Here is a 288,358-nt window from a genome sequence, read left to right as displayed (position 1 = left end):
TCTTTTACAACACAAAATGTGAATTGATTAACAAACATATGGGCTATCAAGGTTGAATACCATATGCAATGGGCGGTGCTCCCAGAGAAATAGTTCAGCAAACTATATGGGTAAAGGTCTTTACATACTGTAGGCATAAAGAAGAAATGACTATAAGTCTTTTCTGGGTCACACTTTATATGTAAATTATTTAAAATATAACTTTTATTATTTCAGATTAAAAGTACATCTAGGCAAGAGTGCAACATATCAACAGGTTAGATCCAACACAATGTGAAAAAAAATATTTAAAATATAGCAACAATATTGGTTGCTGGTACCTCTATTGTGAAAATATAAATTAAATGGTAAAGGATCTCTATGGGTTAAGTAGCCTCATAAGTCAATGTTGAGAGATATGGCTTCTCTACATACCATCCCGTGGGGTGTACATACAGTCAAATATAGTATATAAACTTCAATTCTAATGCATGTATATGATTAACAGTACAGTCCGTATTATAATTTGAATTATCAAAAGGCTGTTGCACTATATATATATACCTTTCAATGAGAAGAACCAGTGCCCCAGAGAACAATCTTACCAACCTCATGTTTTATAGCCAACTCTCATATACTCTTGTATATGAATTGTGTGCTTTAATTGCGACTTGCATTTCCAGTGTATACATACAAACTCCACACAGATGTTGACCTTTTTTTATGTTTGTGCAGTCATTTTCATTGGACAACTGTGTCTAGGAATTGATCATTTGCATGCTTAGATGGGATCTCTCTAGTAGCTTTATATGTGAATTAAACCTAGAAAGTCTCTGCTTATTAGAGAGACCAGTTGTCCAGAGAAGCTCCTCCCCCATCCTTATATCTTACCTGCATATTTGAATTGCTCCACATGTCTTTACAGATTGTATGCTTGAATTTAAATTAACTGATGTGTGTTTCAAAAACATAATAACGTTTTGCTATGAAAGTGAGTAAATACAAACTCCACACCGAAATAGGTCACCATATGCCTTTCCTTTTAAAAAATGTGCCTGAAAGCAAGTTGACAATGTGTTTATTATGAGTTGGGCCAATGTATTAGAGGTACTATCTCATTGAACCTGTATTTCATTGGTTTAAAGATATATGGTCTACTGTGGCTATACCATTACAGTTTTCTGGGTGGTCTTCAGTATGCTGGCTGTCGGGATCCCGGCGCACAGTATACCGGCGCCGGAATCTTGACAGCCGGCATACCGACACTTATTCTCCCTTGTGGGGTCCACGACCCCCCAGGAGGAAGAATAAAATAGCGTGGCGCTTGGCGCGCCACCGTGCCCGCAGCGTGGCGAGCACACCGTGCCCGCAGCATGGCGAGCGCAGCGAGCCCGCAAGGGGCTCATTTGCACTCGCCACACTGTCGGTAAGCCGGCGGTCGGGCTCCCGGCGCCGGTATGCTGGTCGCCGGGAGCCCGACCGCCGGCGTACCATACCACACCCCAGTTTTCTGTGTGAGCAAATACTATCATTTTTCATACCTAGCTGAGGTGTATCAGTTCATGTCAATGTTAAATAAAGACTAAGAACAGGAATAGTTCAGAATGTACCATTAGGGGTTCTTAGAACACAATATCCTGATTCATGAGCAGGGACATATAAACTGTACACATTAGAGGGGTTAATTTATACTTGATTACTAAAACGGTATCCAAATACCAATTTACCTAGGAGCTGCTTTACTGCAGTCCAGGAAACTAACTTGAATATATCTTTTTCATATTTCCTGGTTGTCAAAATTTTGATAAAAGTACATGCAAATTGCATTAGAATTGAAGTTTATATACTAGCTTTGACTGTATGTAAACCCAACGGGATGGTAAGTAGAGAAGCCATATCTCTCAACATTGATTTATGAGGTTATTTAATCCAGAGAGATTCTTTACCATTCAATCTATATTTTCTCAATAGAGGTACAAGCAACCAATATTGTTGCTATATTTTAAATATTGTTTTTCACACAAAGAGAAGGAAACCTGGAGCAGAGAGAGAGAGAGAGAGAGGAATACATAGGACAGAGAGGGAGACATTGGGCAGAGAAAGAGGGAGACATGGAGAGAGAGAGAGAGAGAGAGAGAGAGAGAGAGAGAGAGAGAGAGACCATGGGCAGAAAGAGAAGGAGATATGGGGAAGAGAGAGAGAGAGGCATGTGGGAGGGAGAGAAAGAGAGAGAGAGACCTAGGAAAGAAATAGAGAGACTTGGGGTAGATAAAGAGCAGAGACTTTTTTTGAGACAACCACGACTGGTTTGCCATGAATAATGGATCCGCTTCCATAGGAATGAATGGCGTGCATGCACCCACGAATGGGTCGCAGCTGCTGTGGATAACCAAGTTTTGTCAAACGTAAGACCCATTCATGGGTAGGATGAAAAGGGAAACATCTCAGCTCTTCTACCGGAATCTAAACTGCGAACACATCGCTTTCAGGGAAGGACCCAAGCATGTCAGCAAGTACTGTAGACAGGTCAATCTCCTGTGGAGGACTAGAGCAATTAAAAATTTTTTCCTGTTGACGCCAATGTGTTTTTTCCAATGTATATATTTTTTTCATGTACTGTAGAGGGCCAATGTGTTTTATTTTTTCCTGCAGAGGCCAATGTGTTTTATTTTTTTCCTGTGGTAGCCAATGTGTTTTTTGTTTTTTCCTGAAGGGGTCCAGTGCGTTTGTTTGTTTTTCCTGTGGGTGCCAGTGTTTTTGTTTTTTGTCTGTGGGGGCCAATTTTTCCTGTGGGGGCCAATGTGTTTTCTTTTTTGTGGGACAATGTGTCTGATTTTCCTGTGGAGGCCAATGTGGGGTTTTTCCTTTGGGTTTTTTTTATGTCTGGGGTCAATATGTTGTATTCATTTTCCTGCAGGGTCTAATGTGTCATATTTTTTGTGTCAATGTGTTTTTCTGTGGGTGCCAATGTGTTTTATTTTTGTTCTTGTGGGGGGCAATTTGTTTGTTTTTCTTCCATAGGGGCCAATGTGTTTTATTTTTTCCTGTGTAGGACAATGTGTTTTATTTTTTTTCCTGTGGGGGCTAATGTGTTATATTTTTTCTGTGGGGGCCAATGTGTTTTATTTTTTGCTGTGGGGGCTAATGTGAATTATTTTTTCATGTGGGGGCTAATGTGTGTGCCACGGTGGAGGGCAGAGGTTGGGAAGCCCCCTGTCATATGCTATTATGCTTACCAGAGCAAATTGTAAATAGATTCTGTGCACATAGCCATAACATCTATTCACTGGAGAGAGGGACTTTTCTGGATGTCAACATTGCCCTGAGTGAGGGTAAAATTTACACATCACTTTATGTTAAGGACACTGATCATAACTGTCTGTTAAAACATTGCTTTCACCGTTACCCTTAAAGGTAACTCATGGAGCGATCGCTGCTTAAAATCTAAGCAATCTGACTAGATTGCTTAGATTTTAAGCAGTGATCTCTTCGTGTGTACCCCCACAGCGATAGCGATGCGCAGCCCCGCGCATTGCTATCGCTGGTGCTAGACAGGCTCAATCTAGCAGTTCGCTCATTTCACCCGCTGGGTGAAATGAGCGCCTCCCCCCCCCCCCCGTTTCCCCCTTCCCACGCTCAGCACACATTGCGCTGTGCTAAGCGGGGGGAGAGATGTGTGCTGAGCGGTTCGCTCAGCACATATCTCTCCCCAAATCGGACCGTGAATATGGCCCTTAAGATGTGGTCTCCCATATCCCCAATTATACTGGGTAAAATGGATCACTTTTGATCCCAATGCTATTGAGGTAGCATTAAATAATATGCTTGAGAACTTTTGCCGAAATGGGGTATGATAGGAGTCAATTAGAGAAAATCAAGGAACTATCCCAAGCAGCAGTACATTGTTACCTAGTAAACTTAAAGCAGAATCTGAGGGGTATTATACAATGCAAATCCCATGGGTTAATAAATATACTGTAAGAAAGTGAAAAGATGGTGGGCAATTGTAAGTACAGAGTCAGACAGGGATCTACCAGCCTTACATAATACTAAACTATTGCCACGTTATACACGTGGTAAAGTCTTGCGAGATCGAGTAGTTAAACTTGACATCACAGAACTTACGAAGGACAGACCTACTCACCTTTGAAGATAAAAGACAGGGTGTTTGGGGTATACCACCACACATGTAATCTATATGTTGATACCTGTATATCCTTGTGGACTGTCAAATGTTAAATGAGGCACGGGGGTTACAGTGTTTACTCTGATAAAGATTTGTGGTAATCTAATGCGATATCCATACCCTGTTAATAGCACACTTTAACCTAATGCAATTACTATGTATCATGGGCGTAGCTACCATAGGTGCAGGAAGTGCAGCTGCTATGGGGCCAGGAGCTGAGAGGGGCCCACCTTCCCTGTGAAAGTTGCATGTGTTCAGGGGCGTATCTACCCATTGGCCAGGATGGCACTCGCCAGGGGCGCCAGCAAAGGAGGGACGCTGCCTGGTGGTGCCACCCATGGCCAGGAGGTATATTTTAGAGGCAGTACCTGTGTGTACGCCTCTCCCCCGCAGTGATGCCTTGCAACATGCAAAGCTGGCAGCAGCAGCCGCAGTTTTCTGGTGGCGGTGTCCGGTGTCCACACTGAAATCAAGAAATGCTACATAAACTACAGCTCCCAGCAGCCCTTGAGAGCTCTGGAGCTCCTGGCAGCAAGGGCTGCTGGGAGCTGTAGTTTATGTAGCTTTTCTAGATTTTAGTGCGGTGCCTTGCCGAACACCTGTGGCTGCAACCAGCTCTACATATGGCTGGGTGAACCTGCACGTGAGGCACTGCCTGGGGGAGCCATCTGATTTGTCCCCCGCTGTCCTCACTGCACCACACACCTCAAACCTCCCGGTCCCCGCGTGGTACTGTCCACCTCCTGCACAGCGCTATCCTGCTAGTGACTTTGTCCTGGTGAATAACAGACAAACAGACAGACACACACACACACTCACTCACTCTCTCTTAAGAGGCTCTACCTGGCGCAGTGTGTATAAGGGGCTACCTGGCACAGTGTGTATAAGGGGCTACCTGGCACAGTGTGTATAAGGGGCTACCTGGCACAGTGTGTATAAGGGGCTACCTGGCGCAGTGTGTATAAGGGGCTACCTGGCGCAGTGTGTATAAGGGGATACCTGGCGCAGTGTGTATAAGGGGCTACCTGGCGCAGTGTGTATAAGGGGCTACCTGGCGCAGTGTGTATAAGGGGCTACCTGGTGCAGTGTGTATAAGGGGCTACCTGGCACAGTGTGTATAAGGGGCTACCTGGTGCAGTATGGATAAGGGACTCTACCTGACACAATGTGGATAAGGGACTCTACCTGGCGCAGTGTGTATAAGGGGCTCTACCTGGTGCAGTGTGTATAAGTGGCTCTACCTGGTGCAGTGTGTATAAGTGGCTCTACCTGGCACAATGTGTATAGGGGTCTCTACCTGGTGCAATGTGTATAAGAAGCTACCTGGCACAGTGTGTATAAGGGGCTCTATCTATCACAGTGTGTATAAGGGTCACTACCTGGTGCAATGTGTATAAGGGTCCCTACCTGGTGCAGTGTGTATAAGGGTCTCTACCTGGTGCAGTGTGTATAAGGGTCTCTACCTGGCGCAGTGTGTATAAGGGTCTCTACCTGGCGCAGTGTGTATATGGGTCTCTACCTGGCGCAGTGTGTATAAGGGTCTCTACCTGGCGCAGTGTGTATAAGGGGTCTGCTGTACTGTGGTGTAATGGATGTAATGGGCTCTAACATAGCATAATGTTTATAAGGGTTACTACTGTGTAGCGTAATGTTAATAAGGGGCTCTAGCATGTGGCATAATGTATATAAGGATTACTACTGTGTAGCATAATGTGAATGATGGACATTACTGTGTGGTGTAATGTGAGTAAGGTACTATTATGCCCCTTTTTAGTACACGTGCCTTCCCTATTTCAAGTGTGTGTGGGGGGGGAGGGGGGGCACGTCAGTCCTTTACTTTGCCAGGGGTACTCGGACACCTAGATACACCCCTGCATGTGTTATATACATTTGTCACCATTAGTAGATACATAAGGGCCCTTACAACTTTTGCATTGGGGCCTACAATATATCTAGTTATGCCCCTGGTCCTGATCATTGTAATGTGGTATAAAATGAACTGGAAGTTATTATAATGTTACTAGTGATGTGCACCGGAAATTTTTCGGGTTTTGTGTTTTGGTTTTGGATTCGGTTCCGCGGCCGTGTTTTGGATTCGGACGCGTTTTGGCAAAACCTCCCTGAAAATTTTTTGTCGGATTTGGGTGTGTTTTGGATTCGGGTGTTTTTTTACAAAAACCCCTCAAAAACAGCTTAAAACATAGAATGTGGGGGTCATTTTGATCCCATAGTATTATTAACCTCAATAACCATAATTTACACTCATTTTCAGTCTATTCTGAACACCTCACAATATTATTTTTAGTCCTAAAATTTGCACCGAGGTCGCTGGATGGCTAAGCTAAGCGACACAAGTGGCCGACACAAACACCTGGCCCATCTAGGAGTGGCACTGCAGTGTCAGGCAGGATGGCACTTCAAAAAAATAGTCCCTAAACAGCACATGATGCAAAGAAAAAAAGAGGCGCACCAAGGTCGCTGTGTGACTAAGCTAAGCGACACAAGTGGCCGACACAAACACCTGGCCCATCTAGGAGTGGCACTGCAGTGTCAGGCAGGATGGCACTTCAAAAAAATAGTCCCCAAACAGCACATGATGCAAAGAAAAAAAGAGGCGCACCAAGGTCGCTGTGTGACTAAGCTAAGCGACACAAGTGGCCGACACAAACACCTGGCCCATCTAGGAGTGGCACTGCAGTGTCAGGCAGGATGGCACTTCAAAAAAATAGTCCCCAAACAGCACATGATGCAAAGAAAAAAAGAGGCGCACCAAGGTCGCTGTGTGACTAAGCTAAGCGACACAAGTGGCCGACACAAACACCTGGCCCATCTAGGAGTGGCACTGCAGTGTCAGGCAGGATGGCACTTCAAAAAAATTGTCCCCAAACAGCACATGATGCAAAGAAAAAAAGAGGCGCACCAAGGTCGCTGTGTGACTAAGCTAAGCGACACAAGTGGCCGACACAAACACCTGGCCCATCTAGGAGTGGCACTGCAGTTTTCTAGCGAGAGGATGAGTGCTTCCATCCTCATGTGAATCTGAACCACTAGCCATGAACATAGGCCAGGGCCTCAGCCGTTCCTTGCCACTCTGTGCCGTAAATGGCATATTGGCAAGTTTACGCTTCTCATTAGACGCTTTCAATTTGGATTTTTGGGTCATTTTACTGAACTTTTGTTTTTTGGATTTTACATGCTCTCTACTATGACATTGGGCATCGGCCTTGGCAGACGACGTTGATGGCATTTCATCGTCTCGGCCATGACTAGTGGCAGCAGCTTCAGCATGAGGTGGAAGTGGATCTTGATCTTTCCCTATTTTAACCTCCACATTTTTGTTCTCCATTTTTTAATGTGTGGAATTATATGCCAGTATCAATAGCAATGGCCTACTACTATATATACTGCGCACAACTGAAATGCACCACAGGTATGGATGGATAGTATACTTGACGACACAGAGGTAGGTAGAGCAGTGGCCTTCCGTACCGTACTGCTATATATACTGGTGGTCACTGTCACCAAACTGCAAAACTGAAATGCACCACAGGTAGAGAATCTAGATGGATAGTATACTTGACGACACAGAGGTAGGTAAAGCAGTGGCCTTCCGTACCGTACTGCTATACATACTGGTGGTCACTGTCAGCAAACTGCAAAACTAAAATGCACCACAGGTAGAGAATCTAGATGGATAGTATACTTGACGACACAGAGGTAGGTAAAGCAGTGGCCTTCCGTACCGTACTGCTATATATACTGGTGGTCACTGTCAGCAAACTGCAAAACTAAAATGCACCACAGGTATAGAATCTAGATGGATGGTATACTTGACGACACAGAGGTAGGTAGAGCAGTGGCCTTCCGTACCGTACTGCTATATATACTGGTGGTCACTGTCAGCAAAACTCTGCACTGTACTCCTCCTATATAATACTGCTGGTCCCCAGTCCCCACAATAAAGCAGTGTGAGCACAGATATATGCAGCACACTGAGCACAGATATGGAGTGTTTTTCAGGCAGACAACGTATACTGGTGGCAGGGACGTGCAGTCAGGGGAGGCAGGGGAGGCAGTGCCTCCCCTGTCATTCCCCTGTCATTAATGATTAAAATAATACAAAGAAGATACTTATGACACATATTCTGTGTCATAACTATCTTCTTTATATTATAGTAATAATTTCCAGTGTAACTAGGTGTTTGAATTGATTTCGGAGGCACCAAGAGCGGTGCCTCCCGCTGCCAATAGTAAATGTCCGGAAGCAGGGGGCGGGTAGGGGGTGGGACCAAGCAGAGGGCTGTAAAAGCCCATTGAAAAAAACCGTGTAAGCGGCACCAGTGTGAGTGCCTCAGTGCAGGGACGTGCTTTCAGCCCATATGAAAGCACGCCCCTGTCACTGAAGGCGATGTGATTGGGCACCAGATTCAGCACAGACAGTGACTGTATCCAGTCACTGTCAGTGCTGTACAGGGAGGGAGAGAGCCACAGTGTCAGCTCTCACATGCGGATTCGGTGGGAGGAAGGACGCGGGTCAGGTGCCCCCCCCCCCCCCTCCCCTCTCTGGAATATCAGTCTTTTTCTTTAAAAAAAAAAACCAAGTAGTCCGGTCCCCGTCCTCTAGTAACTGGCTGTGCGCCCGACACCCCTCCCCCCCCCCTCGCCGCGCCGCGCGGCCCTCAGCCTCCGCTGCCTGCTGCCTGACTTCAGAATGACCCGTCCCCTGTGGCTGCTGCAGAGTGAATGGGAGCAGGAGGAGGGGGACACCGGAGCTTTCTTACCCGGCCGGCGTCTTCCTGTGATGTGTATGGCTGCAGTCAGTGTCCAGCACGGAGGAAGGCAGAGCATTCGGGACCCGGCAGCAGCAGACAGGAGGTGACCCCCAGCAGCATAAGCATGACAGCATCTGACTGAAGGGATGACAGACTGCACGTTCAGGGTAAGTCTCTTCCACTCCATCCTGACCCCTGCTGATCACCACTACCCCTATCCTGCCCCCTACTGTCCACCACTACTCCCATCCTGACCCCTGCTGATCACCACTACCCCCATCCTGACCCCTACTGTCCACCACTACCCCCATCCTGCCCCCTACTGTCCACCACTACTCCCATCCTGACCCCTGCTGATCACCACTACCCCCATCCTGACCCCTACTGTCCACCACTACCCCCATCCTGACCCCTACTGTCCACCACTACTCTCATCCTGACCCCGGCAGTCCACCACTACTCCCATCCTGACCTCTGCTGATCACCACTACCCCTATCCTGCCCCCTACTGTCCACCACTACTCTCATCCTGACCCCTGCTGATCACCACTACCCCCATCCTGACCCCTACTGTCCACCACTACTCCCATCCTGACCCCTGCTGATCACCACTACCCCCATCTTGACCCCTACTGTCCACCACTACCCCCATCCTGACCCCTACTGTCCACCACTACTCCCATCCTGACCCCTACTGTCCACCACTACCCCCATCCTGACCCCTGCTGATCACCACTACCCCCATCCTGACCCCTACTGTCCACCACTACTCCCATCCTGACCCCTGCTGATCACCAATACCCCCATCCTGACCCCTACTGTCCACCACTACCCCCATCCTGACCCCTACTGTCCACCACTACTCCCATCCTGACCCCTACTGTCCACCACTACTCTCATCCTGACCCCGGCAGTCCACCACTACTCCCATCCTGACCTCTGCTGATCACCACTACCCCTATCCTGCCCCCTACTGTCCACCACTACTCCCATCCTGACCCCTACTGTCCACCACTACTCCCATCCTGACCCCTGCTGTCCACCACTAATCTCATCCTGACCCCGGCAGTCCACCACTGCTCCCATCCTGACCTCTGCTGATCACCACTACTCCCATCCTGACCCCTACTGTCCATCACTACTCCCATCCTGACGCCTGCTGTCCACCACTACTCTCATCCTGACTCCGGCAGTCCACCACTACTCCCATCCTGCCCCTGCTGTCCACCATTATGCCCATCCAGCCCCCTGCTGTCCACTACCACACCCATCCTGCACCTTGCTCCTTAATACTTAACTCATCCTGCCTTCTGCCACATTACTTCCATCCTGCCCCTGCTCTCCATCACCACTACCCCTATCATGTTTTACAGCCACCTTCTACCCACTACTCAAATCATCATCCTGTCCCCCCCCCCCACACACACACACACACCCACACACCATATATCGTAACTAGGCAAGCTTAGAGGTGCCCCAGTCCTCCCTACAGCGCTGCGACTGGGCACTAGGACCCATCGGATGGCCAGTGGGTACTGGGTGCCTCAGTCCTCCCTCTTTGCACTGCCTCCATATGGAAGGGAAGCCATCGCCGCAGCAGTCAGCAGGCACTAGGACCTAGCAGCAGTCAAATGCATCTCCTTTAGTCCCAGCATGAACAGGCTGTGGCTTGCACTGTGTCCCCTGCCCTCCTTCCCCCCGACACCTTGCAGCAGTGGTTTACACTGTGCCCCCTTGCTGCTTCCATCCATTTACCGGGCTGGTTTTCAATCCCAATCCGCCCATGCTTACACACACAACACCATGGTTATTTTGTTGTCTAGCTCTTCCATTCACTTAGCGCCACACCCACGGCGACCCCTACATATTTTGTACACACACCGGTCAGTGCCTCACCAGCCACTGACCTCACCGCACGTCACTGACTGGTGGTCACTGTCAGCAAAACTCTGCACTGTACTCCTCCTATATAATACTGCTGGTCCCCAGTCCCCACAATAAAGCAGTGTTAGCACAGATATATGCAGCACACTGAGCACAGATATGGAGTGTTTTTCAGGCAGACAACGTATACTGGTGGTCACTGTCAGCAAAACTCTGCACTGTACTCCTCCTATATAATATACTGGTGGTCCCCAGTCCCCACAATAAAGCAGTGTGAGCACAGATATATGCAGCACACTGAGCACAGATATGAAGTGTTTTTCAGGCAGACAACGTATACTGGTGGTCACTGTCAGCAAAACTCTGCACTGTACTCCTCCTATATAATACAGCTGCTCCCTAGTCCCCACAATTAAGCAGTGTGAGCACAGATATATGCAGCACACTGAGCACAGATATGGAGTGTTTTTCAGGCAGACAACGTATACTGGTGGTCACTGTCAGCAAAACTCTGCACTGTACTCCTCCTATATAATACAGCTGCTCCCCAGTCTCCACAATTAAGCAATAAGCACAAATATTTGCATCAACATTAATAAACGGATAGGACGCCAGCCACGTCCTCTCCCTAACATTTCCAATGCCCGAGTGAAAATGGCGGCGACGCGCGGCTGCTTATATAGAATCCGAATCTCGCGAGAATCCGACAGCGAGACGATGACGTGCGGGCGCGCTCGGGTTAACCGAGCCATACGGGAGAATCCGAGTATGCCTCGGACCCGTGTAAAATGGGTGAAGTTCGGGGGGGTTCGGTTTCCGAGGAACCGAACCCGCTCATCACTAAATGTTACATACTGTAATATGAACTGGGGACACTGTAATGTGGCACATTATAAAGTGGACTGCATACACTATAGGGGGTCATTCCGAGTTGTTCGCTCTGTAAATTTTTTCGCATCGCAGCGATTTTCCGCTTAGTGCGCATGCGCAATGTCCGCAGTGCGACTGCGCCAAGTAAATTTGCTATGCAGTTAGGAATTTTACTCACGGCTTTTTCATCGTTCTGTTGATCGTAGTGTGATTGACAGGAAGTGGGTGTTTCTGGGCGGAAACTCGCCATTTTATGGGTGTGTGTAAAAAAACGCTACCGTTTCTGGGAAAAACGCGGGAGTGGCTGGAGAAACGGGGGAGTGTCTGGGCGAACGCTGGGTGTGTTTGTGACGTCAAACCAGGAACGACAAGCACTGAACTGATCGCAGATGCCGAGTAAGTCTGGAGCTACTCAGAAACTGCTAAGAGAGGTGTAATCGCAATTTTGAGAATCTTTCGTTCGCAATTTTGCTAAGCTAAGATTCACTCCCAGTAGGCGGCGGCTTAGCGTGTGCAATGCTGCTAAAAGCAGCTTGCGAGCGAACAACTCGGAATGAGGGCCATAGTGTGGTATACTATGAACTTGGGGCACTGTATGTCATAATGTGAATTGTGGGTACTGTGTAATAGCAATGTGTACTGGCATAATGGGTACTGGTAGCCCTACAATGTGACATAACGTAAACTAGGGCACTACTATGGGGTATAACATTAACTAAGACACAACTATGGCTCAGAATATCAACTAGGGCACTATTATGGGGCATACAATTAACAGCTGCTACGGAGAGGTGTAGCTCTAGAAGCACTGGGACAGGGGCCCCTTCAAAATGTTGCTATGGGGCCCCAAAGTTCTGGCTACGCCCCTGCTATGTATGTTGTATAAACATATGGGTTGCAAAATGCCAGGCTCAGTGTTTTTAATTTATAATTATGATGGTAAGCAGGCGCCGCCTTTACAGCCCAGCTTGTCTGTAGCAGACTGATGATCAACTTCCGTGACGTTCGGTCCCGACGCACGGTATGGGTCTCAGGAGAAAGTGCCAGATAGGTGAGTGTGATCTAATTTAATTGTTTGTAATGGGGTAAGTATATATGTCTGTTTTTGCTGTTTCTCATATGTACGCTTGTCCCTGACGACGGGTGTATAACCCTGAAATGCCGTAGGAATAACGCTTATTACTTTATATGCAAACTTGTGGAGTGCCGCCTGATTTCTGTGGCAAACATTTAATTTGCATTATTTTATACCCCCACGCCTGAACCCAGAGTTTATATAATTTATAACTTTTTTTTTTTTTTTTTGGGGTGATTTAATGAGAAAACAAACAAAAATGGTCTAAGCTTCTTTTGTTCAAACAAAATTTAATAATACAATGCAACACATGCACATTCACACACACGCACACACACATACACACACACACACACACACTCATAGGCATGCGCACGTGTGGTGCCCCCTAAAGTCCTGCACCTCCCACATGCCAGGTCCACCGCTGCAGCACTCAATGAAAGAGGCAAGAGCTGCCCGCTGCCACATCTCCAACATCATGTGGCAAGTGGGCAGAGCTAGACAGCCTCCCCTAGCACCACCTCCATCAGTACCCCTCTAAGCATCGGCCGTGATGACGCAGGCATTGACCATTCTAGAGGATCTAGCCACTATCGTTCTGCCATGAGAAAAGATGCTAACACAGAGAGTGGAGCGCAACATCATGAGGGATCCACCTGGATGCTGAAAAGGGACAAGTGGTGAAGGAGAAGTGAGGAGGAATGCACAAAGTGCGCAAATGAGAGGTAAGAAAGAGCTGCATTAGGGGAGCTGTGAAGAGGAGCAACAAGATGGGTGATAAGCTACATGAGGGGGGAGGGGCACAAGAGGAGCAATAAGTTATATGAGGGGGAGCCACAAGAGGAGAACTAAGCTGCAGGAGGCAGTCACATGAGGTAAGCTATAGAAGGGGGGAGAGCTGTATAAGAGGGGAGAAATCTGTGTGTGGGATAAGACAAGACATGTCAGGGGGAAGAGCTGCGTAAGAGATAAGACGTGTTGGGGGAAGAGCTTCATGAGGGGTAAGATGTATGCCGATTGTAGTTACAGGATGGATAGTGAATATGTTGATCCCAGAATGTACAGTAGGTGCCGGCATGTTGTCATCATGTTACTTACAGCATGTTAGCTAGATCAAGAGCACAACTTTAAACATCCTGCCTACCCAACATGTTTACAGTTATAACGCCAGTCCAGTTAAAATGCTCTATGTAACATTAACCTTGTTCACATGCTGACGCCTGCATTCTGGAATTGACATTGTCAGGGTGGATCCCACGTACCCATCCCATTCAGTGATTCCCCCCTTATTTTTGCATTCTTATGCTCTCCCACTTGCACTAATTGTAAAAAAAAAAAAGTGCTAGCCACACCCAATAGGCAGTTCTAGCCATGCCCAATAGGTGGTTATAGACACACCCCTACTAAAATGTGCACACCCTAATAAAATATGCAGATAATTGGAGAATGAGGTTCAATATAGAAAAATTTAAAGTTATGCACTTTGGGACTAAAAACAATCATGCAAACCTATAATCTAAATGGGCAAAAAATTAGGGGAAACGGTAGTTGAAAAAGATTTGGGGGTGCTCATCGATAATAGACTTAGTAGCAGTACCCAATGTCATAGTGCAGCATCAAAAGCAAATATGGTGTTAGCATAAATAAAGTGGGGAATTAAGTCAAGGGATGAGAGTGTAATCCTGCCATTGTACAAATCATTGGTATGGCCACACCTGGAATATTGTGTTCCAAGACATCTTGAAACTTGAAAGGGTGCAGAGGCGAGCCACCAAATTGATTAATGGCTTAGAGGCACTGGATTATGAGGAAAGGCTTACTAGGTTAAATATGTTCACTTCACACTATAAAAAAGGTGGCTAACAGGAGACATTATTAATATTTACAAATATATAAAGGGACATTACAAGGATCTATCAGGAGATTTGTTTATTGAAAGGGTTCTTCACAGTAAGGGCAGAAAGGATTTGGAATTAATTGCCTGAGAATGAAGGTAGTAATGGTGGACTCAATCAATATGTTTAAAAATGGATTAGCTATATTGGTAACTGAAAATAAATATCCAAGGATATAGCATTTAAGGTGAGTGCATTTTAGAAAAAGCATGATTTATTTTAGAAAAAGCATGATTTATAGCAGGGGTGGGCAATTATTTCAGCTGAGGGGCCACTTGACACTTTCCTGTCAGAATTCGAGGGCCGCACACAAAATAGCAGCTCCCGCCCACTCCATGCGCCAAAAATATAGGGGTGTGGAAGGGGCGTGGCCAAAAAATAATACAGGTTCATATTAGGCTGCACAATAGACTCCATTATTCAAATTACGCCACACAGTAGCGCCACTTACACACATTACACCAGGTAGAGCCCCCGTCACACATTATGCCAGGTAGAGACCCATTTTACACATTACTCCAGGTAGAGCCCCTATCACACATTATGGCAGGTAGAGCCCCCTATTACATTTCACATTACAACAGGTAGAGCTCCCTTTTACACATTACGGCAGGTAGAGCTCCCTTTTACACACTGCGGGGGGAATTGGGTTTGACTGTGCCCAGGTGGATTAGGGTTAGGCTGCAGGGAGTGGAGGTTAGGTTTGGGCACTACCCTCGGAGGGTTAGGGTTAGGCTACGTGGGGGAGGGCTAGGTTTAGGCAGTGGGGACAGGGGGTTAGATTTAGGCAACCATGGGGAGTGGTTAGGGTTAGGTACCAAGGGAGGAGGTTAGGGTTAGGATGCGGGAAGGGAGGGTTAGGGGGTTGGGGAGAGAGGAAATCATCCCTTACTCACCCCTGTCAGTTTCGAGATACTGGGATCCCGGCATCTGTATTTTGACCACCGGGATCTCAAGCGGCAGTGAATCATACTGATCCAACACATACACAGAGCTATAGATACATAGTTACACAGACACATACTGTATACAGAGTTACAGACACACATACAAAGCTACAGACACACATAGAGTTACACAGAGACATATACAGACACATACGCAGAGTTACAGGCACATTATCATATACAGTTACACAGACATAATATAATTTATGGTCCCTCATACCTTAAAGACTGTCACTGCATGGAAACTTTGGCTGCTTTGGCAGGTCCATCATCCTATCTGCCATGCATGTTAAAGTGCAGGAGCATCAGGGCTGAGCTCCGTGCTGGGTAGCCCCGCCCCCTGCTGGGACACTGCTTCCTCCTTCCTTCTCATAATCAGGGATGGGCCATTGAAGGAGGGAGGGGGCCCAAGGACACATGCCCCGAGAGACTCCCGCTACTGAGAGCCCACCATTATCCACACTGCAAAGCAAGCAGTCCTTTTCCCTGTCTCAGAGGCGGAGCTTTGCCTGGGCTGGCTGGGAGGGTAAGTGAGAGAGTAGCAGGGGGAGAAGGAGCTGTGCAGGCTAACAGGGAGCAGGGGGGAAAGATCACATTGTGTCGGCTGCTGCTAACAGAGCCGCATTGCTGCAGGCATCAGCTCACAGCCGCTGCCAGTGACCTGGGCTGGAAGCTGGCCGGGACAATGGAGTCAAAGTGCCCCCTTCAGAGCTGGAGCCCTGCGGCAAAAGTCTCCATTGTCTCCGACAGTTCCGCCCCTGGAATGGCGACGGCATCTTGGAGGTACTGCAGAGCAATGACAAGCAGCTCAGCCAGTCGGAACGCTTGTCATTGCACGCAGGTGGAAGGCAGTGGGCCGGCCAGGATTGGTTCGCGGGCCGGATGCGGCCCGCGGAATGGATTTTCCCCACCCCTAATTTATAGTGTTACAGTAGTTAGACTTATTAAGTTAACCTCATCTGGGTCAGTATAGTTAAAACAGTGTTAAATGTAGATTAGTTTAAAATTATAAAAATAAGGTTGAACTAGATGGACATTTTGAGGTGTATTCAACTGATGTCGGATCCTTTCCGAAAGAAAGGATCCGACATTTCAGTATTCAATTAAGTCAGATTGACATTGTCGGAAACGGGGCTAAAACCTATCGGATTTGGCCGTGAATCCCACAAAACACGCGGATCCGCGGCTGATCCATGTGCTTTCCGATCATTCTGACACGATTGCTCGCTGCAGTTTCTCGCAGCGCAGCAATCAGGTCAGAACAGCCGTCGCTGCCTAGCGATCGCCTCTGAGGCAGAGGCGGTCGCTGGGTGGGAGGGGGCTGGATGGCGGCATTAAACCGCCATTTAGGGGGCACGGTCCAGCCAACGCAGGCGTTTATTAGTCTTCATGGCTTTTAAAACACATACAAATCTTTGTGTTTTGTTTAACTATAAAATAAAGAAATGATACAGGTGTCCACTTGAGTGATTATAACATGCATCTGTAACATAAAAAATTGCCCTATTATCGTAGAACAGTATTTTAACCGTTCAATTAAAAATCAAATGTCTGGTATAGTTGATCCCACAAATGAAGATGAAGTATCATCACTCTTCTCATCCTGCTTCTCTACTACCTCTCCTCTTGATCCTTTACCCTCACAAATAAGTAAAGCTCTGTCTCTGGTGCTCATCCCTACCTTAACTAACATCTGTAATCTCTCTCTCTACTGGTATTTTTCCTTCACTCTTCAAGCATGCAGTGATTACTCCCATTTAAAAAAAACAAAATTCTGACCCTAATGCTCTCTCAAACTACCGCCCTATCTCTCAGCTCCCTTGTCTCTCTAAGCTACTTGAGAGACTTGCCTACACTCGACTCACACACTTTCTTAACTCATACACTTTGTTGGACCCACTTCAGTCAGGCTTCCGTTCCCAACATTCCACAGAGACAGCACTGACTAAAGTGGTTAATGATTTGGTCACTACGAAGTCTAAAGGCCATTACTCACTACTTATTCTTCTAGATCTATCTGCTGCATTTGACATTGTGGACCACTCTCTTCTCATACAGACACTACAATCCCTAGGTCTTAAAGACACAGCCCTTTCTTGGTTCCTATCGTACCTATCTAATCGCTCCTTCAGTGTTCGCTTCTCTGAATCTACCTCCTCTTCGCTACCTCTTTCAGTTGGAGTACCGCAAGGCTCAGTCTTGGGTCCTCTGCTTTTCTCTATCTATACCTCATCTCTTGGTAAACTAATCCGCTCTTTGGGTTTTCAGTATCATCTGTACGCAGATGATACTCAAATCTACCTATCCTCCCCTGACTTGTCCCTATCTGTACTGTGCCGGGTCACTGAATGCCTTTCTGCCATCTCATCCTGGATGACATCTCGCCACCTCAAACTTAATATTTCAAAGACAGAGTTAATTATATTTTCACCGGCCAATAGTAGGTACCAACCTGATTTCTCTATCACTGTTGAAAACTCGACTATCTACCCTACCCCACAAGCTCGCTGCCTAGGTGTCATCCTTGACTTTGATCTGTCCTTTGTTCCCCACATTCAATCTGTCTCAAGATCATGTTACATGCATCTAAAAAACATATCCAAAATACGACCATACCTTACACAAGACACTGCTAAAACTCTAATCCACGCTCTCATTATCTCCCGCATTGATTATTGCAATAGTCTCCTAACTGGTCTTCCCAAAACGAGACTCTCCCCACTACAATCCATTCTGAATGCTGCGGCGAGGCTTATCTTCCTCGCTAGATGTTCATCGTCTGCAGATCCGCTCTGTCAGTCCCTCCATTGGTTACCTGTACTCTACCGCATTCAATATAAAATACTTTTACTCACACACAAGGCTATTAACCATACTACACCAACGTACATCACTTCGCTTATCACAAAATATCTCCCAACCCGACCTCTTCGCTCTTCACAAGACCTGCGTCTCTCATCCACACTCATTACTCGCTCCCACTCACGACTGCAGGACTTTCATCGGGCTGCACCCACTCTGTGGAATACCCTACCACGCACAATAAGACTCTCCTCTAGTCTCCAAACCTTCAAGCGTTCCCTCAAAACTCACCTCTTTAGGCAAGCGTATCAAATTCCTGAACCGCTCACATAACTTTCATAAACCTTCCTATCAAATTACATCCACTCTGTACAGTCCACACATATCCTCACATGTCTTCTCATTCTATGCAATAGATAGCACCTTTCCTTGTGTACATATGTCTATTTCCCTATAGATTGTAAGCTTGCGAGCAGGGCCTTCCTACCTCTATGACTGTTATCACCCAGTTTGTAATTGTTATTTCAAATTGTAAAGCGCAACGGAATTTGCTGCGCTATATAAGAAACTGTTAATAAATAAACAATAAATATAGTTCCAAATTGTTCTAATCATGATGATTAGTTTTCTCAAAAGAATGTCCTCTTAAGTGAAAACAATACTTTTTTGTTATGCCTATTTATGGATATATTCGTCCACAAAAATGTCATCAGTGTTGCTAACACAATTTTTTTATTTTACTTCTGAGTTTGCTTCATACCTAGAAGGTTCACAGGTTTGTGTACTGAATGTGACTGAATTTGTCTGATTTTAATGCTTGGGGTGAAAATTGGCGAAGCACCCAGGACACAAAGTCAATCTTTTGTCAAAAATGGCATACATTACAGTATATAGCTATTATAGGAGCAAAATATTTAGGTTAGGCGTGTATGCCAGGATAAGCCTGGCATGCAGTATGGATCTTTGTATTGCATTATGTCCCCTGAAGTGGACATATGTTTTTACGTCAACTGTGGAAAAATACAATAAGTATTTGAGCAAAACATCTATTATATTATGCCCTAAACATTACTTTCTTTGAATTTATTTCTTTTTCCTGCACTGCTCTCTTTGAGTAAATAGATTTTACATACAGTAAATCCCTGAAGTACTCACTGCTGGTGAATTAAACTCTAACCTTCCCTAGTTCCTTAAGCTGGGTACAGTGCTATTTTTTTACCAGGAACCAGCAGGAACTCAGTTCCTGAACCTCTCATTAAATATGACATAAACAGGAACTGGGTTCCAGAACCTGTCCTGGGCAAAAATGTATTTTCCATAAGATACATTACATTTTAAAGTCCATTTTGAGTGCCTCGTTTTCTAAAAACTATCTATCTATCTATCTATCTATCATCTACTGCAGGCCTGGCCAACCTGTGGCTCTCCAGCTGTTGTAAAACTACAAGTCCCAGCATAGCCTGCCACAGTTTTGTTATTAGGGAATTCTAAAACTCTGGCAGGGCATACTGGGACTAGTAGTTGCACAACAGCTGGAGAGCGACAGGTTGGCCAAGCCTGATCTACTTTATCTATCTACATATAACTTTAGTTCCTGAACATATTTCTCCAGAAAAATTGTACTGTATAAGCCTATAATATTCCTTTAATAAAGATGCACAATTAATCAGTAAATGGTATCTGTGGTACTGTAACAGTATTACACATTGTGTTCTCAGTCATTGCACAGTTAGAGACAAGAGATGACACAACCTAGCAGCAGGGAATACACTTGTTATGCATTGGAGTGTAGCTAGCAAGCAATACTTTCATGATAAATGGCATTTTATTACAATGACACATTTTCTCCTCTAATTTAGCAATTGGATGGGTACCACACAGACAATATCAAAATAATTATTTAAGAAAGAAAACATAAATGAATATTCTTAAGCATTGTCCTGCTCTGTAGAGTGTAAAAGATTAGACAATTTATCATTACGAAACTCGTTTAACATCATGTGTTTGCCAGAGACAGATCAGCAAGGAAAGATTACCTGCAGACAGCGACTAAGGAGCTGTGCAATATACTGCACACATCTCTCCCCTCTCCCTAACAAACGTGTGCTGCATGTCAAGAGGCAGCTCTGAGTTTTACAAAATTTTATTACATTTAGCTGAACTAACTGAAGGGCCTCTCCATTGGAGTTAATCGGAGTGATGTATTGCTGATGCAATGAACCATAATGGCACTTACTGAGCAAGAACTTGTTTTATGACTCATGTAGTCAACAATCTGCAATAGGCGGTGATAAAAATATTCCTTTCCCTGACAGGGACAAAGGTTGACTAGGGGCAAAGGAAAGGTATGAATACATGACAAATAGCACACTATATATAATAATAATGGGCCTGATTCAGAATCGGTCGGTTAGCATAGTTGATGCTTACTTGGAAACAGCAGAGATGATTTCATATGCTAATGCCGCAGGAGGAGTCTGGTATAAATAGACTCCTCCTACATGCATGTGTGATCCACTGCTGCATCCGAGAACCCCCAGTTTACGCTGATTGCCGTCACAGTTCCATTGCCGAGGCCAAGAACTCTCCATCAGAAGATGGAGACCCTGGCCTTGGCACTCCCACAAAATGGAGGTGGTGCGATTCCATTTTGCGAAACACAGTACATCGTCGCCCAATCCCCGCCCTCAGTTGGCTACAGACTGTCTGACATCTGCAGTCTCGCTACGTGCAGGGACGCAGGACCCATTTTGCACAAGCGTTGTATGGGACCTGTGCATGGATAGTGTGCAAGTCAAATTATTTTCTAACAAATATTTAAAATGCCAGCTCTATTATATACTGTGGACGCCTGCGCATCTTATTACCATGTGCTATGAATGTGCGCTATACATCGCAAAACACTGCATCCCATAAGAGAAAAACAATATACCCACACATTATCTGAGTTCCAAAGCTCATTGATGTATATATTTGTTATTAAAAGGATAGGTATTCAATATATCACAATGTACAGTATATATATATAGTTACATGGTTACAGTTTACACCAGGCATTCCCAACAGCGGTCCTCAAGGCACACCAACAGTGCAGATTTTAATGCTATCCAGGCTTCAGCACTGATGGTTAAATCAAAATAACTGAGCTACTAATTAAGTCACCTGTGCTGCAGCCTGGATATCACTAAAACCAGGACTGTTAGTGTGCCTTGAGGACTGAGGTTGGGAAACACTGGTTTACACAGTAAGCAGTTATTACAAACTAATTCAAATACAGACACGGCCAGCAATACATCACCATATTTTGCTCAAATGCTCACTACGCTCCATATCACACTCTCTCTCTCTCTCAGTAAAATCATGCAGCCACTGGATAGACAGCATCTCCACCATCCTCTGGGACAAAAAAAGGCAGCCGGCTCTGTGTGTGATCACCTATACACTGAGTCTTTTGGGGGTGTGCACAGGTCTCTTGTTATTAGTCTAGGGGATGGAACTTTCTCATTCATGATGAGTCACTGGTCAGTGTTTAGGCTTTTGTTCAAGGTTGCTGGTCGATTGGTTTCCTGTCCATCACATGCTTTAAATGGAATGTCCATTGTTCTCTTCAGAATTGTGGCTTTATATTCCTACATTCAATCATAACTACTCATTGCAATGTGCTACAATCTAACCACAGGCACCAAATTAATACACTCATTAATCTGATTACTTTGACACCAAGCACGACATGTCCATCTTGCTCCGCTCCAATAATACACATACATGACGTTACTCGATTATATAATTTAAAACCTTATGATGTCTGGCGCTTGATATGTTCAATTTATGTACTGTATGAAATATGTGTCAAATCTATCTTTGTGGCATGTCTGTGTAAATGCGTATGTTACCATATATTGCGGTGCGCGGTGCGCGTATTTGCAAGCATAGTGACTCATAATATGTGGAGTCTGTATGTTCTCTCTATGTAATATTTTTTACTTCGACAGTCCACCCTTTGGCAGTAAAAAATAACTGCCATAAATTATTAACATAAGAAAAATATTTCAGACAATAATCGGTGACCTAGACACAAGTATGTATTCATTTCGCAAACCAGACATTTGACTATATTTGGGGAAGACAGGGAGGAGGACGAGACATCCTCTATATGCACTCGGCGGTCACGGGACCACTGGTTGGGTGTGGGACAACATTCAACCTATAGAGTATGCTGGGACAGTGCTATGGCCTATGATGTCTGATTTGAACGAAAATTTCACACATACATGTACCTATGTCTTTGTACACTAGACAAAAAAATATTTTCCCGCACCAGTATTAGAGCACTTTGATAATAGGCGTTCTCATTCCCTTATATTCAGATTATGTAATTTCCACGTATTACTATCTTACATTCGGGAGTGCTACCCTTGGCCTTGGGATACAATACAAAAACACACAGAAAAAGACAAGCCGTTTTCTGGGTGCACTGAGAACTTCACATTCAGAAAATATTGTTTAAAATTAAACATATCCTTTATTAAATTCCTTTAAGATTAACAGCAATATGAAATAATTAAAATATAGAAGATAAGGTAAGTGAAGAAGTATAGAAATTGTGATATTAAAATAAATGTAACTCATCAGAGCCTGCCGTTGCTATGTTAAATATATGCCTAATAGCCCCCACTGCCAATGCAAAACTCCTAAAGGTGGGTGTCCGCTTTCTCTCAGATATTATAATGTGGTGTTAATCTGTGAACCCACCCTAATATTGCAAGAGGTATATATAATCACTTCCACTTTATCCTAATTCCCCTTTAATCTGGAATAGTCTGGATGTGATCTTTCCTCCTTAGAAACTGTTTTGTTTACAAATATATGTGTCTATTTTGTAACATATCTTTAATCATGCAATAGACACAATGTATATGTCAAGGAGTTATGCTCTTGTATTCTTTATACTGATACTGTTACCAGAACCACCACCGTTGTACGAAGTATACTGTGTGTACTATTTTTCAAGGAATATATTTCATCTGGGATATTCTATGTCTATTTTGCTGAATAAACACCTTTTTATAAATCCTTGTGTCTGTTACTGTATTTGGCTTATTTTTTAGCATATAATCAATGACTCATATATACGTTTCAATATATGTGATTGAGCCTTTGCTGAACATGGATCACCTCCTCTGCTTTTGGGCATTCGCCCTTATGATATTGATCTATGATATAGAGTGCACTATATATCTATTCAAATTATTTATAGGCCTATATTGATAGCCTTATATCCAATCTTAATGAATAGTTGCACTTTCATACATCAGGTATTGACGGTTCAAAGAGTTAACATTCTCCTTCAATATTTAATGCCAGCTGTAATATACTACTTCATGTGTTATTCCCATGTCCTGTAGCTATTACCAACTCTGCATTAATAATATCATACACTCCTCATTGAAATTTAAGGCAGTGTGTGGTTATTCAGCATTTGTATCTCATCAGGCCTTTTAATCAGATTCACAGGAATTATATTAGGCACATGTATGTGTTTCCCCAGTGTTTACAACACTTGAATGTATCCACATATATTATATTCACATTCAATACACAGTAACACTATATGTGGTCTGGTCCTGTGCTGCGGTTTTAAATACCCGCTGCACACTGCCTGCTTTAATTACTTCAAGCGTGCTGCCCGGAGCCGCCTCCGGCACTGCCGCTGTGTGAGACCGACTGCTGGCGCTCTTACCACCCGCGTCTCCATACAGCCGTGCTCCGGGTAGACGCCGCATGAGGCTCAGATCTAACTGACGCTCTCACCGCCCACGTCCTTACACAGCGTCTCCCGGTTTGGGCCCGCACCTAAACAGTAGCGCATATGTTAAGGACATGAATTGCTCCTATCACACCAGGCTAATTCCGTATTGTAACAGTTCAGTATATTTATGGCATTAATACATTGCAGTGGTATATTTAGCAATCGGCAGACTCTGTAAAAACGCCAATGCACGTTTCACAGAGGCTGCTTCGTCAGGGCATCAACCTGATTGTCCTGATTGACAGGTTTATATACCCCTCCCTCTCTTCCTATAGGTCACTAGGTATTCCCATCTCTCTTATGTACTGGGATTGACACAATTAATGTTTGATATTTTTCCTATAGTTCACACCTGGTCCTCATTAATCATAAGTATGAATTCACCTTCTTGTAGTATTTCTGTGCATTCTATCATATTTGCAAATTAATAAACTTATATACATTCCCTCTGATCATTATTTATATGCTGGGGTGGTTTCTATTTTTACACCAAATGATCCTAGCCTAGATATTTTTCTTTTCCTAGTGTATATCTCATTATGCGATAGTGGGCGTGTTTGTTCTTACTCATTAAACATATTTTCTTTCATATGGATACCATTGGGAGATTCCATTACAATAGTTTCAATATTTCTTATATATATGTATATATGTAAAGGTGGACGAAGAGGATAATTGTTCTTACTATTGGGACATTCTGATGGTTTTTATCTATTATTATATATTAATTATTGGTAGGGTAACCCCTAACTTACCATATGTGTGATCTTATCTACTAAACACCTTGTTCCATAAATAAAAATAAATACAAATATGACAATATGTATATTATAACCCTCGTGTCATTAATATGAGTTTTTTAATTGTGCTTCCCTTATTCCTGAAGAATAAAGTTGTAGTTTATTATCCATGTGAAATATTTTGTACTCAATCTACCGTGATTCCAAGTATACCTATTTGTTGAGTGCATGATTTGTGAATATGTCTTTCTATTACCTTTAGACCTATAATGTGTGTACTATACTTTCAACCGCTTGAAGTAATTAAAGCAGGCAGTGTGCAGCGGGTATTTAAAACCGCAGCACAGGACCAGACCACATATAGTGTTACTTTGTATAGAATGTGAATATAATATATGTGGATACATTCAAGTGTTGTTAACACTGGGGAAACACATACATGTGCCTAATATTGGCCCTCATTCCGAGTTGTTCGCTCGTTCTTTTTCATCGCATCGCAGTGAAAATCCGCTTAGTACGCATGCGCAAAGTTCGCACTGCGACTGCGCCAAGTAACTTTACTATGAAGAAAGTATTTTTACTCACGGCTTTTTCTTCGCTCCGGCAATCGTAATGTGATTGACAGGAAATGGGTGTTACTGGGCGGAAACACGGCGTTTCAGGGGCGTGTGGCTGAAAACGCTACCGTTTCCGGAAAAAACGCAGGAGTGGCCGGAGAAACGGTGGGAGTGCCTGGGCGAACGCTGGGTGTGTTTGTGACGTCAACCAGGAACGACAAGCACTGAACTGATCGCACAGGCAGAGTAAGTCTGGAGCTACTCTGAAACTGCTAAGTAGTTAGTAATCGCAATATTGCGAATACATCGGTCGCAATTTTAAGAAGCTAAGATTCACTCCCAGTAGGCGGCGGCTTAGCGTGTGTAACTCTGCTAAATTCGCCTTGCGACCGATCAACTCGGAATGAGGGCCATAATTCCTGTGAATCTGATTAAAAGGCCTGATGAGATACAAATGCTGAATAACCACACACTGCCTTAAATTTCAATGAGGAGTGTATGATATTATTAATGCAGAGTTGGTTATAGCTACAGGACATGGGAATAACACATGAAGTAGTATATTACAGCTGGCATTAAATATTGAAGGAGAATGTTAACTCTTTGAACCGTCAATACCTGATGTACGAAAGTGCAACTATTCATTAAGATTGGATATAAGGCTATCAATATAGGCCTATAAATAATTTGAATAGATGTATAGTGCACTCTATATCATAGATCAATATCATAAGGGCGAATGCCCAAAAGCAGAGGAGGTGATCCATGTTCAGCAAAGGCTCAATCACATATATTGAAACGTATATGAGTCATTGATTATATGCTAAAAAATAAGCCAAATAACAGACACAAGGATTTATAAAAAGGTGTTTATTTCAGCAAAATAGACATAGAATATCCCAGATGAAATATATTCCTTGAAAAATAGTACACACAGTATACTTCGTACAACGGTGGTGGTTCTGGTAACAGTATCAGTATAAAGAATACAAGAGCATAACTCCTGGACATATACATTGTGTCTATTGCATGATTAAAGATATGTTATAAAATAGACACATATATTTGTAAACAAAACAGTTTCTAAGGAGGAAAGATCACATCCAGACTATTCCAGATTAAAGGGGAATTAGGATAAAGTGGAAGTGATTATATATACCTCTTGCAATATTAGGGTGGGTTCACAGATTAACACCACATTATAATATCTGAGAGAAAGCGGACACCCACCTTTAGGAGTTTTGCATTGGCAGTGGGGGCTATTAGGCCCGTATTTAACATAGCAAACGGCAGGCTCTGATGAGTTAAATTTATTTTAAAATCACAATTTCTATACTTCTCCACTTACCTTATCTTCTATATTTTAATTATTTCATATTGCTGTTAATCTTAAAGGAATTTAATAAAGGATATGTTTTATTTTTAAACAATATTTTCTGAATGTGAAGTTCTCAGTGCACCCAGAAAATGGCTTGTCTTTTTCTGTGTGTTTTTGTCTTTGTACACTGATGTTCAGATTCGATTGAGGTTCTGCTGGGTAGAGGGAGAAAACACAAACAAATTGTGAAAGTGACATATAAAATTTTCACGATATGTATATATATATTCCTATCGTTTCCTGAACATTGTTTCCATTTCTGGAACGTATGCTAGGTCTGTTTCATCATTGAACAAGGGTTATAAGTAGTGACCTTCCTAGATAACATAAACCTTTGGAGTTCGGGGTGAGCCACTCATAAACCTTTCTTCCACATATATTAATGAGCTCTTTATCTGCTATGTGTGAATAGCCATTGTCTGATTGTTCCTGATTACCTCCCAATTTCCTGATTTCCTGAAATTGGTGAGATTTAAACATACCAAGGATTTATCTATAGTACTGGTGGATCTTAAGACTAGGGGGTCTAGTTATATTATATTCCTTGTCCACCTGTCCCCTCCACCTTCCGTGTAATTCAAGTACCTCAGCTAACTCTAAAAAAAATAAAAATATGGCACTAATCCTGCATCTTTTCGTCTTAGAGGTACTTGTGAGCACATCCAACATTCCGTTTGGTTTAAGACCTTACCCACTAGTGAGTGGTAATCCCCCAATGGATGTCTGTCACCTTATTGCTAGACTGACATCTCTGGATGCACTCATCTTCAAATATGGGGTCACAATAACTACAAAATACAGTATGCCTCAGACAATAGCCTATCACGTTACCTCCGAACTCCGTAACTACTAGACCTTTGATTTTTCTCTGGCTTTAACAAACTGATAGGCTAATCCTGGGATCCTATAACTAAATCACTCCTTCCTCCAGAACCAGTTCCAGTCCCACACTCGACTCCTCATGAAAAACCTCGCAAAAATAGAATGTCCTGAAAAAAATGTTTGTCAGCGGGAAAGAGGAAAGAAAAAAAATAGAACAAAACAAATCTTGTCCATAGCAAATCAATTACGACTGGTCTTTCTGTAATCCTTTAGCACACTCAGGTAGTGTTCAGTAAGCTCTTACCGATTTGCACATACCTTCCTTACCCTAGGTGAGTCAGACCAAATGCCGCCTCAGCTAGGCTGGGGAGATACGTCCTGGGGGCCACTGGCTTACCTTGTCCATCTCTCCAGAGTCCTGGGGACTCCTAACCCTACCCCTTCGACTTCCAGACCTCCTTTTCCTGTAGGGAACACAAGTTTGTATCTTAATTTAACTGTTGTGTGTTTGCAATGTAGAGTACCATGAGCATAACTCAAAAAAAAAGAAAAAACATCTCTAGAGGAGAGAAAGAAGAAGAAAATATCAGGTCTGCATTCACCAACGAGCATATCAGTGTCTATACAAAATTTCCCTTCACCAGTATTCTCATCCTTCTTCCACCCTTTGTGCATGACAAGGCACACTGCAGTAATACTGGTGTCATCGTGCTGGTGAGATATACTGGGTTCGGGCAGAACTCTGAAGGACCAATTAGGCATGTAGTGTTTGAACTGGTTTCGGGTCCATGTATTGTACCCTCCTGTGTGAACGCACAAGATGAAGAGGAAACTGTGGAGAAACAGAATAGAGGTTGGTGACAGATAAGTTTGTAGAGGTGGAGAGGATTTTATTAAAATGACAACTGGATTGGGCAATACGGGGAATTGATTAACTACTTGGTCTACCCCCCCTTAAAGCTTGTGCATGCTGTGTCACTACTGGGACTACTTCAGCCATCAATCCAGTGTCTTGTCCATCTGTGGTCCAAGGGATCCCGGTATTTGTGAGATAATTTCCTCTACCTGTGATGGACATGAATTTAGAACAGTGTAATGCAACATTAGTCTTTGAGGGTATCTAACATACCTTGTACTTCCTGAGCAGGAGTACAATATATGTATTTCATATTTAACAAAGTTTCTGTTATGTTAGTCAGGGGCCATTTCAGTTAGGAAAAAGAAGGAAAGGAAAAGGTTTAGCATTGTAGGGGCCCAATCGTAACTTCAGCAGGTTTTTTTGTCAAAGGGTAATGTTGCACTTCTTTCATTCCTCCCAATTGCCGAATTGGTGTTTACCAGTGATTTTATCCAGACTGAGAATTTTCTATTACTGCAAAAGACAAAAAAAAAATGAACAAGCTTCTAGGTCATGCGAAGTATTCATTCAATCCTTCTCATCCCGTATTAAGGGTCAGTACATGGTCCAACAAACATTTCCGAGCTCATCTTGACTAGGGGCATTACTAGGAATGAATACTTCTTATATGGTAACTAAAAGAAATACCCGGGGGTTACCCTATCTCTGTCCACTTTCCTATTGGCAAATACTAATGTGCGGACAGGATTTTCTCCATTTCTGATGTAACTTTCTTGATTTTTTTATTTTATTTTTGGGTTTTACTATATATATATACTCGAATGACTCCATACTTATCAGTTCCACTGGTCTCAGCCACTTCCCCCGCAGGCTACTGCTCTTCTTTTACCGGTTGGATATTCCTCTGAGTGCATGAGAAATGGCTGAAACCAGTCAGGTCGCCTTCTCCTCCTAAATAAAACTTCGACATTCATTAGTACATATATAGTTACATTCATATTTTTAATATTTTTATTATTTTCTATAGTTTGCATGCTGGCCGTAACTTCTTCCACATCTACATATAGCGGTGTACTTGCTTTCTCTTTTTTTTCTACTTGTTTATTGTTGCTACAAGTTCAAACAGTTCTTATACTTCCGTTCTTGTCTTATATGACTTTGGTTAGACATACCACCTGCAATACCTCAGAATCAAACTCACCAACCCCAGGAAATGATGCCCTATCATCAGCAGTCATACGTACCCATTCATTGCAATAAGCCTCCGCATGTTGACCATATTTCCCACACATTATAAACCTTGCTTACCCCCTGGGCCACGGCTCTCCAGCCTGAACCCTGGCTACTGAACATCTCTCACTCGAGCAACTGGCTCCCATTGTGGGTCCTTTCTCACAAACACCACCAAAATACACAATGCAAGCAGACGGTGAAAGTTCTCCGAGCGCTCTTCATCTGCTCTCGCCCACGTTGGCCAGTACTACGATACACTGTCGATAGTGGAAGGTAATGTACCCAACCTAGGGCTCCTATAAGACCTTACAGCACCGCAATTTATTTTCGGTGGAGGCTCTGTTGGAATATTTTCCTGAGAGAGACAGCGAAAATTCCTTTTCGGTATTTTTCCACTGGAATTTTTTGTAGGGAGAGAAACAACCTATCGATCCCTCTCTCCAGTGGAAGCCCACCAGGGATATTTCCTGTAAAGCGAAAAACCCCTTGTTTACACAATCACGTTTACGTGTGCTCCCCACAGCGCATATGACACAATAATATCACGTTGTGCTGTGTAGAACACACGGATGTGCGGTTCAATTGCACAGCCTATAGATACTATTTATCTATATGCCCTACGATCGCGGGAGTCGAATTCACAAGCTGCGCTCCTCAGCCGGAGCGTAACAAAAAACCTTTTACTTCAATTCACAATTCTATATTCACAATTCACAATTCCCTATCACGCTCCTGTGCAAGTCTCCTCACGACTTGCGTATTTCTCTCTTTATGTTCACGTAAGGTAGCGAACCTTACGCCGCCGGGCCTCTGCTAACCCAGTGTTCCCTACGCGATCCCGAATTCCGGGGTTCGACAACCATTCACTCCTACTTTAACTCACTCAAATACACAGTGTTTTTCTTTTCTGTACAGAAAATATCACTCCCTTCGATTGATGGTTTTAACCCAGAGGCAGTACCGTTTAAACAAAGTCTTACACTAATCTGCTTTTGAAATCGGATAGTTAGGTGCTATTGTACTAAATGTATACTATCCCGCCTTTAATTTAACAACTATCGTGTGATTTATACCTTGCGCCCGCAATCCTATGCAACCTTGCGTAACGACGCGACCGTGTGTGCCTTTACGTCACGTGTGCGACCCTGCGCCACGTGCAAGCTCCTGTACTTTGTCCGTACCACATGTACAAATGTGCGTCCGCAACTCAACAAACCACACAGGGGGTAATTCTGAGTTGATCGTAGAAGGAATTTTGTTAGCAATTGGCCAAAACCATGTGCACTGCAGGGGAGCAGATATAACATGTGCAGAGAGAGTTAGATTTGGGTGGGTTATTTTGTTTCTGTGCAGGTTAAATAATACTGGCTGCTTTATTTTTACGATGCAATTTAGATTGCAGATTGAACACACCCCACCCAAATCTAACTCTCTCTGCACGTTATATCTGCCTCCCCTGCAGTCACATGGTTTTGCCCAACTGCTAACAAAATTCCTGCTGCGATCAACACAGAATTACCCCCACAGTCTCTATAAATGTGAGCAATAAAAGCTACCATCGCTCACAAACACAACACAAAATTTATCCGTATAGACCTAAGTGACCAGGCAGGAACTGCGTTTTGTGTTTTACGATTACACCCTTAATACACTATTTCAAATATATTCTATATAGCAAACAAATGTATCCGATTTCACACAGATCTATAATGACTGCAATAATCTATAATTTAAATGATATGATTTAGATTGGATAGCTATCTTGCAGAACATACACTGATATAAATATACACATAATTATAATAATATTTCTCTTACGTCCTAGAGGATGCTGGGGACTCCGTAAGGACCATGGGGTATAGATGGGCTCCGCAGGAGACATGGGCACTATAGAGAACTTTTAGTATGGGTGAGCACTGGCTCCTCCCTCTATGCCCCATCTCCAGACCTCAGTTAGATTTTGTGCCCAGAGGAGATAAGATGCATTACAGAGGAGCTCTCCTGAGTTTCTCTAGAAAATAATTTTGTTGGGTTTTTTATTTTCAGGGAGCACTGCTGGCAACAGGCTCTCTGCATCGTGGGACTGAGGAGAGAGAAGCAGACCTACTTAAATGATAGGCTCTGCTTCTTAGGCTACTGGACACCATTAGCTCCAGAGGGAGTCGGAACGCAGGTCTCACCCCGCCGTTCGTCCCAGAGCCGCGCCGCCGTCCTCCTCGCATAGCCGGAAGATAGAAGCCGGGTGAGTATGAGAAGAAAAGAAGACTTCAAAGTGGCAGAAGACTTCATGATCTTCACTGAGGTAAGCGCGCAGCCATTGCTCCCACACACTACACACACACACTGAAGGCACTGATGGGTGCAGGGCGCAGGGGGCGGGGGGCGCCCTGGGCAGCAATATAAACCTCTGGACATTAGGCTGCAGAAGCAGTAAATTAAAAAATCCTCCGCCATTTTTGTATATTGGAGCGGGACCGAAGCCCGCCGCTGGAGGGGGCGGAGCTTGATCCCTCAGCACTAACAGCGCCATTTTCTCCACAGAACGCTGCAGAGAAGCTAGCTCCCCGGACTCTCCCCTGCTGAACACGGTGACAGAGGGCTGAAAAGAGGGGGGGGCATTTGTAAGGCGCAGTGAGTGTATACACATTTATTATACATATAAAAAGCGCTATATCTGGGTTTTTATTCCAGTGTCAGTTGGCGCTGGGTGTGTGCTGGCATACTCTCTCTCTGTCTCTCCAAAGGGCCTTGTTGGGGAATTGTCCCCTTATAGATATATCCCTGTGTGTGTGGGGGTGTCGGTACGTGCGTGTCGGCATGTCTGAAGCGGAAGGCTCGTCCAAGGAGGAGGTGGAGCAGATGAGTGGTGTGTCTCCGTCGGCAACGCCAACTCATGATTGGATGGACATGTGGCATATGTTAAATGCAAGTGCGACCTCATTACATAAGAGAATGGACAAAGCAGAGTCCAGGGAAAAAGCAGGGAGTCAATCCATGGATTGGACTGGGTCACAGGGCCTTCTGGGTCTCAGAAACGTCCCCTATCCCAAATAGCAGATACTGGTACCGACACGGATTCTGACTCCAGTGTCAACTACGATGATGCAAAATTACACCCAAGGGTGGCAAAAAGTATTCAGTATATGATTATTGCAATAAAAGATATTTTGCTTATCACTGATGACCCCTCTGTCCCTGACATGAGGGTGCGCATGTATAAGGAAAAGAAACCTGAGGTAACCTTTCCCCCATCCCATGAGCTTAACGAGTTATTTGAAAAGGCTTGGGTAACTCCAGATAAAAAACTGCAGATTCCCAAAAGGGTTCTTATGGCGTATCCTTTCCCTGCACAGGACAGGGTACGTTGGGAATCCTCTCCCAGGGTGGACAAGGCTTTAACACGCCTGTCCAAGAAGGTGGCGCTACCGTCTCCGGACACGGCAGCCCTCAAGGATCCTGCTGATCGCAGACAGGAAACTACTTTAAAGTCTATTTATGATACAGGTGCTTTGCTCAGACCGGCAATAGCATCGGCATGGGTGTGTAGTGCAGTTGCAGCGTGGACAGATACCTTGTCAGCTGACCTTGATACCCTGGACAGGGATACCATTTTATTGACCTTAGCCCACATTAAAGACGCAGTCTTATATATGAGGGACGCTCAAAGAGACGTTGGGCTGCTGGGTTCCAGAGCCAATGCCATGGCTATTTCTGCGAGATGAGCTCTATTGACCCGCCAATGGACGGGTGATGCAGACTCAAAGAAGCATATGGAGGTTATACCTTACAAGGGTGAAGTGTTGTTTGGGGATGGGCTCGCGGACCTGGTTTCCACAGCTACCACAGGTAAATCTACATTTTTACCTTTTGTTCCCCAACAGCATAAGAAAACTCCACAGTATCATATGCAATCCTTTCGGTCGCATAAGTCCAGAAGAGGTCGGGGCTCCTCCTTCCTTGCCAGAGGTAAGGGTAGAGGAAAGAGAACGCCTGCTTCGGCTAGATCCCAGGAGCAGAAGTCCTCCCCGGCTTCTACAAAATCCACCGCATGACGCTGGGGCTCCACTGAGGGAGTCCGCACCAGTGGAGGCACGTCTTCGACTTTTCAGCCAGATCTGGGTTCTTTCAGACGTGGATCCTTGGGCAATAGAAATTGTTTCCCAAGGCTACAAGCTGGAATTCGAAGAGGTGCCCCATTGCCAATTTTTCAAGTCGGCCTTGCCAGCTTCACCCCCGGAGAGGGAAGTAGTGTTAGCTGCAATTCAAAAGCTGTGTCAACAGCAAGTGATTGTCAAGGTTCCCCTGGTCCACAGGGAAAAGGGTACTATTCAACCCTGTTCGTGGTCCCGAAGCCGGATGGTTCGGTCAGACCCATTTTAAATCTAAAATCCCTGAACCTGTACTTGAAAAAGTTCAAATTCAAGATGAAATCGCTCCGAGCTGTAATATCCAGCCTGGAAGGGAGGGATTTTATGGTGTCACTGGACATAAAGGATGCATACCTTCATGTCCCCATATATCCCCCTCATCAGGAGTACCTGAGATTCGCTATACAGGACTGTCATTACCAGTTTCAGACGTTGCCGTTTGGGCTTTCCACGGCCCCGAGGATTTTCACCAAGATGATGGCTGAGATGATGGTGCTCCTGCGCAGGCAGGGAGTCACAATTATCTCATACTTTGACGATCTCCTGATAAAGGCGAGATCGAGAGATCAATTGCTGAAGAGCGTGTCGCTCTCCCTGAGAGTGCTGCAACAGCACGGTTGGATTCTCAATCTGCCAAAGTCACAATTGGTTCCAACGACTCTGCTATCATTCCTAGGCATGATTCTGGACACCAAACAAAAGAAGGTTTTTCTCCCATTGGAAAAGGCCCAGGACCTCCAGAACATGGTCAGAGACCTGCTAAAACCAAAAAGAGTGTCTGTTCATCAATGCACTCGAGTTCTGGGGAAAATGGTGGCAGCCTACGAGGCCATCCCCTTCGGCAGGTTCCATGCGAGGACATTTCAGTGGGACCTTCTGGACAAGTGGTCCAGGTCCCATCTACAAACACATCAGAAAATAACCCTGTCCCCCAAGGCCAGGGTGTCTCTCCTGTGGTGGCTGCAGAGTGCTCCCCTTCTAGAGGGTCGCAGGTTCGGCATTCAAGACTGGGTTCTGGTGACCACGGACGCGAGCCTCCGAGGATGGGGAGCAGTCACACAAGGAAGAAATTTTCAGGGACTATGGTCAAGCCTGGAGGCTTGTCTACACATCAACATACTGGAATTGAGGGCCATATACAATGGCCTACGACAAGCGGAGAATCTTCTTCGCGACCTACCGATCCTGATTCAATCAGACAACGTCACAGCCGTGGCTCATGTAAACCGCGAAGGCGGGACAAGGAGCAGAGTGGCGATGGCGGAAGCCACCAGGATTCTTCGCTGGGCGGAAAATCACATAAGCGCTCTGTCAGCTGCCTTCATTCCGGGAGTGGACAACTGGGAAGCAGACTTCCTCAGCAGACACGATCTCCATCCAGGAGAGTGGGGACTTCATCAAGAAGTTTTTGCAGAGATAACAAGTCTTTGGGGAATTCCTCAAATAGACATGATGGCGTCACGCCTCAACAAGAAGCTTCGGAGGTATTGTGCCAGGTCACAGGACCCTCAGGCAGTAGCGGTGGACTCCCTGGTGACACCATGGGTGTTTCAGTCGGTCTATGTGTTCCCTCCTCTTCCTCTCATCTCAAAAATATTGAGAATCATAAGACGAAAAAGAGTGCAGACAATACTCATTGTTCCAGATTGGCCTCGAAGGGCCTGGTACTCAGATCTTCAGGAAATGCTTACAGAAGACCCGTGGCCTCTTCCTCTCAGGGAGGACCTGTTAGAGCAGGGGCCCTGCGTGTTCCAAGACTTACCGCGGTTACGTTTGACGGCATGGCGGTTGAACACCGAATCCTAGCTGGGAAAGGTATTCCGGAGGAAGTCATCCCTACTCTGATAAAGGCTAGGAAGGAGGTGACGGCAAAACATTATCACCGTATCTGGAGGAAGTATGTATCTTGGTGTGATGCCAAGAATGCTCCTACGGAAGAGTTCCATCTGGGCCATTTTCTCCACTTTCTACAGACAGGAGTGGATATGGGCCTGAAGTTAGGCTCCATTAAGGTACAGATTTCGGCCCTATCTATATTCTTCCAGAAGGAATTGGCTTCTCTTCCAGAAATCCAGACGTTTGTGAAAGGAGTGCTGCACATCCAGCCCCTCTTTGTGCCCCCAGTGGCACCGTTGGACCTTAACGTGGTGTTAAGTTTCCTAAAATCTCACTGGTTTGAACCTCTTCAAACGGTTGAATTAAAATTTCTCACGTGGAAGGTGGACATGTTATTGGCCTTGGCATCTGCAAGGCGGGTGTCCGAATTGGCGGCCTTGTCCCACAAGAGCCCCTCTTTGATTTTCCATGTGGATAGAGCGGAGTTGAGGACTCGTCCTAAATTTTTCCCTAAGGTGGTTTCTTCATTTCATATGAACCAACCTATTGTGGTGCCTGTGGCTACGGGGAACTTGGAGGACTCCAAGTCCCTGGATGTAGTTAGGGTCTTAAATATTTATGTAGCCAGGATGGCTAGGGTTAGGAAAACAGAGGCTTTGTTTGTCCTGTATGCAGCCAACAAAGTTGGTACTCCTGCTTCTAAGCAGACTATTGCTCGCTGGATCTGTAACACGATTCAGCAGGCTCATTCTACGGCTGGATTGCCGTTACCAAATTCGGTAAAGGCCCATTCCACTTGGAAGGTGGGCTCTTCTTGGGAGGCTGCCTGAGGCGTCTCGGCATTACAGCTTTGCCGAGCAGCTACTTGGTCGGGTTCAAACACATTTGCAAAATTCTACAAGTTTGATACCCTGGCTGATGAGGACCTTGCGTTTGCTCAGTCGGTGCTGCAGAGTCATCCGCACTCTCCCGCCCGGTTTGGAGCTTTGGTATAAACCCCATGGTCCTTACGGAGTCCCCAGCATCCTCTAGGACGTAAGAGAAAATAAGATTTTGAACCTACCGGTAAATCTTTTTCTCCTAGTCCGTAGAGGATGCTGGGCGCCCGTCCCAGTGCGGACTAAATCTGCAAGACTTGTATATAGTTGTTGCTTACATAAGAGTTATGTTACAGTTGGAATCGGTCTTTGACTGATACTGTTTTTTGTTCATACTGTTAACTGGTTGCGTATTTTCCAGGTTATATGGTATGATTGGTGTGGGCTGGTATGAATCTTGCCCTTAGATTAACAAAATCCTTTCCTCATGTTGTCCATCTCTCTGGGCACAGTTTCTCTAACTGAGGTCTGTAGGAGGGGCATAGAGGGAGGAGCCAGTGCACACCCATACTAAAAGTTCTTTATAGTGCCCATGTCTCCTGCGGAGCCCGTCTATACCCCATGGTCCTTACGGAGTCCCCAGCATCCTCTATGGACTAGGAGAAAAAGATTTACCGTTAGGTTTAAAATCATATTATTTCCTCATGTGTCTTTACTTTTCTTACTTACACTATCTTATACTCCTTACTCCCCTTGATTGCACCTAACCCCGGGTTTTCTATACCTGTCCTATATTGTCTTGAACTGTAAGTGCTGTTTTCTTGTTTGCTCATTTGATTATGTACTGTGTAATGGGCGCTACGGATCCCTTTGTGGCGCCATATAAATAAAGTATTATAATAATAATAATAATAATAATAACATAAAATATCCACCATGCCATTTACCACATGTAATGGCAAGGAAAGACTCAGGCCTTGGCCTTTGGTTGCAATTGGTGGTTCTGTAACTGTCAGTGAGGCATCTTCTTCTGCTTCTCATGATGATGCAAGGCCTTCTCAGAGTCTAGAAGAGGTGTCAAAAATATGAAAACTGGAAAGTCAGTACTGAATAAGACCACTAAGACACTAGAACAAACGGTTGTTCAGAAACATCACAAATCCATGAGTGAGTGAGCATGACCTTTCTGATACTTTACTCATATAGAAGTCTCCTTCTAGTATTTCTGCACTCTCTGCAAATGTGGAGAACAAGTAAAAATGCTGATAGAAATTGAGGATTTTGGTGACAACAATATTATGAGCTATGAGGTGGTTAAAATGGACTGGAAATTAATGTTATTGGTGTTAATAATACAGTACGAACAAAAAATGCCCAAATTATTTGATTTTAAAGGTTTTTATAAATTATTGGAAAAAATACAGATCCATAACAAAACCAAAACCAGAAGACGAATTAGAACCAAAGCACGGGGGTCAGCGCACATCTCTAATTACTATCTTAAATGGTACCAGCCAATCAGCTCCTACAGATGTGTCCTCATGCATCTTGCCTCAATACGCCATGGAGCGGGAGATACCACTGGAGGTGGGCCTATTTTTATGTGTAGGCCTGAAGCTATAATCCTATCTGCCCCATTGTTAATCTAACACTGCTTCTCTTGGAAAACTAATAAACTCCATAAGATTTTAGTATTGCCTCTGTAGACATACTACCCACATTTATCTATCTTCTCTGAACCTGCACTGCTCATTGGTAAAGATTTAAAGATTGCACCCCATTCCCCACGCAACATCTTTCTGCAATTTCATCTTTGATGTCACCTCAAACTAATTTTTAAAACATATCTATACATAAGCAGGGGCATAGAGAGCCCCTTCGAGCCACAGAAAGGGGAGGGGACATGGTTAAAAAGTGTGTGTGACGTTAATATACAATTTTATAAAAAATATAAACTGATTGCGGGCCGCACGCTCCATAGGGGGGGGGACGACATTTTAAAACAGGGGAGGGGCACAAGGGAGGGCACCCGATTCCTACCTTACTTGATCAGAAAGCAAGTCATTCCTCACTAGCCAGCACCATCTTTCCAGTGATATCCGAGCACTAGATAGCAAAGACTCTGGCACAGTGCCAGAGTGTTTGCTTACAATGAGCGGCGCCATATTCCCGAACATATTACCGGAAGATGGCGCTGCCCACAGGTATACTCTGAGGGGGGGGCAGACTGGGGCCCCTGCCGGGCCCCTATAGCAGCCCGTGTAATTAGTATCCCCCCCTTAGTGTCATTGTACATAAACCCTCTGACATCCACATTGCTATGAGACTTAATATATAGTAGCACAATGCACTTTTTAAATATACAAATTGTGGGGTTAACTTAATTTCTTAAATGTTTTATTAATTAATATTATTATTCATATTATTAATGGTATTATTATTATTTATCATCATGATTATTCATACTTCATAAAACATGAACATATTATTCAATGCTGTGTATTGTATATAACATTATACACAGTAGCGGATCTTGCCACGGGCAAGCAGGACTTTTGCCCGGGGCGCCGCATCCCGGAGGGCGCAGGGCGCCATCCGGAGGGCGCCGCACCAGGGCAAGATCCGCTGCTGCTGTGCCCCCTGCTGCCCGCTGCCCGCTGCCCCCCGCTGCCGCTGGCCGCTGTGAAGGGAAACTAGACGCGTACGCATCTAGTTTTCCTTCGTGGACACGTCCTTTACTGTGCGGTGCGCGATGACGTCATCGCGCACCGCACAGCAAAGGTCCTCTCCACGAAGGGAACTAGACGCTACGCGTCTAGTTTCCCTTCGTGGAGAGGACCTTTGCTGTGTGCGGTGCGCGATGACGTCATCGCGCACCGCACATAATTTCAGTCTGTACAGGGGGCATAAATGACCACGCCCCCTTTACAAAGCCACGCCCCTATTGCCGCCCGGGGTGCACAGAGCCCCAGAACCGGCCCTGATTATACATATACTGTATAAATAAATGTTAACAATAACAACTATATTACTAAATATAGCATGGTTAATGGTAACTTATTTCACAAATCAGTATTATGTGTCTTAAAAATTCAGAGAGAAGCATTTGTCTCTGTTTCAGCCAAGGATACCTTAGCTTTTTACATACAGTAGTCTTATAAGGTTTCCTAACCATCTGGGGTAATAATGTCACCGTGAAGGAACATTTGTCAAGGTAATAGCCATTGCTTTGAAAATAAACACCATGACTTAGCTGCAATTTATATTTCCGACAAAAGTCTTGTTATTGCATTGCGGCCATGGGGCCTCAGATGAATAACTTTATGCTTCTATGTTAATGTTCTATAGGTTTTATGCCTTGTATTCTCAGCTGGACCATGGTGGCTCAAGGTTGTTTCACAGTATTTATTTCTGCATTCAATAGTACTTGTGCTGCTCTTCAACAAATCATTCATAAAAGTGTTAGGATTTCCAAGGAAACATACAGTTGGAGTAGGCTTTGGAATAGGCACCTAGCTCACAGATTAGCACCAAGTGGAGAGGTCTTTAGCACATCTTTTCCTGTATAATGGAATGGAGGGTGCTTTAGCAACATAATGACCCATGCTGAATTGGAGGTAATTTGCTTCCAAATAAGGTCGCAAGTGCAAAATGTAAACCGGAAAAAGGCATACTGTATTCTGATTATGTTGCAGGGATGTATCCGGCTCAGCAAGAGAAGAATATGCACCTTTACTCCTGTACACAATAGAGTACTTCATGGGGTGTAGCTGCACAGTGGTAATACTGTAGTAATTGTTAAAAGCATCATGCCATTCATAAAATACATGGACAAAAAGATGCGCAGCCCTGTCTACCACCACATAACTGTCCCTAGGAATGACATTAAGTACAATTCATTTAATCATTTTTGCTGAATTTATCAGTATGAAACTTTTGACCCAGGGGTGCATGAAAAAAATTCTGATACTGTACAGGCCACTGTGATTCAAGAAAGTTTGGGAAGCACTGCAGCCACAGTACACAATGTATAGTGCAATAGGATACATTGCCTGACAGTGTTATTAATAATAACTAATAAAGTTGCATTCGTCACAAAAAATGGAATTTGACTACAGATACTATAGCAGGCCACTAAGGCATCCTGGGTCAGTGCCCTCTTACACTGCACATATGACACCATGAAGAGGAGGCCTTGACTGGGAAGAAGAGTGTTGGGTGTATCTTAAGGTCGTGCTTAGGCTGGTCTCGGGTGGATCTCCAAACCAAACACAGTTGCCACCAAAGCAGTGAAGTAGCTGCCCCCTTATCTTGCACCGTAAGCTGTGGCACTGCTCACAAACCTTTAGTTATGGGCCAGTTAGACCAAGACACAAAGACTAAATTAAATTTTTTGTTATGCACATATCAATACACACATCTATAGCCTTTCTCTTTATAAAAAAATAAATGGAAATATGCTTCATTGCTGAGGACCAGTTCTACATATCACTGTAATAATACAAATATATTACAGTACTGTAGCAACATTACTCAGGGGCGGATTTAGGGGTCAGACCGCCCCTAGGCACATTATTGGCCGCCCCCTATCATGTCACTGATCCCTTCACTGGAAAGAAAGCCTGGTGGCAAAGTTGAAAGACAGGGGGACAATAGATATCAGATACATGGAGGTGGGCTGTAAAGAAGAGACGTGTATGGACTTCAAGGGAAAAAGAGATGAAGTGTTGAGGTGAATGACAGGAAAGCAGCAACCAATGGCAGTAGAATGAAACTTCAACATACTGTTGGTCACAGAGTGAAGGAGAGACTTCCATAGAAGAGAGCTGCAGGAAAAGAAGTGTTAGTGGGATGTAACCAAGTTTCCATAATTGTTGACTAAAGGAGTATGAGATGGACAGGTTGTGAATGGATGCAACCTTGTTGCATAGAGATTAAGCACTCTAGAGCAAATGGGAGAAGTGCAGGTGGGAAAATGAGATGAGGTTGGAACGTTGGTGGGAAATTCTGCAGGGAGTGGAAGACAGACAAATGATAGGGACCAGTGTTGGGGGTAATGTCACCAGTTGGCAGAAGGACAAGGAGTGAGAAAGAGGACCATGCAGGGAGATATATGCGTGGGGGATAGAGTGAGCTAGGCAGGGATAAGGATGATGGACACAGAGATGTGATACATTATATAGGTAAATTGTAAAGCTTCAGACATGCTGATGCATCAACAATCTTATGCAACCAGACAAAATTCTGTCTTATCACATAGAATAATTTATTTCCAAATGTACCAAAATAATAATTTAAAGTTTGTTCACATTATAAAATATTTAGTCCAATTAATTAAATGTCAGGTAAAGTTTTAGTGAATAGTGCATAATTTAAAGGCTTATTCCAGTGATGTCTGCCACACTTTTTTCTCTCCTGCCGCCTTGGTCTTTTTCCAATGCAGCAGCATGCAGGAGCATATGGAGTTTAAGTTTTAATTATTTAAATGTGAGACACCTGCACTGAGTTATGTTACATTCATCCCTCATGTTAAGCAGAACACCTATTATAGAACATATGAAAGAATAGAATACTATTACTTTGCTAAGACAGTGATGTTATTTACTGGACGGAGTATGTGGCTGCATTCAGAATACAGATATTGGTCCTGATTCAGCATGGATCGCAAAAGCAAAATCTTTCTCTAATAGGCAAAACCATGTGCAGTGCAGGTGGGGCAGATATAACATGTGCAGAGAGAGTTAGATTTGGGTGGGGTGTGTTCAAACTGAAATCTACATTGCAGTGTAAAAGTAAAGCAGACAGTATTTACCCTGCACAGAGACAAAATAACCCACCCAAATCTAACTCTCTCTGCACATGTTATATCTGCCTCCCCTGCAGTGCACATGGTTTTGCCTATTAGAGAAAGATTTTGCCTTTGCGATCCATGCTGAATTAGGCCCATTGTGCTAACAGAATGCTAATGCAACAATATGCACATCTTTATGTGTATGCATTGCCCAAACCACTGTTTTCCTCAGCCACTAGTATTGGCACTTACACCTGCCCTATGCTGGGAACAAGAGATCCTTCAGATATATGCATCCCCTCATCATACTAATGAGTCCGAATAGGACACAACTCTGGCTACATGCCCAAGACACTCCATGATGCTCCCATGAGATGGTTCTCATCTGTGCATCCTCCAAGTTGCCACCCAGAAACACACATTTCATGGTCAATAGGTCAACATGGTCATTAGGTCGACATGTACTAGGTCGACGGGTCAAAAGGTCGACATGAGTTTTTAACATTTTTTTCCATTTTAAAAATTTTTTTCATACTTAACGATCCACGTGGACTACGATTGGCATGGTAACCTGTGCCGAGTGAAACGGTAGCAGAGCGAGGCACCTTGTCGGAAGCATGGCGTGCGAAGCGAGCAATGCGAGGGGACAGGATGCACTAATTGGAGTTCCCCGTCACTTTACGAAGAAAACAATGCCAAAAAAGTCAAAAAACCAATGTCGATCTTTTGACCTGTCGACCTAGTACATGTCGACCTAATGACCATGTCAACTTATTGTCCCTGCTGACCTAATGCATGTCGACCTTCCATGGTCGACCTAATGACTGTCAACCTAAGTTGTGTCTATCCAACGACCCATATCAATTTCATGTATGCATAGAAACAGCCAAGTCGCGCCTAATTCAGAATCGCCCAGAGATGAGAACACAACAGTATATGCAAAGTTTTCTCAATTTCGCTACATTACATGTGATAACCGGATAATATTACCAAGCACTACAGAAAACGTTATTTTCATATATGTGAAGAAGAGCACTGCGATTCATATCACACATAATTGCACCTATATACAGTACATGGGCATGTGCACATTTGAAAGAGGGAAGCCCCTTCTTCCAAATGATGTGGCCACTTGGCAGCTGTTATCTGGTGATCACTTGTATCTTCTGAAAATAAAAAAAGATAGCTCTTCTTTGAGTTCTACATAACCAAAATGAGCAAGAATTGATGTTGGAATGTGACAAGCGCAAACTGGACTTAGGAACCCCTCAGCTGTGAAGATTTATGTGAAACCTGTATTTAAAACCACTGGGAATTATGCCCTCAAAACAATTGGATGTACTATCCAGTGGTTTGAAGGATTAAAAGCTCAAAACAAAAACATCTTACCTCTCTGTCTGTTATTATCTAGTCTTATTTCATTATTGTTTGTTCCTAATTGGAAAGTGAAAGGAATATGCTGGCACTATATGAATAAATGTTAATAAAAATATAAATAAATGGCTCTAAAGACCCATACACACTAAACGAGCACCCACCGATGCCGATATTGGCGGCAGCGGGGATCCGGCAGGGTGCTGGCTTTGGCAAGTGTATACACACTTGCCAGCGGGGAAGGGAGCGACGGCGGAGGGAATGATGTTGGCTGACGTTAACGAGGACCTCCCTCATCTGTACATGTTCAGACGTGGGGAGGGGGTCATTAACGATGCATGGGAGCGCGTATAGTTAATGACACTGAGTGTACACACTAGACGATATTGTAAGATCTTGCTCAGGAGGGCCGATATCTTTGATTTTCTCGTCTAGTGTGTATTGGCCTTAACAGATGAGACAGGTCAAAGCAAGCAATTTGAGCTATATGTCCTACCAGAACATAATAGGGAGCACATTAAATATTTGTATGATATTTCACTATATAATAATTTTGGGGCCTGAACAGTGAATAAATATATTTAGGGAACACAAATAATAAATAATATAAACAACTAACAAGTTAATTGTGCAGACAATATGGTTGTTTAAAGTATCTGAGCCTGACGGTATGTAAGTGCATAGGTTTTTGTTCTAGTGAGGGTCGTTTTAAAGGAGTTAATAGGAGTAGAATGGAATTAATGGACAGCTTAGTTTGGCGAATCTGCTCCAAAGTTAGTAGGAAGAGAGAGTTTATACAGCCTATATATGGCATGTTACATGTTGATGCTTTCTCTTTTCTCTCCCACACACCAATATACTATTTACAATTAATAAAGCTGTGCCCTCTTAGCACCAATCCCCGTGTGGTTATTGCTAGTGGCTGCAAGGAAGTTTGGGGGATTAAATGGTATGCTGGCTATATGGAACTATAAACCTGCAAGGAAACTAATACATTTTAAGGAGCTAATATTACTCAGAAATGAAATAATGGCTATAAAATTTTTAGGTCCATAATAATTAAAAATCATCAAAATCATCTTTGTTTTTTTTCTCCCTTCTAGAGCCTCTACAATCTGGATTCTGCTCCCCTTGTTAAAGAAAGTCTAAGGGTCACTTCTGCACATTCATACTCATGAACTTCTCTATCACTTTTGACATTTTGGTTATGTTTGCATCCAACAAATCATCACGCCATTGATATTTCACTTTCACTTCTCACCTATCCAGCCAACCATGCAGCGTCTCTATCTCTGACATATCGTCTTCTTCCACTATCTCCTGGGGTCTATGACCCCAACCTGTTCCTTTTACTCAGTCTATTCTATCTCTTCACCTTGTACATATTGCTCAAATATCCCCTTTTGCCCCTTCCCCCAATAAAACTGTTATCTATTCCTCTATCGTCATATCTTGCTTTCACTTCTGAGACTTTCCTATTTGACAAAACCATACCTACAATATCTATCCCTGTCAATTCATCCTAAATGTCCTGTTAATATATATGTGTTTAGCACTCTGCAAATTCCAATATTGGCTCCCCAAACCTCCAGAATACAATTCAATCTTACACTACCCTACAAAGCCCTTAACAACACAGTCCCTTAAAAAAGTCATACACCTCTCACTCGTCTGCAAGACTGCTTTACTGCCACTAACTACTGTACCTATGGAATTTCTTATCATGATCAGATGCTCTGCAAACCATCAAATCTTTAAATGCTCTCTGAAAACTTCTTTACTAGAGCCCAATAAGATTACTTACATTCCTGCACACTACTTGCTACTGTCCAAATCTCCATCTCTAAGCCATACTCCTATCTCAGCACTATGCTATTGCTACTAAATTCTAGCCGGTCTCATGCACAGAGCCATTGGTGGATTGGTCATAGGATTTACACGGAAGAGCCTCGGTGGGCCGATGTGCATGTGGGACCTGTTTTGTTTGTTGACAAGTAAGAGGTGGTGATGCCGCCATGACTTTCAGTTTCCAATCCGCCCCTGCATAGGGCCCTCTCTAACCTTTTTTTTTTTTTTTTATATATATTTGCATATATGTTGTCTTTCTTTACTGGCTTTGCTTTTGTACAGTATGTATTGTTTTCCAAATGGTCCAGTACTGCAAAGCACTGTGGCACAAATCAAGACAATACTATAATATAAACAGAGAATAGTTTATAGATTAGATTAGAATTTTATGGCAGATAAGAACCACTTGGGCCATCTAGTCTGCCCTAAACACATGTACATGCACACTAACACACTAGGGTTCATTTTTGTCAGGAGCCAATTAACCTACCGGTATATTTTTGGATTGTGGGTGGAAACCGGAGTACCCAAAGGAAACCCATGCAAGCACTGAGAGAATATATAAACTCTACACAGTTAGGCCATGGTGGGAATTAAACACATGAGTGCTGTGAGGCAGTGATGCTAACCATTACATCATCCATACTGTCCAGTTTCATGGAACCCAGGAGGATCCAGTAGCATTAGGCTGTATCTGTTCTCAAGTTATCTGATTCGGAATGGGGATTGCAACAGTATGCAGGATTCCAATTAATCTTTTAGAAAACAGGGGTTCAGATTCAACCCACTTATTTCTGTATCCCAGCCGTCTGTTGCATAGCATAGTGCTAGTGGGTTATCATAGTAATCCTATTCCCTCACCACCCTAATATGTTAGACTAGTCTCCACAGAAGGAGCAACATTGTGTACCTTTGTGTCCTTGACTTGTTAAGCCCTTGTCGTACCTGTACAAACATGAAATTCTGTAAATATGGAGTCAGGGCATCACAAAACATTTTTGTATTAAGGGTTTTTGCATTATTGCAGCTTTTTAAAAGAAACTCTAAAACAAAAACTCTTTTAACTTGCCACAAGTGTGAAGCATATGAAAGAACAAATGTAACAGCAAAAGAAAAGAAAAAACAGAAACTAATGATAGCGTTTAAAACAAAACAAAACACTAAGATGCAATTTGATGCCTTGAATAGAGAAATCATATCAATCTTAATGAAAATTTCCAATCAAATATTAATATATAGATTTCCCCCCAAATTACGTTGTTTTTAGTTACATAGTGATACTAAAATGTCTTTAATAAATTCTATTTGTGTTGATACAGACAAAGGGAAACAAATCCACGTTTCATAGTTGCCAAAAATAATATGTAAATTTACAGACTTGTCCAACACAAGGGCACATGAGTGTTTGGTGCACTTATGCACTGCTTTGCCTGCACATAACAAGCAGTGATAAAAATCCATTGATAGATACATACAGTATCTAGTAGGGGTGTAGTATGGTATGCCGGCGGTCGGGCTCCCGGCAACCAGCATACCGGCGCCGGAAGCCCGACCGCCGGCATACCGACACCGTGGCGAGCGCAAAGGAGCCCCTTGCGGGCTCGCTGTGCTCGCCACGCTGCGAGCACGGTAGTAGATGCTTTAATATGGTTCCTGCAATGTAGGAAGTTGTTAAAAAAAACTCAGTAATTTTGTCTGTCTGGTAAGTTCTGAGAGAACTCAGAATACTGTCATTATGAAATTGATTGATACGTGTCTCTTAAACATTGTAAATTACAAGTTTATTCAGTTAGAAACAAATATCATAAATGTTATAGAAGTTAATAAAATATACTTTTTGGATCTATTGTTGTATGGCGTTCTTTTAAATAAAAGAGTCATATCTTCTGGAACCCATGGTCATAAAAACAGAATTTATAGTACAGTACGTTTGAAATAAACCTATGAACATTTGTTACAAATGAACAAAAAAGGTAATCCCAATTCCCAATATGGTTAACTCTTGCCAATATTCATAAAAATTGGACCAGGTGATTTGACTGTAAATTGTGATAGTCATGAGATGTACTGTACCTCATTCCTATGACAGAATAGATCTAATCATAATTATTGTTGTTATGCACACCAGTGCCTGCAGGAATGTACTGGTGTCAGAACTGTTATGCACTCCAGCGCCTGCAGGAATGTACTGGTGTTTGAACTGTTATGCACACCAGTGCCTGCAGGAATGTACTGGTGTCTGAACGGATAGGGATGCAAAACAAATTAACTCACAGACAGACTGGGGAATATGACATTACGTACACAGAAGGTGATAGGGTAACAAAATACACACAAAGTGAACAGAGAAGCCCAGAGGCTAAGGAACTGGGTGTCTCCCTAGTATTAGTAATGCTCAGATGGGAAAAGCAAGATGTTGTGTTTAATACGTAGAGAACCCGAAATGCTGTTGCTAAGGGCAACAGCAAAACCCTAAAGGGTTACCAACGGGTGTGGCAGTAAACTCCTTGGTCAGAGATGGAATGATAGACACAAGGAGAGTCTCCACAATCCTAATTCTCACTTGCAGTGCACAGGTTCAGCTTACTGCCACTAAACTGACACCTGACACCTTGCACAGTGAGACAGGATTTAGGCAGGCAAGTCTTAGAATACAGCCGCAAACTTGCTAAGTTCACAGAGTAGTAAAAGAACCCCAGCAAGTTAAACGACTGACTCCAGTCTTACTGCTAGGTCTGGATTGGCAGAGTGTAGTACCAAATCCCCAGGCCTATTTGCAGTAAGCAACAACAAATACAAAGCTACACAGTACTGGCTAACTTTCAGGAACTGACTAACCAACAAAGATTCAGCAGCATCTGCTTAACCTGAGAAGAGGCCTTATAAAGCAGGTGCTGTCCACGCCCCACTCAGACCTCACAGACTGTGAGCACAAAAACCAGCACCGGATCCCCTGCCGTGCACAGAGCCTGTAACCACTGCACAGCAAAAGACCCGAACCGGAGTATCAGCTGCGCTCAGGTTACTCCGCTAGCACTTGTCTCCCGGTTGCCATGACGACGTGGCAGCACAGGGCAGGAGACCCTAACAGTACCCCCCCTCTGACGAGGGGTCAAAGAACCCCTACCACCGGGTTTATCGGGGAACTGCGAGAAGAAAGAGCGTATCAGTCTGGGGGCATGAAGATCACAACTGCGCACCCACGACCGCTCCTCCGGGCCATACCCCTTCCAGTGCACCAAAAATGACAGCTGACCCCGAACCATCTTGGAGTCAAGAATCCTTTCAACAACAAACTCCCTCTGGCCACGTATCAGAAGAGGGGAAGGTCTTCTGATACGTGGATTACTAAGAAGAAGGATTACTAATCGCCCGTTTTAAAAGGGAACAATGAAATGTTTTATTGATACCCAAAGAACGGGGCAGATCTAACTGAAATGCCACCGGATTGATAACCCTGGTGATCTTATAAGGGCCGATGAACCGGGGGCCTAACTTATGAGATGGCTGTCTCAACTTCAAATTCTTGGTAGACAACCAGACGAAGTCTCCTAATTTGAAGCTGCAGGGTCTTTTCCGCTTATCAAAAACCCTTTTGGTCACTAATGACACAGACACAAGGGCTTTCTTCACTTTCCGCCAAATACCTCTAAGGACCGAAACCACAGAGGAACCACCAGGCGTGGAGTCCAGGGGGTCAAAAGAATTGGCCTTAGGATGATGCCCATACACACAAAGGAAGGGAGAGATCCCTGTATCAGAGTGAGCCGCGTTGTTATAGGCAAACTCCGCCATGGACAGATGAGCAACCCAGTCAGTCTGACACTTGGAGACATAACACCTGAGGAACTGCTCCAAGGACTGGTTCACCCTTTCAGTCTGCCCATTAGACTGCGGATGGTAGCCTGACGACAAGCTGACAGAAATCTGGAGATCGGAACAAAATGCCCTCCAGAATTTGGCCACAAACTGGGATCCGCGGTCAGAGACCACATCAAGTGGCAACCCGTGGAGACGCACAACATGCAGCATAAATAATTCAGACAGGCGTCTGGCCGATGGCAGCCCAACCAGTGGAACGAAGTGCGCCATCTTCGAAAACCTGTCAACGACAACCCAGATGGCTGTCATCCCCGAGGATTTGGGCAAGTCCACCACAAAATCCATTGAAATGTGGGTCCATGGCTTAGATGGGATAGAGAGTGGATGTAATGGGCCAACAGGAACCCCTCTAGGAGTCTTATTTCGGGCACATATGTCACATGCCCGAACCCACTGATCCACATCCTTAGCCACCGAGGGCCACCACACCGCCCTAGATAGCAACTCCCGAGTTCTGGCAATACCCGGGTGACCTGCCGACTTCTTGGCATGGAATTCCAGGAACACTCGCTGTCTTAACCTAGGAGGCACAAACAAAAGACCTACCGGAAGGTCTGGAGGAGCCTGCTCCTGTGCTCTAAGGACTAATGATAAGAGGTCCTGGGTAATGCCCACTTAAATACATGATGGGGACACAATGGGCAACGGCTCCTCGGTGGTCTCCTGGATTGGAGCAAAACTCCGCGAGAGCGCATCAGCCTTGATGTTTTTTGACCCAGGGCGATATGTTATCAAAAAATGAAAGCGAGCAAAAAACAAAGCCCATCGTGCCTGCCTGGCATTGAGACGCTTCGCTGACTCTAAATATGCCAGATTCTTATGGTCGGTGAGAATTGAGACCACAAACTTAGCCCCCTCAAGCCAGTGTCTCCACTCCTCGAGTGCATCCTTAATAGCCAACAATTCCCGGTTACCCACGTCATAATTCATCTCGGCAGGCGAAAATTTACGGGAAAAGTAAGCACATGGATGAAGGCGATTATCAGACACTCCCATCTGAGAAAGCACTGCCCCAATACCCATCTCAGAGGCATCCACCTCCACCACAAAAGGACGCTCTGGATCTGGGTGTCGCAGCACCTTGGCCGATACAAATGCCCTTTTGAGATGGGCAAAAGCCGCATTAGCCTCACAAGACCAGTGAGCAACATCCGCCCCTTTCTTAGTGAGTGCCACCAAGGGCGCCACTATAGACGAAAATCCAGCGATAAATCGTCTATAAAAATTTGCAAAGCCCAGGAAACGCTGAAGCGCCTTCAAACTAGTGGGCTGCACCCAATCCAGGACTGCCTGTACCTTGGAACCCTCCATTTGGAAACCTTCTGGGGAGATAATATATCCTAGAAATGCGATTTGCTGAACTTCAAATTCGCACTTCTCCAGCTTCGCCCCAAGCCGGTGGTCTCTGAGTTTCTGGAGGACTAAGCGTACATGCTTCCGATGTTACTCCAGGGAATGGGAGAAGATTAGGATGTCATCTAAGTATACAACTAAGAATCTATCCAAATATTCCCTGAGCACATCATTCATGAAATCCTGGAAGACTGCCGGGGCATTACAGAGCCCAAAAGGCATCACCAAATATTCATAATGCCCTGAGTGGGTATTAAAGGCAGTCTTCCATTCATCCCCCTCTCTTATTCGGATTAGATTGTACGCACCGCGTAGGTCAATCTTAGAAAAAATGGTGGCAGTACGAAGCTGGTCAAACAAGACCGAAATGAGGGGCAGTGGGTATGAGTTTTTAATTGTGATACGGTTCAATTCCCTGAAGTCGATGCAGGGTCGCAACGAACCATCCTTTTTACCCACGAAGAAGAACCCCGACCCAACTGGAGACTGTGAAGGTCTGATAAATCCCTTAGCCAAGTTCTCCTTTATGTACTCTGCCATAGCCTGAGTCTCAGGACGTGACAGGGAGTACAACCTGCTCTTGGGAAGCTTAGCATTTGGCAACAAATCAATGGCACAGTCATAGGGGCGATGGGGAGGTAGTACCTCTGCAACTTTTTTGGAGAACACGTCCGCAAAATCTGCATAACACCCTGGCAATCCTGGCAAACTTAGCTGCGAGAGCCTGACTGGAAGGCTCAAGCAACTCCTGAAACAATCAGTACCCCAACTAAGAATCTCCCCAGAGACCCAGTCAAATTGAGGATTGTGGGCCCTTAACCAGGGTAACCCCAACACCAATGGGGCAAAAGTACAGACAGTCACATAAAAGGACAATTTTTCAGAGTGTGTGGCTCCAATAAACAAAGAAATCTGGCTAGTGCAAGAGGTAATTTTACCTTTGGATAATGGTTCCCCGTTTAACCCACAAATCTCAATTTCCGATGCCAAGGGTACTAAGGGAACAGAGTGTTTCAGGGCGAATTGGCGGTCCATAAAAACCCCGTCGGCCCCATTGTCCACAAAGGCCTCAGTCTTGACTGTTTGACCGAGGATCTTCAAGGTCACCGGAATGATAAAAGTCTTCTTGGGAAATTCTGACTTCTGGCCTGACAGGATATTTCCCATCACCCTCAGGCCCTGAAGTTTTCAGGCTTTTCTGGGCATGATACTACCACATGACCTTTATTCCCACAGTACAAACACAACCCCTGCTGTCTCCTCCGCGTCTTCTCACGCGAGGAGAGGCGGGTAGCCCCAATCTGCATAGGCTCCTCGGAAAATTCCTCAGAGTCTGAGGTTCCCTTGGGAAAGAAGGAAACCTCAGTCTCCCTTTCAAGCCTACGCTCTCTCAGCCGTCTATCCACCCGGATGGATAACTGCATGAGCTGATCCAAGCTATCAGGCAAGGGATATTGTACCAGTTGGTCCTTTATCTGGTTAGAAAGACCTCTTCGGTACTGGTGTCTCAGGGCTGGGTCATTCCACTGGGTATCATGGGCCAACCTCCGAAACTCCGTACAGTAAACCTCAACTGGCCTTCGCCCTTGCTTAAGGATCGAAATCTGAGCCTCGGCTGAGGCCGTCTTGTCAGGGTCATCATACAACATGCCCAGTGCCGTAAAAAAAGCATCAACACTTTTAAGCGACGGACAGTCAGGCTGCAACCCATATGCCCAGACCTGTGGGTCTCCTTGTAGCAAGGAAATCACTATGCCCACCCGCTGAATCTCCGACCCAGAAGACTGGGGCCTAAGCCGGAAGTATAGCTTGCAGCTCTCCTTGAAACAAAAGAACTGCGAGCGATCTCCAGAAAAACGATCCGGGAGATTTACTTTCGACTCCTTAACCCCTGAAGGTGTTGCTGCTGTGGGAGCTCCGCCAGCGGCCTGGGAGGTGTGCATTTTAATGGACAAATCATTAAATTGTCGAGTCAGGACCTGCACCTGATCGACCACCTGTTGCAACGTATTTTGAGGGGTATGCTCCATATTCCCACAAAATTTCAACAGGAGTATTAGGCTGCTGAATATGTTATGCACACCAGTGCCTGCAGGAATGTACTGGTGTCAGAACTGTTATGCACTCCAGCGCCTGCAGGAATGTACTGGTGTTTGAACTGTTATGCACACCAGTGCCTGCAGGAATGTACTGGTGTCTGAACGGATAGGTATGCAAAACAAATGAACTCACAGACAGACTGGGGAATATGACATTACGTACACAGAAGGTGATAGGGTAACAAAATACACACAAAGTGAACAGAGAAGCCCAGAGGCTAAGGAACTGGGTGTCTCCCTGGTATTAGTAATGCTCAGATGGGAAAAGCAAGATGTTGTGTTTAATACGTAGAGAACCCGAAATGCTGTTGCTAAGGGCAACAGCAAAACCCTAAAGGGTTACCAACGGGTGTGGCAGTAAACTCCTTGGTCAGAGATGGAATGATAGACACAAGGAGAGTCTCCACAATCCTAATTCTCACTTGCAGTGCACAGGTTCAGCTTACTGCCACTAAACTGACACCTGACACCTTGCACAGTGAGACAGGATTTAGGCAGGCAAGTCTTAGAATACAGCCGCAAACTTGCTAAGTTCACAGAGTAGTAAAAGAACCCCAGCAAGTTAAACGACTGACTCCAATCTTACTGCTAGGTCTGGATTGGCAGAGTGTAGTACCAAATCCCCAGGCCTATTTGCAGTAAGCAACAACAAATACAAAGCTACACAGTACTGGCTAACTTTCAGGAACTGACTAACCAACAAAGATTCAGCAGCATCTGCTTAACCTGAGAAGAGGCCTTATAAAGCAGGTGCTGTCCACGCCCCACTCAGACCTCACAGACTGTGAGCACAAAAACCAGCACCGGATCCCCTGCCGTGCACAGAGCCTGTAACCACTGCACAGCAAAAGACCCGAACCGGAGTATCAGCTGCGCTCAGGTTACTCCGCTAGCACTTGTCTCCCGGTTGCCATGACGACGTGGCAGCACAGGGCAGGAGACCCTAACAGTACCCCCCCTCTGACGAGGGGTCAAAGAACCCCTACCACCGGGTTTATCGGGGAACTGCGAGAAGAAAGAGCGTATCAGTCTGGGGGCATGAAGATCACAACTGCGCACCCACGACCGCTCCTCCGGGCCATACCCCTTCCAGTGCACCAAAAATGACAGCTGACCCCGAACCATCTTGGAGTCAAGAATCCTTTCAACAACAAACTCCCTCTGGCCACGTATCAGAAGAGGGGAAGGTCTTCCACTGGAAGAAGGATTACTAATCGCCCGTTTTAAAAGGGAACAATGAAATGTTGTATTGATACCCAAAGAACGGGGCAGATCTAACTGAAATGCCACCGGATTGATAACCCTGGTGATCTTATAAGGGCCGATGAACCAGGGGCCTAACTTATGAGATGGCTGTCTCAACTTCAAATTCTTGGTAGACAACCAGACGAAGTCTCCTAATTTGAAGCTGCAGGGTCTTTTCCGCTTATCAAAAACCCTTTTGGTCACTAATGACACAGACACAAGGGCTTTCTTCACTTTCCGCCAAATACCTCTAAGGACCGAAACCACAGAGGAACCACCAGGCGTGGAGTCCAGGGGGTCAAAAGAATTGGCCTTAGGATGATGCCCATACACACAAAGGAAGGGAGAGATCCCTGTATCAGAGTGAGCCGCGTTGTTATAGGCAAACTCCGCCATGGACAGATGAGCAACCCAGTCAGTCTGACACTTGGAGACATAACACCTGAGGAACTGCTCCAAGGACTGGTTCACCCTTTCAGTCTGCCCATTAGACTGCGGATGGTAGCCTGACGACAAGCTGACAGAAATCTGGAGATCGGAACAAAATGCCCTCCAGAATTTGGCCACAAACTGGGATCCGCGGTCAGAGACCACATCAAGTGGCAACCCGTGGAGACGCACAACATGCAGCATAAATAATTCAGACAGGCGTCTGGCCGATGGCAGCCCAACCAGTGGAACGAAGTGCGCCATCTTCGAAAACCTGTCAACGACAACCCAGATGGCTGTCATCCCCGAGGATTTGGGCAAGTCCACCACAAAATCCATTGAAATGTGGGTCCATGGCTTAGATGGGATAGAGAGTGGATGTAATGGGCCAACAGGAACCCCTCTAGGAGTCTTATTTCGGGCACATATGTCACATGCCCGAACCCACTGATCCACATCCTTAGCCACCGAGGGCCACCACACCGCCCTAGATAGCAACTCCCGAGTTCTGGCAATACCCGGGTGACCTGCCGACTTCTTGGCATGGAATTCCAGGAACACTCGCTGTCTTAACCTAGGAGGCACAAACAAAAGACCTACCGGAAGGTCTGGAGGAGCCTGCTCCTGTGCTCTAAGGACTAATGATAAGAGGTCCTGGGTAATGCCCACTTAAATACATGATGGGGACACAATGGGCAACGGCTCCTCGGTGGTCTCCTGGATTGGAGCAAAACTCCGCGAGAGCGCATCAGCCTTGATGTTTTTTGACCCAGGGCGATATGTTATCAAAAAATGAAAGCGAGCAAAAAACAAAGCCCATCGTGCCTGCCTGGCATTGAGACGCTTCGCTGACTCTAAATATGCCAGATTCTTATGGTCGGTGAGAATTGAGACCACAAACTTAGCCCCCTCAAGCCAGTGTCTCCACTCCTCGAGTGCATCCTTAATAGCCAACAATTCCCGGTTACCCACGTCATAATTCATCTCGGCAGGCGAAAATTTACGGGAAAAGTAAGCACAGGGATGAAGGCGATTATCAGACACTCCCATCTGAGAAAGCACTGCCCCAATACCCATCTCAGAGGCATCCACCTCCACCACAAAAGGACGCTCTGGATCTGGGTGTCGCAGCACCTTGGCCGATACAAATGCCCTTTTGAGATGGGCAAAAGCCGCATTAGCCTCACAAGACCAGTGAGCAACATCCGCCCCTTTCTTAGTGAGTGCCACCAAGGGCGCCACTATAGACGAAAATCCAGCGATAAATCGTCTATAAAAATTTGCAAAGCCCAGGAAACGCTGAAGCGCCTTCAAACTAGTGGGCTGCACCCAATCCAGGACTGCCTGTACCTTGGAACCCTCCATTTGGAAACCTTCTGGGGAGATAATATATCCTAGAAATGCGATTTGCTGAACTTCAAATTCGCACTTCTCCAGCTTCGCCCCAAGCCGGTGGTCTCTGAGTTTCTGGAGGACTAAGCGTACATGCTTCCGATGTTACTCCAGGGAATGGGAGAAGATTAGGATGTCATCTAAGTATACAACTAAGAATCTATCCAAATATTCCCTGAGCACATCATTCATGAAATCCTGGAAGACTGCCGGGGCATTACAGAGCCCAAAAGGCATCACCAAATATTCATAATGCCCTGAGTGGGTATTAAAGGCAGTCTTCCATTCATCCCCCTCTCTTATTCGGATTAGATTGTACGCACCGCGTAGGTCAATCTTAGAAAAAATGGTGGCAGTACGAAGCTGGTCAAACAAGACCGAAATGAGGGGCAGTGGGTATGAGTTTTTAATTGTGATACGGTTCAATTCCCTGAAGTCGATGCAGGGTCGCAACGAACCATCCTTTTTACCCACGAAGAAGAACCCCGACCCAACTGGAGACTGTGAAGGTCTGATAAATCCCTTAGCCAAGTTCTCCTTTATGTACTCTGCCATAGCCTGAGTCTCAGGACGTGACAGGGAGTACAACCTGCTCTTGGGAAGCTTAGCATTTGGCAACAAATCAATGGCACAGTCATAGGGGCGATGGGGAGGTAGTACCTCTGCAACTTTTTTGGAGAACACGTCCGCAAAATCTGCATAACACCCTGGCAATCCTGGCAAACTTAGCTGCGAGAGCCTGACTGGAAGGCTCAAGCAACTCCTGAAACAATCAGTACCCCAACTAAGAATCTCCCCAGAGACCCAGTCAAATTGAGGATTGTGGGCCCTTAACCAGGGTAACCCCAACACCAATGGGGCAAAAGTACAGACAGTCACATAAAAGGACAATTTTTCAGAGTGTGTGGCTCCAATAAACAAAGAAATCTGGCTAGTGCAAGAGGTAATTTTACCTTTGGATAATGGTTCCCCGTTTAACCCACAAATCTCAATTTCCGATGCCAAGGGTACTAAGGGAACAGAGTGTTTCAGGGCGAATTGGCGGTCCATAAAAACCCCGTCGGCCCCATTGTCCACAAAGGCCTCAGTCTTGACTGTTTGACCGAGGATCTTCAAGGTCACCGGAATGATAAAAGTCTTCTTGGGAAATTCTGACTTCTGGCCTGACAGGATATTTCCCATCACCCTCAGGCCCTGAAGTTTTCAGGCTTTTCTGGGCATGATACTACCACATGACCTTTATTCCCACAGTACAAACACAACCCCTGCTGTCTCCTCCGCGTCTTCTCACGCGAGGAGAGGCGGGTAGCCCCAATCTGCATAGGCTCCTCGGAAAATTCCTCAGAGTCTGAGGTTCCCTTGGGAAAGAAGGAAACCTCAGTCTCCCTTTCAAGCCTACGCTCTCTCAGCCGTCTATCCACCCGGATGGATAACTGCATGAGCTGATCCAAGCTATCAGGCAAGGGATATTGTACCAGTTGGTCCTTTATCTGGTTAGAAAGACCTCTTCGGTACTGGTGTCTCAGGGCTGGGTCATTCCACTGGGTATCATGGGCCAACCTCCGAAACTCCGTACAGTAAACCTCAACTGGCCTTCGCCCTTGCTTAAGGATCGAAATCTGAGCCGTCTTGTCAGGGTCATCATACAACATGCCCAGTGCCGTAAAAAAAGCATCGACACTTTTAAGCGACGGACAGTCAGGCTGCAACCCATATGCCCAGACCTGTGGGTCTCCTTGTAGCAAGGAAATCACTATGCCCACCCGCTGAATCTCCGACCCAGAAGACTGGGGCCTAAGCCGGAAGTATAGCTTGCAGCTCTCCTTGAAACAAAAGAACTGCGAGCGATCTCCAGAAAAACGATCCGGGAGATTTACTTTCGGCTCCTTAACCCCTGAAGGTGTTGCTGCTGTGGGAGCTCCGCCAGCGGCCTGGGAGGTGTGCATTTTAATGGACAAATCATTAAATTGTCGAGTCAGGACCTGCACCTGATCGACCACCTGTTGCAACGTATTTTGAGGGGTATGCTCCATATTCCCACAAAATTTCAACAGGAGTATTAGGCTGCTGAATATGTTATGCACACCAGTGCCTGCAGGAATGTACTGGTGTCAGAACTGTTATGCACTCCAGCGCCTGCAGGAATGTACTGGTGTTTGAACTGTTATGCACACCAGTGCCTGCAGGAATGTACTGGTGTCTGAACGGATAGGTATGCAAAACAAATGAACTCACAGACAGACTGGGGAATATGACATTACGTACACAGAAGGTGATAGGGTAACAAAATACACACAAAGTGAACAGAGAAGCCCAGAGGCTAAGGAACTGGGTGTCTCCCTAGTATTAGTAATGCTCAGATGGGAAAAGCAAGATGTTGTGTTTAATACGTAGAGAACCCGAAATGCTGTTGCTAAGGGCAACAGCAAAACCCTAAAGGGTTACCAACGGGTGTGGCAGTAAACTCCTTGGTCAGAGATGGAATGATAGACACAAGGAGAGTCTCCACAATCCTAATTCTCACTTGCAGTGCACAGGTTCAGCTTACTGCCACTAAACTGACACCTGACACCTTGCACAGTGAGACAGGATTTAGGCAGGCAAGTCTTAGAATACAGCCGCAAACTTGCTAAGTTCACAGAGTAGTAAAAGAACCCCAGCAAGTTAAACGACTGACTCCAGTCTTACTGCTAGGTCTGGATTGGCAGAGTGTAGTACCAAATCCCCAGGCCTATTTGCAGTAAGCAACAACAAATACAAAGCTACACAGTACTGGCTAACTTTCAGGAACTGACTAACCAACAAAGATTCAGCAGCATCTGCTTAACCTGAGAAGAGGCCTTATAAAGCAGGTGCTGTCCACGCCCCACTCAGACCTCACAGACTGTGAGCACAAAAACCAGCACCGGATCCCCTGCCGTGCACAGAGCCTGTAACCACTGCACAGCAAAAGACCCGAACCGGAGTATCAGCTGCGCTCAGGTTACTCCGCTAGCACTTGTCTCCCGGTTGCCATGACGACGTGGCAGCACAGGGCAGGAGACCCTAACAATTGTTTGACACATTTTATGCTATTTTGGTTGTGATTAAAATATGTAAAAGAAGACAATAATTGCTCCTTTAGCACAAGATCCTGTCTGTCACTATACATATTATAGCATAGCATATATGGGTCTTTTTTTCTCCTATCAGTGCCTATGTGTGTCTTCTTTCTCTTGAAATTGCTGGGTATTAAGGATATTCCCCCTTTTGAGGGACCACGCCCCCTATTGTAAACACTAAATCCCTTTTAATTTTCCATACCCCAAAATTCTCACTTGGACCACTGGTATAGTTCTAGATATATAACACTGAATGGGAATGCTTATTTGAAATAATAACTCTCTGGTACCACGTTCCAGTGCAATGTGTCTTGCAGTGAGCTACAAATAGCACAAGGCACACAGAAATGAGCTTTCGCGCTGCCAACAATTACCATTGTACATCAACAGCTCAATCTAAAAGATATACCTTATGTAGTATTTTTCAATCATTTATTTCTTTTCAAATATATCACAAAGGCTATACAAGAACATGAATCAGACAAAAGATGAAAATAGGTAACAGAACACATTAGCAAGGGAATACAGAGGAAGGGAAGCGGGTTTCCATAGTAATATAACAAGTAGTAAAATAGTCAGGAATCAAACCCCCATCCAGCCTTTGAGATGGGATAAATACAAAATGCCGGCAGACGGGATGGTGGCTCGCCACAGGTTCTATTCCCACTCGGTTGGTGACATGGCCCAACCGAGTGGGAAATACGGATGGGTGCCGGGATGCCGGCTGTCAGTTAATATGGGTTCTGTCCAAAATATTGACACCAGAAAGTCGACATTTACATGTCATTATACACACTGTCAACATGATCATAATATCGACATTGTTCATGTCAACAATTTCAATGTTGACATAATGATTTTCTACAGAGAGCAGTAACCTTCCTCCAACCCTAAATCTAACTGCAAAATGTCAACATAATGATCATGTCAACTGTATGTCTGTGTCAACATTGTAAATGGCAACAAGTTCACTAGCGATATAACAGTCATGTCGACATTCTGGTATAGACATTCTGAACGCTGACACTCTGATTGTCAACATAATGATACGTACCAGCAAACACTGCCTGTAACAGTCATGGCAGTTAGGAGCTGGTTGGCTGGTACTTTATCACCGTGCAACTTATCACTCTCCAAGGCTTGACAAATCTGGGCCACAGTTCTTTCTCTCACCATTATTCGCACTGTTGGCCTGTGTGTTGAACCCTTGTATACAGAATACATGATAGATAGATAGATAGATAGATAGATAGATAGATAGATAGATAGATAGATAGATAGATAGATAGATAGATAGATAGAGATAGAGAGATAGATAGATAGATAGATAGATAGATAGATAGATAGATAGATAGATAGATAGATAGATAGATAGATAGATAGATAGATAGATACAGATAGAGATATTTGGATTTGCAATAAGCTGAGTGCACTCATCAGGGACTTTGCTGATATAAAAATTTATTTCTCACATCATGTGGTCATTATTCACAGGTTGACGTTTCGGCCACAGAGAGTAAGTAGCCTTCCTCAAGACACCACTAACATCAAGCACAGGACAAGTATAAACACCCATATGCCTTGAGCCTCTTTAAATACCAATGGTCATTTATATCTCAGTTAGCCACACCTCCCCTTGACCACAATGACTGTAACTTAGCAGGGGTGGACTGGGAAGCCGGAAAAGTTTTCCGCTAGGCAGGTCCCGTGCCCCACTCTGACACTGATAGCCAGCTCTGACTGACAATGCCAGTGCCAGCTGCCGCGCTTCCGGTATTTCTGTTCACTGTGTAACACAAACCGGAAGAGCCTGGCTCCAATTGCTATGCTGTCTATGAGCCAGAACAGCGGAATGCGGGAGCTTTCCTGTCCTATTCACTGCAGCTGTTCCTGTCACTACTGTGCAAGGCTGCTGTCAGCGCTAACAACAAAGGGAGCAACGATGGCCGGGAGCTGCAGACAGGAGATGACATTCTTGCTCAGCCTAATCCCTACCACTACTACTATCAGCCTGCACACGTTTGCTACTACTCCCAACCTGCCCCCCTACTCTGCTCTACTACTACTCCCAGCCTGCCCCCCTAATCTGCTCTACTACTACTCCCAGCCAGGCCCGCTACTCTGCACTACTGCTACTACTCCCAACCTGCCTCCCTACTCTGTGCTACTACTACTCCCAGCCAGACCCCCTACTATGCATTGTTTCTACTCCCAGCCTACCCCCCTGCTCTACACTACTACTACCCCCAGCCTGCAATCCCCCTTTGCTCAGCACTTCTACTACACCCAACCTGCCCCCCAGAGTGTGTTTGTTTTTTGTCCTGTGGTGGAAAATGTTTGTATTCTTTTCCTGAGGGGGCCAACGTGTTTTATTTCTTCCTGTGGGTGCCAATGTGTTTATGTTATTTCTTGTGCTATGTTCTTCATGTTCAGATGCATCTGAGTTGCACCACCCATGTGTCCTGATGGTGTTTGTATAGCATTTCAGTCCAGATTCCGATGCATGCACCAAGAAGTGTGTCAGAAATATGTTGATCTTTCCAAGGCGGTTACATGGTTGGCTAATCAGAAGCAGAGGTAACGTAATACAGGCGGATTGCTGAAAGTGGTTACATACAGAGACGCTAAATTGCTCACATTGGAGGCCATAATCAGACGGATGATCTGCACCTACAGTAGCATGGGACTAGTGAAAGTTTTGATGGTGCAACCAATGATGTCATCTAAAGATGCAGAAAGCATGATTGCAGTGTCAGCAGACACTGAAAGTGGGCATCTCACTTGCAGCGCTATTAACATGAAGTCGCAGACACAACTACAGCAAAACTCAGAATCAGGCCATACGAGAAGGTATCCTGCCCCCTTGATAGACCCCGCCCCATCAGGACTGCTTCCATAAATTTGACAAGCTGTTTTTCCATCCCAATCTGCCCCTGACTGGAAGTGACGTCATTGGGGTATAAAAATAATGGTGTCAAAACATCATAAACACTAAAACTAATGGCTCTATAATGCCTTTAAACACAAGCTGCATCGGGCATTAGTGCCACCGCACATCCGGTCTGCGTTTCACCGCAACTGGAAGTGTGACTTGATATGGGATCCCTCAGAAGTGTAAACAAAACCGAACTAAAAGCATTCAGAAAAAACATTATGGTACAGCGGAAAATAGAGCTACAGGTAACAAAAGTTTAATTTACAGTGGGTAAAAATATTCGTGAAGGAAATCCTTTAAAACAAAATAGCAATGATTTGTAACAAACCAGCAAAATCATAATACATGTAAAATAAATAAATGGTCTCATTCTAAATCTTTGCAAACCATCATAAATGTATAATAACAATTGTATACCACAGATAGTTTGTTTATGAAAATAAAAGAAATTCAAAGGCCACTTAGTAAATCTCACAGTTATATTGAGCTACTGTATAATATTGATCCAAACGTTTTTTTTTTAATAATTTGTATATCATTCCAAGTCATAAAAAATATTTATTCTTAAAAGAAAGTACTCACAACTGTTCACAGAAAGATATAATACATAATTATAATATAGGGGGTCATTCCGAGTTAATCCCTCATTAGCTATTTTTTGCAGCTGTGCAAACGCATAGTCGCCGCCCACTGGGGAGTGTATTTTTTTGCTTTGCAAGGGTGCGATCGCATGTGCAGCCGAGCGGTACAAAAATAGTTGGAGCAGTTTCTGTATAGGTCTGAACTTACTCAGCTGCTGCGATCACTTCAGCCTGTCCGGTCCCAGAATTGAGGTCAGACAGCCGCCCTGCAAACGCTTGGACACGCCTGCATTTTTCCAACCACTCCCTGAAAACGGTCAGTTGACACCCATAAATGCCCTCTTCCTGTCAAGCTTCTTGCGATCGGCTGTGCGAATGAATTCTTCGTTAAATTCATCGCTCAGCAACGATTCGCTTTGTACCCGTACGATGCACCTGCACATTGTGGTGCATACACATGTGCGTTAGTGACCTGATCGCTGCACTGCTAAAAAAGGCAGCGTGCGATCAGGTCGGAATGACCCCCATAGACTGTTGCCAAAATGAACACATATAAATGGCAAAGCAGGCTGAGCAGGGGCCAAACATTTATGTGACACAAAACCACATTAGAAAAGTCTATTTCTCTTACGTCCTAGAGGATGATGGAGACTCCGTAAGGACCATGGGGCATAGACGGGCTCCGCAGGAGACATGGGCACTCAAAAGACTTTAGGATAGAATGGGTGTGCACTGGCTCCTCCCTCTATGCCCCTCCTCCAGACCTCAGTTAGATCCTGTACCCAGAGGCGACTGGATGCACTGCAGGGGAGCTCTCCTGAGTTTCTCTGAAAAAGACTTTTGTTAGGTTTTTTATTTTCAGGGAGCACTGCTGGCAACAGGCTCCCTGCGTCTTGGGACTGAGGGGAGAGAAGCAGACCTACTTAAATGATAGGCTCTGCTTCTTAGGCTACTGGACACCATTAGCTCCAGAGGGAGTCGGAACGCAGGTCTCACCCTCGCCGTTCGTCCCGGAGCAGCGCCGCCGTCCTCCTCACAGAGCCGGAAGATAGAAGCCGGGTGAGTATGAGAAGAAAAAAGACTTCAAAGGCGGCAGAAGACTTCATGATCTTCACTGAGGTAAGCACGCAGCAGTAACGCTGCGCGCCATTGCTCCCACACAGATCACACACAACAGGCACTGTACAGGTGCAGGGCGCAGGGGGGGGGGGGGGGGCGCCCTGGGCAGCATTATTAACGTCAAGGGACACTGGCATATACAATAGATACTGCAGAGGCAGTATATTAATAAACCCCCGCCAGTATAAATAATTTGAGCGGCACCGAAGCCCGCCGGTGAGGGGGTGGGGCTTGATCCTTCCAGCACTAACCAGCGCCATTTTCTCCACAGCACACTGCAGAAGCTGGCTCCCCGGACTCACCCCTGCTGAACACAGTTATAGAGGGCATAAAAGAGGGGGGAGGGGGACATGTAATTGGCGCAGTGAAGTGTATTTATATATATATTACTATAAAAGCGCTGTACTACTGGGAGTACCGGGAGCGCTGGGTGTGTGCTGGCATACTCTCTCTCTGTCTCTCCAAAGGGCCTTATTAGGAGAACTGTCTCCATATAGATATATCCTTGAGTGTGTGGGGGTGTCGGTACGTGTGTGTCGGCATGACTGAAGCGGAAGGCTCATCTAAGGAGGAGGTGGAGCAGATGATTGTGGTGTCTCCGTCGGCAACGCCGACACCTGATTGGTTGGACATGTGGAATGTTTTTAATGCAAATGTGACTTTATTACATAAAGAATGGACAAAGCAGAGTCCAGGGAAAAAGCAGGGAGTCATTCCATGGCTTTAACTGTGTCACAGGGCTCTTCAGGCTCTCAAAAATGTCCCCTATCCCAAATAGCAGACACTGATACCGACACGGATTCTGACTCCAGTGTCGACTACGAAGAGGCAAGGTTACACCCAAGGGTGGCCAAAAGTATTCATTATATGATTATTGCAATAAAAGATGTTTTGCATATCACAGATGACACCTCTGTCCCTGACACGAGGGTGCACATGTTTAAGGAAAAGAAAACTGAGGTAACATTTCCCCCAGCTCATGAGCTGAACGCATTATTTGAAAAAGCTTGGGAAACTCCAGACAAAAAACTGCAGATTCCCAAAAGCAAGAAACAAATAATTCCAGCGCGTCAAAACCACCTAATTTATACAATATGGATCATATGGATTGAACTTATGCTGCTCTCAACCGGACAGTACTGACCTATCCACATAAAAACGTATTACGGAAGATAACAATTAATTATCAGAGAGCGCATATAGCTATTTAGCTCAAATTTATTATATATATAAAATAACACACATATATACTAATTAATACAAATAAATATAAATATAAACTCATATACACATATAAATAAAAAATCAATAAATAAAAATCAATAAAAATGCCCCCTGCTGCAGCGGATACCTGGACGTTATTCTTATGTCCAGATTTGTAGTTGGTACAATTTTATTAATAGTTAAAGAGTCCTGAACGGTGTACCGTCTAATATAGGAACACTTTGTTGCCTGTTGTTTTTAACAGCTGTAGACGTTTTGTACTTGTTAATAGGTCTCCTTATATATCTAATAGCACCAGCTTCCCACTCCGTTAATTAATGTAGCTGAACGGCCAAGAATTTCAAGTGCTTATACTCCGGTATCTGTGTCAAATAGACCTTTTCATTCATTCCCACTGTGCTGATGTCCTTTGTATGATTAGATTAGGATAATTTATGGGTCATTATGAGATTGAATTTTGATTTTGCACATGTGAGAGTAATTCAGGTGTGACAATCAAAGAATTGGATCATGATTGGTCCCCTGATACTTAAATAGTAGGTTGGACAGCCCCATGTTATCCTCTGACGAAACCGCACTTTTACATTGGCGGAGAAACGCGTAAGGACCGGGGCTTACTTCAGATCAGTGTCCCTCCTGTTATCAGTGGCTTACGAGCAAGCAATATCCCTTGGTGCCGTTTCCGTCTGCATGCTGGTCGACTGTGGTGACTCTCCGGTACACCTCGCCAAAGGTGTTTCCCTGCAACTGTGACTGAGATCTGCAACGGGGGCCGTCCACGGATACCTAAAGGATATACTCCTGGCTGTGAGTATAAAGTGGACATTTGCAATCATGGCCCATCAGCACAGTGGGAATGAATGAAAAGGTCTATTTGACACAGATACCGGAGTATAAGCACTTGAAATTCTTGGCCGTTCAGCTACATTAATTAACGGAGTGGGAAGCTGGTGCTATTAGATATATAAGGAGACCTATTAACAAGTACAAAACGTCTACAGCTGTTAAAAACAACAGGCAACAAAGTGTTCCTATATTAGACGGTACACCGTTCAGGACTCTTTAACTATTAATAAAATTGTACCAACTACAAATCTGGACATAAGAATAACGTCCAGGTATCCGCTGCAGCAGGGGGCATTTTTATTGATTTTTATTTATTGATTTTTTATTTATATGTGTATATGAGTTTATATTTATATTTATTTGTATTAATTAGTATATATGTGTGTTATTTTATATATATAATAAATTTGAGCTAAATAGCTATATGCGCTCTCTGATAATTAATTGTTATCTTCCGTAATAGATTCCCAAAAGAACTCTTATGGCGTATCCTTTCCCTGCACAGGACAGGGTACGGTGGGAATCCTCGCCAAGGGTGGGCAAGGCTTTAACGCGCTTATCCAAGAAGGTGGTGCTACAGTCGCCAATACACATATGGGTGCTTTGCTCAGACCGGCAATAGCATCGGCTTGGGTTTGTAGCGCGGTAGCAGATTGGTCAGATACCTTGTCAGCTGATATTGATACCTTAGACAGGGATACCATTTTATTGACCTTAGGTCACATCAAAGACGCAGTCTTATATGTGAAAGACGCTCAGAGAGACGTCGGGCTACTGGGTTCCAGGGCCAACGCCATGGCGATCTCGGCTAGGCGAGCACTGTGGACCCGCCAATGGTCGGGTGATGCCGACTCAAAGAGGCATATGGAAGTTTTACCTTACAAGGGTAAGGTTTTATTTGGGGAAGGTATCGCGGACCTGGTTTCCACAGCTACCGCGGGTAAATCTACTTTTTTTGCCTTATGTTCCCCCACAGCAGTAGAAAACACCACAGTATCAGATGCGGTCTTTTCGGTCGCATAAGTCCAGAAGAGGTCGGGGCTCTTCCTTCCTCGCCAGAGGTAAGGATAGAGGGAAAAGAATGCCTGCTACGGCCAGTTCCCAGGAACAGAAGTCCTCCCCGGCTTCTACTAAATCCACCGCATGACGCTGGGGCTCCACTGAGGGAGTCCGCACCAGTGGGGGCACGTCTTCGACTCTTCAGCCACGTCTAGGGTCAGTCGGACGTGGATTCTTGGGCGATGGAAATAGTATCCCAAGGCTACAAGCTGGAATTCGAAGACGTGCCTCCTCGACGATTCTTCAACTAGGCTTTACCAGCTTCTCCCCCCAGAGAGGGAGATAGTTTTAGCTGCGATTCAAAAGCTGTGTCAACAGCTAGTGATTATCAAGGTCCCCCTAATACATCAGGGAAAGGGGTACTATTTAACCTTATTTGTGGTCCCGAAACCGGATAGCTCGGTCAGACCCATTCTAAATTTAAAATCCCTGAACTTGTACTTAAGAAGGTTCAAGTTCAAGATGGAATCGCTCAGGGCAGTTATCTCCAGCCTGGAAGGGGGAGATTTTATGGTGTCACGTACCCTTATATCCTCCTCATCAGGCATACCTGAGATTCGCTGTACAGAACTGTCATTACCAGTTTCAGATGTTCACCAAAGTAATGGCGAAAATTATGGTGCTCCTGCGCAGGCAAGGAGTCACAATTATCCCGTACTTGGACGATCTCCTGATAAAAGCGAGATCAAAGGAACAGTTGCAGAAAAGCGTGTCGCTCTCCCTGAGAGTACTACAGCAACATGGCTGTATTCTAAATCCACCAAAGTCACAGTTGGTTCCAACGACTCAGCTGTCTTTCTTAGACATGATTCTGGACACAGAACAAAAGAGGGTTTTTCTCCCAATGGAAAAAGCCCAGGAACTCCAGAACATGGTCAGAGACCTGTTAAAACCGAAAAGAGTGTCAGTCCATCAATGCACTCGAGTACTGGGGAAAATGGTGGAGACCTACAAGGCCATCCCCTTCGGCAGGTTTCGTCCGGGTACCACCTTCAAATTCATCAGAAAATAACCCGGTTCCCCAGGGCCAGGGTGTCTTTCCTATGGTGGCTGCAGAGTGCTCACCTTCTAGAGGGTCGCAGGTTCGGCATTCAGGACTGGGTTCTGGTGATCACGGACGCGAGCCTCCGAGGATGGGGAACAGTCACACAAGGATGAAATTTTCAGGGAACATGGTCAAGCCAGGAGGCTTGTCTACACATCAACATACTGGAATTAAGGGCCATATACAACGGCCTACGACAAGCGGAGAATATTCTTTGCAACCTACCTACTCTCATTTTCCATGTGGATAGAGCAGAGTTGAGGACTCGTCCTCAATTTTTGCCTAAGGTGGTGTCATTGTTTCATATGAACCAACCTATTGTGGTGCCTGTGGCTACGGGAGTCTTGGAGGATTCCAAATCCCTTGATGTAGTCAGGGCCTTAAAAATTTACGTAGCCAGGACGGCTCGGGTTAGGAAAACAGAAGCTCTGTTTGTCCTGTATGCGGCCAACAAGGTTGGCACTCCTGCTTCTAAGCAGAATATGGCTCGCTGGATCTGTGACACGATTCAGCAGGCTCATTCTATGGCTGGATTGCCAGTACCAAATTCGGTAAAGGCCCATTCCACTAGGAAGGTGGGCTCTTCTTGGGCGGCTGCCCGGGGCATCTCGGCTTTACAGCTTTGCCGAGCGGCTACTTGGTCGGGTTCAAACACTTTTGCAAAATTCTACAAGTTTGATACCCTGGCTGATGAGGACCTCATGTTTGCTCAATCGGTGCTGCAGAATCATCCGCACTCTCCCGCCCGGTTTGGAGCTTTGGTATAATCCCCATGGTCCTTACGGAGTCCCCAGCATCCTCTAGGACGTAAGAGAAAATAAGATTTTAAACCTACCTGTAAATCTTTTTCTCCTAGTCCGTAGAGGATGCTGGGCGCCCGTCCCAGTGCGGACAAAATTCTGCAAGACTTGTATATAGCTGTTGCTTCCATAAGGGTTATGTTACAGTTAAGATCAGTCGTTGGCTGATACTGTTTTGTTCATACTGTTAACTGGTTACGTGTATTCCAGGTTATACGGTGTGGATGGTGTGGGCTGGTATGAATCTTGCCCTTAGATTAACAAAAATCCTTTCCTCGTACTGTCCGTCTCCTCTGGGCACAGTTTCTCTAACTGAGGTCTGGAGGAGGGGCATAGAGGGAGGAGCCAGTGCACACCCATTCTATCCTAAAGTCTTTAGAGTGCCCATGTCTCCTGCGGAGCCCGTCTATACCCCATGGTCCTTACGGAGTCCCCAGCATCCTCTACGGACTAGGAGAAAAAGATTTACCGGTAGGTTTAAAATCTTATTATTTTTTTTCACCTGAAGCCCTGTGGTCACATCAACCACAAGGTGTACATTTATTAACTATTAGCCCCAATAATTCTAATTTATTATCACTGCTATACTCAGCAGTAAGAAATACATTCACCCGAAAGTATTAAAATACACAAACAGAGACAGGGGCTCCGGAAGTATGGGGGTCATTCCGAGTTGTTCGCTCGCTTTTAGCAGCTTTGCAAACACACCCAGCGTTCGCCCAACCACTCCTCCGTTTCTCCAGCCACTCCCGCGTTTTTCCCAGAAACGGTAGCGTTTTTTCACACACACCCATAAAATGGCCAGTTTCCGCCCAGAAACACCCACTTCCTGTCAATCACATTACGATCACCAGAACGAAGAAAAAACCGTGAGTAAAATTCCTAACTGCATAGCAAATTTACTTGGCGCAGTCGCAGTGCGGACATTGCGCATGCGCACTAAGAGGAAAATCGCTGCGATGCGAAGAAATTTACTGAGCGAACAACTCGGAATGACCCCCTATGTACGAAGTACAGGCATCACATTACCAATCCTTTCAACACTTGTTTGGCGCTGTCTGCACTATTGCACACCTGCAGTCGGCTGCCCACACATGCGTGAGTGGCCAGTGCAAGGGAGGATCAAACCAAGAGGGGGATGCTAACTTCAGAAACTGTAATGTTAGCTACTGGGTCGCATCCATTATTGGTGGATATCCAGGAAACAATAATTGATAAATAGGCTCCAAAAGACCATCTTCTGGGATGTCTTCCAATATACTCTCATCATGGGTAGCCATTTTCTAAATATCAGGATTTAGACTTGATAATTAAAATTTCTTATCAGTACTGCACACACACTGTAATTAGACAGCACATGCGTGAGTGGCTATAACGGGTAAATTATTTAAGGCCGCCGGTCACTATACCGACTGACACAGTGGTCTTCACTGTTCTCTAAATGTACTGTTTTTGCTTTACATCTGTTACATTGATGGTTCCTGATGGCATTGTTCCCTACTTGATTTCTCTGATTGCATTTTTGTATCTTGTGTATTTAGGACCCAGTTCATTACGGATAGCAAATTCTGCTAAAAAGCTGCATTTGTAATTCGTTCTTTTGCATGCGAGGGGCCGCCCATCGCAGGGCAAGGCCATCCAGCATACTACCCGCTGGATCCGGTCTCTAGGTCAACAGTAACTAGGTCGACAATGTTCAGGTCGACCACTATTGGTAACAGTAAGTAGGTCGACAGGGTTTCAAGATCGACAGGGTCTCTAGATCGACATGTTCTAGGTCGACAGGTCAAAAGGTTGACATGAGTTTTTCACATTTTTTTCTTTTTTGAACTTTTTCATACTTAACGATCCACGCGCACTATGATTGGGAATAGGAACCTGTGCCCGAAGCATGGCGAGCGAAGTGTGCCATGTGAGGGGACACAGTGCACTAATTGGGGTTCCCGGTCACTGTACGGAGGAAACAACAAAAAACATTAAAAACTCATGTCGACGTTTCAACCCGTCGACTGAGACCATGTCTACCTAGAGACCCTGTCGACCAATAGTGGTTGACCCAAACATGGTCGACCTAGACACTGTCGCCCCTATGAACCACACCCACTACCCACCAACTGTGGCCATGCTCTAATTGCGATCGCACCTAAACTAGAGAAGCCAACGGCAGGAGTCCCGCAGCCATTTTTTCGATCAGAGCAGCTGCATGTGATGACACGTAGCTGCCCCTGAAAACACCAACACGCCCCCATTTTCCCTGCGCCACCCCGCCCGCTCCATGAATGCCTCTGCTTGTCAGTCAGGCAGAGGTATTCGCAGTTAATCCAAGCCGACCGCATTAACTACACGCACAGGATGGGACCTGTCTTAGAAATTGCGGTCGCATCGTGTTTGCGATGCGGCCTGAATAAGGCCCCTAGTGTGTTTATTGTACCTAGTGTATTATGTTTACTTCTACTAATTTGCACTCCAAGGTGGAACTCTTGGTTCTATGTTTATTGATAACTGGATATACAGCTGGACTTCCATATATACTGTATGCACCTAATTATTGGCTATTTACACATACAATATATATGCTGAATCTTTTTTTTTTCTAAGATGGAATGCATGAAAAAATATTTATTGCTGTTAACTAGGATTACAAAACCAAATATGCAATGTCTGCACTCAAGACTTGGATGCATGATGTTCCCCTTGTATAAACCAATTGTCATTATCCAGGTGACAGAACACACGTACTTGCCTCTCAGGTGTCTCTCCATTCTGTCCCTGTGTTCCAGGTACGGCTATCGTCTGCACCGTTAGCATGTGGTGCGCAGCACAGCGCTCCCACAGTCACAACTGAGGTCAACAGGTCCTGCTGATGCTGCGACCGTGCAGCATGTCCCTGTTACTGGTGTTTCCACACAGACTTTCCCTCCAATATCCAAACATGGGTGTAGCCATGTTTGGTCAGATCACACGAGTCTCTACAGCCATTCCCCTACAGTCTGCTTGCTAGCTGATTGCTCAGCCAATCACCACTTCCCAGTGGGTATAAGTATCCTGTGAAAGCACTTCCTGGTTGTCAGTGCTACGGTTGTCTAACCCAGTGTTGGATGTCTCTGCTGTCTGTGGTTGTTCTCTCTGCTCTGCAGTTCCAGGTTACAAGCTCCTGTGATTCCATCCACTTTAAGAGACCTGCACCAATTTCCACCCAGTGGTGCTGCCTGACCCCATCGATGTTCCAGCATCGTTCCCGATACCATCGGTGACCCATCATCGATTCTGGTTACTTTCGGCATGCTCCAAGGGTATCTTACATGTCTAGAAACCCTATCCAGCCATCCAGGTTCAACTACATGTCTGCCCCTACACCTGAGGCCTCCCCAGGTCAGCCTCTGACCTCAGACGTGACACCAATTTAAAGTTTAATTATCAACAGAATTTATATCTCAAGGGCAGTCCTATAAGTGCCTGTTTTCATGTCTCACTGTATCTTTACATGTATGTCCATTAACATAATTAATTTGACTTCTCTATTTAAACTGGTCAAGTCTAAAGATAGACATCCATGGAGAGATAAATGTGCCTCTTTAACAAACTCTTTTGCTCTCATTACCCTTCATGCATCATTAATCCATTCAGCTACTAGGGGAACGGAAAGCAATTTCCGATATTTGTGAAAACAAAAGTGGATGGAGTACTAAGGTGCCCTATTAAATCCTTATTAGAAAACTGCCAACCATAAACTATAGATAGTACAGCTATTGTAGGGCTGTTTAGTAAATTGGGTCCTGATCAGCGTTTTGTTTTGTTTTTAAGCCAAAAAGAATATAATATATGGTAGCCAAGCAGGAATCCAGGAATCTGTGCTATATTTGTTTCACTTTCTGTAGAATCTCTGTATAACTAATGCCCAATCCTACATTGCCATAACTACTGTGATCTGCTGCCTCGGGTTTGACAAACAGTGGGCGGGATGTCATGAAGCCTGAGTTCGGCAGCCATGCAGGATGCCGGCCGAACTCGGATGTTTTTTTTAAAGGGGCAATCATGTACAAGCCTTATAGATGATTGCCCTTTAAAAAAAGTCCAAGTTCGGCTGGCATCGTACACGGCTGCCGAACTCAGACTTCATTACATCCCGGCCAAATTGTGGTTTTTCTATTTCTGTTCAACTAATCTAATGTCATATTTATTTCCTTTTCAGCAAACTTGGATTTCATTTATTCTGAGTCTCTTGAATAGGTTTTTTTTTTTTTCATATAAAATATGTAATACCCCAAATATAAATAATCAATACTCTTGTCATCAGTATACTTGTCACTTCAGTATGGGTGCCTAGACAAGCAAGGTTCAAGGTGTGATCACAGCTGGATGCATGATGCTGGTTTCCCCATCCTTTTTACACCATGACAGAGAAGCAAGCTAAATTATATTTTCCCTCAGACACAATGACTGATCAAATAGTTTCAAAAGAAAATTACACTTTTATTATGGGTGAATGATTTTGTACCAAAATCAAATATACAGTAAAACAACTTATACTGTGTACCCCAGTAGAGCAATCGTGATAAACAGCCAGAGGAAAAATATCTACAATAGGTTCATGACTATGTAATTGTTGCAATAAGTCTTTGCTAAAACAGCCTGGCAATATTAACATAGAAACATAGAAACATAGAATTTGACGGCAGATAAGAACCACTTGGCCCATCTAGTCTGCCCTTTTTTTTATCCTTTAGGTAATCTCAACCCTTTTTGAACCTTAATTCTTTGTAAGGATATTCATATGCCTATCCCAAGCATGTTTAAATTGCTCTACAGTCTTAGCCTCTACCACCTTTGATGGGAGGCTATTCCACTTATCCACTACCCTTTCTGTGAAGTAATTGTTCTTTAAATTTCCCCTGAACCTGCCTCCCTCCAGTTTCAGTGTATGTCCTCGAGTTCTAATACTTCTCTTCCTTTGAAGAATGTTTCCTTCCTGAACTTTGTTAAAACCTTTGGTATATTTGAAAGTTTCTATCATGTCTCCCCTTTCCCTTCTCTCCTCCATACTATACATGTTAAGATCTTTTAGCCTTTCCGGGTAAGTTTTGTGATGTAGTCCATGCACCATTTTAGTTGCCCTTCTTTGTACTCTCTCTGATGTATTTATATCCTTCTGGAGATATGGTCTCTAGAACTGGACACAGTATTCCAGATGAGGCCGCACCAATGACTTATACAGTGGCATTATTACTTCTCTTTTCCTGCTACTGATTCCTCTTCCTATGCAACCAAGCATCTGACTTGCCTTTCTCATTGCTTTGTTGCATTGCTTTCCTGCCTTTAAGTCACTTGAAATAGTGACTCCTAAATCCCTTTCCTCCTCAGTAGTTTCCATTATAGTACCCTTGATACTATATTTAGCCTTTGGGTTTTTGAGACCCAAGTGCTTGATTTTGCATTTTTTAGCATTAAACTGTAGTTGCCATGTTCTTGACCATTTTTCAAGTCTAGCTAGGTCATCAATCATTTGTTTTACCCCTCCTGGTGTATCTACCCTGTTGCATATCTTTGTATCATCTGCAAAAAGGCATACTTTCCCTTCAATACCATTTGCAATGTCACCAACAAAGATATTAAAGAGAACTGGTCCGAGTACAGACCCCTGGGGTACTCCACTGGTAACATTTCCCTCCATAGATTGCACTCCATTTACTACAACTGTCTGTTTCCTATCCTGCAACCAGTTTCTTATCCATTTAACTATTTTATAATCCACCCACACACTTTCAAGTTTATTTATCAGTCTGTGATGTGGGACAGTGTCAAATGCCTTACTAAAGTCTAGATATGCTACATCTACAGCTCCCCCTTGATCTATTTTTTTCATCACAGAGTCAAAAAAGTCAATAAGATTTGTTTGGCATGATCTCCCACCAGTAAATCCATGCTGTTTTGGATCCTGTAAGTTGTTTGATTTAAAATATTCCACAACTCTTTCTTTTAGTAGTTTTTCCATTACTTTCCCTACTACTGATGTAAGGCTTACTGGTCTGTAGTTACTTGCTTCTTCCTTGCTTCCACTTTTGTACAGTGGAACTACATTTGCTCTTTTCCAGTCATCTGGAATGGCACCTGTATTTAGTGACTGGTTAAATAATTCTGTTAATGGTGCCACCAGCACATCATTTAGCTCTTTTAGTATCCTTGGGTGTATTCCATCTGGCCCCATTGATTTATCCACTTTTAGTTTTGAAAGTTCAGTTAGGACCTTCTCCTCTGTAAATGTACTTTCATCTACCTTATTTTTATGAATGTCCTTGCAGCATAACTCTGGCCCCTTCCCTTCTCCTTCTGTAGTAAATACAGAGCAAAAATAATGATTTAGGTGATCTGCTTTTGCCTTGTCTCCCTCCACCAAATTCTCACTCTCTGTCTTAAGTCTTATTATTCCTCCATTTGATTTTCTCCTTTCATTTATATACTTAAAAAAAGTTTTGCCCCCTTTATCTACTGACTGGGCCATTTTCTCCTCGGCTTCTGCCTTTGCACATCTGATCACTTTCTTAGCATCCTTCCGTCTGTCAAGATACACCTCTTTGTCATTATTATTTTGAGTCTGTTTGTATTTCCTAAAAGCCATCTTTTTTGCTTTCACACTAGTTGATACTTCTTTTGTGAACCACACTGGCTTCCTTTTCCTGGTGCTTTTCCTAACCCTTTTGATACAATGGTCTGTTGCCCTTAGTATTGCACTTTTCAGTTTTTCCCACCTCTCCTGCACCCCTTCCAAGTTCCTCCATTCCGCCAATGAATCACTTAAACATCTCCCCATTTTTGCAAAGTCAGCATTTCTAAAATCCAACACCTTTGTTTTTGTGTGACAGGAGTTGGATCCTGTCTTTATACTAAACCATACTGCTTGATGATCACTGGATCCCAGGTGCTGACCCACATATATGTCTGATATCCTGTCACCATTTGTAAGAATTAAATCTAATATTGAGTATTTGCAAGTGGGCTCCCTCACCAATTGCTTGAGAGATGCTCCCTGTAAGGAATTTAGAAATTTGCCACTTGTAGCTGAACTTGCAAAGGACCCCTCCCATTTTACATCAGGTAAATTAAAGTCTCCCATGATTATGACTTCTCCCTTTAAAGCCATTTTAGAGATGTCCAACAATAGGTTCCTGTCCAAATCCTGCCCCTGGCCTGGTGGTCTATAGATCACCCCAATGCGAATAATGTCCTTCTCCCCGGTTTCTGTGGTGACCCAAAGGGCCTCAGTTTTGTCCTCAACATTTTGTATTAAAGTAGCATTTATGCTTTTTTTCACATACATTGCTACCCCTCCTCCTATTCTTCCCATTCTATCCTTCCTAAATAAATTGTATCCTGGTATAGCTATGTCCCAGTCATGATTCTCATTGTACCATGACTCAGTAATTGCGACAATATCCAGGTTATCCCTTGTCATTATCACAATTAGCTCTGGAATTTTGTCTCCTAAGCTCCTCGCATTTGCGCACATAGCTTTAAGAATTTTGTCTGTGCATCTGTTATTAGTAGCCATGTCCAGACAGTACAAAATAAATGTCAAATTTAAAGTTGAAATTACCTGTTTGGTGATGTTGTTCAGTGTTTGTTTGTTTGTTTTTGTTTTTCACTAATCAGGATTAGAATTTTATTATCTTACTGGGTGCTTCTGAGGCCTAAACCCTTCTTGCGCTCTACTGTATATGCCAGGACTCCTCTATGCTGGTAAGCATATACATTGATTCATTATACATCCTTTCAGACATAACACAAGTCAATGAAGACATTAACAGAAATGCAACTCTTTCCACAAAGCTGCTGGCGCAACAAAATAAAACAGGTTTTCCAGGACAGCATACCAATCTTTTCCAAAGGGCAATTTAGTATAACTTTAGAAACATGGTGGCATAGTCAGCCAAATAAATGCATATGATTATGTACCAACAAGCAGTAATAGCAATAGTGCAAAATAGTATTTAAAAAAAACAGCATTAGTGATGAAGCAAAATAATATTTCTTTAAATGCATGCGTTTTGTTACCAATAAGCAGTTCAGCACAACATTAGTGAAACATCAAAACAGTCTATATATGCATTTGTTTCTTTACCAATAAGCAGTCAGTCGTTAACTGTGCTTAAAGAGTTTACCTGTCAAGAGACTTTTCTGGAATCCAGGGAAGGCTTATCAGTCAATAACCCTGCATATATCAATGGGGGGTCAACCATGAACATATCAGAGGGGTAAGATGAAGTGTGCATCTTGGATAATTGGAGGGGTTGTTAGCTCTAGTTCACATGACCTTTCAGTTTAATGAATTAAAGCGGGTAGCTCTTCTCTCTGCTACTGGCACTTTCCCCACTACATCTGCCTTGAGAGAGAATCCAGCACATTTATCAGTACCTTTGCCATCTAACACATTCAGACTCCAACCGGCATACAACCCCTGCTGTCTTCCCCAGACTGACTTGCAGGGTGAGTTTTTGGGTGGGCACTGTCTCCCAGTTTCACAATTCTTCTCCTTTATACTTGAGGTGCTGCAGTGCTAAACAAAACACTCATGGCCAGGGGGCACCTAGGAGTCCTGGCCTCTCCCGGACACCACTGCCTTATTGTTGACTCCAGGTTTCTAATGGACCCACCTCAGTCGCCAAGCACCTTGCTTCCTCACTAGCTCCAGTGCTCTTCCGACCTGCAACAGACCTCCCTTGGACTGTGGGAGGAAGAAGTCACAAGCCCACTGTTGCTATGTGGTAGGGTGAGAGTCTTCACACTTTCTTGTACTCTCTGACGCGTGCTAGCCAGTAGAGTCAATAGGAGGTGACAGCAGCTGAATTTGATTAACAGAAGCTGCATTCTCTTTAAATATGCTACTTCAGTTTAAACACAGTGGCACTTATGTTGTACCACAAATAATTCAGTAATTCATGTATTACATATATCAGGGCTGGCCAAACCGGTCCTCGAGATCTACCAACAGGTCATATTTTCCAGGCCTCCTGGAGATCTGTAGAATTGTCAGTTAGGAATGAATGCAGCACATCTTAATTAGTAATGACTACACCTGTGCACCAGCTAGGAGGTCTGGAAAATGTGAACTGTTGGTAGATCTCGAGGACTGGTTTGGCCAGCCCTGACATATATGATTATTATCCTGTATTTATATTGTCTTCCCCATGTCCTGTGTTCTACAGAACCTATTTCATATTACTCACCTTTATCTACAAATTCCTCAACAACACCACAAATTTCATACTGTACATCATAAACCTCATGTCCAAATACAATCTCTTGCCCAGGGCCGTTGAGGGCTTAACAGGGCCTAGGTGCTGGTAGTGTGTTGCCAAATCTAGGAGGAGTGGCAATGAAAAATAGAAATACTATTTGTTCCCCGCAGCAGCTGGCCGGTGCCCCCGCTAGGTCCTTTCAACAGATCCGGACCCAGGTAATCGGTACCCACTTCACCCCTTCTTGTTTCCTTGCTATTGTGTAACGTAACTAGTGGTGTTATTGTGTATCATTGTGGACTCACCTATTTTCTTTAGGACTCCCCACATCACGGGACAGAGACAAGGGACATCCCTAGTTTCCCAATACAGTGACGACACACCTTGTTAAATGACGACTAGTTTATTTGTCTGGATCACTCCGTCACTCTCTGTATGTTTTAAATAAAGGCAGGGTAGCATAACAATGTACAGCACCAAGGGGCGGGTATAATGACGCCCCGATATCGTCGAAGGTGAGAGATGACGGCTAATCTCTGACTTTTTTAAAAGGGGCAATCACTTACAAGGCAAAGTTTTGCCTTTCAAGTGTTTGTCCCTTTAATAAAACATCCGAGATCGGCCAGCATCATGCACCTCCAGTGATCTTGGGCATCATTACATCCGGCCCTATATTAGTTAGTTCGATACAATATACGTGGCAGTATAACAGTGTATCCTAACTGGATATTTGAACCTCAGCTATGCCTGCTAACAACTCAGTCGTGCGACCTCAATACAATAGTGCAAATTAAACCTCACTGAGATAACCTCGTTCACGGGTAGGCTTTACAGTGGTACACCTATAGTATCTATAGAAATGGCACATGTAGAAGAGGACAGAACCAGCTAAGACAGCGTTTACCATAATAGCAATAATAGTTGTCAATTGATACTAAACCATTACTCCAGCAGGTGCATTATAATATGCACAGCTTAACACAGAATACAGGTTGAACCCAATGGTCATTTTGCCTCACTATGGGCCTCACTATCGCCCCTCGCAGCCCATCGCAGCGATGTTTATCGCATATGTACTAACATATGCGATCAACATCGCAATGCGGTGGCGGAGGCCCCCCGCGATCCCTGTAAGGTGGTGTGCGGGGGGTCTCCGTCACCTTTCTGGGCTATCCTTCTCCTCAGCTGTCGGGAACAAGGCAGCAGGCTGTCCCCGGCGCCTCCTCCTCCCCCTTGCACCCGGAAGGACCTCCGGCTGCGTTGCTAGGGGGAGGAGGAGTTTACCTTCTGGGACCAGGCTGCCTGGAGGAAGGTATGCCAGGGAGGAGGTGGGTCGGCATCTGTGGCGGGGGCGGCGGAGGCGGCGGCCGGCGATAAGAAGCCCGTAGGCTTCTATAGGGTATCGCCATCCAGAGATGGCAATACCCTGGGCGGCGAAAAACTGGCGGCCGGGTCTTAGTACATTTGAAAATACCGTAAAACCCCCGAAAACTGAGGTTTTACCGCATTTTTCCCTTAGTACATCCCGCCCAACTATGTAACTATGTAATATTACAATTGGAAAGATTGGTAAATCTTTAGACCAATTTACTTAAGAAAACAGCGCTTGCATATTTATACTCTTAACATAGGGAATGCATTATAATTACCAAGCACAACATAAAGGTCATGTTTCGTAGTTTATAGTAAGATTACAGTCTTTTCTCAGTTCAGGAAACCCAATGTTTATTGTATCTTTTCCCTTGTTTTTGCTAAAGTAGTTATTAATATGTATGTTGATGCAAATCGCCATCCACAGGTGTATGGAACAAATTAGACTTTGCAAAGCTTTACATAATGTGTAATGCTTCAGTGGCCTGAGAGAAAACCTTAGAGCTTCACAGATTATTCTGCAATTTATTATTAGAAGAAAATTGGATTTCAATTATTTGACATAATTTTCAGACTTTTACTTTCTCCCAATCTATCTGGTAATGTATATGCCCATGACATACAAGAGTACTGCACACAGACAATTTGCCGCACAATGGGGGTAATTCCAAGTTGATCGCAGCAGGATTTTTGTTAGCAATTGGGCAAAACCATGGCCCTCATTCCGAGTCGTTCGCTCGGTAATTTTCTTCGCATCGCAGTGAAATTCCGCTTAGTACGCATGCGCAATATTCGCACTGCGACTGCGCCAAGTAATTTTACAATGAAGATAGTATTTTTACTCACGGCTTTTTCTTCGCTCTGGCGAACGTAGTGTGATTGACAGGAAATGGGTGTTACTGGGCGGAAACACGGCGTTTTCGGGGCGTGTGGATAAAAACGCTACCGTTTCCAGAAAAAACGCAGGAGTGGCCGGAGAAACGGGGGAGTGTCTGGGCGAACGCAGGGTGTGTTTATGACGTCAAACCAGGGACGACAAGCACTGAACTGAACGCAGATGCCGAGTAAGTCTGAAGCTACTCTGAAACTGCTAAGTGGTTTGTAATCGCAATATTGCGAATACATCGGTCGCAATTTTAAGAAGCTAAGATACACTCCCAGTAGGCGTAGGCTTAGCGTGAGCAACTCTGCTAAATTCGCCTTGCGAGCGATCAACTCGGAATGAGGGCCCATGTACACTGCAGGGGAGGCAGATATAACATGTGCAGAGAGAGTTAGATTTGGGTGGGGTGTGTTCAATCTGCAATCTAATTTGCAGTGTAAAAATAAAGCAGCCAGTATTTACCCTGCACAGAAATAAAATAACCCACCCAAATCTAACTCTTTCTGCACATGTTATATCTGCCTCCCCTGCAGTGCACACGGTTTTGCCTAATTGCTATCAAAAATCCTGCTGCGATCAACTTGGAATTACCCCCAATGTCAAGTCCTGACCACCCACATGGAGCACAAATTCAGAAACATTATTGAGGAAATTAATGACAGAAATATTGAGACAGATCCCATTGTTTGGGATTCAGAACAGGCAGGAAGATGATCACACTGATGCTAATGCTCTTGGCAGCCAACCACTTTTAAAATACTGAACAATTAAAATATGATCATACAATTATAGTTCTAAATATTCTTTAGTGGTCACTGGAGATATTAAGCTAAGTTTTCACACAAACTGGAGCAGCAAATCACATCTTCAGTATCCTAAATGTTATATCTGCTTCATAATAGTTTGCTCTAAATCCATTATATAATGTCAGACAATGCATGTGTCTAGCAAAGCCTCAGTATAGAGTCCATGACCCCTCCTTCTCCTCACAGCTCTCATTGGCAGGCTGGCCTCTCTCCACGAGCTAATCAGCACACACTTTAATCACCATGCGGCCGTGTACACCCCAAATATCAACAGTTCTGGCTTTCTCATGAATGCAGGTAATGTTACTATTACTCACTGGCGTATTTATAATGGGTACGATGTGTGCGGAGCACATGGGCCCCCGAGGGTCTAGGGGGGACCACACCGCATACCCAGCACCCATTAATTGAAATACTTACCCTCCGGAGTCCCGCGGCGCAGTAGCAGCGCTGCCAAAATCACTGTGTAAATGGCTCGGCGCCATTTTCCCGGTGATTTCCGCATGCGCAGTAGGAAAATCACTGGGAGATCTGCGCATGCTCTATAGACTCTGGGACAGTGCTAGTGCCCAGAGTCTACACAGCACTGCCGGCTAGGGAGGAGGGCGCCCAGCTGGAGCCTGCACACGGGCCTCCTCCTCTCTAGAAACACCCCTACTACTACTACTTGCTACAAGAGGGCATTATTAACCAGAAGGGTTTTACAAAAAAATTGGCAACCTTTTTTAAATATTGATATTCTAATAACTTTAATAGTTACAGAGACAAGGGACAGGGGAACATGGGACAATTTTATAAGCAGAAATGGCCTATATGTGATTTTAACAGGTGTAAATATACACTCAGTAGCCACTGTACTCCTTTTCTCTTTGTCCCGAGAACAGCATGAATTCTTTGTAGCATGTATTAAACAATATGCTGGTAATTTTCCTTACAGATTCTGGTCCATGCTAACACGATAGCATCACACAGTTGCTCCAGATTTGTCGGCTGTACATTCATGCTGTAAAATATCCTGTTCTATAACAATACAAAAGTGCTCTATTCAGGGGCATAGCCAGAACTTTGTGGGCCCCATAGCAACATTTTGAAGGGGCCCCGTCCCAATGCTTCTAGAGAGACACTTCTCTGCAGCAGTTGTTAATCTTATGCCCTATAATAGTGCCCTTTAGTTTATTTTCTGATCCGTAGTAGAGCCTTATTTAATGTTATGCCCCATAGTATTGCCCTAGTTTCTTTTATAAATCGTAGTAGTGCTTAAGTTCACCCTATGTCACATTTCAGAGCTGCCAGTACACATTATGCCACACAGTACCCCCATTTCACATTATGATATATAGTGCTCCCCGTTCATATTGTGCCTCATTACAGTGCACTGGTTTATATTATATAAAATTAAAAAATGCTCTCCAGTTCTTTTTATACCACACTACAATGCGCAAATCCAGGGGCATACCTAGATATATTGCAGGCCCCAAGGAAAAAGTTTGAAAGGACCCCTACGTAGCACCCAATGGCGACAAATGTATATAACGCATATAACTTTGACAGGAAAGGTGGACCCCTTATAGCTCCGGGACCCATAGCAGCTGCACTGCCTGCACCTATGGTAGCTACGCCCTTGGATCTATTGGATTGAAATCACATGACTTGAGATGATGTGGGCTGTTTGATATGGCATGTTATCTTGCTGGAAGTAGACATTAGAAGATAGGTAGATTGTGCCCATGACAAGCAATAAACTTCTTAATTTATTGTTTTTGTTTGAGGCAACATTATCTGTAAACTCTAGAGACTGTTGTGCATAAAAAATCCTAAGAGATCAGATGTTTCTGAGATTCTTGAACCACAAAGTCCAGCATCTACGGATTATGAGCTTGCAATTGTGTAAGTATTATTACATGACTGATACCCCTTTCACACTAGAAACAAAATCCTGAGTTATTGCACGTGACTGTGCAGCAACCACGGATTTTGCTTAGTGTGTAAGCAAACTTCTTCGGAAAAAGTCCTGGATTCCTGATCCTGCACTTTACCAGGGTTGGGCTGAGACCCGGGAATTTGCCAGCTTGCAAGACTCAGCAAATAACCCAGCATGTAGTGTGAAAAGGTATAAGGGGCAGGTTTACTAAGCCCTGGAGAAAAATAAAGTGGGGAGAAATAAAGTACCAACCAACCAGCTACTGCCATCAGGGCCACCATCAGAGAAGTGCTGGGGGTACAACTGTACCAGGCCCGAGGAAAGAGGAGGGCCTGGGCCACCCACTGCAAAAGGCCCCTGGCTGGATGAATTAAAAATGTCCATCCAAAATGGCCACCTCCTCAGTGGAGACAGTTATTTTAAATGGTAGAGGAGGAGGCACCCATTTTGAGAGGGACATTTTCAAAAGGTTGAAGGGGTCAGGCGCGAACAGCGGTGGCAGCGGCCGGGGATGGGCTCCCCTGACAATGAGCAAAACCCCTGAAAATGAGCAGAACCCCTGAGAGCAGGTACTGTGCACTGGGGCATTTTTACTTTGTGGGCATAATATGTTGGTGACAGGTGCATAACTTTGGGGGAATAGTATGGTAACAAGGGCATTACTGTGGGGGCATAATATGGTGGCATGGGTATTACTGTGTGGGGCATAATATGGTGACAGGAGCATAAAAGTGGGGGTGTAATATGGTGTTGGGAATTACTGTGGTGACTTAAAATGGTGTCAAGGGAATTACTGTGGGGGCATAATATAGTGTTGATAATAGTATGTGCACAGTAATATATATATATACATATATATATATATATATATATATATATAGACATATATATATATATAGACAACGGATACAGAGTGCGCTAATATTACAACTGGGTAAAAATTTATTAATTCCAGATTCAAGGGCGGGACTTCTCTTGAATTCTTTTCCCCTTAGGAAATTCCTGATTGGGGCCTATAGAGAAACCCTCTCACCAAAGAAATCACCCGACAAAAAAAGAAGTTTAGTTACAGGAATTCTTTATATAAAATAATTTTTAATCCATAGTCATAAAATTGACATAATATAAAACATAAGATAACAATTATATGGACACACGCCAAATTGCTTTAGATGTTACAGAATAATCCTCCTCACCTTAACGGTGTGAGCTCTCGGAGGAATAATCGAAGCAAAGGGATAGTGTACAATAATTGATAAACCCTACGCGTTTCGTCCACTCGGACTTCTTCAGGGGTAAAATATGTCTAGAATTATAATGTAATAAACTCCACAAAGAATACTTTATAGTGCAGACTTGATCTACTGAAATTCAGTGTGTCGCATATGGAGTTGGATCCAGAGGTATAGGATGTAAATAAATTCCACTGGGAATATCTGTGATATAAACACAATCTGCTGGAGTTCACAGAAATATTTGAATCCGAAAAATGGACGTAGTTCGTATTTAGGACAATAAGGATATTGGCTAACTAGAGCCCCTTTTAAAGGATTAGGAGATCCATAGTGGCTGGCAGCGACCAGGATCAAAAGATTAAAACCACAAAATAGAATCCAAAATCTCTTCCGGACACGGCTTGATAAACTGAATTGCATACAGGACCAGTGGTATGTAATAACAGTCCAGTGTTTAGCACTTGAATATGGGCCCTCATTCCGAGTTGATCGCTCGCAAGGCGAATTTAGCAGAGTTGCTCACGCTAAGCCTACGCCTACTGGGAGTGTATCTTAGCTTCTTAAAATTGCGACCGATGTATTCGCAATATTGCGATTACAAACTACTTAGCAGTTTCAGAGTAGCTTCAGACTTACTCGGTATCTGCGATCAGTTCAGTGCTTGTCGTTCCTGGTTTGACGTCATAAACACACCCAGCGTTCGCCCAGACACTCCCCCGTTTCTCCGGCCACTCCTGCGTTTTTTCCGGAAACGGTAGCGTTTTTATCCACACGCCCCTAAAACGCCGTGTTTCCGCCCAGTAACACCCATTTCCTGTCAATCACACTACGATCGCCGGAGCGAAGAAAAAGCCGTGAGTAAAAATACTATCTTCATTGTAAAATTACTTGGCGCAGTCGCAGTGCGATTATTGCGCATGCGTACTAAGCGGAATTTCACTGCGATGCGATGAAAATTACCGAGCGAACGACTCGGAATGAGGGCCATAGTTCAGAACACCAACTGGATGTGTGTTTGCAGCATCCAGGAAATACATACATACATTCATATATACATACAGCAGGTAAAATAAGTATTGGACACATCAACATTTTCCTCAGAAAATATATTTATAATGGGGCTATTGTAATGAAATTCTCACCAAATATCAGCAACAGCCCATGCAATCCACACATGCAAAGACATCAAATAATAGATGTCCATAAATAAAGTTATGTGTAATAATGTGAAATGACACAGGGAGAAAGTATTGAACACATGAAGAAAGGAGGTGCAAAAAGGCATGGAAAGCCAAGACGGAATCTTAAATCTATCAGTAATTAGAAAGCAATCCTTCCCCTTGTCAGTGCAAATTAATATAAACTGGTTCGGTCCCAACTGATGGCCTATAAAAAGGTCCTCTCATTACCAAGGTGTCACACAAGAAACATCTCATAATGGGTAAAAGCAAAGAGCTCTCTCAAGACCTTCGTGACCTTATTGTTGCAAAACATACTGATGGCATTGGTTACAGAAGGATTTCTAAACTTCTGAATGTTCCAATGAGCACTGTTGGGGCCATAATCCAGAAGTGGAAAGAACATAATTTCACCATAAACCATCCACGAACGGGTGCTCCTCACAAGATTTCTGATAGAGGAGTAAAAAGAATTATCAGAACAGTTGTCCTTGGCTCTTGGAGAGCAACTGTGGAGAGTTTCAGAAAGACCTGGAATTAGCAGGTACAGGTTGAGTATCCCATATCCAAATATCCGAAATACGGAATATTCAGAAATACGGACTTTTTTGAGCGAGATTGAGATAGTGAAACTTTTGTTTTCTGATGGCTCAATGTACACAAACTTTGTTTAACACACACAGTTATTAAAAATATTGTATTAAATGACCTTCAGGCTGTGTATATAAGGTGTATATGAAACATAAATGAATTGTGTGAATGTAGACACACTTTGTTTAATGCACAAAGTTATAAAAAATATTGGCTAAAATTACCTTCAGGCTGTGTGTATAAGGTGCATATAAAACATAAATGCATTATGTGCTTAGATTTAGGTTCCATTGCCATGATATCTCATTATGGTATGCAATTATTCCAAAATACGGAAAAATCCCATATCCAAAATACCTCTGGTCCCAAGCATTTTGGATAAGGGATACTCAACCTGTACAATTGTTTCAAAGAAAATAAGTAATGCACTCAACCGTCAAGGCCTGAAAGCACACTCACCATGCAAGACTCCATTCCTGAAGAAAAAGCATGTTGAAGCTCGTTTAAAGTTTGCTGTACAACATTTGTACAAGCCTGTGAAATACTGGGAGAAAATAGTCTGGTCAGATGAGACCAAAATTGAACTCTTTGAATACCATAATACACACCATGTTTGCAGGAGAAATGGCACTGCACATCACCTTAAAAACACCATACCAACAGTGAAATTTGGAGGTTAGAACATAATGGTGGACTGTTTTTCAGCATATGGTACTAGCATACTTCATATGATTGAAGGAAGGACAAATGGAAAAATGTACATTCTTGATAAAAAATCGGCTGCCATCCACCAGGATGCTGAAGATGAAATGAGGGTGGACAGTTTAGCAAGATAATGATCCCAAACACATAGCCAATGACACTATCAATTGGTTTCAGAGAAATAAAATAAAGCTACTAGAATGGCCCAGCAAATCACCTGACTTGAATCCAATTGAGTTCATAGAAGAGCCCACGGACCTTCAAGATTTGAATACTGTGTGGAAGAATGGGCCAAAATCACACCTGAGCATATTTTCTCCATACAGTTGGTGTCTTGAAGCTGTCATTATCAACAGTCTTTTGTACAAAGTATTATATTTCAGTAAGCGTGTTCAATACTTTTTCCCTGTGTCATGTCACATGTCTGTGGTTTGATTTCTTTGCATGTGTGGATTGCATGGGTTGTTGCTGACATTTGGTGAATATTTCATTACAATAGCCCCACTACAATTATATTTAATAAGAAAAATGTTGATGTGTTCAATACATATTTTACCATCTGTATATATAAAATGGGGGGGGGGGCTATTTTGTCAGTCTCGAACCCCACAATTCCTGATGGCAGCCCCGCCTGCCATTAATCAAACACGGCTTGTAACATGACAACTAGGAGCTGATTGGCTGGTACTTTATCTCTCTCCATTTTATCACCCACGAAGGCTTCGTAAATCTCCCCTTAAATCACTAGAACGAGATTTCATTTTGTAGTCAAAAAATGTAAAAATTAGCTATATACATATAATGCAAACTTTGCATGAATTTGAATTATGTAAAAACCTAACTTATGTTTACCCATGTAAAATACATAGATGGTTCCCATTGCTTAGGTACATAATTTAAAACAAATGCAACATTCTGTGCAGGCAAATGTGAAGTTTATTAGATTTGAAGTTAGTGAATATGACAAATGATATAATAGCAGTATCAGTGTTACCACTCCTGACATATAACATCTAAGTGAGATGAGCTATAGGTTTATTGGGGGGGGAAGCTTAGTACAGTAGCTTAATTCACTACCCATGTGTTCTTGATTTATGGCAAAATGAATAACTATCCGACTTGTTGTCTAAAGGGCCCCATACACTACTGCGACATGTCCATCTGACATGTCGCAGGCAATTGCTGGCGATCACCTCGGCAGCCACCCGGGCGGCAGGATCGTCCAAGATACATCGTATGCTGCCCTTTTGCATACAATATATCTTGGGCGATCCCAGCCATGCCTGCGGTTTCCGACATATCACGAGTGCAGCACGTTCAATCTGGAGGATCCGATCCGATGCTCACGGGGCCGTCCATCGGATCGGATACACAGCCAAAATGCCCGATTTCACCCAATATATCGGGCCGAATGCCCGAATTGGGCTGAAATTGGGCATAACCGTTCTAGTGTATGGGGCCTTTTAGGAACAACAAAGAATTGCCCTGCCATCCTCACAACAATTATATTGAAGTCATCCATGATCACTACAGGTAGTCACTAGTTAATAAGGCATGTCATCATTTATTACAAAAACATTTTTCATATAGTTTTATCATTTTAAGTAAAAATACGGAGTGCCCATGTTACAGAATTCTTAATATAATTAGTTTTCAAAACATTAATAACTTTATTTATTGTAATTAAGGGAAATATTATGTAATTGACAATATCACAACCGGAAATATATTTGTAGTCATTACTGTGATATAGGTACATGTAAAATTGGCCACACTGTAATACTTACATAAATCCTACTGGCAAGACAGTGACCAGACTGAATGGACCACTCGAAATTCATCCATCAATATTTTACATTTAAATGGATCTTCACTGTTGACTGATCAGGCTCTAACTTAATTTCCACACAATTTTGGACACAACAATGTTAATACTATAGAATGATAATTCTCAACAATATCATGCAGAACAGTATATTTGGAAAAAGAAAGAACTTAGCGCTTGGGTGAGAAACACTGCACTGAGATTGTCAGCAGCCTCCTGTTATAGGGAATTGCCAATCCCTAACATAAACCACTAACCAAACAAATTAACAGGTGGCGCTTGTCAATCAGTTGAAATAAAAAAACATTTATTTAAGCACAATGAATAAGATTACAACACACTCCCGGGAGAATAAAAGAATGTAACAGAGTTCACAATAATAAAAATGTGCCCTATAATAAGGCTGCTTATTTCATTCCTCAGGAAACCAGTTATAATTTGATGAACTTAAATGCACATGTTAAATAGATAACTGCGCCCAGAGGATTTGCACTATCAGTAATATATTTTTGATGCAAACAAATTAAAATATAAAATATATATGTGTAAATAATTAATTGATTGATATACTATCATAACAAAAGTCACTCACGTCTTGGTATACCAAAAGGTACTGAATGAGTCACAAATCCACTGCAATTGGTATTTAATTGTAAAGACACTTTGTTGAATTACCTCCGCTGGGCAGGAGCCTATTCTATCCTTGCTCCCTGGTGTCGTCCCGCTGTGCTGTCAGGGAAACGCACCAGAGCCTCAGCGGGTAAAGTGTGCTGCGCCGTGCAGTGTGCCTCACCGAGCTGTGCAGGTAGATTACACTGCCTCCGGTACCTCCGCACTTGCAGACAGGAGGCTGTTTGAGCTGATATTCCGGAGTGCGCCGGTCTGCGCCGGGTTGCAGGGAAACAGCACCGATGGTGACCACTTCCCCAGATGGCGTGGTTGGCCGTAGCAACGGGGATGGGAATTGCAGTGCAAATGCAGGTGCTCCCGGTGGTGATGCTGTAAGAGTGGGCTACTCTGCACGGACAATGCTTTGGTGCAGCGGCTGATGGGAGTGTGAATCCTTCCAAGTAGAACCTGTGTCCTTAACGCGTTTCAACGCCAGCAGGGCGTCTTTTTCCAAAGGCAGGTATCTTACCTGCCTTTGGAAAAAGACGCCCTGCTGGCGTTGAAACGCGTTAAGGACACAGGTTCTACTTGGAAGGATTCACACTCCCATCAGCCGCTGCACCAAAGCATTGTCCGTGCAGAGTAGCCCACTCTTACAGCATCACCACCGGGAGCACCTGCATTTGCACTGCAATTCCCATCCCCGTTGCTACGGCCAACCACGCCATCTGGGGAAGTGGTCACCATCGGTGCTGTTTCCCTGCAACCCGGCGCAGACCGGCGCACTCCGGAATATCAGCTCAAACAGCCTCCTGTCTGCAAGTGCGGAGGTACCGGAGGCAGTGTAATCTACCTGCACAGCTCGGTGAGGCACACTGCACGGCGCAGCACACTTTACCCGCTGAGGCTCTGGTGCGTTTCCCTGACAGCACAGCGGGACGACACCAGGGAGCAAGGATAGAATAGGCTCCTGCCCAGCGGAGGTAATTCAACAAAGTGTCTTTACAATTAAATACCAATTGCAGTGGATTTGTGACTCATTCAGTACCTTTTGGTATACCAAGACGTGAGTGACTTTTGTTATGATAGTATATCAATCAATTAATTATTTACACATATATATTTTATATTTTAATTTGTTTGCATCAAAAATATATTACTGATAGTGCAAATCCTCTGGGCGCAGTTATCTATTTAACATGTGCATTTAAGTTCATCAAATTATAACTGGTTTCCTGAGGAATGAAATAAGCAGCCTTATTATAGGGCACATTTTTATTATTGTGAACTCTGTTACATTCTTTTATTCTCCCGGGAGTGTGTTGTAATCTTATTCATTGTGCTTAAATAAATGTTTTTTTATTTCAACTGATTGACAAGCGCCACCTGTTAATTTGTTTGGAGAACAGTATATTTGTCTCAGAGGCATGCACAACAGCCTTCCTTTACTCTCACTATAGTACATCAGTATTTAATATAGTTGGAGCCTTTATTTTATGAACAATAAAATGTGATTGTCAGGTTGGTGAATTAATTCCAAACTCTAGTAAGTCATCTGTGTGTACTCAGCCTGTATCTTCATTGAGATGCAGCAGGGAAAAAGTATCCAGTAACATAGCACAACAGAGTGTGTTTTATGTGGGAAAATCATTCAGAGATGGCAGAAATACTCAGGATATGGCAGACAGATGAAAATCCCGGCACATCCGCAATAAAAGAAAAGGAAACTTATTTACAGAGCCATCAACCTTTCTGTTCACATACAAACTGTAGTTCGGATTACACTTGTAAACACACATTGCATATTATAAAGACTTCAGAGGATATAGTTGCTAAGTGAATTAAAGGATAATACCAATTTCAATGAATGGTTTAAGTGAAATATAATATACCCAAATGTACACATTTGTCAGGGTTGTAACATGGGATTATGTCAGTACACCCAAGGCCCAGAGCTGAGTGGGATACTGGCTGAGAGGCGACGATTGACTCAGAGCCACTATGGGGGGTATGCAATTAGCTCCGTTTTTTTGCCTAGCCGGAAAAAAACAGAACTAATTCGACCCACCGTATTCATTTGTGGGTAATTTCGCTGGTTTTTAATACATTTTCGCCCATCCCGTTTCACCTTTGTTTTGTATGTAACATGAATATTGTTTATTATTGCTTATTTATCTTTAATTAAATATATATATATATATATATATATTTATTATTAGTATTAGCAAGAATGTGTAATTCAGGTAAATATGCTAAGGAAAAATATATGAAATTTAATTTATGTATAGATATGTATACATTGTGATAGTGGTCTGCTCACATAGCTTCTTTAGCAAAAACATTGGTTGTGTGTATTTTGAGGTGGGCTCGAGACATGGTGAGATGGGCAATAGCCTGCAGGGCAGGAAAGGCGGGAAACAAAGGTCCTTCACATCTCCCTCGCGCTGCGGAGCAACCATCTGTAGGGCGGGAGTAGCTGGCCACGAGCGGGGGTTCAGGGCTGACCGCGAGCGGCTTAGATTGGGAGGCACTGGTTGGCAGTGGCTAGGGACGGCGGACCAATTGCGAAAAGCTGTGCGGCGCGAGTCTTTTGATCCATGAGTATAAACAGAGCTCATTTTTACTGCTGGGGAGTCTGCTGTTCCCCCGGGTAGTGTGTGCACATGGTCTCCAGCGCTTCGCTAAAGGAGCTGTAGCGGCGCTGAGGGGATCATATAGCATACCGGCACCGGGCATACCTGCTGATAGATGCTGGAGCAGAGGGAGGCGAGCCGCTGATGGATGAGCGGAGGCCAGTCTGCAGCAGTATTGGTGGAGCTGAGCGGAGAGGAAGCAGCAGGAAGCTGGTGGGTGGTTCCCTAGCAACTGAGGGGAAGCCGTATCCACGCTGCATCCAGTCAGCTGAAGCGGGGGGCCGTGCAGAGTCAAAGCACCTCCTGTAGCCGTACCTCATAGCCTGTCAGCGCCTGTCAGAAAGCTGGGGGAGGAGTTGGTGAAGCACCACACAGCCACAGCAGCACCGCCAGACGGAGTAAGTGACAATACCCAGCTCCCACACTGCACCCGGCACTATAGATTGGATTGACACGATAAAATACGTACTTAGGGAGGGATAGCAGCAAATGGTAATGACATTGGGCAATAAGCCCGGAATATGTCTCGTTGACCTTATTCATTAATTATAGGGCACCCTAATATTGGAGGCTAAATACAGGTGGCTGGAATATCTGAAGAGATAATTAGACAATACGTATATTACACATGTTATAACTAAACAACTGTTGAAAACGGTAGCCTTTATGATTAAGCAATTAACTATAACTGAAAATATGCGTAGAGACTATGCAATAATAAGAGAAGATGGTTGCTAAGCCCAGCCTCAGTTAAAGAAGATTTGCATGACAACCTATATGCTTTATTAACGGACAATAAGCTAAAGCCGTTATAATTGTAATAGATGTTAAGAGCCTAGAACTGAAGAGACAGTTATTTAGCTTTTACCTATTCTAGCAAACAGCCATATAAAGTAAGATTATAACTGTACTTGAAAAGGCTATCGGCTCAAGCAGAACTATACCAGGGAATCTCATTCAAGATAGACAGGAAAGTAGAAGACACATTGTTACTCATAAGCATTGCTATTTGTGTCTACATACTGCACAAGTGGATACAGTTATCAACTATTATCCTCGGTAAAACTGACTTTCTAGGACAACAGGGTAACATCAACTTGCTACAATATTAACATACTACGTAAAGGAAACAGTTGCAATAATTGTCAAGGAGACATAATATTTCTGCGGTCCAAGGAGAGACAGAAGAAGTACACAGCATATGTTATGATGAATTTAAGCTAACTTCATCTATTCAGTAATTTACGGATCCCTTTGTTTGGTAAATACTAACAGAATTACCACAGGTCCATTTATAAGATAAATGTTAATATATAACACTGAAGATTTAAGACCTGCTGTTATTATATATAAAAGGAAGACATTTCGTGGAGATGGATATAGTTGATATACATTAATATTTCGTATAAATTATTTAATGTATATTAAAAGTTTTTTATTAATGCCCTAATTGTGCACAGAAGGGTTAAAAGAGTACCCGGGTAACTCATTATCAACTGAGGATAGGAGAGTTTTTTGTATTGCATGCAAACTAATATGTATAGGAGTAGTGGAATATTGGTGACAGTATTATTTTATTTATGTCAAACTAAATGTATTAATGTACAAGGTTAAATAGTTGTTGTGTAATTAAATTACATTACTTACCTTTATACTTGTGACTTGAATCGGATCGTGGAAATCTGGAAGAGAAAGAAAGGTACAATATAATATGTAATGAGTAATTAATTTGAATACACTCACACATGCACTGCAGGTAAGAGGCTTACCCAAGCGAGCCTTACAATAACCGGCTTGGGTGGAGGCACATATACTGATTACCCTTCCCTTAGAGAAATAGGTAGTGGAATTATAGTAGAGTAATAAGAGAGGGGTTACATTTGGAGGCACCGCGTGAGATCATTTTGTAGGATACTCAGGGGCAAGTGAGCACAGTAGCCAGAATGCCACAATATACCAGGAGTGAAGTTTTTGACTGGTGTATAAGGAAGGGAGTAACTCCTGAAAGGAGTTTTGTATTGATGGGGGATCTCACAGACACCACTGATGGTACAATTATGACAGAGATGTTGTTTCTGTTTGGGGTGAAGCAACCAAGGATTGCTGATAAACAATTCAGGGGAAATGGAGAGATGTGTGCTGTATTAATAACTACCAGTCATGATTTAGAGTCTGAATTGCTTCCTAAAGTGGTGGCTGTGAGATCTAACCCAGAACGCAGGTGGATAATTATATGGCCTGAAAAGGATGGAAGTGAAAGGGCTGCTGAACCATTAATTGTGGGTGACATGTCTACTCTGGCCAGTGGAGATCCCTCCGCGACTGTGGGAGAAGGCAGTCAAACACAGGGCATGAAGAAAAATTAGGTAACCAGTTAGAGGTTATAGCTGATAAAGTAGTACATCAATTGGAAAGGTGGCACTATGAGGGTAGTTATAGGCAATTGAGGCTTTTTTCAGGACAAATTCCTGTGCCTACTGGGGAGGAACCCTATGAGGTCTGGAGGGAGGCAGCTATACAGCAGTCTGAGGAATGGCATTGCCCCGATCATATAAAAAAACAAAGGATAGTAGAGAGCTTACGGGGACCAGCTATGGGAATTATTCAAGCTTCTAGAAAAAGTAATCCTGGGGCTGCTGTGGCTGACTACTTTCTGGCCTTAGAATACACATATGGGACATTGGAGGACGTAGGTGATTTGGTTGCAAGATTCCATCATACGTATCAGAAGAAAGGAGAAAAGTTATCACAGTATGTGTATAGACTTGATAAATTAATCCATAAGATTGTAGATAAAGGAGGGTTAGCTCCCGCTGAAGTGGATAGTAGCCGCTTGAAACAATTAATTAGGGGAGCATTAACAACTGACCCTGTAGCACAGCGGTTGCGTTGTACCACTTTATTATTAGGAAGTCCCACCCTTAATGATCTAATTAAGGAAATTACACAGGAAGAAGCTTTAATCGCTAATAGGGAAAAGACTCATACCAAATCTGTCAAAATGGTGGTACCCTCCCCTGAGGCCCAAGGGTCAAAGGAAGACAAGTTAGTTACCCTGGTAGTGGAACAAAATAAGAAAATAGACCAGCTTATTCTGGCACTAAATAAAAGGGTGGAACCCTCCAGTATTACTTCCAATAATTCCAATAGGGGGTTTAACAGTGGTAGGGGAAATTTTAGGAGAGGTGGAAATTTTATAAACAGAGGGTGTTTCCGCTGTGGACAGTTAGGACATAGGGCAATGGAATGTTCTATAGACTGGGGAATGAATGAAGTGGGAACTAATGTTCAGTCAAATAATTCTCTTCATCAGGGAAACGATGGAGGTAGATTGGTGGGCCCCTCGCCATCTCCCAGAAATTAGATATAGATTCAATGGGGAGTACCCAGTGGGGTAGTTCTATTCCGGATGGTATGGTAGGACCTGCTCCACGTGTGGTTGTTAAATTAAATGGACATCCCTGCCCTGTTTTGCTGGACAGTGGGTCCCAGGTGTCCATTATATTTGAGCATTGGTATAGACATTATTTATCTGATGTCCCTATCCTGCCCCTGGAAGGACTGGTAATTTGGGGATTGAGTGAACAGAAATACCCATATTTAGGTTATGTGGTAATTAACATAGAGTTTCCGGAAGGATTTATGGGTGTGTCAGAGCCATTACCTCTAATTGCTCTGGTATGCCCAGAATCACCAGGTGATAAAACTGCAATGCCAGTGATCATTGGGACTAATGCTCATTTATTTAGGGTCCTCAGTGATTGGTGTTTAAAAATGTGTAGGGTAGCGACTGCTTTTACGATGGTGACTTGCTATGAGGAATACAGGAGCGGGGAGTCTGAGCACAGAAATTCCTCTCTTGCTCAGGGTATGTCCCTGGAAGACTTAAATCCATGTTTCCAGGGGAGTGACATTGGGTTGGTAGAAAGAAATATTTTATGTGAAGAATTGCTGGAACGAAAGCATGTCTTTTCTCTTGGGGAATGGGATTTGGGAAAAGCAAAAGGTGTGGAGCACTGTATAAAGCTGACTGATGAGACTCCTTTCAGGGAGAGGTCACGCAGACTTGCTCCGGCAGATTTCGATGATGTCAGACAGCATCTTCAGACTCTTTTGGAAACAGAGGTTATTCAACACTCTGAAAGTCCATATGCCTCTCCCATTGTAGTGGCTCGTAAAAAGAATGGCAAAATCAGAATGTGTATTGATTATCGCACCCTTAACCAGCGCACTGTGCCAGATCAGTACACGGTTCCTAGGGTAGAGGAGGCATTGGACTGTTTGCAAGGGAGTCAGTGGTTCACCGTGTTGGATCTTCGGAGTGGGTATTACCAAATACCTATGAGTCATCAGGATAGAGAGAAGACTGCTTTTATTTGCCCTTTGGGTTTCTTTGAATTTTTGAAAATGCCCCAGGGAATCAAGGGCGCCCCGGCAATGTTTCAGAGGACCATGGAGCAGACGGTGGGTGATATGAATTATCGTGAGGTATTAGTTTATCTCGATTATATTATCGTTTTTGGGTCCTCCCTGCAGGAACATAACCACCATCTGCTCAGGGTACTTGATAGATTATTGAAGAAAGGTTTTAAACTTTCTTTGGACAAATGTAAGTTCTGCCTGCCCTCTGTTACCTTTTTGGGACATGTAGTAAGTCGACAGGGCATTTCTACTGATCCAACAAAAGTTGAAGCAGTAAATGAGTGGCCCAGACCCACTAAATTAAAGGAATTAAGGGTTTTGTGGGTACTATCGCCGCTTTGTGCCCTATTATTCTGTAATATGTCGCCCTCTCACTGATCTGACAAAGGGGTATCCTCCAGTGGGTAAAACCCCAACTGCCACATCCTGTAAAAAAAAAAATATATATTTCAAACCATATGAAGAGTTCGGGGATAGATGGACCCAGGCGTGTGAAGAGGCCTTCCTCAAGTTAAAATGGAGTCTGACCAATGCTCCTGTATTGGCCTATGTGGATCCCAGTCTGTTGTATACATTACATGTGGATGCGTCTTTTGATGGTCTGGGTGCCGTGTTGTATCAAACTCATGACGGAAAGTTGCAACCTGTATCTTATATCAGTCGAGGATTGTCCAATAGTGAGAGGAGATATCCTGTACATAAACTAGAATTCCTTGCTCTTAAATGGGCTGTGGCTGATAGATTTCATGAGTACCTGTATGGGGAAAGTTTTTTCAGGTGTTCACTGATAATAACCCTTTGACCTATGTGCTTACCACTGCAAAATTAGATGCCACAGGGCACAGGTGGTTAGCTGCCTTGTCTATTTATGATTTCAAGATTAAATATCGCCCAGGCATCAATAACATAGACGCAGACTCTGTCCAGGTTATCTAGAATTGAGAAGGAAATAGATAGATCTGAGTGGATTGAAGTTCCTGCAACTACCATTAAGGGACTATGCTTTAGCATCTCATGTGTAGTTGCAGAAAGTAGGGAATGTATTAGTGTCCTTGGAGCTACTGACAAGGCTTTACCTCTGGCCTATTGCTGGTTAAGCCAATTAGAATTAGGGGGTTTGAAACAACTAAGTCAAGACCAAATCCGCATTGATCAACGGAATGACCCTGATATCTCCATTGTCATACGCTATCTTGAGTCTGGTTGTGCTGAATGTGATGATGTTAGTTCTCTGACACATGCATCTAAGTTATTGATGCAGCAAATTAAGCAATTGACTCTGAGGAATGGAATAATGTAACGTGAATTATTTAAATACAATGGGAAGTTCAAATTACAATTAGTTACTCCACAGTGTTATAGAGAAACTATTTTGAATGCATTACATGATCAGCATGGCCATCTTGGGGTAGAAAAGACACCGGGGCTGGTAACTGACCGGTTTTACTGGCCATTAATGGAGCAGGATATTGAGAACTATTGTAAGACCTGTGGCAGTTGTGTTTTGAGGAAAACTCTTCCCACTAAGTCCGCTTCTCTCATTAATCTTCAGAGCAGTGGTCCCATGGATCTAGTATGCATTGATTATTTATCCTTGGAAACTTCACCTGGAAAGGAATGTAACATACTTGTAGTAACGGATCACTTCACCTGTTATGCCCAGGCTTATGTTACTTCTGATCAAAGAGCCGTTACAGTAGCCAAAACTCTAGGGAGCGGTTCTTTGTTCATTATGGTTTACCGGCCTGATTGCACTCCGACCAGGGGCGGGATTTCGAGGGAAAAATTATTAAGGAGCTTTGTCTGTGCTGCGGGATTAAGAAATCCCGAACTACTCCTTACCATCCGCAGGGTAATCCTCAGCCAGAACGTTTTAATCGTACCCTGCTTGACATGATGGGCACTTTGGGACCCATGTGCAAAACAAAATGGAATAGAAGGATATGCCATCTGGTGCATGCCTATAATTGCACTAAGAATGAATCTACTGGGTACTCCCCATATGAGCTGATGTTTGGGCGTGAAGCCCGACTGCCCATAGATGTCTCTTTAGGACTTCCATCCAGAGATGCAACGGGACAAACTCATTCTCAATATATTAATAATTTACGGAAAGAGCTAAAATATGCTCATGAGCTAGCTCAGGAAAAGGCTAGGAAAGCTGGTATAGCAAACAAGAAAAGATATGACATAAGAGTGAAAGAAAATGTATTAAACATAGGAGATCGAGTTCTAGTGCAGAAATTAGGACTCCCCCACCGACAAAAATTAGCTTATCGATGGAAACCTGATCCTTATGTGGTAATTGAAAAATTACCTAACATACCAGTTTATAAACTAAGGTCAGAATCGGGGGAGGGACCCATTCTTACATACCACCGACAGCATCTTTTGCCTATATCACAAAATCTTCGTCTCCCTGACTATGTTGAAAATGAGCCACCCTTAAGATGTAATTGGAAAGACAGTAATAGATTACGATCTTCTCAGGGCCCATGCCAATCTTCAGACCTTTCAGCGGGATATAATGAGGATGCTGAGGACAGGGAACAAGGCCCAGGATATTTTTATTATGATAAAAGTGCTGATGACTCTATTCCCTTGTTAGCTGATTGTAACAAACCTGGGATGTTTGCTGACAGATCCCCGGAAAATGATGGTAATATATCCGGTAATACTAATAACGAGGAAGGTGGGTTAGAATCTGAGTGGGGACTTCTATCAGAAAGGGGTATATGTAACACTGAGGTTAACTCAAGCATGGATTCTAGTAGTGAATCCAGGATCTTAGATGCTGGTGAGGATAACGTGCCTAATTATAGGACATCCAGGGAACGAAAACCTCCGTTAATATTAACCTATCCGGAATTAGGTAAACCTGTATATTTACCTCAAATAATTCACCCAAGTATAGTACTTACCTGGCCCTACTTTGGGTATTGGAAAGAAGAGGATATTTGGTGATCTTACAAACTGGGAAGAAGAGATATATAGATCACCAGGGGGAGAGTGTAACATGAATATTGTTTATTATTGCTTATTTATCTTTAATTAAATATATATATATATATATATATATATATATTTATTATTAGTATTAGCAAGAATGTGTAATTCAGGTAAATATGCTAAGGAAAAATATATATGAAAAATAATAATATTGGAAGCTAAATACAGGTGGCTGGAATATCTGAAGAGATAATTAGACAATAAGTATATTACACATGTTATAACTAAACAACTGTTGAAAACGGTAGCCTTTATGATTAAGCAATTAACTATAACTGAAAATATGCGTAGAGACTATGCAATAATAAAAGAAGATGGTTGCTAAGCCCAGCCTCAGTTAAAGAAGATTTGCATGACAACCTATATGCTTTATTAACGGACAATAAGCTAAAGCCGTTATAATTGTAATAGATGTTAAGAGCCTAGAACTGAAGAGACAGTTATTTAGCTTTTACCTATTCTAGCAAACAGCCATATAAAGTAAGATTATAACTGTACTTGAAAAGGCTATCGGCTCAAGCAGAACTATACCAGGGAATCTCATTCAAGATAGACAGGAAAGTAGAAGACACATTGTTACTCATAAGCATTGCTATTTGTGTCTACATCCTGCACAAGTGGATACAGTTATCAACTATTATCCTCAGTAAAACTGACTTTCTAGGACAACAGGGTAACATCAACTTGCTACAATATTAACATACTACGTAAAGGAAACAGTTGCAATAATTGTCAAGGAGACATAATATTTCTGCAGTCCAAGGAGAGACAGAAGAAGTACACAGCATGTGTTATGATGCATTTAAGCTAACTTCATCTATTCAGTAATTTCCGGATCCCTTTGTTTGGTATATACTAACAGAATTACCACAGGTCCATTTATAAGATAAATGTTAATATATAACACTGAAGATTTAAGACCTGCTGTTATTATATATAAAAGGAAGACATTTCGTGGAGATGGATATAGTTAATATACATTAATATTTCGTATAAATTATTAAATGTATATTAAATGTTTTTTATTAATGCCCTAATTGTGCACAGAAGGGTTAAAAGAGTACCCGGGTAACTCATTATCAACTGAGGATAGGAGAGTTTTTTGTATTGCATGCAAACTAATATGTATAAGAGTAGTTGGAATATTGGTGACAGTATTACTTTATTTATGTCAAACTAAATGTATTAATGTACAAGGTTAAATAGTTGTGTAATTAAATTACATTACTTACCTTTATACTTGTGACTTGAATCGGATCGTGGAAATCTGGAAGAGAAAGAAAGGTACAATATAATATGTAATGAGTAATTAATTTGAATACACTCACACATACACTGCAGGTGAGAGGCTTACCCAAGCGAGCCTTACAATAACCGCCTTGGGTGGAGGCACATATACTGATTACCCTTCCCTTAGAGAAATAGGTAGTGGACTTATAGTAGAGTAATAAGAGAGGGGTTACATGTAGGCGAATCGGCATTGGCGAATATGGCCCCAAAACCATTGAAAACCGCTTGCAGATTCACCAACACACGTGGATCGGGAGTGAATTCGCCGATCCATGTATTTTTCGCCAGTGCCGGCATTTTTCACCTAGGCAAAAATCTCCATTTGCCCTAAAGATAGCGAAAAAGCTCAGTTTTTTCACCTAGGTGAAAAAAAATGAGCTAATTGCGTACGCCCCTATGACTGTCACAGCTATCACTGACAATGGAGGGTGGTGAGGTAGTAAAATAAGGTTGGGGCATGGGTATTAGTGTAATAAGGTGGCTATTAGTATATTGCATTAATATTAAAATGTTGGGTCTGTTACTTTGGGGGGCAGAAAAATAAATGATGAGGCTCATTGAGGGAAATATAAAAATGCTATTGATTTGATACTTGGGGGCTAGTTGTGGAAAAAAACTATTTGATAACTGGAAATGCTATAAGTTAATGTCTGGGCTGGTGGTGAGGAAATATGAATCTATTACATGAGATTTCTATAAATTTTAGTTGAGCCTTATGACGAGGGGTGGGGGGGTTGCCTGTTTATTACATGTGAATGCTTTTAATTTAATCTTGTGGCTGGTGGCAAGGTGGAAATAGGTTTATTTATTAAATATGAATGCATTAATTTATTATTGGGGCTGGTTGTGGACTAATTAAACATAAGGTCTATTGATTTCATGTTAAGGCTGCTTGGATGGTCCTAGCATTTTAACCATTTGTTCAGTCTCCTCAGGAAAAGAATAATAGCTATTTGTATCAGGAACCCAACATTTCAGGATCTACCTAAGCATCAACAGACATTAAGACATCTGACAACTGTTGTAATTCTGGTGTAAAAACTGCCAGTTATTCAGTACTGTCCCTCTTAGTGCTGTTCTGCTAAAGAATCCAGAGCTGAATGCACTTTGAAGTTGTGCACTCTGAGCTTCTGGTGTTTCAAGAGCTTGGAGTCTAGCAATGTCCTTTCATGATCATGACACAACATGTAGAGTAGACAGATTTCTAGTATAAAAGTCTGTTGGGTTTAAAGTTATATATCACTCAATAGGTTGGTGTTGCCACCTTGGGTCTATCACCCTCACAAAGGGGGTTATTCTGAGTTGATCGCTCGCTAGCAGTTTTTAGCAGCCGTGCAAACGCTATGCCGCCGCCCACTGGGAGTGTATTTTAGCTTAGCAGAAGTGCGAACGGTTGTATGGCAGAGCGGCTACAAATTTTTTTTGTGTAGTTTCAGAGTAGCTCAAAACCTACTCGGCGCTTGCGATCACTTCAGCCTATTTAGTTCCGGATTTGACATCACAAAGCCGCCCAGCCACGCCTGCATTTTTCCTGGCATGCCTGCGTTTTCTGACCACTTGCTGAAAACGGTCAGTTGCCACCCAGAAACACCCACTTCATGTCAATCACTCTGTGGCCAGCAGTGCTACTGAAATGCATCGCTAGACCCTGTGCAAAACGATATTGTTTGTTGTGCCCATACGTCACTCGTGTGCATTGTGCCGCATACGCATGCGCAGAACTGCCATTTTTTAGCCTGATCGCTGCGCTGCGAACAAATTCAGCTAGCGATCAACTCAGAATGACCCCCAATGTCCTTTACGTATTAGAACTAGATGCAATTTCTGAATTCTGCTAGTATATTTGCCTTCATGTTGTTAGAAATTTCACATCTTAAACGCAAGACCAGTAACAATAACCTTCCTGTGCTGATGTTGACATTATCCGTCTACCATTGACAATTGATGACCAAGTTAATTATTTCTGTGACAAGTTACTATTTTACTACGCTACTATTTTACTACACTACATAGATTTCTCATCAGTAGATATGGATATACAATCTGCTACCGGGACCGTGATCGCCGTACAGTCTGTTGTCTCCTGGGTGCTCAGGTATGGCACATCGCGGACCGGGTAGAAAGATTGTTGGGAGGGGCTGGGAAAGACCCAGCGGTCTTGGTGCACGTTGGCATCAATGACAAAGTTAGTGATAGGTGGGATGTCCTTAAGAAAGATTATAGGGACTTAGGCCAGAAACTAAAGGCAAGGATATCTAGGGTAATATTCTCAGAAATATTACCGGTGCCACGCGCTAGCCCAGGGAAGCAGATGGAGATTAGGGAGGTAAATGGGTGGCTTAGAGACTGGTGTAGGAAAGAAGGTTTGTGTTCCTGGAACACTGGGTGGATTTCTCAGTCGGCGCCATCTTTTTTGTCGTGATGGATCACACCTGAATGAGGAGGGGGCAGCAGTGCTGGGGGAAGGATAGTTAGAAGGTTGGAGGAGTTTTTAAACTAGGTGCCTGGAGTGAGGGTTTAGCTAGAAACTACGGGTCATGCAGTGAAGAATAGGGAGGATGGAGGTAGTGAACGAAATGGGGGTGGAGAAGGGGGGAGGGAAAGAGCAGCCAGAAAGGGTATTAACATGGGTACTAACAAGGGTATTACCAAAGGTATGCCAAAACACTAACTAACGACGATTATGGGTCATAATTATTACTGCATATAGAAAATGATGTCCCTAGCACAAGGGGAAATACTTATCTTAATTGTATGTATGTAAATGCTAGAAGCCCTACAGGTAAAAAGGGGGAACTAGAAGTCCTTGCTGCAAGCAAACAGTATGATATTATAGGCATTACTGAAACTTGGTGGGACGAATCTAATGATTGGACAGTCAATCTACAGGGTTATATGCTGTTCAGGAGAGATAGAGTAAATAAACGGGGTGGAGGGGTATGTCTTTACGTAAAGCCATTTTCTAAAACCTGATATACGGTAAGATATTCACAAGGGGACTGTAAATACTGTTGAGATGTTATGGGTAGAAGTTGCATGTGGGGGAAAGGGAAAAAAAAGATAGTATGGGGCTTATGCGACAAGCCACCTGGCATTGTGTCTGATGAGGAAATGTTACTGAAGAAAATTTAAAAGGCAGCATGAGTAGGAGATTTTAACTATCCGGAGATAAATTGGACAAATTATTCATGTGATACTACTAGGGGTAATATGTTTTTAAACACACTAAATGATAACTACTTACTTCAACTAATCGAGAAACCAACTAGGTACTGTGCAATCGTAGACCTGGTATTAACTAACAATGGGGAATTGATATCAAATATTATAGTAGGGGAGCCCATGGGAAACAGCAACCACAATATGGTCACATTTAATATCAGTTTTCATAAGCAGTCCTATATTGGCTCAACTAGGACTCTAAACTTTAGCAAAGCCAACTTTGACATGATGATGGAAGCTTCAAGGGACATTGAATGGGAAATTTTGTTTCACGGAAACAATACTAAGGAGAAATGGGAGGTATTAGAATCACTGCTCTTTAGTAATACTTGCAAATTTATTCCCATGGGCAGCAAACAAAGGACTAACAATTCCAAACCAATGTGGCTTAACGAAAAGATTAAGGAACTAATGGGCAAAAAAAAGGTGAGCATTTAAAAATACAAATCAGACGGGAATGCTGAGTCATTCCAGCACTATAAGGATTGTAACAAAATATGCAAAAAAGAAATAAGAGCAGCTAAAGAAGAAACTGAATAGCAGGTAGCAAAGGAAAGCAAATCAAACCCCCAATTTTTTTTTTTTGCAAATATATCAACAGCAAAAGATTAAAGAAGGAGAGTATAGGCCCTTTAAAGGACAAGCTGGGATACTTAATAAAAAACCATAGTGACATTGCGTACAAATTAAATGAGTTTTTCTCATCGGTATTCACAAGAAAGGACCAGATGCAGGGATTAACACACAATCTCAACAAAGATAATGTCTCACTGCTAAGTTCTTATTTAAGTGAGGAGGTAGTCTGTGACTATTAAGATTAATAAGTCACCTGGTCCCGATGGAATTCACCCAAGGGTTCTCATGGAGCTTCATTCTGAACTAGCAAGACCGCTATTTACGATCTTCAATGACCCACTTACATCAGGCATGGTTCCCAAAGACTGGTTTATAGTGGAAGTAGTGCTGATATTCAAAAAGGGAAGTAAAGCTGAACCGGGTAATTATAGACCAGTTAGTCTTACATCTATAGTGGGGAAAGTACTGGATTCTATTCATTGAAGCCACTAAGGTTATTAATAGGAACCAACATGGATTTGTGAAGGATAGATCATGTCAAACAAACTTACTAGGCTTTTATGAAGCGGTTAGCGTGAACCTTGATCAGGGTAAGGAGGTGGATGTAATCTTTTTAGACTTTTGTAACGCTTTCGACACAGTACCGCACATGAGACTTATCTATAAGTTACAAGAAATAGGGAGCACAATATGCACTTGGGTCAGAAATTGGTTAGATAATAAGGAGCAGCGCATTGTGGTAAATAGAACTTTCTCAAATTGGACTGAAGCATTTAGTGGTGTGCCACACGGGTCTGTACTTGGACCACTATTGTTCAACATTTTCATTAACTATCTAGCAGTAGATCTAGAGAGCATGTTGTCAATTTTTGCAGACGATACCAAATTGTGTAAGGTTATAAATACAGAGGGAGATGCTGAGTCTCTTCAGAACAACTTAGTTAAACTGGAAGCAAGGGCAGCAAAATGGAGAATGAGCTTCAATACAGACAAATGTAAGGTAATGCACTTTGGTAGCAAGAACAAAAATAACACCTACATACTAAATGGGGTAAAATTAGGGGATTCTGTACTGGAAAAAGACTTAGGTGTTCACATACTGTAGATAGCAAACTAAGCAGCAGTACCCAAAGTAGGATTGCAGCAAAGAAGGCTAACAAGGTATTAGCATGTATAAAGCAGGGAATTGACTCAAGGGATGAGAGTGTTATATTCTCATTATATAAATCCCTAGTGAGGCCACATCTTGAATACTGTGTACAATTTTGGGTACCATACTACAAAAAGGATATCCTGGAACTATAAAAGGTTCAGAGGCAGGCGACCAAATGAATTAAGGGGATGGAGACGCTGGAACACATGCTGGAACATGAGGAAAGGCTTGCAAGGCTAGGCATGTTTACACTGGAAACGAGGAGACTAAGCGGGGACATGATCAACTTTTACAAATATATAAGGGGACAATACACAGTGCTTGAAGGGGAATCTGTTTTTGGTAAGATCATCACAGAGGACACGTGGACACCCGCTTAGGTTAGAGGAGAGGAGATTTCACACACAGAGACGTAAAGGTTTCTTCACAGTAAGGACAATACGTGTTTGGAATCCCCGCCTGAGAGAGTAGTAATAGCGGACTCAGGAAACACTTTTAAGAATGGGCTAGATAAGTACCTAATGGATAAGTATATACAGGGTTATGGTGCGTAGTCACGCACAATAGTTATTTAAAAAAAAATAAAAAAGGAATAAAGACAATGGGCGGCATTAGCAATAGACAAAATTAGTCATAAAAATAATACAGCGGAGGAGACCACAAATATGTTGAACTCGGACAAATTGTCTTTTTTCAACTTCAGAAACTATGTTACTATGTTTTTATTTTACTAATTAGAATAACTGTACCACATACAGCTGACCTCATCATCAGGAAGGTCGCTAACATTCTAAAGGTTTAAGTCCAGGGTGGACCCAAGGCACCACACTAGTGAGAGATAGCAAGTAAAGTGTTCGAGGGTGTTAGATAAGTAAAAAGCAGCAGCTCTGTGTTAAGTGTTACATGGTTAGTGGTAAAAAAAACACAAAAAAAGACGCTCTGCGCTGAGTCCCACAACGGCATGGCGCGACTTCTAGGGCTGTTTAGCGTGACTGCAGTAAGGATGTAAGAGGACACATCTGTAGGTATACGCAGGTCCCACACATGCACCAAATACATTTTCATGGGTAATTTATATAATTGACCAGAAATGCACGTCAGATTAGATGTTATGTGGAGATGCAAAGAATGGAAGTTACTGAATTTATTGACCCATCACAGGTGCTTGCAAAGCAGGAGTTTATCTAAAAAAAAAAAAAAAATCCTCCAGAACTCTGCAATGGGCCAGTAAGAGTCTTACGACCTACATGATAATAAGATGCAGAGGACTCCATTACATACATTTTTGTACAAAAATATGGTAAGCCAAGTCCATGGGTGACTACTCATGGATCTTTGTTTGTCATGTTGTTTGTGGTCTTGCAAAGGTCATAACAATGACTGAAACATCAACCACCTGTATACTTTGTTACTAATAAAACGGTTATTTTTTCTGTCAAGACTGGTGAGTACTGTGCTTAAAAAATAGATGGTATATTCAGCAGCCTGATTTGCATATTCAGTCTTAGATGGTCTCAGTCCAATGTGTGTGCAATCTATAGCTCCCACGACATTAGGCATGCCTGCAAGATGATAGAAAGATGCCCATATCTGGTGCCACAGTGACTCCTGGCTAGGGAAGCAGATCCAGGCATTGATTGGAGAGGGTCTTCAGGGCTGCAAGCACTTCAGTGAGATGACTGGAGAAAGATGCATGCCCATCACTCTAGAGAAGACTGAGTGGAAGGAGTCAGTGGCAAAATAAATGCAGTACAGCCAGCTGCTTCTACAGGCCTGACCGCGAGCACTTTTATCAGACAAACCCACCACTCATTAGTCTATTTATTTGGACTATTCAGGTACAATTTTTTTCAGCGTGTTCTTGTTTTTGCAAACCCAATGGTTAGTAAATCCTATGGGTTTCTAGTTCTATGTAAATTAATCGATGGATGGCACAATGGTCTACTGCCATCTAAAGTTGGATTTTTCATGCAAATTCTCCTGTAAATTTGCCTTTAGTATACTATATGTGAAAACCCCAAAACTTGACAGATTTAATCCATTTTACTACGAATTTGGATCACTACCACAAAATGCATTAACACCGCAACAGCATCAATTTTGTACATATTTTAATTTAAGCCACAATGCCCTTGTCTGGCAGCTGATTGGTAACAAACATTACGTTTCACAGATTTGATACGTTTTGATTTTTCTTCATCCTTCAATTACTTTGACATTCGACTGTATTTGTGACTTCATATTTTGCTGAAGTTTCAGTGTATGAATTGTACAGGGGTGATATTAGAGCTTGAAACACTTAAGGCCAAATTAGGTGAATACTACACAGAGTAGCTACAATAGAGACAACTGAACTTTTCACAGCTTTGTAAAAGGTTTATTTGTTGGCATAACTGGTTGTTCATGAAACCATGCTGACATTGAGTTGTCAAGTTATTTTGTACAGCAGGTTTCAGAATCTTGTCTCAGTACGCTTTCAAATTATTTAACCTTGGCTGTCATATTCACAAGTTTAAAGTCCCTGGTTCTGATTTTATTTCCCTTTAAAAGTCAGGCACCATTTTCTGTTGTATACCAATCTGGTAGCAGAGCAGGGTCAGACTGGCCCACAGGGGAACTGTGGGCCCTCTTCCTCCTCTAGGGTTCCAGACTTTATCCAGGTGCACTTGAATTATGCATTATTCATATGTTACATTATACTTCACAAGAATATGGTTTATTATATATTTACCACGGGGCCCAGCTCATATACTCTGTAATGGTTAGCCAACCCTCTGTGGTGGCTGGCCATACCCCCACTGGAGCCTGGCCACACCCTTAAGCATGGCCCTCTACAACAGCATTCCCCCGAGGGGCCCTTCATGCCCCAGTCCGACACTGTGGCAGAGTGTCCAGTTATGAAAGAGTTAATAAATGTCACGCTATCGTCCATTTATTTTTGAATCTATCGTAGATTATCTAGGCTAGGTTCTTTATCTTGTTTAAGCATAAATGCACCTTCTCTTGTAATAAATAAGATTTTATAGTGGGTATAGGCTATTGCTACAAAACCTGTAGTTTGTTTTTCCTCCACTGTAAAGATACAAAAAAAAAAAATCAAACATTTCAATTATCAGCAATTAAACTTCAAAATCAAATGACTCCCTTATATTTTATTACATACAACTCTACTAGTTATACTGCAATATATTAAATGATCTGATAACTTTCATGATGATGCAGTATTTAAAAACAGTATTAGTAAATACAATATAAAAAAAGGTACTTGAAGTTCCATTCTTGATGCTTGGCATAACCAAGCATAACAGAATCTATGGACTCTTACCTAGTCATGCTTCTCAGAGTATATGAGTGATCTTATAATATGACTGTTATAATGAAATTCATATAGAAACAGAGAACTTGATGGCAGGTAAGAACCTGTTGCATATGTTACATTCTCTAATGGCTTCAACTCTCCCAACTGATACAGCAATGGCTTTATGTCCAACCTTCTCCCTGTTCCTTTGCTTCTTTCCCATATTTGTATTTTATTTTTAGGGATGTGAGGACTTTATCAATAATAATTAATGGCAGCTGACACCTGTGGTGTAACAGGGCCTGAGTGTAACTTCTATCTCACGCGGTGCCTCCAAATGTAACCCTACCCTCAATACCTTGAACGAGAGCTGTCTATGTATTCTATTAAGGGATGGTTACCTAATAGCTGTGCCTCCACTCAAGCTATGTGTAGTATTTAACTACCGTTAAGGCTTGCTTGAGTAAGCCTGATCTCTATCCTTAGGGGATGATTCCCTTATATCATAGATATATTATCTAATATACCTGTCTCTTTCTTCCAGGATCTTCAGATCAACTTCCAGACGGACCACACACACATGGAAAGTATAACACTTTAATGACCAGTACCAAATGGATTAAGTATACATTAACATTTCATCAATTACACATTCCCCTTTAAGTCATTAATCCATGCTAACCCCCTGTCAATTAGGCCTATACACAGTACCTGCATGCAATACAACAAATCCTTTTTCTTTTCAAGACACCCTTAGGTGTTAGAGTGACCCGGGTACTCTTAATATGATAGTGCACTATAAGGGCCCATAAACTTCCTAAAAATAACAGCAGTTAATACAGAATGTCTGACACTATGTTTTAGTATCAACTATCAGTTCTCCCTTCAGTTAAAGAGAAAGATGTTTGGCTCAGTCTACTTATGGTAGCGATTACTTTCTCCTATAAGGTTACTTATAGTTCCTCCTTGGCAGATAACAGAAAGTATCTATTTAGCTCATAGATAGTAACATCAACAGTTGATTACCAAGGAATCTGTATCCTTTCCTCAGTAAAAATGTTACCGTAATTGTCCAGTATTAAACTAAACTCCTAAGAAGCTGGTATGATAAACCTTTGTTATGCTGCGTCCTTGTGTCCATTTGAAGTAGCTGATGCTTTCTATATTTCAGAGCATATATAGCTTTTCGATTCCTGTATGCCTCAAATTATTGTTGTCTCTTAGGATGAGTCTATATTAAATATATCTGCAAGAGATGGTTTCTCTTATCATAGTCACAGCGAGCTCAAATCCTTTAACTTTAAAACTAATAGTCTCTTACGTGTCAGTCCTTCTTACGGGTTCACGAATATACATATAACACAGTTGTATTAAAGTGCCACAAGCTAGTCCTTGAATCGGGATGATAGTCTAATCCTTTGTGGCTAAGAGGCTTTAACATCCATCCAATGTCACTGTAGTATGGCTACCTTTAATGTCCTTGACTCTAATTCTGCTAATTCAGGGGCATAAATACACACATTAGGTGGCAGCTTTAGGGTGTTACTTTCTATTTAGCGCTGCGGAACAATGTCTCTGGCTCTCCTTTGACTGATGTGATGCTGATATATGGGGGAGCTTTAAAACTATTTATGAAGCGTTAAACAGTTCAAGTTTCACTCCACTCCTCCTGTTACATATATATACCCAGTGCTTTCTACCTTCTCCTTAGCACTATGATTAAGCCATACATGGAACTGTCATTATAGGTCACTCTGACTACTGTGACCCATTACTATCCTCCTGCTTAATAGCCGTTATTGCGGCCTAGCCCTGGAGTCCTTAGTCCCAATATGAAATTGACTATGTACCATAGTCACCTATGGCTTGCTGTGCTTAGTGTAGGGGTAATATAAATGGCTGGATTATACACTCACACTTCTACCATCTAGTGATGCTGCTGCAGGATGCTCCCCCTCCTCCTCCCTTACACTTACAGCCACACAGAATGGAGCCTCTGCTGCTGGTCCTGGCTTCTTTGTTGTGGCTGTCAGAGTCTGTACCGGTAATAGGTAGGAAGGAACCCTCTCTGTCTCCCTGTCATAGGTGCGCCCTTCCAATACTGCTGGGTGAGTTGACTAGCGCTAATGCCGGGTTCTATGAACAATGCTGAGTCTCAATGCTGCTGTCACCACCTTTACAGTAAGGAAGCCCTGTTCTGGCTACACACACTAAGCCCCCTCCGGCCGCCGCAATGTATACCGCTCAGCTCTAATGCGAGCGACGGCCGGAGCAGCAAAAAACTATGTCCTCTCACCAAGGGATATGCAGTCTCTTCCTCAGCTATACTCACAGCACCTCCCCACCCCTCTCTAGTAGTCACATGACCTACTCTGAGGTGATGCTCCGCCCACTGGCAATCACCCCACTAGGTGATTGACAGTTAGGAGCACAAGGACATTAACCCTTTAGATACACTGTGAAACCATAAAATAAGCCTTAATTGTATTCACCACTACATTTACATCAATGTACATACAATTACATATCTGTGAACTGTATTACAGGTTGAGTATCCCATATCCAAATATTCCAAAATACGGAATATTCCGAAATACGGACTTTTTTGAGTGAGAGTGAGATAGTGAAACCTTTGTTTTTTGATGGCTCAATGTACACAAACTTTGTTTAATACACAAAGTTATTAAAATATTGTATTAAATGACCTTCAGGCTGTGTGTATAAGGTGTATATGAAACATAAATTAATTGTGTGAATGTAGACACACTTTGTTTAATGCACAAAGTTATAAAAAATATTGTCTAAAATGACCTTTAGGCTGTGTGTATAAGGTGTATATGTAACATAAATGTATTCTGTGCAACTACCTCAGTATAAGTGTTGTTTAAACCCTAAATCAGGGTTACACATACCTTTGTTTTATCTGCAAAAAGGCATACTTTCCCTTTAATGCAATTTGCAATGTCACCAATAAAGATATTAAAAAGCAGTGGTACAAGTACAGATCCCTGGTATACTCCCTTTCCCCCCTGTGAATGCACTCCATCTCTCTGTTTTCTATACTGCAACCAAGATCTTATCCATTCAACCATCTTAGGGGGTCATTCTGACCTGATCGCTCGCTGCAGTTCTTCGCAGCGCAGCGATCAGGTCAGAACTGCACATGTGCCAGCACCGCAGTGCACCGGCGCATGGCTGACAGCTGCCGTTGCCTAGCGATTGCCTCTGCCTGATTGACGGCATTTGGCTGTTGTTTTGTGGGCGCGGTCCAGCCAACGCAGGCCCTGTGCTGGGCGTCTGCCCACATGTCTGTGTTCCTGATCGTAGCTGTGCTAAATTGAGCACAGCTACGATCAAGTTGGAATCACCCCCTTAGTCTCCAATCCCATGCTTTCGAGTTTATATAGCATTCTGCGATGTGGGACAGTGTCAAAAGCCTTACTAATGTCCAGATAAGCTATATCTACGGTCCCACCTTTATCGATTATTTTAGTCACACAGTAAAAAAAGTTTGTTTGACATGATCTTCCCCCACTGAATCCATGCTGTTTGGGATCCTGTAAATTGCTGGATTTGAGATCACCAACAACTCTTTCTTTTAGAAGTGTTTCCATCAGTTTCCCTACTACTGATGTAAGGCTCACTGGCTGGTAGTTGCTTGCCTCATCCTTGCTTCGACTTTTGTGCAGTGGGACTATGTTCACTCTTTTCCAGTCCTCTGGAATTACTCCTTTATCTAGTGACTGGTTGAATAATCCTGTTATTGGTGCTACCAGCACCTCTTTACCTCTTTTAGTATCCTTGGATGTCTCCAATCTGGCCCCAATGATTTATCCACTTTTCAGCTTTGAGTTCTGTTAGGATCTACTCCTCTGTAAGGGTGTGGATCATTAGATCGACAGTCTCTAGGTCGACAATGTTTAGGTCGACCACTATAGGTCACTAGGTCGACAGGGTTGGAAGGTCAACAGGGTTTCTAGGTTGACATGTGCTAGGTCGACAGGTCAAAAGGTTGACATGAGTGTTTTTTTGTGTGTGTCGTTTTCTTCGTAGAGTGGCCCGGAACCCCAATTAGTGCACTGTGTCCCCTCGCATGGCTCGCTTCACTTGCCATGCTTCAGGCAAGGTGCCTCGCTCCGCTACCGCTTTGCTTGGCACAGATTACCGTTCCAATCGTAGTCCACATGGATCGTTAAGTATAAAAAAGTTCAAATAAAAAGAATTAAAAAAAAAAAACTCATGTCGACATTCTGACCTGTCGATCTAGCACGTCGACCTAGAAACCCTGTCAACCTAGTGACTGTCAACCTATACATTGTCGACCTAGACAGTATCGATCTTCAGACCGGATCCCCCTCTGTAAATGTACTTGTTTCATTTTTCTGAATATCCCTGCAACTTAACTGTGGCCCCTTCACCATTTTCAGTAGTGAATACTGAGCAAAAATAATTTGATGATCTGCTATTACATTGTCTCCATCAACAAGACTCCCAGTCTCTGTATTTAGTCTTATTAGTCTGCCTTTTGTTTTTCTCCTTTTCGCTTAACAAGTTTTGCCTTCTTTACCCACTGACTGGGCCATTTTCTCTTCAGCTTGTGCCTTTGCACATTTTATTACCTTCTTAGTCTCCTTCTAACAAGATATATCACTTTGTCTTCATTATTTTGGGTCTGATTATATTTCCTAAAAGCCATCTCTTTTGCTTTTACAGTACTTGCTACTTCTTTTGCAAACCACACTGGCTTCCTTTTCCTTGTGTTTTTCCTAACACATTTGATACAAAGGTCTATTGCCTTTAACATTGCACTTTTTAATGTTTCCCACCTCTCCTGCACTCCTTCCAAGTTCCTCCACTCTGCCAAAAAATTGCTTACACATTTTCCCATCCCTACAAAATCAGCCTTCCTAAAATCTAACACCATTGTTTTTGTATGGGATGAGTCAGTCTCTGTCTTTATGCTGAACCATACTGCTTGATGAACACTGGATACCAGGTTTTCATCCACTTATGTCAGATATTCTGTCTCCATTTGTAGACGTATTATGTCTAATATTGCGTCTTTCCGAGTGGGCTCCCTCACCAATTGGTGGAGGGATGATCCCTGCAAGGAATTCAAAATGTCCCTACTACTAGTCGAACTAGCGACACCTCCCAGTTTACAGCTATGGGCAAAAGTTTTGAGAATGACACAATATTAATTTTCAAAAGTTTGCTGCCTCAGGTTTTATGATGGCAATTTGCACATACTCCAGAATGTCATGGAGAGATCAGATTGGGATCAGTACGTAATCCCGCTTTGCGGGATCCCGGCAGTAGAAATACCGACGCCGGAATCCTGACCACACAATCCCGATAGGGGTGGCGAGCGGAATGCAGCCCCTTGCAGGCTCGCTTCGCTCGCCACGCTGCGGGCACGGTGCCTCACTACGCTCGGCACACTATTATATTCTCCCTCTATGGGTGTCGTGGACACCCACGGAGGCAGAATATGTCAGGATTGTGGCGGTCGGGATTCCGGCGTCGGTATTTCGACCGCCGGGATCCCGTCCAGCGGGATGTTGACCGCATCCTATCAGATTCCCTCAATTAACTAAATCACAAAAACATTTCCCCTGCAGTTCAAAAGGTCCAGCTGACATCATGTTGGTGATTCTCTTGTTAACACAGATGAGAGTATGGACGCGGACAAGGCTGGAGATCGCTCTGACGGAGTTAGAATAACAGACTAGAAGCTATAAAAGGAGGATGGTGCTTGAAATCATTGTTCTTCCTCTGTTAACCATGGTTACCTGCAAGGAAACAGGTGCAGTCATCATTGCTTTGCACCAAAAGGGCTTCATAGGCAAGGATATTGCTGCTAGTAAGATTGCACCTACAGTAAATCAATAATTTATCAGATCATTAAGAACTTAAAGGAGGGATGTTCAATAGTTGTGAAGAAGGCTTCAGGGCACCCAAGAACGTCCAGCAAGTGCCAGGACCATCTAATAAAGTTGATTCAATTGCGGGATCAGGGGCACCACCACCAATGGCAGCAGGCAGCTACAATAGTGCACCTGCACGCACAGTGAGGCTAAGACTTTTGGAGAATGGCCTGGTGTCAAGAAGGGCAGCAAAGAAGCCACCTCTTTCCGGGAAAAACATCAGGGACAGACTGATATTCTGCAAAAGGTACAGGGATTGGACTGCTGAGGACTGGGGTAAAATAATTTTCTTTGACGAATCCCTTTTCTCTAGCATCCATAAAGAATATTGGGGACAGATTAGTACGATGGGTATAGACAGGTCCAAAGAGCCAATGCACTTTCAATTTCTTCAACTGGGTCTGGCTCCTCCCCTCTATGCCTCCTCCTACAGCTCAGTTTAGAAAAAAGTGCCCTCAAGAGAGGATGCACACTCTGCAAGCTCCAGTTTTTCTTCAGTTTCTTTTAAAAAGTTTTATTTCTTTCGGTATGCTATTTGGGCAACAGCATACCTGCACCGTGGGAGTTGGGGGGCAGTCACCAGCATCTTGAGGTGCAGAGCGCTTCCCCGCTGCAGGAACATCGTCCTGAGGGGCTGTTTGTTCATCGGGGCATAGCGCCTTAGCCGCAGCATGTCGCACACCCCTAACGCTGCCTGAAGGTGATCATCGGTGGTACCAACCGGGAGGCCCCGCTAGGGGGATCCCCTGGTTTACTGTGCGGCTGAAGAGTGGGTGAGACGTGCGAGGCCCACCTCGGGGGGACCCGCGCCCCTGCCTGAGACTGGCTAATATCGTTGAACCAAGCATTTATGTAAGGTTGCACACATAGGGAGACATGGCCAGTATAAATATACTGCAGTCGCTCCAGCGCCATGGTGGGGGGCGAAGCTACACAAGAGCGGGCTCAGCGGCATTTTGGCACCTTCCTCTGCATAGCAGCAGCAACAGCCTCCACAGCTCCTCTATTACAGTCCCTGGATCACTGGTACCTGGTGTAGAGGGGGAGAGCCACTATATTAGTGCACAATAACAATCCCTCTGAGGGATTTTCCATAGTACAGTCTCTGTGTTTACAATAAAAACGCAGACAGCCTTACTGGGGCTGTGCAGCGCTGGGGTCCTCTCTCCTGTGTCTCCTCTCACATGCAATAGGGCAGGCTTGTAATATAACATATCAGGCTGTGTTGTATGTGTATTATACCTGTTTTTCTGATTCACAATGGTAAAACAGAAGTCATGCAGTGTATGCAATGCTAGATTCCCTCCTAGTTCATCTACCTCCATATCATGTGAGCAGTGTAGTCAGCCATCTCGGAATGCTGATATCAATGTGGGGGAGAGTAAGTTTATGTCTGATATGTCATCTCAACTCACTGCAAATGCAAATAAGACTCAGGAACTTTAACAAGCAGTGGCAGCTCTAACTGCTAAACATCCCCCGTCTACTACAGGTGCACAAAAACGTGCTCTGCCTGCACTCCTGTCAGATACTGATGATATACAGGATGAAGGTGACGATGTGGACCCCATTAGTGGAGATTCCACTACTACACAGGGTATTGAACCCCTCATATTGGCTATTATGGATGTGGTAAAGCTCCCCCTGGAGGATGCTAATACTCAGCAGTCATTTTTCCTCCCACAAGACAAAATGACAGTCACATTTCCTGATTCCAAGGACTTGGATGACTTTTTTAAAATAGCCTGGAAAAAATTCTAGGAAGAGTCTCCAGCAGTACACGTCTCAGTCTCTCACCTTTCTAAAAAGGCGGTACTCCCTGCTCCGGGCTCCTTTACGGTAAAAGACCCGGCAGATAGGAAAATTGAGACCTCTCTGAAATCTATCTACACTGCTGGTGTAGCTCAAAGATCGGTCATTGCAGGTTGCTGGTTGATGCATGCAATTCATTCCTGGACTAATCAAATGAAAGTCTCTCGGGTGATATGACCTTAGTTAATACTGTTACCTTCCTGAATCATATTCAGGACACGGCAAGAGTTCTCTGTGACTCCCTTAAAGAGATTGGCAATATTAATGCTAGAACCACGGCTATGGCTGTGTCTGCAGGCAGAGCCATATGGTTGCGTCAGTGGATTGCTGATGCTGAATCCAAATGTAATGTGGAATCTCTTCCCTTCACAGGTGAATGGCTCTTTGGAGGTGAACTGGACGTATGGATTTCCAAAGCTACTGCTGGAAAACCCACATTTCTCCCTTCACGGGCTCCACCTGCTAGACGTACCTACCTGGGACCTTTCGGTCCTCCAGATTTCGATCTAGGGCTAGAGGAGCCTCCGACGTAGCTAGAGGCTCCAACGTGAAACCTAAGAAATCAGCCATCACAGAATCTCAGGACCAGAACACCAGTTCTGCTTCCGCAAAGATTTCAGCATGACGGTGTCCACCAACCCAGAGGGGATCTCGTGATGGGGGGAGCTCAGTTACATCACTTCAGCCACATCTGGGACAGTTTCTGCCAAGATGCTTGGGTAAGGGACCTTATCTCTCAGGGTTACAAGCTGGAGTTCGATGGCTCTCCTCCCCAACGATTTTTCAAATCAGGCTTACCAGCTTTGGAAAGTATGCGTGGTACACTACTACTGGCCATAAACAAATTGGTCCTTTCCCAGGTCATTGTTCCAGTGCCCCTGCTGCAACAAGGACAGGGTTACTACTCCAGTCTGTTCGTAGTACCAAAACCAGACAGGTCTGGAAGACCCATTCTGAATCTGAAGTCCCTGAAGGTTTTCAAATTCAAGATGGAATCTTTGAGATCGGTGATTGCAGGCCTGGAACAACAGGAATTCCTAGTGTCCCTGGATATTAAGGACGCTTACCTACATATCCCAATTTGGCCTCCTCATCAGGCCTACCTGAGGTTTGCCCTACTGAATGATCACTACCAGTTTCAGGCGTTACCCTTCAGCCTGTCTACAGCTCAGAGGGTGTTCACAAAGGTGAAGGCAGAAATTATGTTTCAGCTCAGGGTTCAGGTGGTCAATGTAATTCCATACCTGGACTATCTCCTGATAAAAGCGAACTCCAGAGAGCTTCTATTGCTCCAAATAGATCATACTACCCAACTTCTGTCTCACCACGGGTGGATCCTCAATCTGCAGAACTCCCACCTGGAACCGTCTCAGCGGCTCCTGTTTCTGGGGATGCTACTGGATGCTGTAGCACAGAAAGTGTTCCTCCTAGAGGAAAAAGTGAGAACACTTCAAGAAATGGTTGGCACGGTGCTCCGACCTGCTTGAGTCTCCATTCATCTTTGCATAAAACTGTTGGGAAAGATGGTGGCCTTGTACGAGGCAATTCAATTTGGAAGGTTTCATGCCAGACTGTTCCAATTAAACATCCTGAACAAGTGGTCTGGTTTCCATCTTCGGATGCACCGGATGATTCGGCTGTCACCCCAGGCCAGGATTTCTCTCCTGTGGTGGCTACAGTCTTCCAACCTGTTGGAAGGTCGATGCTTTGGGATTCAGGATTGGATCCTCCTCACGACGGATGCGAGTTTTAGAAGATGGGGAGCTGTCACCCAGGGGGCGCAGTTCCAGGGCAGGTGGTCTGCCCAGGAGGCCCTACTTCCGATCAACATTCTTGAACTTCGGGCTATCCACAATGCTCTGATTCAGGCATCCTCTCTACTCTGATATCAGGCGATCCAGGTGCAGTCGGACAACGCCACGGCAGTGGCGTACATCAAACGACAAGGAGGGACAAAAAGCAGGGCCTGCATGCGAGAGGTTTCCAGAATACTCCTCTGGGCAGAGAGAAATGCAAGAGCACTGTCCGCAATCTTCATCCCGGGAGTGGACAACTGGGAAGCGTGACCTCCACCCAGGGGAGTGGGGACTACCCCCTCAGGTGTTTCAACAGATCATCGACAGGTGGGGATGCCCACAGATTGACTTGATGGCCTCTCGTCTCAACAAGAAGCTTCGCTGCTATTGCTCACGAACCAGGGACCCTCAAGCGAGCGCAGTGGATGCGCTGACATCGCCTTGGCCTTACCAGCTGGTCTGTTTCCTCCCGATTCAGCTGATCCCAAGGGTGCTCAAGCGGATCAGACATCAAAGTGTGAAAGCAATCTTGATTGCTCTAGATTGGCCCGTGGTACGTGACTCTTCTGGACATGTCGGTAGAGGACCCTTGGCCTCTACCACTAAGAAGAGATCTTCTTCAACAAGGAACGTCGTCTACGCAGACTTAAGGCGGCTTTGTTTGATGGCATGGGAGTTGAGCGGAACATCCTAGCTCACAAAGGGCTTTCCAAAAAGGTCATTGCCACTATGGTGCAAGCCAGAAAACCTGTGACGTCAAAACTCTATCATATCTGGCGGAGATATGTCTCTTGGTGCGAGGAACGTACATATGCCTCTGCATAATTCCACTTGGGAAGGTTCCTGCAGGCTGGAGTGGATAAAGGCTTATGTCTGGGATCCATTAAGGTCCAGATTTCAGCTCTTTCAGTACCTCACGTGGAAAACGGTGATGTTACTGGCCCTGGCTTCTGCTAGGCGTGTCTCAGAATTGGGGGCCTTGTCGTACAAAAGTCCATACTCGGTCTTTTATGAGAACAGAGTGGCATTCCGGACTGGACAGCAGTTCCATCCGGAGGTGGTCTCTACGTTTCACTTGAATCAACCTATTGTGATTCAGTCCAGTTCTGACACTTCTGCTCGGAACAGAAAGATGGATTCCTTGTTCGTGCTGTATGATGCACCAGAAAAAGAGTTGCCCTGCTTCAAAGCAGTCCATTGCACGTTGGATTAGGCTTACTATACAACAGGACTATGCATGGGCAGCCTTACCTGTTCCACAGTCTCTGAAGGTCCACTCTGCCCGTGGAGTCTCGGCCCTACAAGTATGCAGAGCTGCTACCTGGTCGGGGAAGAACACATTTGTGAAGTTCTACAAGTTTGATACCCTGGCCAAAGAGGATACCCAGTTTGGGCAGGCTGTGCTGCAGATGTCTCCGCACGTTCCCACCAGTTCTGGAAGCTTTGGGACATGGATGCTAGAGAGAATAGGATTTTAAATACCTAGCGGTTGTAAAGTTCGATTAATTTATAAGGAAAAGCAATACCTTATCACACTGTGGTTCGGGCCGTTGTGGCCGTTAAACATAAGCAAATAACTGCTAAGATATGTATGCACGTTGCGTATACACGCCGACACGCTATGCGCACAATGCAGCCACACATATGGCTGAATACACCCTATCCCCAAACAAGAATGGAATGCGACACCAGTAGTTAAATGTAATGTTGTGGTCCAACGCATCAACAGTATTTACTCAAAAGATACAGATAAAAGTTACAATAATATTACAGAGAAGTGCTACAACCAATAGTACATACATTTGTTCGCGAGTGCTCCCGGATCCAGGACTCAGTCAGTAATAGGGACTGAAGCCTGGATCAGGAGACTTCTCTTTTATACAATGAGTCCAAATACAATACAATAGGAAATGTAAGCTCTTCTTCCATAGGTCAAGGGGCAGGTTATTTACACTATGAGGGGTCATAGGTTGGTTTGAATGAATGAGCGATGCTTGGTCCAGGTGTGCTTGCAGGTGTTCGCCACTGGGTTCCCGCCGAATATCCTGAGTACAGTATCACAACAGTTTGCTAATATTATATTTCTGCGTATATCTACATGCAGAAATATGCGATCAACTGCAACTATCAACCGGAATGTAGATCACAAAATACTGCACATCTGGATACCAAACACTAAGTCCTAACCTTGCTCTGTCCCCTCACATCCTGTAAAGCTGAATAACTCTATTGTTCTACCTTTTAAGTGCATGTAACTTGCTGGAAAAGTGTGTGGAGACTGTGTGTAAATTATGCACTATATAAATAGAATATTGAATGTCTTTGTGGCTTTTCTGTGCGAATGCGTACGCTACCGTATATACTCATACAACGCGCCAATATGCAACGCTCGTGAACCAGTGTACGTAGCGTGTGCATGCGTACGCACGGCGACTACGCGCACGTACAGAGGCCACTCTGGTGTTTGCATATGTTGTGTATGTAATATTTTTTTACTTTGACACGGTAAATACTTTTCTCATAGTCCATAAGGGATATTGTATGCCCGCCTCTGTGCGGTGACTTTCTGCAGGTTCTCTGTTATGTTGCCTGTTCAGCTATTGCTGTTAATGTTGCCAGCAGTTGCTAGCCCGGTTTTGTTTTGGTGTGCTGGTGTGTAAATCTCACCACACTTATTATTGTTATGTTCCTTCTCTCAAGTATGTCATTCTCCTTCGGGCACTGTTTTACCTATAACTGAGCTGTAGGAGGCTGCATAGAGGGGAGGAGACAGCACACCCAGCTGAAGAAATTTAAAGTGCACTGGTTCCTTTGGACCCGTCTATACTCATCATACTAATCTGTTCCCAATATCCCTTATGGACTACGAGAAAAGGATTTACCGGGAGGTATTTAAAAATAAGAATTTACTTACCGATAATTCTATTTCTCGGAGTCCGTAGTGGATGCTGGGGTTCCTGAAAGGACCATGGGGAATAGCGGCTCCGCAGGAGACAGGGCACAAAAAGTAAAGCTTTAGGATCAGGTGGTGTGCACTGGCTCCTCCCCCTATGACCCTCCTCCAAGCCAGTTAGGTACTGTGCCCGGACGAGCGTACACAATAAGGGAGGAATTATGAATCCCGGGTAAGACTCATACCAGCCACACCAATCACACCGTACAACTTGTGATCTAAACCCAGTTAACAGTATGATAACAGCGGAGCCTCTGAAAAGATGGCTCACAACAATAATAACCCGATTTTTGTAACTATGTACAAGTATTGCAGATAATCCGCACTTGGGATGGGCGCCCAGCATCCACTACGGACTCCGAGAAATAGAATTATCGGTAAGTAAATTCTTATTTTCTCTATCGTCCTAGTGGATGCTGGGGTTCCTGAAAGGACCATGGGGATTATACCAAAGCTCCCAAACGGGCGGGAGAGTGCGGATGACTCTGCAGCACCGAATGAGAGAACTCCAGGTCCTCTTTTGCCAGGATATCAAATTTGTAGAATTTTACAAACGTGTTCTCCCCTGACCACGTAGCTGCTCGGCAGAGTTGTAATGCCGAGACCTCTCGGGCAGCCGCCCAAGATGAGCCCACCTTCCTTGTGGAATGGGCCTTAACCGATTTAGACTGTGGCAGGCCTGCCTCAGAATGTGCAAGTTGAATTGTGTTACAAATCCAACGAGCAATCGCCTGCTTAGAAGCAGGCGCACCCAACTTGTTGGGTGCATACAGTATAAACAGCGAGTCAGATTTTCTGACTCCAGCTGTCCTGGAACATATTTTCAGGGCCCTGACAACTCCTAGCAACTTGGAGTCCTCCAAGTCCCTAGTAGGTGCAAGGCACCACAATAAGCTGGTTCAGGTGAAACACTGACACCACCTTAGGGAGAGAACTGGGGACGAGTCCGCAGCTCTGCCCTGTCCGAATGGACAAACAGATATGGGCTTTTTTGAGAAAAAACCACCAATTTGACACTCGCCTGGTCCAGGCCAGGGCCAAGAGCATGGTCACTTTTTATGTGAGATGCTTCAAATCCACATATTTGACTGGTTTTAAACCAATGTGATTTGAGGAATCCCAGAACTACGTTGAGATCCCACAGTGCCACTGGAGGCACAAAAAAGGGGTTTGTATATGCAATACTCCCTTGACAAACTTCTGGACTTCAGGAACTGAAGCCAATTCTTTCTGGAAGAAAATTTACAGGGCCGAATTTGAACCTTAATGGACCCCAATTTGAGGCCCATAGACACTCCTGTTTGCAGGAAATGCAGGAAACGACCGAGTTGAAATTTCTTTGTGGGGCCTTCCTGGCCTCACACCACGCAACATATTTTCGCCACACGTGGTGATAATGTTGTGCGGTCACCTCCTTTCTGGCTTTGACCAGGGTAGGAATGACCTCTTCCGGAATGCCTTTTTTCCCTTAGGATCCGGCTTTCCATCGCCATGCCGACAAACGCAGCTGCGGTAAGTCTTGGAACAGACATGGTACTTGCTGAAGCAAGTCCCTTCTTAGCGGCAGAGGCCATAAGACCTCTGTAAGCATCTCTTGAAGTTCCGGGTACCAAGTCCTTCTTGGCCAATCCGGAGCCATGAGTATAGTTCTTACTCCTCTACGTCTTATAATTCTCAGCACCTTAGGTATGAGAAGCAGAGGAGGGAACACATACACCGACTGGTACACCCACGGTGTTACCAGAACGTCCACATCTATTGCCTGAGGGTCTCTTGACCTGGCGCAATACCTGTCCCGTTTTTTGTTCAGACGGGACGCCATCATGTCCACCTTTGGTATTTCCCAACGGTTTACAATCATGTGGAAAAAACTTCTCAATGAAGTTTCCACTCTCCCGGGTGGAGGTCGTGCTGAGGAAGTCTGCTTCCCAGTTTCCATTCCCGGGATGAAAAACTGCTGACAGTGTTATCACATGATTTTCCGCCCAGCGAAAAGTCCTTGCAGTTTCTGCCATTGCCCTCCTGCTTCTTGTGTCGCCCTGTCTGTTTACGTGGGCGACTGCCGTGATGTTTTTCCCACTGGATCAATACCGGCTGACCTTGAAGCAGAGGTCTTGCTAAGCTTAGAGCATTATAAATTTACCCTTAGCTCCAGTATATTTATGTGGAGAAAAGTCTCCATACTTGATCACACTCCCTGGAAATTTTTTCCTTGTGTGACTGCTCCCCAGCCCCTCAGGCTGGGCTCCGTGGTTACCAGCATCCAATCCTGAATGCCGAATCTGCTGCCCTCTAGAAGATGAGCACTCTATAACCACCACAGGAGAGACACCCTTGTCCTTGGATATTGGGTTATCCGCTGATGCATCTGAAGATGCGATCCGGACCATTTGTCCAGCAGATCCCACTGAAAAGTTCTTACGTGAAATCTGCCGAATGGAATTGCTTCGTAGGAAGCCACCATTTTTACCAGGACCCTTGTGCAATGATGCACTGTTTTTAGGAGGTTCCTGACTTGCTCGGATAACTCCCTGGCTTTCTCTTCCGGGAGAAACACCTTTTTCTGGACTGTGTCCAGAATCATCCCTAGGCACAGCAGACGTGTCGTCGGGATCAGCTGCGATTTTGGAATATTTAGAATCCACCCGTGCTGATTGTAGCAGTATCCGAGATAGTGCTACTCCGACCTCCAACTGTTCCCTGGACTATGCCCCTATCAGGAGATCGTCCAAGTAAGGGATAATTAAGACGCCTTTTCTTCGAAGAAGAATCATCAATTCGGCCATTACCTTGGTAAAGACCCCAGGGTGCCGTGGACAATCCAAACGGCAGCGTCTGAAACTGATAGTGACAGTTCTGCACCACGAACCTGAGGTACCCTTAGTGAGAAGGGCAAATTTGGGACATAGAGGTAAGCATCCCTGATGTCCCGGGACACTATATAGTCCCCTTATTCCTGGTTCGTTATCACTGCTCTGAGTGACTTCATCTTAATTTGAACCTTTGTAAGTGTTTAAAAACAAATTTTTAGAATAAGTCTCACCTAGCCTTCTGGCTTCAGTACCACAATATAGTGTGGAATAATACCCCTTTTCTGTAGTAGGAGGGGTAATTTAATTATCACCTGCTGGGAATACAGCTTGTGAATTTTTTCCCATACTACCTCCTTGTCGGAGGGAGACTTGGTAAAGCAGACTTCAGGAGCCTGCAAAGGGGAAACGTCTCGACATTCCCATCTGTACCCCCGGGATACTACTTGTAGGATCCAGGGGTCCTGTACGGTCTCAGCGCCATGCTGAGAACTTGTCAGACGCGGTGGAACGCTTCTGTTCCTGGGAATGGGCTGCCTGCTGCAGTCTTCTTCCCTTTCCTCTATCCCTGGGCAGATATGATCTTATAGGGACGAGAGGACTGAGGCTGAAAAGACGGTGTCTTTTTCTGCAGAGATGTGACTTAGGGTAAAAAACGGTGGATTTTCCAGCAGTTGCCGTGACCACCAGGTCCGATGGACCGACCCCAAACAAGTCCTCTTCCTGTATACGGCCATACTGTGCCGTTTGGAATCTGCATCACCTGACCACTGTCGTGTCCATAACATCTTCTGGCAGTTATGGACATCGCGTTTATTCATGATGCCAGAGTGCAAATATCCCTCTGTGCATCTCGCATATATAGAAATGCTCTATAGTCAATAAAATACTGTCCCTGTCAAGGGTATCAATATTTTTAGTCAGGGAATCCGACCAAGCCACCCTAGCTCTGCACATCCAGGCTGAGGCGATCGCTGGCCGCAGTATAACACCAGTATGTGTGTATATACTTTTTATTATATTTTCCAGCCTTGTCAGCTGGTCCTTGAGGACGGCCCTATCTATAGACGGTACCGCCACTTGTTTTGATAAGCGTGTGAGCGCCTTATCCACCTTAAAGGGTGTTTCCCAACGCGCCCTAACTTCTGGCGGGAAAGGGTATACCGCCCATAATTTTCTATCGGGGGGAACCCACGCATCATCACACACTTTATTTAATTTATCTGATTCAGGAAAAACTATGGTAGTTTTTTCACATCCCACATAATACCCTCTTTTGTGGTACTTGTAGTATCAGAAATACGTAACACCTCCTTCATTGCCTTTAACGTGTGGCCCTAATAAGGAATACGTTTGTTTATTCACCGTCGACACTAGATTCAGTGTCCCTGTCTGTGTCGACCGACTAAAGTAAACGGGCGTTTTAAAACCCTTGACGGTGTTTTTGAGACGTCTGGACCGTACTAATTGTTTGTCGGCCGTCTCATGTCGTCAACCGACCTTGCAGCGTGTTGACATTATCACGTAATTTCCTAAATAAGCCATCCATTCCGGTGTCGACTCCCTAGAGAGTGACATCACCATTACAGGCAATTGCTCCGCCTCCTCACCAACATCGTCCTCCTACCTGTCGACACACACGTACCGACACACAGCACACACACAGGGAATGCTCTGATAGAGGACAGGACCCACTAGCCCTTTGGAGAGACAGAGGGAGAGTTTGCCAGCACACACCAAAAACGCTATAATTATATAGGGACAACGTTATATAAGTGTTTTCCCTTATAGCATCTTAATATATATATATATAAGCATATCGCCAAATTAGTGCCCCCCCTCTCTGTTTTAACCCTGTTTCTGTAGTGCAGTGCAGGGGAGAGCCTGGGAGCCTTCCCTCCAGCCTTTCTGTGAGGGAAAATGGCGCTGTGTGCTGAGGAGATAGGCCCCGCCCCTTTTTCGGCGGCCTCGTCTCCCGCTCTTAACGGATTCTGGCAGGGGTTAAATATCTCCATATAGCCTCCGGAGGCTATATGTGAGGTATTTTTAGCCAAAATAGGTATTCATTTGCCTCCCAGGGCGCCCCCCTCCCAGCGCCCTGCACCCTCAGTGACTGCCGTGTGAAGTGTGCTGAGAGGAAAATGGCGCACAGCTGCAGTGCTGTGCGCTACCTTTAGAAGACTGAGGAGTCTTCTGCCGCCGATTCTGGACCTCTTCTTACTTCAGCATCTGCAAGGGGGCCGGCGGCAAGGCTCCGGTGACCATCCAGGCTGTACCTGTGATCGTCCCTCTGGAGCTGATGTCCAGTAGCCAAGAAGCCAATCCATCCTGCACGCAGGTGAGTTCACTTCTTCTCCCCTAAGTCCCTCGTTGCAGTGATCCTGTTGCCAGCAGGACTCACTGTAAAATAAAAAACCTAAGCTAAACTTTCCTAAGCAGCTCTTTAGGAGAGCCACCTAGATTGCACCCTTCTCGGCCGGGCACAAAAATCTAACTGGCTTGGAGGAGGGTCATAGGGGGAGGAGCCAGTGCACACCACCTGATCCTAAAGCTTTACTTTTTGTGCCCTGTCTCCTGCGGAGCCGCTATTCCCCATGGTCCTTTCAGGAACCCCAGCATCCACTAGGACGATAGAGAAATCCTATTTTCAGATTGTTTGGGGCATCTGGAAAAATGCTTGTCCAGAGAAAGAAACGTGAGTGCTACCATCAGTACTGTGTCATGCCAACAGTAAAGCATCATGAGACCCTTCATGTGTGGAGTTGCTTCTCAGCCAAGGGAGTGGGCTCACTCACAATTTTGCCTAAGAACACAGCCATCAATAAAGAATGATAACAAAACATCCTCCAAGAGCAACTTCTCCCAAACATCCAAGAAGTTTGGTAATGAACAATGCCTTTTCCAGTATGATGGAGCACCTTGCCATAAGACAAAAGTGATAACTAAGTGGCTCAGGGAACGAAACAAACATTTTGGGTCCATGGCTAGGAAAATCTACAGACCTTAATCCCATTGAGAACTTGTGGTCAAACCTCAAGAGGCAGGTGGACAAATAAAAACCCACAAATTCTGATAAACTCCAAGCATTGATTAGGCAAGAATGGGCGGCCAGTCAGTATGTGGACCAGAAGTTGATCGACAGCATGCCAGTGCATATTGCAGAGGTCTTGAAAAAGAAGGGTTAACACTGCAAATATTGACTCTGCATAAACTTAATTTAAGTGTTAATAAAAGCCTTTGACACTTAATTGCTTGTAATTCTATATCAGCATATCATAGTAACATCCGACAAAAAGGTCTAAAAACACTGAAGCAGCATTTTTGTGAAAACTAATAGTTGTGTCAACTTACGCTTTTAATTTCATTTTAGTGATGTCCTGCAATAGGTTCTTGTCCAGTTCCTCTTCCTGACCTGGTGGACTTTACATCACCCCAATACTAATAATAGACTTCTCCCGTTTCTATGGTCACCCAAAGGACCTGTTTTTTTCTTCAATACTTTGTATTAAGGTAGTATTTATGGGTTTGTTTGTTTGTTTTTTAACATACATTGCTACCCCTCCTCCGATTCTTCCCATTATGTCCTTCCTAAATAAACTATATCCCGGTATAGCTATGTCCCAGTCATGATTTTCATTGCACCATGACTGTGTAATGGCCACAATATCTAGATCATAACTTGTCACTATTGCAATTACTTCTGGGATTTTATTTCCTAAGCCCATAGCATCTGCACAGTTTTTAGAGTTTTGTTTGTGCTTTTCCTGTTCCTAGCTATGTTAATTTCTCTGCCTATGTTTATTTGGTTTTAATCTGAATTATCTTCTATTGCTGTGGATATGCCCCCTATTCCCTTTGCCTGCAGAAACAATACCATTTATAGGGCGACATTCAGTTGCTATATCATGCCTGATCGAGATATTCAACTGATTCCAGTTATCGCGCATATCACACCCATAGCAGTCGGGTTTAGCTGCGGAAAGCAAGCATATCACACTGCTCAGCAGAAACAAATGAATAGCTACCGGTGGTTGTGAATGGGTGCTGAAATAATTGACCACCACCCATAGGGGGTATGCAATTAGCTCACTTTTTTTCACCTAGGTGAAAAAACTGAGCTTTTCTGTATTTTTAGGGTGAATAGGGGATGCGCACTATGCTATAGCAGGGCTGGATTTTCACCTAGGCGAAAATGCAGCAGGGGTGGAACACACGTGGATTGGCGAATCCACGCATTTTCCATTGAAAACACGGGCCATTTTAACAGATTTTGGAGGCATTTTTCGCAAATGCCTTTTCACAAAAACCCCCAAAACAAAACGAAAAGGCATTGGCAAAAAACGGCCCTAATGGATTACTCAGTGGGACGAATTCATTAGCAAAATGATTGGTGCTAATTGCATACCGCCAATAGACCTCATTGTAACAAGACAGGATATTTAACAAACAGTGACCATTAATTGTCAATGGCCTATGTATTTCAGTGATATTACTTACCAGCAGGACTCTGCCCCATTGGAATGAATGGATCATTGACATGAATGTGAAAAATAAAGCAGAAAACTTATTAACCATTAGGGCCAAATTCAATTAGCCCCAGCAATTACCACAGACAGTGTGTTGGGTCAATGCAATCACAGGCTGCATTTACAGCAGATTTCTGATCATCTCATCCTGTGGCTCCCAATAACCCATAGCTCCAGGCACTTAACCTGGGATCTATGGGTTAACACGTGTTAGCCGCAGACTTGCCATGCAAGCAAAAGGACTTGTAATTGAATAGTTCAGAGTGTTAAAGTCTGAGGCTACAAGCCCGTGGTAAGTGCCAACGCTAACTGAACCTGGCCCTTCATGTGTATGTACATAATATGCTCCAATAAAGATTAATGGACTCAATGCATAGAAATTAAACTGCAGTACAACTCAGACAGACATAAGTATGAGTGCATAAGGGGAAGGACACAGAGAATGGGTTTTATGTTACATTTGTTAGCAAACTCTGCACTTGCATTAAAAAAGCACGTTGGATACAGCATAAAAACACCAGTAGGTAAAGGCCCACACACAGAGATCCTATGAAACTGAATCAAAAGTTCTTCTCATGTGCTGAATTTTCATTCAATGACTCGAACACACACAATGATCTAAAGCTGAATTTGGCATACTTGGCACGTGTAAAAAATACAGTGCTTTAATATGATGAATTCTGCCAACGTATATGATAGAATGGTTTTCTAAACTTCAAAGATAATTTTTCAGAAAGATATTGATTTTTGTTGTTGTTGTTGCAACCAACAGGTACTGATAACTTACACTGTGTATGATTGCCTGGGGAAAAAAGCTACCCTACCCACTACATCTAAGGGCAGTGTAATAGTTGACATAAGAGACATACGTGTCTGTGGAAGCTGTACCGCACACATCTGCAAGGTTTACATTATGCTACCACGGTATGCTATGGATGTTATCAACCAACAGCGTGCAAAACACAAATCTGCATTTACCCTTAACAGGCAGACATTTGGCATCACTGTGCTATGTGATACTGCACATTTGCAACTTCTTCACTGTCAGTTAATAAACTAAAGCATTATCCTTATACGTTGTCACAGTGTGAAACATGACATTATTGGGCACCCCTGCTGGCCAATCACTTCACTTTTCACAGATCTAAGAGAATGTATAAAACATTCTGATTTAATTCTAAAAGCCACACAATAAACTGTTGTGACAAGTACCTGTGCAGGAGTCCAATCTAGAGTATTCAAAGAGCATGTCTGTTACTGAGGAGACTATCAAACCAATGAGTGACTGCAAACAGAAACAGCCCCCCTCCTAAGCAATGCCAGCTTTCTGTAGCGGACAGAGAACACGGCATTTTGGACAGGTATTGTTTTTTTTAGATTTATTTTGTTCTGAGACACATGCTTTGATATATATTTGATAATAAAGGGGAATTAACATGCTCTAGCTAAAAGAAACAATATGTGAACACTTCCAATGTATAATAGAATACCTTCAATATTGGAATGTATTTAAGATGCTCTAAATACACAGGAATCTCCTAGCAGAGGGATACATAAAAAGAACCATAATGAAGATCATGTGCCAGTTCTGCATGGTCCTGATTGTGTGGCTTTCCCTGGCACCCACTGCCACACACTCTGCCATTTGGCCATTGAAGTATAAATTGACTTATATTCCCAGTTGTGTTGATGCTTCACAGGCAGACTGTATCCATCCGACTGCATACATATCCTTCCTGGACTACTGAACATTTTTAGGAAGAAGGTTGTTTTTTTGTTTAAATAATGTCTTGAAGCTAAACCATGTTTTGTTACATCATTATTATTTTTTTAACACTGTGGTTTTGGCCAAAACTGGGAACTGCTGATTGTTTCCTGTTGTATGACTTGAGGTTATAATCTGACAAGCCTGGCACACTCCTATCAGCAACTGCCTCTCATGCACATAATAGTTAACATCTTCCTAAAACACTGTAACTCCCATATTCTGTAAAATTCCTAAATTATACCAACCAATCAATACATTTATCAACTCATTTTATTGGAATGGTGATATAAATATAAAAAAAAAAAAAACAAGAACCACCTGGGTAATTGCAATTGAATATTTATCTTCACCTCCTTTAAAAAAAATCACCTGGTAGAACACAGTGGTTCTAGATTATAGGATCTTATTTCCAAAACTTGTGAACGATTGGTCATTGTATATAGCCACTCTTTAGTCTGGAATATATGAGCACCCCCTTAAAGAAACAAAACAAACACCACACAGTTTTTTTCCTACATCGAGAATCCTCCAACTTTAATCGGTTTTCTTTACCCGGGAGGGGGGGGGTGGGGATGACAGCTTCCAGGGATCGCAGGAGAAATAGCCATAACAGGATGTATTTTAATACAATGATGAAAGACAAAGGCTGCAGCCAAAGTTATGCTTAATGTTTGAAACAGAATCCATGCTATGTCAAACTGTGATAAACAAAACGTTAAAAAAAAAAAAAAAAAAAGATAAAATAAAAAATGTACAGATGCTGCATATTAAAATCTTTTCCTTTTGATAATTTCAGGTTTCCAGTTGATTGGATGAGTCTCTTCAGTCTGAAAAAGCAAGAAACAGGACTATGTTAACAAACCAACTTTCACCTATTTCATTAACTAGCATGGTTTATTTGATTATTAATCTTCCAATGTGCATTTATCCTGTTCAAGAAGTACTAGTATATACATATAACAAACAGAGGTTTCAATGTAAAATCTGTTTTACATAGATAACTGTTATGACTGAATAACTGCACTTTTGTTGTTTCACCTAAACAGAAATTCTGTCTATAATACACTCTCCCCTGTATACTAGTGAGATAACAGTCTTCACAAGTACTTTTAATCATACCTTAACAAGATGCAGATCCCCCCAACCCCTACAAGTCACTGCCTATGTCAGCAGCGCAAACAAGCTTTCTGTTTTGTACATTTCGCATTCTATGGGCAGTATTGAATACTTTTCAACCCCTTCCACACCCGTTCTGTTTCTGCTGACAGGCATTGTATCACCATTTCAGCCCTAACCCTTTATACAGCTAAACCGGATTACTATGGGCGCAATACGCACACTAATGGGGATCACTTTAAAAAAGAGGTTGGACGTGATATATCTTTTGAATACCGCCCAGTATGTGAAAGATGGAAGATAACAGATTGAACATTTGCAGCTCAACCCGCCGACTGGCCACTTACAAGTTGCACATTACTTCTATGTTCCAGATATGGATTGCCAGGTGAGAACACCACCGACTCCCAAACTGAGGGACCCGTTCCTGACATTTATATACTGGGAAACAACTGGAGGGTGAGGGCCCATTGAGGCATTGTTGATTATGTTGACATACTGATTTATTGTTGAACTTTGTTGTTTGTATAATGTTGTGGTTCTGCACGTCAGGTTATCATGGTTTTGAAAACCATACATTAGCCAGTTTCTCAGTGGTACTTTATAATCGAGAATGTAATTTTACTGGCACATATAGTTAACAAATATAATTTATTCAGCAGGTTTTAAACACAGGTAATGTAAATCAACTTGGCTATTCAAATCAGAAAGCTCTCAATGTGACCCAACTAGTGGCAGAAGCCCTGCGTGAACCTAATTAAAATGAAAGACTGCTGGGCAGTCTCATTAGAGACGTGAATACACGCAATGGATAAAATTATCAAAGAAACATGAAGACATCTGGTCTGAAACGAACAGCAACAGTTCAATACATGTCAGCTTAACCACAAACCTATAAAAAGACTAAATAGCCAGAAAGCAGCAATATAACACTTATGTCAGTCCTCAGTGAGATTCACACAACTTCACTAGACAAAAGCGCAATCATATCTGTCAAACATGGATAGGTAAAGAAAAGAGATTAAGTATGATAGAATGGGAAACCTTAAATACTGCAATAAAGGTTTAAAGAAAGATATTACTTCTTAGTAAGCCTTCAGTACATCTGCATTCATAAAGGAACTTATTATGGTATTTACAGCAACTGGATTATGTAGGGGTAAACAAAAGGATCTCAGACCTCCCAACTTTGGAGCGCTGGAAATCAGGAATAGGGCATATCTATACGTATATATAGAAGTGACACACTGCGCCTTACCCCTTTCACTTGTAATACACAATTTTTTGGCAGATGTGAACGTGATCGGGATGGTGAGACACAGCCCTGACGCTGGACTGACCCACCTAAATCGGCACAGTTCAGAGGCATTTAATAGCTAACTTATTTTTGAGTTCTGACGTTATACAGTTAATCCTGAGCAGACTATATTATAGATAGATTTACATGGCTCTCCTAATTATCATTTTAATGCTTGTTACTCCTTATTAACAAAGAATTTGGCGGCAGGCAAGAACCAATTGGCCCATCTAGTCTGCCCTTTTTTCTATTTAACTTTTAGGTAACCTCAACCCTATTTGATCATTAGTTCTTTGTAAGGATATTCATATGCCTATACCAGGCATGTTAAAATTGCTCTTCTGACATAGTATTTTGACATGTCGGCATTCTGACTATGGGGTATATTCAATTAGGGTCGGATCCAATCCGACATGCATTTGTCGGAATGGATTCGACAACCCCTATTCAATCTCATCTCAATTCGACTTTAAAAAAGTCGAATTGAGATGAGGGACCCAGAGGAGGAGAGGGGGGAGACCAGCGGGGAGAGCCGCGGGCAGACAGAGGAGAGCAGCGCTGCAGAAGGATGTCTCACAGCCGCCTGACCTCACGGCAGCGTGACCTCACTTGCTGGAGCCGGGTGGACGCTGCCGTGAGCAGCGCGGCTGTGAGACATCCTGCTGCAGCGCTGTGTTTTAGCGCTGCTCTCCCCTGTATGCCCTAAGGCTCTCTCCCCTCTCCTCCTCTGGGTCCCACATCTCAATCCGACATTTTTTTTATGTCGGACTGAGATGGTCGGAAACAGGGCCAAATCCTGTCGAATTTGGCCCCGTTTCACTCAAAAGTACTTGAATCGGCAGCTATACAACCAATTCACGTACTATTCGACAAGTCGAATTCCACGACTTGTCGAATAAAAACTGCAGGGATTGAATAGGTGGAATCACGATTCGACCTTAAAAAGTCGAAAACTGCCATCTTTTTGACAGACGGCAGTTTTCGACCCTAATTGAATATACTCCTATGTCGGCATTTTGAGCATATCAGCATAATGAATGTCGGTATTATGACCATGATGGTATTTTTTCTGAAGGTCAATGGCTATGTTATTGTCCCCGTCGGTAAATCATACTGAACCCTACTGAATAACTCCACCAGCATACAAGAGTGCACAGTATCCACTGGACAATGTAGATAACAAATGATTTTCTCAATATCTTGGCTTAGAGTTCTGTCTTATTGGCAAGACATGACCATTACACCAAGTCCCTGAATAAAAGATTTCTTCATTCTTCAGAAGCTGAAATGGTGCCCATCTCTTACAGCCCATATTAAATAAAAGTGAGCCATTTATAGAAAGCCCATTAATAGGCAATCTCTAAAACAAAACAGTGTATAATCATACTTTAAAAAAAGTTATAAGTCTTAAAACTATAGTTATGAAAATCCATAAGATTTATATGAATAATGGCACTTAGATAAGTCAAAACAGTGACACAGCATTCAGGATGCAGGCTGGTATGGAAGACGATCACTTGCAAACAGAAATTATATGTCGCTCTTATGGCTTGATCCTATTGGCTCGCCACATTTACAGTAACTCGGTGACCCTAGGGCAGAGTGGCCACGAGGAGGAAGGGGTTTTAGCTGCGGTGCTGTTGCAAAGCCAACTTGACTCCTTCACTCCTGATAGGATTGAGGCCATAGCGTATAACTTAAATTGGTAAAAGACATTTTTAAATGACGGATTCTAAAAAGAAAACATTCAGACTGTTGTATTGGAACAATATTCTGCATAAACAGGATAAAACTCGCATATAAAATGTCAGGAAATTCATGTTTAAATACCCTTATCAATGAATATGTGATCGTACAAATGGCCATTATTCTACAATTAAAAACCCCAATACAATGGCCCTGTAAACGTTCACCTGCCTATTTACAATTGTATCTTTCCTCTACTGTACAACGCTAAATATAATTAGAATATGAGTATTTCAAGTTCTATTTATCCATGCCATAAAGATTTAGTAACCTTTAATATTGGACATCAGTGGTTATATTATTCCTTTTAATATACAAGTTTACATTTGAACCCAAGCAAGCTGCTTGTATGTAATCACTGATGGCTAAGCTCTCTGCCATAGAAGACTTGAGCTATGAAGCACAACTTGCATCAGGACTAAACAAACAGAAGGATATATTGTACACAAGTGACATCACTACTCCGCAAATATGAATGTCGATATCCATAAATCAATATATAAAGATATACACTATTAACACCCATTTTGTACTCGCTATTCATGTTAATTAAGGATTATTTCAGTATTTTCCTCTGGCTGCAAAGAAATTGATACATACCGCAGTATCATCCTCCCTGTAGACTTTGATTGTTTTATCAGCTTCCGCTGTGATTAATCTGCTCTCTGACTGGTCAAATGTGCATGCAAATATACCAGATTCACTGTCTAGAGAGCCTGGCTGAACAGCAGCGTGAATTCTCTGGAAATTGTATCCGGTTCTCCAGTCCCAGAGGTGCATTGTTCCATTATCAGCTGCAAGAGAGAAACGAGAGGTGTAAAACAAAATCCACACCTCACCCCTGACGCAAGGACTATACTTTACATATAACATCTTAAATAGTTACTGTTATATACTGTATTTCAGATTAGTTTTTCGTCCTTATATTTGACTCTTCTGACAAATAGAAAGGAAACAGTTTCTTACCTCCTGATACCAGCACACCATCAGAGTTCACAGCCAAAGTGTTGATTATAGCATTATGGCCAGAAAGGTTTTGGATAAAGTTCCCATCTGGGAATTTCCACTGTTTTATATTATCCGGTGACCCAGATGCAAATGTGTACCTGGAATAAGAAAAAAATAGATTGTGATGCGTAGAAATGTAACAACTTTGGAATATATTACACTGCACAAAGAGTAGTGCTGACTGCAGCAGCGGCTCTTTCTGGATCACATGGCAAGGTGCTGTGCACGGAAAGTTATTTTTGGCTTCTCTAAAGATTAGTTACTGGGGTTCTGCAGAAAAATGTTTTCATAAAGAGAACTATTGCTGATCTCTTATAGCACCTTTTCATCTGTTTTTCTTTTCTTCGGTCACACTTCATTATGACATAGGGACAGAACAGTATTTCATTATAGACTACTAAGCCTAACAGGCTCTCCAACGTACTGATGTCACTGGCCGCTAACCTTGTTCCCTCCCTATTGGGACTGCAAGGTTAGTACACTTTTGCAGGACAATTAAAGCAAAAATAAAGCTGATCGACTATTAAATTAAGTGTTTTTAATGATAAGTTCCTAAAAGTCTTATCATATTTGAGAAGAAATAAACTATATTTAATAACAATGCAGTATTATGTGAACTAGTCATATGATGGCATCTCAAAGATTAAGAGGGATATTTATCAAAGCTTTGAGAGAGATTAAGTTGAGAGAGATACTGTACCAACCAATAAGCTCCTAACTGTTGTTACAGGCTTTTTAAAAAAAAATTTAGTTAGGAGCTGATTGGTTGGTACATTCCCTCTTCTTTTTCTCTCTCCAAGCTTTGACAAATCTCCCCTAAATCATTACAGTATCAGCTTATGCAAGACAAACACATCTAGAATGTAAAAGATTGTTCAGAAATAATATTGTCCTAGTTCCATCCTGTTGATTGCCTAGAAATAAAGAACACTAGTATGTATGTAGGGCAGGCATGTCCAAACTGCGGCCCTCCAGCTGTTGTGAAACTACATATCCCAGCATGTCCTTGACACAGTTTTGCGGTCAGAGAATGCTAAAGCTGTGTCAGGGCATGCTGGGATGTGTAGTTTCTCAACAGCTCGAGGGCCGCAGTTTGGACATGCCTGATGTAGGGGAATGGAGTATCACATTAATCTACCTAATGTGCACAGTCAAAATGTTAAGTACAGATGCGTTCTCATACATCTAACCTTAATACACCATGAAGCGCAAGATACCTGGCATGAATGAGCGCCAGGACCCGTGCAACTAGGTCGCTTGAGGAGACTGTGCTGACTAATGTGATGACACTTGTATAGTGTGTGTGGCTGAGTCTTTATATGTAGCAGAACAGCACAGTCTCTTCGTGTGCCATAGTCGCATTGTGTTGCGATTAAGATGCATTTTTTGTAACAAAAGAAAAAAAAATACACCTGACACTAGAAGTCTCTCACACGACCTGGCGTGCCAAGAGTGGCGGTTTAGCGTGACTGCAGCAAAGATATATGGGGACATCCCTGTATATAACAGCAAAACGGTCACAAACTATTATGGAACTTGAACAGACTTGATACGGAGGGAAATATACGTTATGGTAAGAACTTACCGTTGATAACGGTATTTCTCTTAAGTCCACAGGTTCCATAGGATAACAATGGGATATGATGGAGCGACAGCAGATTGGCACCAAACGATCACAAGCTTTCAGTCCTCCCAGGATGCAACGGGCCCGTCCATATATCCCCACCCACTGGCTCAGGCAAATCAGTTGTATTCCAAAGCATTTAGGCAGAAGCATCATGTACAGCCTTATTCAGGCGAGAAGAACACACATGCACACCCTTCTGTACAAGAAGGAAGAGGCTTAGTGAGTAGAAAGATCCTCAAATCAGGTGCGTCAGGGTGGGATCCCTGTGGGACCTGTGGACTTAGGAGAAATACCGTTATCAACGGTAAGTTCTTACCATAACATATATTTCTCCGGCAGGGTCCACAGGTTATCCATAGGATAACAATGGGATTTCCCAAAGCAATTTAGTGTGGGGACGCTCCTGATTGGACAGGAGAACCTTTTGCCCGAATTCAGTGTCACGAGAGGCAAAAGTATGCAAGGCATAATGTCTAATGAATGTGTTAATGGAAGACCATTTGGCTGCCTTACATACCTGTTCTGCTGAAGCACCATGTTGTGCTGTCCACGAAGGACCTACCTTACGAGCAGAGTGAGCAGAGACATTAGCCGGAACAGGGAGATCAGCTCGAGAATATGCTTCTGAAATCGTCATTCGAAGACATCTTGCCAGCGTCTGTTTAGTAGCAGGCCATCCTCTCTTGTGAAATCCGTAGAGAAAAAAAGAGAGAATCTGTCTTGCTGATGGCACTGGTACGATCCACGTAGATCCTTAATGCCCAGAGTACGTCCAGCAACACATCTCCCGCAGAAAGTCATGATACCTGAAAATCTGGGGCTACAATTTCTTCATTAAGGTGAAAGTTAGACACCACCTTAGGAAGATACCCAGACCTAGTTCTGAGAACTGCTTTATTTGGATAAAAAAAATCAGAAAAGGAGAACGACATGACAGCGCTCCTAAATCTGACACTTTTCTAGCTGATGCCATAGTCAGTAAAGAGAGAACTTTAGCTGTCAACCATTTAAGATCCACATTATTAAGTGGTTCAAATGGAGCAACTTGAAGGGCTTTCAGGACTACATTTAAGTCCCAAGGCACTGTAGGAGGAACAAAGGGGAGGTTGAATGCGTAGTATTCCCTGGAAAAAAGTATGCACATCCTGTAAATGTGCAATTTTCTTTCAGTCAATGCTGATACTTGTACTCTCAAGGAAGCCACTTTCAAACATTTATGCATTCCCGCCTGAAGGAAATCTAAGACCCTAGAAATTTGGAAAGATTTTGGATCCATATTTCTTTCACTGCACCAATTAATATAGGCCTGCCATATTCGGCGATAAATGCGAGCGGAGGAGGGTTTCCTTGCTCTGAGTATTGTTTGAATTACATGTTGTGAGAATCCTCTTGACATCAGGATAGCGGTTTCAAGAGCCATGCCGTCAATGATAGTCGATCCAGATGCCTGTGATAACAAGGACCCTGCATTAGTAGATCTGGACGTTGAGGGAGCAGAAGTGAGCCTCCATCGACATTCTCTGTAGATCTGTGTACCAATGCCTTCTGGGCCAAGCCGGTGCTATTAGAATCACGGCACCCTTTGCTTCTTCTATTTTCCTCACCACCCTGGGTAGCCGGATGATCGGAGGAAACAGATACGCCAGATGAAAGTCCCATTTCACTGACAGGGTGTCCACAAAGATCGCTCCCGGATCCTTTGTTCTTGACCCCTATGCGGGTACTTTGTTGTTCAGACAGGACGCCATGAGATCTATCTCTGGCAAACACCATTTGTCTATCAGAGTCTGAAAAACTTCCGGGTGTAGAGCCCATTCGCTTGCTTGAATGGCGTGTCGACTGGGAAAGTCCGCTTCCCAGTTTAGGACTCCCGGAACGGATACGGCGGACAATGCTGGAAGGTGGAGTTCCGCCCATTTTAGTATGTGATTTACTTCCTTCATTGCTGACTACACGTTCCTCCCTGACGGTTGAGGTACGCTTGAAGAGTGTCCTTTGCCTGAATCAGTGCCATGTATATGGCCCGAAGTTCTAACAAATTTATTGAGAGGCAACTTACTTCTGTGATCCATCGTCCCTGGAACCATATTTTTTGGACACTGCTTCCCAGCCCTGAAGACTGGCATCTGTTGTCAGGATCTCCCAATATGATATCCAAAAGGGTGTCCCTTTGTCTAGATAGGATGTCTGTAGCCACCATGCTAATGACTTTCTTACCTTGTGTGAAAGTACCATAGTCTGTTTCTTTATTGTCTGATGTCTTCCATTACATCTGGCTAGAATCAGACGCTGCAGGAGGTCTGGAGTGGAATTGTGCAAACTCCACCATGTCGAATGTTGACACCATCAAACCCATCAGTCGCATAGCTGCGTGGATTGATATTGTTTGACTGTGTAACAACTCCTGAGTCCTTGACTGTACCTTGGCTATCTTGTCCCGAGGTAAAAATACTTTCTGCAGACTTGAATCCAGTACAGCCCCCAAGTGAGTCATCCAATTTATGAGCCATCCGTGCCTCTGTTATTGTCTGTTTGAGATGGTCCGGGAGCAATTCCTGGGATTGTGATAGGATAAACAGGTCGTCGAGGAATGGAAAAATTCTTATCCCCTGCTTGCAAAGATAATCTGCCATAACCACCATGATCTTGGTAAATACTCTGGGTGCTGTGGCTAACCCAAACGGTAATGCCTGGAACTGAAAATGCTGCTGGAGGATAGCGAACCTGAGATAGCACTGATGGGACAGTGCTATAGGAACATGTAGGTAAGCATCCTGAATATCCAGGGATACCATATAATCCCCTGGTTCCATGGCCAAAACTATGGAGCGTAATGTCACCATGTGAAACCGTGGGACCCAAATGTATTTATTCAGCATTTTGAGAATGAGAATTGGCCGGAAAGACCCATTTGGCTTCTGAACCAAAAACAGGTTGGCGTAAACCCCTGTCCCTGATGTGCAGGGGGTACTGGAATGACTACTCCTGCCTGAAGTAATTTCTGAACTGCTTCTTGCAAAGCCCTGGCCTTCGTCTCTACCCGAGACGGGCTGGTGCAGAAGAACCTTCGAGGAGGATGCTTCTTGAAGGGAAAAACATAACAGAGATACCATTTCTTGCACCCAGGCATCTGTTGTAGACTGCTGCCATAGCTGTGCAAACTGAAGAAGTCGGCCCCCTACCATGGAGTTCCCCAGGAGGAGGCCCGCACCATCAGGCTGATGGCTTATTCTCTGGTTTGGAGGCTGGCGTTCTGGTATCAAACTGCTTTTTCGCCTTACCTATTTTATTATATTGGGGCTGCCTACGATCACTTTTTCCTTTTGCTTTTCCTTGTGACCCAAAAGGCTGAAAAGCGGGACCCCTACGTTGGGGTTATATGTTGAAGGAAATTTTACCTTTTTGGAGTTGCTTCTGACTCCAGAATATCTGTCAATTCTTTACCAAACAGAATACTTCCAGTAAAAGGCTAAGATTCCAGAACCTTCTTAGATTCTGAATCCGCTTTCCATGTACGTAACCAAACTGCTCTGCGAGCAGCTATTGTTGAAGCTGATGCCCTGAAGGCGATGGTGTCCATATCTAATGCTGCTTCTTCCAAGAACATTGCAGCCTGTTTTATATGAGCTATATAGGATTCTTGCTCCCTTGAAGGTGCTGAAAGTCCATCTTCCAGTAGCTATATCCAGGCAGCAACTGCTTTTGCCATCTAAACTGAAGCCATGGCTGGCCTTATGACTGCCCCTGACAAAGAAAAATAAGAATTTACTTACCGATAAATCTATTTCTCGTAGTCCATAGTGGATGCTGGGGACTCCGTCAGGACCATGGGGATTAGCGGCTCCGCAGGAGACAGGGCACAAAAATAAAGCTTTAGGATCAGGTGGTGTGCACTGGCTCCTCCCCCTATGACCCTCCTCCAAGCCTCAGTTAGGATACTGTGCCCGGACGAGCGTACACAATAAGGAAGGATTTTGAATCCCGGGTAAGACTCATACCAGCCACACCAATCACACCGTACAACTTGTGATCTGAACCCAGTTAACAGTATGACAACGTAGGAGCCTCTGAACAGACGGCTCACAACAAGAACAACCCGATTTTTTTGTAACAATAACTATGTACAAGTATTGCAGACAATCCGCACTTGGGATGGGCGCCCAGCATCCACTACGGACTACGAGAAATAGATTTATCGGTAAGTAAAATCTTATTTTCTCTAACGTCCTAGTGGATGCTGGGGACTCCGTCAGGACCATGGGGATTATACCAAAGCTCCCAAACGGGCGGGAGAGTGCGGATGACTCTGCAGCACCGAATGAGAGAACTCCAGGTCCTCTTTAGCCAGGGTATCAAATTTGTAGAATTTTACAAACGTGTTCTCCCCCGACCACGTAGCTGCTCGGCAGAGTTGTAATGCCGAGACCCCTCGGGCAGCCGCCCAGGATGAGCCCACCTTCCTTGTGGAATGGGCCTTGACAGATTTAGGCTGTGGCAGGCCTGCCACAGAATGTGCAAGTTGAATTGTGCTACAAATCCAACGAGCAATCGTCTGCTTAGAAGCAGGAGCACCCAGCTTGTTGGGTGCATACAGTATAAACAGCGAGTCAGATTTTCTGACTCCAGCCATCCTTGAAATATATATTTTCAATGCCCTGACAACGTCCAGCAACTTGGAATCCTCCAAATCGCTAGTAGCCGCAGGCACCACAATAGGCTGGTTCAGGTGAAACGCTGACACCACCTTAGGCAGAAAATGAGGACGCGTCCGCAGTTCTGCCCTGTCCGAATGGAAAATCAGATATGGGCTTTTATACGATAAAGCCGCCAATTGTGACACTCTCCTGGCTGAAGCCAGGGCCAGTAGCATGGTTACTTTCCATGTAAGATATTTCAAATCCGCCGATTTGAGTGGCTCAAACCAATGGGATTTGAGAAAATCCAAAACTACATTAAGGTCCCACGGAGCCACTGGGGGCACAACCGGGGGCTGTATATGTAGTACTCCTTTTACAAAAGTCTGGACTTCAGGAACTGAAGCCAATTCTTTCTGGAAGAAAATCGACAGGGCCGAAATTTGAACCTTAATGGACCCCAACTTGAGGCCCATAGACAATCCTGTTTGCAGGAAATGTAGGAATCGACCCAATTGAAATTCCTCCGTGGGGGCCTTCCTGGCCTCACACCACGCAACATATTTTCTCCAAATGCGGTGATAATGTTGTGCAGTCACCTCCTTCCTGGCTTTAACCAGTGTAGGAATGACCTCTTCTGGAATGCCTTTTTCCCTTAGAATTCGGCGTTCAACCGCCACGCCGTCAAACGCAGCCGCGGTAAGTCTTGGAATAGACACGGTCCCTGCTGAATCAGGTCCCGTCTTAGAGGTAGAGGCCACGGATTTTCCGTGAGCATCTCCTGAAGTTCCGGGTACCAAGTTCTTCTTGGCCAATCCGGAGCCACGAGTATCGTTCTTACTCCCCTTTGCCGTATAATTCTCAGTACTTTGGGTATGAGAGGCAGAGGAGGAAACACATACACTGACCGGAACACCCACGGTGTTACCAGAGCGTCCACAGCTATTGCCTGAGGGTCTCTTGACCTGGCGCAATACCTGTCCAGTTTTTTGTTGAGGCGAGACGCCATCATATCCACCTTTGGTTTTTCCCAACGGTTCACAATCATGTGGAAGACTTCTGGATGAAGTCCCCACTCTCCCGGGTGTAGATCGTGTCTGCTGAGGAAGTCTGCTTCCCAGTTGTCCACTCCCGGAATGAACACTGCTGACAGTGCTATCACATGATCTTCCGCCCAGCGAAGAATCCTTGCAGCTTCTGCCATTGCTCTCCTGCTTCTTGTGCCGCCCTGTCTGTTTACGTGGGCGACTGCCGTGATGTTGTCCGACTGGATCAACACCGGCTGACCCTGAAGCAGGGGTTTTGCCAGGCTTAGAGCATTGTAAATCGCTCTTAGCTCCAGTATATTTATGTGAAGAGACATCTCCAGGCTTGACCATACTCCCTGGAAGTTTCTTCCCTGTGTGACCGCTCCCCAGCCTCTCAGACTGGCATCCGTGGTCACCAGGACCCAGTCCTGTATGCCGAATCTGCGGCCTTCTAACAGATGAGCACTCTGCAACCACCACAGAAGAGACACCCTTGTCCGTGGCGATAAGGTTATCCGCTGATGCATCTGCAGATGCGATCCGGACCATTTGTCCAGCAGATCCCACTGAAAAGTTCGTGCGTGGAATCTGCCGAATGGGATTGCTTCGTAAGAAGCCACCATCTTTCCCAGGACTCTTGTGCATTGATGCACAGACACTTTTCCTGGTTTTAGGAGGTTCCTGACAAGTTCGGATAACTCCTTGGCTTTCTCCTCCGGAAGAAACACCTTTTTCTGAACCGTGTCCAGAATCATTCCCAGGAACAGCAGACGTGTTGTCGGGGTCAACTGAGATTTTGGAAAATTCAGAAGACACCATAAAGTCCCCTTCTTCCAGATTCGCTATCACTGCTCTGAGTGATTCCATCTTGAACTTGAATTTTTGTATGTACAGGTTCAAAGATTTCAGATTTAGAATAGGTCTTACCGAGCCGTCCGGCTTCGGTACCACAAATAGCGTGGAGTAATACCCCTTTTCCTGTTGTAGGAGGGGTACCTTGACTATCACCTGCTGAGAAAACAGCTTGTGAATGGCTTCCAATACCGTCGCCCTGTCTGAGGGAGACGTTGGCAAAGCAGACTTTAGGAACCGGCGAGGGGGAGACTTCTCGAATTCCAACCTGTAACCCTGAGATACTACCTGCAGGATCCAGGGGTCCACCTGTGAGCAAGCCCACTGCGCGCTGAAATTCTTGAGTCGACCCCCCACCGTTCCTGAGTCCGCTTGTAAAGCCCCAGCGTCATGCTGAGGGCTTTGCAGAACCCGCGGAGGGCTTCTGTTCCTGGGAAGGAGCTGCTTGCTGCCCTCTCTTACCCTTTCCTCTGCCTCGGGGCAGATATGACTGTCCTTTTGCCCGCTTCTTATAGGACCGAAAGGACTGCGGCTGAAAAGACGGTGTCTTTTTCTGTTGGGAGGGGGTCTGAGGTAAAAAGGTGGATTTCCCGGCAGTTGCCGTGGCCACCAAATCCGATAGACCGACGCCAAATAATTCCTCCCCTTTATACGGCAATACTTCCATATGCCGTTTGGAATCCGCATCACCTGACCACTGTCGTGTCCATAAACTTCTTCTGGCAGATATGGACATCGCACTTACTCTCGATGCCAGAGTGCAAATATCCCTCTGAGCATCTCGCATATAAAGAAAAGCATCCTTTAAGTGCTCTAAAGTCTGTAAAATACTGTCCCTATCCAGGGTATCAATATTTTCAGTCAGGGAATCCGACCAGACCACCCCAGCACTGCACATCCAGGCTGAGGCGATGGCTGGTCGCAGTATAACACCAGTATGTGTGTATATACTTTTTAGGGTAGTTTCCAGCCTCCTATCAGCTGGATCCTTGAGGGCGGCCGTATCAGGAGACGGTAACGCCACTTGTTTTGATAAGCGTGTGAGCGCCTTATCCACCTTAGGGGGTGTTTCCCAGCGCGCCCTAACCTCTGGCGGGAAAGGGTATAATGCCAATAACTTTTTTGAAATTAGCACTTTTCTATCTGGGTTAACCCACGCTTCATCACATACATCATTCAATTCCTCTGATTCAGGAAAAACTACAGGTAGTTTTTTCACCCCCCACATAATACCCCTTTTTGTGGTACTTGTAGTATCAGAGATATGCAAAGCCTCCTTCATTGCCGTGATCATATAACGTGTGGCCCTACTGGAAAATACGTTTGTTTCTTCACCGTCGACACTAGATTCAGTGTCCGTGTCTGGGTCTGTGTCGACCGACTGAGGTAAAGGGCGTTTTACAGCCCCTGACGGTGTCTGAGACGCCTGGGCAGGTTCTAACTGGTTTTCCGGCCGTCTCATGTCGTCAACTGATTTTTGTAATGTGCTGACATTATCACGTAATTCCATAAACAAAGCCATCCATTCCGGTGTCGACTCCCTGGGGGGTGACATCACCATTACCGGCAATTGCTCTGCCTCCACACCAACATCGTCCTCATACATGTCGACACACACGTACCGACACACAGCAGACACACAGGGAATGCTCTATTGAAGACAGGACCCCACTAGCCCTTTGGGGAGACAGAGGGAGAGTTTGCCAGCACACACCCAAGCGCTATAATATATATGGGAACAACCCTATATAAGTGTTGTATCCTTATAGCAGCTTAAATATAGTAATATCGCCCAAAAAAGTGCCCCCCTCTCTGTTTTACCCTGTTTCTGTAGTGCAGTGCAGGGGAGAGTCCTGGGAGCCTTCCTCACAGCGGAGCTGAGCAGGAAAATGGCGCTGTGTGCTGAGGAGAATAAGCCCCGCCCCCTATTTCGTCGGGCTCTTCTCCGGAGTTTGTGAGATCTGGCAGGGGTTAAATACATCCATATAGCCTCAAGGGCTATATGTGATGTATTTTTTAGCCATAAAAAGGTATTATACATTGCTGCCCAGGGCGCCCCCCCAGCGCCCTGCACCCTCCGTGACCGCTGTGTGAAGTGTGCTGACAACAATGGCGCACAGCTGCAGTGCTGTGCGCTACCTCAGGAAGACTGAAAAGTCTTCTGCCGCCTGCTTCTGGACCTCTTCCATCTTCGGCATCTGCAAGGGGGGTCGGCGGCGCGGCTCCGGGACCGGACTCCATGGCTGGGCCTGTGTTCGATCCCTCTGGAGCTAATGGTGTCCAGTAGCCTAAGAAGCCAATCCATCCTGCACGCAGGTGAGTTGACTTCTCTCCCCTAAGTCCCTCGATGCAGTGAGCCTGTTGCCAGCAGGACTCACTGAAAATAAAAAACCTAAAAACTTTTTCTAAGCAGCTCTTTAGGAGAGCCACCTAGATTGCACCCTGCTCGGACGGGCACAAAAACCTAACTGAGGCTTGGAGGAGGGTCATAGGGGGAGGAGCCAGTGCACACCACCTGATCCTAAAGCTTTATTTTTGTGCCCTGTCTCCTGCGGAGCCGCTAATCCCCATGGTCCTGACGGAGTCCCCAGCATCCACTAGGACGTTAGAGAAATATGGTTTTCAGAAAACCATCCACTCTCCTATCCGTGACATCATCCAATGACGTTGATGGCAAAGGCAATATAGATTTTCGCACTAATCAAATGACATGCGTATCTACCTTGGGAGCCATTTCCCATTTTAAACAGTCCCCAGCTGAAAAAGGATAATTGGAATCCCATTTTTTGGGGAATTCTATATTTTTTTTTACTGGTTGTAGTCCAAGCCTCTTCCATGATTTCCGTTAGCTGGTCTGACCCTGGAAACTCAGTCTTACCTGCTTTGGGCCGTTTAAACACAGGTGCCTTGGCTTTTAACACAGGCTCCGCTGAATCCTCTTAGGATAGGATGGCCTTTATTGCTCTAATTAACTCAGCTATATCCACTGAGCTGAGACCTTCTACTTGTTCTTCGTATGCCGAAGAAGAGTATATAGAGCTTTCATCGTCTGATGAATCATCCTGTGTAGCCTGTGAAGTTGACGGTTTACTTACACTCTGTTTTTCAGCTTGTCTTTTTGGAGAAGCTGGAGAGGGAAATTATATATCGTAGGTAGGGAGCTGCATGTATGGGTTATTAGTGTACCCCATTCCTGGTAGCGAAGCTGTAGGAATTACCCATTCAGCTATACTGGACAAGATCTGTGCAAACAACGCCCAAGGTGGATCTATCTGTACCTGACGTTGAACAGGGATCTGCCTTGTAATCTGCTGAAACGAAAAACAATTTGCACATAAACCCTCCTGTACCAGATCCTGAGCGGATAATACAGTTTTGCAAGACAAACATGATAGGAGTGTTGGTGTTACTGTGAGTGTACCCTCGTCACGTTTGCCGCTCTTAGACATGATAAATTGTCAGCACTTTAAAAGTGTACTACACAATTTGTGACTGTAATCACTTTAACCTTCTAAATTGATATCAATCTGACCCTACCCATGCACCAGCATGGAGGACCAGAAGAAACAACTGACAAACATATATTAAAGTCAGCAATCACACTAGCAGTCAGTCACATGTTATATATTAGTCATATGAGCACAATCAACTACAAACACATTTCAAAGTATGTAGGAGTACATATTACTGAATTCTGTTTTATACAGATCTTATTAGTATTCAGACGCAATGCGAAGAAAACCATAGTAATGTACACAGACTCGTATGAAATAGGCACTTAAATTTAACTATTCATACTGCAAACGTAGATAGAAATTAAGTGCTGTATAACCCGTACTCAGTAGAGTTGGATACAGGGAGACTCACCCTCACTTCCAAGATCGATTAATACGTTAGCGAACGCTGAGTGTATTAAGACGCTACTAGTGTACACTACCGCTCCTAGTGTTCACTCTAGGCTGTTTTAGCAGGGCGCCGCGCCCTGCCCGTTTTTTAGCAGGCAAAACCCGCCCTGCCCCTTTTGCAGCGCCCTGCTCGAACAGCCGCCGGCTTCCAGCCCTCCCGGCGTGTATAGATGCCGTGCGCATGCGCGCGGCATCCATTCACGCATTGGGAGAGCGCTGGGGGAAGCCCAGCACCGACGGAGGTGCTGGGCACGCCCCCAACAGTGACGTCACCGGCTACAGATGCTTTCTATAGTAGCGTCTGTGGGCTGCACCGCCCCCTAAAATGACGTAGGCGTGGCCACACCCCCTAATTTGCGTGGCCGCCCCCCCGTTTCAAAGCCGCGCGCGCACATATGCCCCCAGAGTCCGGCGCCATGCCCCTTTTCACTCCTAGAGTGAACACTACGCTCCGGGAACTTTTAGTGAATACAGATGTACCAGTCATACAGACGCCTGTACTGCGACCGGGTCTCCTTGCGGTAGCGCTTAGTGAACACAGACGCAGCAGCCTATGCTGTGACAGAGACCCCTCGTGGTAGCGTCTGAGACAGAAGTGAGGTAACAGTTCATGGCGGGAGACTCGCGGAAACTGGTCATGAACTGGGGGGGAGGGGCGACCAGGAGAGCGTCTTACTCCCCAACGCTAACATCAACCCTAGGGATCGCAGCCTCATACTGATCCTGTTGCCTTATGATCCCTAAGGCCTAGCGCTGGAGCACCCGTGGTGGCGGTGTGTCAGCTACTGTTTGGTAGTCTCCTCCCAATACAGTGCGGCTGTGTCCGTATTCCCCGACTACGTGGAACCGATGCCTTACCTTCTTCTTGTGCTCTGGCCACAGCCTGGTAACGTCTGCTGGACCTGCTAGTATATCCGACACAGACGCCCGTCGAGACAGCACTGTACACATGGGTAAGCGTTGTTGCGACCTGGCGGAGAGTTGTCGGAGCGACTCTTTCCAATATGCGTATAAGACACTGTTAAGAAAGATCGCTCAAAAAACAAAACAAAGACAGACTATAAAAAAATAATTAAGAAAGCTTAGGGCTGCCAAGAACAGCAGCCCTCTGACCATGGTACGGCTCCTGCCGAACCAAACAAAAAACTGATTTGCCTGAGCCAGTGGGCGGGGATATATGGACGGGCCCGTTGCATCCTGGGAGGACTGAAAGCTTGTGGTCGTTTGGTGCCAATCCGCTGTCGCTCCATCATATCCCATTGTTATCCTGTGGATAACTTGTGGACCCTGCCGGAGAAAGTGTAATTAAGCTTCAATCTGAGCGAAGATGTCTTGACTAAAAATATTCTGTCAGATTGTAAATCTTTACAGTGATAGTCCCTAAATGAAAAGTCACATACTGTAACCACAGAGAAAGAAATGCTCTTACTGTCGTGGATGTAATACAACAGCTCTGACAGACTTCTTGTGATTTGTTAATGTGATGCGAGTCTTTCCGCCCACCATATCCCACATCCTAATTGTGGTATCGTGGCTTCCTGAAAGGAGGACAATCCAAAACAAGAAAAAGAAAGATAATGATCTTCTAAGCTATTTGCAACAATGAAAACATAACTCTGGAAAATCAAATTACAGCCTAAAGTGTACCAGTCGCCGACATACAATGGAGTCCGTTATTCTGAGGTTTTAACAAAGAGGACATTTCTGGATTTACTAGGGACAAGGTGACTCAAGCATAAATAGAAAGACTGATTTAATGTACTAAATATACAATCATTTTGGTAAATTTATAGAGGAGTCCAATTTATTTTAGGGAGCACCAAGGAACAGAACATATGTGCAAATAACTAAACATACTGTAAGAAAAGTGGTCCGGTCAATCTCATGAGTAAACCTGTGCAACTGACCATTCCTTTTTGTACGCTATTACAATGTTACTTAATCTTTATCCAGCAAATTTGCATAGCAGGGCCATGGACATTAATTGGGAAATGACAAAAGGGTGAAGAGAAGTTTAGAATTGCAATTCCTTCTTCTGCATATCTAGACATATGGGCACAGTGTTGCAATGTGGTTGAAGACATTTCTTTTGACATACAACAAATCCTTAACAAATGAATAAAATGAAAGTGCATTGTGTACTGAATAACTCTACATGAAAATACAGTCTCTGGGGCTAAAACATTTATTTTGAAACAGTGTCAATTCAATTAGGGGTGAAGGGAACGAGCTGCAGTTGCTAAGATGTATTATCGCTAGCAATGGCAACCGAACTCGCTGATTTTAGTACGCAGCACTATGGGGCCGCAAACAGAAATCAGAGAGTCCGGTGGTAACATAAGTGCAGCATACAGTAGAGCCACATTTGCTCACAGGGGCAAGAACATCTTCCCTAACTGAAATTACTCCACAGTCTTTAAATGGAGGACTTATATGCAAAGCAGGCAATCAGAACACCGTGCAAGAGCTGCCCCAGCATGGTCCCAAGGTCCATAACCTTCTTGACAGGCAGCAAGCTGAGTACAAAACTAAGACATGCCATACCACTGAATGGGGGATATACTCTGCCAATCATCTCAGGGTAGTACAAACGTAACCAGCACACAACCATAGCACACTAGTGCTATCCATCTGGCAGTTCTTCACATTTACTAGGATTGTTTCAGCACAGGCACTATTATTTTTAGTAGTCTTGTTTCTGAAAGGTTAAAAAATAAAGCCTCACCCTAAAATATTATCAGCTTCAGTAAAACCTGTCCCGATGCTGCGAGCTAAAGATGTGTTCAACAGATGTTGCCCACAGCTGGAGACCGTTAACAAGATGAACAGGTAAATTGTACGCTAACAAAGCGTTCCGCTTCAGTAACAAATACTTTCACAGATTGTAACAACCACAGGTGCAATGTGCAACAATTCCCTCACATGAACTAGTGCTGAGCATTACACACCTCGTCTCTCCACGTAAACTGGATAACAAAATCGTTACCCTAAAACTGGAACGGTCGACATTGGTAAATCTTTTCTGATACAATAGCACATAAAGAGTGTGTAATCCAAGCAAGATTTAAAAAATATTTTTGGTGTTTAACCTTTTCCTCTACTCTGCTGTTTGGCAGAGTACAATGTGGGACATTTATGAAAACCAAGAAACGCATTGAGGGCAAAAATGAACTGTGACCACATAATCCTATCCTGTGGTTATTCTGTGTAGTCTTCATTCAAGAAAAGAATCACTGTATATCACACTACTAATCTTTATGAAACGCGTGTTGTATAGAATATTATCAGTTAAATTATTTATGAGGTGTAGCTATTAAATAACAGAACTGATGCAATAATTTATATTTAAATTTTATTAAAGTACATTTTAATGCAATATCCATTCTATGTGCTCCACTTCGGCACCCACACACCGCTGCATTCTTATTTTTCATTGGCCAAAGCTGTGCTGTAGCTCATTATCTGTCAGCTGTCTCACCAGCTCCATCGTTTTCTCCTTTACATCAGTACGTGGTTGGCTGGTTTAAACCAAATGATTTAGAAAAAAATAAATCCTCAAAACATTGTTGTTGTTGTTTTTTATTATGCTGTAACTACAGGCACGGCACTGTGACTTCTTTTAAAAAACAATTATACTAAAGAGTGTTTTTATTCAAAATGTTTAATGCCAGTGGTATGCCCAGTGCTAATACTTAAGCTTTTGTATGTGTGTTTCTCTGAAGAGTGCTTTTGCATTTTCAATTATTGAAATTTAATTATAAGTAGGACTAATGCTTAATATTAACTTGATATTCTTATTTTCAGTCTCATCTTAGTGTACTTTGTATGCTTTAATATATTTAAGTCTATCTATATATATATATATTCAGATGTAATAGAAATAATAAGTAGTAAAAGACTGGTTTTATTGAAAGATGCAAACTAAATCATATCGAAGCCAAATAAGTTTGGATTGTTCATGTTAGACTCATGGTTGATCAAGGTTTTTATACAGAGCAATGTTTCACAGTATTAATATAATAACCAGGATTCATTATTTCCCCATTAAAACATTAATGCAAAAACCTGGTTTAAACAAAAATAATGGGTTAAACCCCAAAAAACTATTTGGTTTAAAAAAATAAATAAAAAAAGATTCCAACCCTGCCTCAGTAACCGATGCCAAATAGGTTCCCTTAAGTACAAATTTGACTTCAGGGAAAAGAAAGAAAAAACAGTGCTAGGACTGGCGGGTATGTAGGATGTTCTAGAACTGAAATCTCTTTCTGAGAAAAACTGCTTCACAGAGAGAGCTGTGTGTGGGCTGGTGCATTGTCCTGAAGGAGGATGAACCACATCTATGGCCTCTTTCATCTGATTCTTTCTCCCAAAGATTCTAGAACATTTTTGGAGTAATGTTGATTCCCCGCCGCACCTTCTGAAACCAAGCATGCCAAAATAACACCTTTAGGGGTATATTCAACTGAAGTCGAAAGCTGCCGTCTGTGGAAAAGACGTCAGTTTTCGACTTTTTTAGGTCGGAAGGGGTTCCAACCTATTCAATCAAACCCCAATTTTTTCGACAAGTCGAGGAAGCACGTGAATCGGCGGAATAGCTGCCGATCCACGTGCTTGTGTCAAAAACAGGGCCAAAACAGACAGGCTTTGTCCCCCTTTTCGACCATCTCACTTAGACTTTAAAAAAAGTCGAACTGAGATGGGGAGAGCAGCGCTGGAGACTGGAGAGCCAAGGCGGAGACAGGGAGAGCAGCACTGGAGAATGTCACAGCCGCCGCTCACAGCAGCGTCCACCCGGCTCCAGCAAGCGAGACCTGGCTTTCAGGGTGGACGCTGCCGTAAGCGGCGGCTGTGACATTCTCCAGTGCTGCTCTCCCCGTCTCCGCCTCGGCTCTCCAGTCTCCAGCGAGGCAGAGAGACTGGGAGGGGGGTTAGGGGAGAGCCGCAGGCAGATGGGGGAGAGCAGCTCCACCCCCCCACCCCCCCTGCATCTCGTTTCGACTTTTAAAAGCCGAATTGAGATGTCAATGAATAGCCCAGGTCGGATGGATCCGACTTCAATTGATTATACCCCTTAATATCAACGAAAACAATTAACATGGCTTTGAAATTGGATTTGGTTTGGCGTGCTTTAATTCTTGCTGATTGTGTTTTCCAGTGCACGGACTGGCTTTTTGTCTCGGGATCGTAATGGAAGATCCATATTTCATCACAGGTTATAACTCTCTCTAAAAAAATGCAAATCCGCTTAAATTTGTCCCAATTTGCTTTCATTAAGCTCGGCAGTGACGAGACTTGGAACCACAAACTTTTGTCACGTTAAGATCTTAATGCAAAACTTGCCTAATAGTTTCTTTGTCAATGTTTCTAATTTCTGCTATCATTCGGATGCTGAGTCGATGGTGAATTCAAACAATTTTCTACATTTTTGTTGTGAGGGACCTTTGTCATCCTCACGACCATCACTAAATCTTTTGTGCCACTCAAACACACATAGACAATCTGCCCTGTAAGCCTCAGTTAGCATACGAAAAGATTTGGTGGGCATTTTATACTAAAAATGTAAAGTTAACACGTTGCTCTACTTTTGAACTAAGCATTTTTACGACGCACAGGAAACACACAACTTCTTCGAACACTTGTCCAAGGTCAATGTTCCCCATTCCCTTTTAACTCACGCAGTATGATATATTTTTTACAAGTACAGTCTCATTATTTAATAGCCACGCCTTGATGTGCATATAGATTATATACATTATATACAGTATTATTCAATCATGTACAACAGGTAAGAAAATAAAGTCCAGCAAACAGACCAAACCAGCAACACAGCAGAGATATCTACCACTCCCCTGCACAGTATAATGTGGTCTCACTCACTTTACAGCCACACATATTGCATTTTAACAACTTTATGCATAGCGCAAATCTCTAGGGAACATTCACACGCAAGAGCAATCATAGACAGAGACTATTGAGCTTGCTGGATTTATCATTAGACCCCCGGGACTTGCTCAATACGGTTGTATTTACACTATTATACTGTTCCACTGAATGTGGCAACGCAGTATATCCCCTATGGACAGCTTAAATCAAGGTTGGATGTTGTTTTTGTCAATGAAAAAAAAATCACACAAAATTAGCAAGTATCCTGTCCAGTTCCGACAGATGTGACAGGGTTTCTTCTTGTTTTGATCTATATCTTCCTTATTATGTTAGGATCACCTTTCACAAAATAATTCAATAGGTTTTAATGCAGTAGGTAGTCCAGAATTGCGTGGGGGCCCTACAGTAGCTCAAAAAGCAAAATATGACTATAATAGCTGGGAAATTACAAATGCTCCAAATGTTATCTTGTAGCAAACCTGATTAGATACAGCAGCTAACAAACTTGCACATACGCACTCCCTTTTATAGCAATGGAATACTGATGCAGAGTTACAGACAACAGCAGCGAGAGTTCAAAGCGGAAATCAAGAACATTTTGTTCAATGTGTTGGAAAGGTTTCTATTTCTGTGCCCTCTGTGTTTAAGGAAAATGCTATCCACATTATTTCCATAAGCTAAAGTTATGTATGTAATTTATTATTATTAGTTAATTAGGAAGACAGTAAGTATTTAATATAAATAGAAGTGGAAATGGGCTTTAAAATGTTCAACTGTTCCAAAAACATTAAACTTAGAAGTTCTGGAACCAGATTTAAATCCATATATTTTAAACAACGTAAGCTTCTTAGTTATATTTAGTGATAGATACCGTTACTATCATTATGCATTGCACAATCCAGAATGTTCCCCTTTCCATATATACAAGACAGTATACGTTTCATTTACCGGCTGTCGGTATCCCGTTGTACATGATACCGACGCCGGAATACAGACAGCTAGCAATGCCGGCAGATGGAATACTGGTGCAACAGGACTATTACCACTCGTGTTCACGACACCCATAGAGTGGGAATAGAACTGAGCCCGCAAGGGAACTCCTTTGCGCTTACCATGCTAGCGGCATACTGGCCAGGATGACGCTGTCTGTATATTGACGGCCGCCGGTAAATACTGAACCCTACAAGACAACTATCCTAGTACAGCAACAAAGATGTGTCAAATTACACACGGCTTTCTTCGTAGTCAGCAAACTTAAAAAGGAAACACACAAAGCCATTTCCAAGCAACAAACACAGGGGCAGATGGATTATGCCTGGAGAAGTGATAAATCAGTGATAAGTGGAAGGTGATAACATACCAGCCCATCAGCTCCTAATTGTCAATTTACATATTGGAGCTGACTGACTGGTGCGTTATCACCTTGCACTTATCACTGCTTTATCACTTCTCCAGGCTTAATATATCCGCCCTACTATTTCTGGTGACATGAAAGTAATGATGAAGTAAGGTCTGGGGAAAATCTAATTTCCTCTTTGCAAGGCGATATCATAACTTCCTTTAAGCAATTTATCTCTAAAAGATTAAAAGGAGTGCAATGGATTTTTATAGATGCACAGAATCTCATGCCTACTCATGTTAGATTTGTAGGTATTAAGGGAATTGATTGGTTCCAGAGTAGGGTCAACAGATAAAGCAGCCCATCTTTTCCCAAAATAAACATCCACAATGCCTCAGAGGTTATTAGAGTCTCTGCCATCCCAGGCACAGTACAGTATTTACTTCACGTTTACCTGTAATGATCTGCGGCTCGGCAGCCTGGCACCGTACTGTTGCAACAGCATTGGTATGGCCGACAAGTGTGTGTACACCAGCTTTTGTTCTTATATCCCATATCTATTGTGAACAGCAAGAAGGATAAAAAATAAAGCAAGATGACACAATCTTCATTCAAGTGTAAGAAAACAAATAGTATCACGAGTGCACATTGTAGCCTGACTTTTGCACAGGTAAAAATACTTTGAAAAAAGGTAATGCTATAGACTTAAAGAACAACTATTAACCCCCTAAAATTCTAATGTTCACATAGGAACCCTTTAGGTAGAATACAGTGATCAGAGTTACGCTTACATTCCACTGCAGCTGTTAAAAATAAGAATTTACTTACCGATAATTCTATTTCTCGTAGTCCGTAGTGGATGCTGGGGACTCCGTCAGGACCATGGGGTTTAGCGGCTCCGCAGGAGACAGGGCACAATAATAAAAGCTTTAGGATCAGGTGGTGTGCACTGGCTCCTCCCCCTATGACCCTCCTCCAAGCCTCAGTTAGGATACTGTGCCCGGACGAGCGTGCATAATAAGGAAGGATATTGAATCCCGGGTAAGACTCATACCAGCCACACCAATCACACCGTACAACCTGTGATCTGAACCCAGTTAACAGTATGATAACAACGAAGGAGCCTCTGAAAAGATGGCTCACAACAAGAATAACCCGATTTTTGTAACAATAACTATGTACAAGTATTGCAGACAATCCGCACTTGGGATGGGCGCCCAGCATCCACTACGGACTACGAGAAATAGAATTATCGGTAAGTAAATTCTTATTTTCTCTAACGTCCTAAGTGGATGCTGGGGACTCCGTCAGGACCATGGGGATTATACCAAAGCTTGTATGGCCCCAGCGTCATGCTGCGGACTTGGCAGAAGCTGTGGAGGACTTCTGTTCCTGGGAATGGGCTGCCTGCTGCAGTCTTCTTCCCTTTCCTCTAACCCTGGGCAGATATGACTGGCCTTTTGCCCGCCTGCCTTTATGGGTACGAAAGGACTGAGACTGAAAAGACTGTGTCCTTTTCTGCTGAGATGTGACTTGGGGTAACAAAAGTGGATTTTCCAGCTGTTGCCATGGCCACCAGGTCCGATGGACCGCCCCTTTATACGGCAATACTTCCATGTGCCGTCTGGAATCTGCATCACCTGACCACTGTCGTGTCTATAAACATCGTCTGGCAGATATGGACATCACATCTACTCTTGATGCCAGAATGCAAATATCCCTCTGCGCATCTCGCATATATAGAAATGCATCCTTAAAATGCTCTATAGTCAATAAAATATTGTTCCTGTCAAGGGTATCAATATTTTCAGTCAGGAAATCCGACCAAGCCCCCCCAGCGCTGCACATCCAGGCTGAGGCGATTGCTGGTCGTAGTATAACACCAGTATGTGTGTATATACTTTTTAGGATATTTTTCAGCTTCCTATCAGCTGGCTCCTTGAGGGCGGCCGTATCTGGAGACGGTAACGCCACTTGTTTTTATAAGCGTGTGAGCGCCTTATCCACCCTAAGGTGTGTTTCCCAACTCGCCCTCACTTCTGGCGGGAAAGGGTATACCTCCAATAATTTTCTATCGGAGGAAACCCACGTATCATCACACACTTTAATTTATCTGATTCAGGAAAAACTACAAGTAGATTATTCCCACCCTACATAATACCCTTATTTGTGGTACTTGTAGTATCAGAAATATGTAACACCTCCTTCATTGCCCTTAACATGTAACGTGTGGCCCTAAAGGAAAATACGTTTGTTTCTTCACCGTCGACACTGAAGTCAGTGTCCGTGTCTGTGTCGACCAACTGAGGTAAATGGGCGTTTTTACAAGCCCCTGACGGTGTCTGAGACGCCTGGACAGGTTCTAATTTGTTTGCCGGCCGTCTCATGTCGTCAACCGACCTTGTTGACATTATCACGTAATTCCTAAATAAGCCATCCATTCCGGTGTCGACTCCCTAGAGAGTGACATCACCAATACAGGCAATTTGCTCCGCCTCCTCACCAACATCGTCCTCCTACATGTCGACACACACGTACCGACACACAGCACACACACAGGGAATGCTCTGATAGAGGACAGGACCCCACTAGCCCTTTGGGGAGACAGAGGGAGAGTTTGCCAGCACACACCAAAAACGCTATAATTATACAGGGACAACCCCTTATACAAGTGTTTTCCCTTATAGCATTTTCACATATGTAATCATATCGCCAAATAAGTGCCCCCCCTCTCTGTTTTAACCCTGTTTCTGTAGTGCAGTGCAGGGGAGAGCCTGGGAGCCTTCCTCACAGCAGAGCTGAGCAGGAAAATGGCGCCGTGTGCTGAGGAGAATAGGCCCCGCCCCCTAAAACGGCGGGCTCTTCTCCCGGAGTTTGTGAGATCTGGCAGGGGTTAAATACATCCATATAGCCTCAAGGGCTATATGTGATGTATTTTAGCCATAAAAAAGGTATAATATATTGCTGCCCAGGGCGCCCCCCCCAGCGCCCTGCACCCTCAGTGACCGCTGGTATGAAGTGTGCTGACAACAATGGCGCACAGCTGCAGTGCTGTGCGCTACCTTATGAAGACTGAAAGTCTTCTGCCGCCTGTTTCTGGACCTCTGGACCTCTTCAACTTCGGCATCTGCAAGGGGGGTCGGCGGCACGGCTCCGGGACGAACCCCAGGGTGAGACCTGTGTTCCGACTCCCTCTGGAGCTAATGGTGTCCAGTAGCCTAAGAAGCAAATCCATCCTGCACGCAGGTGAGTTTACTTCTCTCCCCTAAGTCCCTCGTAGCAGTGAGCCTGTTGCCAGCAGGACTCACTGAAAATAAAAAACCTAACTTAAACTTTTATTCTAAGCAGCTCAGGAGAGCCACCTAGATTGCACCCTTCTCGGCCGGGCACAAGAATCTAACTGAGGCTTGGAGGAGGGTCATAGGGGGAGGAGCCAGTGCACACCACCTGATCCTAAAGCTTTTATTATTGTGCCCTGTCTCCTGCGGAGCCGCTAAACCCCATGGTCCTGACGGAGTCCCCAGCATCCACTTAGGACGTTAGAGAAAAGAGAAATATTCACTGATTTCTGACACAAATTAGACCGATCACCTGCTTCGATACTGTGCTTGATATGTTGTGCCTAAGGTTTACATTTGGTGCGACTGACAGGCCACAGCCATTTGGGAGCAGGAGGGAGCAGCGCAGGACAGTGTTACTGAAAATGGGGGCATCACCCTCATTTTCTGGGAGTGTGAGGCCAGTGTCTGCATCTTCCAACACAGATGAGGCAGGCAATCTGAGAAGCCTTGAACGGTGTACACACGTACAGATGTGTGCCAGAGATGTGTGCAGAGTGATCAAGCACAGAGCGCTCAGCACACATCTCAGGATGCTCAGCACACAGCACGATGTGTGCTGAACGAGGTGGGGACCGCTCACTTCACCCACCGGCGATCTGACTGCATGCATGCATGCCAATCTAGAGTCAGTGATAAAGGCGCGCGGGGTCGCGCATCGCTATTGCAATGGGGCATACACACAGAGTGATCTGTGCTTATTTTGTAAGCAATCTAGTCTCTCCGTGTGTACCCCTTTTAGGCCTACTCAGATGGCCAATGCTACAAATATCGCAAACAATTGCTGCTATGGTGATCCGATGAGTCGTCCTCAGGCGCAACACCCAATTCTGCGATAGCGGCAGTAAGTGTGGTTAGCTCAGACTCCTTCTGCGGCATTAGCATATTTAAGCATCGTTTCTGCATCTGAAAGACAAAAGGTGCACACACACGCTGCGATATAACCTCGCGATTTTGACTATATAGTCAAAATGGCAAGGAAAATTAGTGCATATTGCACCGTGTGTATATAGCTTGCATTTCCAATGCGTGGTCCTGTGGGATTGGTATTGCGAGTAAAAATAGACTGTGCAGGCAATTATATCTTGACTCTCTAGTTCAAAGTATGCCATAGTCAAAATCGCAGTGTGTATAGACAATAACGGTGCTTCTGGGCTGGAGTTCAAGGGAAATCAGTGTCAAAATCGGGCACAGACAATATCTCACCGTGTGTATGCACCTTAACAGTGTACTAAATACTGTCCTTGGGAATAGTATTTTTTTTTATTGCAAAGGGATTGGTATAAAGTAGTAAATAAAGCATAATGATGCATGGCGTGAGTCACTTGTACAGTATACAAATGACTGGCATCGTTATGCCTAATCTACTACTTTATACCAAATACTAATCCTAATTACAGTATTTAGTACTCTATTTGCTACTTAGAACACGGTTAACAAAATAAGATGTAAAATTAAGGAAAAGTATGTAATCCGAGTAATAAAGCCAAAGACAGCGGTCATAGATTTAGGATTCATATAGCACATTAATTTAAGTATTTTCATACACACACACACACACACACACACACACACACACACACACACACACAAAAACTTACCACATGCAGCAACTAATTTGTCAAGCCTGTGGCACACCAAATAGGGGTATTTGGGAGCAATCTGAGGATAGTTGTATGTGAACACATCTGTACATCTTGGTCACACTGGTTATACAAGTTACAAATGGTCATGCTATCATTGGCTACTTTAGTCATCTGACCCATCACCAGCCACTCACCATTTTAGTCATGGCTTTATAACAAAAGCAGCAAATAAAGTTAAGCCTTAACAATACTTTATAATTCCAAAACTTACATTTTCACTTTTTTGGAGAATTCAATAATTATCTCCCCTTAGAGATATATTTATATTTGAATATAAACTCCTTTTAGTGTAGTATTGAGAGAGAAATACAAAACCTTATGGCTCAGAAATATAGTATATTACACAGATCTAAAGCACACAGTCATTACTCACACGTGCAGTTGAGTCTCTGCTACAAGTCACCAGCACGTCAATGGTAGGATGCAGATCTAGCCCATAGACTGCACTTAGATGACCATGGTAATGCCTTATCACCTAATCAGGAAAAACAAGGCAATGCAGGTAAGTATAAGAAAAGCTTGTATTACAAATGTGTGTTACACAAAAAGAGTCACTGTACAGTGAAAATGCAGGAGAGCTTGTGAACCCCTAGGCTTTCTGCTATTACTTACACAGCAGGAGAATATCCAAGTAAAAATGGATTAGTTCATTTAATGTACATAAAAAGCTGGATTAATATCTGCACAATTAAGGATGCAATTTTTTAGGATTTGACAAGAGAAAAGTGGCAAGCGGTGTAGCTGGCTATATCACTAGTCTGTCAGCTGTAAACGCAGGTATCTTCTCTTCATATACTTCTGCATTTTGCTATCTTTATTATAACATTTTTTAAAGGTTGCTGGCAACAAGTGTCTAGTTTAAATAACTGTAAGAGATAAGGAGATTTATGGTAGATTTACCATAGTTTAAATCTCTTTCTGCGAGGTACACTGGATTCCACAGGGAATAAGATCGGGGGTGTAGAGTTGGATCTTGATCCGAGGCACAACAGGCTAAAGCTTTGACTGTTCGCAGGATGCACTGCACCGCCTCCTCTATAACCTCGCCTCCAGGTACTGGAGCTCAGTTTCGTTAACCAGTCCAATGCAATAGCAGGCAAAAGAAGCAGTAGATGTTAGTCACATAGAACCACATTCTCACGACAGGAGAAGGGACTAGCGGCTAATGACATACAAACCCAAAGAACCAAAGTGCGTCAGGGTGGGCGCCCTGTGGAATCCAGTGTACCTCGCAGAAAGAGATTTAACTATGGTAAGTCTACCATAAATCTCCTTTTCTGCAGCGGGGTACACTGGTATTCCACAGGGAATAACACTGGGGATGTCCTAAAGCAATTCCTCATGGGAGGGGACGCACTGTAGCGGGTACAGGAACCTGGCGTCCAAAGGAAGCATCCTGGGAGGTGGAAGTATTTGAAGGCATAGAACCTGATGAACGTGTTCACAGAGGACCACGTAGCCGCCTTGCACAATTGTTCAGCGGACGCGCCTCGGCTGGCCGCCCAAGAAGGTCCAACAGATAGCAGCAGGAGCTGGGAGACCAGCCTGCGCATAGGCTTGTGCAATCACCATTCTAATCCATCTGGCCAAGGTTTGCTTATTCGCAGGCCAGCCACGTTTGTGAAAACCAAAAAGAACAAAAAGGGTATCTGACCTCCTGAGGGAGGCATCTACGTAAATACAGAGCCCGTACGACATCCAAAGACTGCTCTTTGGAGGACAAACCGGAAGAGATAAATGCCGGAACCACAATCTCTTGGTTAAGATGAAAAGATGATACCACCTTAGGTAGATAACCATGGCGAGTTCTAAGAACTGCCCAGTCACGGTGAAAAATCAGAAAGGGTGGACGACAGGACAAAGCGCCTAAGTCCGACACCCTTCTAGAAGAAGCAATAGCCAGCAGAAACAGGACCTTAAGCGTAAAATATTTAAGCACCACAGACTCAAGAGGTTCAAATGGAGACTCTTGCAAGGCATTCTAAACAACAGACAGATCCCATAGAGCTACAGGGGAAGCATAGGGAGGCTGAATCCGTAAAACACCCTGAGTGAAAGTATGAACGTCAGAAAGAGAGGCAATTTTGCTCTGAAACCACACCGACAAGGCAGAAATATGAACCTTGACGGAGGCCAGACGAAAGCCTAAGTCCAGGCCCTGTTGCAGAAAAGCCAAAAGTCTGGAAGTTTTGAAAGTATATGCATTATAATTCTTACCAGCACACCAGGTGAAGAAAGAATTCCAGGCCCTATGATAAATCTGTGCAGAAGCCGGTTTTTCAACATAGTTTGAATAACCATCTCAGAGAATCCCTTGGCCTTCAGGAGTGAAGCTTCAAGAGCCACTCCGTCAAAGCCAGTCTGGCCAGGTCCGTGTAGACACAAGGCCCTGAACGAGGTGGTCTGGGCGTTGAGGAAGTAAAAGAGGATGCTCTATCGGGAGACCCTGCAGGTCTGAGAACCAATGCCGTCTGGGCCACGCTGGAGCGACTAGAAGTAGTATTCCTCTTTCTTGCTTGAACTTCCGCAGTACCCTGGGCATGAGTGACACTGGAGGGAACACGCACGGCAGCCGAAAGTTCCATGGAATTGCCAGTGCGTCCACGAACGCTGCTTGAGGATCCCTTGTCCTTGATCCGAAGACCGGAACCTTGCGATTGTGTCGTGACGCCATCAGGTCTACATCTGGTAGGCCCCACTTGTCCACTAGGAGTTGAAAAACTTCTGGATGAAGACTCCACTCTATGGCAGGAACGTCCTGACGACTGAGGAAATCCGCTTCCCAGTTGAGGACTCCAGGGATGAACACTGCTGATATTGCTGGCAGATGGCTTTCCACCCAATGGAGGATCTTTGATACTTCCAGCATTGTCATGCGGCTTCAAGTACCGCCTTGATGATTGATTTATGTATGCTACCGCGGTGGCGTTGTCTGATTGTACTTGAACAGGCCTGTTCTGTACTAGATGCAGGGCCAGTGTCAACGCCTTGAACACTGCTCGCAATTCCAGAATGTTTATCGGGAGGAGAGATTCCTCCCTGGTCCACCGACCCTGGAAAGAGTGTTGCTCCAACACCGCGCCCCAACCCCGCAGACTGGCATCCGTTGTCAAGAGGACCCAGTTGGAGATCCAGAAGGGACATCCCCTGCTCAACTGTTGGTCCTGTAGGCACCAGCTCAGTGGCAGACGAACCTCAGGAGTCATGGAGATCATTTGAGACCTGATCTGATGAGGCAGGCTGTCCCACTTGGAAAGGATTAACCTATGCAGAGGGTGGGAATTAAATTGAGCGTACTCTACCACGTCGAAAGCCGACACCATGAGGCCTAGTACTTGCATCGCTGAGTGCATCGACACTCTTGGGCGAGAGAGGAAATATCTGATCCTGTCCTGAAGTTTCAGGACTTTCTCTGGAGACAAAAACAATCGTTGGTTGTGTGTCCCCAGTAGTGCCCCCAGGTGCACCATGCTCCGAGCAGGGACCAGCGAGGACTTGTTCCAGTTGATGAGCCACCCATGGGCTTGTAGGAATTGAACCATCAGTTTCAGATGACTGAGGAGAATCTCTTGGGAGTTCACCAGGATCAGCAAGTCATCCAGATACGGCAGGATCCTGATTCCCCGACAGTGAGCAGTCATCACAGCCATGACCTTGGTGAAGAGCCGAGGGGCCGTGGCTAATCCAAAAGGCAGTGCCTGGAATTGATAATGTAGGTTGCCAATAGCAAATCGTAGATATTGCTGATGCGACATGGCAATAGGTATGTGCAGGTAAGCATCCTGTATGTCCATTGTTCAATGATTTGAGGTTGAGTATAGGCCGGAAGGACCCATTTGTCTTCGGAACTAGAAACAGGGTCGAACAGTATCCCCTGCCTCTCAGAGACAGAGGCACCGGCACTACCACTCCTGTATCCAGGAGGGATTGTACAACCAGGTGTAGAGCTTGTGCTTTTAACGGATCCGCAGGGGTAACCGTTGTGCAAAACTGGCGAGGGGAACGTCTCTTGAAAGAGATTGCGTACCCGTGAGAGACAACTTCCCGCACCCAGGCGTCCAAAGTGGTCTCTAACCAGGCCTGGGTGAACTGCAGAAGTCGGCCTCCCACCCTGGGGTCCCCCAGGGGGAGGCCTGCCCGTCATGCAGCAGGCTTGTCTTGTTTGGAAGCAGGCTGACGGGCAACCCAGGATTGTTTAGATTTAGGTTCAGTGGTTTTCGAAGCACGAGCCTGTCGCAGATAAGCCTGACCCTTTGCTTTTTCCGGAGGTTGAAAGGAATGAAAGGTGGTACTCTTAGCCTTCGGAACAGAAGGATAAGTATTTGGGAGACACGCAGTCTTGGCAGTAGCCAAGTCAGTTACAATCTTGTTCAGATCCTCCCCAAATAGGATATTTCCTTTAAAAGGGAGCACCTCCAAAGTCTTTCTGGAGTCCAGGTCCACCTTCCAGGACCTCAACCACATAATTCAACGAGCCAGAAAGGATGTAGTTGACACCTTGGCCGCCATTACACCTGCATCAGAGGCCACCTCCTGAATATAGTGGGAGGCTGTGGTAATATAAGACAGATATTGTCTGGCAGTGTCAGAAAAATCCTGAGGCAGCTCATCCTCAATTGCCTGAACCCATGCTTCAATACCTTTCGCAGCCCAGGAGGCTACCATAGTGGGTCTATGTACAGCGCCAGTAAGGGAGTAAATAGACTTCAGGCATCCCTCCACACGCTTATCTGTCGGTTCCTTCAGTGAGGTGACAGTGGTGACAGGTAGAGTAGATGACAACACAAGACGGGCGACATGAGAGTCCACCGCCGGTGGAGTTTCCACTTGTTACTCAACTCCGCAGGGATAGGATAACGAGTTAGCATCGTTTTAGACAGGGAAAATTTCTTTCCTGGCGACGACCAGGATTCCTGACGCATGTCAATTAAGTGGTCAGAATGTGGTAAGACTACCTTAGCAACCTTCTGACGTTTGAACTTATCAGGTTTCTTAGATGCAGTAGGAGGCTCAATGTCATCATCTATTTGAAGAATTAACTTAATAGCCTCCACCATGTCAGGAACATCAACCTGAGTTGTAGATTCCTCATCAGTAGCAACTGTATCAGTGTCTGACGGATCAGTATAGTCCCCATCCTCATCGGAAGAATTATCTGAAATATTAGTGGATTGTGAGGAAGAAATGGCCCTTTTAGATGACCCCTTGGCCCCAGAGGGGCGTGGGGTAGATTTTTGTCTAACCTAAGATTGATTTAATTGTTGTAATTGGGTAGACAGAGCATCCGCCCAGGGCGGATTAACTACTGGGGCAATATATGCCTGCAATGGGTGTGGTATGGTATGCCGGCGGCCGGGCTCCTGGCAACCAGCATCACGGCGCCGGAAGCCCGACCGCCAGCATACCGACAGCGTGGCGAGCGCAAATGAGCCCCTTGCGGGCACGGTGGCGAGCTAAGCTGTTTATTCTCCCTCCAGGGGGGTCGTGAACCCCCACGAGGGAGAAAAACTGTCGGTATGCCAGCTGTCGGGATTCCGGCGCCGGTATACTGTGCGCCGGGATCCCGACAGTCGGCAACCTGAAGACCACCTGGCTGCAATGGCACAGGAGGTCCCACAGTGGGGCGCAAGACGTGTCACAAGTGTACTCAGCATACTTGAGAATGTTGCCCAAGGTGGGTCCTGAACGGCCACAGGTACTGCAAGTAGACTGGGTGTATGGCACTCTGCGCCTGCACCAGCAGCTAAAACTTCCCCCTCAGGTAAATCCGTGGTGCCAGTAATGCAGGATGCAGAAGCGTCGGCGGATTTCCCGCCTTGTGTGGCAGACATTATAGGGAACGTAGCAGTAGGGCGTAATGGTACTATATAGCCAGACAAACACAATATCTGCAAAAACCTCCTATGTTATGCGACAGTAACCACAGGACACAAAACAGAGGATTTAAGCTATATGAAGTGACTGAAACACACAGTAAAAATACCAAATTGTATATTCTGTGTAACACTATATAGATATATGGGACCCTGACACACCTAAACCGCTCAGGGTACAGAATATAGTGATAGCAATATGTGATACAGGAGAATGGAATCTCACACAACAGCAATAGGCACACTCGGTCACATGTACAATGCAGAAGTTATTACATATAAACAATAAAACTGCACTGGACTAGTAATTTACATATAACTATGTATGAGTATAAATATAACAATGCACAGTAGATACTGGATGTATATCACAGAATACTTGTACCAAATATTCAGATAGCAGTACACTTGTTCGTAACTAACACTGTCTAAAATGACATGTAGAATACTTAAGTGTCTGTAAAAGCACAGCTCTGATGAGACAGGAAGCTTTACAGAGGAGACAGAGCCCTGAAGTCCCGGCGATCAGTCCAGCTAGTAGTGAAGATGGCGCCAAAATCTCTCAGGGAGTGAGAGAGAGTGAAATGAAGCTACAGGGCGGGAACACCAGCAGTAGATGGCGCCCGGAGCTGGGGGAGGGGCTGCAGGTCAGCGCCTTATCCCTATGCTGGTCCTCACCACCGGGTACTGTGGAGCCTATAATAAACGGATTTTAGTAAATCCAACATGTGCTCCCTTGCCCTGGTGGATATAGTGGGGTCCCTGTGCAGTACAGTGTCCACACTGCGTCCGGATCGCGATTAACCGGCGGGTCCCACCTGGGGGACCCTCTTACCTCCTCCCTGATGTGCAGCCATGCGATCAAGGAGAGAGTCAGCGGTGTGCCTGAAGTCCGGTGCGCCTCTGCCGCAAGTACCAGAGAACCAGGCCGCGGGAGTATGCAGCGCTGCTGAGGAGGTGATGGAGTCGCAGCACAGGATGTCAGACTGACATAAATAGTGCTGCGGCCCTTGAAGTCTTCTAAAAAAGCTCTTTTCAGGGCAGCCTAGCGCAGCCCCACCTGTTACACCAACTTACAAACTGAGCTCCAGTGCCTGGAGGCGGGGTTATAGAGGAGGCGGTGCAATGCATCCTGGGAACAGTGAAAGATTTAGCCTGTTGGTGCCTGGTGCCTCAGATCAAGATCCAACTCTACACCCCCGATGTTATTCCCTGTGGAATACCAGTGTACCCCGCTGCAGAAATAATAATTGCAGACATGAAAATACAAGGTAGGGAGGGCCCTGCTCTTTGCAAATGTATAGTTTTAATAACTGTGCATTATAAAGTACATTTTTATTGAATTTTTATTATTACTCTTGTTCTTTGTTTATAATTTGTTACTTTGCAATAATGTTGCCAATAGTCCAAGCTCTGACTGCCCTCACCCATCTGTCTCCTCTTCAATACATCTTAAATGACCTTAATTCTCTTACTACTGTACATCTGCTGCATATTCCAACACTGTCCTTCCAGTCCTTCACCAACCAATCAAAATTCCTACACTCACCTACGAAGTTATCACCACCACCCCATCAAATCTCATCATAAAACACAGTCCGTCCTGTGCTTAGACTTGTGCCTCATTTCTATAGACCTCCTCCATACTACAGGACTTTTCCAGTCCTGCTACCAACTTATGGGTTTTCCTACCAATCAATAAGACATCTTTAAATATTCTCTGAAAACCCCTCTTCTTAAAAGAAATAAAAAAATCTTACCTTACTCAACCTATAAACAAACCCAACTTGCTCTGGCATGTTCACATCTATCCCAACTGCCACTCATTCACTCGCTCCTTATAATAAGAATTTACTTACCGATAATTCTATTTCTCATAGTCCGTAGTGGATGCTGGGGACTCCGAAAGGACCATGGAGAATAGCGGCTCCGCAGGAGACTGGGCACAAAAGTAAAAGCTTTAGGACTACCTGGTGTGCACTGGCTCCTCCCCCTATGACCCTCCTCCAAGCCTCAGTTAGGATACTGTGCCCGGACGAGCGTACACAATAAGGAAGGATTTTGAATCCCGGGTAAGACTCATACCAGCCACACCAATCACACCGTACAACTTGTGATCTGAACCCAGTTAACAGCATGATAACAGAGGAGCCTCTGAAAGATGGCTCACAACAATAATAGTTATTGTTACAAAAATCGGGTTATGTACAAGTATTGCAGACAATCCGCACTTGGGATGGGCGCCCAGCATCCACTACGGACTATGAGAAATAGAATTATCGGTAAGTAAATTCTTATTTTCTCTGACGTCCTAGTGGATGCTGGGGACTCCGAAAGGACCATGGGGATTATACCAAAGCTCCCAAACGGGCGGGAGAGTGCGGATGACTCTGCAGCACCGAGTGAGAGAACTCCAGGTCCTCCTCAGCCAGGGTATCAAATTTGTAGAATTTAGCAAACGTGTTTGCCCCTGACCAAGTAGCTGCTCGGCAAAGTTGTAATGCCGAGACCCCTCGGGCAGCCGCCCAAGATGAGCCCACTTTCCGTGTGGAATGGGCTTTTACAGATTTTGGCTGTGGCAGGCCTGCCACAGAATGTGCAAGCTGAATTGTACTACAAATCCAACGAGCAATAGTCTGCTTAGAAGCAGGAGCACCCAGCTTGTTGGGTGCATACAGGATAAACAGCGAGTCAGATTTTCGGACTCCAGCCGTCCTGGAAACATATATTTTCAGGGCCCTGACTACGTCCAGCAACTTGGAATCCTCCAAGTCCCTAGTAGCCGCAGGTACCACAATAGGCTGGTTTAAGTGAAACGCTGAAACCACCTTAGGGAGAAATTGAGGACGAGTCCTCAATTCTGCCCTGTCCGTATGAAAAATTAGGTAAGGGCTTTTATAGGATAAAGCCGCCAATTCTGAGACACGCCTGGCTGAAGCCAGGGCTAACAGCATTACCACTTTCCATGTGAGATATTTTAAGTCCACAGTGGTGAGTGGTTCAAACCAATGTGATTTTAGGAACCCCAAAACTACATTGAGATCCCAAGGTGCCACTGGAGGCACAAAAGGAGGCTGTATATGCAGTACCCCCTTGACAAACGTCTGAACTTCAGGAACTGAAGCTAGTTCTTTTTGGAAGAATATCGACAGGGCCGAAATTTGAACCTTAATGGATCCTAATTTTAGGCCCATAGACAGTCCTGTTTGCAGGAAATGCAGGAAACGACCCAGTTGAAATTCCTCTGTAGGGGCCTTCCTGGCCTCACACCACGCAACATATTTACGCCAAATACGGTGATAATGTTGCACAGTTACATCCTTCCTGGCTTTGATCAGGGTAGGGATGACTTCATCCGGAATGCCTTTTTCCTTCAGGATCCGGCGTTCAACCGCCATGCCGTCAAACGCAGCCGCGGTAAGTCTTGGAACAGACAGGGTCCCTGCTGGAGCAGGTCCTTTCTTAGAGGTAGAGGCCACGGGTCTTCCGTGAGCATCTCTTGAAGTTCCGGGCACCAAGTCCTTCTTGGCCAATCCGGAGCCACGAGTATAGTCCTTACTCCTCTCCTTCTTATGATTCTCAGTACCTTGGGTATGAGAGGCAGAGGAGGGAACACATACACTGACTGGTACACCCACGGTGTTACCAGAGCGTCCACAGCTATTGCCTGAGGGTCCCTTGACCTGGCGCAATATCTGTCCAGTTTTTTGTTGAGGCGGGACGCCATCATGTCCACCTTTGGTTTTTCCCAACGGTTCACAATCATGTGGAAGACTTCTGGGTGAAGTCCCCACTCCCCCGGGTGGAGGTCGTGTCTGCTGAGGAAGTCTGCTTCCCAGTTGTCCACTCCCGGAATGAACACTGCTGACAGTGCTATCACATGATTTTCCGCCCAGCGAAGAATCCTTGCAACTTCCGTCATTGCCCTCCTGCTTCTTGTGCCGCCCTGTCTGTTTACGTGGGCGACTGCCGTGATGTTGTCCGACTGGATCAACACCGGCTGACCCTGAAGCAGAGGCCTTGCCTGACTTAGGGCATTGTAAATGGCCCTTAGTTCCAGGATATTTATGTGAAGTGACGTTTCCATGCTTGACCACAAGCCCTGGAAATTTCTTCCCTGTGTGACTGCTCCCCAGCCTCTCAGGCTGGCATCCGTGGTCACCAGGACCCAGTCCTGAATTCCGAATCTGCGGCCCTCTAGAAGATGAGCACTCTGTAACCACCACAGGAGAGACACCCTTGTCCTTGGAGACAGGGTTATCCGCTGATGCATTTGAAGATGCGATCCGGACCATTTGTCCAGCAGATCCCACTGAAAAGTTCTTGCGTGGAATCTGCCGAATGGAATTGCTTCGTAAGAAGCCACCATTTTTCCCAGGACCCTTGTGCATTGATGCACTGACACTTGGCCTGGTTTTAGGAGGTTCCTGACTAGGTCGGATAACTCCCTGGCTTTCTCCTCCGGGAGAAACACCTTTTTCTGGACTGTGTCCAGAATCATCCCTAGGAACAGCAGACGTGTCGTCGGAATCAGCTGCGATTTTGGAATATTTAGAATCCACCCGTGCTGTCGTAGTACTACTTGAGATAGTGCTACTCCGACCTCTAACTGTTCTCTGGACCTTGCCCTTATCAGGAGATCGTCCAAGTAAGGGATAATTAAGACGCCTTTTCTTCGAAGAAGAATCATCATTTCGGCCATTACCTTGGTAAAGACCCGGGGTGCCGTGGACAATCCAAACGGCAGCGTCTGAAACTGATAGTGACAGTTCTGTACCACAAACCTGAGGTACCCTTGGTGAGAAGGGTAAATTGGGACATGGAGGTAAGCATCCTTGATGTCCAGAGACACCATATAGTCCCCTTCTTCCAGGTTCGCTATCACTGCTCTGAGTGACTCCATCTTGAATTTGAACCTTTGTATGTAAGTGTTCAAGGATTTCAGATTTAAAATAGGTCTCACCGAGCCGTCCGGCTTCGGTACCACAAACAGCGTGGAATAATACCCCTATCCCTGTTGTAGGAGGGGTACCTTGATTATCACCTGCTGGGAATACAGCTTGTGAATGGCTTCCAATACCGCCTCCCTGTCGGAGGGAGACGTTGGTAAAGCAGACTTCAGGAACCGGCGAGGGGGAGACGTCTCGAATTCCAATTTGTACCCCTGAGATACTACCTGCAGGATCCAGGGGTCCACTTGCGAGTGAGCCCACTGCGCGCTGAAATTCTTGAGACGGGCCCCCACCGTGCCTGAGTCCGCTTGTAAGGCCCCAGCGTCATGCTGAGGACTTGGCAGAAGCGGGGGAGGGCTTCTGTTCCTGGGAAGAGGCTGCCTGCTGCAGTCTTTTTCCCCTTCCTCTGCCCCGGAGCAGATATGAGTGGCCTTTTGCCCGCTTGCCCTTATGGGGACGAAAGGACTGAGCCTGAAAAGACGGTGTCTTTTTCTGCTGAGAGGTGACCTGGGGTAAAAAGGTGGATTTCCCAGCCGTTGCCGTGGCCACCAGGTCCGATAGACCGACCCCAAATAACTCCTCCCCTTTATACGGCAATACTTCCATATGCCGTTTGGAATCCGCATCACCTGACCACTGTCGCGTCCATAACCCTCTTCTGGCAGAAATGGACAGCGCACTTACTCTTGATGCCAGAGTGCAAATATCCCTCTGTGCATCTCGCATATATAGAAATGCATCCTTTAAATGCTCTATAGTCAATAATATACTGTCCCTGTCCAGGGTATCAATATTTTCAGTCAGGGAATCCGACCAAGCCACCCCAGCACTGCACATCCAGGCTGAGGCGATTGCTGGTCGCAGTATAATACCAGTATGTGTGTATATACTTTTTAGGATATTTTCCAGCTTCCTATCAGCTGGTTCCTTGAGGGCGGCCGTATCAGGAGACGGTAACGCCACTTGTTTTGATAAGCGTGTGAGCGCCTTATCTACCCTAGGGGGTGTTTCCCAACGCGCCCTAACCTCTGGCGGGAAAGGGTATAATGCCAATAATTTTTTAGAAATTAGCAGTTTTTTATCGGGGGAAACCCACGCTTCATCACACACCTCATTTAATTCATCCGATTCAGGAAAAACTACGGGTAGTTTTTTCACACCCCACACAATACCCTTTTTTGTGGTACTTGTAGTATCAGAAATGTTCAAAACCTCCTTCATTGCCGTGATCATGTAACGTGTGGCCCTTCTGGAAAATACGTTTGTTTCCTCACCGTCGACACTGGAGTCAGTGTCCGTGTCTGTGTCGACCATCTGAGGTAACGGGCGCTTTAGAGCCCCTGACGGTGTTTGAGACGCCTGTACAGGTAATAACTGATTTGCCGGCTGTCTCATGTCGTCAACAGTCTTTTGTAAAGTGCTGACACTATCACGTAATTCCTTCCATAAGACCATCCAGTCAGGTGTCGACTCCCTAGGGGGTGACATCACTATTACAGGCAATTGCTCCGCCTCCATACCATTTTCCTCCTCATACATGTCGACACAACGTACCGACACACAGCACACACACAGGGAATGCTCTGATAGAGGACAGGACCCCACTAGCCCTTTGGGGAGACAGAGGGAGAGTTTGCCAGCACACACCAGAGCGCTATATATATACAGGGATAACCTTATATAAGTGTTTTTCCCTTATATAGCTGCTGTATAGATTTATCTGCCAAATTAGTGCCCCCCTCTCTTGTTTTACCCTGTTTCTGTAGTGCAGGACTGCAGGGGAGAGTCAGGGAGCTTCCCTCCAACGGAGCTGTGAGGAAAAATGGCGCCAGTGTGCTGAGGAGATAGGCTCCGCCCCCTTCTCGGCGGCCTTTCTCCCGCTTTTTTAAGGAAAAATTGGCAGGGGTTAAATGCATCCATATAGCCCAGGAGCTATATGTGATGTATTTTTTGCCATATAAGGTGTTTTTATTGCGTCTCAGGGCACCCCCCCCCAGCGCCCTGCACCCTCAGTGACCGGAGTGTGAAGTGTGCTGAGAGCAATGGCGCACAGCTGCGGTGCTGTGCGCTACCTTATTGAAGACAGGACGTCTTCTGCCGCCGATTTTCCGGACCTCTTTGTCTTCTGGCTCTGTAAGGGGGCCGGCGGCGCGGCTCTGGGACCCATCCATGGCTGGGCCTGTGATCGTCCCTCTGGAGCTAATGTCCAGTAGCCTAAGAAGCCCAATCCACTCTGCACGCAGGTGAGTTCGCTTCTTCTCCCCTTAGTCCCTCGGTGCAGTGAACCTGTTGCCAGCAGGATTCACTGAAAATAAAAAACCTATACTTAAACTTTTTTACTAAGCAGCTCAGGAGAGCCACCTAGTGAGCACCCTTCTCGTTCGGGCACAAAAATCTAACTGAGGCTTGGAGGAGGGTCATAGGGGGAGGAGCCAGTGCACACCAGGTAGTCCTAAAGCTTTTACTTTTGTGCCCAGTCTCCTGCGGAGCCGCTATTCCCCATGGTCCTTTCGGAGTCCCCAGCATCCACTAGGACGTCAGAGAAATTTCAGCTGTGCCCCCTTGCAATTAGAATAAAAGAACTCCCATGAGCAGGGGCCTTCCTATCCTGCGTTTCATGTCTGCAATTATTTTATTTATCTAGCGAGTCCCCGTTTTACGCCCGTTTTCCCCACAGCATGGCAAAGTACTGTATACCTTATAAATCAATCAATAATAATGATACATAATAAATATAAACCTAAATTTAACCACACTTTGAAATATATCGTTTGTTGACAACATTGACATCACCTACATACATTCATTAGCCCTAACCAATCCATAGAGGCTACATACAAAGTGTAATTTAGTATAGTGCATTTAGTGTAGGTGGAAAATGTACACCAATATCAACCATACATTGGCCTTCACTGTATAACTTGTACCACAGCTTCCATATACACGACAGTCCAGATGTAATGGTCAAAGGCATTTTCAGTTTTGACAGCAAGTTAATAAATAAGGCTGCTTAGTGTAGTATTCCCTGGGTTAATGCATTATGTATAGATACAAAACATACCTTATTATATTCCAGATCCCAGCATTTCACCTGCTTGTCCTCTCCACAAGAAAATAAATACGGGCTCCTGTTGCTCACAATCACTCCTCGGACAGTGCTTATGTGTCCTGTTAAGGACAGCTTTAATTTACCACTTGCCAGATCCCAGATCTCGAGAGAAGATAGAAATTAAGTCAAACAGTGCAGCACAAAAACTCTATAAACCAAGAATCTTATTAAAACGATGACAAGAAATCACGCTACAGTTGTGCTTTGTATTAAGAGGATGTCTCTCCTGGGCCCACTAACAGTAGCTGGAGTCATGTGTTCTCTACTGAAATATAGACAGAGACAGAGAGAAAACAGAACAGCATCAGACATTAGTGGAGCAGAGCCAAAGAGCCGGGTCTTCATTGCATAGTGTGTAAGATGTAACCAAGACTGCTTCTTTAAATTCTTAAAAATTTTATAGAGAGAGACAGATATATTTTACACATACATATTTATTTTCTTTTAGGTAGCACCGTTACTGTTTGTTAAACACTATGGGTGTGATGTACTAAATGACGTCACCGCCATTCGTCATAATGTTAATCGCATATGTACTTACATATGTGATCAGCATTGCGAAGGACAGCTCTTCCGATAAGAGCTGTCCTTTGCAATCTCATGCGGCTCCCTGACTTCCGGGGTTTCGCCCAGGGAGTCAGTCTGCGCATGCTGGGAGGGATCCCTCACACTAGTGCGGCGAGGGAGAAGCCCATAGACTTCAATGGGGTTTCGCCAGTAAAAGCTGGTGATCCCTTCCGCTGCGCTGTCCTGGTGTCCGTGGCTTAGTACATTAGGAAAATGCGGTAAACGGAGGTTTACTGCATTTTCTGTTTAGTACATCCCGCCCCTTTAGAGGAAGCATAATTACAACAACTGGATAAAAAAAAAACAAGCGTACATCTTCACGTTAAAGCTACCAATGGAAACAGTTACTTATAAATGGGTATAATCCCCACAAGTGCAGGGCTTCTAGTACTGCCGTGTCACATATGCACATCGTATTATAACTCCAGGTAGTGCCATCATAAACACATTTATAATTGGGCTTGAGAAACAGGCAATTGATATATCATCTTATCAATATCTTACTACTGATAAAAAGGCATCTGTCCTTTGTATATAGTGGTTACAATACTCTGTAATTGACAAACTCACATGTTCTACGTGTACATGGTCTATAGAGCAAACACAGATTTTGTGATTTTTTTATACATAATTTCTTTCATTTCCTTTGACATAACTACCATGTTATTAAGTAAATGCTGAACGCTAGCCAAGTGAGACCGCTTCTATTTCAGCAATTTACTTGTTAGTTGTATTGATTCGCACATCTAAACCATTCTAACGTGGAAAAGCAAATTGCTTTTTCTCCACTGCTGAAGCCGGCATGAAGAAAATTACAAAGGCACAATGGGAGCACTGGAAATTATACCCTTTAGCACGAAAGAACAAACTCTGTGGTGAAGTCCTCTTACCTTAATTGTCCTGTCTGCCGAGCCTGTAACAAACCACTGGTTCCCAGGTTCAACGGCTATGCATCGCACCCACCCTAAGTGACCACTGATAACCTGTACAAAGAGCACACACTTCATTTATACAAAGTGAAGACAATACAAACAAGTTTATGAGACGATGCCTAGCAACCACAAGAAAGATTATGTGTTAGGGATATACTGCAGGATACTATATAAAACGTAAGTTCCCAAAGGCATAAGCTACTTAAATATATCAGTTACGACAAAGCTATTTATTGGTAAAATGATTTCCGCTGCAAATAGCTACAGAAAACTGCAGGTGAGCTATGAGCAGGAAACAGCCAACGTACTATGGGAAGCACTGATAATGGTCCATGATGATTACTGTTATTACACGAGAAAGAGGTTAACACTTACGCGGTACAGTTTCCAAGGGGGGTGCCACTGTGGTTTGGGCATTGTTGGCGCTTTCTTTGCTAAGGTCGAGTGTTTTGTTCCACCAGACTCCATAGCAGCCTTAAATACAAACAGATATACTGAACCTTTTTCAAAATGAAAACTGTTATACAAAAAGAGTGATAAACTTGAGGAAAAATAGGATTTTAAATACCTACCGGTAAATCCTTTTCTCGTAGTCCATAAGAGATATTGGGGACACATTAATACGATGGGTATAGACGGGGTCCAAAGGAGCCAGTGCACTTTAAATTTCTGCCACTGGGTGTGCTGGCTCCTCCCTTCTATGCCTCCTCCTACAGCTCAGTTATAGGTAAACTGTGCCCGAAGGAGAATTACATACTTGAGAGAAGGAACATAACAACAGGAAGTGTGGTGAGATTTCTAAACCAGCACACCATAGCATAACTGGGCCAGCAACATCTGGCAACATAAACAGCAACGGAACAGGTAACACCTAACAGAGAACCTGTAGAAAGTCACTGCACAGAGGTGGGCGCCCAATATCCCTTATGGACTAAGAGAAAAGTATTTACTGGTAGATATTTAAAATCCTATTTTCTCTAGCATCCATACGGGATATTGGGGACACATTAGTATGATGGGGATGTCCCACAGCTTCCAGAATGGGCGGGAACGTGCGGAGATATCTGCAGCACTGCCTGCCCAAACTGGGTATCCTCTCTGGAAAGGGTACCAAACTTGTAGAACTTCACAAAGGTGTTCTTCCCGACCAGGTAGGGGCTCGGCATAGTTGCAAGGCTGAGACTCCACGGGCAGCCGCCCAGGAAGAGCCCACCGATCTAGTAGAGTGAGCCTTTAGAGACAAAGGAACAGGTAAGGCTGCCGACAGATAGGCCTGTTGCATAGTAAGTCGAATCCAATGAGCAATGGACTGCCTTGTAGCAGGGCAACCCTTCTTCTGGGCATCATAGAGCACGAACAAGTAATCAGCCTTTCTGATCCGAGCTGTACGCTTGACATAGATCTTCAAGGAACGTACAGCATCCAATGTCTCCGGAGGAGCAGAAGCCTCAGAACGGAATCACAATAGGTTGATTCAGATGAAACAACCTTCGTCAGGAACTGCTGTCTAGTCCGGAGCTCCGCCCTGTCCTCATAAAAGACCAAATACGGACTTTTATACGATAAGGCCCCCAATTCTGAGATACGTCTAGCAGAAGCCAGGGCCAGTAACACCGTCTTCCACGTGGGGTACTTGTCTTCTACAGTCATCAGAGGTTCAAACCAGGAGGACTGTAGAAATTGTAATACCACATCCAAATCCCAAGGAGCCGTAGGCGGAACAAACGGAGGTTGGATGTGAAGCACTCCTTGCAAGAAGGTCTGAACTTCAGGCAGTATAGCCAACTTCTTTTGGAAGAAGATTGAAAGAGCCTAAATTTGAATCTTAATGGATCTCAGACGTAAGCCTTTTGATCCACTCCCGCCTGCAGGAAACGAAGGAATCTTCCCAAGTGAAAATCGGCAGATGGATATGTGCATTCCTTGCACCAGGAGACGTATCTCCGCCAGATATAATGATAGTGTTTTGACGTCACAGGTTTCCTGGCTTGCACCAAACTGGCAATGACCTTTTTGTAAAGTTCCCTGTGAGCTAGGATGTTCCGCTCAACTTCCATGCCATCACATCAAGCCACCGTAAGTCCGGGTAGATGAACGGGCCTTGTTGAAGAAGATCCCTTCTGAGTGGTAGAGGCCAAGGATCTTCGATGGACATATTCAGAAGATCCGTGTACCACTCTCTCCGGGGCCAATCCGGGGCAAGCAGAATTGCTTGTACTCCTTGATGCCGGATCCTATTGAGCAGGAGAAAACATGTAGACCAGCTGGTAAGGCCAAGGCGACGTCAGTGCATCCACTGCGCACGCCTGAGGGTCTCTGGTTCGCGAGTAATAGGAGCGTAGTTTCTTGTTGAGGCGAGACGTCATCATGTCGATCTGGGGCAACCCCAATGGTCGATCTGTTGAAACACTTGGGGATGTAGGCCCCATTCCCCCAGGTGGAGATCGTGGCGACTCAGGAAGTCTGCTTCCCAATTGTCCACTCCCGGAATGAAGATTGCGGACAGCGCTAGTGCATTTATTTACGCCCAGAGTGCAGGCCCTGCTTTTTGTCCCTCCTTGTCGATTGATGTACACCACAGCCGTGGCGTTGTCCGACTGTACCTGGATTGCTTGATCCTGGAACAGAAGGGAGGCCTGAATCAGGGCTTTGTAGATAGCCTGAAGTTCCATGATGTTGATCGGAAGAAGGGCCTCTTGTGCAGACCACCTGCCCTGGAACTGCGCCCCTTGGGTGACAGCCCCCCATCCTCTAAGACTCGCATCTGTCGTGAGGAGAATCCAATCCTGAATTCCGAAGCGTCGACCTTCCTGGAGATTGGTACACTGCAGCCACCACAGGAGTGAAAACATGGTCCGGGGGGACAGTTGACTCATCCGGTGCATCTGAAGATGGGAACCGGACCACTTGTGTAGGATGTCCAGTTGAAAGGGTCTGGCATGGAACCGTCCATACCGGATGGCCTCGAACAAGGCTACCATCTTTCCCAACAATCTTAAGCAAAGATGAATGGAAACTCGAGTCGGTCGGAGAACCATGCGAACCATTTCCTGGAGAGTTCTCACTTTGTCCTCTGGGAAGAACACGTTCTACGCTACAGTATCCAGTAGCATTCCCAGAAACAGGAACCGCTGAGATGGCTCCAGGTGGGACTTCTGTAAATTGAGGATCCACCCGTGGTGTGACAGAAGATGTATAGTGCGATCTATATGGAGCAGTAAGAGCTCCCTGGAGCTGGCTTTTATGAGGAGATCATCCAGGTAAGGGACCACGTTGACCCCCTCGACCCTGAGCTGGAACATCATTTCCGCCATCACCTCCGTGAATACCTTCGGAGCTGTAGATAGGCCAAAGGGTAACGCCTGGAACTGGTAGAGATCGTTCAGCAGGGCAAACCTCAGATAGGCCTGATGAGGATGCCAAATTGGGATATGGAGGTAGGGGTCCTTCATATCCAGGGACACAAGGAATTTCTGTTGTTCCAGGCCTGCGATCACTGCTCGCAAAGATTCAATCTTAAATTTGAAAACCTTTAGGTAAGGATTCAAGCACTTCAGATTCAAAATTGGCCTCACAGACCCATCCGGTTTTGGCACAACGAACAGCCTGGAGTAATAGCCTTGTACTTGCTGTTGCCGGGGTACTGGAACAATGACTTGGGACTGGACCAACTTTGTGATGGCCTGTAGTAGCGTAACACGTATATTTTTCAAAGCTGGTAAGCTTGATTTGGAAAATCTTTGGGGAGGAGCACTGTCGAACTCCAGCTTGTAACCCTGAGAAATAAGGTCCCTTACCCAGGCGTCCTGGCAGGAACTTTCCTAAATGTGCCTGAAGTGACGTAACCAGGCTCCCACCTCGAGATACTCCTGGGGTGGGCGGCCACAGTCATACTGATGTCTTTGCGGAAGCTGAACTGGTGCTCTCTTCTTGAGAGCCGGCAACAGCTGGTTTCTTAGGTTTTCCCCTGGTGCCTCTAGCTGCATTTGATGGACCAAAAGGACTTAGTAGACGGACCCGGGTAGGTACGTCTAGCAGGCGGAGCCCCCGAGGGAAGAAACGCAGATTTCCCAGCAGTAGCTTTCGCGATACATGCGTCCAATTCGCCTCAAAAGAGCCATTCATCTGTAAAGGGAAGAGATTCCACATTACTTTTGGAGTCAGCGTCTGCAATCCACTGACGCAACCTTATGGCTCTGCGTGCTGACACAGACATAGCAGTGGTTCTAGCATTAATATTGCCAATCTCTTTTAGGGAGTCACAGAGGACTCTTACCGTGTCCTGAATGTGTTTTAGTAAAGCACCCGTATTAACTAGGGTCATGTCACCCGAGAGACCCTCCTGAATTTGAGTAGCCCAGGTGTGAATTGCATGCGTCATCCAGCAACCTGCAATCACCAGGCTTTGAGATACCCCTGCAGCAACGTAGATAGATTTCAGTGTGGCCTCAATTTTCCTATCCCCTGGGTCCTTTACCGTGAAGGAGCCCGGAGCCGGGAGTACCGCCATCTTAGAGAGGCGAGAGACCGAGACATCTAGAGCCGGAGATTCTTCCCAGAACTTTCTACACCCAGGGGCAAAGGGGAATGTATTCAAAAACCATTTTGGACACCTGATATTTTTTTATCTGGATTCTTCCAGGCTAGTTTAAATAGATCATCTAATTCCTTAGAATCAGGAAATGTGACAGTTTGTCTTGAGGGAGGAAAAACGACTGCTGATTTTCAGCGTCATCTAGGGGGAGCTTTAGCACCTCCCTTATAGCTAAAATGAGGGGTTCAATACCCAGTGTAGGAGTGGAATCCCCACCTATGGGATCCACATCGTCCCCATTATCCTGTATATCATCATCAGAATCTGATAGAAGTGCAGGTAAAACACGTTTATGTGGACCTGCAGTAGAGAGGAGGGGATGGGGAACATCAGCCCTGGAAGCAAGATCCGCTACTGCTTTTTGCAGTTTTTGTGTTTTGTTGGCATTTGCAGTGAGCTGAGATGACATATCAGACATCATAGTTTTGATAGCCCCTAGCCAGGTGGGCTAACGACTCCTCCCCTTCATTGTCCTCAGCATTGATATGATATGGAACCAGATGAAAGAGGGGAGAATCTGGCATTACATACACTGCATAACTTTTATTTTACCATAATGAAAACACAACCCACATATAACACAGACTGATTACAATGCAAGCCTGCACTATTGCATGTGAGAGGAGACGCAGAGGAAAAGGACCCAGCACACCCGACGCTGCAGAGCCCCAGTGAGGCGGTCAGCGTTTTACAGAACAGTAAGAACTGCTTATACAATGTAATTTCCTCAGAGGAATAATATCTGTGCACAATCAGCGGCTCTCTCCCTAATTAACACGCTGTACCAGTGATCCAGCGTGTGACAGTCCGAAGGAGCTGTGAGGCTGCTGCTGCTTATGCAGAGGAAGGCGCCAAAATGCAGCTGAGTCCGCTCTGATGTATCTCCGACCCACGTAGTGACGCCGGAGTTACACAGCTATATTTATACTGGCCCTGTCTTTTAACTATGCTGTAGCATTACATGAATGTTTGGTACAGCCATCGCTAACAAGTCTCATGCAGGGGCTATAGCGGGTCCCCCCCAGGAGGAACCCGTATGTCTCACCCGCGCTTCTGCCACACCAAGAACCGGGGGACCCCCCTACCGGGGTCCCCGGTGTGTACTCACCACCGAAGATCACCTTCAGGCAATGTTAGGGGAGTGCGGCTTGTTGCGGTTGCGACAGCCAAGGCGTAGTGCCCCGCTGAACAAACAAACCCTCAGGACGGTGGTCCTGCAGCGGAGAATCGGCTCTGCACCTCACGATGCCGTTGACCGTCCCCTCCCCTAACTCCCACGGTGCAGGTATGCTGTTGCCCAAACAGCATACCGAAATACATAAAACTTTAAAATAAAAAGAAGAAAAACTCTGAAGCTAGCAGAGTGCAACCTCTCCTGACGGCACTTTTTTCTAAACTGCCTGTGGGAGGGGGCATAGAGGGGAGGAGCCAGCACACACAGTGGAAGAAATTTAAAGTGCACTGGCTCCTTTGGACCAGTCCATACCCATTGTACTAATGTGTCCCCAATATCCCTTATGGATGCTAGAGAAAAAGTATGTTGACATGTTGACACCAGAATGTCTACAAATTTTTTTTACTTTTTTTAAGGTTAAGCTAAAATATGTAAAAAAAAAACACCTGTATTTTGACATGTTCAATGTCAACATTCACGAATGTCGACATATTGTCCATCTTAACATTCTGGATGTCAATTTTTCACACTACACCCCTTTACGTCCCCTATCTTTGAGTTACAGCTTCTACTAACACAGGCACATAAATATACAGGCTATAATTTTGTAGTAGACCTGGAAATTGGAAACGGCAGAGAGGGACTTTCTGCTATTAAAATGGTAGCTGTTTACTAGTAAAGATTTTTTATTTTTTTTAAATGCACAAAAAGGAAGCAAGTAGCAAGGATGGCGTCTTTCCTACAGACATCTTCCACATACAGTGATGCCTTTCTGCAGGTGTAGTCCATTACCACTCATATCTGTACAATGAGCCAGCAATAGAGGTGCAGACGTTGCTTCACAATGGAAGCAGACACTCGCATGGTAATGGGGCCCACACACAATGCTATCTGTGCTAGGTGAGATTTGAGCCTATACAATCTGGGCTATGCGATTTGGACTAAGTGGTGTATGCTATTTGAACTACATCCAATTTTAAATACACTACAATGTACTATGTGTGCTGTAGTACAAAAATGTGAAGGCAGGTTCACATACTATTTTGCCTTGAGATATGGACTAGATATGGAGCGCACATCGCATCGCAAGGTACAATACACACGGTGCTATTTGAACTAAAAAGATCAAATAGCATGCAATAATTGCACCGTGTGTGTGTACCATTACTACGGAAAGGGGTAACAGATGAAAGTTCTCTCACCAAAAACTATTCTACCCAATCACATCCCCTCTATACAGTCCACACATAACTACATACTGTCTTTGTTACACTCATAGAAACAGAATTTGATGGCAGTTAACTACGTGGCACATCTAGTCTGACCCTTTTTTAACCTTGTTGTCACCTCAAACCCTATTAGATCCTTAGTTCAGTGTAAGGATATTCATATGCCTATCCCAAGCATGTTTAAATTGCTCTACTGTATTAGTCTCTACCACCTATGACGGGAGGCTATTCCACTTGTCCACTACACTTTATGTGAAGAAATTTTTTCCCCAGAACCTACAGCACCTCCCTCCATTTTCAGTGCATGTCTCTGTGTTCTCCTTTGAAGAATGTCTCCCCTATTGTACCTTGTTAAAACTCTTTATATATTTGAAAGTTTCTTTCATGTCCCCTCTTTCCCTTCTGTGCTCCAAACTATACATGTTAAGATCTTTTAGTCTATCCTGGTAAGTTTTCAGATGTAGGCCATGCACCATTTTAGTTGATCTTCTTTGTACAGTCTCTAATGTATTAATATCCTTCTGGAGATATTGTCTCCAGAACTGAACACTGTATTCAAGATGAGGCCATACCAATGTCTTCTACAGTGGCATTATTACTTCTTTCTGCTGCTGATTCCTCTCTCTATGCAACCAAGCATCTGACTTGCCTTTCTTATTGCTTTTTTACATTGTTTACTTGCCTTTAAGTCACCTGAAACAGTGACACATAGATCCCTTTCCTCCTCAGTAGTTTCCACTATAGCACCCGTGATACTATATTTAGCCTTAGGTTTTTTTGAGACCCAAGTACATGATTTTGCATTTTTTGGGGGCATTAAACTGTAGTTGTCATGCTACTGGCCTTTCCTCTAGTCTATCTAGATCATCAATCATTAGTTTTACCCTTCCTGGTGTGTCAACCCCTATTGCATCTGCAAGAAGGCGTACCTTTTGCAATGTCATCAATAAAGATATTAGAAAGCACTGGTCAAAGTACAGATCCCTGGAGCACTCCACTAATAACCTTTCCCTCATGTGAATGCACTCCATTTACTACAACTCTCTACTTTATATCCGGCAAACAAGATTGAATCCTGTAAATTGCTGGATTTTAGGTACTCTACAACTCTTTCTTTTAAGAGTCTTTATTTTAATTTCCCTACTACTGATGTAAGGCTCACTGGTCGTTAGTTACTTGCCACGTTACACTAACCCCAGGGCAACAGTACTGTGTGACTGGATCACACAGCCCATCAATAACCTCTGAAATCTGGCTGTACCAATATGCAATATGTAGCACCTATCCTGTTATTACCTAATCTTGTTTTATTACCCTTCAATTGTAAAGTGCAATGCAATATGTTGATTCTATATAAGTAACTGTTAATAAATAATGAAGTGGACATAGGCACGAGTACCATTATTTTAGCACTCTAGGCTACATGTTTCATAATATTAGCCAAAAGGTTGAATATACATTGTGTGGAAGACAAACAATGCTTTTCACTGTCAATTATAATAGGCGCTCCTTTACATCAAATGTGACAATAATAAACAGCATTATTACTGTTTATTATCGTCACATTTGATGTAAAGGAGCGCCTACTACAATTGACACACAACATTTTTGTATACATGTTTATCAGGGTGAGGGATACGCCCCACTTGTGTGTAAATTGTTGAGGCGGCACCTTCTGTGCGCACAGAGAGAATCCATATCTCTGTAAAAGAATGCTTTTCACTGTGATAGCCAACGTTTCAGAGGCAAAAATACCAAGAAACAAACAGAACTACTGATACTGCCTCTGGCAATAATCTACAGCTGAAAGTACTATGGGGGTCATTCCGAGTTGATCGTAGCTGTGCAAAATTTTGCACCGCTACGATCAACTTTCCTGACATGCGGGGGGACACCCAGCACGGGGCTAGCCCGCCCCGCATGTCAATCCGGCCCCCCCTCGCAGAAGTGCAAAGGCATCACACTGCGGCGATGCCTTTGCACTTCAGGAGTAACTCCCGGCCAGCGCAGCTTTAGCGTGCTGGCTGGGAGCTACTCCTCGCTCCCTGGCCCACAGCGTCTGCGTATGACGTCACGCAGCCGCTGCGCCCCCCCCCCGTTCGGTCCGGCCACGCCTGCGTTGGCCGGACCACGCCTACGAAACGGCGGCCAAATGCCGCCGTTTCGCTCCCTCCCGCCCATCGATCGCCTCTGCCTGTCAATCAGGCAGAGGCGATCGCTGCCCTGCTACGGCTGTGCCGCAGGCGCACAAAGGCGCCGGCGCATGCGCAGCAGGGACCCGTTCGCTCTGCTGCGTGAGCAGTAAATGCTGCATACATAGTCAGATAAAGGATATAGTCACAGTTCCTTCACGTCTCTAGACCCAAAATTGGAGGATCATCATTAGGTCCCCGCCGCGGTTTACAATAAAAGGCCCACTGTTATGCAATATCAGGAGAGGCAGCTGCCTCGCATCACAGGTACTGCAAGAGTGCTCATTGCCAACAGGCGGCATTATAACATTTTCAGAACATGTGCTTCCTAAAATGTGTACCAATACTGTTCACCAAATGTATCACTGAGGGGGCTTTATGCGAGGTTAGAAACAAACACGGGAATCCTTCATTTGCACAAAAACCATAGAGAAATTGAGACACTTGTTGCAAATTACTTTTACGGTCGAGAGCACAGTCTAGCAGACATTAAACTGGTGCTGAAAAGATGTCAATATCTGATACACTAAAGCTGGGTACACACTAGAGAGGACATGTCAAACCCGCGGGAAGCATGCAGCCCACAATGCATACTTTTGCGCCCCAAGTTTACTTTTCTTAAAAACAATGGAATGCAGCCCGCCATCGCAGGATGAGTTACTGTTGGCCTGTCTGCTGTGATCGGAGCTTAGCTCTGATCGGGCAGCATTTACCGTTTTGCACAAGCACGAGAAGATGGGGAAATGTCCACGGGGGAGCTGCTGCGTATGCCCGGCTGCCTTTGCAAAGCTCTACCCCCTGCTGTATTCCTGAAGCCGTCATGCCCTGTAGGTGTGTCTGCCCGACTGCCCTGTGTACCCAGCTGCCCTACTTGCAGGAGGATTCTTTTGAACGTGGATCGAAAAATATCTCTCAACAAAGAAGATAAATTGGAGGTGGCTGGCACAGGAGTTGGAGGCTGAATATACACAGGAGGCACAGCGGGCTTGTGGGTGGAGGGGACACAAGGAGCAAGAGGGGATACCAGGGGGCATGTGGCTGGATTGCAGGGATAGAGGGGGCTGTAAGTGACACATTTTACTAGCTCATACTGATATGTATCATAGAGGAGAGGGGACCGCACAGTGATATATGAGGGGGAATAATACAGCTCCCAGCACACACTGATAAGTGGTATTATGAATAACTAGAGGAGAGGGGACCGTACATATGTGAGGGGGAATAACACAGCTCTCTGCTCACACTACATATATGATGGGGGAATATCACAACTCTTTCACAAAAGTAGTTTTCTTCCTGATACCTGACATCTCTTTGATTATACTTTATTGTTGATTTTTCTAACAAACCTTTCAAAATTGCATATAAGACTTTCTTTTTCTTGCGGCCCACCCAAGACTTAAGCTGGCCATACACCTAAAGATTTAGGGTTATATTCAATTAGGGTCAAAAACTGCCGTCTGTCGAAAAGACGTCAGTTTTCGACTTTTCTCTATCGTCCTAGTGGATGCTGGGGTTCCTGAAAGGACCATGGGGGATAGCGGCTCCGCAGGAGACAGGGCACAAAAAGTAAAGCTTTAGGATCAGGTGGTGTGCACTGGCTCCTCCCCCTATGACCCTCCTCCAAGCCTCAGTTAGATTTTTGTGCCCGGCCGAGAAGGGTGCAATCTAGGTGGCTCTCCTAAAGAGCTGCTTAGAAAAGTTTAGCTTAGGTTTTTTATTTTACAGTGAGTCCTGCTGGCAACAGGATCACTGCAACGAGGGACTTAGGGGAGAAGTGAACTCACATGCGTGCAGGATGGATTGGCTTCTTTGGCTACTGGACATTAGCTCCAGAGGGACGATCACAGGTACAGCCTGGATGGTCACCGGAGCCTCGCCGCCGGCCCCCTTGCAGATGCTGAAACAAGAAGAAGGTCCAGAATCGGCGGCATGAAGACTCCTCAGTCTTCTTAAGGTAGCGCACAGCACTGCAGCTGTGCGCCATTTCCTCTCAGCACACTTCACACGGCAGTCACTGAGGGTGCAGGGCGCTGGGAGGGGGGCGCCCTGGGAGGCAATGAAAACCTATTTTTGGCTAAAAATACCTCACATATAGCCTCCGGGGGCTATATGGAGATATTTAACCCCTGCCAGAATCCGTTAAGAGCGGGAGACGAGGCCGCCGAAAAAGGGGCGGGGCCTATCTCCTCAGCACACAGCGCCATTTTCCCTCACAGAAAGGCTGGAGGGAAGGCTCCCAGGCTCTCCCCTGCACTGCACTACAGAAACAGGGTTAAAACAGAGAGGGGGGGCACTAATTTGGCGTTAAAAATATATAAAAAAGATGCTATAAGGGAAAACACTTATATAAGGTTGTCCCTATATAATGATAGCGTTTTTGGTGTGTGCTGGCAAACTCTCCCTCTGTCTCTCCAAAGGGCTAGTAGGTCCTGTCCTCTATCAGAGCATTCCCTGTGTGTGTGCTGTGTGTCGGTACGTGTGTGTCGACATGTATGAGGACGATGTTGGTGAGGAGGCGGAGCAATTGCCTGTAATGGTGATGTCACTCTCTAGGGAGTCGACACCGGAATGGATGGCTTATTTAGGGAATTACGTGATAATGTCAACACGCGGCAAGGTCGGTTGACGACATGAGACGGCCGACAAACAATTAGTACCGGTCCAGACGTCTCAAAAACACCGTCAGGGGTTTTAAAACGCCCGTTTACTTTAGTCGGTCGACACAGGCAGGGACACTGAATCCAGTGTCGACGGTGAATAAACAAACGTATTCCTTATTAGGGCCACACGTTAAGGGCAATGAAGGAGGTGTTACATATTTCTGATACTACAAGTACCACAAAAGAGGGTATTATGTGGGATGTGAAAAAACTACCGTAGTTTTTCCTGAATCAGATAAATTAAATGAAGTGTGTGATGATGCGTGGGTTCCCCCCGATAGAAAATATGGGCGGTATACCCTTTCCCGCCAGAAGTTAGGGCGCGTTGGGAAACACCCCTTAGGGTGGATAAGGCGCTCACACGCTTATCAGAACAAGTGGCGGTACCGTCTATAGATAGGGCCGTCCTCAAGGAGCCAGCTGACAGGAGGCTGGAAAATATCATAAAAAGTATATACACACATACTGGTGTTATACTGCGACCAGCGATCGCCTCAGCCTGGATGTGCAGAGCTGGGGTGGCTTGGTCGGATTCCCTGACTAAAAATATTGATACCCTTGACAGGGACAGTATTTTATTGACTATAGAGCATTTAAAGGATGCATTTCTATATATGCGAGATGCACAGAGGGATATTTGCACTCTGGCATCAAGAGTAAGTGCGATGTCCATATCTGCCAGAAGATGTTTATGGACACGACAGTGGTCAGGTGATGCAGATTCCAAACGGCACAAAGGTGTATTGCCGTATAAAGGAAGAGGAGTTATTTGGGGTCGGTCCATCGGACCTGGTGGCCACGGCAACTGCTGGAAAATCCACCGTTTTTACCCTAAGTCACATCTCTGCAGAAAAAGACACCGTCTTTTCAGCTTCAGTCCTTTCGTCCCTATAAGAGTCATATCTGCCCAGGGATAGAGGAAAGGGAAGAAGACTGCAGCAGGCAGCCCATTCCCAGGAACAGAAGCGTTCCACCGCTTCTGACAAGCTCTCAGCATGACGCTGAGACCGTACAGGACCCCTGGATCCTACAAGTAGTATCCCAGGGGTACAGATTGGAATGTCGAGACGTTTCCCCTGCGCAGGCTCCTGAAGTCTGCTTTACCAAGGTCTCCCTCCGACAGGGAGGCAGTATGGGAAACAATTCACGAGCTGTATTCCCAGCAGGTGATAATTAAATTACCCCTCCTACAACAAGAAAAGGGGTATTATTCCACACTATATTGTCGTACTGAAGCCAGAAGGCTAGGTGAGACCTATTCTAAATCTAAAAAAATTTGAACACTTACAAAGGTTCAAATCAAGATGGAGTCACTCAGAGCAGTGATAACGAACCGGGAAGAAGGGGACTATATGGTGTCCCGAGACATCAGGGATGCTTACCTCCATGTCCCAAATTTGCCCTTATCACTAAGGGTACCTCAGGTTCGTGGTACAGAACTGTCACTATCAGTTTCAGACGCTGCCGTTTGAATTGTCCACGGCACCCCGGGTCTTTACCAAGGTAATGGCCGAAATGATGGTTCTTCTTCGAAGAAAAGGCGTCTTAATTATCCCTTACTTGGACGATCTCCTGATAAGGGCAAAGTCCAGGGAACAGTTGGAGGTCGGAGTAGCACTATCTCGGATACTGTTACAACAGCAGGGGTGGATTCTAAATATTCCAAAATCGCAGCTGATCCCGACAACAAGTCTCCTGTGCTTAGGGATGATTCTGGACACAGTCCAGAAAAAGGTGTTTCTCCCGGAAGAGAAAGCCAGGGAGTTATCCGAGCTAGTCAGGAACCTCCTAAAATCAGTGCATCATTGCACAAGGGCCATGGTAAAAAAATGGTGACTTCCTTCGAAGCAATTCCAGTCGGCAGATTTCATGCAAGAACTTTTCAGTGGGATCTGCTGGACAAATGGTCCGGATCGCATCTTCAGATGCATCAGCGGATAACCCTATATCCAAGGACAAGGGTGTCTCTCCTGTGGTGGTTACAGAGTGCTCATCTTCTAGAGGGCCGCAGATTCGGCATTCAGTTTTGGATGTTGGTGACCACGGAGGCCAGCCCGAGAGGCTGGGGAGCAGTCACACAAGGAAAAAATTTCCAGGGAGTGTGATCAAGTCTGGAGACTTTTCTCCACATAAATATAGCTAAGGGTAAATTTATAATGCTCTAAGCTTAGCAAGACCTCTGCTTCAAGGTCAGCCGGTATTGATCCAGTGGGATAAAACATCACGACAGTCGCCCACGTAAATAGACAGGGCGGCACAAGAAGCAGGAGGGCAGTGGCAAAAACTGCAAGGACTTTTCGCTGGGCGGAAAATCATGTGATAGCACTGTCAGCAGTGTTTCATTCCGGGAATGGAAACTGGGAAGCAGACTTCCTCAGTAGGCACGACCTCCACCCGGCAGAGTGGGAACTTCATGGGGAAGTTTTCCACATGATTGTAAACCGTTGGGAATTACCAAAGGTGGACATGATGGCGTCCCGTCTGAACAAAAAACGGGACAGGTATTGCGCCAGGTTAAGAGACCCTCAGGCAATAGCTGTGGACGTTCTGGTAACACCGTGGGTGTACCAGTCGGTGTATGTGTTCCATCCTCTGCTTTTCATACCTAAGGTACTGAGAATTATAAGACGTAGAGGAGTAAGAACTATACTCATGGCTCCGGATTGGCCAAGAAGGACTTGGTACCCGGAACTTCAAGAGATGCTCACAGAGGACTTATGGCCTCTGCCGCTAAGAAGGGACTTGTTTCAGCAAGTACCATGTCTGTTCCAAGACTTACCGCAGCTGCGTTTGACGGCATGGCGGTGGAACGCCGGATCCTAAGGGAAAAGGCATTCAGGAAGAGGTCATTCCTACCCTGGTCAAAGCCAGAAAGGAGGTGACCGCACAACATTATCACCACATGTGGCGAAAATATGTTGCGTGGTGTGAGGCCAGGAAGGCCCCACGAAGAAATTTCAACTCGGTCGATTCCTGCATTTCCTGCAAACAGGAGTGTCTATGGGCCTCAAATTGGGGTCCATTAAGGTTCAAATTTCGGCCCTGTCGATTTTTCTTCCAGAAAGAATTGGCTTCAGTTCCTGAAGTCCAGAAGTTTGTCAAGGGAGTATTGCATATACAACCCCCTTTTGTGCCTCCAGTGGCACTGTGGGATCTCAACGTAGTTCTGGGATTCCTCAAAACACATTGGTTTAAAACCAGTCAAATCTGTGGATTTGAAGCATCTCACATGAAAAGTGAACATGCTCTTGGACCTGGCCTGGACCAGGCGAGTGTCAAATTGGTGTTTTTTTTCTCAAAAAAGCCCATATCTGTTTGTCCATTCGGACAGGGCAGAGCTGCGGACTCGTCCCCAGTTCTCTCCCTAAGGTGGTGTCAGTGTTTCACCTGAACCAGCTTATTGTGGTGTCTTGCGCCTACTAGGGACTTGGAGGACTCCAAGTTGCTAGATGTGGTCAGGGCCCTGAAAATATAGGTTCCAGGACGGCTGGAGTCAGGAAAACTGACTTGCTGTTATCCTGTATGCACCCAACAAACTGGGTGCTCTTGCTTCTAAGCAGACTTTTGCTAGTTGGATGTGTAATACAATTCAGCTTGCACATTCTGTGGCAGGCCTGCCACAGCCAAAATATGTAAATGCCCATTCCACAAGGAAGGTGGGCTCATCTTGGGCGGCTGCCCGAGGGGTCTCGGCTTTACAACTTTGCCGAGCGGCTATTTAGTCAGGGGCAAACACGTTTGTAAAATCCTACAAATTTGATAACCTGGCTAAGGAGGACCTGGAGTTCTCTCATTCGGTGCTGCAGAGTCATCCGCACTCTCCCGCCCGTTTGGGAGCTTTGGTATAATCCCCATGGTCCTTTCAGGAACCCCAGCATCCACTAGGACGATAGAGAAAATAAGAATTTACTTACCGATAATTCTATTTCTCGGAGTCCGTAGTGGATGCTGGGCGCCCATCCCAAGTGCGGATTATCTGCAATACTTGTACATAGTTACAAAAATCGGGTTATTATTGTTGTGAGCCATCTTTCAGAGGCTCTGCTGTTATCATACTGTTAACTGGGTTCAGATCACAGGTTGTACAGTGTGATTGGTGGGGCTGGTATGAGTCTTACCCGGGATTCATAAATCCTTCCTTATTGTGTACGCTCGTCCGGGCACAGTATCCTAACTGAGGCTTGGAGGAGGGTCATAGGGGGAGGAGCCAGTGCACACCACCTGATCCTTAAGCTTTACTTTTTGTGCCCTGTCTCCTGCGGAGCCGCTATCCCCCATGGTCCTTTCAGGAACCCCAGCATCCACTACGGACTCCGAGAAATAGAATTATCGGTAAGTAAATTCTTATTTTTAAGGTCGAATAGTGATTCGACCTATTCAATCCCATCAGTTTTTACTCGACGAGTCGTGGAATTTTAAGTGAAATGGAGCCAAAATCGACAGGATTTGGCCCCGTTTCCGACCATCTCAGTCCGACATAAAATAATGTCGGACTGAGATGTAGGACCCAGTGGAGGAGAGGAGGGGGAGGGGGGGGGGCGCGGGGAGAGCTGCGGCCATACAGGGGAGAGAAGTGCTACAGCACAGCGCTGCAGCAGGATGTCTCATAGCCGCGCTGCTCACAGCAGCGTCCACCCGGCTCCAGAAAGTGAGGTCACGCTTGCTGGAGCGACACTGCCGTGAGGTCTGGCAGCTGTGAGACGTCCTTCTGTAGCGCTGCTCTCTTCCGTCTGCCCGCTGGCCTCCCCTTCTCCTCCTCTGGGTCCCTTATCTCAATTCCACTTTTTTAAAGTCGAATTGAGATGAGATTGAAGAGGGGTGGTCGGATCCATTCCGACAAATGCATGTCGGAATGAATCCGACCCTAATTGAATATACCCCTTATTGTCCAATCTGGCTGGTCCCAACGAAAATCTGGTAATGTATGGGAGCATATGATAATTGACCATTTGCTCCCAAACACTGAAAAACAGACAGACAAATTGGTTAAATCCATTTGATTTAACCAATTTGTCTGAAGAACAGTTTTTGTCAGTTTTCTGGCATTTCGGAGCAAATGATCAATTGTCATTACCAGATTTTCATTCCATCCAGCCACATCGGACAATAAATCTTTAGGTGTATGGCCAGCTTTAGACCTAGATTATTCGGCCCAGTTTGGATTTTGAGTTTGACATGCCTGCACTAGAGCAATCTCTGTCGTTTCCTGTTAAATCGGAAAAACATCAGCTGGATAGTTCAGTGTGTGCGCCCGATCTACATGCTCCAACGGTCTCATGCAATATCTTCTTGTTGGATGCACTGCATGGCCAATTGGACCCGGTGTGGTGTAATGAATGACGGAACAGTGCTCCTTCCTTCACTATAGCGCTCCTCTATTTCTGCTCCTTCCTTCACTATATCATTCTGTGTACCATTTAATCAATGTCGGCCCATCGGCTGCCAACACATCATTCTGATGTGTAGCCAGCCGAAGAATAGACATCAATTTTACTATGTGGCTTATGTTGTCTCGGGATACTGCCTGCACCAATCACAGCAAACCCCACAAATAATCACACATTGTGTTTTCAGCAACGTGTGTAATAGGTTTTCATGGTAAGATCTTATAAAAGCCTGCAATATTTTTTTCTCCGTTAGGAAGTATGTTTCGTTGCCTAACTTTCATTGATATCACTACATGTCCCTTACGTTGTATTATCACCACAATAGTGCTATCTTTTAGTTCTTCATGTGTTATACAAAGAGCACCAAGTTAACTTACCAGTGACAGGCCAGGTGGCTGTGAGCGCTCAGAAAACCCAGCTTGCCTGTAAATATCGCCAACACCAGCTGCAGTGCGGTGAGCATCTAACCTGGGTAGAACAGAAGTTCAAAATTACTAAACGTAAGATTGTCATTGTGCAACATAAGGGGTATACCAAATTTTGAAGAATCTATATTTTCTTCTGATTACCTTATTTACACACAGGGGATTACAGAACAACAGTTGTGCATAAAAGCATGGATCACTAGGTGCAATGCTTATTAATGTTCCATATATTGCTTCGTTAGTGGTCTGTGCAGGGATAATATGTGAAAGATTTACCTTGATTGTGAAGGTGGGAGTGCCAGAGCCAAAGACTGTGCTGCGGATTCACTGGGCATTCTTTGGATCTGAGTATCTGCCGTCAATGCAACACCTAAAAACGACAGCATGTATAAGACACAAGTGATGTTATACATGCAAAAACTCCAGGGAAGGACGAAATACATTTCCAAAGAGTGTGAGCTTAAATGTACATTTTTAAAATATACTAGCTGAAGTACCCGGCGTTGCCCAGGTTTAAATGTTCAAGTTATTAAGTTGTCAAAGAGAAGGACGTATCTGTCAAAATTTTAAAAACAATTAGTAGCTCTTCCAACACACCAATGAGGTAACTGCCCGGTGCCGTTTTTTGTTCTTGGTGTTCTCGCCAGTAGCCCTAATCCCCAGCTTTCCTTTCTATTCAGTTTTATAATCACTATTACTTTGCGAGATGGGTTTAAAGTTTTTCTTTTGTTGCTATTCCAGGCTTTTGGGTACACAATATTTTTGTCTTCCCATCTCTATTTATGTCAGTTATTTTAGTTCACTGATTAATGGTTATTTTAGGAAATTAAATTAAGGTTATTTCTGTCAGTTATTACAGTTCATTAATGTTTTCATCCAAAATCATCCAGTGGAAGGCCCAGAACAGACTCCTCACGTCTGCATGGCGCATTCCGTCGTGAGGTCCAACCGGGACCCCAACTACTCCACTAAGCATCCCAGACCAATTGCCACCCCACTGTGAAGTTATCATCAAAATCCAGTTCTGCCCAGCGCATTCTGCCATGATGTCTGACCGGGTCATAAACCCCAAACCTCCACTCCCCTGAAACCTGTCTGGATGCTTAACCACAGACCGACCTATTCATTTTAAATGTAAGATTTATATATGCTGTGAAATAGAGGCAGATACTTTTCCATCATGCAATATCATCAGGGAGGCTTATGATTAGCTCCAGTCTATTCTGCAGGCGGACAACGACCCTAAACATACAGCCGAAGTCATTAAGAACTATCCTCAGCATAAAGAAGAACAAGGAGTCCTGTAAGTGATGATATGGTCCCTACAGAGCCCTGATCTCAACATCATCAAGTCTGTCTGGGTTTACATGAAGAGACAGAAGGCAAGCCTATATCCACAGAGGATCTGTGGGTAGTTCTCCAAGATGTTTGGAACAACCTCCCCGCCAAGTTCCTTCAAAAACTGTGTGCAAGTGTATCTAGAAGAATTGATGCTGTCTTGAAGGCAAAGAGTGGTCACACCAAATATTAATTTGATTTAGATTTCTCTTCTGTTCATTCACTTTGCATATTATTAATTGCTAAAAATAAACTATTAACACATGAAATTTTGAATGCATTCTTACTTTGAAGCATTTTTTCCACAGTAGTGTGTGTGTGTGTGTGTGTGTGTGTGTGTGTGTATATACACACACCACTCGAAAATGTTGTATTTTCCTAATGTCACGGTGACTTCTACAGTACAGTTTACAGTAGCGATGCATTGCCCCAGTATTGACTGATGTCAATCCGATTACACGTGTAACATTGCACAGATGAAACTGCATTGTTTAGTTTGATCCGACAGGGACCTCAGTGCTAGCAGGCATGTCTGGCTGGAGATGTTGTACCTTGATGGGATATAAATTCACAACACTAAGGGGTATATGCAATTGCGGTCGAATTCCCGAAATTGTCGAAAAACGGGACTTTTTCGCAAAAAAAATAAAAAAAATCGACAATGCAATTCAGTACTTTCCGTCAAAAAAACGAACTTTCAAAATTCGACTTTTTGAAATTCGATATTTGTCAAATTCGACATTTCTGCATTGGTACAAATGCGGCAATTCGACAAAAGTATATTCAATTGAAGTTTGGAAATTCGACAACAGTGCTTTTAGACAGTAAATTCGTCATTTTCAATCCGCCACACTTTGGTGGGTGAATCTAATAAAAAAAATTAAAAACATGTTTTTTTTGGTGTTTTTTTTTAATGGTAATAGCATATCTATTTATATTAGAAGGGATTAGGTACTTGGTTTGTCTTTTTGGGAGGCACAAGTATTATTTATATATTTAAAAAAAAAATTTTTTTTTTTAGATGGAATGGTAAAATCCCGAAAAAAAATGGCGTGGGGTCCCCCCTCCAAAGCATAACCAGCCTCGGGCTCTTCGAGCCGGTCCTGGTTCTAAAAATCCGGGGGGAAAATGGACAGGGGATCCCCCGTATTTTTAAAACCAGCACCGGGCTCTGCGCCTGGTGCAAAAAATACGGGGGACAAAAAGAGTAGGGGTCCCCCGTATTTTTTACACCAGCATCGAGCTCCACTAGCTGGACAGATAATGCCACAGCCGGGGGTCACTTTTATACAGCGCCCTGCGGCCGTGGCATTAAATATCCAACTAGTCACCCCTGGCCGGGGTACCCTGGGGGAGTGGGAACCCCTTCAATCAAGGGGTGTGTCCCCCCCAGCCACCCAAGGGCCAGGAGTGAAGCCCGAGGCTGTCCCCCCAAATCCAAGGGCTGCGGATGGGGGGCTGATAGCCTTGAAAAAATGACAAGAATATTGTTTTTTCCTGTAGTACTACAAGTCCCAGCAAGCCTCCCCCGCAAGCTGGTACTTGGAGAACCACAAGTACCAGCATGCGGGAGAAAAACAGGCCCACTGGTACCTATAGTTGTACTGGAAAAAAAATACCCAAATAAAAACAGGACACGCACACCTTGAGAGTAAAACTTTATTTCACACCTGCCGACACACACATACTTACCTATGTTGACCCGCCGACTGCCACGTCTCCTGATCCGACGTACCTGTGAATAAAATTATACTCACCTCAATCCAGTGTCCAGATATAAATCCTCGTACTTGGCAAAAAAAATAAACGAACACCCGGACCAGCGGACTGAAAGGGGTCCCATGTTACACATGGGACCCCTTTCCCCCGAATGCAGAGACCCCTTTCAGTCTGCTGGTCCGGGTGTTCGTTTATTTTTTTTGCCAAGTACGAGGATTTATATCTGGGCACTGGATTGAGGTGAGTATAATTTTATTCACAGGTACCCCGGATCGTCGGATCAGGAGACGTGGCAGTCGGCGTGTCAACATAGGTAAGTATGTGTGTGTCGGCAGGTGTGAAATAAAGTTTTACTCAAGGTGTGTGTGTCCTGTTTTTATTTGGGTATTTTTTTTCCAGTAGTACTACAGGTACCAGCGGGCCCGTTTTTCTCCCGCATGCTGGTACTTGTGGTTCTCCAAGTACCAGCTTGCGGGGGAGGCTTGCTGGGACTTGTAGTACTACAGGAAAAAACAATATTCTTGTAATTTTCTCAAGGCTATCAGCCCCCATCCGCAGCCCTTGGATGGGGGGGACAGCCTCGGGCTTCACCCTTGGTTGGCTGGGGGGGGGGGACCCCTTGATTGAAGGGGTCCCCACTCCCCCAGGGTATCCCGGCCAGGGGTGACCAGTTGGATATTTAATGCCACGGCCGCAGGGCGCTGTATAAAAGTGACCCCCGGCTGTGGCATTATCTGTCCAGCTAGTGGAGCCCGATGCTGGTGTAAAAAATACGGGGGACCCCTACTCTTTTTGTCCCCCGTATTTTTTGCACCAGCACCAGGCGCAGAGCCCGGTGCTGGTTTTAAAAATACGGGGGATTCGCCGCTAATTGCATATACCCCTAAATATCCTAAATTAAACCAACAACATTTAGGTGGATCCTGGGTCTAATGTCTAACTGCAATGAAGCAAGGGTTTCCCACCCTCAAGAAGATAAATTAAAATTGGTTAATTATTTTATGTGTGTATTCACCCTGTGTGTATGTTCTGTACAAAAATCACTGATCCCAAGAGCTTCACTGAGTAACAAAATTTGGTAGCAGCAAGGGTGGCAAAAAGATTATCTATTTACATGTACAACAATATAAAAATGAAATACCTGGCCCTGATGGATATGGATGTGTTCCAGTTACCATGTACTCAGACTCAAGACCTGTTCAACATAAAACACACATTTTATAATATACAATAGTGTAATGAAGTAAACAATATCTAACAAAGGAAAAATAACATTCATAAAATCACATGTTGACACTACATCAAATCTGGCATTCCTTTTAACTGCAATACTCAGCTGTCAGTTAGTTATTGTCATACTTATTTAACTTACTGGTATGTTATTAATGAGGTGTATTTCTTGGATAAAATGTATGCTTTTAACATATTACTGAGATTAAGGGGGACATGTACTAAGCAGTGATAAAAGTGGAGAAGTGAGCTAGTGGAGAAGTTGCCCATATCAACCAATCAGCTGCTCTGTATACTGTTATAGTATGCAAATGATAAATGTTACGTCAATGCTGATTGGTTGCCATGGGCAACTTCACCACGTTTATCACTGCTTAGTAAATGTCCCCCTAAGAGTAATGTGTGGCCTTTTGAAGGTTAGAATGTATCAGGTTGTCCAGCACCAACTAACAAAAACATTCATCAAACAGGTCTCTATAACTGTACATCCACAGGCAGAATACTACAGAACAAGGGCTATTTACGAACATCACATGATGGGGGTAAGCTGCAGAATCTGCAGATTCTGCCTAAGGAGCTGCGAGCAGTCTCCGTTTTCCAAAACAGGCAGAGAAAACGCACAAGAGCCGCCATCAGTTAAATAAATTAGCCCAACTAGCTTTCTTTCGTCTAGTGTTTGTTAGACTATAACGGCAAAAAGCCTAATTGGTTAAAAATAACATCATGTTAATATTGAAATCTGCATACATTTTAATCACTGCCAAGATGCAAGAAAATTTGTACTATAGGAATAGATACAAAACAGTTTTTAAGAAAATCTCATCCTACATGGAGGTAATTTCCCTGGTTCCCCAGACTAAAGGTGCATACACACGGTGAGATATTGGGCCTAATACAGAACTGATCACAGCAGCAAATTTGTTCCCTAATGGGCAAAACCATGTGCACTGCAGGGGAGAGGGGGCAGATATAACATGTGCAGAGATTTACATGTAGGTGGGGTGTGTTCACCCAAATCTAACTCTCTCTCTGCACGTTATATCTGCCACACCTGCAGTGCACACCCTCGTATGAGGCGACCATCTTCCCCAACAATCTTATGCAAAGATGGATGGACGCTCGAGTAGGATGGAGCACCATACGGACCATCTCCTGAAGTGTTCTCACCTGGTCTTCTGGTAGGAACACCTTCTGGGCCACAGTATCCAGCAACGTCCCCAGGAACAGGAGCCGCTGAGACGGCTCCAGGTGGGACTTCTGTAAGTTGAGGATGCACCCATGGCGTGACAGAAGTTGGATAGTGCGGTCGATATGGAGCAACAAAAGCTCCCTGGATCTTGCTTTGATCAGAAGATTGTCCAGGTAAGGGACAATATTGACTCCATGGACCTGGAACATCATCTCCGCCATCACCTTTGTGAACACCCTCAGAGCTGTGGACAGGCCGAAGAGCAATGCTTGGAATTGGTAGTGATCATCCAGCAGGGCAAACCTCAGGTACGTTTGATGAGGTGGCCAAATCGGAATATGGAGGTAGGCGTCCTTGATATCCAAGGAAACCATGAATTCCTGCTCTTCGAGGCCCGCAATCACTGCTCACAAGGATTCCATTTTGAACTTGAACACCTTCAGGTAAGGATTCAAGGATTTTAGATTCAAAATGGGTATTAACGAACCGTCCGGTTTTGGAACCACAAACAGGTTGGAGTAATAACCCTTGCCTCGTTGTGGTATTGGTACTGGAACAATGACGTGGGACTGGATCAACTTTAGGATGGCCTGTTGCAACGTAACATGCATATCCCCCAAATCTGGTAAGCTTGATTTGAAAAATCGTTGGGGAGGAGCAGTGTCGAACTCCAGCTTGTAGCCTTGAGAAACGAGATCCCTGACCCAGGTATCCTGGTAGGAAGACTCCCAGACGCAGCTGAAGTGACACAGTCGAGCTCCCATCTCAAGATCCCCTCGGGGTGGGTGGGCACCGTCATGCCGAGGCCTTAGTGGAAGCAGAACTGGAGGTCTGTTTCAGAGAGCTGGGCTTGCAGGCTTTCTTGACTTACCTCTGGTGCCTCTAGTCGCATTGGAGGCACCTCTGGCCTTAGATCGAAATCTATGAGACCGAAAGGACTGTACAGACGGCACCGGGTAGGAGCGTCTTGCTGGCGGGGCCTCAGAGGGGAGAAACGTGGATTTCCCAGCCGTAGCTTAGGAAATCCACGTATCCAATTCAACCCCAAAGAGACATTCCCCTGAAAAGGGGAGGGATTCCACACTGTTTGGATTCCGCTATCCACTGACCCAACCACAAGTCCCAGCGCGCCGACACTGCCATGGCAGAGGTCCTAGCATTAAAGTTCCCCATCTCCTTAAGGGAATCACAGAGGACGCGTGTAGTGTCCTGAATGTGCTTTAGGAGGGTCACCACAGTGACCAGGAGCATAGCACCGGAAAGGCCCTCCTGAATTTGAGTGGCCCATGAATGAATGGCGTGGGTCATCCAGCAACCTGCAATGACCGGCAGTTGCGATACACCTGCTGCCATGTAAATAGATTTGAGTGTAGCTTCTATTTTCCTATCCCCAGGATCCTTTATAGTAAAGGAGCCCGGGACAGGCATCACCGCCTTTTTGGACAGTCGAGAAACTGATACATCAACCCCCGAGGGTTCCTCCCAAAATTTCCTACCTTCAGGAGCAAATGGGAAAGTGTGCAAAAACCTTTTTGGACACTTGGAATTTTTTTGTCTGGATTTTTCTAGGCCAATTTGAATTTGTCATCTAACTCTGCAGAATCAGGGAAAGTGACATTAGGCTTGTTTTGTGTAAAGAAATACGGCTGCTGAGACGCAGCATCCTCTAGAGGGAGCATTAACACGTCCTGTATAGCCAGAATTAGGGGTTCAATACCCTGAGCAGAATCGGTATCCCCACTAACTGGGTCCAAGTCCTCCCCATCCTCCTGTACATCATCCTCTGTGTCAGATAGTAGAGCAGGCAAACCACGCTTTTGTGGTACTGCATGAGAGGAGGGGGCTGTGTAACATCTGTCCTAGCAGCTAAATCTGCAACAGCCTGTTGTAGTAGCTGAGTTTTTTGAACATTAGCAGTGAGCTGGGATGACGTATCAGACATCATATTTTTCAGAGACCCTAGCAATGCGGGCTCTGGACCCTCTCCCCCAGCCCCTTCACTAATTTGTGAAGATTGGTATCATTGTTAACAAGAAACAGAATCAGATACTGGAGAGACTCTAGTGTGACAGACTGCACAGCTTGTGTTTACCCATGTTTCACAGTAAGCACAACAACATACATACACAGACAGTAATATATCTCAAGCATGCCCATACTGTATGTGAGAGGAGACACAGAGAGAGGGAGGACACCAGCACCCCCCCCCCCCCCCCCCCTAGCTGTACAGCCCCAGTGAGGCTGACAACTAACTATACCACAGTAAACACTAATGAGTCTGTCCTGTAGAGGACCCAGATAGTGTACAATAGCATCTCTCTCCCTTTGCTACACCCTGTAACAGTGTTCCAGCGTGGCTTGTAAGGCAGGAAGCGCTGTGTGTGCGGTCTGTGGCTGCATTAAGCAAAGGAAGGTGCCAAAACGCAGCTGGTCCTGCTCTGAGGCAGCTCCGCCCCCTCCAATGGCGCCGGAGCTACAGTGATTATACTGGCAAAGTCTCCAGTTTGCTCAAAAACGTAACACAAGTGCTAGTTCAAGCGTTTAGCAGCCTGTCTACACAGGGGACCGCCCGCCCGCCCCCCACCCCCCAAGCTCCCATGGTGCAGGTATGCTGTTGCCCAAACAGCATACAGAAAATAACAAACATTAAAAAGTAACTAAAGAAAACTCTCTGGAGCTCAGAGATGTACATTCTCTCCTGAGGGCACTATTTTCTAAAACTTCCTGTGGGAGGGGGCATAGAGGGCAGGAGCCAGCACACCTAGTGAAGAAATTTAAAGTGCACCGGCTCCTTTGGACCCCGTCTGTACCCCCATCGTACTAGATTCCCCAATATCCCTTATGGATGCTAGAGAAATACAATCCATACAAGCAGGCCAATTCCTGTGTAACTGATACCCCTTTCACATCGCACTAAAAACCCGGTATCGACACGGCATATTGCCGTGTCGAAACGGGTCAGTGTGCGATGTGAAAGGTCCAATTCTGAATTAGCGGGTCGCCTGACCCGGTAATTCAACCCGGTAAAAAAGAAGGGTTCTTACCGGGTTGATTACCGGGTCAGGTGCAGTGTGAATGGGAGCCGTTCCGATGCGACACGGCTCCCATTCACAGCATAGGCAGAGGCGACGCAGGAGATGAGCTCATCTCCCGGCGGCGCCTCCACCCCCGCCCCTGCTGCGCCCTCCGCTGCTATGGCAACCGACCCGGTATATTGCAGAGTCGGAAATCCAGCAACGGAGCACAAATGCCGGACCCCACCCGGTAAGTACACGTTTCTCTTACCGGGTAGGATCCGGCATTTGCAATCTGAAAGCAGCATGAGACAGGAACAACCCAATGTCCATTGCACAATACCCCACTCACAAATCATCCAGGCAGATTACCATGAGTTTGGAGTAATCACCACAAACAGAAGTTGGTTATGCTGTGGGTGTTTTAAAAGATGGAGGGCTACCAAAAGCAGGTGACCCCCATCTAATAGCAACAAGTCAACAAGCCACAGCACTCTTAGCAACCCTGTCTTCTTCCCACACTTTTGGTTTTAGCACACAGAGATTGCAGGTAAAAAGACATCTCTGCTATTTTTTTAAATTCAATTCCAAACTCCTGACAATTGTCAGAAAAAAAAAAAAAATGTTCGGCACACATCCCTCTAAACAGGGAAAAATAAGATTTTAAACCTACCGGTAAATCTTTTTCTCCTAGTCCGTAGAGGATGCTTGGGACTCCGTAAGGACCATGGGGATAGACGGGCTCCGCAGGAGACATGGGCACTAAGAAAGAACTTTAGGTATGGGTGTGCACTGGCTCCTCCCTCTATGCCCCTCCTCCAGACCTCAGTTAGAGAAACTGTGCCCAGAGGAGACGGACAGTAAGAGGAAAGGATTTTAGTTAATCTAAGGGCAAGATTCATACCAGCCCACACCATCCACACCGTATAACTTGGGATAGACGAACCAGTTAACAGTATGAAACAACACAGCATCAGTCCGAGACTGAGGAAAAACTGTAACATAACCCTTATGTAAGCAAAAACTATATAAAAGTCTTGCAGAAGTAGTCCGCACTTGGGACGGGCGCCCAGCATCCTCTACGGACTAGGTGAAAAAGATTTACCGGTAGGTTTAAAATCTTATTTTCTCTTACGTCCTAGAGGATGCTGGGGACTCCGTAAGGACCATGGGGATTATACCAAAGCTCCCAAACGGGCGGGAGAGTGCGGATGACTCTGCAGCACCGATTGAGCAAACAGGAGGTCCTACTCAGCGAGGGTATCAAACTTGTAAAATTTTGCAAAAGTGTTTGAACCCGACCAAGTAGCAGCTCGGCACAGCTGTAATGCCGAGACCCCTCGGGCAGCCGCCCAAGAAGAGCCCACTTTCCTGGTGGAATGGGCCTTTATTTATTTTGGTTACGGCTATCCAGTCGTAGAATGAGCCTGCTGAATCGTGTTACAGATCCAGCGAGCAATAGTCTGCTTGGAAGCAGGAGCGCCAACTTTGTCGGCTGCATACAGGACAAACAGTGCTTCTGTTTTCCGGACCCTAGCCGTTCTGGCCACGTAAATTTTCAAAGCCCTGACCACATCAAGGGACTCGGAATCCTCCAAATCTCGCGTAGCCACAGGCACCACAATAGGTTGGTTCATATGAAAAGACGAAACCACCTTTGGCAAGAATTGAGGACGGGTCCGCAATTCCGCTCTATCCATATGGAAAACTAAATAGGGGCTTTTATGAGACAAAGCCGCCAACTCCGACACTCGCCTAGCCGAAGCCAAGGCCAACAACATGACCACTTTTCAAGTGAGATATTTTAACTCCACCGTTTTAAGTGGTTCAAACCAGTGTGACTTAAGGAAACTCAACACCACGTTCAGGTCCCAAGGTGCCACCGGAGGTACAAAAGGAGGCTGAATATGCAGCACTCCCTTCACAATAGTCTGTACTTCTGGGAGAGAAGCCAATTCCTTCTGAAAGAAAATGGATAGGGCCGAAATCTGAACCCTTATGGAGCCTAATTTAAGGCCCAAATTCACTCCAGTCTGTAGGAAGTGAAGGAAACGGCCCAGATGGAATTCTTCTGTAGGAGCATTCTGGCCTCACACCAAGAAACATACTATCGCCATATACAGTGATAATGTTTAGCTGTCACGTCCTTCCTAGCCTTTATTAGAGTAGGAATGACCTCATCCGGAATGCCCTTTTCCGCTAGGATCCGGCGTTCAACCGCCATGCCGTCAAACGCAGCCGCAGTAAGTCTTGGAACAGACAGGGCCCCTGTTGTAACAGGTCCTGTCTTAGAGGAAGAGGCCACGGATCGTCCGTGAGCATTTCCTGCAGATCCGGATACCAGGCCCTTCGTGGCCAATCTGGAACAATGAGAATTGTCTGTACTCCTCTTTTTCTTATTATTCTCAACACCTTGGGGATGAGAGGAAGAAACACATAGACCGTCTGGAACACCCACGGTGTCACGAGAGCGTCCGCTGCCACCGCCTGAGGGTCTCTTGACCTGGCGCAATAAATCTGTAGTTTTTTGTTGAGGCGGGACGCCATCATGTCTATCTGGGGCAGTCCCCACTGACTTGCAATCTGTGCGAAGACTTCCTGATGAAGTCCCCACTCTCCTGGATGTAGATCGTGTCTGCTGAGGAAGTCTGCTTCCCAGTTGTCCACTCCTGGAATGAACACTGCTGACAGTGCGCTTACATGATTTTACGCCCACCGAAGAATTCTGGTGGCTTCCGCCATTGCCACTCTGCTCCTTGTGCCGCCTTGGCGGTTTACATGAGCCACTGCGGTGATGTTGTCTGACTGAATCAGAACCGGTAGGTCGCGAAGCAAAGTCTCCGCTTGACGAAGGGCGTTGTATATGGGCCTCAGCTCCAGGACGTTGATGTGAAGACAAGTCTCCTGGCTTGACCAAAGACCTTGGAAGTTTCTTCCCTGTGTGACTGCTCCCCAACCTCGGAGGCTCGCGTCCGTTGTTACCAGAATCCAGTCCTGAATGGCGAACCTGCGACCCTCTAGAAGGTGAGCACTCAGTAGCCACCACAGGAGAGACACCCTTGCCCTGGGGGACAGGGTGATCAACTGATGAATCTGTAGATGTGACCCGGACCACTTGTCCAGTAGGTCCCATTGGAAGGTCCTCGCATGGAACCTGCCGAAGGGAACAGCCTCGTAAGATGCCACCATCTTTCCCAGGACTCGAGTGCAGTGATGCACTGACACCTGTTTTGGCTTCAATAGGTCCCTGACCAGAGTCATGAGTTCCTGGGCCTTTTCTATCGGAAGATAAACCCTTTTCTGGTCCGTATCCAGAATCAGGCCTAAGAAGGTCAAGAGAGTCGTAGGAACTAACTGTGACTTCGGGATATTGAGAATCCAGCCGTGTTGTTGTAACACCTTCAGTGAAACGGACACGCTGTTCAACAACTGCTCTCGCGATCTCGCTTTTATCAGGAGACCGTCCAAGTACGGGATAATTGTGACACCCTGCTTGCGCAGGAGCACCATCATTTCCGCCATTACCTTGGTGAAAATCCTCGGGGCCGTGGAAAGCCCAAACGGCAACGTCTGAAACTGGTAATGACAATCCTGTACCGCAAATCTCAGGTACGCCTGATGAGGTGGATACTGGGAACATGAAGGTATGCATCCTTTATGTCCAGGGATACCATAAAATCCCCCCCCTCCTAGGCTGGCGATGACCGCTCTGAGCGATTCCATCTTGAACTTGAACCTTTTCAAGTATAGGTTCAAGGATTTTAAATTTAAAATGGGTATGACCGAACCGTCCGGTTTCGGGACTACAAATAGGGTTGAGTAATACCCCCTCCCTTGTTGATGCAGGGGAACTTTGACCACCACCTGTTGAAGACACAATTTGTGAATTGCATTTAAAACTATCTCCCTTTCTGGGGGAGAAGCTGGTAAGGCCGATTTGAAAAACCGTCGAGGAGGCACCTCTTCGAATTCCAACTTGTAACCCTGGGAAACAATTTCTATTGCCCAGGGATCCACCTGTGAGTGAACCCAGATGTGGCTGAAAAGTCGAAGACGTGCCCCCACTGGGGCGGACTCCCTCAGCGGAGCCCCAGCGTCATGCGGTGGATTTTGTAGAGGCCGGGGAGGACTTCTGCTCCTGGGAACTAGATGTTCCTCTGCCCTTACCTCTGGCAAGAAAGGACGATCCTCGTACTCTCTTGTTTTTATTTGACTGAAAGGACTGCATTTGATAATGTGGCGCTTTCTTAGGCTGTGAGGAATATAAGGCAAAAAATTTGATTTACCTGCTGTAGCTGTGGAGGCCAGGTTCGAGAGACCTTCCCCAAACAATTCCTCACCCTTGTAAGGTAAAACCTCCAATATGCCTCTTTGACTCGGCATCACCTGTCCATTGCCGGTTCCATAGGACTCGTCTAGCAGAAATCGACATAGCGTTGACTCTAGAACCCAGTAAGCCAATGTCTCTTTGAGCATCCCTCATATATAAGACAGCATCTTTAATATGACCCAGGGTCAATAAAATGGTATCCTTATCCAGGGTATCCAATTCCGCCGATAAGGTATCTGTCCACGCTGCTACAGTGCTACAAACCCAAGCCGACGCTATCGCCGGTCTGAGTAAGGTACCAGAATGTGTGCAAATAGACTTTAAGGTAGCCTCCTGCTTGCGATCAGCAGGATCCCTGAGGGTAGCCGTATCTTGGGATGGCAGTGCTACCTTTTTGGATAAGCGTGTCAACGCTTTGTCCACCCTTGGGGAGGATTCCCACTGTATCCTGTCCTTAGCCGGGAAAGGATACGCCATAAGAATCCTTTTGGGAATCTGCAGTTTTTTGTCTGGAGATTCCCAAGCTTTTTCACATAATTCGTTCAACTCATGTGAGGGGGAAAAGGTTACCTCAGGTTTCTTTCCCTTATACATGTGTACCCTCATGTCAGGGACAGGGGGTTCCTCTGTGATATGCAAAACATCTTTTATTGCAATAATCATATACATTTAGCCAATTTTGGCTGTAATTTTGCATCATCGTAGTCGACACTGGAGTCAGAATCCGTGTCGGTATTAGTGTCTACTATTTGGGATAGTGGGCGCTTTTGAGACCCCGAGGGTCCCTGCGACATAGGGGCAGGCAGGGCCTGACTCTCTGCATAATTCCTGGACTCAGCTTTGTCCAACCTTTTGTGCAATAAAATAAGAATTTACTTACCGATAATTCTATTTCTCGTAGTCCGTAGTGGATGCTGGGCACTCCGTAAGGACCACGGGGGGGATAGCGGCTCCGCAGGAGACTGGGCACAAAAGTAAAGCTTTAGAACTACCTGGTGTGCACTGGCTCCTCCCCCCATGACCCTCCTCCAAGCCTCAGTTAGGATACTGTGCCCGGACGAGCGTACACAATAAGGAAGGATTTTGAATCCCGGGTAAGACTCATACCAGCCACACCAATCACACCATATAACTTGTGATCGAAACCCAGTTAACAGCATGATAACAGAGGAGCCTCTAGAAAAGATGGCTCACTACAGCAATAACCCGATTTTTTTGGTAACAATAACTATGTACCAGTATTGCAGACAATCCGCACTTGGGATGGGCGCCCAGCATCCACTACGGACTACGAGAAATAGAATTATCGGTAAGTAAATTCTTATTTTCTCTGACGTCCTAGTGGATGCTGGGGACTCCGTAAGGACCATGGGGATTATACCAAAGCTCCCAAACGGGCGGGAGAGTGCGGATGACTCTGCAGCACCAAATGAGAGAACTCCAGGTCCTCCTCAGCCAGGGTATCAAATTTGTAGAATTTTACAAACGTATTTGCTCCTGACCAAGTAGCTGCTCGGCAAAGTTGTAAAGCCGAGACCCCTCGGGCAGCCGCCCAAGATGAGCCCCCTTCCTTGTGGAGTGGGCATTTACAGATTTTTGGCTGTGGCAGGCCTGCCACAGAATGTGCAAGCTGAATTGTACTACAAATCCAACGAGCAATAGTCTGCTTAGAAGCAGGAGCACCCAGCTTGTTGGGTGCATACAGGATAAACAGCGAGTCAGTTTTCCTGACTCCAGCCGTCCTGGAAACATATATTTTCAGGGCCCTGACAACGTCTAGCAACTTGGAGTCCTCCAAGTCACTAGTAGCCGCAGGCACCACAATAGGTTGGTTCAGGTGAAAACGCTGAAACCACCTTAGGGAGAAACTGAGGACGAGTCCTCAATTCCGCCTGTCCGAATGGAAAATCAGATAAGGGCTTTTACAGGATAAAGCCGCCAATTCTGACACGCGCCTGGCCCAGGCCAGGGCCAACAGCATGACCACCTTCCATGTGAGATATTTTAACTCCACAGATTTAAGTGGTTCAAACCAATGTGACATTTGGAACCCAAAAACTACATTGAGATCCCAAGGTGCCACTGGAGGCACAAAAGGAGGCTGTATATACAGTACCCCTTTTACAAACGTCTGAACTTCAGGGACTGAAGCTAGTTCTTTTTGGAAGAAAATTGACAGGGCCGAAATTTGAACCTTAATGGACCCCAATTTCAGGCCCATAGACACTCCTGTTTGCAGGAAATGTAGGAATCGACCCAGTTGAAATTCCTCCGTCGGGCCTTACTGGCCTCGCACCACGCAACATATTTTTGCCAAATGCGGTGATAATGTTTTGCGGTTACATCCTTCCTGGCTTTGATCAGGATAGGGATGACTTCATCCGTAATGCCTTTTTCCTTCAGGATCCGGCGTTCAACCGCCATGCCGTCAACGCAGCCGCGGTAAGTCTTGGAACAGACAGGGTCCTTGCTGGAGCAGGTCCCTTCTTAGAGGTAGAGGCCACGGATCCTCCGTGAGCATCTCTTGAAGTTCCGGTTACCAAGTCCTTCTTGGCCAATCCGGAGCCATGAATATAGTGCTTACTCCTCTCCATCTTATAATTCTCAGTACCTTGGGTATGAGAGGCAGAGGAGGGAACACATACACTGACTGGTACACCCACTGTGTTACCAGAGCGTCTACAGCTATTGCCTGAGGGTCCCTTGACCTGGCGCAATACTTGTCGAGTTTTATAAACATGTGGAAGACTTCTGGGTGAAGTCCCCACTCTCCCGGGTGGGGGTCGTGTCTGCTGAGGAAGTCTGCTTCCCAGTTGTCCACTCCCGGAATGAATATTGCTGACAGTGCTATCACATGATTTTCCGCCCAGCGGAGAATCCTTGCAGCTTCTGCCTTGCCCTCCTGCTTCTTGTGCCACCCTGTCTGTTTACGTGGGTGACTGCCGTGATGTTGTCCGACTGGATCAACACCGGCTGACCTTGAAGCAGAGGTCTTGCTAAGCTTAGAGCATTGTAATTGGCCCTTAGCTTCAGGATAATAAGAATTTACTTACCGATAATTCTATTTCTCGTAGTCCGTAGTGGATGCTGGGGACTCCGTAAGGACCATGGGGAATAGCGGCTCCGCAGGAGACTGGGCACATCTAAAGAAAGCTTTAGGACTATCTGGTGTGCACTGGCTCCTCTCCCTATGACCCTCCTCCAAGCCTCAGTTAGGATACTGTGCCCGGACGAGCGTACACAATAAGGAAGGATTTTGAATCCCGGGTAAGACTCATACCAGCCACACCAATCACACCGTATAACTCGTGATCTGAACCCAGTTAACAGCATGATAACAGAGGAGCCTCTAGAAAAGATGGCTCACTACAGCAATAACCCGATTTTTTGGTAACAATAATTATGTACCAGTATTGCAGACAATCCGCACTTGGGATGGGCGCCCAGCATCCACTACGGACTACGAGAAATAGAATTATCGGTAAGTAAATTCTTATTTTCTCTAACGTCCTAAGTGGATGCTGGGGACTCCGTAAGGACCATGGGGATTATACCAAAGCTCCCAAACGGGCGGGAGAGTGCAGATGACTCTGCAGCACCAATTGAGAGAACTCCAGGTCCTCCTCAGCCAGGGTATCAATTTTGTAGAATTTTACAAACGTATTTGCTCCTGACCAAGTAGCTGCTCGGCAAAGTTGTAAAGCCGAGACCCCTCGGGCAGCCGCCCAAGATGAGCCCCCTTCCTTGTGGAGTGGGCATTTACAGATTTTTGGCTGTGGCAGGCCTGCCACAGAATGTGCAAGCTGAATTGTACTACAAATCCAACGAGCAATAGTCTGCTTAGAAGCAGGAGCACCCAGCTTGTTGGGTGCATACAGGATAAACAGCGAGTCAGTTTTCCTGACTCCAGCCGTCCTGGAAACATATATTTTCAGGGCCCTGACAACGTCTAGCAACTTGGAGTCCTCCAAGTCACTAGTAGCCGCAGGCACCACAATAGGTTGGTTCAGGTGAAAACGCTGAAACCACCTTAGGGAGAAACTGAGGACGAGTCCTCAATTCCGCCCTGTCCGAATGGAAAATCAGATAAGGGCTTTTACAGGATAAAGCCGCCAATTCTGACACTCGCCTGGCCCAGGCCAGGGCCAACAGCATGACCACTTTCCATGTGAGATATTTTAACTCCACAGATTTAAGTGGTTCAAACCAATGTGACTTTTGGAACCCAAAAACTACATTGAAATCCCAAAGTGCCACTGGAGGTACAAAAGGAGGCTGTATATGCAGTACCCCTTTTACAAACGTCTGAACTTCAGGGACTGAAGCTAGTTCTTTTTGGAAGAAAATTGACAGGGCCGAAATTTGAACCTTAATGGACCCCAATTTCAGGCCCATAGACACTCCTGTTTGCAGGAAATGTAGGAATCGACCCAGTTGAATTTCCTCCGTCGGGCCTTACTGGCCTCGCACCACGCAACATATTTTCGTCAAATGCGGTGATAATGTTTTGCGGTTACATCCTTCCTGGCTTTGATCAGGATAGGGATGACTTCATCCGGAATGCCTTTTTTCCTTCAGGATCCGGCGTTCAAAACCGCCATGCCGTCAAACGCAGCCGCGGTAAGTCTTGGAACAGACAGGGTCCTTGCTGGAGCAGGTCCCTTCTTAGAGGTAGAGGCCTCGGATCCTCCGTGAGCATCTCTTGAAGTTCCGGTTACCAAGTCCTTCTTGGCCAATCCGGAGCCACGAATATAGTGCTTACTCCTCTCCATCTTATCAATCTCAGTACCTTGGGTATGAGAGGCAGAGGAGGGAACACATACACTGACTGGTACACCCACGGTGTTACCAGAGCGTCTACAGCTATTGCCTGAGGGTCCCTTGACCTGGCGCAATACCTGTCGAGTTTTTCCCAACGGTTTATAATCATGTGGAAGACTTCTGGGTGAGGTCCCCACTCTCCCGGGTGGAGGTCGTGCTGAGGAAGTCTGCTTCCCAGTTGTCCACTCCCGGAATGAATATTGCTGACAGTGCTATCACATGATTTTCCGCCCAGCGAAGAATCCTTGCAGCTTCTGCCATTGCCCTCCTGCTTCTTGTGTCACCATGTCTGTTTAGGTGGGTGACTGCCGTGATGTTGTCCTACTGGATCAACACCGGCTGACCTTGAAGCAGAGGTCTTGCTAAGCTTAGAGCATTGTAAATGTCCCTTAGCTTCAGGATATTTATGTGAAGTGATGTCTCCAGGCTTGACCATAAGCCCTGGATATTCCTTCCCTGTGTGACTGCTCTCCAGCCTCGCAGGCTGGCATCCGTGGTCACCAGGACCCAGTCCTGAATGCCTAATCTGCGGCCCTCTGGAAGATGAGCACTCTGCAACCACCACAGGAGGGACACCCTTGTCCTTGGTGACAGGGTTATCCGCTGATGCATCTGAAGATGCGACCCGGACCATTTGTCCAGCAGGTCCCACTGGAAAGTTCTTGCGTGGAATCTGTCGAATGGGATTGCTTCGTAGGAAGCCACCATTTTACCCAGAACCCTTGTGCACTGATGCACTGAGACTTGGCTCGGTTTTAGGAGGTTCCTGACTAGCTCGGATAACTCCCTGGCTTTCTCCTCCGGGAGAAATACCTTTTTCTGGACTGTGTCCAGGATCATCCCTAGGAACAGAAGACACGTCGTCGGAACCAGCTGCAATTTTGGAATATTGAAAATCCAATCGTGCTGCCGCAACACTACCTGAGATAGTGCTACACCGACCTCCAACTGTTCCCTGGATCTTACCCTTATCAGGGAATTGTCCAAGTAAGGGATAACTAAAATTCCCTTCCTTCGAAGGAATATCATCATTTCGGCCATTACCTTGGTAAAGACCCGGGGTGCCGTGGACCATCCATACGGCAGCGTCTGAACTGATAGTGACAGTTCTGTACCATAAACCTGAGGTACCCTTGGTGAGAAGGGTAAATTTTGACATGAAGGTAAGCATCCTTGATGTCCCGAGACATCATGTAGTCCCCTTCTTCCAGGTTCGCAATCACTGCTCTGAGTGACTCAATCTTGAATTTGAACCTCTGTATGTAAGTGTTCAAAGATTTTAGATTTACAATCGGTCTCACCGAGCCGTCCGGCTTCGGTACCACAACAGTGTGGAATAATACCCCGTTCCCTGTTGCAGGAGGGGTATCTTGATTATCACCTGCTGGGAATACAGCTTGTGAATGGCTTCCAAAACTGTCTCCCTGTCAGAAGGAGACATCGGTAAAGCCGACTTTAGGAAACGGCGAGGGGGAGACGTCTCGAATTCTAATTTGTACCCCTGAGATATCACCTGAAGGATCCAGGGGTCTACTTGCGAGTGAGCCCACTGCGCGCTAAAATTCATTGAGACGGGCCCCCCACCGTGCCTGATTCTGCTTGTAAAGCCCCCGCGTATACTGAGGGCTTGGCAGAGGCGGGAGAGGGTTTCTGTTCCTGGGAACTGGCTGATTTCTGCAGCCTTTTTCCTCTCCCTCTGTCACGGGGCAGAAATGAGGAACCTTTTGCCCGCTTGTCCACGAAAAGACTGCGCCTGATAATACGGCGTCTTCTCATGTTGAGAGGCGACCTGGGGTACAAACGTGGATTTCCCAGCTGTTGCCGTGGCCACCAGGTCTGAAAGACCGACCCCAAATAACTCCTCCCCTTAATAAAGCAATACTTCCAAATACCGTTTGGAATATGCATCACCTGACCACTGACGTGTCCATAACCCTCTACTGGTAGAAATGGACAACGCACTTAGACTTGATGCCAGTCGGCAAATATTCCGCTGTGCATCACGCATATATAGAAATGCATCTTTTAAATGCTCTATAGGCAAAAATATACTGTCCCTATCTAGGGTATCAATATTTTCAGTCAGGGAATCCGACCACGCCAACCCAGCACTGCACATCCAGGCTGAGGCGATTGCTGGTCGCAGTATAACACCAGTATGTGTGTAAATACCTTTTAGGATACCCTCCTGCTTTCTATCAGCAGGATCCTTAAGGGCGGCCATCTCAGGCGAGGGTAGAGCCCTTACAAGCGTGTGAGCGCTTTATCCACCCTAGGGGGTGTTTCCCAACGCACCCTAACCTCTGGCGGGAAAGGATATAATGCCAATAACATTTTAGAAATTATCAGTTGTTATCGGGGGAAACCCACGCATCATCACACACCTCATTTGATTTCTCAGATTCAGGAAAACTACAGGTAGTTTTTCCTCACCGAACATAATACCCCTTTTTGGTGGTACTCGTATTATCAGAAATGTGTAAAACATTTTTCATTGCCTCAAACATGTAACTTGTGGCCCTACTGGAAGTCACATTTGTCTCTTCACCGTCGACACTGGAGTCAGTATCCGTGTCGGCGTCTATATCTGCCATCTGAGGTAACGGGCGCTTTAGTGCCCCAGACGGCCTATGAGACGTCTGGACAGGCACAAGCTGAGTAGCCGGCTGTCTCATGTCAACCACTGTCTTTTATACAGAGCTGACACTGTCACGTAATTTCTTCCAACAGTTTATCCACTCAGGTGTCGACCCCCTAGGGGGTGACATCACTATTACAGGCAATCTGCTCCGTCTCCACATTATTTTTCTCCTCATACATGTCGACACAAAAGTACCGACATACAGCCCACACCACAGGGAATGCTCTGATAGAGGACAGGACCCCACTAGCCTTTTGGGGAGACAGAGGGAGAGTTTGCCAGCACACACCAGAGCGCTATATATATACAGGGATAACCTTATATAAGTGTTTTTCCCCTTATAGCTGCTGTATAGTTAATACTGCGCCTAATTAGTGCCCCCCTCTCTTTTTTAACCCTTTCTGTAGTGTAGTGACTGCAGGGGAGAGCCAGGGAGCTTCCCTCCAACGGAGCTGTGAGGGAAAATGGCGCCAGTGTGCTGAGGAGATAGGCTCCGCCCCCTTCTCGGCGGCCTTATCTCCCGTTTTTCTGTGTATTCTGGCAGGGGTTAAATGCATCCATATAGCCCAGGAGCTATATGTGATGCATTTTTTGCCATCCAAGGTGTTTTTATTGCGTCTCAGGGCGCCCCCCCCCAGCGCCCTGCACCCTCAGTGACCGGAGTGTGAAGTGTGCTGAGAGCAATGGCGCACAGCTGCAGTGCTGTGCGCTACCTTGTTGAAGACAGGACGTCTTCTGCCGCCGATTTTCCGGACCTCTTCAGTCTTCTGGCTCTGTAAGGGGGCCGGCGGCGCGGCTCTGGGACCCATCCATGGCTGGGCCTGTGATCGTCCCTCTGGAGGTAATGTCCAGTAGCCTAAGAAGCCCAATCCACTCTGCACGCAGGTGAGTTCGCTTCTTCTCCCCTTAGTCCCTCGATGCAGTGAGCCTGTTGCCAGCAGGTCTCACTGAAAATAAAAAACCTAAAACTAAACTTTTCACTAAGCAGCTCAGGAGAGCCACCTAGTGTGCACCCTTCTCGTTCGGGCACAAAAATCTAACTAACTGAGGCTTGGAGGAGGGTCATGGGGGGAGGAGCCAGTGCACACCAGGTAGTTCTAAAGCTTTACTTTTGTGCCCAGTCTCCTGCGGAGCCGCTATCCCCCCCGTGGTCCTTACGGAGTCCTCAGCATCCACTAGGACGTCAGAGAAATTCACATTAGCACTTAAAACATTCCACATATCCACCCAGTCAGGTGTCTGTGTTGCCGACGGACACACCACATTCATTTGCTCCACCTCCTCGCTAGGAAAGCCTTCTACCTCAGACATGCTGACACACGCGTACCGACACACCACACACTCAGGGAAACCTCTAATCTGAAGACAGTTCCCCCACAAGGCCCTTTGGAGAGACAGAGAGAGAGTATGCCAGCACACACCCAGCGCTAATGACCCAGAAAAAAAAAAACACTATATGTTTACCCAGGTAGCGCTGTAATTATCTATTTGCGCCAAATTTTGTGCCCCCCCCCCCCTTTTTAAAACCCTCTTTCACCGTGGTAAGCAGGGAAGAGTCCGGGGAGCTTCCTCTCAGCGGTGTGCTGTGGAGAAAATGGCGCTGGTGAGTGCCGAGGTACAAACTCCGCCCCATCAGCGGCGGGCTCCGGTCCCGCTGAAAAATTCAAAAACTGGCGGGGGATCTCTTTTATATACAGTGCCCAGCCTGTATATATGTTTATTGCCAGATTTGGAGGTCCTTATTGCTGCCCAGGACGCCTCCCCTGCGCCCTGAACCCTTACAGTGACTGCTGTGTGTGTGCTGTGTGGGAGCAATGGCGCACAGCGTTACCTCTATGAAGATCTGAAATCTTCTGCCGCCTCTGAAGTCTTCTTTCTTCACATACTCACCCGGCTTCTATCTTCGGCTCTGCGAGGAGGACGGCGGCGCGGCTCTGGGACGAACGGCGAGGGTGAGACCTGCGTTCCATTCCCTCTGGAGCTAATGGTGTCCAGTAGCCTAAGAAACAGAGCCTAACATTAAAGTAGGTCCGTTTCTCTCCCCTCAGTCCCTCGATGCAGGGAGTCTGTTGCCAGCAGGCTCCCTGAAAATAAAAAACCTAACTAAAATACTTTCTTCCCAGGAAACTCAGAAGAGCTCCCTGTAATGCACCCAGTCTCCTCTGGGCACAGTAATCAACTGAGGTCTGGAGGAGGGGCATAGAGGGAGGACCCAGTGCACACCCATACCTAAAGTTCTTTCTTAGTGCCCATGTCTCCTGCGGAGCCCGTCTATCCCCATGGTCCTTCTGGAGTCCCCAGCATCCTCTAGGACGTTAGAGAAAAGGTGGTGAAAGTCCTTATTTTAAAGTAAAAATGCCACGACCCTTTGAACCTCTGGTGCACCCCTCCCAAAGAATAATCATGAATGGAGAGAGGTTTAAATAATATAAATGGGCCAATAAATACATGTCAGGTTTCATATGATTTTCTTTAAATAGCTCATAAATGATGCGAGACATGTGAATTGCAGGTCATGGGTACACACTTGCATCAGATATGACATTGTGCAAGATTTCCCCCAGCAAATGATATAAATCATAGACAATGAACGATATAGTTTGCTATACTGGATGAGGGCACCTGGCCACATCCAGTCTTATACAATATCTTTAGATTCCAAGGTTTTTAAGGACATCCAATACTTTGCTTATAGCCACTGACTGCCTCATACACTATTCTGCGATCTTATTTGCCTTTTTTGGGTGCTTATGGTGATGTTCCCAGACTTTCACACACTTTGCACAGGTCATGCACTGTAGAATGGCCATTCACACATCAATCAGAACCAGCCGGGGAGCTCATCATTAAAATGAGTTGCGATGTGCGAGCTGTTTACAGTGCAAATTTGTGCTTTCAAATACTGTAGAACTGAACTGACCCCTTAGTACTGATAATAGCTAATTCTATCTGAAAGCTCCCTTACACCTTCTGCCATGAGTGTATAAAGAGTTGGGCCACTGACTTCTACTTTGACAACTGGGTTACTGCTTCCTGCCTGTACAAATACTAGCACCACTCTGTGCCTGCCCTCTCACTGCACCTTGCCTGACAGGTCAGTAGCAGAAGTAAGGCAGTTATACATCTGATCTATGTACACAGCTTGGAGAATATTCCAAACTGTAAACAGTCTCTATTTAACAGGATTGGGGTGTGAGGTAGTCCTAGTATTCTGCCATGCTTGCTTTCTTGTAAATACAATCTAGAAAATAGCTGTTCCTTTGCTGCCTGAGGTTTCTAACATTTATACTCACTGTAAGAGCTTTTGTTTTTAATGTACAACTGGATCCAACATTGCACAGTTACATATGCCGGAACTTCAATGAAATCGATTTTCTGACTGCACGCCATATTATCAATACCCAAATGTATCTTTCTAAGCAGGTTTCAAATGGGTATAACACGACACTCACTGTCTGACAGCTCCACAGATCGTACTACTATACAGGCTCTAGATGTTGAGCCACAGAACCAAGTAGCCACTTGGCTATACAATTAGACAAGATCAAGCCATTTAGCAGCATGGTTTGGAGTGAGGCTGCACACACAGGGTGAAGGTCATCTATTGAACAGATTTATCCATGCCAAATAAACCAATCAATAATAAGATTTTAAACCTACCGGTAAATCTTTTTCTCCTAGTCCATAGAGGATGCTGGGGACCCGTAAGGACCATGGGGTATAGACGGGCTCCGCAGGAGACATGGGCACTATAAAGAACTTTAGAATGGGTGTGCACTGGCTCCTCCCTCTATGCCCCTCCTCCAGACCTCAGTTAGAGAAACTGTTCCCAGAGGAGACGGACAGTACGAGGAAAGGATTTTTGTTAATCCAAGGGCAAGATTTATACCAGCCCACACCATCCACACCGTATAACCTGGAATATACGCAACCAGTTAACAGTATGAACAAAACAGTATCAGCCAACAACTGATTTTAACTGTAACATAACCCTTATGGAAGCAATAACTATATACAAGTCATGCAGAAATATGTCCGGACTCCTACGAACTAGGAGAAAAAGATTTACCGGTAGGTTTAAAATCTTATTTTCTCTTACGTCCTAGAGGATGCTGGGGACTCCGTAAGAACCATGGGGATTATACCAAAGCTCCAAACCGGGCGGGAGAGTGCGGACGACTCTGCAACAACGATTGAGCAAACATGAGGTCCTCCTCAGCCAGGGTATCAAACTTGTAGAATTTTGCAAAAGTGTTTGAACCCGAACAAGTAGCTGCTCGGCAAAGCTGTAAGGCCGAGACGCCTCGGGCAGCCGCCCAAGAAGAGCCCACCTTCCAAGTCGAATGGGCCTTTACTGAATTTGGTAACGGCATTCCAGCCGTAGAATGAGCCTGCTGAATCGTGTTACAGATCCAGCGAGCAATAGTCTGCTTAGAAGCAGGAGTGCCAACCTTGTTGGCTGCATACAGGACAAACAGTGCCTCTGTTTTCCTAACCCGAGCCGTCCTGGCTACGTTAATTTTTAAGGCCCTGACTACATCAAGGGATTTGGAATCCTCCAAGTCTCCCGTAGCCACAGGCACCACAATAGGTTGGTTCATATGAAACGATGACACCACCTTAGGCAAAAATTGGAGTCCTCAACTCTGCTCTACCCTCATGGAAAATGAGATAAGGGCTCTTATGAGATAAAGCCGCCAATTCAGACACCCGCCTAGCAGAAGCCAAGGCCAACAACATGACCACTTTCCAAGTGAGAAACTTTAATTCAACTGTTTGAAGAGGTTCAAACCAGTGAGATTTTAGGAACTGTAACACCACGTTAAGGTCCCATGGTGACACTGGGGGCACAAAAGGAGGCTGGATGTGTAGCACTCCCTTTACAAAAGTTTGGACTTCTGGGAGAGAAGCCAATTCCTTCTGGAAGAATATAGATAGGGCCCAAATCTGTACCTTAATGGAGCCTAACTTTAGGCCCATATCCACTCCTGTCTGTAGAAAGTGGAGAAAACGGCCCAAGTGGAAATCTTCCGTAGAAGCATTCTTGGCTTCACACCAAGATACATACTTCCTCCAGATACGGTGATAATGTTTCGCCGTCACTTCCTTCCTAGCCTTTATCAGAATATGGATGACTTCTTCCGGAATACCCTTCCCCGCTAGGATTCGGTGTTCAACCGCCATGCCGTCAAACGTAACCGCGGTAAGTCTTGGAACACGAAGGGTCCCTGCTGCAACAGGTCCTCCCTGAGAGGAAGAGGCCACGGATCTTCTGTGAGCATCTCCTGAAGATCTGAATACCAGGCCCTTCGAGGCCAATCTGGAACAATGAGTATTGTCTGTACTCTTTTTCGTCTTATTATTCTCAATATTTTTGAGATGAGAGGAAGAGGAGGGAACACATAGACCGACTAAAACACCCATGGTGTCACCAGGGCGTCCACCGCTACTGCCTGAGGGTCCCTTGACCTGGCAAAAAACCTCCAAAGCTTCTTGTTGAGGCATGATGCCATCATGTCTATTTGAGGAAGTCCCCAAAGACTTGTTATCTCTGCAAAGACTTCTTGATGAAGTCCCCACTCTCCTGGATGGAGATCGTGTCTGCTGAGGAAGTCCACTCCCGGAATGAATACCGCTGACAGAGCGCTTACGTGATTTTCTGCCCAGCGCAGAATCTTGGTGGCTTCCGCCATTGCTACTCTACTCCTTGTCCCGCCTTGGCGGTTTACATGAGCCACGACTGTGACGTTGTCTGATTGAATCAGTACCGGTAGGTCACGAAGAAGAGTTTCCGCTTGTCGTAGGCCGTTGTATATGGCCCTTAATTCCAGTATGTTGATGTGTAGACAAGCCTCCTGGCTTGACGACAGTCCCTGAAAATTCCTTCCTTGTGTGACTGCTCCACATCCTCCGTGGTCACCAGAACCCAGTCCTGAATGCCGAACCTGTGACCTTCTAGAAGGTGAGCACTCTGCAGCCACCACAGGAAAGACACCCTGGCCCTGGGGGACAGGGTTATTTTCTGATGTATTTGAAAGTGGGACCCGGACCACTTGTCCAGAAGATCCCACTGAAAAATCCTCGCATGAAACCTGCCGAAGGGGATGGCTTCGTAGGTCGCCACCATTTTCCCCAGTACTCAAGTGCATTGATGGACTGACACTCTTTTTGGTTTTAACAGGTCTCTGACCATGTTCTGGAGTTCCTGGGCTTTTTTCATCGGGAGAAAAACCCTCTTTTGTTCTGTGTCCAGAATCATGCCTAAGAAAGACAGCCGAGTTGTTGGAACCAACTGTGACTTTGGTAGATTTAGGATCCAGCCATGTTGCTGCAGCACTCTCAGGGAGAGCGGGAGAGCGACACGCTTTTCTGCCACTATTCCTTTGATCTCGCTTTTATCAGGAGATTGTCCAAGTACGGGATAATTGTGACTCCTTGCCTGCGCAGGAGTACCATCATTTCCGCCATTACCTTGGTGAAAACCCTCGGGGCCGTAGAAAGCCCAAACGGCAACGTCTGAAATTGGTAATGACAGTCTTGTACAGCGAATCTAGGGTACGCCTGATGAGGAGGATAAATGGGGACATGAAGGTATGCCTCCTTTATGTCTAGTGACACCATAAAATCCCCCCCTTCCAGGCTGGAGATCACTGCCCTGAGCAATTCCATCTTGAACTTGAACCTTTTTAAGTACAGGTTCAGGGATTTTAAGTTTAGAATGGGTCTGACCGAGCCATCCGGTTTCAGGACCACAAACAGGGTTGAATAGTACCCTTTTCCCTGTTGTATTAAGGGAACCTTGATAATCACTTGCTGTAGACACAGCTTTTGAATTGCAGCTAAAACTATCTCCCTCTCTGGGGGAGACGTTGGTAAAGCCGATTTGAAGAATTGTCGGGGAGGCACGTCTTCGAATTCCAGCTTGTAGCCTTGGGATACAATTTCCATCGCCCAAGGATCCACGTCCGACTGAACCCAGACGTGGCTGAAGAGTCGAAGACGTGCCCCCACCGGAGCGGATTCTCTCAGTGGAGCCCCAGCGTCATGCGGTGGATTTAGTAGAAGCCGAGGAGGACTTCTGTTCCTGGGAACTGGCCGTAGCAGGCATTCTTTTCCCTCTACCCTTACCTCTGGCGAGGAAGGAAGAGCCCCGACCTCTTCTGGACTTATGCGACCGAAAGGACTGCATCTGATACTGTGGCGTTTTCTTTTGCTGTGGGGGAACATAAGGCAAAAAAGTAGATTTACCCGCGGTAGCTGTGGAAACCAGGTCCGCGAGATCTTCCCCAAATAAAACCTCACCCTTGTAAGGTAAAACTTCCATATGCCTCTTTGAGTCGGCATCACCCGTCCACTGGCAGGTCCACAGTGCTCGCCTAGCAGAAATCGCCATGGGGTTGGCCCTTGAACCTAGTATGCCGACGTCTCTCTGAGCATCCCTCATATATAAGACTGAGTCTTTGATGTGACCTAAGGTCAATAAAATGGTATCCCTATCTAGGGTATCAATATCAGCTGACAAGGTATCTGTCCAAGCTGCTACCGCGCTACAAACCCAAGCCGATGCTATTGCCGGTCTGAGCAAAGCACCCGTATGTGTATAAATTGATTTTAAAGTAGTTTCCTGTCTGCGATCAGCAGGATCCTTGAGGGCTACCGTGTCTGGGGACGGTAGCGCCACCTTCTTGGATAAGCGCGTCAAAGCCTTGTCTACCCTGGGCGAGGATTCCCACCGTACCCTGTCCTGTGCCGGGAAAGGATACGCCATAAGAATTCTCTTGGGAATCTGCAGTTTTTTGTCTGAAGTTTCCCAAGCTTTTTCAAATAATGCGTTCAGCTCATGAGATGGGGGAAATGTCACCTCAGGTTTCTTTTCCTTAAACATGTGTACCCTCGTGTCTCTGCGATATGCAAAACATCTTTTATTGCAATAATCATATAATGAATACTTTTTGCCACCCTTGGGTGTAACCTTGCATCATCGTAGTCGACACTGGAGTCAGTATCCGTGTCGGTATCAGTGTCGGCTATTTGGGATAGGGGACGTTTTTGAGACCCTGGAGGGCCCTGTGACACAGTCAAAGCCATGGATTGACTCCCTGCTTTTTCCCTGGACTCTGCTTTGTCCATCCTTTTATGTAATAATGTCACATTTGCATTTAAAACATTCCACATGTCCAACCAATCAGGTGTCGGCGTTGCCGACGGAGACACCACAATCATCTCCTCGACCTCCTCCTTAGAAGAGCCTGCCGCTTCAGACATGCCGACACACTCGTACCGACACCCCCACACACACAGGGATATTTATATGGAGACAGATCCCCAATAAGGCCCTTTGGAGAGACAGAGAGAGTATGCCAGCACACACCCAGCGCCAACTGACACTGGAAAAACCAATTCCCAGATAAATAGCGCTTTTATATAATTATGTGCATACAATACACCCACTGCGCCTTACAAGTGCCCCCCCCCCCCCCTCTTTTCTGCCCTGTGTCACCGTGTTCAGCAGGGGAGAGTCCGGGGCGCCAGCTTCTTGCAGTGTCTGTGGAGAAAATGGCGCTGGTTAGTGCTGAGGGATCAAGCTTCGCCCCCTCAGTGGTGGGCTTCTCAGTGGTGGGCTTCAGTCCCGCTCGATTTTTTAAATACTGGCGGGGGATTTACTATATACAGCCCTCGGAGCCTATATATTCATTTTAGCCAGTCCTAGAGGTTTAAAATTGCTGCCCAGGGCGCCCCCCCTGCGCCCATCAGTGCCTGCCGTGTGTGTTGTGTGTGGGAGCAATGGCGCGCAGCGTTACCTCAGAGAAGATCTGAAGTCTTCTGCCACCTTTAAAGTCTTCTTTCTTCTTATATTCACCCGGCTTCTATCATCCGGCTCTGTGAGGAGGACGGCGGCGCGGCTCTGGGACGAACGGCGAGGGGAGACCTGCGTTCCGACTCCCTCTGGAGCGAATGGTGTCCAGTAGCCCAAGAAGCAGAGCCTATCGTTTAAGTAGGTCTGCTTCTCTCTCCTCAGTCCCAAGATGCAGGGAGCCTGTTGCCAGCAGTGCTCCCTGAAAATAATAAACCTAACAAAATTCTTTTTTCAGAGAAACTCAGGAGAGCTCCCTGTAATGCACCCAGTCTCCTCTGGGCACAGGATCTAACTGAGGTCTGGAGGAGGGGCATAGAGGGAGGAGCCAGTGCACACCCATTCTAAAGTTCTTTATAGTGCCCATGTCTCCTGCGGAGCCCGTCTATACCCCCGTGGTCCTTACGGAGTCCCCAGCATCCTCTAGAATGTAAGAGAAATTGGATTATTACAGCAATATGGTCAACATTACTATCACAGGTTACAATACCATTTGTATCATTGTTAAAATGTTGTGCTTGTTCTGCCAGTAATACTGACAGTAAAAATGGCACTTCCTACCCAAGCTGCAAAATAGTGACGAGAATAGAGAAAAATGAAGGGACACGACAATAGATGATTACACTGCTTACCTGGAAAGTAATTATAGCTATATTATTTCCTAATAATATATTATTTCCTAATTATAATAAATACACAAAAGGAAAATACCAACCTTGACTACTGGAATAATGATCATATGGGTCGCCCATCACATGAAGCCCTTTCTCACGGTTTTCCTTCAGTATGGGCATGTGAAGCACAGGTCCGTATTCTGTCCGTAATTTCACTCCCATTTTCAGTTTGTGGCTGGCAAGGAGAGAAACACAGAACTGTATATACATATATTCCTAAAACTAGTGACATTTTCATTAAGTAAAACGCTTTCAATTACTTATTTATGGTTTGTTCTTAAGTAATCTCTAGTCTACCTCCACTAACAGAAGCTCACATTATTTGACTTTGTTTTCAGCCAAGGTTACAGCCAATCCACTGATTCACCACGTAAATGCAGAGCGATGATATCTTATTAGCTGGCATCTGACACATTAGCAGCAATGCAGCCAACACAACAGGAGCATATAAAGTAACTCCTACCTAACAAAGGGAATCGCTATCCTGTTTATTACATCTACAGTACTTCCCCCAACTGGTAAGTATTTGCAGATGATTGGGATATTCCTGCTGTGGTATTGTTGGAACAAATTTTAAAATGGATTCCTCCATGCATTCATATGTAACGTAGTCACAATGCCCGAGGTATGACCATGGAAGTTTTTCACTGTAAGGTCACTTGCACACTACTGAATTATACATGGAACATACAGTACATACAGAGGATTTATACTGCACATATAACAGACGTGACGATTTGATTCCAGTGCACTCAGTTCGATGATCCATGTGTCCCTTTTCCACTGATCCTGAATCCCATGGTGACAAAAACAGCAGGTCTCAGTTAAAAATAACGAGTTTTATGGTAAGAACTTACCCTTGTTAAAACTCTTTCTGCGAGGTACACTGGGCTCCACAAGTCTGGACAATGGGGTGTAGAGTAGGATCTTGATCCGAGGCACCAACAGGCTCAAAGCTTTGACTGTTCCTAGAATGCACAGCGCCGCCTCCTCTATTAACCCCGCCTCCCAGCACAGGAGCTCAGTTTAGTTAACCAGCCCAAAGCAGTAGCAGGAAAAGAGACGACAACGGTTAGTAGCCACATACACCACACTCTCACGACAAGAGAAGTGTCAGCGGCTAATGAAATATCAGCCCAAAGAAGCTAACTGCGTCAGGGTGGGCGCCTTGTGGAGCCCAGTGTAACTCACAGAAAGAGTTTTAACAAGGGTAAGTTCTTACCATAAAACTAGTTTTCTGCTGCGGAGTACACTGGGCTCCACAAGTCTGGACAATGGGGATGTCCTAAAGCAGTTCCTTATGGGAGGGGACGCACTGTAGCGGGCACAAGAACCCGGAGTCCAAAGGAAGCATCCTGGGAAGCGGCAGTATCGAAGGCATAGAACCTTATGAACGTGTTCCCGGAGGACCACATAGCCGCCTTGCACAATTGGTCAAGGGTCGCACCACGTTGGGCCGCCCAAGAAGGTCCAACAGACCGAGTAGAATGGGCCGTAATGTGAACAGGTGCTGACAGACCAATCACCATTGGCGCAATCACCATTCTAATCCACCTGGCCAGGGTCTGCTTGTGAGCAGGCCAGCCACGTTTGTGAAATCCAAACGAAACTAAGAGAATCAGACTTTCGAATAGAAGCAGTTCTCTTCACATAGATACGGAGAGCCCGTACCACATCCAAAGACCTCTCTTTGGGAGACAAATCAGGAGAGACAAAAGCTGGAACCACAATCTCCTGATTAAGGTGGAACGAAGAAACCACCTTAGGTAAATATCCGGGACGAGTCCTAAGAACCGCCCGGTCACGGTGAAAAATCAGATATGGGGAACTACAAGACAAGGCACCCAAATCCGACACTCTTCTAGCAGAGGCAATAGCCAGCAAGAACACCACCTTAAGGGAAAGCCACTGAAGGTCAGCTGAACCAAGAGGTTCAAATGGAGGCTCCTGCAACGCCTCCAAAACCACCGACAAGTCCCAAGGAGCCACAGGCGGGACATAGGGAGGTTGGATACGCAACACACCCTGAGTGAAAGTATGAACATCATGTAAAGTCGCAATTTTTCTCTGAAACCACACCGACAAGGCAGAAATATGAACCTTGAGGGAGGCCAGACGCAGGCCTAAATCTAGGCCCTGCTGTAGAAAAGCCAAAAGTTTGGCTGTACTAAACTTGGAAGCGTCATAATGGTTAGATGCGCACCAAACAAAGTAGGAATGCCAGACCCGATGGTAAATACGAGAAGAGGCCGGTTTCCGGGCCCGCAACATAGTTTTAATGACCTTTTCAGAAAAACCCTTAGCTCTTAAGACTGAAGTTTCAAGAGCCACGCCGTCAAAGACAGCCGGGCTAGGTCCTGGTAGACACAGGGGGCCTCAACGAGGTGGTCTGGGCATTGTGGAAGTAGAAGTGGACGCTCTGACAATAGGCCTTGTAGGTCTAAGAACCAGTGCCGTCTGGGCCACGCCGGAGCTATGAGAAGGAGATTTCCTTTTTCTTGCTTGAACTTCCAAATTACCCTGGGCAGGAGTGACACCGGAGGGAACACGTACGGCAGCCGAAACCTCCACGGCACTGCCAGCGCGTCCACGAATGCTGCTCGAGGATCCCTTGTCCTTGCTCCGAAGACCGGAACCTTGTGATTGTGTCGAGACGCCATCAGATCCACATCTGGAAGACCCCACCTTTCCACGAGGAGTTGAAACACTTCTGGATGGAGGCCCCACTCGCCGGCATGCACGTCCTGACGACTGAGAAAGTCCGCTTCCCAATTCAGGACTCCCGGAATGAATATTGGCGATTTTGCCGGTAGATGGCGTTCTGCCCAACGTAGAATCCGTGAGGCTTCCTTCATTGCCAAACGGCTTCGAGTGCCACCTTGATGATTTATGTAAGCCACTGTGGTGGCGTTGTCCGACTGTACTTGAACAGGACGGTTCTGAATCAAATGCTGGGCTAGGTTCAACGCATTGAAGACAGCCCGCAATTCCAGAATGTTGATCGAGAGGAGAGATTCCTTCTTGGGCCACCGACCCTGCAAGGAGTGCTGCTCCAGCACCGCACCCCAACCTCTTAGATTGGCATCTGTCGTCAACAGGACCCAGTTGGATGTCCAGAAGGGACGGCCTCTGCACAATTGTCAGTCCTGGAGCCAACAGAGCAGCGACAGACGGACCTCCGGAGTCAAAGAGATCATTTGAGACCTGATCCGGTGAGGCAGGCCGTCCCACTTGGCTAGAATCAGCTTCTGGAGGGGGCGAGAATGGAATTGAGCATACTCCACCATGTCGAATGCTGATACCATGAGGCCCAGCACCTGCATTGCCGAATGTATCGACACTTGCGGACTAGAAAGGAAGCAACGAATCCTGTCCTGAAGTTTCAGGACTTTCTCCTGAGACAAGAACAACCTCTGGTTGTGAGTGTCCAACAGCGCTCCCAGATGCACCATGCTCTGAGCAGGGACCAGGGAGGATTTCTTCCAGTTGATGAGCCACCCGTGGGCTTGTAGAAACCGGACCATCATATCCAGATGAAGCAGGAGAAGATCTGGGGAATTTGCCAGGATTAACAAGTCATCCAGATACGGCAGTATCCTGACCCCTTGACGGCGGAGTACCACCATCACACCGCCATAACTTTGGTGAGGACTCGCGGAGCCGTTGTTAAACCAAAAGGTAACGCCCGAAACTGGTAATGGAGGTTGCCAATAGCGAACCTCAGGTATCGTCGATGTGACACTGCTATAGGAATATGCAGGTAAGCATCCTGTATGTCCAGGGAGACCATGTAGTCCCCAGGTTCCAAGGCCAGAACTATAGAGCGAAGGGTTTCCATACGGAACTTGGAAACCTTCACAAACTTGTTCAGTGCCTTGAGGTTGAGAATGGGCCGGGAGGACCCATTCGGTTTCGGGACTAGAAACAGCGGAGAATAGTACCCCCGGCCCCTCTGAGCAAGAGGCACCTGTACTACGACTTCTGTATCCAGGAGGGTCTGTACCACCGAATGCAGAGTGTTTGCCTTTGTCTGGTCCGACGGGACGTCTGTCTGGCAAAATCGATGAGGGGGTCGGTTTTTGAAGGCTATGGCGTAACCTCGAGTGACGACTTCCCGTACCCATGCATCTGAAGTGGTCTTCAACCATTCCTGGGTATACCCTAGAAGCCGGCCCCCCACCCTGGGATCCCCAAGGGGGAGGCACGCCCCGTCATGCGGCAGGCTTATCGGTCTTGGCTGCTGGCTGACGGGCAGCCCAGGCTATTTTGGGCTTCGGCTTACCAGGTTTGGAAGTGCGGGCCTGCTTGTGGTACGCCTGACCTTTTGCTTTACCTGAAGGACGAAAGGGGCGAAAGGACGTGCCTTTGGCCTTCGACACAGTTGGAGCTGTATTAGGCAGACAGGCAGTTTTGGCAGTAGCCAAGTCAGCCACTATCTTATTTAAGTCATCCCCAAACAGAACATCCCCCTTGAAAGGGAGTACCTCCAGGGTTTTTCTAGAGTCCAGATCCACAGACCAGGATCTCAGCCACAATATCCTGCGAGCCAGGACTGACGTAGTAGAGGCCTTGGCTGCTAGGATACCGGTATCTTTAATATAGCGAGAAGCTGTGACAATATATGACAAGCATTGTCTAGCATGGTCAGAGGAGATTTCAGCTTCTAACTCCAAGGCCCATGCTTAAATAGCCTCTGCCGCCCATGTAGCTGCAATAGTGGGCCTTTGTGCAGCACCCGTGAGGGTGTAAATCGCTTTTAGACAACCCTCGACACGTTTATCCATAGGCTCTTTTAGAGGCGCGACAGTAGTGACAGGTACATCCATGTGAGTCTACTGGAGGAGGCGTTTCCCAATTCTTAGACAGCTCTGGCGCGAGGGGATAGCGAGCCAGCATCTTCTTTTGATGCACAAACTTCGTACCCGGGCTTTGCCAGGGTTCCTGACGTATATCCACTAGGTGGTCAGAGTGAGGTAAAACTTGTTTAATCACCTTCTGACGCTTGAACCTATCTGGTTTCTTAGGAGGAACGGATGGCTCGGGATCATCTGTAATCTGCAGAATTAACTTAATAGCCTCCAAAAGATCAGGAACATCCACATGTGAACTACCCTCCCCATCAGCCGTATCTGAGTCAGAACCTGTGGGGTCAGTGTATGTGCTGTCTTCATCAGACGAGGCGTCAGTGACAGCAGTGGATTGTGAGGAGACGAGCGCTCGCTTAGAGAACCTCTTGGACTTAGGCGAGTGATGGTCAGACTTTTTAGTAGTCAGGGACTGGTTCAACTTCTTTACGACGGGTTAGCTGCAGGGACCACATACGGTTGTACCAGCATTGGTGGTCCCATAGGGGGTGTTAGTTTATGAACTAGCGTATGCAGAAGCGTGGAAAAAGCGGCCCACGGAGGGTCAGTATGTGCCTCCGTTGCCACAGTCCCACTGGGGGGCAAAGAGCCCCCAGAACCAGAGCCCACAGCTGCTATATTCTCCCCATATGTGCCTGTGGCTTCAGCAACACCAGCAGTGTGTTCCGCCCCAGAACCGTTACCCTCAGAAGCAGACATGATATAACTTGCAGTATGAGGTAATACAGTACAATTATTAGCAGCACTATGGGGTACATTTACTAAGCGGTGATGAGAGGAGAAGTGAGCCAGTGGAGAAATTTCCCCATCAACCAATCAGAAGATCTGTATCATTTTATAGTATGCAAATTATAGATGTTACTTCAGTGCTGATTGGTTGATGGGGAAGTTTCTCCACTGGCTCACTTCTCCACTATTATCACTGCTTAGTAAATGTGCCTCTATATCCCTAAACCCAAACCCCTGCGCAGTGTAGTCAGCACCAGCAGAGATAAAGGAGAGATATGGTGACTAAATCACAGAGAAAAATACGTAATACAGTATATCTTTGTGAAAATCCTATATTAAATAACACCTGACGCACCAAGCCCCCTCAGGTTATAGAATATAGGGATAGCAAGTTGAGTGAAAGACACGAGATGGACACCACTCAGCTATCAATGCACACACAAATAGTCACAGTTTGTACAATGCAGAGGTTATTACAGACAATAATACTGCACTGGACTAGCTTACACAGCTATATAGTCAATAGATATAACACTACACAGTATGAAACTGGATGTATATCACAGGGTAATTGTACTATAAACTACTGACTAAATGCACTCTTTCGTAACTAACACTGACTAAAAAATAAGATTTTACTCACCGGTAAATCTATTTCTCGTAGTCCGTAGTGGATGCTGGGACTCCGTAAGGACCATGGGGATTAGCGGCTCCGCAGGAGACTGGGCACAACTAAAGAAAGCTTTAGGACTACCTGGTGTGCACTGGCTCCTCCCACTAAGACTCTCCTCCAGACCTCAGTTAGGATACTGTGCCCGGAAGAGCTGACACAATAAGGTAGGATTTTTGAATCCCGGGTAAGACTCATACCAGCCACACCAATCACACCGTATAACTCGTGATACTATACCCAGTTAACAGTATGAAATATAACTGAGCCTCTCAACAGATGGCTCAACAATAACCCTTTAGTTAAGCAATAACTATAAACAAGTATTGCAGACAATCCGCACTTGGGATGGGCGCCCAGCATCCACTACGGACTACGAGAAATAGATTTACCGGTGAGTAAAATCTTATTTTCTCTGACGTCCTAAGTGGATGCTGGGACTCCGTAAGGACCATGGGGATTATACCAAAGCTCCCAAACGGGCGGGAGAGTGCGGATGACTCTGCAGCACCGAATGAGCAACCTCTAGGTCCTCCTCCGCCAGGGTATCAAACTTGTAAAAGTGTTTGAACCCGACCAAGTAACAGCTCGGCAAAAGTTGTAAAGCCGAGACCCCTCGGGCAGCCGCCCAAGAAGAGCCCCTTTCCTCGTGGAATGGGCTTTTACCGATTTAGGGTGCGGCAGTCCAGCCGCAGCATGTGCAAGTTGAATCGTGCTACAGATCCAGCGAGCAATAGTCTGCTTAGAAGCAGGAGCACCCAGCTTGTAGGGTGCATACAGGATAAATAGCGAGTCAGTTTTCCTGACTCCAGCCGTCCTGGAAACATATACTTTTCAGGGCCCTGACTACGTCCAGTAACTTGGAATCCTCCAAGTCCCAAGTAGCCGCAGGCACCACAACAGGTTGGTTCACATGAAAAACTGATACCACCTTAGGAAGGAATTGGGAACGAGTCCTCAATTCCGCCTTAGCCATATAAAATACAGATAAGGGCTTTTGAATGACAAAGCCGCCAATTCTGATACACGCCTGGCCGACGCCAAGGCCCACAGCATGACCACTTTCCACGTGAGGTATTGTAGCTCCACGGATTTAAGTGGCTCAACCCAATGCGACTTCAGGAAATCCAACACAACGTTGAGATCCCACGGTGCCACTTGAGGCACAAACGGGGCTGACTATGCAGCACTCCCTTAACAAAAGTCTGAACTTCAGGCAGTGAAGCCAGTTCTATTTTGGAAGAAATCGATAGAGCCGAAATCTGGACCTTAATGGAACTCAATTTTAGGCCCATAGTCACCTCTGACTGTAGGAAGTGCAGAAATCGACCTAGCTGAAATTTCTCCTTTGGGGCCTTCCTGGCCTCACAGCACGCAACCTATTTCCGCCATATGCGGTGATAATGGTTTGCGTTCACTTCTGTCCTAGCTTTAAATAGCGTAGGGATAACTTCCTCCGGAATGCCCTTTTCCTTCAGGATCCGGCGTTCAACCGCCAGGCCGTCAAACGTAGCCACGGTACGTCTTGGAACAGACAGGCCCCCTGCTGCAGCAGGTCCTATCTGAGCGGCAGATGCCATGGGTCCTCTGAGATCATTTCTTGGAGTTCTGGGTACCAAACTCTTTTTGGCCAACCCGGAACAATGAGTATAGTTCTTACTCCTCTCCTTCTTATTATTCTCATTACCCTGGGTAAGAGAGGCAGAGAAGGAAACACATACACCAACTGGTACACCCACGGTGTTACCAGAGCGTCCACAGCTATCGCCTGAGGGTCCCTTGACCTGGCGCAATATCTTTGTAGCTGTTTGTTGAGGCGGAACGCCATTATGTCCACCTGTGGCCTTTCCCAACGGTGTACAATCATTTGGAAGACTTCTGGATGAAGTCCCCACTCTCCCGGGTGGAGGTCGTGTCTGCTGAGAAAGTCTGCTTCCCAGTTGTCCACTCCGGGAACGAACACTGCTGACAGTGCTAACACATGATTTTCCGCCCATCGGAGAATCCTTGTGGCTTCTGCCATCGCCATCCTGCTTCTTGCGCCGCCCTGTCGGTTTACATGAGCGACCGCCGTGATGTTGTCTGACTGGATCAGCACCGGACGGTGTTGAAGCAGGGGTCTAGCCTGACTTAGGGCATTGTAAATGGCCCTTAGTTCCAGAATATTTATGTGTAGGGAAGTCTCCTGACTTTTCCATAGCCTTGGAAGTTTCTTCCCTGTGTGACTGCCCCCCAGCCTCGAAGGCTGGCATCCGTGGTCACCAGGACCCAGTCCTGTATGCCGAATCTGCGGCCCCCTAGAAGATGAGCACTCTGCAGCCACCACAACAGCGACACCCTGGCCCTTGGAGACAGGGTTATCCGCCGATGCATCTGAAGATGCGACCCGGACCACTTGTCCCACAGATCCCACTGGAAGATCCTTGCATGGAACCTGGCGAATGGAATTTCTTCGTAAGAAGCTACCATCTTTCCCAGGGCTCGCGTGCATTGATGCACCGACACCTGTATCTGTATTAGGAGGTCTCTGTCTAGAGACGACAACTTCTTGGACTTCTCCTCCAGGAGAAACCCTTTTTATCCTGTTCTGTGTCCAGAACCATACCCAGGAACAGTAGACGCATCGTAGGAACCATCTGCGACTTTGGAATATTCAGAAACCAGCCGTGCTGTTGTAGCACTTACCGAGATAGTGCTACTCCGACGAACAACTGCTCCCTGGACCTCGCCTTTATAAGGAGATCGTCCAAGTACGGGATAATTATTTCGGCCATTACCTTGGTAAATACCCTCGGTGCCGGGGACAGACCAACGGCAACGTCTGGAATTGGTAATGACAATCCTGTACCACAATTTTGAGGTACTCCTGGTGAAGAGGGTAAATAGGGACATGCAGGTAAGCATCCTTGATGTCCAGTGATACCCTGAAATTCTCCAGGCTTGCAATAATCGCCCTGAGCGATTCCATTTTGAACTTGAACCTTCGTATATAAGTGTTCAAGGCTTTCAATTTTAGAATGGGTCTCACCGAACCGTCTGGTTTCGGTACCACAACATTTTGGAATAGTAACCCCGTCCTTGTTGAAGGAGGGGTACCTTGATTTCACCTGCTGGAAGTACAGCTTGTGAATTGCCCCCAGTACTACCTTTCTCCGAGGCAGCAGGCAAGGCTGATGTGAGGTAATGGCGAGGGGGAGTCGCCTCGAACTCCAGCCTGTATCCCTGTGATACTATTTGCAGAACCTAGGGATCCACCTGTGGGCAAGCCCACTGGTCCCTTAAGTTCCCGAGACGCGCCCCTACCGCACCTGTCTCCACCTGTGGAGCCCCAGCGTCATGCGGTGGACTCAGAGGAAGCGGGGGAAGATTTTTGATCCTGGGAACTGGCTGCTGGTGCAGCTTTTACCTTCTTCCCTTGTCTCTGTGCAGAAAGGAAGCGCCTTTGACCCGCTTGCTTTTCTGAAGCCGAAAGGACTGTACCTGAAAATACGGTGCTTTCTTAGGCTGTGAGGAAACCGGAGGTAAAAAAAATTTCTTCCCAGCTGTTGCTGTGGATACGAGGTCCCAGAGACCATCCCCAAACAATTCCTCACCCTTATAAGGCAGAATCTCCATGTGCCTTTTACAGGCAGCATCACCTGTCCACTGCCGGGTTTCTAATACCCTCCTGGCAAATGGACATTACATTAATTCTGGATGCCAGCCGGCAAATATCCCTCTGTGCATCCTTTATATATAAGACGACGTCTTTAATATGCTCTATGTTAGCAAAATATTATCACTGTCTTAGTATTATATTATCTGACAGGGTATCAGACCACGCTGCAGCAGCACTATTTATGCTGAGGCAATTGCAGGTCACAGTATATAACCTGAGTGTGTATATACAGACTTCAGGATAGCCGCCTGCTTTTTATCAGCAGGCTCCTTCAAGGTGGCCGTATCCTAAGACGGCAGTGCCACCTTTTTTGACAAACGTGTGAGCGCCTTATCCACCCTAAGGGATATCTCCCAACGTGACCTATCCTCTGGCGGGAAAGGGTACGACATCAGTAACTTTTTAGAAATTACCAGTTTCTTATCGGGGGAACCCACGCTTCTTTACACACTTCATTCATTCATCTGATGGGGGAACAAAACACTGGCTGCTTTTTCTCCCCAAAAATAAAACCCCTTTTATGTGGTACTTGGGTTCATGTCAGAAATGCGTAACACATTTTTCATTGCCGAGATCATGTAACGGATGTTCCTAGTGGATTGTGTATATGTCTCAACCTCGTTGACACTGGAGTCAGACTCCGTGTCGACCTCTGTGTCTGCCATCTGAGGTAACGGGCGTTTTTCTGAGCCCCTGATGGCCTTTGAGACGCCTGGGCAGGCGCGGGCTGAGAAGCCGTCTGTCCCACAGCTGTTACGTCATCCAGCCTTTTATGTAAGGAGTTGACATTGTCGGTTAATACCTTCCACCTATCCATCCACTCTGGTGTCGGCCCCACAGGGGGTGACATCCCATTTATCGGCCTCTGCTCCGCCTCCACGTAACCTTCCTCATCCAACATGTCGACACAGCCGTACCGACACACCGCACACACACAGGGAATGCTCTAACTGAGGACAGGACCCCACAAAGTCCTTTGGGGAGACAGAGAGAGAGTATGCCAGCACACACCAGAGCGCTATATAATGCAGGGATTAACACTATAACTGAGTGATTTTTCCCCCAATAGCTGCTTGTATACATATATTGCGCCTAAATTTAGTGCCCCCCCCTCTCTTTTTAACCCTTTGAGCCTGAAAACTACAGGGGAGAGCCTGGGGAGCTTTCTTCCAGCTGCACTGAAGAGAAAATGGCGCCAGTGTGCTGAGGGAGATAGCTCCGCCCCTTTTTCGCTGACTTTTCTCCCGCTTTTTTATGGAATCTGGCAGGGGTATTTATCACATATATAGCCTCTGGGGCTATATATTGTGATTATTTGCCAGCTAAGGTGTCTTATATTGCCCTCAGGGCGCCCCCCCCCAGCGCCCTGCACCCATCAGTGACCGGAGTGTGAGGTGTACATGAGGAGCAATGGCGCACAGCTGCAGTGCTGTGCACTACCTTGGTGAAGACCGAAGTCTTCTGCCGCCGATTTTCTGGACTATACATGCTTCTGGCTCTGTAAGGGGGACGGCGGCGCGGCTCCGGGAACGAACACCAAGGTCGGGTCCTGCGGTCGATCCCTCTGGAGCTAATGGTGTCCAGTAGCCTAAGAAGCCCAAACTACCACCTGTTAGGTAGGTTCGCTTCTTCTCCCCTTAGTCCCTCGTTGCAGTGAGTCTGTTGCCAGCAGATCTCACTGTAAAATAAAAAACCTAAATATACTTTCTTTCTAGGAGCTCAGGAGAGCCCCTAGTGTGCATCCAGCTCAGCCGGGCACAGAAATCTAACTGAGGTCTGGAGGAGGGTCTTAGTGGGAGGAGCCAGTGCACACCAGGTAGTCCTAAAGCTTTCTTTAGTTGTGCCCAGTCTCCTGTGGAGCCGCTAATCCCCATGGTCCTTACGGAGTCCCAGCATCCACTTAGGACGTCAGAGAAAGGCAGGTAGAATACTGAAGTGTCATGTAAAGGCACAGCGCTGACAACCAGGCGGCTTTACATAGGAGGATTTGCCCAAGCAGTCTCAGGAACAGTGAGCTGAGGAGTAATGGCGCCGCAGACACTGACAGGGAGTGAGGAAAGACAGAGATGCAGCTCCAGGGCGGGAACACTTGCTGGAAATGGCGCCCTGGGGCTGGGGGAAGGGCTTCAGGTCTAAGCCTTATCCCCCTTGCTGGCAAAACCACGGGATACTGTGGGCAATATTAAAATCTGTTTTAAATAGAAAACCTGACCTGCGCCCATGCCATGGTGATCTAGTGGGATTGCCTGTACTGCCACAGTGTACACCGCCAGCGCGGGCGACCCGCCTCCCACTGACTGCGCCGGATCGCGATAAAGAACGGGTCCCGCGAGCGGGACCCACTTACCACCTCCCGAAGCGCAGCCACGCGAACCTGGAGAGCCCCAGCCGTGTGTGCTTAACGTGAAGTAAACCGGAGCCTCCGCTGTAGGTACCCGGCAACCAGGGCTCGGGAGTGTATAGCGCCGCAGGGGAGAGCTGGAGCTGCAGCAGAGAATGTCAGAAGACATTTACCCCTGCTGCTGCCCTTGAAGTCTTCACTTTTTACCTCATAAAAAACTTTTCTTAGGGCTGCTTGGAGCAGCCCCTCTGTTAAGTGCCTGCTTACTGCAGCACCAACTAACAAACTGAGCTCCTGTGCTGGTAGGCGTGGTGATATAGGAGGCGGCGCGTGCATTCTGGGAACAGTCAAAGCTTTGAGCCTGTTGGTGCCTCGGATCAAGATCCTACTCTACACCCCATTGTCCAGACTTGTGGAGCCCAGTGTACCCCGCAGCAGAAAAATACGTTAAATTACAGTGAGCACTATGTGCAGAATTATATGGCTATAGAACATATTAGGGATCAGATGACAGCGAGTACAAGAACAGACGAAAGAGCAAAAAAAAAGTAGGACATGCTGTAAGTGATGACAATAAAACAGTGCATGTGATTCACTAGGACCAGTAAGATGGCATCTGTACTTATGTGCTGTTATTATACATAGTGGTCTAACAAACAGTACATAGGTGGCAATTCAAATGTTTTGTGCGACCCCTGCTGATCTCCTATATGAATAAGCGCTCGACGGAGCAATTCAATTGTTTCTCCATTCTGGTGCCAATTTGTACTGACGCTCCTAAAAGCACCGGGTTTAGCCGCGTAAAGTGGCTGAACCGTCTAAAGAGGTGGTTAGGGTGCCCAAACAACAGACTTTGCACACATTTCTTCTCACACCACAGGAGGAGGGGAAAAAAATAAAATATGAGTCCACCATGGCTACAGGCGTCTAGACCAATTGAATCGCCCCCAAAGAGCCATATGTATAGTAATACACCATGGTTACTTAACAGGTCGAATAGTCCACCTGGTACTGGTTCATTTCCATGAATACACACCCTTGTTCTGCCTCCACTCATCCCCCCCAATGTGACCTTGACAGACGACCACACAGAAAGGCCACCCACAGACAAGAGTGGGAAAAGGTCTCTTTCCACCATAATTGGCTTGATACTTGGAGCCCATAGTATTTATTACTGCCTTATGAATAGATGGGTTTCCGTAAAGATATAAATATAGAATCTGTTGGTTTCTGAGTGCTCAATAATTATTTAACTCACAGGTTTTGACAAGATAATCATCCAAAGCTTTCCCCCTGAACCTGCGCAGCGGGCACATTGATAATCTGCTATTTCTCTCCATTATTTACCGTGTAGAAAAACAGGAGCCAGCAGGACAGAAGTAATTAACGACTTCCTCAAACAGTATGTGGTGAATATGTACTCAGACTAGGTCTAATTACAGCTTCCGTCAGTAGCTCACCTTTCATGACACTCTTTTCTACAGTGGCTGGGTGTTGTTTTTTTTTACTCCAGTTGGTTGGTTATTTACTTAACAACCCATTAAAAGGTACATGCTATATTGATAAGAGGTAACATCTATCAAGGCGTAGCTGCGCTATTAAACCCAATCGGATATTGATCTTACCTCCCTTCATCAATTGGGATTGGCTTGGCATTGTCAGCCACAAACATGTCATGGGTCCTCTTCAAAGATCTAAAAACCAGTGTGTGGACGGAGTGTTTCTGAACATCCTGCAAGCATAATTCATTTATAATTAGAGGTCTGGGACACAGAACTAAATTCTCAAGGGCTCAACTAGAAGGAAGCTGATAAAACACTATATACTGTATAGCTGTAAAATATGACTTTACCACATTTACTTCTATATTTCATTAAAAAGACATAATTTGAACAACAAACTAAAACAGAGGAAAAATAAACAAATAAAACAGCATCTCTGTGATAAAAATGCAGCTACAACACCTCACACAGGGGTAGATGTATCAAGCTTTGGAGAACCAGCTTCTGTCATTTATCTAACAGTCTTCAGAATTGTCTCCATATATCACTCTCCAAGGCTTGATACATCTCCCCCACAGAATGATACATTAGGTTCTATAATGAAGCCTTAAGACTCGATTGTCTAAGGTGGGGAATCTCAAATAATCGCACACCACTGGGAGTGGTTTAGGGCGACTTGTTTGGCATCATCAATGGGGAAGTGGAATGGTTGAAGGTCTTTGGCAATCTGCTTTAGCCATATTTTCTTTGGTGCATCACAAGCTATTTTCCAGTGTTACTTAGGAACTGGTAAAGGGGGATGTTCAATTGAAGTCGGAACTGTTGTCTTGTTGGAAAGACGGCAGTTTCTGACTTTTTTTTTAGGTCAGATAGTGTTCCGACCTATTCAATTGGGCTGCCGTTATTCCGACAGGTTGGCAATTCCGACTTGTCGGAAAACACGTGGATCGGCGGATTAGCCGCGGATCCACGTGTTTTGTCGGATTCCACGGACAAATCCGACAGGTTTTAGCCCCGTTTCCGACAATGTCAATCCGACTTTCAAAAAAGACAGATTGGCATTGTTGGGAACAGCCAAATCCGGTTGGATTTGGCAGATAATTGAATACTGCATTGTCGGATCCTTTCCAATGGAAAGGATCCGACATGCATTGAATACACCCCATAGTATTTGTTCAGACTTCATTCTGCAGACTTGTCCAAAACACTGTCTTTTAATATAGGATTCAATTGTGGATTGGTCTTGGCATAGGGGGTCCCAAGCCCGGATAATTGGGGAGGGGTAGTTCCCATGGCGAATGAACCCTAACGTCCAACTACATAACCAATGACAGTACAATTGGGAAGACGTACGTCAGCAAGTGCCTTTATTTATTACATCCCCACCCTTGAGATCTCAGCTCTGTTGGAGCCCCCTTTTACAAAAGTAGTAGAATGTGAATGATCACGTTACACACTGCTGCCAATTCCTCCAGTCTGGCAGACTCCTGGATATCCCAGCTAGTATGAATCTTACGGGATGTAAAAATAAGATTTTACTTACCGATAAATCTATTTCTCGGAGTCCGTAGTGGATGCTGGGGTTCCTGAAAGGACCATGGGGAATAGCGGCTCCGCAGGAGACAGGGCACAAAAAGTAAAGCTTTTTCCGATCAGGTGGTGTGCACTGGCTCCTCCCCCCATGACCCTCCTCCAGACTCCAGTTAGGTACTGTGCCCGGACGAGCGTACACAATAAGGGAGGATTTGAATCCCGGGTAAGACTCATACCAGCCACACCAATCACACCGTACAACTTGTGATCTAAACCCAGTTAACAGTATGATAACAGCGGAGCCTCTGAAAGATGGCTTCCAACAACAATAACCCGAATAAGTTAACAATAACTATGTACAATTTATGCAGATAATCCGCACTTGGGATGGGCGCCCAGCATCCACTACGGACTCCGAGAAATAGATTTATCGGTAAGTAAAATCTTATTTTCTCTATCGTCCTAGTGGATGCTGGGGTTCCTGAAAGGACCATGGGGATTATACCAAAGCTCCCAAACGGGCGGGAGAGTGCGGATGACTCTGCAGCACCGAATGAGAGAACTCCAGGTCCTCCTTAGCCAGAGTATCAAATTTGTAAAATTTTACAAACGTGTTCTCCCCTGACCACGTAGCTGCTCGGCAAAGTTGTAATGCCGAGACCCCTCGGGCAGCCGCCCAAGATGAGCCCACCTTCCTTGTGGAGTGGGCCTTTACAGATTTAGGCTGTGGCAGGCCTGCCACAGAATGTGCCAGTTGGATTGTGCTACAGATCCAACGAGCAATCGTCTGCTTAGACGCAGGAGCACCCATCTTGTTGGGTGCATACAATATAAACAACGAGTCAGATTTTCTGACTCCAGCTGTTCTTGCAATATATATTTTTAATGCTCTGACAACTTCCAGTAACTTGGAGTCCTCCAAGTCACTTGTAGCCGCAGGCACTACAATAGGCTGGTTCAGATGAAATGCTGACACCACCTTAGGGAGAAAATGCGGACGAGTCCGCAGTTCTGCCCTGTCCGAATGGAAAATCAGATATGGGCTTTTGTAAGATAAAGCTGCCAATTCTGACACTCTCCTGGCAGAAGCCAGGGCTAGAAGCATGGTCACTTTCCAAGTGAGATATTTCAAATCCACCTTATTTAGTGGTTCAAACCAATGAGATTTTAGAAAATCCAAAACTACATTGAGATCCCACGGTGCCACTGGAGGCACCACAGGAGGCTGTATATGCAGCACTCCCTTCACAAAGGTCTGGACTTCAGGGACTGAAGCCAATTCTTTTTGAAAGAAAATCGACAGGGCCGAAATTTGAACCTTAATAGATCCCAATTTGAGACCCATAGACAATCCTGATTGCAGGAAATGTAGGAATCGACCCAGTTGAAATTCCTCCGTCGGAGCACTCCGATCTTCGCACCACGCAACATATTTTCGCCAAATTCGGTGATAATGTTGCACGGTTACTTCTTTCCTTGCTTTAATCAAAGTAGGAATGACTTCTTCCGGCATGCCTTTTTCCATTAGGATCCGGCGTTCAACCGCCATGCCGTCAAACGCAGCCGCGGTAAGTCTTGAAACAGACAGGGACCCTGCTGAAGCAAGTCCCTCCTTAGAGGTAGAGGCCACGGATCTTCCGTGATCATCTCTTGAAGTTCCGGGTACCAAGTCCTTCTTGGCCAATCCGGAACCACTAGTATCGTTCTTACGCCTCTTTGCCGTATAATTCTCAATACTTTTGGTATGAGAGGCAGAAGAGGAAACACATACACCGACTGGTACACCCAAGGCGTTACCAGCGCGTCCACAGCTATTGCCTGCGGATCTCTTGACCTGGCGCAATACCTGTCCAGTTTTTTTGTTGAGGCGAGACGCCATCATGTCCACCATTGGTCTTTCCCAACGGGTTACCAGCATGTGGAAGACTTCTGGATGAAGTCCCCACTCTCCCGGGTGAAGATCGTGTCTGCTGAGGAAGTCTGCTTCCCAGTTGTCCACTCCCGGGATGAACACTGCTGATAGCGCTATCACATGATTCTCTGCCCAGCGAAGAATCCTTGCAGCTTCTGCCATTGCACTCCTGCTTCTTGTGCCGCCCTGTCTGTTCACATGGGCGACTGCCGTGATGTTGTCCGACTGGATCAACACCGGTTTTCCCTGAAGCAGAGGTTCTGCCTGGCTTAGAGCATTGTATATTGCTCTTAGTTCCAGAATGTTTATGTGAAGAGACGTTTCCAGGCTCGTCCATACTCCCTGGAAGTTTCTTCCTTGTGTGACTGCTCCCCAGCCTCTCAGGCTGGCGTCCGTGGTCACCAGGATCCAATCCTGTATGCCGAATCTGCGGCCCTCCAATAGATGAGGACTCTGCAACCACCACAGAAGAGACACCCTTGTCCTTGGAGACAGGGTTATCCGTAGGTGCATCTGAAGATGCGACCCTGACCATTTGTCCAACAGATCCCTTTGGAAAATTCTTGCGTGGAATCTGCCGAATGGAATTGCTTCGTAAGAAGCCACCATTTTTCCCAGGACTCTTGTGCATTGATGTACAGACACCTTTCCTGGTTTTAGGAGGTTCCTGACAAGCTCGGATAACTCCTTGGCTTTTTCCTCCGGGAGAAAAACCTTTTTCTGAACCGTGTCCAGAATCATCCCTAGGAACAGCAGACGAGTTGTCGGCATTAACTGGGATTTTGGAATATTCAGAATCCACCCGTGCTGTTTTAGCACTTTTTGAGACAGTGCTAATCCCATCTCTAGCTGTTCTCTGGACCTCGCCCTTATTAGGAGATCGTCCAAGTATGGGATAATTAATACGCCTTTTCTTCGAAGAAGAATCATCATCTCGGCCATTACCTTTGTAAAGATCCGAGGTGCCGTGGACAATCCGAACGGCAGCGTCTGAAACTGATAGTGACAGTTTTGTACAACGAACCTGAGGTACCCCTGGTGTGAGGGGTAAATTGGAACGTGGAGATACGCATCCTTGATGTCCAAGGATACCATAAAGTCCCCCTCTTCCAGGTTCGCTATCACTGCTCTGAGTGACTCCATTTTGAACTTGAACTTCTTTATGTACAGGTTCAAGGACTTCAGATTTAGAATAGGCCTTACCGAGCCATCCGGCTTCGGTACCACAAAAAGAGTGGAATAATACCCCTTCCCTTGTTGTAGAAGAGGTACCTTGACTATCACCTGCTGAGCGTACAGCTTGTGAATGGCTTCCAAAACCGTCTCCCTTTCGGAGGGGGACGTTGGTAAAGCAGACTTCAGGAAACGGCGAGGTGGATCCGTTTCTAATTCCAACCTGTACCCTTGAGATATTATCTGCAGGATCCAGGGATCTACCTGCGAGTGAGCCCACTGCGCGCTGTAATTTTTGAGACGACCGCCCACCATCCCCGAGTCCGCTTGAGAAGCCCCAGCGTCATGCTGAGGCTTTTGTAGAAGCCGGGGAGGGCTTCTGTTCCTGGGAAGGAGCTGCGTGTTGCTGTCTCTTCCCTCGACCTTTGCCTCGTGGCAGATATGAATAGCCCTTTGCTCTCTTATTTTTAAAGGAACGAAAGGGCTGCGGTTGAAAAGTCGGTGCCTTTTTCTGTGGGGGAGTGACTTGAGGTAGAAAGGTGGATTTCCCGGCTGTAGCCGTGGCCACCAAATCTGATAGACCGACTCCAAATAACTCCTCCCCTTTATACGGCAAAACTTCCATATGCCGTTTTGAATCCGCATCACCTGACCACTGTCGCGTCCATAAAACTCTTCTGGCCGAAATGGACATAGCACTTACCCGTGATGCCAGTGTGCAGATATCCCTCTGTGCATCACGCATATAAAGAAATGCATCCTTTATTTGTTCTAACGACAGTAAAATATTGTCCCTGTCCAGGGTATCAATATTTTCAATCAGGGACTCTGACCAAACTACCCCAGCACTGCCCATCCAGGCAGTCGCTACAGCTGGTCGTAGTATAACACCTGCATGTGTGTATATACTTTTTTGGATATTTTCCATCCTCCTATCTGATGGATCTTTAAGTGCGGCCGTCTCAGGAGAGGGTAACGCCACTTGTTTAGATAAGCGTGTTAGCGCCTTGTCCACCCTAGGAGGTGTTTCCCAGCGCTCCCTAACCTCTGGCGGGAAAGGGTATAATGCCAATAATTTCTTTGAAATTATCAGTTTTTTATCAGGGGCAACCCACGCTTCATTACACACGTCATTTAATTCTTCTGATTCAGGAAAAACTATAGGAAGTTTTTTCATACCCCACATAATACCCTGTTTAGTGGTACCTGTAGTATCAGCTAAATGTAACGCCTCCTTCATTGCCAAAATCATATAACGTGTGGCCCTACTGGAAAATACGGTTGATTCGTCACCGTCACCACTGGAGTCATCGCCTGTGTCTGGGTCTGTGTCGACCGACTGAGGCAAAGGGCGTTTCACAGCCCCTGACGGTGTTTGAGTCGCCTGGACAGGCACTAATTGATTGTCCGGCCGCCTCATGTCGTCAAACGACTGCTTTAGCGTGTTGACATTATCCCGTAGTTCCAAAAATAAAGGCATCCATTCCGGTGTCGACTCCCGAGGGGGTGACATCCTCATATTTGGCAATAGCTCCGCCTCCACACCAATATCGTCCTCATACATGTCGACACACACGTACCGACACACAGCAGACACACAGGGAATGCTCCTAACGAAGACAGGACCCACTAGCCCTTTGGGGAGACAGAGGGAGAGTTTGCCAGCACACACCAAAAGCGCTATATATATATCAGGGATAGCCTTATAATAAGTGCTCCCTTATAGCTGCTTTGTTATATCAAATTATCGCCATAAATGTGCCCCCCCCTCTCTGTTTTACCCTGTTTCTGTAGTGCAGTGCAGGGGAGAGACTTGGGAGCCGTCCTGACCAGCGGAACTGTGAGAGGAAATGGCGCCGTGTGCTGAGGAGATAGGCCCCGCCCCTTTTCTGGCGGGCTCGTCTCCCGCTATTTAGAGAAATCAGGCAGGGGTTAAATATCTCCATATAGCCTCTAGGGCTATATGTGAGGTATTTTTAGCCTTTATAGGTAATCATTTTGCCTCCCAGGGCGCCCCCCTCCCAGCGCCCTGCACCCTCAGTGACTGCCGTGTGAAGTGTGCTGAGAGGAAAATGGCGCACAGCTGCAGTGCTGTGCGCTACCTTTTGAAGACTGCAGGAGTCTTCAGCCGCCGATTCTGGACCTCTTCTGTCTTCAGCATCTGCAAGGGGGCCGGCGGCGTGGCTCCGGTGACCATCCAGGCTGTACCCGTGATCGTCCCTCTGGAGCTTGATGTCCAGTAGCCAAGAAGCCAATCCATCCTGCACGCAGGTGAGTTGACTCCTTCTCCCCTCAGTCCCTCGCTGCAGTGATCCTGTTGCCAGCAGGAATCACTGTAAAATAAAAAACCTAGCTAAACTTTTTCTAAGCAGCTCTTTAGGAGAGCCACCTAGATTGCACCCTTCTCGGCGGGCACAAAAATCTAACTGGAGTCTGGAGGAGGGTCATGGGGGGAGGAGCCAGTGCACACCACCTGATCGGAAAAAGCTTTACTTTTTGTGCCCTGTCTCCTGCGGAGCCGCTATTCCCCATGGTCCTTTCAGGAACCCCAGCATCCACTAGGACGATAGAGAAAAAGTGGTGATGTCAAGTACTGGAGTTCCATCTGTGCAGAGTTTTCATGTTCTCCCAAAGGAATGTGCAGGCTTACTTTAGCAGCTACTGTTTTTTACCCCCCAAACACAATCAAGAAAGTATACATGTTTGTTCGGTAGGACATTAATACTAAGCTACAAAGAGGCAGGGATGTCTGTGTAATATGCCGGCACTACAGAAATTACCCAGAAAGCAGCTGGATAACCACTCTACAATAAGTTAACTGAAAGCTCAAACAGCCTTTGGGGCAGATTTACTAACGTTTCTAAAAATGAAAAGTGGTGGTGTTGCCATAACAACCAGATTCTGTCTATCATTTCTCTATTGCATTCTAGAAAATTACAGAGCGTATCGAATTGGCTGCTATGCGCAACACCAACACTTGTCTGTTTTAGAAGCTTTAGTAAATCTACCAGAGTGAGGTACCTGAAGAGGACTAAATAAAGGCAGATGATAGATGCCTAAAGGGAAATTCAATTGCTTAATGGGTGCCCGCAGGCACAATTCAATTGTGCTGCCGTAAGGGCGCGCATGCTGCCGGCACAGACATTTCTGGATCACAACTCCCCGAGCTGCTAGCAGAAGTCTGTGAAAAGTGCCCACGTCGCAGGCAGCACTTTAGCCATTTTGCACGGCTAAACCCGGCACTTCTGGGCACAATAAAACAATAGGCGCCCAAACAATTGCATACCACCCCGTGTAAAGTGACAGGGGGAAAAGCAATTATGGGCCAGTTTTAAACAACTCACCCCCTAGACTATAGATAGCACTTTGAAACTTGTTCTGCTCATTTCTGATTTGGCAAATAATTTAACAGTATCAACTGCACAGATGTTACTGAAAAAATGACAAGTGCAGTGAGGCTTTGCTATGCAGAGACGGCTGCAGCTGAACAGAAGATTTGGACTACTAATTAAGATGACGACAAATACTCTGTTATGCGACTTACCCAATCTGGGGATTACATATGATTATCTATAAATCTATAAATATAAATGCTATGCATGTGGTCTGTAATCACCTTAAATAAATATTGTTCTGTCTGGTGATAATGATATTGTCCGCATACCGCTGGCAAGTAAGAAATTATACAACATGAAAGTATACAACTGCTACAGGGTGAGGCAAAAAACAAATCCCAGATTTTAAAGGTGAACAAAAAATGCATGGTAAATGCTATTCAAAATTCCAGTCCATACTCTAGAAGTGCATGGAATACAGTTTATTTTCAATTGTTTTTTTTTTTTTTTTGCAGTGGGGGGGGGGGGGGGGGGGGGGGATGGTGACCCACTGGTGGAGTAACACTCGAAATATCAACAACAGGGATAAACGTTTGAAAAACAAGTTTTGTCTATTGACGTCTAGGTCCACTGTTGGTCAATTCAACTATGCACTGACAGGGGTATTTAACAATAGCAACAGTAACCAGATATGTAACTGTGTGATCAAAGATCTTTTTCTGTTGTAATATTTTGTAACCACAAGGGGCAGATGCAAACTAGGTTGTTTTACTATTTACAGCGAGTAAAAATGCAGTTTTACGCAATTTCATTCAAAATTCATGTTAACACAGGTCTCAATGGGAGTTGACTCAGCATTTGGTTTCACCTACAGACTAGGTGAATAGTAAGGGAAATTCTTATTTTAGTGTACAAATGCTGATGCACAGTACAGTAGCTCCCTGCAATCCCTCTCTCCATGTATTTAAAGGTTAACTAGTAAAAATGGGCAGTAAACATATGTAGTCATTTTCAGGTGATTTTCTCTAAAAAAGCAGAAAAGTTGGTTAAATTATGTGGGATATATATATTAGATATTTTATTGATGGGGAAGTGTTTTGTTTTTTTGTTTTTAACATGCAGATGGTCATTGGAAGTGTTTTTTGCAATTTTTTATAAATTTGTTTACTGTATACTCTATACAGTATACTATATACTATGTATACTGTAACACTTTAATATACCCAAAATACTCTAAACCAGTTGTTCCTAAACTGTAACAGGCAAAACCAGTGCTTGTGGCTTCCAATCATAAACTATGTGAAACAGAAGCGAATCCTGTCCCTTACCACAGTTCAGGATGATCTCCCCACTATCACATATACTTAACATACTGTGGGTGATATTCAATGTTTTGCGCCCCCAATCTCCGATCTAAAAAGTGACAGGACATCGCAGGACACAATTCAATGCCGATTGCACCAAAAAAAGTCGGGACCTGACCAAAGTGCTTGGCGTGATTGCAAAACGTGCCATTAAAGGGGCCCAATCCCCATATATGTTTTCGCGCATTTCAGCTCGCCACCCACCAAGGGCGGCAAGCTGAAATGCAAGCACCTGCAGCCATTGCACCCTAATGGAGCAACAATTGAACTGCTCCGTTGGTGGCTGCCAGCGTATGCCACAATTGAATTACACAATGCAGAATTAATGAATGACAATGCCCAAATGCCTGAAACTTGGCATTAATAATGGACTCGCAGAGGTAGCAGGAGTACGTTTCATGAAAATATTCCATGAAGTGCGTATTAATGTAACGCGGGACTTCATACTACAGGAGCCCCAACGGGTATGGGTCGACAGTCACTTAGATCGAGCACTATTGGTCGACAGGTTGCTAGGTCAACTTGAAAAAAGGTTGACATGGGGTTTTGGGGGGGGGGGGTTCGGTTTTTTTGGTGTCGTCTTCGTAGAGTGACCGGGAACCCCAATTAGTGCACTGTGTCCGCTCGCCATGCTTCGGGCAAGGTGCCTTGCTCCGCTACCGCTGCACTCGGTTTATACAAGTTTAATTATGCTAAACAAATACATCTCCTGCCTTTATACCATGAAACTAAAAGCAGATATAAGCTTTGCTAGCTTTTTAAAAAAAGGTAAGATCTGTGGCCAGCTATTTACAAGTGCACCGCCAGTTCCAGACAGAATCAGAAGGGAGCATGATCTGAATTACTATGCCATTTTTGGAGACTTTCAGTGAATACACAAATAGAGCAAGCTACCATTATTAGGATACCTAGGGCAGTATTTGCTAATTGACTGCACAGGACAGTTCCACACTAGTGTAAAAATGCAGCAATGACACTGTAGATTGAAAGACGACATATATATATATATATATATATATATATATATATATATATATTGACCTACTGATGCTGCGCTGTCAGCTTACTATTTGAACCAGCTTATTGCTTATATCTAGTCCTTTGAGTGCCGGATCCTCTCACTCTGCTATATATATATATATATATATATATACATACATACACACACACACACACACACACACACACACACACACACACAAACTACACTTTCTCTTTATGCTACAGTACGTTATATCTGCAACATGTTCTGACTGCTATATATTACCTGCTGTTATCTCAATAATAAATATAGATAGATAGATAGATAGAGAGATAGATAGATAGATAGATAGATAGATAGATAGATAGATAGATAGATAGATAGATAGATAGATAGATAGATAGAATATTGAGATGACAGCAGGTAATATATGGCAGTGAGAATATATTGCAGATATAACGTACTGTAGCATACAGAGAAACTGCTAGCCTGGAGGTCTCACACCGCGTTATAATGAAGCAATTGTCTGTAGTTAAATCTGAAGCTACAATGGAAGGCATACAAACTCATGTCCCCGCTGGAAAAATAAATACAAATATAGTGCACAAGTGTTATTAATTACCACCGAGCAATAACAAACTTTTCCCCCATAAATCACATTTTGAACATTCCAGTAAAATTTCTGTTCAGTTATTTGTAACATGTGTTTCCTGTTTGTATGTTCATTAGAATATATGCCCCGTTCAAAATCCATAAACAACTGTGGACTCATCCATAACTCAAGCTACAAGAATACATACACCTTATATATTGTTGCTCACTGGATGTTGCCAGGTTCCTGAGCATGTCTAGCCAATATAAAATTATGAAATTAAATGTCCACACATATCAGTACCAATTCAATCTGGTGCGATAAGTGGAACGTCACTTTTTCATGCCTAAAGTTACAATTATTGCTCTCAAATTATTACCCAGTTCAATGTAAATGCCTACATTTCACCAAACCGTTCGTGAAATGTGTGGGATATTGCCGGCAGGGGAGTAATGGAACTTTAGCGATATTTCCAGAAATACAAGTTTCAGCATACACTGACTGGTAAGGAACGCTTATGCTTGTTGACTCAAATGTGCCAGCAAAACCTTCCCGTTAATAGGGTTGATACAATTAACAGCGTTGAGCTGAGATTTTCCCATATCGCATGCTACTTTCAGCATGTGCGTACCCATGCTATTCAATAAGACAGTGGTTTCCAAACTTTTTTGAATCACGGCGCACTAGAATATCAGAATTTTTTCAAGGCACCCCTAGGCCAAAAGTTTCTTATTGAGAAATTTAGAAAGAAATATTACATTAAGTAGATTGTGTTTATATTTCATCCTTAGGGTCAGTTGTGTGGTGAGGGACTAGATTTGCTTCTGTTTGACCACATATTTTATGACTGGCAGCCACCAGCACTGGTTTTGCCTATTATATTGACCATGAATAATTTGAATTGGTCCTGGACCACCAACCCAGGGCACCCCTGCAAGTGTCCCGAGGCACCCCAGGGAGCCACGGCACACAGTTTGGGAACCTCGGCATTAAGAAAAGGTTCATCTTTGAGGTTATGCAGTGATTGTACAGTGCACAACCTGGAGGAAACTGCATGAAAAAAGTTGAGAAAGCACCCTGAACCCCAGAAAAGTGGTAAATCATAAAACATACTGTAACAGTACAAAGGTGTCAAATGGCTGATTTGTATCTTCTTTATTAACTGTTTAAAAGGGGTCAATTCAATTCTGCACAGATTGTGTAGCGCCAGGAATTAGCTTCCGGTGGTATTGAATTCAATGTGCTGTTATGTGAGAGAAGGACTAAACGGTGTTTTATCATGAAAACCAGCATTCTTCGACTAATGTGCCTGCAGTTATGTTGTTTCTGGTGAGCTAAGGACAGAAAACAGCATCGTGCCAGCTCTTTTGTTGGATTTCTGCTCGCACCCTCGGAGGGGTGCAAGAAGTTATCCTCTTGTTGGGGGTCACACTGACAAGCACCGGGAGCCAATTCCCAACGCTATTCAATCTGCGCAGAATTGAATTGACCCCAGTATGACAAAAAACAAGCGTTTTGCCACCAAATTAAAGCCTCTAAAATATATTTGGGTATAGAAAATGTCAGTAATTTGATTTTATTTTTTTACTTTACTAAAAACAATAAAGTAAAGTAAACTTGTACAGTATCTCATCTACAAGTCCAAAAACAGATTCCCATCTGCACAACATATACATACCCCACATAAGCCAATTCTACTGACCTAACAGTTTCCCGGAGAGGTGTGGTGTTTTAGTGGTGACCCCTCCCATAGAAGCAACACTGCTACACTCACTAGTCTAGCAACAGGATGTAATGGCGTCCATGATCGCCGGATGTGTGGGATGCTGACCAATCTCGGACTCCATTACATCCTACCACTGGACTGGTTTTCGCCATGAGAAGGGGAACTAAAATCTGGGTTGTCTATACATATGTGGGGGAAATACAACTGTTTTGCGCTGTCGCAGCTCCTATCTAAAAGGAGTGAGAGCTATTCAATAGTTGTGCAGCTGAATAAATATTTAGTTGTAAGTTACTCTTCCCATAAGTAGCAGAATAGTTGTGTTTCCATGTGCAGAAACTCAGAGGGGGGTATCCAATTATCCGCAGTCAATGACCGCAGGTAAATGTATCAGCAGGGGCTATCCAATTAGCCCCAATGCAGCATGCTCTTCCCCCCCTGATACCGGCACTTATCAGGTATTATGCTTCACGTGCCTCAAGCACGACAATGGCCCTAAACATACCGCCAAGAAAACAAAGCAGAGACCTAAGGATAGGAAGGTAAATGCCCTTGAGTGGCCAATTCAAATCTGTGGCTAGACTTAAGGTGCGTACACACAGGACGAGATTTTGAATGATTTTGGGCGCTCTTGACCAATCAGAATGCCAAATCGTTTAAAAAGTGCCGTGTGTACGTACCATCACTATGCCGATATGCGCACCCGCGGGTTGCTTGTGACAGCCTCAGGTCTTTTGTACAAGTAAAAGGATCTGGGGCTGTTGCTAGCAATGCCATGCTGCCGAATGCAGCATGCCCCCCCCCCCCCCCACCACCCTGTCGCTTGTTGCTGCCGGCATCGTCAAGTGTGTATACGGTTGCCGATGCTGGCACTCCGCCGGGTCCCATCGCTAATGATGTCACGCTGGTACACATTGTCTCGTGTGTATTCAGCTTTAGACCATCAACACTCACCATGAAATTTGACTTAACTTGAACAAGTCCGCTAGAGAGAATGAACAAATACTCCCCTATCTAAGTGCCCTAAGCTGGCAGATACATATCCAGCCCGTTGGCTGCAATTGCAGCAAAATGTTGGGGGACTGATCACTTTCCTAGTTTTCCATTTATTTTCAGAACTGTTGCCTTCTCTTTCATTAGTTGAATGTTGTTCGGCAAAATGTGTATATAAAGCTGGAAAAAGCTTGATTTCATGTATTTTATGTTCCAGGGAGTATTGTGACAAAGGTAAGGATTTTGATGGGATATGATGATTTTCCATAGGCACTGTATGTACCCACATCAGCTGAGAGGCAGTGCTGTGCTGCTGAGCCTCAAAGTCAAAGCATGTCAAAGACATCTCATCTTGCAATTGTTTCCACAAACCAATGATTAATCTACCCCGTAGACTGCTTATTGGAGGTAACTGTTTATTATGAATACAATCTCCAATGAGTAAGTAGAGTAGCAAGGTGTACAGGCTAGCAGTGAAATACATGTAAACCCCTCCAAATAAAATCTAGACAAAACAAGCAAAGCTTTAGGGCTGTAACACACACACCGGCTTTTGCCGGCCGGAAAAAAAAACGGATGGCTTTTTCCCCGTGCCGGTATTGTAATGAGCAGTGCAAAGGGTAGGGTCCCGGCCCAGCTGCCGGAAATATCCAGTGGAAGGTCCGGCTGCCAGGCCGAGGCTGTGCCACCTTTGAAGGCAGTGAGCAGTGTATGTGAAGGGGAGCTTTCACACACACGTTTTTTTTTTTTCAAGCCGTGTCTAATGCTGTGCATGCGCACAGCATCACACACGGCTCAAAGCTGTTGTGTGTGAAAGACTGCCGGATGGCAAAAAAGCCGGACAAAGTTTGTCTGGCTTTTTGCCATCCGGGAGAAACCGGAGCGTGTGTTACAGCCCTTACAGTCTCATTCTCAGTTACCAGATGGCAAATGCTCAGGCTCTGCTGCTGATGTAAGTTCTCTGTATAAATACCTCATCTGTAGATTTAATAAGCATTTATTGCTATGGAACAAGACAAAATGACTTTCTGCTAAACTATTTTTAAACAGAAATTTCCTAAAAACAAATATTATAGAAATGAAGAAAAACAAAAAAAAAATTGATCAATATAGATCTGTAGATTTAATAAAGAATATGAAGTAATATAAATGTACATCTTATATTTTATCAAAACCACTACTCAAATACTATACAGCAAAGCAGACAAACTGAAAACAATTTACAGTACACAGCAACTGAAAAGCATTAATATAAAGGAGTTTAAAGAGCTATTTCAAAACCGCACCCTGCCCGTGACACCACTCGCCGGAACCCGAGGGGCTGTTATGCGCGCGGCTGTAATTTCCAGGGCTCATATGAATATTTATAGATATTGCTTCCAAATATAATGCCCACTTGAAGACCTCAAATACACTGGCTTCTAGTAGCGGCTTGGGTATAAAAGGTGAAGTAACATACGTAAATGAACGCGTGTGGCTGAATGACTGAAAACATCCAACCTGTTACAATACCCCCATCTTCCTTCACCTGCACTGACAGGAACTGCTGAATAATGAGACGCAGTCAGCACCAGCATGGTGGATGTCAGCATAAAGCTCAATTTCTGAGTGCCAAGCACATTCCCATACATGCCACAGTGGGTGTTACCGAGTGGCGGAAGGGATTTCTCCATTTAACCAGCACACATTCAAACCACTACCACACACCCTGCGCTAATGGGTCCAAAGGGACAAAAAAAGGTGCATCTTTCCTTTAACTCACGCTAGACTCCCTCCCCCCCCAGCACATAACCTTCCAGCTCCCTCACAATCAGAGAGACAAGATAATATAGGAAACTGTTGTAATGCATTGGGCATTACTGTGTAAGTTGACGCTTTGCCAAGTACTATTTTGGAACCGGTTAGTATACAAAGATCCTAGTATAATACAGCTTGGAAGTGTGTTGAGTATTTTAAATTCAATATATACATTATGTACATTTTCTGATAGATATACTGCGTAGCACTGAGTATTATCCAGTGTGAGGGTAATTACTGGAGAATATGCATATACCATTGTAGTGCTAGAGACAAAAGTGCAGGCAAATATGATGGGGGATGTAGTGCTGCAGATAGGAGGTACTCGATATCCCGGCTGTCGGGATCCTGGCGCTCTGCACAGCGGCGCCGGGATCCCAACAACTATTCTCTCTCTTGGGGTGTCCACTCCACAACACCCCTGAAGGGAGAGTAAATAGCATGGCTCGCGTAACACGCCACCGAGCATCGGTATAACATAGTACACCCACTGCAGACACGGTACAGGTGATTTAAACCCAGCCGTCTCTCCCACGCCCATTATCTACCCCATCTGTGTCACCCCTGTGTGTGCCCCTCCCCTTTAGAATGTAAGCTTCCCCTTTAACATGTAAGCTTTCATGAGCAGGGCCCTCTTCCCTCATGTGCCTTTCCGTCTCTTACTTAATATTCTATTCAATACGCCCTTGGACAGCAACAAATACCTCGGTTTTCTGCCACCGTCTTGACGCCTGGATACTGATTTCAGTGTTGCCTGCTAATGCAGCTATGTTTACACCTTGTACTTGTCCTATATTGTCTAGAATTGTAAGTCACTGTTTTCTTGTTTTGCCTATTTATGTACTCTATAATTAGGTGCTGCGGATCGCTTGGGTGCCACATAAATAAAGGATAATAAAATAATATGGTGATGTGATGGGGGAGCAGTGCAGGAGACGCGACACAGGAGATGTGTTGGAGGAAGTAGTGCAGGAGACACATCAAAGGAGGTGTGATGGGGGGAAGCAGTGCAGGAGACACATCAAAGGAGATGTGATGGGGGGAAGCAGTGCAGGAGACTCAGTACAGGTGATGTGATGGGGGAGCAGTGCAGGAAACGCGACACAGGAGATGTGTTGGGGGAAGCAGTGCAGGAGACACATTACAGGTTATGTGATGGAGGGAGTAGTGCAGGAGACGCAGCACAGGAGATGTGTTGGGGGAAGCAGTTCAGGAGATGAAGCACAGAGAATGTGATGGGGGAGCAGTGCAGGAGACGCAGTACAGGTGATGGGGAGCAGTGCAGGAGACGCGGTACAGGTGACGGGGGAGCAGTGCAGGAGACGCGGTACAGGTGACGGGGGAGCAGTGCAGGAGACGCGGTACGGGTGATGGGGGAGCAGTGCAGGAGAAGCGGTACAGGTGATGGGGGAGCAGTGCAGGAGACGCGGTACAGGTGATGGGGGAGCAGTGCAGGAGACGCGGTACAGGTGATGGGGAGAAGTGCAGGAGACGCGGTACAGGTGATGGGGGAGCAGTGCAGGAGACGCGGTACAGGTGATGGGGGAGCAGTGCAGGAGACGCGGTACAGGTGATGGGGGAGCAGTGCAGGAGACGCGGTACAGGTGATGGGGGAGCAGTGCAGGAGACGCGGTACAGGTGATGGGGGAGCAGTGCAGGAGACGCGGTACAGGTGATGGGGGAGCAGTGCAGGAGAAGCGGTACAGGTGATGGGGGAGCAGTGCAGGAGACGCGGTACAGGTGATGGGGGAGCAGTGCAGGAGACGCGGTACAGGTGATGGGGGAGCAGTGCAGGAGACGCGGTACAGGTGATGGGGAGAAGTGCAGGAGACGCGGTACAGGTGATGGGGGAGCAGTGCAGGAGACGCGGTACAGGTGATGGGGGAGCAGTGCAGGAGACGCGGTACAGGTGATGGGGGAGCAGTGCAGGAGACGCGGTACAGGTGATGGGGGAGCAGTGCAGGAGACGCGGTACAGGTGATGGGGGAGCAGTGCAGGAGACGCGGTACAGGTGATGGGGGAGCAGTGCAGGAGAAGCGGTACAGGTGATGGGGAGAAGTGCAGGAGACGCGGTACAGGTGATGGGGGAGCAGTGCAGGAGACGCGGTACAGGTGATGGGGGAGCAGTGCAGGAGACGCGGTACAGGTGATGGGGAGCAGTGCAGGAGACGCGGTACAGGTGATGGGGGAGCAGTGCAGGAGACGCGGTACAGGTGATGGGGGAGCAGTGCAGGAGACGCGGTACAGGTGATGGGGGAGCAGTGCAGGAGAAGCGGTACAGGTGATGGGGGAGCAGTGCAGGAGACGCGGTACAGGTGATGGGGGAGCAGTGCAGGAGACGCGGTACAGGTGATGGGGGAGCAGTGCAGGAGAAGCGGTACAGGTGATGGGGGAGCAGTGCAGGAGACGCGGTACAGGTGATGGGGGAGCAGAGTAGGAGACGCGGCACAAGTGATGTGATGGGGGGAGCAGTGCAGGAGACACAATACAGTTGATGTGATGGGGGGAGTAATGCAGGAGACGTGGTGGGGGGAGCGGTGCAGGAGACACCACACAGGAAATGTGATGGGGGAGCGGTGCAGGATACGCGACACAGGCGATGTGATGGGGGGGATGCGGTGCAGGAGATGTCACATAGGAGATGTGATGGGGGGAGCAGTGCAGGAGACGCCACAAAGGAGATGTGATAGGGGGAGCAGTGCAGGAGACACGGTACAGGTGATGTGATGGGGGGAGCATTGCAGGAGATGTGCGCTAAGGTTCTGAAATCACCCAAAAAGTGCAACAACGTAAGTGGCTAAGATTTACTTATCTCAATCTGATCCTTATTTGCTGGGTGGGGTGTGTTCCCTTTTATTAGACGTCAGTGAATATATATAAAAGGGAAAATCCCCACAAAGTATAGTACCGTTTAACTCAATAATCGCGGGTGCAAAAGTACCACAATACTTAATACGAACACTACGTTATTTTATCCAATAATAAATAAAAATTGGAGGCGTTACCAGATAAATATGCACTTCAAGCGTGTAGATGGACAATCCTGATCAATTGTTCCTTACCAACTCCAGTAATTCTCATTAGCACTGCAATCTGATCCTGATTTGCGATTTGACCAGACTTTTACTAATGGCATTTTTTGCATGTGGTCGATTTATCCCAATCACAACAATTCCTTGCTGTTCTCCCTCCAGCTGGACCACATGTTAAAAATGCCATTAGTAAAGGTCTGGTCAAATCACAAGTGAGGATCAGATTGAGGTGCTGGTAAAGCCTCCAATTTTTATTCATTATTGGATAAAATAGTGTTCGTATTAAGTATTGGGGTACTTTTGCACCCGCGATTATTGAGTTAAACGGTACTATACTATGTGGGGATTTTCCCTTTTACATATATTCGCTGGCGTCTAATAAACGGGAACACACACCACCCAGTAAATCAGGATTAGATTGAGATAAGTAAATCTTAGCCACTTACGGTGTTGCACTTTTTGGGTGATTTCAGAACCTTAGCGCACAAGCTCTCTGTCATCCCCATTTTTACTCTTGAATCTCCTGAGCCCCGTCTCCTGCTCCGCTCCCCCCAATCACATCCCCTGTGCTGCATCTCCTGCAACGCTCCCCCATCGCATCTCCTGCAACGCTCCCCTCATCACATCACCTGTACCGTGTCTCCTGCACTGCTCCCCCTATCACATCTCCTTTGTGGAGTCTCTTGCACTGCTCCCCCCATCCCCATTTTTACTCTTGAATCTCACATTTCGGTTATAGGGTATAACCACGATAGAAGACAGCAGCTCCTTTGTTAGAGCCGATAGGGTATCTCCGCACAACCTTCTTTTGCAGGGATGTGATGGGGGAGCAGTGCGGGAGACGCAGCACAGGTGATGGGGGGAGCAGTGCAAGTGACGCAGTACAGGTGATGTGATGGGGGATGCAGTGCAGGAGGTGCAGTATAGGTGATGTGATAGGGGATGCAGTGCAGTACAGGTGATGTGATGGCGGATGTAGTGCAGGAGACGCAGCACAAGTGATGTGATGGGGGGATGCAGCACAGGAGACGCAGCACAGGTGATGGGGGGAGCAGTGCAAGTGACGCAGTACAGGTGATGTGATGGGGGATGCAGTGCAGGAGGTGCAGTATAGGTGATGTGATAGGGGATGCAGTGCAGTACAGGGGATGTGATGGCGGATGTAGTGCAGGAGACGCAGCACAAGTGATGTGATGGGGGGATGCAGCACAGTACAGGTGATGTGATGGCGGATGTAGTGCAGGAGACGCAGCACAAGTGATGTGATGGGGGGATGCAGCACAGGAGACGCAGCACAGGTGATGGGGGAGCAGTGCAAGAGACGCAGTGCAAGTGATGTGATGGGGGATGCAGTGCAGGAGGTGCAGTACAGGTGATGTGATGAGGGGAGCAGTGCAGGAGACGAGGTACAGGTGATGTAATGGGGGGATGCAGCACAGGAGACGCAGTACAGGTGGTGTGATGGGGGATGCAGTGCAGGAGGTGCACTACAGGCGATATGATGGGGATACAGACAGGAGGCACAGTACAGGTGATGTGATAGGGGGAGCAATGCAGGAGACGCAACACAGGAGATGTGAGGGGGAGGGAGTGCATGAGACACGGTACAGGTAATGTGATGGGGGATGCCGTGCAGGAGGTGCAGTACAGGTGATGTGATGGGGATACAGTGCAGGTTGTGCAGTACAGGTGATGTGATGGGGGGATGCAGTGCAGGAGACTGTATAGGTGATGTGATGGAGGGATGCAGCACAGGAGACGCAGTACAGGTGATGTGATGGGGATGCTGTGCAGGAGGTGCAGTACAGGTGATGGGGATACCGTGCAGGAGGTGCAGTACAGGTGATGGGGATACAGTGCAGAAGGTGCAGTACAGGTGATGGAGATACAGTGCAGGAGGTGAAGTACAGGTGATGTGATGGGTAGATGTAGTGCAGGAGACTCTGTACAGGTGGTGTGATGAGGGAAGCAATGCAGGAGACACAGCACAGGTGGTGTGATGGGGGTGCAGTGCAGGAGACGCAACACAGGAGATGTGATTGGGGGGAGCGGTGCAAGAGGTGCGACACAGGAGATGTGATGGGGGAGCAGTGCAGGAGACATGGCACAGCTGATGTGATGGCAGAGCGGTGAAGGAGACGCAGCACAGGTGATGTGATGAGGGCGCAGTGCAGAAGACGCAGCACAGGTGATGTGATGGGGGGATGCAGTGCAGGAGACGCAGCACAGGTGATGTGATGGGGGATGCAGTGCAGGAGATGAGGCACGGATGATGTGATGAGGGAGCAGGGCAGGATACAGGTGATGTGATGGGGGAGAGAGTGCTGCAGACTCAGTACAGGTGATGTGATGGGGGAGCAGTGCAGGAGGCGCAATACAGGAGATGTGATGGGGGGAGCAGTTCAGGAGATGGGGCTCAGGAGATGTCATGGGGGGAGTAGTGCAGGAGACGCAGCACAGGTGATGTGATGGGTGATGCAGTGCAGGAGGTGCAGTAGAGGTGCAGGAGAAGCAGCACAGGTGATGTGGGCGCAGTGCAGAAGACGCAGCATAGGTGATGTCGTGGGGGGATGCCGTGCAGGAGATGCAGCAAGGTGATGTCATGAGGGATGCAGTGTAAGAGGTGCTGTACAGCTGATGTGATGGGGATACAGTGCAGGAGGTGCAGTACAGGTGATGTGATGGGGGGGGGGTGCAGTGCAGGAGACTCGGTACAGGTGATGTGATGAGGGAAGTAGTGCAGGAGAGGCGGCACAGGTGATGTGATGGGAGAGCAGTGCTGCCGACGCAGTACAGGTGATGTGATGGGGGAGCAGTGCAGGAGACGCCACACAGGTGATGTGATGGGGGAGCAGTGCAGGAGACATGGCACAGGGGATGTGATGGGGGAGCGGTTCAGGAGACGCAACACAGGAGATGTGATTGGGGCGAGCGGAGCATGAGGCGTGACACAGGAGATGTGAGGGAGGGATACAGTGCAGGAGAGGCGGCACAGGTGATGTGATGGGAGAGCAGTGCTGCCGACGCAGTACAGGTGATGTGATGGGGGAGCAGTGCAGGAGACGCCACACAGGTGATGTGATGGGGGAGCAGTGCAGGAGACATGGCACAGGGGATGTGATGGGGGAGCGGTTCAGGAGACGCAACACAGGAGATGTGATTGGGGCGAGCGGAGCATGAGGCGTGACACAGGAGATGTGAGGGAGGGATACAGTGCAGGAGACTCGGTACAGGTGATGTGATGAGGGAAGTAGTGCAGGAGACGCGGCACAGGTGATGTGATGTGGGAGCAGGGCAGGATACAGGTGATGTGATGGGGGAGCAGTGCTGCAGACACAGTACAGGTGATGTGATGGGAGAGCAGTGCAGGAGACGCCACACAGGAGATGTGATGGGGGGAGCTGGGCAGGATACAGGAGACGCGGTACAGGTGGTGTGATGGGGGATGCAGAGCAGGAGGTGCAGTACAAGTGATGTGAAGGGTGATGCAGTGCAGTACAGGTGATGTGATTGGGGGATGCAGTGCGGGAGACAACACAGGAGATGTGATGGGGGAGTAGTGCAGGAGACGCGGTACAGGTGGTGCGATGGGGGATGAGCAGGAGGTGCAGTACAGGTGATGTGATGGCACACAGGAGATGTGATGGGGGAGCGGTGCAGGAGACGCGATATAGATGATGTGATGAGGGGATACAACACAGGAGACGCAGTACAGGTGGTGTGATGGAGGGATACAGTGCAGGAGACTCGTTACAGGAGATGTGATGGGGGAGCAGTGTGGGAGACGCAACACAGGAGATGTGATAGAGGAGCAGTGCAGGAGACAGTATAGGTGATGTGATGGGGATACAGTGCAAGAGACGAGGCACAGGTGATGGTAGCATCCAGTTTCTCTTCGTGGAGATGACCTTTCCCATGATGTGTTGGGGAAGTAGGGCAGGATACAGGTGATGTGATGGGGAGCAGTGCAGTACAGGTGATGTGATTGGGGGATGCAGTGCGGGAGACAACACAGGAGATGTGATGGGGGAGTAGTGCAGGAGACGCGGTACAGGTGGTGCGATGGGGGATGAGCAGGAGGTGCAGTACAGGTGATGTGATGGCACACAGGAGATGTGATGGGGGAGCGGTGCAGGAGACGCGATATAGATGATGTGATGAGGGGATACAACACAGGAGACGCAGTACAGGTGGTGTGATGGAGGGATACAGTGCAGGAGACTCGTTACAGGAGATGTGATGGGGGAGCAGTGTGGGAGACGCAACACAGGAGATGTGATAGAGGAGCAGTGCAGGAGACAGTATAGGTGATGTGATGGGGATACAGTGCAAGAGACGAGGCACAGGTGATGGTAGCATCCAGTTTCTCTTCGTGGAGATGACCTTTCCCATGATGTGTTGGGGAAGTAGGGCAGGATACAGGTGATGTGATGGGGAGCAGTGCTGGTACAGGGATGTAATTGTGAGATATGCCAGAGAGACGCAGGTTACAGGAACATATTACCACTGTACACACTGCTGCTATTATCACAGCTTTATAATTTCTATGAATCCCCTTGCATAGTCCCTGCCCCGCTCACCTCCACTACGCCCCACTCCCGCTGAGACATCCCGGCTGATGAGCACACACTGGTGCAGCAAGGGCAGCAGCGCCGTCCGTACCGACAACACACACTGTGTTCCGGATGTGCCGCTCAGAGTGGTGACAGTAGAGGAGAGAGCGGAGATAGACGGTCACTGCCCTGTGAGGGTTCCCTACAGCGACCCCTGCGGCTGAGCCGTGCTATACATGTACGTACAGTATGTGCTGGCTGACTGACTGACAGTAATGTATCCTTGAGCCCAGTGGACCAGTGTGCAAGGATATTTCGCGGGACTGATCGATTCACCCGCTAATTATGAAATTTGAATTTTGCCCTTTTCAGAATTTATAGTTACAAAAATGATAAATGTTTTAGAAATAGGAGCAAATATACTAATCCTTGGAGAGTGATAAAGTGGAGAGAGATAAACTATACCTTCCTACATTCTGATTACTTAAAACAGGACATCTGATGTACCCGCCCGAAAAGAGGCAGGGCCTCAATATGGAGGGGGCAAAGCCTAAACAAACCCCTGCTTACATACCTGTGGGTGGGTGTCGAGATGCTCTGCATGGGGCAGCGGTGACAGTGCTCTTTCCCCAAACTCCCATGGGTGGGACAGATGGACAGATGAAAGGATTTGCCCTTTATTCTTTAACCCTCGATGTGATGGCCTCTTAGACGTCTGGAGTATGAACTTTTAGCCACAAGGTACATGCACAACACAAGCAGTAAAAATTCACACTGTTTTATTATGAGGTTAACAAAAGTATAAAAGACAATGCATATGGGTGTATACAATATGTGCAAGCATATGATTGGATAAAAAGAAGTAGCATACGACATTACATGCAGGATATTTTAGTAACACACAGAAGTAACAGTTTTGATCTGGTATGTAATTGTCCTTGAAGATAAGACACACACAAGCCTTATATTATATGAACAGACAAAGGCATCTTGTAGAGAGTGCGTACGTGTCTATTCAAACACATAACAATTCATATAGCATGTTTAACCCTTCAATCCCCTCTTAGAATCATGATTGTTATATGACATGATTCTTAAGTGAGGCTCCTTTCTTGTTCCTCCAGTTCTTGAGATATTGGACATAATCGTCGGGTCCCTTACTATCAGAGGAGGTGACAGGACTGGTGGTTATATCATAATACATCAGGGCCTTATCAATGCCTTTGGAGGTAAGTTTCTTTCCACAGGGAATTACACAATAAACTATAATGCCTACAAGAATTAAAGTTACAAGTATGAATATGCTTATTTGCACAATACCCTGGTGGGAAGGTTTTTAAATTTCTCCCTGTGGTGGTGTTAGATGTATAACAGGTATAGTTTCCAGGATATATGGTTATGGTGCTTCCTGGGTTGGGATTTTTTGACAATATGGGATATTCCCTTTTCCACATTTCGCACTGACTGTCATTTGTTTTGGTGTCATTAAAAAGGCTGAAAAAACAATTTTCCTGTTCTAGGGGTATATTAAGGGGCACTGTACCTAGGTGGGGCCTAGATTTGCCACAGACATAACAGTTGCTTTTATTGTGTTTGTTAGCACTATACTTCATCCATTCCAACCAAAAATTAATGTCAGAGAAACCAGTTTCAATAGCTAGGGTGTCTTCAAAGGTAGGGTTAGTAATAGCCACCATATCTTTAGAAGTGGCAATATGGGGCTTTAAAGGTTTGTTTTGGGGAGCAATTTTAGGCTGGTATTTTGGGTTTTTATACATGTCCCACAAATAAAACATTTGTCTTGCACTATAGTACCATTCGTCAGTAACACAAATATATACTGTCTCAGACATTCCTGATTTCCTCCTTTGTTGTATATAATATTTGTCATCAGCAATTTTGGGGAACATAAAATAATCAAGGATGTATGTGGCTACGTGTGTATTGGAGGAATTGTACCACAAGGTGGGGACCCCATCTGTTTGTGTGATGTCGACTTCACATATTGTGAGGTGAATGAGGGCCAGTAGGGCTATCGAGATAGTCCCCAGGATAAAGATAGGGGACAGGTTCCTCATCTTCTTCTGTTCTTCTTTCTTCGCTAGGTGGGAGGTCAGGGCTGTCTGCCCCGGTTCGTACCTCACTGGAATCACTTGCTTCCCTCTCTAGGTCTGGTCTAGGAACCTTTTTTTACTCGGGATGCATGGATCCAGGTAGGACTTTCCTCTGTCAGGACTGCTGTTCGGGTAACTGCTACGACCTCTGTCTCTGGACCATAGGTGAAGTCTCCTGGGCTCTTGTTCCTGGGGAGCACCTTCACCACGACTCTGTCTCTGACTTTAAAGGGGTGTGTAGGTTCCTGTGGATTCAAAGGGTTTTTACAAACAACCTCATGTTCAATTTCATTCAGTTTTGTTATCAGGGACCTGACATACTCTTCTCTGATGAGTTCTAGATCTCCTTCCTGTATTACTAGTGGTTTCTTAGCCCAGGGTGTGGGGAAGGGTCTACCCATTAGTATTTCAAAGGGTGAGTATCCTAGAGTTTTCTGTGGGGTATTCAAGATGCTGGTGTTTAGCTTTATTAGGGTTGTTCCTGAGGCAAGTGATGCATCTGCTAACATACTGGTCCACAAGTGATTTGGCATTAGTAACATAAAAATCATTGGTTAGTAGGAGGAGTGTTGTGGCTTCACCACGGTGACCAACACCACGGCACTGGGCAACGAGCAAAGGGGCACTGGACTGGGGTATACAGGGTTTCCCCTCTTTGCAGATTAATCCTGATTTAGGATTTTTCTGCAGAATTGGGTAAGTCCAGTCGGAGAGATCAGCATTAGTCGCAGCAGCTTGAAGTTGAGTGAGCAGATGGACGTTGTCAAGGGAGGGACATGCTCTAGTGAGTGCAATGAGTTCTGCAGCTTGCGCGGACTGATAAGGTATTGGTAGGGTTTCCAACACAGTGTCAGGGAGGGTGACAATGGCATAGCCAGCCTGGTATGTATTGTCATTGGGCCTACTACAGGAGCCGTCAACAAAAACTATGTCTGCGCCTGGTATGGGAACGGGAGACATGTCAAGTCTGGGAGAAGTTTCAGCTTCAATGGAAGTAGCACAGTCATGTAGGTCGGGTGGTTCATCCTCAGGACCTTTCAAGCCTAAAAGGGCATTGAGAATGGGTGCAGGGCCAGAAGAACTAGCAGTGTACTTGATGGTAAGGGTAGGGTTACTCAAAAGGAGTACTTCATATCCACTAAGGCGTTGTGCTGACATGTGCTGTGTGTGCAAGCTTTTAAGTATTGCCAGGACATCATGTGTGGTGTGGAGTACTGTGATGTGGCCCAAAGTGAGGGTAGTGGCCATTTCTGCAACCATTGCACAGGCTGCCAAAGCCCTGAGGCAGGCAGGCATACCTTGCACAGACACTGGCATGACTTTGGAAAAAAAATGCCACGGGGCGCAACTTCCCTCCATGAAACTGTGTGAGCACCCCCGCCATGGTTTTACAATTGTCCCTTGCATATAGATGGAAAGGTAGTACATAATTGGGGAGGCCAAGTGCCGGACTTTTCATCAACATACATTTTAAACTTTCATATGCAGTTAACATTTCTTGTGACCATTGTACAGTTTTAGGTTTGTCCTTCAGTGTGGCTTGTCTCAAAATGTTATCATAATAAGAGCAATCAGATATCCACTGTCTGCAGTAATTTACCATACCCAGGAAGGACAATAGTTCCTTCTGGGTAGTTGGGGTGACCAGGCCCAATACAGACTGTATGCGTTGTGGACTGACTTTCCTCTCTCCCTGAGTGAGCACAAAACCTAAGTAATCAACATGCTTTTTACACCATTGCATTTTTATTTTGGACACCTTGTGTCCACATTCACAAAGCCAGTTTAGTAATGAAACACCATCCTCTCGGCAGGCCTCCTCAGTTTTACTACAGAGCAGCAGATCATCTGCATACTGTAGCAGGACTGAACCATGGTGAGGTTGCCAGGGCCCCAATGTGGCCTGGAGACAACAGGTGCGTCAATAATCTGCACCAGGTAAGTTGTTTACCCTCAAAAGAAAAGGCAAAAAGTAATTGTGTCTGTGAATCTACAGGTATGCTGAAAAAAGGCATTCTTCAAATCAAATACAGAGAAGAACGCAGCATCTGCAGGGATTGCAGAAATGAGTGAGTTTACATCTGGAACAATTGGTGCAATTGGGACAATTAGCTGATTGATTGCTCTGAGATTCTGTACAAATCTTATACTGCCATCAGCTTTGGCAACAGGGTTCACAGGAGTACAGTATGGTGATATAATATGTCTGAGAATACCCTGTTGTAAGAATTGCTGTATCATGGGGCGGAGACCTTCTATCTTTTCTGGTGAGAGGGGATACTGCATAGGTCAGAACACAAAACACTGGTTGTTGCACCGCTGTCCACTAAAAAGGGAATTTTACTTCCATTTATAATAAGTGGCAGCAGAGGTGAATCTTTACTATGACGGGAGAGTTGAATAAAGGCTGGGATACCCTCCTCCGGGCCCCGTCAGTGCGCGGGGTCTTTGGAATCTTCCCTGACTGCGGGGTTGGTTCTGTCTGTCAAAGCGTCTGGAGTTCTGATAGGCATGAGTGGGTGGGGAAATGAGTAAGCTTTCTGAGTTAAGCAAAGGTAAGCCAGCGTCATCTGTCCAGCAGTCCTTAAACCTTTTCCAAAACGCAGTAACAGACTATGAAGGTTTCTGTTTACAAGCCACAGCGACAGGCAAAAAAAAAAAAAAAAAAAAGCACAGGCAAAAAAGCCTTCCTTCATATGTGTATAGCTGCGTCCTTTGCAAGCTTTGCGCAAATAAGATATACAGCCATCGAGGGTAATAGTGGGCTTGGGACAGTGTTTTACTATTATCTAAACTCTGGGTTATTGGTGCGTTAGGGACAGAGCTAGTGGACGCACCCTCCAGCAGTGGAGCTGGAGGCAATCCCATTTGGTGTGAAAGGGTTACTGCTGCCAAGAGATTTGTGTCTCTGAGCGCAGGATACATTGGAATGCAAAGGGGGAGGGAGAGGGTTTTAAAAGATTTACAGTTCTCTGCAGTTTCGCTTCTGTGCTAAACTGACATTTTTTCTTAAATCTCCATATAGAAAGGGTAATTACTGCCTTCCCGTAGGAATGGGTCCTGTCCTGCTTTCTCTATCCATCCCGCTAAATTATCCACCCATGGGTTAACTAAGTAATACTCTGAGGTAGAGTTGCGGGCGACATACATCTTGCATGTCTCACCAGGGAGGGGCGGGGGATATGTAGTTTTTTACTCTGACTAGAGCCCATTGTCAGACAGTAATATAATTCAACAGTACAACTTTAAAGGAAAATATCTAAAATTTACAACTCTACTATACGTGCATCAGCTAACCAGTTAATTAGTCATTGACAATATCACAATATTATCTGTATAGTGAGAACATGAAATCTTTTGACGCGTACGATACTTACATTCGTACAAGATGTCAGAAAAATACAGCGTTTTAAACAGGAAGCAAGAAAAGTGTTTGAGTAAAGATATCTGGCAGACGAAAACTTACCAGCCGTCTGGACCAAATATAAGAACTTATCTCACTACAAACATACACGAATATATATAGACGATCAAATCGGGGTATAATCTACGTTACGTATAGACCCCAGGTCTATGTTTTTTAAGTATCCCAGATACTGACGTCTTTGGAGAATTGCGCTTGGACCCCGGGTCCTTTCTCAGACGTATCTTTAAGTCCCAGACATTAAAGATTCTATGGTATCCCTGATACCTGTTTTATGCTTTTACATAAAACTTCGTAATATTAAGTCCCGGACTTAAATATTACCTTGTCACGTGTTCCCGGAACACTGACACGGATTCAGCTTCAGTGTATGACCGCAATCCTGTATGGCAAAGACAGACAATAAATTCTCTATCCTTACCATTCAGGGACGATCACTGAATTCCGGACATAGCCCCCAGCTGAAAGGATTTGCCCTTTATTCTTTAACCCTCGATGTGATGGCCTCTTAGACGTCTGGAGTATGAACTTTTAGCCACAAGGTACATGCACAACACAAGCAGTAAAAATTCACACTGTTTTATTATGAGGTTAACAAAAGTATAAAAGACAATGCATATGGGTGTATACAATATGTGCAAGCATATGATTGGATAAAAAGAAGTAGCATACGACATTACATGCAGGATATTTTAGTAACACACAGAAGTAACAGTTTTGATCTGGTATGTAATTGTCCTTGAAGATAAGACACACACAAGCCTTATATTATATGAACAGACAAAGGCATCTTGTAGAGAGTGCGTACGTGTCTATTCAAACACATAACAATTCATATAGCATGTTTAACCCTTCAACAGACTCCCATAAAAGGAACTGTCCTGCGAGAGGTATGGATAAACTATACCTCCCAACATTTAGAAGTTCCAATTCAAGACTCCTCGCATACCTCCTAAACTTTCAGTGTTTCAAATCGGTATCCTTGCGTGTCAAAGCTCCGTGGCGCCCCAAAAAGGGGGCATGGCATCGGTTGGTAGGGGCGTGGCTTTAGCTGGGTGAGCATGGCCTCGCGGCACTGAACCGTTTCTCTTCATTTTGGGGGCATGCCCAGCGCTCCACGAGCAGCTGGGCAGCCCCCGGCTCACCTCCCATCACTGAGTGCATGCCGTGCGCAAGCACACAACATGTATTCAGAGATCACTCACTGCATGTATTCAAAAGCTCCCCTAACCCAGGATCCCTGGGTCATAAATCTTGTTTACCAGGGCTACAGACTGGAGTTCCAAGAGCTCCCACCTCACAAATTCTTCAAATCAGGCTTGCCAGTTTCACAAAAGGCAAGTATAACTTTACAACATGCCATCCAAAAACTGATACAGACTCACGTCATTGTTCCAGTTCCACCTCATCAGCTACACAAGGAGTACGAATCCAAATTGTTTGTAGTACCGAAACCGGACGGTTCGGTAAGACCACAAGTCATTGAACCCGTACTTACGAGTGTTCAAATTCAAGATGGAGTCTCTGAGAGCGGTGATCTCAGGTCTGGAGGAGGGGGAATTCCTAGTGTCTCTGGATATCAAGGATGCATACCGTCACATTCCGATCTGGCCGCCTCATCAGGCTTACCTACGGTTTGCACTGCAGGACTGTCACTACCAGTTCCAGGCCCTGCCATTTGGTCTCTCCACGGCACCGAGGGTGTTCACCAAGGTGATGGCAGAGATTATGTTTCTACTCCGCAAACAGAGAGTGAACATAATTCCGTACCTGGACAATCTCCTGATAAAAGCACCGTCCAGGGAAAGGTTGCTGGACAGCATTGCTCTCTCAACCAAACTTCTCCAGGATCATGGGTGGATTCTGAACCTTCCGAAATCTCACCTAGAGCCAACATGGAGGCTCCCATTCCTGGGAATGATACTGGATACGGAGTCGCAGTAGGTGTTCGTTCCATTGGAAAAGGCATTAGTGATCCAGTCGATGGTTCGGGATGTCCTGAAGCCAACCCGATTATCGGTGCCTCTGTGCTTTCGACTTCTGGGGAAAATGGCCTCTTACGATGCTCTTCAATATTGCAGGTTTCACGCAAGACCCTTCCAGCTCGATCTGTTGGACAAATGGTCCGGATTGCATCTTCACATGCACCAGAGGATCTGTCTGTCGCCAAAAGCCAGGATCTCCCTTCTGTTGTGGCTACAGACTTCTCACCTCGTCGAGGGTCGGAGGTTCGGAATTCAGAATTGGATTCTCTTAACCACAGACACAAGCCTCAGAGGTTGGGGAGCAGTCACTCAGGGAGTGCAGTTTCAAGGAAGATGGTCCAGTCAGGAAGTCATCCTTCCAATCAACATTCTGGAACTCAGTGCCATATACAATGCCTTTCTGCAGGCCTCACATCTTCAAGATCGGGTCATTCAGGTCCAGTTGGACAATGTGACGGCAGTAACGTACATAAACCGACAGGGCAGACCGAAAAGCAGAGCAGCAATGTCAGAGGTAACAAGACTTCTCCTCTGGGCAGAGAGAAACGCTGTGGCGTTGTCAGCTGTGGCGTTGTCATTCCGGGAGTAGACAACTGGGAAGCAGACTTCCGCAGCAGACACGACGTACACCCGGGGGAGTGGGGCCTTCACCTGGAAGTGTTCAGGTGCTTGACAAGTCGATGGGGATATCCACAATGCGACATGATGGCCTCTCGTCTCAACAAGAAGCTGAAGCGGTATTGTTCCAGGTCGAAAGACCCACAGGCGGTGGCGGTGGACGCCCTGACGATTCCGTGGCCACATCAAGGGAGGAGGTAAGAGGGTCCCCCAGATGGGACCTGCTGCAAATCACGATTCAGCGCGGTCATTAGGAGACAGAAAGCACGCGGTGGCGTGGACACTGTGGCCATACAGGGACCCCACTAGACCACCAGGGCATGGGCACAGATCGGATTACCTCATAATCCGTTTTGCTGAGGCCCGCAGTACCCATGGTGAAGTCCAGCATGAGGATAAGGCTCTGACCTGTAGCCCCTCCCCCAGCCCCAGGCGCCTTTTACTGCTAATGTTCCCGCCCTGGAGCTGCATCTCCCTCACAACCTGTCAGCATTTGTTACCCCATTACACACATGCTGAGCTGTCTTTGGGACTGCTGGGCAATGTCTCCTCTGTAAAGCCACCTGCATCATCAGTGCTGAGCATTTACAGGACACTTAAGTATTCTACATATCTTTAGACAGTGTTAGTTAAGAACAAGTGCATACATTCAGGGCTATTTAGTACAAGTACCCTGGGATATACATCCAGTCTTTACTGTGCATTGTTATATCTATATACATATATAGCATTACTTTGTAGTGCAGTTACTTAGTATTGCTAGACCAGTGCAGTTTTATTGTTGTTTGTGATAATTTCTGCATTGTACATGTGACTGTGTGTGTGCCAGTAGCTGCTGTGTGATTTCCATTCCGTGTATCTCACATATACTGCTATCCCTATATTCTGTACCCTGAAGGGGGCTAATTGCATCAGGGTTCTCATATAATATAGTGTTTCACAGGATATACAGGGTTAGGATCCCATACCCAAATATTCCGAAATACAGAATTTTTTGAGTGAGAGTGAGATAGTGAAACCTTTGTTTTCTGATGGCTCAATGGCTCTCATTCCGAGTTGATCGCTCGCTAGCTGCTTTTAGCAGCAGTGCAAACGCTAAGCCGCCTCCCTCTGGGAGTGTATCTTAGCTTAGCAGAAGTGCGACCGAAATGATCGCAGGACGGTGGCAAAAAATGCACTTTCTGAGTAGCTGCAGACCCACTCCTACCTTGCGATCACTTCAGTCTGTTTAGTTCCTGTTTTGACGTCACAAACACGCCCTGCGTTCGGCCAGCCACTCCCCCGTTTCCCCAGGCACGCCTGCGTTTTTATCTGACACGCCTGCGTTTTTCAGCACAGTCCCGGAAAACGGTCAGTTACCTCCCAGAAACGCCCCATTCCTGTCAATCACTCACCGATCAGCAGTGCGACTAAAAAGCGTCGCTAGACCTTGTGTGAAACTGCATCGGCTTTTGTGAAAGTACTTTGCATAGTGCGCACCATACGCATGCGCAGAAGTCCCGATTTTTGCCTGATCGCTGCACTGTGAACAACGGCAGCTAGCGATCAACTCGGAATGACCCCCAATGTACACAAACTTTGTTTAATACACAAAGTTATAAAAAATATTGTATTAAATGACCTTCAGGCTGTGTGTATAAGGTGTATATGAAACAAATGAATTGTGTGAATGTACACACACTGTCTAATGCACAAAGTTATTAAAAATATTGGCTAAAATTGTCTTCAGGCTGTGTGTATAAGGTGTATATGAAATAAATGCATTCTGTGCTTAGCCTTTGGACCCATCGCCATGATATCTCATTATGGTATGCAATTATTCCAAAATACGGAAAAATCCAATATCCAAAATACTTCTGGTCCCAAGCATTTTGTATAAGGGAGACTCAACTTGTACTCTTGTGGTATTTTTCTCTGTGTATTACAGTCACCATATACCTCTTAAATCCTCCTTGTGTGCTCTGCTTGCAGTCACACTATACAGGGGGATTTCTGCCAGGTACTTTGTCTGCTTATATTGTACTATTTTGCCCTTCGGTTACGCTTTCATATAATGTCAGCTAAACAGGGTGATATGGCTGATCCTGCAACATGCAGTGCTGCTGTCACGGATGTCTCTGAGGAGAATATTGCAGCTGAGGGTTCAGGTACTGGGGGTTTTATACCCCTCAGTCAGTCTACAGCAACGGGGGCGAATCATGACCCGCCGTGGGCTACATTTTCTAATTTACTGACTATGCTAGTAACTAGACTTGCGCCCCCTATGGGACCTCCTGTGCCATTACAGCCACATATTGTCCCTGCAGTTAATCCGCCATGGGCAGATACTCTGTCCTCTCAGTTACAGCAATTAAATCAGTCTTTGGCTAAGCAAAATCCTAACCCTCGCCCGCCTAAGACCAAGGGTTCTTCTAAGCGGGCTATTACTTCCTCACAATCCACACATGTTTCAGATACTTCTTCTGATGAAGATTGCGCATATACTGACCCCTCAGACACTGATGCAGATGCTTCTGATGGGTAATCTATGACATATATAGTAACATATTATCTAAGGTTGAAAAAAGACAATTGTCCATCGAGTTCAACCTATTTGTGGTCTCCTATGCATGATTATTTTGTAGAAAATTTTGACTGAAGTTGATGACTGCCGTTACGTTTTACCCCTCTTTTTTATAAATACCATAGTGCGTGACTATGCCCCGTAACCCTGGATATCCTTATCCATTAGGAATTTATCTAACCCATACTTAAAGGTGTTGACTGAGTCAGCCATTACAACTCCCTCAGGCAGGGAATTCCAAACACGTATCGTCCTTACCGTAAAAAAGCCTTTACGCCGTATTGTGCGGAATCTCCTCTCCTCTAACCTGAGCGAGTGTCCACGAGTTCTATGTGTTGATCTAACCAAAAACAGGTCCTGCGCAAGATCTGTATAATGTCCCCTTATATATTTGTAAATGTTGATCATGTCCCCTCTTAATCTCCTCTTTTCCAGTGTAAACATGCCTAGTCTTGCAAGCCTTTCCTCGTATTCCAGCGTCTCCATACCCTTAATTAGTTTGGTCGCCCGCCTTTGAACCTTTTCTAGCTCCAGGATATCCTTTTTGTAGTAAGGTGCCCAGAATTGTACACAGTATTCAAGGTGTGGCCTCACAAGTGATTTATATAACGGGAGTATAATACTCTCGTCCCTAGCATCAATTCCCCGTTTTATGCATGCTAATATCTTATTAGCCTTCTTTGCTGCAGCCCTACTTTGGGTACTACTGCTTAGTTTGCTATCTATGAGGACACCTAAGTCCTTTTCCAGTACAGAATCCCCTAATTTTACCCCATTTAGTAGGTAGGTGTTATTTTTGTTCTTGTTACCACAGTGCATTACCTTACACTTGTCTGTATTGAAGCGCATTCTCCATTTCGCTGCCCAAGCTTCTAATTTAACTAAGTCATTCTGAAGCGACTCAGCATCCCCCTCCGCATTTGTAACTTTACACAATTTGGTATCATCTGCAAAAATTGACACCATGCTCTCTAGACCTTCTGTTAGGTCGTTAATGAAAATATTGAACAATAGCGGTCCTAATACTGAGCCTTGCGGCACACCACTTAGCACTTCAGTCCAAGTTGAAAAAGATCCATTAACCACAACGCGCTGCTCCCTATTATCTAACCATTTTTTGACCCAAGTGCATATTATGCTTCCTAGCCCTGATTCTTGTAGCTTGTAGATAAGTCTCATGTGTGGTACAGTGTCGAATGCTTTGGCAAAATCTAAAAAGATTACATCCACCTCTTTACCCTGATCTAGGTTTGCGCTTACTGTTTCATAAAAGCCAAGTAAATTGGTTTGACAGGATCTGTTCTTCATAAACCCATGTTGATTCCTTTTAATGACCTTATTGACTTCAAGGAACTTCTGAATACTATCTCTTAGAATACCTTCCAATACTTTCCCCACTATAGATGTAAGACTAACTGGTCTATAATTACCTGGTTCAGCTTTACTTCCCTTTTTGAATATAGGCACTACTTCCGCTATACGCCAGTCTTTGGGAACCATACCTGATATTACTGAATACTTAAAGATCAAAAATAGCGGTTTTGCAAGTTCGGAGTGAAGCTCCATTAGAACCCTTGGGTGAATACCATCGGGACCTGGTGAGTTATTCATCTTTAAATGTTTTAATCGGTCACAGACTACTTCCTCGCATAAATAAGTACCTATCAGTGGGATATTCTCATTATTGAGATTATTTGTTAGTCCCTGAATTGGGTCCTCTCTAGTAAATACTGTTGAAAAAAACTAATTTAGTGTGTCCGCTATGTCATTATCATTTTTGCTTTAGACTCACAACTTGTCTTTTAAAGGGCCTATACTCTCCTTCTTTAATCTCTTGCTATTAATGTATTTAAATAATTTTTGGGGATTCGCTTTGCTTTCCTTTACTACTAGTTTTTCAGTTTCTACTTTAGCCGCTCTTATTTCCTTTTTGCTTATTTTGTTACATTCCTTATAGTGCTGAAATGACTCTGCTTCCCCGTCAGATTTGTATTTTTTAAATGCTCTCCTTTTCTTGTCCATAAGTTCCTTTATCTTTTTGTTAAGCCACGTCGGTTTATGATTTTTATTCCTTTTTTTGCTGCTCGTAGGAATAAATTTGAGTGTATTTTTAGCTAGCAGGAATTTTAGTACCTCCCATTTCTCCGTAGTATTTTTTCATAAAAACAAACCTTCCCATTCAATATCCCTGAAAAATACCCTCATCTTTTCAAAATTCGCTTTGCTAAAGTTTAGAGTCCTAGTTGAGCCAGTATAGGGCTGTTTATGAAAACTGATATTGAATGTGACCATATTGTGGTCGCTGTTTCCTATGGGTTCCCCTACTATAATACCTGATACCAAATCACCATTGTTTGTTAATACCAGGTCTAAGATTGCATTGTACCTAGTTGGTTCCTCAATTAGTTGAACTAAGTAGTTATCATTAAGTGTGTTTAAAAACATATTGCCCCTAGCAGTATCACATGAATCGTTTTTCCAGTTTATCTCTGGATAGTTAAAATCTCCCATCACTACTACAGTATGTCTCCTACTCCTGCTGCTCTTTCAATTTGCTTTAGTAACAATTCCTCATCAGATACGTTGATACCAGGTGGCCTATAGTTAAGAATGCCAAATTGATTTCTCACAAATATTTAAAATACTCAATATAAGTAGACGGTGGAAGTATACCTGAGCGCCTTCCACTCGCTCTCGCCCATGCTGGCCAATACAACGATACACTGTTGATAGCGGATCGCAATGTACCCAACTTAGGGCTCCTATCAGACCTTACACCGTAATTTCTTTCGGTGGGAGTTCTGTTTGGAATATTTTCCTGAGAGAGGCAGTGAAAATTTCCTTTTCGGTATCTTTCAACTGGAATTGTTTGTAGGGTGAAAAACAGAGAAATTAGATAACTATCTTTCACCCTTTCCAGTGAAGCTCACCAGGGAGATTTCCCGAAGTTATCAAAGAAAAAACCCTTTGTCTATACAATCACGTCTGCGTATGCTCTTCCACAGCGCATATGACACAATAATATCACGTTGCGCTGTGCAGAACAAACGGACATGTGATGCAATAGCATAGCCTATAGATACTAGTTATCTATATGCCCTACGATTGCTGTAGACCACCTAGCTTAGACCACCTAGACCACTAAGAGTTGTATGGGATACCACTCAGTCCACCAAGACCACCTAGTTAATAACGCAGGGTTGCGAACCCTACGCCGCCGGGCCTCTACTAACCCAGTGTGTCCACCTAGACCACCTAGCTTAGACCACCTAGACCTTTGCGTAAACATGCGACCGTGCGTGTCCCATACGCTGCGTGCGCAGTCCTTTACGTTGTCCGAGACAATAAAACAAATCACACAGCTTCTATAAATGTGAGCAATAAAAACTACTATTGCCCACTAAACACAACACACACTTGTTCCGTATAAACCTTTACAACTAGTGTTTGTGCTTTGCGCTTACTTCCTTAAATTATTTATTTTAGTTTTAACTATATAGCAACAAAAATATCTCCGGTTTCACATAGGTTTAAATGAATCTAGCAATGATCAATAATTTAAATAATATGATTCAGATTGGATAGCTATCTTGCAGAACATACACTGATAGAAATATACACATAATTATAATAATATTATATATAATATATATTTACATAATATATATCACTTGACTCTCATAGAACCCCCACACAGTACACACCTACTGAATGAATACATTTCCTTTAAAGTCTTTAATTTGCATATCAACAAAGGTTCATATGCCTGTTAAAGAGGGTAGTGGGACAGGTTAATTAACATTTCAATGTCTATCCTAAACTAGCAAGTAGAGTTAACTGAATCCTAGAGGTAAAAGGAAAAAAAAAAACACTTTTTTTTATATCTGTGTGTAGTTCTTACACTAAGTATTCATCTCACTATTAACTTTCACTAGGCCCAGCTGAAACTATTTGTAATTGACTATGGCATGGGTTAAATAAATGCATTGGTAACTCATAAATGGTGATTGATGTGACCAAGGAAAGCTGATTATTCTGAGCAGACTGAAAATCAGCCATTTAGAAAAATGACCTTCCCAAAATGGCCGCTGCTCCTCCCCCTTCCAAATCCATGAGGGTTACACAAAATGGTGGACAGGCCATGTGGTTAGTCCAAAATGGAGGACAGACCATGCGGTTTCCTTTGTCACAAAGAAATCACACTTCATACAAGCACCAGAAGTTATTTTAGGCCTGAGTTAAAAAATAAAAACTATATCAAGGCTATGCAGCAACTTTTAAATGTACTTTTAACCCTACTTAACAGATAAGCAATCCAATCTGAATCAAACACAATATGACTTATTTGAACCTTGTTTTGCAACAATAAAAATACATTTTAGCATCTTAAATATTATCAGAAACGCATTGTCCCTTGAATTTCACATCATTGGCTTACTGATAACACAAAAATACGTTAACGTGAATGTTATTTTCATCAGCTTCTCAATGCGTCCATTGGAGCCGGTCAATTACAGACATATTTGTAGTGTACAGTGCATCATTAAGACTCTGATATCCCGTAAGAGCCCTCATCTAAGAATGCCAAATTGATTTCTCACAAATATTTAAAATGCCCGCTCTAATATATATTGTAAATGCCTGCACATCTTATTACCAAATCCCATAAATGTGTGCTGTACATCGCACAACACTGCATCCCATAAGAGAAAACAATACACCCACACATTATCTGAGTTCCAAAGCTCATTGATGTATATATTTGTTGTTAAAAGGGTATGGATTCAATATATATTACAAAGTACAGTATACCTATAGTTACATGAATACAACTCACACAGTAAACAGTTAGAACATACTATTACATACAGTTATATGCAGTTTCAGTTACATGTCAGCGATACAATTACCATTATCTTTCTCATATAAGTTTGTCCCTCCATATGACTCTCTCTCTCTCTGTAGACTTCATCTTCCTCAGAGACCAAAAAGCAAGTAACTGACCTCCTGTGTGGTCAGCAGAGTATTATCTAGTTTCTGGGGGACGGGTTCATGGTGACTCACCAATTCCTTTGTATATGGTAATCAGATTCAGCCTTGAAGACATCCAAAGGGCTGGCCTGAGTTCCCTGTCCTCTACCTCTAAGAATATCTATTGTTCTAATAAGAGCGATTTTAGCTTTTATACATGTAATCATAATTCCGTGTTGCAATGTACTACAACTTAATAACAAGTATCAAATTAATCTACACATTAAGCTGGTTGCTTCAATAGTAAACATGACAGGTGTATCTGGTTCCGTTCAAATAATACACATTCATGACATGAATTCATTAGGTAATTTTAAATCATCATGATGTCTGGCGCTTGATATTATTATAATTATGTACTGTTTGAAATAAGTGTCGAATCCATCTCTGTGGCATGTCCGTGTAAATGCGTGTGTTACCATATATTGCTGTACTCGCTGCGCATATTTGCAAGTATGGCGACTTAAATGTGTGTAGTTTGTATGTTCTCTTTATGTAATATTTTTGACTTTGACATAGTATACACCCAATACTAACTTTTTTATTCCTTTTTCCCCGGATGCAATTTCTACCCATAATGTCTTGACAGTGTCTACAGTCCCCTCCTGAATATCTTCCCGTATATCAGGTTTTAAAAATGGCTTTACGTAAAGACACACCCCTCCACCCTTTTTATTTATTCTTTCTCTCCTAAACAGTGTATAGCCTTCTAGATTGACTGTCCAATCATGAGATTCGTCCCACCTAGTTTCAGTAATGCCTATAATATCATACTGTTTGCTTGCTGCAAGTATTTCTAGTTTGCCCTTTTTACCAGTAATGCTTCTAGCGTTTACATACATACAACTAAGATAAGTATTTTCCCTTGCGTTAGGGACATCTTTCACCTTATGTAGCAATGATGACCTGTAATCGTCATTAGTTAGTGCTTTGGTAAAATCTCTTTTAGTACCCATGTTAGTAACCTTACCGCCTGCTCTTACCCTCCCCCCAACTTCTCCCCCATTTCGTTTACTACCGCCAACCCCACTATTCTCACTGCATGACCCGTAGTTTCTAGCGAAACCCTCCCCCCAAGCTCCTAGTGACACAAGTGGATGACACAAGTGGATGTTCCTGACCTCATGGAGGCTATCAGGCTGATTCTTCAAATTGATGATGACAAAGAACCTCCAGTTACCTCTAAGAAACCAGATAAGTTCAAGCGTCAGAAGGTTAATAAATTAGTTTTGCCCCACTCTGACCACTTATTTGACATACGTCAGGATTGCTGGGAGTCTCCAGGAAAGACATTCTCCCTGTCTAAAAAGATGCTAGCTCCCCTTGCTGCGGAGTTAAGTAAAAATTGGGAAACAGCGCAGCCGGTGGACTCACAAGTCGCGCGTCTGGTGGTTTCCTCTGCTCTGCCTGTCACTACCGTCACCTCTCTGAAGGAACCGATGGATAAGCGTGTGGAGGGTTGCTTGAAGTCTATTTATACTCTTACTGGAGCTGTGCACAGGCCTACCATTGCGACCTCTTGGGCTGCTAAAGCATTTGAGGCTTGGGTTCAGGAAGTTGAAGCGGAACTAATAATGATAATGCTAGACAGTGTCTTTCATACATTATTACAGCCTCTCATTATATTCAGGAGGCGGCATCTGATGCAGGTATCCCGGCGGCCAAAGCATCTACTACGTCTATTCTGGCTCGTCGGATCCTCTGGTTGCGGACCTGGGCCAGTATTTACTAAAAATCCGAGTTTGGCCGATTTGTGGGTTTTTTTCTAAGTCCCAATCCGGGAATTCACTAAGCACCAATCTCGGCAGTGTCTGGTCTATTCGTAATGGTTTGAATGACAACGTTCCGAAATACGAATGAATAGACCATCGGTCAAACGCGGCTGTTATTTCATAGAATACGGGAATTCACTATTAATTCGTATTTGGGTGTTAGTCTCTGAGTGCTCAAATGCGGTCGTATTTTTTTGCGATTCGTAAAAAAAAGCGGCAAAAAAATAGACCTGCTTTTTTCAGTCGTGTTTACATGTGTTGCAAATAAAAAATCACTCATACCTGAATTAGGATGCCTATAAAAGGATGTTAGCCCCATTTCAATAAACCTACACTCAGAAATGGCAGCAGGACTGTGGGCCAGTGATCTTTTGTGTGCTGTGGGATTCCTCAGACTCAGACATCAGCCTGTAAGTAACCAGGGCCAAGAAACTGAACATGGTCAGCAGGTTGTACAGGTTCCGCGGAGGCTGCGCAGGCCTCATTTTTTTAGGGGGCGTTTAAACTTGAACGCATTGTCCGATGATAAGGTCATACAGATGTTCCGTCTAAATCGTAACAACATTTTCCGTCTGTATGACCTTGTCCAACTGGGCCTAGACCCTGAGACAGCACGCTCTCGCCCTGTCTCAGGCCTGCACAAACTCCTGGCTGTGTTGCACTTTATGGCTACTGGCAGCTTTCAGGCTGTGTCTGGGGATGTCATAGGAATCTCACAGCCCTCATTTTCCAGAATCTTAACACAGGTAATGTATACCTAACGACCTCTTCTGTTTTGTGTTTGTTTTAATTTCTCGGTGGCCAGTTCTGTCCTAAAATCTCATGTTTATTGTTCTTTAAAATATACACACAGGTGTTGGCTGTTTTGCAGCCCCACATCGAGGCCTCAATCTGCTTCCCTACCCAGGAGTCTCAGTGGCATGCCGTCAGGGTAGATTTCTATGAGCTGGCTGGCATGCCCAATGTGCTTGGAGCCATAGATTGCACACACATTCAGCTGAGACCACCTAGGGGCAGGCAGCACATATATACAAACCGCCATTTCGAACACTCCACAAATGTGCAGGTGGTTTGTGATGCAAATCTCAAAATAATGAGTGTTGTTGCTGGTTATCCTGGGGGCTGCCATGACTCCTTCATCCTCAGTCAGTCATCCCTCTTTGATAAGTTTGAGGACGGACAAATGCCAGATGGATGGCTGCTGGGTATGTAATTTGATATGTGTAGGCCTGCGTATACTTTGTCCAAATACAGGGGCAGATGTATTAGCCTGTAGAAGGCATAAGGAAGTGAGAAACCAGTGATCTGTGCAAGGTGATAAGGGCACCAGCCAATCAGCTCCAATATGTAAATGAAATTTTAGGAACAGATTGTCTGCTGCCTTTATTACCTTGCACATATCACTGGTTTTTCACTTCCTTATGCCTTCTACAGGTTAATACATCTGCCCCACAGTGTGTTACTTATGTGTTGCGGTATCTTAACATGAATCACGTTACTATATCTGTCTTTTAGGTGATGGAGGATATGGCTGTTTCTCTTGGCTTCTAACTCCATTGTCCTGACCTGATACCCCTGCTGAACACAATTACAATCATGCACATAAGTCCACGCGGAATGTGATAGAAAGATGTTTTGGTGTGCTGAAATCTAGGTTTCGGTGTCTGGATAAGTCTGGTGGCCTTTTGTTGTATAGTCCCTCCAAGGTGACTCAAATTGTGTTCTGCTGCTGCTTTCTTCATAACGTGTTTGCAACAACATCTGCCACATGTTGAGGAGGAGGAGGAGGAAGAAAGCAGCCAGCAAGCAGAGGAATTAGAGACATCTGGTGATACTTGGAGTACTGATGTAGGGAGGCAGGTTAGGCAAGAGATCATCAATCGCTATTTCTAAGGTAAGCTTGGTTTGCTTATTTCATTTGTTGTGTAATCATAAATAGATGTTTTGCCTTTTTTTCCAAAAACCATTACTCAGAATGTGTCTGTCTCCTTGACACATACAAACATACCCTCGATATATGAAAAACAAATGTCGCATGTGTATTGTGTGTATTTTTATTCTCAAAACAACAGATTATGAGTGGCATGCATTAAGTCTGGATAAGTGATCGTAAACTTGCAGTGCTAATTTCTTACAAGCCCACATCATCCATTTAGTATTTCACTTTATCATTGTGTGTAATGTCCTAATGCACAGGTTCACAAACTCGGCCCTCAGGACCACACACAGTGCATGTTTTTCACGTAACCCAGTAGAAGCACAGGTGTATGAATTACTCACAGACATATGTTAAAAGGTTCACAGGTGGAGCTAATTATGTCACTTGTGATTCTGTGAGGAGACCTGCAAAACATGCACTGTGTGGGTTCCTGAGGGCCGAGTTTGAGAACCTGTGTTCCCAAAAAACACTCCTCAACATATAATATGTTAGCCTTGAGGAATACATGTGTCCCTATGTGTGATGCACCATCATATTTAAGGCACACAAACTTACTGTAATCAGGAATAATTTATTTCCTAATGTTTGATGCTGTAAACTTGATGAGTGTAAGTAAATACACAGTTTGCCACACATATACATTATACACATTTTTGTTGTAAAAGTACATATTTGTTTGTTTCAGCATCATGTGTAAAAACATTCTTACTAATTTTTAACACACACAAAAATGTCCCAACAATACTGACATTCATTTGGACAATGTTTTTCAAACAAAACAAAGCCAACATATTACAAGCTTTTTACGCAACTCAATTGTGTTCTTCTTGTAATGTTGTATAGATAAGAAAGCTAAGATATGTATCAATAACATTGTAATTTGGATTGTCTGCAGGAAAAGAGAATGATTGGAATCTAGAAAGAGTAATGAATAGAAAAAAAACAAGTGGTCAGTTTACTTCCTGCTAAAGACATTCTGCCTGGCTGGCAATTATTGTATCTGCAGGAAAAGAGAATGATTGGAATCTAGAAAGAGTAATGATTAGAAAAAAATCAAGTGGTCAGTTTACTTCCTGCTAAAGACATTCTGCCTGGCTGGCAATTATTGTATCTGCAGGAAAAGAGAATGATTGGAATCTAGAAAGAGTAATGATTAGAAAAAAATCAAGTGGTCAGTTTACTTCCTGCTAACATGTATGTGTGGCTCCATCAACATTTCCCTCCTCCAATACAAAAAAAAATGGTAATGAATAAATGTGCGTACAAATTTTATGTTTTTGTTTGTACCACTTATAATTAATGATGTTGAAAAAAGTGTCAAGGAGCTAAGTGTTATATTTTTTTAGCAAAAAAAAACACTTGCTAACTATTTTGAGTTACTTATCACAAATGTCTAACTTGTTTTTTTCACGTTTTTTTTGGTGGCTGCTTGTCCTGCCCTTTGCCTTTAGCACTGTCATGTTGTCGTGCTCTGGTGGAGCGTCTTGGTGGTGATGAGACTGTGCATGATATTTGGAGTAGTCGTACCAGAACTGCTGCTTGTTTGCTGTTGGTGCATGCATCTGAGTGTTTCATTCAGGTTAGTGAGGGTGGCATTGAGTTCACGTGTAGCAGCATTTTGATTGTCTACTATTCGGAATAAACTTTCATTAATCTTTTTTTTTTTTTTTTTTTAACATTTCTTTATTGAGTCATCATGGATAAACATGTATTTACACAGTATCAATGAATACCAGTTGTGTTGAATAGATTCGATGTCATACAGTGTAACATATATTGAGAGAAATAAAGCATTAACATTGTTTGATCGTGTTGTGTTAATTATGTCCATTCTTTTCATCAAAATCTACATCAAATCAACAATGGTGACAAAGTAGCCTCGAGGGGAGCCGCCAACAAACCTCCTGCTCAGTACAGGGAAAAGGTGGATCCTGTGCTGCCAATCTTGTTAGATACCATGTGGTGTTTTTTAAGCTATGGTGTATTTGTTGCCATGTGTTAAGAGGGAGAGCAGAGATATATGATTCCCATAACGTAAAAAAACGGTCCACCTGTTTACCCTTATCCACTATTGCCTCCACCCAATCCATCCGAAACAGATGATATAATTTGGATAAAAATAAAGGTATCTGCGGAGGTGTAGTTTCTATCCATCCCTGAAGAATTGTCTTTTTCCCTGCCGCACTAAGGGCTATGAGTAATTCATTAATCTTTTGATTGTTTTGAAAAATGCTCATATAACTTTGCTGTTGTCTGTGCTGTTCTTCCATTATGCGCTGTAAGTTGCCCATGACCTGTGTAATGTCTGTACGCATGAGTTCCATGGTATTGCCTATTCTGGTTGTTTGTTCATTTTGTCTACTCAGATTTCTTGATATTCTTCTGAGGTGAGATGGTAGGCTTGCAAACATTTGTGTCTGCTTACGCAGGCAATCTTCATTAGTGGCCTGCTGTCTAGCCCAAATTGTCAGGAATCAGCGGTCAGCTGCGTCTCACCTACCAGCGCGCTGGTGTGCAGGCCTCCGGAGGTCATGGCCCCAGTCGCGGTTGTATGGATGCGCTGACCGCGAGCATCATTTCCCGTGTCGCTGAGTGCCCCTGAGTCTGGTCCTGCGTTTGTGTTCTGCTGTGTGCCGGCATCCGGTCCGTGTGGATGCTGCTGTGATTCCTGCTTCCAATCCAGCCCTGAGTTTCCAGCCAGAACACTGCGACCAATCACTGCAGAGCAAAGGGTATAAGTTCCTGTCCGGGGCTCACTCTCATCGCCTCGGACAACGAGTCACATAATCTGTGTCGAGTTCTCCCAGTTCCTGCGTTCCTGTTTCCAGCGATCCTTTGTGGATATCTCACTTGTTCCAGATTCCGTTTCCACAGCTCTCCTGTTACACCGGACTTCAGCTACATCCAGCTTCAAAACCCATCAGTAGTAAGAGACTCTCCTCAGGTGTTTTTCCTTATTACTTACCTGTGCACTAATTGTCAGCATACCATCTGTGCAACTCAGCCGCATAACATCTACTGGCTTAGAGACTGTCTCCTGCTTTAGCCTAAGTGTGGCTATATGGACTTGTGCTTTAACAGAGACTGTGAGTTACTCATATATTCCGGAGTTCTGCTTTCATTATCATTATCCGTTTATCCTGTGTTATTCAGAGACTGTGTATTTCCAAATACTACCGGAGTTCTGTTATCTCACCTGCATTTCATTATCAAGTTATTTACGTTCTGCTGCAAAAGACTTTTATGTTATTTGGATTCGGTTATCTGTCATAAGTTTTCTACATTACCGGTTTCCATCATATTCAGTATTGTACCATCTGCTTTACATTAATAAATATCAGCGCTTATGCGCAGGACTTTTATATTGCCTCCCCGCTTTATACATCGCACCAACACTGACCCACTAGCGCCCAAGCCGGGGACAGACAAATCCAGAGACCTGACAGTTTGTCCAAGGCCCATGGACCCGGACGGTGGTCAGAGTGTGGGGTCAGGGACACTCCAAGGCTTAGTGTCACGACTAGATGGTCAAGAGGCTGCGCAGCAGCAGATTATACAATACCTGCAGGAAATGTCTTCTCGTTTAGATACTCTGCAACAGTCATTTCCAACCTCAGCTCCTCCAGTGTCCTCATCTGTTTCTGCTCCTGTTCCTAGTTCCATAGTTTCTACCTCTCCAGTTGCTCCTATTCCAATGTCTCGCATCCATCTTCCTACACCAAGTAAATTTGATGGTAATCCTAACATGTGTCGTGGATTTTTGAATCAATGCGAAGTCCACTTTGAATTGCAACCACAGAACTTTCCAACACCTAGAGCAAAGGTTGCATATATTGTCTCTCTGTTAGCTGGTTCTGCTCTGAATTGGGTCTCTCCGCTGTGGGAGCGAGCAGATGCACTACTGAATAATTATACAGAGTTTGTTGCCGCATTCCGACGCATCTTTGACGAGCCTGGGCATACGACTTCTGCTTCTTCAGACCTCCTTCAGATCCACCAGGGAACACGTACTGTGGGTCAGTACGTCATCCAGTTCCAGACATTGGCATCAGAGGTGAAGTGGAACAACCAGGCATTGGTTGCCGCCTTCTGGCATGGTCTGTCTGACCGCATAAAGGATGAATTGACTACTCGAGATCTACCAGAGCAACTGGAGGCCCTGATTTCTCTATGTGTCAAGTTAGATCTACGTTTACGCGAGCGAGCCTGTGAACATTCTTGAGGTGATCTTCGCAAGCACCGAGTTATGCCTCCTGTACAGTCTCCACCTATCATTGCTGACGAACCTATGCAGGTAAACAAATTTCGTTTAACACCTGAGGAGCGGTCCAGAAGATTAAAAGGAAGACTATGTCTCTACTGTGCTGCGGATGGTCATCTGATTGGTTCCTGCCCTGCTCGGTCGGGAAACGCCAGGTCCTAACTTGCAAAGGAGGAGTCAAGTTAGGGACCTTGAATAAAGCTCCTTCATCTCAAGATTTAATATTGCCTGTCACTTTGGAAATGCCGGATGGACTCCAGTCCTTGTCCGCTTTAGTGTATTGTGGTGCTGCTGGGAATTTCATCACACAAGCTGCAGTGGATAGACTTTCTCTCCCAGTGACAAAGCTGTCTCATCCGGTTTATCTTACTGCCGTAGACGGAAGCCATATTGCTGAAGGATCCATCACTCAGCAGACCAAGTCGGTAGTTCTGGGAGTGGGCTTCCTGCATTCTGAGCTCATCAAATTCCTTGTCATACCAAAAGCTACCTATGAGATTGTACTGGGTATGCCTTGGCTTCAATTGCACAATCCACAATTTGACTGGTCTACCTTACAGTTGACGGCGTGGAGTTCCTTCTGTCTCCATTCATGCTTAGCTCAAGTATGTCCAATAAAATCCACAAGTGTAAAGCCTCAGTCTGGCCTTCCAGAGGCCTATCAGGAATTCACTGACGTCTTCAGTGAGAAAGCTGCTGATATCTTACCGCCTCATCGAGAATGGGACTGTCCCATTGATTTGGTCCCAGGGAGCAAGCCACCTAGAGGGCGAACATATCCTCTTTCAGTTCCAGAGACTCAAGCAATGAGCGAATATATTAAGGAGAATGTACAAAAAGGGTTTATCCGTCCATCTTCTTCTCCGGCCGGTGCAGGATTCTTCTTTGTTAAGAAAAAGGATGGAGGTCTACGCCCCTGTATTGATTATCGGGTTTAAATGACATCACGATTAAAAACAGCTACCCGTTACCTCTCATCACAGAGCTGTTTGACAGAGTCAGAGGTGCCTCCATCTTCACAAAACTGGATCTTCGCGGGGCTTACAATTTAATCAGGATTCGAAGGGGTGATGAGTGGAAAACCGCCTTCAATACTCGTGACGGCCACTACGAATATCAAGTGATGCCCTTCGGCTTGAGTAATGCCCCGGCTGTGTTCCAAAACTTCGTCAATAAAGTATTTAGAGATCTCCTGTATAAGTGTGTGGTTGTTTACCTCGATGACATCCTGATATTTTCCCGTGATTTAGTTACTCATTGCCAACAGGTAAAAGAGGTCCTTCGACGTCTTCGGCAGAATCATCTGTATGGCAAACTGTTAGGGTCTACTGCCCTGTGCTGCCACGTCGTCATGGCAACCGGGAGACAAGTGCTAGTGGAGTAACCTGAGCGCAGCTGATACTCCGGTTCGGGTCTTTTGCTGTGCAGTGGTTATAGGCTCTGTGCACGGCAGGGGATCCGGTGCTGGTTTTTGTGCTCACAGTCTGTGAGGTCTGAGTGGGGCGTGGACAGCACCTGCTTTATAAGGCCTCTTTTCAGGGTAAGCAGATGCTGCTGAATCTCTGTTGGTTAGTCAGTTCATGAAAGTTAGCCAGTAATGTGTAGCTTTGTATTTGTTTGTTGCTTACTGCAAATAGGCCTGGGGATTTGGTATTACACTCTGCCAATCCAGACCTAGCAGTAAGACTGGAGTCAGTCGTTTAGCTTGCTGGGGTTCTGTTATTACTCTGTGAACTTAGCAAGTTTGCGGCTGTATTCTAACACTTGCCTGTCTAATCCTGTCTCACTGTGCTAGGTGTCAGGGGTCAGTTTAGTGGCAGTAAGCTTAAACCTGTGCACTGCAAGTGAGAATCAGGATTGTGGAGGCTCTCCTTGTGTCTATCATTCCATCTCTGACCAAGGAGTTTACTGCCACACCCGTTGGTAACCCTTTAGGGTTTTGCTGTTGCCCTTAGCAACAGCATTTCGGGTTCTCTACGTATTAAAACACAACATCTTGCTTTTTACATCTGAGCAGTTCTAATACAAGGGAAATACCCAGTTCCTTAGCCTCTGGGCTTCTCTGTTCACTGTGTGTGTATTTTGTTACCCTATCACCTTCTGTGTACGTTATGTCATATTCCCCAGTTTGTCTGTGAGTCCATTTGTTTTGCATAACAGTTCAAACACCAGTACATTCCTGCAGACACTGGAGTGCATAACAGTTCTGACACTAGTACTTTCCTGCAGGCACTGGTGTGCATAACATATTCAGCAGCCTAATACTCCTGTTGAAATTTTGTGGGAATATGGAGCATACCCCTCAAAATACGTTGCAACAGGTGGTCGATCAGGTGCAGGTCCTGACTCGACAATTTAATGATTTGTCCATTAAAATGCACACCTCCCAGGCTGCTGGCGGAGCTCCCGCAGCAGCAGCACCTGCAGGGGTTAAGGAGCCGAAAGTAAATCTCCCGGATCGTTTTTCTGGAGATCGCTCGCAGTTTTTTTGTTTCAAGGAGAGCTGCAAGCTATACTTCCGGCTTAGGCCTCAGTCTTCTGGGTCGGAGATTCAGCGGGTGGGCATAGTGATTTCCTTGCTACAAGGAGACCCACAGGTCTGGGCATATGGGTTGCAGCCTGACTGTCCGTCGCTTAAAAGTGTTGATGCTTTTTTTACGGCACTGGGCATGTTGTATGATGACCCTGACAAGACGGCCTCAGCCGAGGCTCAGATTTCGATCCTTAAGCAAGGGCGAAGGCCAGTTGAGGTTTACTGTACGGAGTTTCGGAGGTTGGCCCATGATACCCAGTGGAATGACCCAGCCCTGAGACACCAGTACCGAAGAGGTCTTTCTAACCAGATAAAGGACCAACTGGTACAATATCCCTTGCCTGATAGCTTGGATCAGCTCATGCAGTTATCCATCCGGGTGGATAGACGGCTGAGAGAGCGTAGGCTTGAAAGGGAGACTGAGATTTCCTTCCTTCCCAAGGGAACCTCAGACTCTGAGGAATTTTCTGAGGAGCCTATGCAGATTGGGGCTACCCGCCTCTCCTCGCGTGAGAAGACGCGGAGGAGACAGCAGGGGTTGTGTTTGTACTGTGGGAATAAAGGTCATGTGGTAGTATCATGCCCAGAAAAGCCGGAAAACTTCAGGGCCTGAGGGTGATGGGAAATATCCTGTCAGGCCAGAAGTCAGAATTTCCCAAGAAGACTTTTATCATTCCGGTGACCTTGAAGATCCTCGGTCAAACTGTCAAGACTGAGGCCTTTGTGGACAGTGGGGCCGACGGGGTTTTTATGGACCGCCAATTCGCCCTAAAACACTCTGTTCCCTTAGTACCCTTGGCATCGGAAATTGAGATTTGTGGGTTAAACGGGGAACCATTATCCCAAGGTAAAATTACCTCTTGCACTAGCCAGATTTCTTTGTTTATTGGAGCCACACACTCTGAAAAATTGTCCTTTTATGTGACTGTCTGTACTTTTGCCCCATTGGTGTTGGGGTTACCCTGGTTAAGGGCCCACAATCCTCAATTTGACTGGGTCTCTGGGGAGATTCTTAGTTGGGGTACTGATTGTTTCAGGAGTTGCTTGAGCCTTCCAGTCAGGCTCTCGCAGCTAAGTTTGCCAGGATTGCCAGGGTGTTATGCAGATTTTGCGGACGTGTTCTCCAAAAAAGTTGCAGAGGTACTACCTCCCCATCGCCCCTATGACTGTGCCATTGATTTGTTGCCAAATGCTAAGCTTCCCAAGAGCAGGTTGTACTCCCTGTCACGTCCTGAGACTCAGGCTATGGCAGAGTACATTCAGGAGAACTTGGCTAAGGGATTTATCAGACCTTCACAGTCTCCAGTTGGGTCGGGGTTCTTCTTCGTGGGTAAAAAGGACGGTTCGTTGCGACCCTGCATCGACTTCAGGGAATTGAACCGTATCACGATTAAAAACTCATACCCACTGCCTCTCATTTCGGTCTTGTTTGACCAGCTTCGTACTGCCACCATTTTTTCTAAGATTGACCTACGCGGTGCGTACAATCTAATCCGAATAAGAGAGGGGGATGAATGGAAGACTGCCTTTAATACCCACTCAGGGCATTATGAATATTTGGTGATGCCTTTTGGGCTCTGTAATGCCCCGGCAGTCTTCCAGGATTTCATGAATGATGTGCTCAGGGAATATTTGGATAGATTCTTAGTTGTATACTTAGATGACATCCTAATCTTCTCCCATTCCCTGGAGGAACATCGGAAGCATGTACGCTTAGTCCTCCAGAAACTCAGAGACCACCGGCTTGGGGCGAAGCTGGAGAAGTGCGAATTTGAAGTTCAGCAAATCGCATTTCTAGGATATATTATCTCCCCAGAAGGTTTCCAAATGGAGGGTTCCAAGGTACAGGCAGTCCTGGATTGGGTGCAGCCCACTAGTTTGAAGGCGCTTCAGCGTTTCCTGGGCTTTGCGAATTTTTATAGACGATTTATCGCTGGATTTTCGTCTATAGTGGCGCCCTTGGTGGCACTCACTAAGAAAGGGGCGGATGTTGCTCACTGGTCTTGTGAGGCTAAAGCGGCTTTTGCCCGTCTCAAAAGGGCATTTGTTTCGGCCAAGGTGCTGCGACACCCAGATCCAGAGCGTCCTTTTGTGGTGGAGGTGGATGCCTCTGAGATGGGTATTGGGGCAGTGCTTTCTCAGATGGGAGTGTCTGATAATCGCCTTCATCCCTGTGCTTACTTTTCCCGTAAATTTTCGCCTGCCGAGATGAATTATGACGTGGGTAACCGGGAATTGTTGGCTATTAAGGATGCACTCGAGGAGTGGAGACACTGGCTTGAGGGGGCTAAGTTTGTGGTCTCAATTCTCACTGACCATAAGAATCTGGCATATTTAGAGTCAGCGAAGCGTCTCAATGCCAGGCAGGCACGATGGGCTTTGTTTTTTGCTCGCTTTAATTTTTTGATAACATATCGCCCTGGGTCAAAAAACATCAAGGCTGATGCGCTCTCGCGGAGTTTTGCTCCAATCCAGGAGACCACCGAGGAGCCGTTGCCCATTGTTTCCCCATCATGTATTAAAGTGGGCATTACCCAGGACCTCTTATCATTAGTCCTTAGAGCACAGGAGCAGGCTCCTCCAGACCTTCCGGTAGGTCTTTTGTTTGTGCCTCCTAGGTTAAGACAGCGAGTGTTCCTGGAATTTCATGCCAAGAAGTCGGCAGGTCACCCGGGTATTGCCAGAACTCGGGAGTTGCTATCTAGGGCGGTGTGGTGGCCCTCGGTGGCTAAGGATGTGGATCAGTGGGTTCGGGC

General features: G+C 45.2%; 1 protein-coding gene across 1 annotated transcript; it reads right to left on the bottom strand.

The window, feature by feature from the left end:
• Nucleotides 1–130,786: 130,786 nt before the first annotated feature.
• PLRG1 (pleiotropic regulator 1) lies at nucleotides 130,787–259,535 on the bottom strand. The gene is made up of 15 exons (XM_063920516.1): nucleotides 259,390–259,535; nucleotides 236,497–236,603; nucleotides 222,650–222,783; nucleotides 196,997–197,050; nucleotides 193,075–193,168; nucleotides 192,751–192,841; nucleotides 175,510–175,608; nucleotides 175,093–175,185; nucleotides 173,588–173,737; nucleotides 160,075–160,176; nucleotides 155,172–155,274; nucleotides 148,925–149,033; nucleotides 135,408–135,547; nucleotides 135,042–135,235; nucleotides 130,787–131,109 (listed from the first exon to the last, which is right to left on the bottom strand). Exons 1-15 carry the CDS (start codon nucleotides 259,417–259,419, stop codon nucleotides 131,050–131,052), a joined length of 1,560 nt encoding a protein of 519 aa, XP_063776586.1. The 5' UTR covers nucleotides 259,420–259,535; the 3' UTR covers nucleotides 130,787–131,049.
• Nucleotides 259,536–288,358: the final 28,823 nt, after the last annotated feature.

The sequence above is a fragment of the Pseudophryne corroboree genome, chromosome 1 (genome assembly GCF_028390025.1).
Source record: "Pseudophryne corroboree isolate aPseCor3 chromosome 1, aPseCor3.hap2, whole genome shotgun sequence".
In the NCBI taxonomy this organism is placed as follows: domain Eukaryota; kingdom Metazoa; phylum Chordata; class Amphibia; order Anura; family Myobatrachidae; genus Pseudophryne; species Pseudophryne corroboree.
This window is presented reverse-complemented; position numbering and strand designations above follow the sequence as displayed.

What these genes read in the sequence shown, in the direction of transcription:
- PLRG1 (XM_063920516.1), bottom strand. Translation starts at nt 259,419, where the DNA reads ATGTCTCAGCGGGAGTGGGGCGTAGTGGAG. An exon ending in TCCATATCCATCAGGGCCAG is followed by an intron (nt 193,169 to 196,996) that starts GTATTTCATTTT and finishes TGTCGTTTTTAG; the next exon opens with GTGTTGCATTGACGGCAGAT. An exon ending in GGGATCTGGAATATAATAAG is followed by an intron (nt 160,177 to 173,587) that starts GTATGTTTTGTA and finishes TTTCCTGATTAG; the next exon opens with GTGATAAGGCATTACCATGG.